This window comes from Atractosteus spatula, chromosome 3, assembly GCF_055471065.1.
Source record: "Atractosteus spatula isolate fAtrSpa1 chromosome 3, fAtrSpa1.hap1, whole genome shotgun sequence".
In the NCBI taxonomy this organism is placed as follows: Eukaryota; Metazoa; Chordata; class Actinopteri; order Semionotiformes; family Lepisosteidae; genus Atractosteus; species Atractosteus spatula.
This window is the reverse complement of record NC_142708.1, coordinates 65,488,737-65,770,226: the sequence shown is the minus strand read 5'-3', so window position 1 is coordinate 65,770,226 and position 281,490 is coordinate 65,488,737. Positions and strand designations below refer to the sequence as shown.

The 281,490-nt window shown below is 41.1% G+C and overlaps 16 protein-coding genes across 16 annotated transcripts; 9 read left to right on the top strand and 7 right to left on the bottom strand.

Annotated features, from left to right (window-relative positions):
* Window positions 1–4,269: 4,269 nt before the first annotated feature.
* On the top strand, window positions 4,270–19,051 carry LOC148838256 (cornifelin homolog A-like). The gene is made up of 4 exons (XM_088911381.1): window positions 4,270–4,395; window positions 13,832–13,954; window positions 16,215–16,369; window positions 17,533–19,051. The coding sequence occupies exons 1-4, from the start codon at window positions 4,389–4,391 to the stop codon at window positions 17,719–17,721; spliced, it is 474 nt and encodes a 157-aa protein (XP_088767507.1). The 5' UTR covers window positions 4,270–4,388; the 3' UTR covers window positions 17,722–19,051.
* Window positions 19,052–25,273: 6,222 nt separating this feature from the next.
* On the top strand, window positions 25,274–48,087 carry LOC148838255 (uncharacterized). The gene is made up of 13 exons (XM_088911165.1): window positions 25,274–25,393; window positions 26,833–26,943; window positions 27,294–27,467; window positions 28,461–28,612; window positions 29,274–29,383; window positions 32,143–32,298; window positions 35,378–35,432; window positions 36,376–36,571; window positions 41,602–41,712; window positions 42,407–42,601; window positions 43,276–43,433; window positions 44,588–44,694; window positions 47,573–48,087. The coding sequence occupies exons 1-13, from the start codon at window positions 25,285–25,287 to the stop codon at window positions 47,730–47,732; spliced, it is 1,794 nt and encodes a 597-aa protein (XP_088767291.1). The 5' UTR covers window positions 25,274–25,284; the 3' UTR covers window positions 47,733–48,087.
* Window positions 48,088–49,124: 1,037 nt separating this feature from the next.
* On the bottom strand, window positions 49,125–62,240 carry LOC148838254 (perforin-1-like). Its single transcript, XM_088909822.1, has 3 exons — window positions 62,196–62,240; window positions 56,776–57,333; window positions 49,125–52,736 (listed from the first exon to the last, which is right to left on the bottom strand). Exons 2-3 carry the CDS (start codon window positions 57,306–57,308, stop codon window positions 51,527–51,529), a joined length of 1,743 nt encoding a protein of 580 aa, XP_088765948.1. The 5' UTR covers window positions 57,309–57,333; window positions 62,196–62,240; the 3' UTR covers window positions 49,125–51,526.
* Window positions 62,241–67,644: 5,404 nt separating this feature from the next.
* LOC148838253 (endonuclease domain-containing 1 protein-like) lies at window positions 67,645–71,066 on the top strand. Its single transcript, XM_088909823.1, has 2 exons — window positions 67,645–68,031; window positions 70,031–71,066. Exons 1-2 carry the CDS (start codon window positions 67,738–67,740, stop codon window positions 70,601–70,603), a joined length of 867 nt encoding a protein of 288 aa, XP_088765949.1. The 5' UTR covers window positions 67,645–67,737; the 3' UTR covers window positions 70,604–71,066.
* Window positions 71,067–74,789: 3,723 nt separating this feature from the next.
* On the top strand, window positions 74,790–77,946 carry LOC148838252 (endonuclease domain-containing 1 protein-like). Its single transcript, XM_088911837.1, has 2 exons — window positions 74,790–75,089; window positions 76,688–77,946. The coding sequence occupies exons 1-2, from the start codon at window positions 74,790–74,792 to the stop codon at window positions 77,261–77,263; spliced, it is 876 nt and encodes a 291-aa protein (XP_088767963.1). The 3' UTR covers window positions 77,264–77,946.
* Window positions 77,947–82,271: 4,325 nt separating this feature from the next.
* Window positions 82,272–84,303, top strand: LOC148838251 (endonuclease domain-containing 1 protein-like). The gene is made up of 2 exons (XM_088911941.1): window positions 82,272–82,565; window positions 83,535–84,303. Exons 1-2 carry the CDS (start codon window positions 82,272–82,274, stop codon window positions 84,105–84,107), a joined length of 867 nt encoding a protein of 288 aa, XP_088768067.1. The 3' UTR covers window positions 84,108–84,303.
* A 6,368-nt stretch (window positions 84,304–90,671) lies between these two features.
* Window positions 90,672–93,136, top strand: LOC148838250 (endonuclease domain-containing 1 protein-like). The gene is made up of 2 exons (XM_088911861.1): window positions 90,672–90,959; window positions 91,946–93,136. Exons 1-2 carry the CDS (start codon window positions 90,672–90,674, stop codon window positions 92,516–92,518), a joined length of 861 nt encoding a protein of 286 aa, XP_088767987.1. The 3' UTR covers window positions 92,519–93,136.
* A 2,602-nt stretch (window positions 93,137–95,738) lies between these two features.
* On the bottom strand, window positions 95,739–105,192 carry slc2a1c (solute carrier family 2 member 1c). The gene is made up of 10 exons (XM_088911911.1): window positions 105,178–105,192; window positions 104,365–104,463; window positions 103,066–103,226; window positions 102,698–102,938; window positions 100,834–100,996; window positions 99,911–100,095; window positions 99,013–99,117; window positions 98,117–98,218; window positions 96,983–97,186; window positions 95,739–95,918 (listed from the first exon to the last, which is right to left on the bottom strand). The coding sequence occupies exons 1-10, from the start codon at window positions 105,190–105,192 to the stop codon at window positions 95,739–95,741; spliced, it is 1,455 nt and encodes a 484-aa protein (XP_088768037.1).
* Window positions 105,193–130,780: 25,588 nt separating this feature from the next.
* LOC148838248 (uncharacterized) lies at window positions 130,781–135,236 on the bottom strand. The gene is made up of 2 exons (XM_088910797.1): window positions 134,132–135,236; window positions 130,781–132,286 (listed from the first exon to the last, which is right to left on the bottom strand). The coding sequence occupies exons 1-2, from the start codon at window positions 134,736–134,738 to the stop codon at window positions 131,553–131,555; spliced, it is 1,341 nt and encodes a 446-aa protein (XP_088766923.1). The 5' UTR covers window positions 134,739–135,236; the 3' UTR covers window positions 130,781–131,552.
* A 12,802-nt stretch (window positions 135,237–148,038) lies between these two features.
* LOC148838247 (lysosome-associated membrane glycoprotein 1-like) lies at window positions 148,039–167,929 on the top strand. Its single transcript, XM_088910589.1, has 6 exons — window positions 148,039–148,630; window positions 157,658–158,247; window positions 160,068–160,187; window positions 161,359–161,431; window positions 163,677–163,844; window positions 165,433–167,929. Exons 1-6 carry the CDS (start codon window positions 148,579–148,581, stop codon window positions 165,570–165,572), a joined length of 1,143 nt encoding a protein of 380 aa, XP_088766715.1. The 5' UTR covers window positions 148,039–148,578; the 3' UTR covers window positions 165,573–167,929.
* Window positions 166,625–185,654, bottom strand: LOC148838246 (secretory phospholipase A2 receptor-like). Its single transcript, XM_088911164.1, has 4 exons — window positions 185,643–185,654; window positions 174,111–174,249; window positions 171,114–171,476; window positions 166,625–170,014 (listed from the first exon to the last, which is right to left on the bottom strand). Exons 1-4 carry the CDS (start codon window positions 185,652–185,654, stop codon window positions 169,656–169,658), a joined length of 873 nt encoding a protein of 290 aa, XP_088767290.1. The 3' UTR covers window positions 166,625–169,655.
* Window positions 185,653–203,903, top strand: LOC148838245 (uncharacterized). Its single transcript, XM_088911163.1, has 13 exons — window positions 185,653–185,679; window positions 186,978–187,056; window positions 187,291–187,437; window positions 188,332–188,478; window positions 190,408–190,554; window positions 193,207–193,350; window positions 194,615–194,761; window positions 195,248–195,394; window positions 197,089–197,235; window positions 197,572–197,718; window positions 198,697–198,843; window positions 199,626–199,772; window positions 203,860–203,903. The coding sequence occupies exons 1-13, from the start codon at window positions 185,653–185,655 to the stop codon at window positions 203,901–203,903; spliced, it is 1,617 nt and encodes a 538-aa protein (XP_088767289.1).
* Window positions 203,904–204,565: 662 nt separating this feature from the next.
* LOC148838242 (uncharacterized) lies at window positions 204,566–265,118 on the top strand. The gene is made up of 15 exons (XM_088911162.1): window positions 204,566–204,737; window positions 205,076–205,222; window positions 250,122–250,268; window positions 250,687–250,833; window positions 251,391–251,537; window positions 252,788–252,934; window positions 253,665–253,811; window positions 256,720–256,866; window positions 257,588–257,737; window positions 259,737–259,886; window positions 261,053–261,175; window positions 262,447–262,593; window positions 263,401–263,492; window positions 264,888–264,984; window positions 265,099–265,118. Exons 1-15 carry the CDS (start codon window positions 204,566–204,568, stop codon window positions 265,116–265,118), a joined length of 1,980 nt encoding a protein of 659 aa, XP_088767288.1.
* Window positions 213,363–248,092, bottom strand: LOC148838243 (uncharacterized). Its single transcript, XM_088910145.1, has 13 exons — window positions 248,041–248,092; window positions 222,899–223,045; window positions 222,183–222,329; window positions 221,705–221,851; window positions 220,492–220,638; window positions 220,040–220,186; window positions 218,759–218,905; window positions 217,996–218,145; window positions 217,146–217,292; window positions 215,929–216,078; window positions 215,122–215,268; window positions 214,607–214,756; window positions 213,363–213,529 (listed from the first exon to the last, which is right to left on the bottom strand). Exons 1-13 carry the CDS (start codon window positions 248,090–248,092, stop codon window positions 213,363–213,365), a joined length of 1,845 nt encoding a protein of 614 aa, XP_088766271.1.
* On the bottom strand, window positions 221,224–236,229 carry LOC148838244 (uncharacterized). Its single transcript, XM_088910147.1, has 12 exons — window positions 236,198–236,229; window positions 235,107–235,151; window positions 232,503–232,649; window positions 230,966–231,115; window positions 228,667–228,813; window positions 226,775–226,921; window positions 225,774–225,917; window positions 223,753–223,899; window positions 222,899–223,045; window positions 222,183–222,329; window positions 221,705–221,851; window positions 221,224–221,273 (listed from the first exon to the last, which is right to left on the bottom strand). Exons 2-12 carry the CDS (start codon window positions 235,132–235,134, stop codon window positions 221,224–221,226), a joined length of 1,401 nt encoding a protein of 466 aa, XP_088766273.1. The 5' UTR covers window positions 235,135–235,151; window positions 236,198–236,229.
* A 7,054-nt stretch (window positions 265,119–272,172) lies between the features above and the next one.
* Window positions 272,173–272,781, bottom strand: LOC148838241 (uncharacterized). The gene has a single exon (XM_088910590.1). The coding sequence runs from the start codon at window positions 272,779–272,781 to the stop codon at window positions 272,173–272,175; it is 609 nt and encodes a 202-aa protein (XP_088766716.1).
* Window positions 272,782–281,490: the final 8,709 nt, after the last annotated feature.

Below are 281,490 nucleotides of genomic sequence, written 5' to 3'. Positions count from 1 at the left end.
GACTCCATGCAGATAGCAGTCCAGGGCGAGCATTGAACCCAGGGCTCCAGCTTTGCAAACAGCAATGCTAACCACTCTGCCAGCCCGTAGTTCATTGTCCTCATTTTTAGAGCTTCCCTCCCCCTCTGCCTTCACATTTGCAGCTGCCATTTCAAACAGTCTTTTGGAATTCTGTTAGCTGACAAACTGAAAGAGGGGAGTTTATCAACCAAAGACAATGAGAAGTGCTGTCTATTGTCGGCATTTCAGAAGGGCTGTTGACAATTGTGGTCAGTTTAATTGAGCTTGAAGTGTTTGTTGCTGTAGCTGTGTTCTGCAGTTGTGATACCCGGTGGCAATTCTTTGGGTATGATTCTTCTCAAGGACCAGGGTTCTATAGGTTTACAGGTACTTTATAATATTGTAAATGGCAGTTATGATTTTTCAATGCAGGTAAAGTGACTCGTAATCCAAATTGTTCAACTGAGTGAAAATGAAAAGTGCCACATCTATTACTGTGCCATATGTAATCGTAGTCCATCGTTATGTCCGAATTATAATTAGGCAGTAGCGATCCCACCTTGTGACTTGATCTTGTCAGATCTGAGTTTCTGAAGTGTTGGGTCTGGTCAGTACTGGGAATGGGAGACCTTAAGAACAGCAGGGGAGGCTAGCCGAGTGGAAAGAGGCTACATGAGTTCATCTAGTGTAAGATTTTCCAGCTCTGTGTCCTGTGACATGAGGTCACTCTCTTAGACACTGGTTCCCTAGAGCCGTGTTGTTAAGGTAACCAGATAAGGGTTCAGACCCATTCTTTTCCTGCTAGGAGCCAGGGAGCATCATGAGAAAGCTGCTGAGGATCGTTTTCTCAAAACGGTATACAAATTAATTTTTCCATCTGGTGCTCCCATTTGAGTGTGCTAGTACAGCAGGCCTTCTTTCTTTGTCTGGGTGGGCTTTTGTCCCGGCAACCTATCACAGCATTTAACTAAGATTGTGCTGCTTTGTCGTATCCATAACCATGTAGGACAAATTTTCTTCACTATTTGTCCCATACTGGGTCAATTCCCATATCGCCTCCATGATCAGATGAAGGTAACTGGTCCGACATTGCGGTTTGAAACCTGAAATCATACAGTCATTTACAAAGAACGTAAGAACAGTTAAAGATAAGAAGAGGTCGTTTGGGGGTCAGTAGTTAATTGATCCCGGGATCTCATCCAGCTATTTCCTGAAAGAAACTATTGTATTGTCTTCAGCAATATGGCTTGACAATCTGTTCTACACTCCTTCCACCCTTTGTGTGAAGAGGTGCTTCTTGTCCACCACCTCCACATAGTTTCCACGTGTGCTCTGAAACTCCGTGCTTCTCTGTTCAATCTGGAGAAATCTACTGTGTTGACTTTGAATGAGGAGCTTCAATACTTGTACAAGGTCCCCTCGTAGTCTTCTCTGTTAAAGACTTAAAAGTTTCAGGTCCCTTCAGTGTGTCAGTGTAGAACATTCCTTTAATTTCCAGAATAGATTTGCTTGTTTTTCTCTGGACAGATTCCAGAACAGCAATATCCTTTCTATAACATGGTTTCAAAAGCTTGACTAATTTATTATTCTGGAATCCATATAAATACAAAAAAAAGTAGAGCAGTGGTCCTAGTATAGATCCCTGTGGTACCCTGCCAATTATATCACCCCAATCAGCTCATTAAACCTTATATTTACTCTTTGCTTTATATTTAATAGCCAATTTTTAGTCCAAATACTTGTTTCCCTGAATTATCAGTTGTGTTTTATCTGGGAAAGTGAAAAACAGAGCAAATGTTCAGTGCCTAAACAAAACAATTACAATAAATTTGTCATAAGCACAGTATCACTTAGCACCAAAAGTAGGCAATCTAGACAAAACAGACATTTTTTGTTTAGTTTCTTGGCAAACAGCTGACGATTAAGTGTTAGTTCATTTTCAAAACCTAGCTGTTTCCCGTTTTTTATCACATACTATAGATACTATGACACCATAAACTCGTGTAACTTGAGATACTGGTTTTTGAACTCGGAGGCAAGAAGTCCTAATAAAGTCAACAGTAGTGTCTTTTCTGGGCTTTGTTTACTGGTTCAACCTTTTTGTGTAGGTATTGTTGCTAGGAGCTGTATACTCTTTCTGAAAAGAATAAAGGGCACTGAAACAGTAACTTTAAACTTGACTCTGCACCTATGTCACGAATGAAACATTCTCAGTCAGAGGCACCTGCTGTTCTTTGATGTGATCTGGGTAACCTGAGAATTTATTTATTTTTTTGCTTTCAACATCTAATGTTCACACACTGTTGGTTTCTTATTTTCTTGAAAAGCATCACGTTGCACTATACTCAGAGGAGTGAACACTGGCTATCATTATAAATATGATGTATGCTGTTAGGTTTTGACTAAAGGCAGGTCTCTATATCTGTAAACATCTACCTATAGTACCTACCTTCCACAGTTAATGATTAACCTTAAGAAATGAGACAACCTAAAGCTAAAGTTTTAAGAGGAGACAGTCTGCTGTTTTTACATTGGAATAATGTGACGTTTCCAGTCCTACTTTTATAAAGTGCAGTAATGACTCAAATGATACGGATTAGACACAAGCAAAGGCAGGACACTAGAGTTATGGGCACACAGAGGGATGAGAGTTGAAGAGCTAGTGTGCAGATTACAGATGTGAAGCAGAAAGTGTTACTTCTTGAGATGAATATATCTACATGATACCATAGGTCTATATCTGTTTTGCTATCTTTATCTTTATCTTTATCCAGTTCAGAGTCACAGGGGAGCCAGAGCCTATCCCGGTAAGCATCGACAGGATACACCCTGGACAGGATGCCAGCCCATCACAGGGCACACACACTCACATGAGGGCCAAATTTCCCGGAAGCCAATTAACCTGCCAGTGTACCTTTGGACTGTGGGAGGAAACCAGAGCACCTTGAGGAACCCCACATAAACACAGGGAGAACGTACTTACTAAGCAATACTAAGCACTGTGACACTGTTCTCTTGATGCAATTAACTCTGGACTAAATCTGCTGTATTAGCAGTAATTTCTGACAGTTCATTACAGATGTTTGCCAAGTGGTTCCAATTAAGTTGTACTTTTAATTTGTATTGAAGTAACTGATTGCTAATTACCCTTGTTAGAGTTCATTCTTGACCTGCATTATCGCAGTGTTACTCTAATAGTAAGTTTATTGGAGTGCTTTTTGCTAGCATGTCTCAAATGTTTTTCTTTGCATGCGGAAGAAAATTGTGTTGGGGAAAAGTTGACATATTACCTTCTTGAACTAACCATTAATTTTGTTCATGGGATTAGTAACTCATGAATGTATTTATGTGGCTTTCAGACAGTGTGATATAAGCAGGAAAAAGGGTTGTTTCTAAAATCAACAAGTGTAAGTAAGTCATTAATACAGACACCTCAGGTTTGAGGTGGGATCTTGTTGACCCTATATATTTTAGCAGAATGAAACAGACCAAGCACGTAAAATCCCTTATTTCTCAATGACAAAATCCATGTTGTATTATAATCTATCCAACCCTAAACTAAGAATGACTCTTTTGATTTTTATTTAGCCCCAGGAACTTTTGTAGTTATTTTTTCACATGTGACAAACAGAGTCTTATTCTGTTAGCAGAACAAGCCAAACACGAAATCGCATAAAGCAATGTCTTGAAACTGGTGCAAGGTGGACATTTCAAACAATGCTGCAGATGTTTGAATTCACTAGAAGTGATCAACAGAGGGGAAAAAATGAATTGATCATTCTGGCGGAACAGAAGTTGGCATAATATATCATACTGTGCACACTCTACTTCCCCAGAATTTCCATTTGTGTTCTTCGGTTCTTTATTTAATGAAAAGCATGACGCACATCATTGTGTTCACTTTATCACAAAATGGCAGTGTCTTGAACACCCACATCAAGTCCTCCTTCCATGTAGCACCTTTTCAAGCATACAGAGGAGTTTCCACTTGCTTATATAAAGTAGATGTTAGTCACAGAGAGCTGCATTGCTCTTATGGGGCTTGGAAAAATCATGACCATTTTCAAAGTATAAGGAGGTCAGGCTAGGCAAGGTTGTCTTGGAAAAAAAAGATGCAGGACTGGAGAAGACTGATGAGAACAGGGGCAGACTGGCGCAGACTTGATTAGAGTAGTGAAGACTGTTGTGACCGGATAGGGAGAGATGGAGGGTGGTGTGGCAAGACCATTATCTGGGAAACTTATGATAAGGTTATTTTTCATAACTTGGTTTTATTTCCAGTTTCGTTTTCTCCTTCACATCAGCTGCATTTTGTGACGTGCTGAGTCTGGAAATTCTGGAGGTTTTTTTTTTGTTTTGTTCAAGGAGGTGGAGGAAAAATAGGAGTCATGGAATGTGAGTAAGGAGTGTGATGGTTAGACAGAGAAGGTTTGGGAATCCTCAACATAATTACGGGAATCACAATTTCTTACTGTGTTGCCCTGGTTATTTGAAATGTATCTTTTCTTAAAAAAATGTTTTATATTTAACAATTCAAAGGTTTTGTGAGATGCAATGGTGTATGGAAAAAATGGATCAGTGTATGTGAAATAATGACTTAACATAATTAAGGGGGTAGTTAGAATAAGGTAGTTATTGGGTGTTTCGGCAATAAGTACACAAGGACTGAGTTTGGGTAGTGCTGTCTACATAATGGTCATAAACATTGTGAGTTTGAACTTCACTGTACAGAGTAGTGGAAACACATTATGCCACGATCTACAGATATTTTAGAGGACTTCAGAAAAAGAGTTCATGCTCATCAGTCTGGAAAGGGTTACAAACGGTTACAAAATGAAACCTTTTGGCAGAACTTGAAGCAAACCGCTCATGCAAGGATTCCTTCAACTGTCACTGACTTGACGTCATTCTGTAAGAAAGAATGGGTCAGAGGCTCAACAGTTACAGGATGCATCTAGTTGAAATCATTGTTCCTCACAGAGGTGTCTTAAGTTACTGAATCTAAGGTTTCATATAATTATTCACAGACAAATATTTATTGCTGGATCATTTTGTTAATCTAAGTTTATCTAAGGTCTCGTGTTATAAGTAGAGTCAATAACCACCTTTTAAGACTTTCATGAATATCTAATGACATTGTACTTCTAAAGCATGTAAAAACACAGACCAAACTAAGGGGTCCACAAACGTTTTCCTCAGCACCGTAGGGTGGCAGAAGTCGGCAAAATTAGAGTTTGACTTCTTTCTGAGCTTTCATTGTCTTCATAAACAGGAGGACGTTTGAAATAGCATTTTTTGCATCTGTGTCCTGAGAGGCCGCAGATAAACAGAGTTGGAGGAGCTATCAATAACTAAACCCTATTTTACCATCTTCTAAATGTATGAATATCTAAACTCATAATGTCAATCAAGTGGGAGAAGTCATGAACGCAGAAGCTCATCCATTCTCAGCAGTGCAGTCCCAGCATGCTCCATGTTACGTAGATTGGGTGAGTTCTGGGTTGTGAGGCTTTGTTTCCTAAGCTTTATTACTGAAGTGCTCTGCTGATTGCATGGAAGTCCAGATGTGTGTTAAGAACACTTTTTGGGACAGCTCCAGAGTCACACAACTAGCAAAGTTTGAGCCCTACAGTCAGCTTGGCTGAACACTGGCAGGGCTGGTGGAACCTGAGTCTTGTTCTTGCATTTAGAGCTCAGATTTTCACATCCCTGATGTCAGATCTACAGTCGGATCCATAATCTGTGCTTCCTTTTCACTGTTATGCAGTTTTCGCAATAACCTTCAGAACCTCTGGAGTTATTGATAGAATTACAGTGGTGTGGTTCATTTCTCACATATGCGGATCGACAATGCAGTAATAATAATGGGAATGATTGTAGGGGACATAGACACAGATGTATTGTAGCATACTATACAGCATCTACAGGTGACCATGGAAACTGGCTGACCTGACAGCCATGAAGTCATTACTATTCAGAGCAGTCAAGTACGCAAGGAGAGGGAGGCACTCTTCAGTAAATATTACCAGAGGGAATTTGGTTTTAGCTTAGTTCCTTTTGTCAGGGAGTCAGATTACCTGCTGTTGCCAAGCATTGTCCTTCCCCTTAACAACTAACGTACACGTCTGCAGCAAAATTCCCTACACAGGGCTCCCCTGCCAGTACACCCTCAGCCACTGCAGGTAAGTACCAGCATGACTCTACTGGCATCTACTTACTAATTTATTGGATTTTTTTGTTTGATTACTCTTCTAGTTGTTTGACATTATTCTCTTTAACTGTGGGAAAATTAAGGTCTGTGCATGTTACGGTATGTATTTTACGTGATAGAAAGTCAACATCAATTATGCGCGGGAGTTCTCGTTGTAGACTGTTGGAGAGCAATCCACGTCCTGTCAGTACTGACAGCGATTTTCATTTTAATGGTGCTGTCACTATTCCAAAACCAACTCTCTTGGCCTGTAGCTCTGATCCCATAGTGCACGTTTGCATCTATCATTCAACAATCAATGATATCATGTTGCTTGCAGTTTTCCAGTTTCTCAACTGCTTGAGCACGTTTCAGTTGCGTGTCACCCTTTGAGCATTTTTATCGGCACTTTTGTACTCCTGACACCAACCATTAAGACTGAGAAATGTAGAGTTAGCCAAAGGAAATTGTGTCTTGTAAATGTTGCTGTAGAGATGCAGTGCAATAGCCAGGTGGACCTTTTCCTTCTAATCTGTTAAAGCATGCAAAGTGTGGTCTCTCTGCTTCAAAAAGCTTTCAATACAAGGCGTATAAGAAAAGCCTTTCAATGTGTATAGTGTGAGGTTAGACCGCAGTTCATGAATTCTTTAATTCCATCCGTGACGTTCCATAGAGTTCTTCTCATCTCAAAGGATTCTGGTTTACCTTGTGGGCACAACACAGGAGACAAAGGTGAGAAGGTAAATGGGAAAAGAATCTGTTTGTCCCAATTCTAAACAGCAAACCGTGTCAGCATGTCTGAACACCTAATTTCTCATCTTTCATAAAGACTTAGTCATTGGAGATATAGAGATCTGTGGATTGAAAAGGTGTTTTGTAATAAGAAATGCCAGGTTACAGTATCTATTAAGGTTATGAACTTATTAAGCATCAGTGCTTTTAATCAAACCTTTGTCTAACAAGTAACAGGATGGATTATCCAAATGTTTTGAATTTTGGAACACACAATGACATTTCAAACTGTGAATGATAACACACTAAAAATGTTTATTGCAATCAATTTTTAACTAAAAAGAAAAGTCATAGACATCGTTGTGGACAACCAGAGAAGTTTGAATCATGTTATACAGACATCATTACTGGTTCATGAACTTCAGCCCACTGGAACCAGGATGTAGCAGATTAGTTTTTCAAGTGGTGTAGAGGTCTGGTGGAGTGGGTCCTTTAACACACCTGTGATTTTGACGTTTGGTTAGGTAGAGCCGTATCCTTCTTACAGCCAATGTTAACTATCCTCTGAGGGATATGTGGAACAAATAATCAGAGCAGAGATCAGACTGCTGAATCTGTTGAATTTAATCCAATCAACCACTGACAGTTCCCAACTTAACGAGTACCAGCATCAAAAAAGAAATCAATTTTAAAACATCCATCCCATCCATTGCTGATGACATCACAAGCATACTTCAGCATACTTAATGTCAGTGAGCATTTTTATAAATGTCTTTGGATCTTTGCATATTTGTTTTTTCTTCAGGGCTGACATAAGAACAGGTTCGATTCATTCCTGAGTTATTTCAGTGTATCTTGCAGGAACATTTGTTTAGTTAAAGAATACAATGGGCTTTCATAAACATTCAGCTTCAGCTATATCCGTGGAAAACAAATTTGGCATAAATAATATTTACATAGGAAAAAGTATACCCATTAGTCTTAATACCTAATAGGTACATTTTTTCCTGTGTAAATATTAAACAAAGTTAACATTTGCTGGGAAAAGCCTCGTGATGCATTCAATTTTGTTTTATATTTGAATTTTAAAGGAGTTTTGTGAACAAATTTGACATAAATCTTACAGACAGCTCACTGACCCTCTGCTGTCACAGTTCTTTAGTTATGACTTGCCTGTACATTCTCTGGGAAGTCTGCTAGCAGAACTAGTATCACAATGTGCTCATCCTTCGCCTACTGTGATGGTGCTGTAACTCTGTAACTCCAGAGGTTACACCCCAGCAGCACTATACAGCGGAGGAGGCACAAGTCCTTTTTACAAACAGTATCAAAATTCAATATTTCAAGTTGTCTTATAATGATCACGCATGTCTTCACATGATCTCCCACGTGTATCTTTTTACATTTCTATTTTCTTTAGTTTTTTATTGCTCATGTAAAGGCATTTTCATCACTGTTGTGTGATCTAGGGTGGCACAGAGATGATTAAACCTTTCCAACGACAAATGTTGAATTCTCTTCTCTCTGGGTGGTTCATTATTGAGCGAGGTGCAGTCTTTTAGAAAACGAGCTACAGTTAGAATTTAGTTTGGAGACTTTCATTTTCATTTCATTAGTAGAACTAATGCAATGGGGGCATATTTTAAGTAAACAAAAAGTTTGCTTCTTTACAAACTACTTTGTGACAGTGCGTGGTTTCATTTCCAATTAATCTGCACCTTGCATACAAACAGAAAAGGAAGGTTTTGTTCCTAAAGGACCAGTTTAGTGTTTTAATGTATCTATCAGCAGTGCTGCAAAGCTCACAGGGGGATACACGCAGTGTCTTGGTGACATGATAATTGCAGTGCTCACCCATGACATTGAGTTCCAAACAATTATCCAGCTCACTGAAGCTGAAAGGAGACAGACGTCTTCTGTCATCCTGGCCTGGTGGCTTGTGAATAGAAGGCAGACACCTGTTCATCGAAATACAGGGTCTGGAGGTTTTGGATGGTCTGTTGAACCAGTGGTGGTACAGTATGAAGCAGAGCATGTGCATAGTGTGCAGTGAGAGCAAGCCTGAACTGGCCCAATGAGACAAATAATGAGTTCAGTCTTGTAACTGAGAAACGTGATGGGATGATGAACACGCGGTACTTTGACCAACAGAGATCAGAGCTGTTGATCTTTTTGTTCTTTGTGCTTGTTTGTGTTCTTGATCATATCCGTGTTCTTGATTGTGTTCTTGTTCTCCTCCTTTTTCTCATATATGCATATTTAAAACAAAAATAGTGTCACGCATTTTAACACACATCTGACGATTTTGGGGGCGTTTCCATGTTCAGATTTTGTCTTCTTTTTTTCTCTCTCTCTGACACATTTCCCTGTGGTGAATGAGGCTGTGCAGGGTGTGTTTGCATGTTTTGTGTATTCAAAACCAGAAAGAAATGGGTTAGTAAGACTCTCTGGCACTCCCAATATGGATAACATTCAAAGGATTTTTATTCTGAGAGTCATTAACACCTTGAAGATTGCTCTTTGTTGAAGCCGCTGTTTTCTGTAGAGCAGTGGTACCACCTCTAAATCACTTTCTCATAGGAACCACAGAACACACACTCACACACACACACATACAGTGGTGTGAAAAAGTGTTTGCCCCCTTCCTGATTTCTTATTTTTTTGCATGTTTGTCACACTGAAATGTTTCAGATCATCAAACAAATTGAAATATTAGACAAAGATAACACAAGTAAACACAAAATGCAGTTTTTAAATGAAGGTTTTTATTATTAAGGGAAAAAAAAATCCAAACCTACATGGCCCTGTGTGAAAAAGTGATTGCCCCCCCTGTTAAAACATAAATCAACTGTGGTTTATCACATCTTTGGAAAAACTGAGTTCAATTTCTCTAGCCTAACCCAGGCCTGATTACTGCCACACCTGTTCTCAATCAAGAAATCACTTAAATAGGACCTGCCTGACAAAGTGAAGTAGACCAAAAGATCCTCAAAAGCTAGACATCATGCTGCGATCCAAAGAAATTCAGGAACAAACGAGAAACAGAGTAATTGAGATTTATCAGTCTGGAAAAGGTTATAAAGCCATTTCTAAAGCTTTGGGACTCCAGCGAACCACAGTGAGAGCCATTATCCACAAATGGCGAAAACATGGAACAGTGGTGAACCTTCCCAGGAGTGGCCGGCCGACCAAAATTACCCCAAGAGCGCAGCGACGACTCATCCAAGATGTCACAAAAAAACCCCACAACAACATCCAAAGAACTGCAGGCTTCACTTGCCTCAGTTAAGGTCAGTGTTCATGACTCCACCATAAGAAAGAGACTGGGCAAAAATGGCCTGCATGGCACAATTCCAAGACAAAAACCACTGCTGAGCAAAAAGAACATAAAGGCTTGTCTCAGTTTCGCCAGAATACATCTTGATGATTCCCAAGACTTTTGGGAAAATACTCTGCGGACTGACGAGACAAAAGTTGAACTTTTTGGAAGGTGTGTGTCCCATTACATCTGGCGTAAAAGTAACACAGCATTTCAGAAAAGGAACATCATACCAACAGTAAAATATGGTGGTGGTAGTGTGATGGTCTGGGGCTGTTTTGCTGCTTCAGGACCTGGAAGACTTGCTGTGGTAAATGGAACCATGAATTCTGCTGTCTACCAAAAAATCCTGAAGGAAAATGTCCGGCCATCTGTTCGTGACCTCAAGATGAAGCGCACTTGGGTTCTGCAGCAGGACAATGATCCAAAACACACCAGCAAGTCCACCTCTGAATGGCTTAAGAAAAACAAAATGAAGACTTTGGAGTGGCCTAATCAAAGTCCTGACCTGAATCCGATTGAGATGTTGTGGCATGACCTTAAAAAAGCGGTTAAGGCTCGAAAACCCTCCAATGTGGCTGAATTACAACAATTCTGCAAAGATGAGTGGGCCAAAATTCCTCCACAGCACTGTAAAAGACTCATTGCCAGTTATCGCAAACGCTTGATTGCAGTTGTTGCCGCTAAGGGTGGCCCAACCAGTTATTAGGTTTAGGGGGCAATCACTTTTTCACACAGGGCCATGTAGGTTTGGATTTTTTTTCCCCTTAATAATAAAAACCTTCATTTAAAAACTGCATTTTGTGTTTACTTGTGTTATCTTTGTCTAATATTTCAATTTGTTTGATGATCTGAAACATTTCAGTGTGACAAACATGCAAAAAAATAAATCAGGAAGGGGGCAAACACTTTTTCACACCACTGTATAATAAAATAGCACTGAGCATTAATTTGGATCGTACCGCCTTGTAGCCGTTTTCTGACGCTTGCTGACATTAGCAGTGCTGTGTCATTTTCAGCAGCAGAGCTAGTGTCGGTGGCCGATGTACTGTATAATCCTCTTCAACAGGTTCTCAACAGGTGTGTGTGATCTAGCGTCAGTACTCTCAGCGTCTCTTCCTTTCAGCCATGAGATAATACTTGATTTTTGCGAGGTAATCGTTTTCGATCAATTGTTCTGTTGGCGAATGTGGCGCTGTTGGAGAAGTCAGGAGTCCGTCTTGGAAGTTAAAAGTTTTTATTTCATGTGCATGGGAACGAAACATACAGAGATGCGCAGTGTATTTTTCTCAAAGTATTTATTTTTCTGTTATCGATCAAACTTCCCTGTGTGTTCCAAAATCACGCACATTCTCCTACCTCCCTATTTGCTTAAAATAACTTATTTTAATACAATTGGTCACTTAGGTTCCTAGCACGCATTCCTATACAATGGTATATACTGTACAGTACATAGTAGCCCTTGTGTCCGCTCAAGTATTACGCGCACGCTGTATCGAAGTACGTAGGCTGCATATTTGACACATAAACTAATTTTATTAAAATAGAAAATATAAAAACCCGTCTCAAGTAAATTATGGATGAAAAATGTACACATTTTGTAATTATTCAATTTTTAATTCCCAATTTTTCAGTGCACACAACAAATTTCCAGGGTCATCTTACGTACGACAGTTTGAGAACCACTGCTGAGTATTCAGTGCCCTTTTAAAAAGAGCTAATGGCTGACTCTGTTCTAGATACTAGAACTCATAAAACGTATTTTTTTAAACAAGCCCCTTCAGAGAGATTGTTTTTCCAAAGTCCCAAACAGAGCTGTGACTGAATTCAGCCAGAGTGTACAGGGCGAATACTCAAAGTTATTAAAAACGTAATGTTAGGACCATGTTGGTTTTAGTTTCTTCAAGATTGAAAAAAGAATTGTAGAGATTTATAGGGAAAGTAGCTTATGTTCATAGAGACTTAAAGATTGATTAGATTGTATAGCTCAATAACAAAAATCAAAGCAATTAAAATAATTCACATAAGGAGCATGTTGGTTTTTGTTTCTTCAAGATAGAAAATTTAAGTAGGACAGATAGTGGCATAGAGGTTAGAATTGTTGCCTTGCAGTGCTGGGGCCCCTGGGTCAGTTCTGATCTGGGGTGTTGTCATTGTTTGTCTGTGTTGGTGTGGGTTGCAATCCTACAAGGCAGACTGGTAGGTTAATTGGCTTCTGGGAAAATTGTCTCTAGTTTGTGTCTGTGTGTGCCCTGCAAGGGGCTAGTATCCTGCCCAAGGCGTACCCTCCATTATGTCCATTGCTTGCTGAGCAGCTCTTGCTCCCCTGCCTCCCTGAATTAGAAGAAGGGATTAGGAAATGGATGGATTTACAGATAATGTGGTTCATATTTATATAGAGGTAAACACTGAATGGATTTCAGTGCTCACTCTGCAGCCTGTGTGGGTCCTAATGCCCCAGTATAATGATGGGGACACTATACTGTAAAAAGGTGCCTTCCTTCAAATGAGACGTAAAACCGAGGTCCTGACTCTCTGTGGTCATTAAAAATCCTAGGGTGTTATCCTGGAGTCCTTGAATTTCCTATTGGCCTTTACCAATCATGGCCCCCTAATAATCCCCATCCATGAACTGGCTTCTTCAGTCTGTTCTGAGGTCGAGGGCATGTCATCCTTCTCCAGTTACCTTGGGTGAGGGCCTGTCTCTGACTGTGTTGTGCTCGGGGCAGGCCCTGGCCTGTCATATAGCCTGGACAAGGGCCAACTGACGTCACACAGAGAAACTGCCTGAAACAGGGCCGGGACCTGACCACACCTCTAGTGGAGTGTGCGATCACCTGCTCTGTTGTGGGCTGTGGATGCTGGATCGGTGATCTAGTGGGAAAGGTACTTTTTTTACATGACTTCCCTCAGCACCCTATAGCCATGACAGGTGGGAGGCCAGCATGGTCTATCTCCTGCGTCCAGTCTAAATGTTCCATTCTGGGCCCTGCGGGTGACGCTATACCATCCATTGGTAACTACACTGCAGAAGCATAATGGCAAAAAAGACCAAAGACCTACACCCTACAAGAAATGTGGCAGAAACCAGAAGCAATGCAGAAAGCAAGACCACCTGCAACAAACTTGGAATAACAGATCTGCATGAACATGAAAGCACAGAGCATCGTTTCTGTTTCATAAATATTACCAAAAAAGTGTTAAATATAGGAACGCACAACTGTTGTGAATCAGATCCCTGTCTGTATGTGAAGTTTTGTTTCTACGTCTGCCAATGCAACACAATAGGGATCTTGTAACGTGGGCACAGCGTTCAGAGTAACTCTGCTAGTGGCACAGAATTCGCCTGGTTAGACTACATTTGCTCAATGATCTGTACTGCAGTCTCAAATCCAATTTGTAAACCCACAACTACTAACACCAGCACCTGAGCTTAACGGGTTATGTCATTTGGTTGGTGGAGGCAGAACTGATCCTCCAGTCTCTGCCTGTTGTGTTATTACGTCACGTGTCTCCATAGTACACCACCCACATACTGTACACACACATGCACCGTGTGTCTCTCCTCAGCTCCTCTCTTCTCCCTGCAGGCGTGGAGATGGCTGTCCAACCGGTAGTGACCATTCAGCCAGGTATGGTGCTGGCCCCTGTGGACATGAAGGTCAACAGCTGGAGCTCAGGGATCTGTGACTGCTGTGAAGACATGGGCATCTGTGAGTATTCAATTTCAATTTATTTCTATATAGCACCTTTCACAACAAGGTTGCCCCAAGGCACTTTGCCCATGTGTGTGTGATCACAAGACAAGACACGTGACTGATGGTTCTCTGTGCACCGGTTTGTTTGTGTATTTGACTGTCTTGAATAAGAACACATTTTTCCCTGAAGGGTCTGACATCAGGGAGGCATGATGGCACAGTGCTGCCTCCCAATGCTGAGTTATTATTATTTATTATTATTTGCTACTCCTTTCTCCACCACAATTTGGACTTAACAGTGCTCCATAATTAGCAGAGCACTCCTCACACTTTCAGAGGAGAGATAAAGACTGCAAGTCTGCCTTCTTAAATGTGCACCTTAGCCATTCAGAGACACCACGTGGGAGGGGAAAACAGCTCACCGGTGTGAACATGGGGACTGTGAGAGGGCAGCAGGTTCTCCACAAGATGCAGATCCTTGTTTGAACCACATTCCCCTGACTGATGTGGGGAATGATCTGCTGCCCTCAGTCACCTAACTGGCTGGTTGGGTGATAATTTAATACCCAGGAAGTAGAGGTTTCTGGGATCGTTCTACAGTATGTACTGTCCAGGAACAGAAAGCAAATGATATGTTCGTTCTGCACCAGAGGGAGAAAAGAATATTCCTACTGACAACCAAGCGACAGGTGGGACTTGGAACTTCCAGAAGAGTAACGGTCTGTGGAAGAGTCTCAGAGTGATGTCATGATAAGCAGCTCAGCCGCCTGGCTAGTGATAGAGGAAGTCAGTAGCTCAAAGAGGAACCCAGGCCTTTGTTTTTGTGTGGTTCAGTTTTCAAGTTTATCTTGTCCTGCGAATAAAAGAGCACTGTTCTCTACTTTTCAGCTGCTTTGTGTGTTCGGTTTACCCTGACCTGCCTATTGCGCTCCTCTTTACCACACCCCTCTCCAGGGTGAGTCACAGGGACCTGAAACAAGTGTTCAGAATCCTCAGAGGCACTGAGGATTTTCAACCCAGTGGACTCTTTTTGGAATAAACAGTGAAACACAAACCAGAGGACACAAGGGAAAAAAAACTACCTGGAAGTGGATTTAAAACTAGGAACAGGAGGCACTTCTTTACACAAAGGGTGATAGGAATGAGGAACAAGCTAACCAGTAATGCTAATAAACTGCCTTCTTTCAAGAACTGGCTAGATGAGATCCTGGGATCAATTAACTCCTAACTAGCAAATGTGCTAGATGGGCCACATGGTCTTTTTATTGTAACTATTCTCATCCACCCATCTATTTGCTAACTGCTTTATCCAGTACAGGCTTGTGGGAGGGTCAGACACACGACACTGGCAGCATTGCTGCCTCACAGTGCTGTGGCCCTGGTTTCAATTCTGGGCGGCTGTCTACGTGGAATTTGTATGTTCTCCCCATCTTTATGTGGGTTTTTCCAGGTGCTCTGGTTTCCTCTCACAGCCCCAAAACATAACCGATTTCAAGGTTGTAGTGACGGGGATTGCTCTCCACTTCCGTACCCCCCCCTGTTGGAGTGCTGTTGCCACTTTGTTAAGGGTTGCTGGGGCTGTGTGCCGCTGGTGATCAGAGGTTGTGTCTATGACATGGTGCAGCACCCTGGGTCTTGTGATCATGATTGGACATAACCTTGTGGGTTAATTGGCTTCTGGGAAAGCTGGCCCTAGGTGTGAGTGTGTCCGTGTCGGTGTGTGCCCTACGAGGAGCTGGTGTCCCATCCAGGGTGTACCCTGGGTTGTGCCTGTTGCTTGCTGGGATAGGCTCTGGCTCTCCCACGACACTGAATTAGATAAAGCAACTGGAAAATGGATGGATGGATTCATCTGCGTGTTGAGGAATGGCAAGAGTGACTGTCAGTCTGTGCATGTCCGGGAAAACATGGATCTGTGTGAGGTGAGGACTTCTCAGATGGGTTTGAGAGATTTCAGCCCTTAAGATTCTGTGTTCTTTAGAACTATGTCCGCTCTATGTGGCTTATAAATGTGTGATTAGGTGTCTTGATCGGAGAGGCTAGCAGCTCAGTCTTGGAAACTGTGACTCTGTCAAGTGTTTGGTTGCCATTAAGCCTGAAAGTGTTTGATCCTGTGTAAAAACAGTCATCTTTTCCTGGGGAGATGGACATCAATCTTTTAAGACTGCCTCAATTGGCTCTTGGTCCTGATTTAATTAGAGTGCAGAATTGTGAATCTGCAATCTCTGTGTGACCTTTCCCTGTCAGTGGCCTGATCTGTGTTTTTTCCTTTAAGGCTGCTGTGCCTTCTGGTGTTTCCCCTGCTTCATGTGCAAGACGGCCAGTGAGTTTGGGGAATGCCTCTGTCTCCCCCTGCTGGATCCCTGTTCTCCAGTCCCTCCCGTCTCCCTGGCTGTGCGCAGTTCCATACGGGAGAGGTACCGGATTAAGGTAGGGATGAGGGGAGCTGGAAGTCACATAGAGGAAACAGCTAAACCCATTGGTTGTATAAGCAGTGTTCCTCATCAATGCAGCCAAGTGTGTGTATGTGAACACACTCTTTCGGGACAAAAACACACTCTTTTCCAGACAATCAGGGTAGCGGGAATGATTTTCGACTGTAGGCTCCTTCATATAGTCGGGTCCCATTACAGGAAGTAGGAATAAGACACAGAGACAGACAGCTTACAACATGTTGAAAGAGAGAGATAGGCAGATCTGAGAAGCAGGACTGACGTTCCCTTTTCCTGTGTAAACTAGGAGTCTTCATGTAGACTAAAATATAAAGAAACAATTAGCAATTCCATACCGAATAGGTGTAAAATGAAAAACTACAGAACTCTGCTAGATAAAACAAGAACAAAGCATCAACAGAGATGACAAAAATGTGTAAGTAGCAGACAACGAACTGTCAATGAAGAGTCTAATGAAACAAAGAATAAAGATGACACAGATGGCAATGGCAGTGTCTTAAAATGACATTAAGCTTTTAATGTGAAAACAATGAGTAAAGAAGTATGATACTTAAAGAGTTTCCTTTTCAGTGGCTGTCTGGATTAGGAAATATGTGCTTGACAAATGTAGAATAAGAAACAAGCAAGATAATTCTGAACTAAAACATACTATAAAAGATTTGGGTCTCCCAGGTAGAATCAGCAAAGACAACCATTCAAATTACTGGCTGAGCCCTGTAGTCCATAGAACACTGGTCCAGATCTGGGCTTAATTGTCACACAGAGATTCACAGAATTAGTTGATCATTTGAGAATGTGTGAATGCGGCTGCAATATTCTCACATACTCACAATAAGTGTCGCTAATGGGACCCTCTCTGTTCGGCTTGGAGCTGGAGAGCTTGCCATGTTTTCAGTGAGAGCTGCATCAGTCCTCCCTCTGATGCCCGAGTGCTCTGTTGGTGCCGCAGGACTCTTTTGAAAAAGGAGTGTGTCGCATGACAAAGGAGCATGCTTTGGAAAACATGTTTGTGTTTGCTTCATTTTTTTTTTGCTGGTGCAAAAGTTATATCAGGGCAACAAACTGAAGAAGTGTTGGTTTTCAGGGGCCAGCAAGCTCAGTCTCCTGCCCCTGGTAACTGTCCCTCTTGGTGTCCTGCAGGGCTCCATCTGCGGAGACTGCTGCATGGTCACCTGCTGTAACGCCTGCGCCTGGTGCCAGATGGCCCGCGAGATGAAACGTCACAAGCAGCCTCTGATCCTCACCGCCCCCACCACGATGCCATCGGTGCAGCCCATGGGAAATTACCCATCTGCCCCACCCAGTGGACTCTATCCCCCCATGCCCTAGTGCACTGCCACTGACCCACTTTGGATAGGATGTCCCATTCTGACACTAGATCAATAGAGGTCAATAGATCTTAATTAGTTTTAAGCTAGAAGCAAATAAAAAAAAATAGGATGTGGAGCAATACTTTTGAATAGCAGAGATTTAGACAGAATAAAGTGTAATTTACCGTGGTTTTTACAGATTTTTATCATTTCGTTAGCTATGGGTACTAATGATTTGAACATTTTGCACTGCTTTTCTACACCACGACCATGAGCAAACCTTGGTTACCACAGGAAATGTTCCTCAGAATGCTGTTTTGCGGTACGCCATGGTATGCCCATGATGCAGTGCAGTGCTAGGTCTCGCTCAGAGTTGGCCTTAACTGAGATATTTATGGTATTGGGCTTTTGAAAAATAAGAACGAATTTTGAAAAGTGGCACTTCTAAAAACTGTGAATGTGATGGCAGCGCCTGGAAATGTTCTTGAATCCCACCCTTCTAAGGAAACGTCACGTTCTGATAAGTATAAAAACATTTAGAATAATGCTAGTATTATTCCATAATAGCTCTATTATAATAATTTAAATTAATGGAATGTATATAAATCTGTCTGGCATGATGACAGAGTGGTTAGTATTGCTGCCTCACAGTGCTAGGGCCCTGGGCTCAATTCCGGACCTGGGATGCTATCTGGGTGCTTTGTGTTTTCCCTGTGTTTGTGTGGGTTTCCTCTGGGAGCTCCAGTTTTCCTTCACAGTCCAGAGACAGACTGGTAGGTTAATTGTCTTCTGGGAAAATCGGCCCTGGTATGAGTGCGTGTCTGTGTGTGTCCTGGTGTCCTGTCCAGAGTGTACCCCGCCTTTCCCACTGGTGCTTGCTGGGATAGGCTCTAGCTCCCCCGCAGTCCTGAACTGGATGAGTTAGCATTATCAGAAAGGTATACCTGGTGAGCATCACAGCAAGCTGGAGCTCATGGCAAAACTGAGTCTATGGACAAAGGGACAATTTAACAGAAGCCTTCAGACATAGCTGCCATGTCTTGGAAATTAAGAGCCCATGCATACTCCCTACAGAACATACCCCAGGCCCAGAATTGAACCCAGGACCCAAGTCCCATGAGGCTGAAAGTAATATATATCAAATTAAATTTTAAGTCATTGTTTAAAATAAAATTGCACATTACAAAATTATATGCTGATTTTTCTTTTAATTGACTAATAAAGATCAACAACAAAGTTATTTTTACAAGCCCTATCATTAACAATATATTTTTGTACAATTGCTAATTTCATTGTATCTGTTTGCATGTTTAAATGAGATTCAGAAATATAATCTATGATATGCTAAATGGTCTCCTCTCATTTGTAACATTCAAAATCCAGAATATCCTATTAGGAAATAGTCCCAAACGTTGTGGTACAGGGTGTGATGTTGTCCAGTAGGTACAAACAAGACGGAGGTTCTTGTCTGGACTACATTTCCCACAATGCTGTGCGGCGGCGGGGAGGGGGGTGAGCAGCTGCCAGTCACCTGATCAATTATCTTGCACAATTGCAAGGTCTATTGGGTCAGTTGCAAAGAACTCTCATATTTAGCACGCAGGTGCGTACTAAATTGTGGACTAGTTAATATTGTACTATCTGGAGATCATCTGCAGCTCTGAGCTCAATTGCGTGCGCATCAAACTGGAGACCAGCTGAACTTGTGTTTAGGACGGTGCTAAGGGCGCAACATTGTCGATGTTCTAATTAGCACGAATTGCAGGCGTGCCTGAATCAGAACATTGCGATTAATCTGATCAGTAAATTAATATATAGGCCATTTTTTAAAAGAAAATTCTGTCTCATGTTAGAATCTAACTGAATGTCCCTGGCAATTTAATGTTACTTTTTAACTTAAGAATGGCATTTAGATTAAAATATAACATAAGGAAACGTAACTACTAATGCGACATACAGGTACAGTATGTTGAGCAATGACTGGCAAAGTCATGTACTGTATATTTCTTACAACAGAGTAGCGTTAATGTAAAATGCTGGTACATGAGAGTGGATTCAATCTGCAAGTAAAAACAAATTATATTTGCAGCTCTAAAAAGCTAAACTTAAGAGACTTCTGTAACAGATTTTTTTTCAGGTCTTCTGACCTTCACAGCCTTTGAAAAATTAAAAACAGCGTTTTGCTAGCTTTCATTTGGACGGTTTACCGATCCATTAAAAGCCAGCGCCGTTACTGTGGGATATTCAGTCCTACACAACCTTATCGACTGGACGAGCCTCCTGTTCCGGGACACTATTCTTAACAACTGTCTCATTCAATTCGTAGCAATTGACAGGTACCAGTGCAGTGCCTTGCACAAATTTTCCAAAGTTGATTACAAATGATACACATCTTTTTCCAATCAGTCATTTTATTGCAAACACACATGCTCAAACAGATTTATTAGAAGTGTCAGCAGATATCTTGAAGAAAATTTTAAAATAACTTAAATATGCTGCTTGCGTCAGTATTTGGACCCCCGTGCAATATGTTTACATGAGTGACGGAAATTGCCGTAACGAGGATATAATTGTCTTACCATTGGCCTCTGCCTGACCCACAGGACATGAACAGTAGAAAAAACTGTGCGTCTGATACAGTGTTAGTGACCGCATGAGAGACAGAACTCTCATCTAGCTTTCGTCGAGAGCATTTGCTGAGGTTAGCGGAAATGTACACCACTTGGTTTCAAAATGCTTTATTTTAAGTACTGCGCGCACAGTGTAAGCACAGGGGAGCGAGAGGCCAGTCAGAAGAAACAGTAAAGGAAGAAGAGCGTTGAGAGACTGGTTTAATAGATTTGCTTTTTTCCTTTTCCCATATAGCGCATTGAGAAGATACTTTTAACGGGTTTTATATAAAATAAAGATGACTTATGAATGAAGAGTATATTCTTCTTCTTCTTCTTTTTCTTCTTCTTCTTATTACAGATTGAGAATCCCTTATCCGAAATTCCTGGGACCGAAAGTGTTGCGGATTTAGCATTTTTTCGGATTTCGGAATATTTTTATATTTGCATCTATAAAATGGGACAGCTTGGGGATGGGACCCAAGTCTAAACACGACATCTATTTACATTTCATAATATAGCTTATACATATACCCTAAATGTAGTTTTATATAAATTTTTAATAATTTTTTAAACATAATACCAACAGAAAGATATTATAGAAGATATCAGTCTCCACCTACGATGTCATGTTTTGATTAAAAGGTTACAGTACACGTACGCCATTTGTATTTTATGTTTTACTATACAGGTATTAAGTTTTATGTAAGGTATAAAAACAAGGCATTGAATATGATTACAGGTAAATAAAATGAAAACTGAAAAAAGTCAGCATTTTATTTTTAAAGTAATGTACAAATAATGACGCTAGTCAAGTTACACTCATACATGGAGGTGAAATTCAGATATTACGTAAAAATAGCGTTTTGTACTTACTGTACAAAAAAACAAAACATAACAAAACATGATGATCACTGCTTACAAACTCTTGCAAAATCGATTACATCACTGTGACCTGGAAAGTTCGGTAAGTTATCAGTATCCACCTACGAAGTCGTGTTTTGATTAAAAGGTTACAGTACATAAAGATTTTTTTGTATAAAACAAAACATGAAATTTGATTACAGGTAAATGTAATGAAAACGGAAAACGTCAGCATTATATTTGTAACGCAACAATTACGCTAGTCATGTTACACTCATACATAGCGTTTTACGTGGAGGTGAAAGCGGCACACAACAGCTCTACGTGGTGGAACCATCCCGCACTTTGTGGAATTTTCCATTAGTGGCGTGTCATGTCAGCATTCAAAAAACTTTCGGATTTTGGAATTTCGGATAAAGGATTTTCTACTTGTATTATAGAAGCATGTGTTGAATTTCTTTAGTATTGTAACGCTTACGGCCGACAGGCACTGTGTAAGAGCCGGCGTACCAGAGCAGGTGATGTCACCGCCCTTCCCTGTGATAGCAGGACTACAGCTACTGGGCTGTAGAGAGATCTCTCTTTAGCTCACGGGGCTAGGTCGCTGCAGAGAGACGCGGAAGTCCCGGGTTCGAGTCCCGGACGGTGTGGGGCCGACCTAATGCGGCAAGGGCGCCCGCCTGAGCCCCCGTTGCGTTACAGTATCCTCTGGAACTCTGGCTCTGGAACATCGCAATTCTCTGTATTTAGTTTGCCGTTATGGCGACATGCAACTTATTCCTTGCATCCTCAGGGGTCTCGTCTTTTTCCAGGAGATGCATCCTCTACCTTGCTGCTTCCTCACGTTTGATTTCTCCTATCTGATGGGAGAGGCGGAAGGGATCTCTTTCAGCCCTGAACGGGAATGAGTTTGTCTTCCCTGTGGATTGATGCAGTGTGCTCCAGAGAGCCAGAGGCTCATGAACAATGGTGTGACTTTTGTAGCCTGTGTCTGTCACCAGCCAAGCGACTAGGTTTGGTAACACTCCCAAAACAGCAGTCTTCAAATGCCAACAAAATTGGATTGATTGCCTTCAAACAGTGATCATCAAAAAAAAACAAACTCACAGGAGCTCCTCTCAGCCCACCGTCCCTTCAAGACACCATCTCCCTACTGAGCTCTCCCAGTGCCTTTTATAACTCCTCCTGCCTCAGGGCCATATTCCTTAAAGGGACTGGCTCATATCTTTTAAAAGAGGCGGACAATTTCTAAACAAAGTAACTTAATACAAATCCAGAATAACTTATAAATGTTAACAAAGCCATGTTAGGGTTTTTATACATTTCAACAAAACAAAAATAATCATACATCAGTTATTTATGGATGGCCTACCAGTAACCTTTCCCTTTAAGATCAGGGACAGGTTACAGTGTTTTAGTACTGCTGCTGTGACCCCGTGGGAAACTACAAACAGAAAGGAGACTGGTGGCCATCTTGCCCGACACAATATCGTACTCCAACGGGGAATACTGCAGTGATTTTGGGGGAAAAAAATGTATCATTCACACTTCATATGTATCACATACAAACTCACACACCTATTGGGAGGGTACAGGAAAGTATTGGAGTATTTAACATTCATTTGGGGAAGAAAATAGACACGGGCACCCTGTCACAGTCTGATTTAGCTACATAAAGTGGGAACAGGGAATTTGGCTGACTGCCCAAGGATGACCACAGTTAAGCCACCTAAACTGTCTGATTTTGTACCATATATGGCAACAAACTATTACTAACCAATCATAAAAACGTGTGTGTTTGAATAGAACTTTTGCTCATCTCCAAAAATAAAAGCCTGTTGCTATCCTTGAGGAAGTGAGTGAGAGCCCAGCTGCTAGCTGTGTCTGTCCTTTCCTTATTGCAGTCAAGAAATCTCCAGCTTGATTTACCAATGTTGTGTGGCTTTGAGAAGGGTCTGATAGGATGTACTCCAAAACAGTTTCCGGAGTCCTTAGCTCAGTCAATGGCTCCTCCAGTGTCCGACGCTCTTTGCAGCTGTTTTTGGACATCCACAGCCAGGCCTCCTTCCTTTGCCAGCTCCAGTTCCGCCTTTTTCCACATCCTGCCATTCCAGCCCTCCCCTCATTTTTGGCCTATGACAGGTGACTATGGAAGTGTCTCAAAGAATGTAAATACAATGGGTAACACCTAACTAGTGTCAACATTTCCACTTCCTAGAGTTTCAAACCAGGGTGTGTTTACTTAGTTGAGCTTGGAGTCACACACATGGATCAAAAAAATCTTCTGGTTTACCTTAGTTCCGTGGTTCTCAAACTGTGGTACGTGTACCACTGCTGGTACACAGAGCACCCCCAGGTGGTACACCAGATGACCCTGGAAACGTGTTGTGTGCACTGAAAAATTGGGGTTCATATTTTCTATTTGAATAAATTTCAGCTTCTGGATGAATTTATTGAAGAGAATGGCATTGACTGGAAAAAATGCGTTTTAGTTTGTACAGACGGTGCTAGAGCGATAACAGGCAGACACAGCGGTGTAGTTGCACGGATCAGAGAGGTTGCTCCAGATATGAAGTGGACGCACTGCAGCATCCACCGCGAGGCCTTGGCGGTCAAGAAAATGCCTGAGGATTTAAAATCTGTTAGACTCTGCTGTCAAAGTTGTGAATTGTATCAAGGCTCAACCAATTAATTCAAATCTGCTTTGCTCGACTAAACAGGCTCACCCCTCACACTGAAATGGTAAGTGCTCCGTGATATTTTTATTATATGTGTATGTGAGTGTGCACGTGCGCGCTCATGTTGGTTGAGAATTTCTGGGGTTCCTATGAGAAGATGACTTGTAGGTGGTACTTGGATGCTTTGGTTTGATTAGGGGTGGTACTTGGTCCAAAAAGTTTGAGAACCACTGCCTAAGTTAATTGAGTTCTGGGTAAATGATTAAGTGTCAAAAGTGTAGGATAAAAGACAGAGATCAGCACAGAACATGAAGAGAGAGGGGAGACAGGAGGACAGAACATAAAATGTGTGCCAGGCGAAAGGTCCTTATCCACATTATCCAAAAAGATCAGTCTGAAGCTAAATATCTGAGCTTTGTTAAGCCTGCTATTCTGTGTTGTTAGGGAACTCTGATTTCCTTAGTGAAGAATCCCTCAGTTAAAAACGTCCTCCTGGTTAGTGGGAGCATTTTTACAATAGGGAGATAGGTTCCCATTTTTGTGACATCTGGGTTTGCACAGGGAGACAGATGAAGATTTAGCTACAGGTTGAATTCTATTTAGTTTAGACTGCAGCTTTACTTTATTCTGGTCTATATAGACATTAAGAGTTGAATACTTGGCAATAGTCCGGGATTTTTCTGTTTGGTTAGGACATTTTGCCTATGGGATTCCTTGTCTATAAACTTGTACGATCTATAGAGAAACTTGTATGCTGTATGTTTGTTGTGTGTAGTGTAGTGGGTTTCATTGTCATTGTTAATAAATATTTGTTTAACCAAGTGTGCCTGAATTATTATTCTTTTCACCAAAACTGTGCCAGAGAACAAATATTGCATGTGCCTCTGCCTCTAATTAAACCAACAGATTGGGTGTATTGGCAAACTTTTTACATGTTGTGTGTTATGATTATTTTACTTATTGATGGACTCACTTGGTCAATTTCCTGATTTTCTCTAGTTTTGTAAAGCCCCATCTAGAACAATACTTTTGTGTGAAAAAAAATGAAAATAAATTCCTTATACAATTTGTGTGATATTGATACTTGTGTTTGTGCATGTCCTTAGATGGTTTACAGCATCCACGTATTGTTAAGCACTTGAATTATTCTATTTTTCAGTCAATCCCATACGGAACCTACTTTTACTGTCTTACCTGAAATTCTCCCAAACTATTCTTTACATTTGCTTCTGTAATATACTGTACCAGTGTTTCTCACATTCACTTGATCCTAAAAAGGATTGTAGCAGCAGATGCTCCTCAATCTGCCAGTAGGCTAATGAACATTCTGGCCCTGCCTCTGTACTTACAATCTACTGTATAAGTGGAAAATATTTCAACACTTCCTCTTTTATACATTTTTTTACCCTGAGCCCACAACTCTTTTTGACAATGGAGATGGACAATATTTACATGAACACAGAAGACTGCACTCAATTCAAGACCCATTATAAAACTTCAAGAGATCCACACCAACCAAACCCTGTACTCCAAAATACAGGTAAGCTGTCAACTAGAACTCCAAAATGACTCAACATACGGTAACATTTTGTATTTGTATTACTGCATACATCTTAGATCATGAAATTCACATTCAATTCAACTGCTGCTCCAGTTAACAGATAACTTGCAAAGATGAATTAATTTATCACAGATTGTTGATTAGTGTTTTAACAGTTTCATCAGGGAGATATACAGTAAGGTGCTGTAGTTTATACATGGCAAACAGTGTTCATTGCTGTCATTTTCAGCATACGGTGGATTGTGAGAGAAGAGCATAAAAACTATTTGATAGTGGAAAGATTTTCTATGTTACTACTATTGGCATGTTCAAATAAAATCATAGGTGTTGATTTTGTGCTCTCCGATGAGCACTCATCATACTCTGTAGGGTGTACTGTATATATATAGAGGGGTAAATGCTTTATATAGGCGCAACATGACATTTGTGTTTGTATAGTTTCTTTTCCATTGTACAGAAATGCAGTTTTGAGAGCAAACTGGATTATTGTGATTCAGAGAAGTGAGTTGTAAAGCAATCAAAGAGAGGTTAATTCCACAAAGAAATTTACTGTAGTTAAAGCAAATAATTCAGGTGGGTAGCTGCGTCAGCATGAGTGGGCTGCAAAGGAACAAGGAAAAGGTTTATTCCTTCTTCAGGATCAACACTGAAACACAGGCTTGATGCAAGTGGAAACTATGCAGAAGCGCATTAAAAATGCATTTATTTTATTTTTAAAGGGTTCTGGGTGTCTGAACAGTAAAACACAAACCGGCTGGAAAAGGCTGGATGAGATCCTGGGATAAATTAACTATCATTACCTTCCTAATGGGTTAAATGGGACAAAGGGCCTCTGCTCATTTAAGTTAAAAAAAGAAAAATCTAAAAGTCAGCAAAAGATGAAAATCATAGTGAACTTCCCTTTTTTGTGTTCTATGGGTGGCCCCCTAACATCATGTGATTAATGTTGCTATTTTCAGGGGAAGTCACTGTTTGCCAAAGGTCACAAAATATCCATCCTTCCATTTCTAACTGCTTTATCCAATTCAGTTCTGTGGGGGAGCTGGAGCCTATCTTGGCAAGCAACTGGTGCAAGGCAGGGTACACCCTGGACAGGACGCCAGTCAATCAGAGGGCAGACTTAATACACACACAGAGAAGAAGAACACACTCACACCAGGGCCACTTTTCACAGAAGCCAATTAATCTACCAGTATGTCTTTGGACTGTGGCAGCAAACAGTGCACCTGGAGGAAGCCCACATGAACATGGAGCGAACACACAAACTCCACGCAGCAGCCCAGGAGTTGACACCAGAGCCCCTGTGCTGCAAGGCAGCAGTGCTAACTACTATACCACCATGTTGCCCTGAAATCAGTTGAGCCCAAAAGGATCATATTGAAATGTTTCCTAACAAACTTTCACCTTGAAACTTCCAGAGGACGTCTCCTCAGCTACCTCCAAAATAAGATGTCATCGGCAGGCTTGTGTGTGCCTCAGTGTTCTCTGCTGCCTCCTGCTGGCTGGATACACAATCTTCAGTGTTTTCTGTGAGTATTGCAGGTGTGCCAGCTAGTCAGGCCAGTACAGCAGTATAAACTGTGAAAATGCTCTGAAGTTTATTTAGGAGGAGATCCTAAATTTTCCTTGGATAGTTTCCTATTGGGTTCCATGTTATGGGAAATGATAAGAAACAGGGAAATCTACCTGTTCATTTTATGCATAGAGCCCTAGAAGTAAAGCAAAAGTTTGTCTGAGAAACATGCACTTGAAAAGCCTGTGCCTGTCTTTTTACATTCAGACTCTCAGCTGCATCATCACTGTTTTGCAGTCAAAGGCAGCTTTCATTCAAAATGGGTGCTTGGATCACTTTCTACAATTCTTTTTTATTTGTTCACAGTTTACCAAATGACCCAGGAAAAAGACACGAGACATGCAGCTATCCTACTGAATCTCTCCTCTGTGGAAACAGATTTTGCTGATCTTAAGGACAACTATACTGTTGTTTTGTCAGCCCTCCTGATGTTACAGAAGAACTACAGTGACCTTCTAAATAAAACTAGTAAAGTGGAAGGTGAGGATTGGGCACTGGTCAGTCTTATTCAGCAGAGTAACACATTCCAGCCAGATCTCGCCAGATATCAGAAGCTAATCCAGACTGGGTCTCGTCAGTACTGGAAAAGGGAGACCTCTAAAATGCGGTTGCTGCTGTAAATGGTGTTGGTGGACCTGTAGGTGGAGCTCTTCCCCACCTAGACTAGAGGTTCTTCCAATTTACTGCTCCAGAATGTTGGTTGGGTACACTGGCTAAACTCACTCTGGGTTTGTACTCTGGCCTCCCTAAATCTCACCCTTAATTCCACTGGTAAAACAATTTCACACCTTTCTTTTCCAATGCTGTGAAGCAGAACTTGTATCTAAACCTGATTTTCCTTAGAGATTAGTTACATTTAGCCAGGGCAATGCAATTCACACCCTTGCTCCTTTTCTTTTCTTGATCCGTTACGACCAAGTTGTCAGGACCTCTGTTTAATCCTGTCCTAAATCCACAAATGCAAATGACAGTGTCTCCTACAGCACAGTGTTCCCTGTCATTGATCTGGCAACTGTGGCCCTTCTGTTAGAAATCAATTTTTCTTTTCATTCAGAGTATTATTTTGCAGACATGTTAGGCCATGTTAGAACCATGTCATGTGTCGTGTCCGGTGGAAACACATTTCAGGTGAAGAGACCTGAAATCTCTTTCCCAATACTTATGCTGTTCATGGTGTCTTGACAAAACAAGAGCTTGATCCAAAGTTGATTAGAGACCAAGAGACCAAGTTGGTTAGAAGCCTCATTCTGCTGCTGTCTGGAAGGACGACCTTTGAGTTATTCCTGGTCTTTCTTCCACCTCTCCTGCTTGAGAACTTGCTAGACCCCAGATGTTGAGCATGGAAGAAGCAGGAATCCATGTCCACAGTAACTAGTCTTTAACCACATGGAGAAGATGGAACTCTGCTGAATTGTTCTGAGGTCAGTTATACTGTAGGTTGGCATTAAGTATCATGATTTTTTTTGCTTTCAGTCCAGGAATGTTCCTGTGGTTTGTTGGGATGGCAGCCCTTCATGTCATCCTGCTATTTCCTCTCCAGTGATAAAATGACTTGGGAGGAGAGCAGTACAAACTGCTCCAGGATGGGAGGTCACCTAGTGATGATCGAGACTCAGACGGAGCAGGTAGGACAGACTGCCGCATGTCAAAGCCCATGTCTGCTTTCTTTCATTTTCATCCTTGAAGCAAGCATCTGTCAGCTGAGCCAATCTGGAGGTACTTAATAATACTTTTAAGTGCTAAAATTCAAACAGGTAAAAAAACAGGGTGCTTTGTTTTCCTTGTTGAAACTTGGTTTCTGAGTCATGTTGGCTTTCTAACACTGACAGACAAAAGTTCTATCCAACTTTACAGAACTCATTTAGTATGATGGATCCAACTGCTGTCATTGATTTAGCTCTTGATATTTTCCTTGTCGCGCTTCAATTCAAATCAATTAAGCTTTTATCATGCTGTGAATGGTTCTGAGAAAAGCTGTGTAGTAGAATACTATTGCTATAAAAAAGGGGGGTGTGCAGTTTACTTTCAGAAGATTATCTACTTCAGATTTATGCTGCTCATGCCCGACAGCTGTGTGCAGATGTGCACTAGAAAATCATTTGAAATACAAGTTTAGATTGTCTCTAGATTGAGTGGCAGAATCGTCACCACTGTCACCAGAATTAAGAGATGACAACTATGTTTAATTTCTAATTTCTTTAAAATTCTAATTGCCTGCTGTCAATTCCCAGTGCATGTGCCATTTGACAGATATACAGTACACGGCATTATATTCTTTGACTTCAGGAGTTTCTAACAAAGTCTTCTGGCAGCAGTTATACTGCGTGGATTGGCCTTAGTGACCTAGCTGTAGAAGGAGACTGGCACTGGATCAATGGGCTGCACCCTACACAAAGGTAAGGACATCCATTTTAAATAGGAATTTCCTGACACAAACAAGGAAAGAGTAATATTTGAAGTAATGCTGAGTATCCCAAAGGAGAAATACATTGTATGCAAATGTTTGGGCAGCCTCTGGGCAAACTTGTACACATTACACTTTCACCGTTTTGTCTTTTTCAATCTGTTAAATTAACCAATAAATAATAATTATGCTTTAAAATGTGTAGAAATCTGTCATGTTTAAGTTTGTACCCCGCAGAAGTTGTTTGAACTTCATTTCACTAAGAGATTTAGTGAAAAATGCAATCTGACCAGGGGTGCCCAGATGTTTGCATACAACTGTACAGTGATACCTCATTGTACAAGCTTAATTTAATCCTTGCTCCTAAAGTGTGAATTACATTCCGATTACTTCCTGTGTTATAATCTCTGATTGCTTCTAGAACTCAAAAATGTTTCCTCAGCCACCCAGACTTGACCTTAATATGGCACAGAACAGTACCGAAGTACGTTAGGCACAATGAGTAATTCTGTGTGGAAAAGATTTTGATGAGAATACTCACGTCGTTGTCCATATATGAATGTGGGAAAGGAGTGATTACTGTCCAGTGTGTTCTGAGTTTTATCCCACAGAAAATCTTGTAAATTATTTCATATACTGTACAAGTTAATGGGCATCACATATTGGATGAGATAATGGATGAGAAACCCAACTGTAATCAAGCACTGGCTTCCATTTAGAAACCTGGGTTTCTTGTTCAGGTTTGTACCTGGAATTTGTTTCAAGGGGAATGCTGATGACTTTTCTCAAGAAGGCTTTTGCAACTCAATTCAGGGTGACAGACCTCACCCTGATTCACAAGGACCATAGTTCAAAGTGCAGGAGGCTTTATTACTAGGTTTTTACAGGTCTTCTAAACAAAAAAATGTGTCAGAGAATCTTGCTCCTCTACTTCAGAAACTCTGTACAATCACCCCTGACTGCTTATTATCTCACTAACCACCCCTGACACCAAGTGGGCAGGCCCCTTTTAACACTTTGACATGACATTTATTTATCTTCATGTTTACATGTGCATTCCAAACCTTAACCAACAATACAGCATCTAATGCACTCCCAGTGATAATTATTTTCAAGAGATAGAGGCCTTTAGCAGCCTCTAGTGTCAGATTCACTATTATTACAGTTCCTCACTACTCCAGCCTGCCACAACATGTGTTTTTAATTGTGTTTTAATTTAAATTTGTTACTAGTTCCTGCCATGGTGACTCTGTAACTCATTAGTCATGCAAGTAAGGCTCTCTGAATCTGAGTTTGGTGATCTGATCTATGGCCTAGTCCAGTATTCAGGATAAAAGACTGACCTAAACAAATTTAGTGACACTACATAAACTTAATTTCATCAGTGCTGAATGATAAATTTAAATTGACATGTTGCCAATGTTAACAGTGTTGGCGCATTGAAGGGGATGCACAGTACTGAAAGACAAAGTCTGTGTCCCCTATTTCAATCTGTTCCTAGCGTACTGTGTGCAGTGAGATCACTTGTGTCCTGGCCTGAAAAGAAGTGATTCCTGCAGATTTAAAATACTGTACAGCAAAGACCATCATCATAGACTGGCAGGAATTACTCTTCATTGATTACTTCCATCTGAACAGCACTGTCAGGGGGAGGTTTTATGCACAAGCAATTAAAGAATATGTGAGGTTTACAGCATGCAGGCATCATTCCCCTTCAGGATAACACTCAACAACACAGTGGAGCCCGATGTCTTTGGGGTGCCTGCCTATGCCTCTTACAGTCTGGACATAGATCTGAGAATCAGATTCTTATAGAGTGAGGCAGGCTTCTGGTGTGGAACATTCAGCAGTCAGGAGGAGCCAAAACATCTCAACGCATTTTACAAAATGCGTCAATGGCCCAAAAAAGTTATGGAAACTGTTTGTAAAGTCAGAGGAATCGCAGTGGAAGTTTTGTTAAACATCTTTCACAATAGAACTGCAGGGGAAATGAAACTGGTTATTCTACAAGGAGAACACACTCCAAGCAGTGACTGAAATTCTTGCCATTTTCATGCTTCAAAGTCATTACTGTGTTGAAATATGGTAATGATAATATACTAGTATGGTATAAAGCCTAAACATGTCCTGGTTTCCAGCCATTCATTTTCTATCTGCTTTATCCAATTGAGGGTCGCAGGGCAGCTGGAGTCTGACTGCAAACACCGGTCACAAGGCAGGATACACTGTGGTTGGGAAGCCAGTCCATCACAGGGCAGCCACACAGACACAAACACACACTCTCATAACAGGGCCAGTTTTCCCAGAAGCCAATTAACCATCCAGCATGTCTATGGACCGTGAAACCAGAAACCAGAGCACCTAGAGGACACCCACACAAACAGGGCAAGAACATACAGGGCAGGTCCAGAACTGAACCACAGCGCTGTGAGGCAGCAATACTAGCTACTGTGTCACCATGCTATCCCTGCAGTGCGGCTAGATTCAGGAACTGCATCAGCGTGCAAATTGTATAATAATAATTAATCACCGTTAAAAATGGCTTCTCAAAGCGCTTCACAGTAAAAATACTACATATGAGGAAGCTGTATCCCTTCTTGATTTCCTTTTTTTGTACGTTCAAATGTTTTCCCTTTCATAAACTCCCCTTTCAATAAGCTTATCAGAAACAGCTGTTATTCTCATCATCAGTCATTGTGCAAAGAGTTTCCCATTTTTCAAGTCAAGTCCTTCTTGCTGTCTCTTTTTCAGATTCTGGTTTTCTCATGAGCCTGATGACTGGAAAGGTGAAGATCGCAAAGGAGAGGACTGTGCTCACCTCAACCCTCCAACTCACCCCCTCAACAACTGGCACGATGCCCCCTGCACCAAGAAATATCACAGAATCTGTGAGAGGAAGAGATGTTAACAAGTTTTTTTTGTTTTTAAGAACAATAAATCTCTAAATACACAATTGGTTTTAAGAGATGTTTAAGGGTGAATAAGGGAACAAAGATGGTGTATGATCTGGTAATTTTGTAATACTACCTGTACATATTTTTTATTTTTGTATAACCCCTTTTAAGACAAATCAATTTTTTTGTGAGATCTGTAATTTTGGAACCACCACTGTGCAGCTAAACTGTCCACAGTAGTTCATTATTAGTGTACTTTTATTAACATGCCACTAATTAAGAAGGTTTTGATTGAATTGAAAACACTCTCTTATAACTATGCTGAAAATGAAGCTTTTCTTTGAAATATAATTTGTTTGCAGTTCAGTGTTTTTTATCCATGCATAGTAAATGGCATTCTGTTCTCATATGTGGTGAACCAGGTCCTGGTGCTCTCCTGTCTGTGCTACTGCAGCCTCTTCCTGGCTGACCTCAGAATTGCCTTGTTACTCTCATGTCACATCATCACACCTGTCCCCCTGCCTGCTTCTTACACCCACACACATCTGTTTCAGAACATTTATTCTCACCTTCACCAGTCTGCCCCAGTCTATACTAACTCCAGTGTCTTCACCACTCTGCCCCAGTCTATACTAACTCCAGTGTCTTCACCACTCTGCCCCAGTCTATACTAACTCCAGTGTCTTCACCACTCTGCCCCAGTCTATAGTAACTCCAGTGTCTTCACCACTCTGCCCCAGTCTATACTAACTCCAGTGTCTTCACCACTCTGCCCCAGTCTATACTAACTCCAGTGTCTTCACCACTCTGCCCCAGTCTATAGTAACTCCAGTGTCTTCACCACTCTGCCTCAGTCTATAGTAACTCCAGTGTCTTCACCACTCTGCCTCAGTCTATAGTAACTCCAGTGTCTTCACCACTCTGCCCCAGTCTATAGTAACTCCAGAGTCTTCACCACTCTGCCTCAGTCTATAGTTTCTTAGCTTACTGCTTCAAAGGTTTCTTAGCTCACTGCTTGATGGAAACTGTTTTTAGTGTTTCCTAGCTGCACGGGTACTGTGATTTTTACCAGTTTCCTCCAGGTACTCTGGTTTTCAGCCACAGTCCAATGACAGACTGGTAGGTTATTTGGCTTCTGAGAAAGCTTGCCCTGGTGTGAGTGTGTGTCTGTGTGTGCCCTGCCATGAACTGGCATTCCATCTGGAGCGTATCCTGCTTTGCACCTGTTGCTTTTTGGGATTGGCTCCCCTGCAATCCTGAATAGGAAGAAGCAGTTAGAAAATGGATGGATGGATAATAGTTACACAGTAGGGTTTGTAAATTTAATATGTATTTTTGTTGCCAAAGCATTTTTATGAGTCTTTCCTGTTCCCACCAGTTCCCAGCAGTAAGAGTTTAAAGATGATTAATACTGATGACTGTCAATGCTCCTCTTTATTTTTCTATTTGTTGGCAATGAGAGTGAGGGATTAAGACAGAGAGATCTGGGTCTGATTTTTTGCGTGCAAAGATGTGCATGCCTGTTTCTGAGAAATACTTGAGGAAATTAGGAGTCTTGGGGATTCTAGGGAAATTCTGTGAGACCTGGGCAAATGGACCTTTTCTAAGACAGAAACTGGAATGAGATCATGTGTTTCTGATTTCTATACTGTAACTCATCTCTCCACTGTTTTAGCTGTGCTGATCTGCAGCGTCCAAGCTGAAATAATAATCAAGTATTTCTTAACTGTTTAATTCAGGCAACAAGCACAAGGCAGGACACACCCTGGCCGAGACACCACTCAATTTCGGGGCACATACAGACACAAATACTAACATTCACCCAGCGCCATTTTTTCCAGAACCCAATTATCCTCCCAGCATGTCTTTGGTCTGTGGGAGGAAACATGAGCACCTGGAGAAAACCCACAAGATCACGGGGAGAACATACAAACTCCACATAAATAGTACCCTAGGCCTGGAATTGAACCCAGGGTGCCAGTGCTGGTTCAATAATAATAATAATAATAATAATAATAATAATAATAATAATAATAATAATAATAATAATAATAATAGAGTATTCTTACTCTTCTTCTTGTTATCACTGAGGACTTCATTACAAAACCACAGCTTCTGCTAAAACAGCAAACATATTGATCGCCATGGAAGCATAAACAGAAAAGAGTCCTTGTGTAATGGGCCATTGGGGAAATAGAAACTTACATGTATCTGGATATTAATACTACCTCTATTTGTGTAAAAAAATACAATCAGGCCCAATGGGATTTAAAGGAGTCAATTATTACTCAAATGAGTTTATTTTTAATAAGGTCTTAAGAAAACTGTGACTGAATTTTGGATGTTATTACATTTCATGACAAGTCTATTTCATTTTATTTAGTAAGTAAAAATGTTGTGCAGATAAAAATAATTCTTGAACAATCCAGCCTGCAGGTTAGACTTTCAGCTTGCTGTAACTACGTTTGATACAGAAAATGTCTCATGATTCATTATATATCAATTTAGCTTTTTTTAGTATTTTAGTTTGATATTTATATGTTTAAAATATCTGATTTTTAAAACCATTCAATCATACTGTCATATTTCATACATCTGTAATGAGTGCAGCTCTGCTCTGCTCTGCTCCTCCTGGGAGTAGGAAGTATGTTTTTAATAAAAAAGGATGAGAAAGAATGACTTAGCAGACAGTGAGTAACACAATCAGGCCAGCCTGGTGGAGGAGAGTACTCATATAGTAAAGTAAGGATGTGATATCCAAAGTGTAGGGGTCTCATTAGCACTATTCTCTCTCCCTTCTGGTATTCATTCATAGTCACGTGTGGGCTCAGAGCACATACAGAGCCACTCTCTGGACAGCAGCAAACTCCACTACATCTGAAGACCAGGTCTTCTCATTTCTACATATTCTAGATCTCAAGAGGGATATCATCACTTCTGCCATTGAGACCTGTTGTACTGTACATTAGTTGGTACAACCCTGCAGTTAGTAGTTCTATCTTCCTAATCAGTAGGGGCTATCTGCGTGGAGTTTGTATGTTCCCTCTGTGTTTGTGTGAGCTTCCTCTGGGTGCTTCGCTTTCCTCTCACAGTCCAGAGACATACAATTCAGTGAAACAGCGGTTGGAAAATATGGGCCTGGTGGAAGTGAGTGCATGTCCGTGTCTGTGTCTCTGTCCCTAAATGGAATGGTGTCCCATCCAGGGTCTATCCTGCTTTGTGCCCGTTTCTTCCTGGGATAGGCTCTGGCTCCCCTGCGAGCCAGAATTGGATAAAGGCATAAGAAAAAGGATGGATTTACCAAAACAATTGTCAGAATCTGAAGAATCAATGAAGGTAATCACAGAATAATTTATTTTGTTTTTTTGTCCGATTTTGTAGATTACATGTTGACTCAAGAAGACCTTCAGTACAATACCTTATTGATTTCAATGGTAGAGGAGCAATAGTATTTAAGCAGACTGCTGTTAAAAATGTTCGAGATGCATTGGAGTTAATCCAAAGGATATACTGTATATATATATACAGTATGTATATATACTGTATACTCAGGCACTGGAATATAATCTGGGCAGCATGACAAAACAAAGCACTGAAACCAACTGCCAGTCGGTTTCAGTTGGTTTCATTTTCTCGAATCTCGGATCTCCTCTGAACTTTCAAAGAGGCCATTGAGATCATAGTCACTGAAATCATGTATATGACTCATTGCACTCAAGGCAGAAACCACTCAACTATCTGTGTGGCTTGTTAACATGCTTTTCTGCACCTAAATTAATTTAGTTTTACCACACAGCATTTGAAAACAAAGGTGACTTTTCCATTTTTCTTTCATAATAATTATCTATTTACTTCTTTCTTTGAATGTGTGCTGTAGGTTGTGTTAATAACAAATATTAATTGCTACTTCAAAGTGTCATGACTGCAAGATTTAAAGCTCTAAAATGTGAAAACTGCAGGGTCCTTAATACTTTTGCATAGAACTGGAAGAACTAGGTTAATGACATTTATTTAATTTTCTTTCTTCTCAGTTTGACATTTATGACTGAAGTTAGGAGCTGCACTGATTTACTCTTACTGTGAATGTTAACCCTGCCCATCTCTTTATTATCTATTTCAACACTTCCTCCTCCGTGCATTTGTGCTTCTGAGCTCCCAACTGAGCAGGACAATGTGCACAGAGATGGCCAACGTGTATATGAATTTTGATGACTCCTCAGTGTTGATGGTGAATTCCTCTAAATTATCAGATCAAGCCCCACAGAAACACACATCTCAGAAACCAGGTAAGCTCTTTTTGGTTTTTTAACATGATTAAAATGTCTTTAAACTTCCTTGTAGTTCATTTCTAATATATTATAACTTTCTTCTATATTTCTCTAGAACCGAAAATGAAAAGGATCAATATTGTTAAATAAGTGTGACCTGTACTATAACAGTGGATTTGAAGGGATGCACGTTGAGTAGCTCTGGACTAATTGGTATGGGGTGTGCTATTCTGTTTCCTAACAGCACAAGACAAAGAACTCGTCAAAGCCTGGGCCTCTGCTTATTGCATTTTTCTATTTATCATAGAGTACCCAGTTAATGTCTTCCAAGAGTCAGTGTCACCAAGATGCTCTCCCAACACAAACATGACTTGAACAAACTGCTTGGTAGTGAATGATCTCAGACTCCACTACATGTTTACAGTTGATTTCATTGCTGCTGTATTCCACTCTATGTTATTCAATGTAGTTCTACATGCTCACTATCCTCCTGTGTCGAGTCAGTACAGTCTATTTTTCTATTTGCAATCACCCAAATCGATAGGAGTTATAATAAAAGTGTGGTAGATTTTAAAAATTATTTTTAATCCAGTTGAATAAATATTAGGGCAGCATGGTGGTGCAGTAGTTAGCATCGATGCCTCACAGCACTGTGGCCCGGGGTTCAATTCTGGGCCTGGGGTGCTGTCTGTGTGGAGTTTGTATCTTCTCTCCATGTGTGTGTGTGTGGTTTTCCAAAGGGGGCAGTCCAAAGACATGGTTTATTGGCCTCTGAGAAAATTAGCCCCGGTGTGGATGTGTGCATGTTTGTATCTCTGCAGTGGACTGGTGTCCTGTCCAGGGTGTATCCCGCCCTGCGCCCATTGCTTGCTGAGATAGGCTCTGTCTCCTCTGTGACCCTGAATTGGAAGAAGTTGTTGAAAGATGGATGGATGAATAAACGTTACAGATCTGGCACACAAACTTATTTTGGGCCTGCATTACCAGGACTATAGTGAGCCATTAATATTTCAGTAAAATTGAGCTAATAAAATATGGAGGCTTGACAATCATGTGGGTTTCCTCCAGGTGCTTCCTACAGCCCTAGGATGGGCTGGTGTCCCATCGAGGGTGTATCCTGTCTTGTGCCCATATGTACCCAGGATAGGCTCCAGCTCCCCTGTGAGCCTGATCTGGAAAAGTTAGAAAATGGATGGACAGCTCTACAAAGCAGCTGCCTCTACTTTAACATGCAGCTGACAGGACCACCACTCAGTTACCACTGAAACTAAACATTTCCTATGAGGCGCAGAACAGAACAAGTTTCAGAGAATTGGCAAAGGACACAGCCATGCTTAAATCAAATCAGGTCGAGTTATAGGAGAGCCACCAATCTTTCCCGCATTCCAGATTACACTGGTTTAAATGCTCCTATCATTTTTTTGTTTTAAAATCTTATTATATTTGCCACCATCAGGTCCAATGACTTGAAGAGAGCTCATAGAATTTATAATGGTCCTGGTACTTGGAAGGACAGAGACTTAATTAGTTCATTAACCCTGTAGTGTGCTCTCTGAAGGCACCAGTTCTGTAGGGTTTGGGCATTTACTGGGACAATTATTAATTGTAGCAGTAAATCACAAAATTGATTCTTTTTGATGGCTTTAGAATCCAACCATGCGATATAACTCAAACAACGCACACACACAGGTACTAATACACGAGGATACATTTATTAATACATAGAATATGCATGTAAACCTAACAGATCTTATCGTGAGGGTTATCAGAATACAAAAGATATATATTCAATCAGTTACGAAGAGTTACATATATCAAGAGGACATATGTTCGGTATATCATTCATTTAGACCATTTTATAAATGAACTTGGTTATAACTTCTACATTAGATACTCAAAACAAGTACCTAACTCTTAGGAATTAAATTGATATCAACTGGTTGGGATAACAATTGAATTCTCGAGCTGTAATGCATTGAAGTTGAATACTCATCCAATCTCTGGGGATTCAGATCTCCTGCGGGCTCTCTGGCTCCGTGCCAGGCTGTGCTGTGCGGCTTGCGACGGTGCGCTGCTGATGCTAACTGACCGGCTAGTTAGTGTTGGCTTTAACTAGCAAAGCTGTGCTCAGGAGAAACGTTACTGTGGGTCCCAGCAAGTCAGGAAGAGGACCGGTTCGTTCCTGATGAAGCGCTAGTTCTGAATAGTGATTCAGCTGTCCACAGTTCCAACCTGTTCACTAGTCTTGCTGCTGATGCTAACCTCAGGTGGATCCTCTGGTTACTCTCTGGCAACCTCCCCTCTAGACTCTTAGAACAAAGCAAAGTTCTGGCACTCGGACACACTGGCCGTTCCGTGGTTGTCTGGGCTGAGTCTCAGGATGGTCAGGAGGCGCGCTGCGAGAATGTCCTGCCCTTGGGAGCCTTCTGCTCCTGGGCTGTCCTGCCCTGGAATTCTCCTTTAGAATTCAATTCGAAAAAGTTCACAGAATTCTCACAGGCCCTCTGTGTTGCCTGTTTTTACCTGGAGGAACTTCAGCTCATTCATTGGCTGAAAGTTCCATGGGCATCAGAGTCCCACGTGAGTTACTCGGCCCTACCAGTCCCTGATTGGTTGATCAAGGTGAGATATGAGTCATTTACTCCTGACACCTAGGAATGCAGTCCAGATGTCCATCTGGCACTCCCTAGACAGATAGGCGCCAATGGATGACCATTGATCATGATAGCCAGGCTTAGCTAAGTGGGAGCTTGTTCCTTATCAAAAGAAAACATCTTAAATCATCCTGCATGAATACTTTCTCTGTGGCTGCACCACAGAGATGGAGGGTGAGATGGGGCCTCCTTTAGGACAGCATACCAACGCTTAATTCTGTCTTATTAACAAGCATTGCCGCTACAACCCCAATTAAGCATTGCCATTTGAAATAGTTTTTGTCATGCATTTTTATTTTATTATTACTTATTGTATTTGTTATTTTAGACATTGGCTGGCATGGTGGCTTGAAGGTAAGCATTGCTGCCTTGTAGCACGCGGGTCCTGGATTCAGTTCCAGACTGGGGTTGCTATCTGTGTGGAGTACGTACTGTACGTGTTCCCTGTGCTACTGGGTTTCAGCCAGGGGCTCTGACTTCCTCCCACAAAGGCATACGGTACTGGTAGGGTAATTGGTACTGGTAAGTAGGGTACTGGTAGTGTGTTTTGGCAGCAGCTTGTTGTCTGACCGGAAGGCGTCACAGGGGGGTGATCAGGTCAGCCCTGTCAATCACTGGAGTACAGCTCCCCTCTGTTTCAGGCATTTTTACAACTTGCTGTCTCAGGAAGGCTGGAAGTATCACTACGAATACCAGTCATCCTGGTTTCTCATTTTTCTTCCTCCTTCCCTCTGGTAAGTGTTATAGGAGCATAAAGGCACAAACTTCCAGATTCAGAGACACAAACTGTCAGATTACTGAACTCTACCCCCACCACTGGCTCATACTGATGTTTTTTTTAAGTTGTATGTTATTTAACTTGTTGTTGCTGCTGCGGATGCTCTATGTTTATGTTTTTGGTGATTCCTTTAATGTCTTTGTATTGCAGCATACATGCAAATAATCATTCCATTGCACTTGTGCAGATGACAATAAACTGAACTGAAATGATTGGCTCCCCTTAAGCCCTGTATTGGATAAAGCAGTTAGAAAATGAATGGATTTTAACCATTTTAACATTTTAAACACTGTCAAATGATAAACCCTGTTCTTATGCCTGAAAATGTATGACACCAAAATGTATTCTTCTTTAACACTGTTACTTTAGTTTCCTTTCTTCACTAAGCTGTGGTTTCATTTCCTCAAATGCCTTGCGGTTATATGAATAGGACTAAATTTATGATGAATTATCAAGAACATATTCACCAAGCCTTGTCTTAACTTCCCCTCTCTGTTTCCCAAATCAGTAGTAAGTGCCAGCATCATTCCTGTTTCAAAATGTGCAGAGCATGCATGATTAGGGTATCTGAGGCATTGGCTATTTCTGTGGGTTATTAATTTTAAAAGGCCTTTAATGACCGTCAGCATGTCAGCCTATACAAGTGCCTTATCCATCCATCATCTAACCACTTTATCCAGCACAGAGCCATGGGGGAGCCAGTGTCTTTCCTATCCAGCAACAGGCACAAGGCTGGGTACACAGTGGACAGGACACCAGACTATCTCGGAGCACACACTCACACCAGGGCCAGTTTTCCCAGATGTCAATTAACCTACCAGTATATCTTCAGACTGTGGGAAGAAACCTGGGCACCCAGAGGAAACCCATACCAAGATGGGAAGAGCATACAATCTCCACACATATAGCACCCCAAGCCCAGAATTGAACCCAGGGCCCAAGCGCTATGAGGCAGAAACGCTACCAGGGCTTATACTTTACATCAAACGAACATTCTTCCTGTCTGTGAGGTATTGCTATTGCACCTTGTATCCTGTTTCTTGTTACTTTCTTGTTACTTCCCAATCCAGGAGAATGAAGGTCAGACAAGTTTTTTACTTTACAGGAAACCTCAAAGGATCCACTTTAATCACTCATATATTCCAGTTTAGGAGATGGGTGTAGCATTTTTTTAATGAAGTCAGACAAAAACACTACTTAAAGGCTCTTTACATGGTGAAGTCTGAAATCGTCCCCCCAAAAAAGCTACATTCATACATTTTTGTGATCAGGTAACCAAAGTGTCTCCAGCTGGCATCCATCGACACTATGAACAGATGATGTTATGATATTCTGACACATCTCTTCAGTTTGAAACCTGCCTCATCTAACCTTCACTTTTCTGGGCTTCTGAAACTTTCTCTCCACGGTCATGAGTTCTAGCACACATGGGTATCGGAGCTCCTACCAATGTGATGAGAAGACACTTGCAATTTCCAGGAGTGCAGGTGTTGTAAAAGAAATGGGTGATTTACAAAGAATTGCCTTCACTTTTTGAAACAACCCACTACGTGAGCACTGGCAGCCATCTGTTGTCCAAAATACTTCAGATCAAAATTTCTCTTTAAAATTTTCAGGGAGTGCTTTTTCTGTGTACCCCAAAACGAGAGTTCCTCAGCAGGCCTGTATGTGCGTGACAGTTCTCTGCTGCCTCCTGCTGATCGGATACATAATCTTTGGCGTTTTCTGTAAGTATAACAGATGTACCAGTTAACCCAGTTCAGTGCATGTTACCTTTGAGCTTCAGCCTTCAACTATGTGTAGGTGACCTTTGACCTTTGAAAATACAGAATTCATTTGTATGCATGGAACTACATTCTTTGAATAAATCACCAATTTAATAAAGAGATTAAAAAGTAATTTGGAATCTGAACCTCTACTTTGTTCTGATGTCTCCTTCTTAAATTAATTTCAAGAGGAAAGAGTCTCTGCAAAGTGTGTGGGAAACAGGAGGATTGATACATTTCTCGATTTTTAATCACCACACAGATGAAAAGGTGATTTAGCAGCACCTATACAGTAGGTCCTTATATGCTCTGTTTTACATTTGCAGTGGTGTAAATCTTTGTGTGCTAGATATATAATTGTGACTGTGCTTCTACTCAAATTGGTGTCTTGGAAAACTAGCATTAGCCTGGTGCAGTGAGGAGGTGTTTGTGAGTCGGAGGGATTTACTCAATAACTGAACTAACTGTGAGCGGGCAGGTGTGGGAACACAGAGAAAGCACAGGGAAAGTGAAGTGTTGCTTATTTAGATTGTTCAGAACTTTCTCTACCCCTGTGATGACAAGGTTTTTACATCATATATTCAAATAGCCCCCTTCACTTCTTGTTCTTATTTCACTGCATTTTGCTTTCCTTGTCTTTTTGTTTCATTCCCAGTTTACCGAATGTCCCGGGAGAAAGACGAGCGATACGCAGCTCTCCAGCAGAATCTCTCCTCTGAAGAACCCGACTTCAGAACCACCTCTAACTTAGAATCGGAGCTAAAGAACAACCTCACAGTGGCTGTGTCAGCCTTCCTGGAACTGAGGAAGCGCCACAATGATCTGGAGGAGAAACTGAGAGATATGGAATGTAAGAATCCCTTGTTCTTTTTAGACAGTGTATTGACTTTTATTAGAAAGTGCGGATTGTGGAGCTGTTGTAGTGAGAAAATTACAGGTGTAGTAACTGGCTTGCTTAAATTGGAGTTTTTAGATTATGTTATCACTGTTTTAAATTAAGACAATTTAATTGCATATAACAGAGCACTTCATCCACATTGGATGTCCCATCATTTGGCATTACTTTTCACTCTGAACATCTGACTTTCTAGACTGATCACACAGGGCTATTCAATTTACTGTAAATTCAATCTTTTAAGGCATTCACAGGACAAGATTGACTATACAGAGCTTTTTTTGTAATAAGGAAGACATAACACAAGAATCTAAGAAAGGTTTCAAAGGATTGTGTAGTTTGTTCCATACTCCCACAACTCTTTGTGTAAAGACACGTCTCCTGTCCTTATTGGAGAATCTAATCTTGCTGCTTCGTGAAGGAAGCCAGGGTGGCGACTTCAACAACATGATTGGGTAGCTTGTTCCACACTCCCACAACTCTTTGTGTAAAGAGCTTTAATAAAGCTATTTCTTGAGAGAAGACAGGGTATCATCTTAAATATCATACCTGGGTAGCTTGTACCAGACTCCCACAATCGTAGTGACAGAGTACTGAGAACCTAACTGTTCTGTTTCATTCCTTTTCAGCCCAGTTATGCCGTTGTTGTCCGAAAGGATGGACATCCTTCATGAATTCCTGCTACTTCTTTTCCACTGCCGAGGATACAATGACCTGGCCAGAAAGCAGGATCAACTGCTCCAGGATGGGAAGCCAGCTAGTGATTATAGAGACTCAGTTACAGCAGGTAGGACAGAGTGTCACACCATCAGCGGCCTTCCTCAGTCTTGCTTCTTTTACTTGCATTGCAGTGTTCCAAAGGGAACAACTGAGCAAAGGGCAAGCAGCTCATCTGCCTTGTATGGTTTCCAGGAGCCAATTGATCAGAGAATCTCATACAGCCTTCTCTTGAAAACCCCAAACAGGCCATCAGCTTCAACCGCTCAGCTGGGCCATTCCAGACTCCCACAATCCTTTGTGTAAAGAAGTGCCTCCTATTTTCAGTTTTAAAAACACACCTTCTTAGTTTCCATTAGTTTCCATCCCCTGGTTCACATTTCACTCTTGACTCTGAAGGTGACTTTGTCTGTGCCCTTGTGCTTTTAGAGTACTTGAGTCAATTACCCTAGAAGTCTTCTGTGCTGAAGACAGACCACATTTTGTCCTTTTAGCCCATCAGTGTGGGCTAAACTGTACATCAGTCACTGTACATCCTCATAAGAGTAGTTGACCCACTGTGGGACTGTTGCTCGTGATGGCCAGTCCACTGAGACTTTCTTGTGCCATGGCTGACCTCAGGCATGTTTTAAGCTCTGAAATATTCTGCTCTGCTCCTGCTGCCATCACTGGGAGAGACATTGCAATCCGATGGGCTACAGGGAAGCTCACACCCACATTTAATGTAAAACTGGAGAAACCGCAGGGAAAACAATGTGTTTTATGTTGATTGCACATAATGGCGATAGGTCTTTTGCACTGTTAAACCAGGCCTGTAGCAAAAGAGTGTGTTAGTATAAGTCAGGAAGATGGGAAATGACAATATAATGGAAATATGGGAATTGTTTTTTTTAATTCAATTTTTATTGGAAATTGAGAATGTATTGTAAATTGTATTTCCTTTTATAAACAAAATTTCCATCAAGAATCATCTCAATCAATATCACACAACATGTTGCCATACTAGGCACCTGATGCTACATTTGTGCAGACACTGTGGCAATGTGTAGTTTAGATGCTAGAGACAGGTGGGCACAACCTTTAATCCTCTCGTAGTGAGGCAGATCTACGCATTTTAACATCTAACACTTCCTAACACTTCCAATGTCTGAACGGTTAGAGTAGAAACATCATCTGTGGTTCCAGTTTTTCAATACATAAATCAAGTGTCCTGTCTGCCTTCAGGAATTTCTGACCAAGCGTTTTGCCAATGGTTATTCCTGGATTGGACTTACTGACCAGACGGTAGAAGGAGACTGGCGCTGGGAGGATGGGTCACCGCTGACACAAAGGTAAAGACGTCTTAGTTTGGTCCGGGAGTTAATGTTGCTTAGAAGTGGTCTGTAGTGTCATCGCTTGCTACTACATATCCCTCCATCCAACTTTTAACTGCTTTATCCCAAACGGGTTTGCGGGGGAGCCAGAGCCTATCCGGCAAGCAATGTGTGCAAAATGGTGTACACCAGTCCATCACAGGGCACACACAGACACAGACACTAACACACTCATTCCTGGGACAATTCTTCCAGAATCCAGTTACAACAACCAGCATGTGTTTGGACTGTGTGAGAAAACTGAAACACATGGGGGAAACCCACACAAACACAGGGAGAACATACAAACTCCACACAGACAGCACCCCGGGTCAGGAATTGAACCCAGGGCCCCAGCACGATGAGTCAGCAATGCTGACCTCTTTGCCACCACGTCACACTGCTACTCTAAGCTATAACTTATACTGTATAATAATTGCTTACACTTATATAGTGCCTTTCTGGACACTCCAGTCAAAGCGCTTTACAGGTAATGGGGACTCCCCTCCACCACCACCAATGTGCAGCCCCACCTGAATGATGCGACGGCAGCCATAGTGCACCAGAACACTCACCACACACCAGCTCTCAGTGGGGAGGAGAGCAGAGTAATGAAGCCAATTCATAGATGGGGATTATTAGGAGGCCATGATTGGTAAAGGCCAGGGGGAATCTTGGCCAGGATGCCAGGGTAACACCTCTACTCTTTTCGAGAAACGCCCTGGGATTTTTAATGACCACAGAGAGTCAGGACCTCGGTTTTACGTCTCATCCGAAGGATGGCGCCTGTTTACTCTAAAGTGTCCCCATCACTATACTGGGGCATTAGGACCCACATAGACCGTAGGGTGAGGAGTACAGTATATTGACATATGTTAGAAATCCAATCACAGGTTCAAAATAACTGTTAGAAATGAGGTATTCTGAGAGTATTCTGAAAAGTTTTATAAAGAGATTTGTGAACCTTTAACGTGTTATACATATTCTAGCTGATCAGACATCACATAAGATAGGTATATACTGTACCTGTTGAAAAATTGCAAGATCACATTGTATACCTTGACCAGTTTCTTCTTCAATCTATGATATTTGACTTTGTAGTTCTTGAAATTGGGAACGATATCCCCTGACAATCTGAAATAAAAACATCCATTTTAATGTGCTACTTACTCATAACGCAGATTTGTCGGAAGAAGATAAATGTAGCCGGTTAATGGGACTTGCGAGGTGCGCGCCGTGATGACGGAAGAAAGATGAAGATGAGTACAAGCGCAGAGCGACCACACATGAACTCACGTGTGAGTCGAACAAGTGGGTCACATTAAGAAACTGCGCGTACAGAGAGAGTGGGAGAGTCTGTGTGATCAGAAGACGAGCACACGTTCCTCCCGTAAATCCATGCAATGCGCAAGCGTACAGCGATCGGCGTATTACAAGCAATTCCGAGTAAAAAGTTTGTTAGGCAGAGGCGAGAAATGGGTGTGAGTAAAGCTCTGAACGCGCTTTTCTCCTGTGAAAGTAGACAGCGCTGCAGCTGTAATTTAATTAATTCACCACATGAAAGAAAGATGTGTGAATCGGAGCGAGAACACACGATTCCTACAGCTGATGGCTGCCTGATTCGATAATCATAGGGTTAAAGAGACGGCAGCGCTGTAAGAGAGGTCGTTCTAACGCCCCCGGCTTAGGCGCTAGACTTTATAGTGGACTGAGACCTTGAGAAGAAAAGTAGTTGTTGTCAGGCCGCTGGTAAGGTAAAGAAGAGGTACTAAGAGTGGGGCTGCCCAAATGGGATCAACTTAAGGTTTAGACTGCTACTTCCAGTCAGGATAAAGTTCTGTCTCCCTGCTCCCTACCTTGGAAGGGGGAAAGAACCAACTGTAATGTTGGCTGGTTATAAAGCCCAGAGGAGGCTGGAAATCTCTAGGCAGACGATGCGAATACTGGCTCGGAGACGAGCAATCACTCCGTCATGATCGAGCCATGTCGTTATAAGAAGAGGGAATTACTTCTTTTCGATTCAGATCACACGGAAAAACTAGTCATTCTTTACACGTGCCTATCCTTATCTAAGATTTACCTAAAATAATCTCAAGTACAGAATATTGTCATCTATTTTCTGAAGTAATATGAACTAACTGAAAACAGTTTGTATTTATTGTATTTTTTTTTCTTTTTACTTTACAATGTGGAATTGACTTCTGCTTCAAAATATACTGTATATTAAATAGAAGTCCTTCATTTCTGGGTGTTGTATCATCACAGTGATCTCTGAATTTTGTGATGTCATTGATATTGTGCATTTCTTTTAGCTTTTTAAATACAGACTTCAATTTATTCCTCCCTTGTATCGCAGAAAGTCCCTTTATATCTTTGATTTCAGATTGTCTTGCTTGTACTCTATGGTACCAAAACCTTGCGTACTGTGCAGTAAATCAAATCTTACATACCCCAGAGGCTGCAGATTCACAGTGATGTGAGTCGATGCAGTTAATGAGGAGGAAGTCGAAAATTGGACAGCGAAAGTCCAAGGAAAACCCCATCACTGCTGACCATCACAAAATAAGTGATGACAAAAAACCAAGCCTGGCTGATTGCTTTCAAGGCTGGGGGTCTTGACCCCTCCGGCTGGGAAACACGGGTTCAGGTCATGGGAAAAATGATCTAATATCCTGCTTCTTGCCCCAGCACATACTTTCTAATCCTGCAATCTGATAAAAATGGCAAAATAGAACAATTTTGATTTTACTGGAATGTTGGCTGCCCTTTGCCCTTAGTTCATAAGGGTTTGGGTTTAACTCTATCCAAGTGTCTGTGATTAAGTGGGGTTGATCTAGGAAAATGTGCTCTTTTTCAGTTTCTGGTTCACTCACGAGCCTGATGACTGGAAAGTTCAAGATCCTAAAGGAGAGGACTGTGCTCACCTCAAACCTCACACTGACCCCCTCAACAACTGGCACGATGCCCCCTGCACCATGAAATATCCCAGAATCTGTGAGAGGAAGCAGCTTCGATGAATGTTTGACACTACAACAGCTGTATAAATATTCTTTGACATAATATCCAGTTACTTTCAGCTGATTCTGTTTTTGAGCAACAGTGGTTATAAGTTGGAACAGAGAGAGAACATCAATGTCTGATTCATTCTGTAGTTTAACAAAACTCCCACATAACTTGAGACTTGCAGCAGTTTGCCTTATTGTTAGAGGTTCTCCTCCTGAATGGTGTTTTCTTTGTTGTTTATACAGTGAAATTAATGTACCCTTTCTTCTGTTCCAGGAATTAAATAAATAAAGATGGGGGTAATTATTGTCTTCATTTGATTCCTTAAAAGTAGCAGTTGGACAGTTAGGGTTAATTCTGTATGCTTTTTTCAATAAAATGTTAGTCCATTTCCCTAGAAAAGTATAACTTTTTAGTTAAACTAGTGCCAAGTTCAGGTATTCTGTTAATAATGTTTTATAACTTGTTTCTTATTTATTACTTTGTTTTTATTAATTTTATATGTCTTATATAATTAGAAGCAATTTGGCTCATTTGAAGGCAGTTGATCCAGACAGATCCTTCAAACTTTCTGATCAAAAGAAGAATCTAACCCAGTGTCACGACTGTCAAAAAGATGCAGAAAACGGAAGGTTTCAGACAGACAAATTATATTTGTATCTGTCCATCCATTTTCTAAATGCTCCGTACAATTCAGGGTTGCTGGGGAGCTGGAGACTATCCTGACAAACAACAGGCACAAGGCAGGGGTACACCCTGGATGGGATGTGGAATGGGATGCCAGTCCAACGCAGGGCAGACACACAGATACGCACTCACACCAGGGCCAGCTTTCCCAGAAGCAGCCAATTCATCTACCAGTATGTCTCTGGACTGTGGCAGGAAACCCATGTGAACACAGGGAGAACACACACAACTTAAAATAGCAAATACCACCACACAAATCTTACCCATGGTCTGGAATTGAACCCAGGGCCCTGGTGCGAACAAGGGTGTGCCACTCTACTTAGCAGATATCTCATCAGGGCCCATTAAGACAGGAAATGCGGTGTGGCTCTCCCCTCCTTGACAACTGGGTGGGCCTGCAATAATAACAGCAGAGCCGGCAGCTGCTTCTCTTAAGAGAATCAGTTACTGTATATGAGATGTTCACTTGGATAGAGCTGAGTGAGGCCCCCCATGTTCATCCCAGAACCTCTCTAAGGCACAACTTTCTTCTCAAAAAGTATTTGGATATTTTATATTTTTATTCAAGTATGCCCATACCCCTCTAGTTTGTCATAGAACACCCTGGCATTGTGGTGACGTGCTGGAACGTCTTCTCTGATTCTTACACAAGATGAATAAACCCACTTCACTTGAGAACATTTGACAATATATTTCTTTGAAAGTGCTCAATTTATTTTTGAATAATGCAGTACACAGAACCAGTCGTTACGAACAGTAGATGCTGTATGCTTTCTTTCATGCAACAGTTATGTTTACATCTTTTTGTCATCAATACAGATTTTAATTGATCTCATTCTTGATGCGTGAGATAAGCTGAAGACCCTGGTCATTAAGCATTAACTGACTAATTCAAGAATTATTTTAAACTCTGATTTTTGCCCAAAACATGGTGACTTTTACTTGTTGCTTTTCTTCATATTAGCTTCTGCATAACTTTTAACTTAAATATCTACAAACTATCAGTAAAAAGTAATATTGCAACATTACACTTCCTAGCAGTCCACGAAGACCTCAGTGACTGATAGTCACCCATCTCATTGATCTGAGTCATCACAGCAAGGTTGAATGTGCTTTTAGATCAGTGACATCCAATCCTGGTCCTGGAGGACTACCGTCTCTGTAGGTTTTGTAGATCTCTTCAAAGCGCTTAAATACTAGGAGAAGGCATTAAAATAGTTCCGGCAAGCCAACAATGAGCTGGTTTAAGCTGTTAAGAGTTAAAATGGGTGAAAACCTGCAGACACTGCTGGAAGTGTAGCACGTCCGATGAGAGAATAAGATGAGAATCCCTAGACTTCCCCGGAGTAAGTCACGTCTCTTGTGATGGGCTGATCAGATGTTTAGAGATAAAGGAAAATGTATTCTGAAACTTTTCTAGAAAGAAAGAGGATTGGGGATAGAGGAACCACATCCTTATTTATGTGGCTGATACTGAATCTGAAGGAACTTTCAATAAATAAACGGAAATGTCAGATACTGTACATCGCCTTGCAAAAGTATTCAGAATCTTAGACAGATTTCACGTTTCGTTGCTTTGAAGTTTGCAGTCATGGCCTTCTGAAGTAGCAAGTGATATTTATACATGCATAACCTACTGCAAACATCCTACGCAAGAACAAACATAATTAAATATTCTTTAAAAAATAGAGATGACATGATTATGTGATTATTCAAACCATTTGTTGTGGCAAACCTAAATAAATTTTGGAGGGCAAAGTCACCTTAATGATCCACCCATTTAATTGACTGGCCTCTGTCTGTGTTGTTAACAAGTGTATTTATTCCAAGATCAAGTGAACCTCTTTCAGTCAAGTATTGAATGTCAAGCCAGGATTCAAACTGCATTCAAAACAACTCAAGAGTTAAAGTTGTACCTAGCTGTAGCTGGCTGTTCCCTTGCTAAACAAGCAGGAAACTGGTAAGGGATGCAACTGTGGGTCCAATGGTGACTTTGAAACACATTTACTGTAAGTGGCACTAAAAACATTTGACAAAAGGTTTTGTTGTCACACATGACAAAAATGGAGCATGAAAAGCATTATATAAGATCACTTTAGGGGCCATATACAATTTCTTGTATTAGGAATTTGTCTATTTGCATACTCCAACTTGCTCTCCACAAGACACACAGACAGGGAGAGAAGTTTGAGGTCAGCCATTTATACAGCACCTCTGGAGCAATTGGGGTTAAGGGTCTTGCTCAGGGACCCAAAGGAGTAGGATTCCTCTGCCAACAACAGGATATGAACCAGCAACCTTCTAGCCACAGGCACAGATCCTTAGCCACAGAGCTACCATTACTTCAAGATGCCCATACTGAATGTGTCACTCCATCACCATCTCTACGATGAAGCATGGTGATCACAGCACTATGATATAATGCTATTTCTCACCAGCAGAGACTGAGAATCCTGACAACACTGGTGGGAACATAGAACACAGCAAATTGCTGTCAAATGTTAATGTAAATCAACTTAAAACCTCAAGTTGGGACAAAAATTAAACTTTCAGCAGGACAATGACCCAAAGCACAGGGCTAATGCTACACTGGAGTGGCTTAAGAATAAAGTGAATGTCCATGAATGGCCTGGTCAAAGTCCAGCCTTGAATCCTACGGAGAATCTGTGGAACGACATGAAAACTGCTCTCTGTAAGCCTTCTCTAAAAGGTCTTGCGGCTGTAATAGCTGCCAAAAGCAATTCCACCAAATATTGAGTTCACGGGTCTGAATATTTATACAATTGATGTTTCATTTGTTTCTGTTATTTACTGTAACTTATATTACCCTTAGAGGTCTTCAGTTTTTTTAAGTTTTTTTAAAAAATATGCATAATTCTGTAATTTCTCAAAATGAGTCATCATAGCAAGGATCTGAATACATTTGCAAGGCGGCGTATTTACGGTGAGGAATTAGTAACCGAGAGAGCAAGACAGGCCCTCTTACTCGTGTGATAATACAGGCAGTGTAGGCCAGGTGTTTGGAGATGCCTGAGAGACAGTGGACTGAATCCTGGGTCCAACACAGCAGTGCGGTCCGGTGTATAACATCTGGGGTCAGTGTGGGAAATCTTGAGTTGCGTCAGGTGTAGCATGATGAGTTTGCTATGGAGCGTCCAGCGCGTAGCTGGTCCAGCAGGCCTTGAGACATGGACACTGCATTCCTGGATGCAAATGTCTTGGCCAGAGTGGGGCTCATGGGAGACGGGATGTATTCTGTGCATGTTGTGCCGCCTAAGCCCGGGGCACACTCAACAGTGTAAGAGAAGTACAGAGTGCCGTGGTTGAGGGTGCACATGTCTGAGCGGGAGCCTTTTTGAAGTTTTATAGAGCACTTCCCGAGAAGATCATTCCACCACTTGTACCACATTTTATCTTCATCCCACACTTCAATGTTTACTGTGGAATCCAGGGTCAGCTTGACAGTCCCAAAATAAAGGCTCTCTTGCCAGACAGGGTTGTTCTGGTCATAAATCACTTTGGTCTGCGGGTTTGTATTCTTATAAGAGAGCTTGACGTAGGCGTCCGTCTGGCTTAAATGATCCCCCCACAGCCCAGTAGCCTTCTCTACTTTAACCGTGAGCTTGGCCAAGCCTCGCTCCATGGGGCAGCACTTGCTGTTGACTTCGCTGTTGGCCTCGCACACACAGTTGCAGGAATCCCTCATGCTGGGCGTGGAGCCCGAGGCGCACTTGCTGGAACAGTTCTTGTACAGGGCTTGCTCCAGGATGTATTCCTCTATGGCTTTCTTCAGGTTTGGCTTTTTTGAGCCTTGTTTCAGGTGGACCAGGTTATGCATGGGTTCCAAGGAGTAGGAGACAATGTCTGGGTTGATCTTCAGGCTCGTCACCCAGTCTTGAAATGCTTTGGGGTCTGAATCTCCAGAAAAGAGGATGTCCACCCCTTCTACCTGCCCGCCTGTTACCTCTGACAGCCTCTCGCTAAACGTGCTGTGGAAGCTCTCTTTAGTTCCTCGTGTCTTCAGGTCATTCTTGCAGTGATGATATTCTGTTTTCACAGAGGCACGTTGTCCGGCGGTAAGCGAGGCTTCCACATCTAGGCAGTCCTTCACCTCAGTTTCGGAAAATCCATCCAAGGCCATCTCGCAGCTTTTAACAGATGTTGTCGTTCTGACTTTCCCTCCCAGCTTCACTCTCCTGATGAAATGGGTGCCGTAGGTGTCAATCAGCTTGCGGTACTGCGCCTTTGTGTTGTGGTTATACACTTTAGGGAGTCGCTTCAGGGAACCGAAAAATTCTTTGGAAAGCTGAGGGTAATCTACCACTCTGTAACTGAAAAGATAAGATAAGAGATAAGACTTTATTAATCCCGAAGGGAAATTGAGGTGTTACAGCAGCCCAGTACAAGAAAAACAGGACAGACATCGAACAAGACAGACATCGAGATAGGCTAAAATTAAAAATAAACCACAACATTAGAGTAATTAAATATGTATATAAAATACAATATAAAATAAATAGAGTTGGCAAAATAGATATGTGCAAAATATGCTAATAGTCACTGCAAAACAATAAAAGATGTGCAAAATGTGCATAGGTATGTACAAATTGAAAATACCACAGTAAAAACAGTATATCAATGCAATGTCCAAAATTACATGAGAGCAACATTCTGTCCATAGATGAGCAGATGAAGGGCTAACAGTCCTAGCCTAGGCCACTGTTATACAGCCTGACAGCCGCTGGGAGGAAGGACCTGCGGAAACGTTCCTTGAACACCGTAGCTGGAGCAGTCTGTTACTGAAAGTGCTCCGCTGTCTAATAACAGTCCCATGTAGTGGATGAGAGGAGTTGTTGATGATGGCTGTGAGCTTGGCTAGCAGTCTCCTCTCCGCCACCACCTTCAAGGGGTCAAGGCTCAGCCCCAACACAGTGCCAACCTTCTTGATGAGTTTATTGAGCCTATTTACATGTCTTGCCATGATGCTGCTGCCCCAGCGCACAACAGCGTAGACGATGGCTGCTGCCACCACTGATTCATAAAATATGTATACACCAAAGGACCCAAGCCTTCTAAGAAAATAGAGTCTGCTCTGATCTTTTAGCCCAACACTTTGCTCCGGATCTACAGCCTCTACTCTGTTGTATTAGTTCTCTGGGGATCTCCAGTCGCTCACCCGAGAACACTGCCAACTTCCGTTACATGAAGAGCTGGCCTCTGGTATAAACGAAAGAGCCCGGCTTGCCCATTGTACAGTACATGCTGGTTCAAAAAGTTGCTCATAAAAAGACCGTCATAAAAAAAAATAACCCAATGAAAGTAAACAGTATTTAAACTAAATACTAGAACCTAATATAATACTATAGTAGAAAACAAAAAGACATAACAATCACAAAATAACCGGAGCTGCTGCAGCAGGCTGCCGCATGCACGGCGCCATCTTGTAAAAGATGAAGCAAGAAAAAAGAAAATGACTTCTTTAATTTCTTACAAAGGCACATCGAACACCCAGCTTATATATTTCTGAATCAAAGTGAAACTTATATTCCTATATTCCATTTCCTATTTTTCCTGCATATTTTGATGTTGCCTACTCTTCTTGTTTCATCTCACAGCAATGTCTCTGAGGCTTCCCTACGCCTCTAATGGTCCCCACACCTACTGTATAATGGTTTGACCTACTGCGAACTCCACTGTGGCCTCTAGAGCAGTGGTTCTCAAAGTTCTCTATGGTCCACGGACCACTTACACCAAGTCAAAGATGCGGTGGACCACCTACTGTATGCCTATGTCCACTTCTTACCCAGTACAAATCATCACCTATTAATGTACTAAAAATAACTAATATAGAAATAAATTTAATGAAAAGTATTAATATTTTTACAGACAAAGCTGCATATTTTGCATATTTTATTATTTAAACAAGTTAATGTGAAGAATGGAGCTGCTTTTGTTGAGCAATCAGAGAAGTGATATCTGGATCCAAGCTGGACAACTTTAGTCTCATGTCTGGCTCCACGTTCAGCTGATATCTCTTCTTTGTTTTCAGTCCAACAAGTGTCTAAAATCCAAGCTCACAATTGTAGGTTGTTGGGAACAGAAATAAATGCTTCAGCGCTATGTCACTAAGTCCAGCATACTTGGATCGTACATGGAGCAGAAAACCGATCATTTGTATCTTAAATGAAAGTAAATTTAAGGTTTTAAACTAACGTTTTACCATATTTAAGACCCAATTGGTTATTTCACAAGGCAAAGCGGGATAAAACATAAGCAAACAGACAACAGTGTATTACAAAGAAAAAAACAAAAAGGGAACCTCGTTAGAGCAGATCAGGACACAACTCCAGGACAGTGAGATACAAATAAAGAAGAGAGAGGCACAAAAGAGCCAGGTGAGAGAAGTTTGGCGAGCTTGTCAGCGCAACAGAAGGAAAAAGCACAGGTTATCTGCATCGATTGTGAAGCACTTTCCAAAAATGACATTCACAAGACTGGGCTACTTTAGTCTTTTTAAAACAAGGAATATGGACATGCTGTTTTAATAAATGTTGATCAAATGAATGTTCGAATACTGTTCGGTGTAATTTCTAAAGGAGCAGGATCGGACCGGCTTCGGGTCAGTACTTGTATCATTTTAAATCAGGTTGGGCGGGTGCGGGTAAAAAAAAAGCCGACCCGTGTATCACTAACCACAGTAGACTGCTGCAGGGCGGCAGGGACATCACCGCCAAACTGACGGTCTCGTTTTCAGTGTGTGACATCGTTTCATTCGTGGTGCAGAAAAGAAAAACACTGAAGCGATAGGCGCTGTTGGGGAGAATGAAGAGGCGAGGTGGTCCGCCATAACTCAAGCTTCATTAAAACACCAAGGCAACAGAAGGGTATAGTCAAGAAGAATGAATGGAAACTTTGCCCTTTCGGCAGACCCTCAGGCCAGCCAAGCCTACCTGGCTGGTGCCGCCCCATTACTGACACACACAGTCCCCTTAACGGCTCGTGAAACCCCGATACCTAGAATCAACACACAAGTCCCTCCTTCTACTTTTTACAGCTTGCAGTTCTTAACAGTGCTGCTATGGGGAGTCCCTTCATAGCGGACGCTACAATATTCTTTCCTCTGACTTAAACAACGTAGACTTCCTTTAAGAAAAATGATTAGTTCAGCCCGTGATACACCTAGCGCACGCTCCTGGACCACCAGTGGTCTGCGGACCACACTTTGAGAACCAGCGCTCTAGAGGGGTGAGCCCAATTGCAAAGACATAGGGGCCTTTATATCACTTTCCTTCCCCTACAGCACAATCCTGCTAAAATAAGTTCCTGTGTCCGGGGCTGTGGGGAGGTGGGGGGTTTGGTACTATTTGAGGGAACCAACTAGTGTTTGAAGTCCCTTTGTTTCTTTGGTGTCCTCAGCCTCTCACAGTGAAATAAAATTAAAACAGTTGGCAAATTTCAAGATCTTTAGCCTGTCAGGTTCATTTAAACCTGAAAATACATCTGATTACTCATCTGGACAGATTCCAGAATGGCAAGATCTGCCTTACAATGTGGTGACCTAAACCATACACTTTAATCTCAACTGAGTCATAAGACACTAGCACACTAATTTTAATTGCTGGGCTATATTTTCTGTGTTTTTATGGGTGTTTTTATGGGAAACCCTCCTTTGAATGTGTAAGTAAGACAACTCATCAGAGCGGTTTTGCACATTGATTTCTTTGCTCATTGTTTCCGTTCGTTTTTTTTATTACATGCTACTGTGAAACACAGACATTGCCTCTGTGTATTAAATACAGTGACTCAACTCGAACCCGAGGCTTCCCTGCTGCACTCATCTACATTAACGGAAATAAACAGGACCAAGCCTTCCTTGTCATGGATTCAGTGTCTGATGACAAGGCACATTTCTGCCATTAGTGATTACCGCTGAAAATCACATGTGCATGGCTAATGATAACAGTCAGGAGCTTACTCTTGTAATTATTCTCTGGAAGGACCATCTCCATTTAACCCATATGTTTTCTAAGCACTTCTTCCAATTCAGGGTTGGGGGGGAGCCAGAGTCTATCCCAGCAGGCAACGGGCACAGGCAGGATATGCCTTGGATGGGACGCCCGTGCATAACCAACACACAGACACAGATACAGACACGCACACCCTCACACCGAGGTCAGTTTACCCAGAAACCAATTAGTCTACCACTACTTTGCACTGTGGGAGGAAACCCACATGAACACAGGGAGAACATGCCAACTCCACACAGGTAGCACCCCAAATATCTTTAGAAGAGCCCATTTCTGAACCTTAAAATTGTATATTAAGATGAAGCGAGAGCTGACCTCGAAAATGACGGACGCTGCTTATTACCTGTAAAATACACACTCCACTTCGTGGGTGAGGAAGGTGTACTTGTCTGATTTGGACTTCTCCATGGTGTACTTTGCAGCTGTGGAGTGGGTGCCACCAATCATGAGCGAACCTCCCGGCTTAGTGCCGAACGAGAGATCCAAATCGGCTTTCCAGTTGTTCTCCACCGCCGAAAGGCTGCTGTTGACGAAGGATTCGCTGGAGTCGTACATCTTGCTGGTCACCTGCATCTTGCAGTGAGGAAGAGTGCGCCAGTCCACCACGGCCAAGGGAAGCTTCTGGGCCTTGTTCTCCAAGTAGGAGTTGGGGCAAAGAGTGCAGGTCTTGTCCTTCTTCCTCCAGCTGTTGACGTTGATGACGTAGGCCCCCTTCCGCTCCATCTTGACGATGTCGAACCCTTCCCCTGCGAAGTTGTACCCGGGCACATAATCAGCTTCTTTGCATTCATTGATGGTGCCAGTGGTGCAGGCTTTAATGACTGTGGGGGAGAGCAGGAGATGTAGAGTCCCGAGGACACAAACAAGCCCCTTCATCTCAGAAGGAAAACCTGGCCTGGAGCTGCAGAAAGAAGATATTGTCTGTAAGTTTCCTCTGCTTGTCACTTCTCAACACCAACCTCCCTTTCAGCGTGATTGGGCTTTTCCAATATTTGATGTGCTGGAAAAGCTGACATCAAGGATTTCAAAACACAAAGACTGGAAAGATGTTTTTAAACAATGCTCTTTCTTTTTAAACAATTATATCACTTAAATTTTTGATAATTGTTAATTATTAGTACAATGTTGCTCCCATTGTGCAGGAGAACATCAATTTAAGTGTTTAATTTTTCTCCATTTCTCTTTCAAAATATTTAGACAATGTGGGCAGGTTAAACTGAATCATGCATGACAATAAGATGGAATTTGTACCAAAACAAATTAAGGACAAGAAAAGATTTTATCATATTGAAGAAAACGGAATCTTAGGAGCTGTTTTTTGCGATCAAACTTCCTATTTTGATTCCCACAGACCTGCAAAAAGGCGGCAGTGGTCAGCACTGTTGTCTCACAGTGCTGGAGCCCCGATTTCAATTCTGGACCTTTCCTCTCACGATAGAAAAAACATAAGTAACTCTGCCTCGTATGATAATTAAAGTACTAATTCATTGGTTTTAAAGTAATATAACTAACATCGATCAACTAAAAGAAACAACAGTAATCACAAACGTATAGAAATCAGTTAAATTAAACAACATGAATCCCTCCTCTGTGGCCAGCAGGTTCCTACACTTTCTCTCTCTGCTTCGTGATCATCACACTCCACTGTGATGAAACGGACAATAAAACTGGCAGTGAGCCTGTAAGCTCCTCTCCAGGCTGTGATTCCCCACACTGCTGACACGGAACCTGGAGCGTCTGTTACCCTGTGAACACAAGACCTCGCTGAGATGCGGAGGCAGGGACTTGGGCAAACGGCAGAGAGAGGCTAATTTACTGGCAAGATTTGTCTCACCATCCTAGTCTATTGCTCCGGTAATTTGAAAGTTTAACAACCTTCAGCTTGGTTTCACCACACTCTGCTATTTTTTCACCCAAAACCAAACCACAAAAAAGCAAATTAGCGAATGTTAAATTTGCAGATGTCGCGAACCTACTGTCTTACATTTGGGTTTTTTTCTCTTTAATTTTTGCTGAAATTTACTGTGACGTATCTGACGTATTTATCGTATTCAGATTGAGCATTCATATTTCCAATAAAATATTACATTTTAATAGCTGTTTTCGCAGCATGAGTCACCACAGGAAGGATCTGAGTCCTTTTGCCACTCTCTGTATGTTTCCATCAGTATAAGAAACCAGCCCCGTTCGTTCTGACCTTTGAAAGATAGATCGCACTCCCCCTGTGATGTTGCTTTCGTTGTTGTGGGCAGAGAGTGAGTGGTAGATGGCTAATGATTTCTTATTAATCTCCTGGTCTGGTGATTTGCCACCTGGTTGTTGAGTTATTACCATAGTAGGACATCTTTCAAACAGGTCTCCACCTATTCAATCCTCCTACTCGAAGAGGGGTTTAGAGTATGTGGTCAGTTCCCTCTCGCCCCTAGCTCTCTTTTTTCTAAGCCTGACTAAAACAGTCTGTACTGAATCTGAATCGAGTTGTCATAAAAATGCCAATGACTATATCTATATATTGTATCTATATATCTCTATATTGTACAGTAGGTATCCTTCTAGCATATAGCATTATTAAACTCCAAGCTTAAGACTATTTACTAGCGTAGCTTTTCAAAAGTTTTAATAAATGGAATGGTGGGTTATATGGATGGTGGGATATTTGCTTGTGCTTGTTTTTTAAATCTCCAAATAGCATGTCAGCAGCCTCAGCAAACGCTTTTTTAAATTACTTCTCGATCCCTGAATGACTTTTTGTGTTGAGCCAGGACGTGGCTCACACGGAACGATGCGATAATTGCCGCTTTCCCTCTTGTATTAGGCCTCGTGAAAACCGACTGCTGCTAGTTCAGATTTTAATTTTTCCACTTTTCGTTTCCGTAACTCACTTTTACCACATCATACGTTTTGTGTGCCGTTTTGAAATGTTCTATATTTCTCTTTTACGCGTAGACGCTAGCATTGCAGATTTGAATGCGAAAGTACAAAAACAAATCATGCTCCTATTCCTTGTGGTAACGTTAAGTTTTCGGTCTCTTTGCTTCATCATTTTCGCTCAAACACTACAACTATCAAACAGGCAATCAAACTGTTGGTGAATTTGTCACGGCCAGTCTGTTTCGCTCCACTATGCACTGTAGCGAATGTGGGGTTCGTGCGGCAATAACCAAGAGAACGTTCTTGGATAGCACATACAACACTCTCTATTTACGGAGCTCCTGTAGCCTTTTTTTTAGTGTCAGCCAGCACTCAGGGAAGAGACTTTCACAACCCATTCGACAAGGGTTAAACACACACAAAAGTAAATAGTCAAATAGCCCATTTACAGTATTTTTTGCCAAACATTCTTGCGATCGATCGACTGGTTGCTCATCCCTGATCTAAATATTTCTTTCAGGTGAGTGTGATTGTGTAAAAACGGAAAAGCTAACACTACTGTAGCTACCCATAATAACCTTAGGAGCTGTTTGGAATTGTTGTACAAGAAGCCTGGGGTTCTGGGATAGTACTTTTAGGGGCTATATTGGTGGAAAGCAATATGAACAGAATCCAATCCAGACACCAAGAGATGATGTAGAAGAAGGAAAATCTGGTGAAATAAGAGAATTTGGGAAGTCAAGTTGAAAGTCATGGAGAGAGGCTCAGTAGAGATGACTGGAGGAACTGAAGAATTTGTCATTTGTCTGAGCAGAGAATCATTGTGTTCTGATTCTAAACTCCCTGAAGTAGCTTATCAGAGATTTCATAAAAGCACTCTTTTAGAGATCCACACTGTCATTAACATTTCAAGGCTAAGATGACTGGACCTGGAATTAGGACATTTTCCTGTGGCTACACTTAAAAACCAATAAAACAATCTGATTACACTGTGTCCACAAAGTCCTAGTATACTGTAGCAACGATTTTCTTGCATGGACTTAGAAATGTGTTTATATATATTTCACCTAAATATCAGCCAGGCAAATGGAGAAATGCTCAATTTAAAAATGGAAGGAAACATGTTGTTCGGAATGCTTTTTATATGTGAAATACTTGATACTGATTTTTTTTATAAAAAAGCTAAAATGAGTGAATTTTTCGTTCACCTTTCCATTTATCAAACATTCGGTTGAATTTGAAAAAAAACATAGCCGATCTTAAAATTGTTTCCCTACCCGGTGTTTCCATATTCTGAATATTTAACACATAACGTTCATATGAGGATTCAGGGGACAGCGTGAATCATCAAAATTATTTTTTTCTTCTAAATGATCCATGTTCACAAACAGTGGTTTTCTGTAACATCTATCAATTTTCTAGTCACTTCTTCCAATCCTGGATTGCTGGGGAGCTAGAGTCTACCCCGGCAAGCGATGGGTACAAGGCAGGATACACCTGGATGGGATGCCAGCCCATCGCAGAGCACACACAGGCACAAACACACCCTCACAGCAGGGCTGATTTGCAGTATCTTTGGACTGCGGGAGGAAACCAGGGCACCTGGAGGAAAAACCACTTGAACACGGGGAGAACATGCAAACTCCACAAAGACAGCACTCCAGGTCTGAAATTGACACCAGAGCCCCAGTGCTACTAAGCAGCAATGCTATGCCGCTATATTTTGTAACAGTATAATTCGAAACCTGCATCAGAGTTGTAAATGTACACAGAGGCTGTGTGAGTAACACTGATATATTCTTAATGTCAACTTTACCTCCAAATACAGACCGGGACCCTGAATGCATATTCTTATTTTTTTAGCTTGAAACTTTTTTACCGTATCTAACGTACATTCTCTTTAAAATGACAGGAGACCAAAAGAAAGTTTGCTTTCAACTCTACATCTACATGGATTATTACTTGTATCAATCAAGATCAGAATTACAAAATAAATTGCCTTTTTAATCTGACAGGTATTCTTACACCGTTCTAGAATTTCCTCAGAGACACATAATAGAAGAATCCCATAAAATGTGACATCATCTAAAAGTAATCTCCATTCCAAAAAAAATCTGAAGAAAAAAAAAGAATATCAGGAAACACATGTTCCTCTTTCTCCATCTCCATCACTATAAGGGCAGATTTATACTTCAGCAGAGGAAGGTATAGGTTTGTACTTAAATAATTTGACTGTTGTTTCACCCTATAAAGATCCTTTACTCTCTGTTTAGTTCTTGTAACCAAATCTCACTTCTCTAAGTTCTATGAGACAGTTTTTCTTTCTTTCTTGCATTTTTTCTGCAGTTTAAGAAAACCAATCACTGCTTACTATTGCATATTTTTCCAATTCAGATACAGCTCATTCTTCGGCTTTCCTTTGACAGCCATATGACCTCTGACACTTGCAGAGTTCTGTTTCGGCACATACATTTTTTGCTGCCCCTGATACTACCTTTACATTCATGGATATGTCATGTCATGTCCAGTATTTCAGAAAAAGAGGATTTTGAGACCAGATGTATACATCACAGAGAGGGGCACCCAACAGAGCTAAACAGTCACTCTCTCTATGAACACCTGCAGGACTCTGTCCACAAAGGTTCTGTGAAAATTGCCTGAAACTCCATGGAAAAGCTGGACAAGAAGACTTGAATCCAGACTCAGAGTAAAGAGATACAAGACGTATTAATTACAGTACATTCCCTGCATGATGATGTCTATTTTGTATTAATAAATGGAATTTGTGTTGATTCTGACCTGGATTGCAATTCTCTGCCTCGCTGAGTACACGTAAGAGGACATTTATACTTAATCGTCATTTTTCCTTCAGAAATCTCTAACTTCTCTTACCTGACTTCTTTCCTTTGAGATGTTCGAGAAACTCTGACGCAGACAGAGAAGTGAGAAGGTCTTCCGTTTGACAAGTACTGACGCCGTTTAAGACATCAGGGTGCCTGCAGTAGCTCAGCATTAGTCACATCTTCCTGTGTGACTGTGGTAAACCTCAACTACATATCATTTGTTTTATGATTTAAAAGTTATGTTTAGGACTTGTTTGTTACTGTGTATTGGGTAATAGAATACCCATAGTTCATGGCATAACCCAACAGTCTGTAGATTCTGTGTCTCTGTGCCCTTTCTAACCCAAGTGCAGACAATTATACTTCTCAGTGGTCCAGCAGTGGGTGTAAAGTCTACCTACACGGGTCAACAAAGGAGAGACACTGAAAATCTCTACCTCTCAGACACAGAATATAAAAGGAAGTAACAAGCAAAGATTTTATAGTTTTCAGCCAGGTGAGTGAGATCCGGGAAGGGACTGCGTTGACGGGGAACAAGATGATTTCTGGACAAGAAAGCGATTGAGCAGGACAGAAAATGAACCCTAAGGAATTCACATGCATGACAAAGAGGAAACCTGTGTCACAGAGCAGCCAGCCAGTGTGCAGAGAACCGAAAGGGAAAATAGATGCAAGAGCTTCTCGTGGCTAACCTGGGAAATGACTCAGCCACGGCCCCTCAGTCGATCTGACATGTTCAGCCATGTACAAAATGAGAAAAGGATACACCTCCATCAGCTCGAGGTTTTCCTTGCGTTGTTTTTCTGCTTTTATCGAATGTCAGACTTGTATTGTGTGAACAAGTAATATTAACCATTTTTCCAAAATGTTTATCCCCATGATCATTATTAACAACTACTCCATTTTACAGGGCGATCCCTCCATCGGTACCCTTTTTTCTGACCGCCCAATCATCTCATACCGCCGACCACCCAATCTACGTAAACTTCTGATTCACAGCTCCCTTGACCGCACTCGGCAATCATCCCCACCAGGCACCTTCCCCTGCAACAGAACTCGCTGCGTCACCTGCAAATACATATCTAACAACAGGCTCATTCAGGACCCCTCAGGTCAATTCCAGATCACTCATCGACATCCTGTACCTCCAGCAACCTCATTTACTGTATCTCCTGCAGAAAATGCCCAGCTATCTATGTTGGGGAAACCAGAAGGAGACTAGGGGACTGCTTCAGAGGACATGTTAGGGCTGTGAAGATTAAAGATTTTTCCAAGCCCACAGTTTCTCATTTCACCTTAGACGGCCGTGATCACACTGATCTCTCTGTCTCTGTTCTCAAAGAAGGGTTTCTCAACTCCCATAGCAGAAAAACAACAGAAACGAAACTCATCCTGAAACTAGGTGCACACCACCCCCCTACTCTCAATGACCGACCTATTTTCGTGTAATCTGTCTATTCTCACGCAGGTTTTGACTTCACACCTTTCTTCACCCTTCTGCACTTCGCATTTCCTGAGTGGCCTCTCTGCCCCTCATGCCTCCTCCCCTCTCCCAGCTTTTGTTCTTCTGTGCTATTTAATCTTTGCTGTCTGCCCTGTCTCTCTCACACCTGAAGAAGTGCGTTTTCTCCCTTCTCTTTTCAGCATGGAATAAACCTATTACTTGTTCCTTTGCAGCTACCCACCTGAAACGTTTTTCCAAAATGCCTTTGTTAATGTTGACAGATTGCTTTCTTCGTTCTGTTTTTTTTTAATTTTCTCCGTCTCCGCTGTTGGCTGCCTTGTGACGAAATCTCTCGTTTCTTTTCTGATAGCATCCTACTGCTTCTTTTGAGAACTTAAATCATTTTGACAGCAGCATTCAAAGCAATAGGCTTTTTTTATTTAAATGTGCAGATATGTCCCTGCACCAAGGAGTCTTTAGTCAGTAAGGAGACATCCAACTTACATGCAGTTACAAATGTGGAGTTTATTTCTAAATTTAATTCCACTTACCCACCCATTTTCTAAGCACTTCTTCAAATTCAGGCTCTCGGGGGAGTTGGGGTATATTTCAACAAGCAACAGGCGCAAGGCAAAGTTGCACCCTGGACAAGAAGTCAGTCCATTGTAGGACACGCACAGACACAAACAGACATTCACACACTTACACCAGGGCCAGTTTTCCTCTGTAGCCACCTCCAAAAGCTGTGCCATTTCATTTTCCAAGTTTTATCTTCTAACACCAGTGGATTACCTAGCAAAAAACACAACAAAATAAACTTTGCACATGGTATTTTATTCAAAACGTATTCAAAAATGCAACACCGCACAAAATGTAATCATATTTAATACTGTAAATGCATTAACATGCAGTCATGTCCACCCCCACATACTGTAGGTAGAAAAAAGGTCCCCACTGCCTATGTAATCCATTGTCATTTCATTCACAGTGTTAAAATTTTGTCTCTTTACTTCTTTTTTTCTCCCATGGGAGCAAGCGATGTAAGTGAAATTATTCGGGAAAGTTTTTCTTGCGTGCGTTTGTTTGTGTGTTTGTGCTGTGCCACAGCCACAAACATGCCATAAAGAGACATGTCTTGAATGTGGTCCCCTGTCAGACAACGACAGCTCTGCCCACTGGCTGAGCTCAGTGCCTGCTGTTTCAGTATCTGGGCTGCACACAAGCTGCAGGTGTGAAACCAAGACAAAGATCACACTTAACAATAACGTCAAAGAGTCTTGTTTGTGCTCCCACCCTTTTTTCCTATCTTGTTATAGGAAGCATGCATTTCTCTGTCATGTTTGTATTCACATTTATATGTTAACACAGGCAACACACACTGTACAGTATTTGATTAAAACACGCTTTCAAGGTGAAATCATCATTTCTGTGACTTTTAAGTTTCTAAAACTAACATGATTTACTGACTGTTCTATTTTATTTTTTCTTAATAAATTTGCAGTTTCACTATTAAGTATGTACTGTAATAGGAGATCAGTGTGATGTTGGTATGTTTCCACGTACTTCCAGTACTGTAATTGATTGGACTCTATTAAGCTTTGAATTACTTCTCTGTGGTCAGGCCTTTGTTTGTTGAAGGTTGCTGTTTTTCACTGAACAAACCACAGTGTCCAGTGTATTTTATCGGAAGAGCAGACAGCGATGTGGCAGCTTTGTAGTTGCTTGACCTCAAATAAAAAACTGCACAGAAGAAACCACTTAAAAAACCTCAGCTTCTGAAGAATTTCTCATGCCTTCTCACACATCGCTTTCTAAATGCAAGAACCCACCACCACGTATGAGATGTGACCTTGGTGTTTTGGGTGGGTTACTCCCCCCGCCCAAAATTGTTTTTTTTTCCATAATTGTTGGAGGGGAGGATTTATAAATAGGGGTGGGTGGAAATTATTTATTGTTTGCTGTTTCTTTATCATTTATCAGTGAAGTCTAGTTAGAAACTCATATGTGGTGGCAGTGGTGAGCTAGCACCCTCTAGTGGTGTCACAATAGATCTTTAAAAAAAGTCATGGATGACCATGACTATCATAGCGCAAGTTCTGATGCTCGGCAGGAGGCTGACAGAATGCAGGCGAACCATGCTAGAGGATGCTTAAATCCAGCAGCTGGTGACAAAAGCCCAGAGCCAATATCTTCAAACACAAACTGAGATGTTGCAGGTCTTTGGTGGAATATTTGAACCAAAGCTGGGCAGTTGAGCACTTTGGGGGGGGTGTCGCTGGTCAGCAGCCTCTACAGTACATGTGCTACAAACAACGGCACTTTGAGACATATGGAGCAGAGAGCAGAGAGTCTATTCTCTGGCACCCCCCAGCTCTGGGTCTCTCTTTTTGATTGGGCAGATCCAAAAAACATGACTTTTTTCACTGTCATTGCGGTTGACTCTAACCATGCAGAATTGCATGGTTCTTTAACATATTCATTTCTTTACCGCTTTGTCCAATTCAGGGTCATGGAGGCGCTAATCCTGGCAAGGAACAAGTGCAAGGCAGGGCACACCCTGGGCGGGATCCCAGGCCATCACAGGGCGCACACTGGCACCGACACACTCGCACCGGGGCAAATTGTCCCAGAAACCAATTAACTTACCAGCATGTCTTTGGACTGTGGGATGAAACACGAGGAGGAAACCCACATGAACACAGGGAGAACGTGCAAACTCTACAGAGACAGCACATTGAAGCCAGGGCCCCAGCGCTGTGAGGCAGCAACGCTCAGCTGTGCACCACTGTGCCGCCTGGTTCATTAACACACTGCTAACTAAATGAGCAGGCTGGGACAAATGATTACAAAATCCTTTTGTTGTGTTATAAATTTATACGAATGTATGTTGATGTGTGATTGACTTCACATGCCTATATTAACTTCTCATGCCTTCTCTAGCATTCAGTGTGTGAAACACATGTGACAGTAGACATCTGTTGGGACAGAACACAAGCTTCTCCAAGGCACTGTGCACAATGTTACTCTGAAGGTGGCAGTAAAGTACTGCAAAACTGACATTTACCTTCCATGGAACAAGTAATAGGTTTATTCCATGCTGAAAAAAAGAAGAAAGAGAACACAACGTTTTGGCCATGGAGCCTTCTTCAGGTGTGAGCTCACACCTGAAGAAGGCTCCACGGGCGAAACGTTGTGTTCTCTTTCTTCTTTTTTTCAGCATGGAATAAACCTATTACTTGTTCCTTTGCAGCCTACGCATGCTGACGCAGCTACCCACCTGCATTATTTACCTTCCATTGTGTGATACTGTGTGAATGTTCTAACATTTTGCCCTGTGGCAGGCTATAGACTTTGGTTTTTAAGAAAGATTATTTTTCAGAAATATTAGAAAATACTTTTTTTTCACAGATAGTTTAATAATGCATTGAGTGCCTGGAAGTGCAATTAAATCCAAGAGTAGGAGAAACATGTTTACACAAAGGGTGCTGGGAGTGTGGAACAAAATATGCAGCTTGTTGAAGCCCTGGCTTCTTTCAAGACATATTGTATCAATTAACTACTGACTGTGAATGGGCTGCTAGATGGGCTGTTTTTTTTGTTATGAGGACATTATTAGGACATGTAGTGGAGACAGGTCAAGTCTAGCCTAGATAGACTGATAGGATTACCCTGTGTATCGTCAAATATCGAGCACTCGTGGGCTAAATGACCCGTTTTTTTTCATCAGTTTTTCCCAAGTTTTTAAAAATGACTAATATACGCTCAACAACTCCAGTGTCCTGGATTAGAGATAAGAAAGTGAAAGACAGATATTCCACAATGTTTATCATCAGATGCTGTTAATAATCAATCTTTCAACCACAGAGATCATATTCCAATGAAATGTGATTTAAAGGTTTGATCACAGGAGCTCCTTTGAAATCGATGAAAGACTATCTCTTTGGTTTCCGCAAATGATATGAATTTAAATCTCTCAGCTATTAACGAAGCCACTATTGCAGGATAGAGGTAGATATCGAGGTAATGCTTCCTTATGTCAGAGAGGCTACTTTGCATACAGAAAATAGCCTGACTACAATGTCTTCTTTATTCTGAATGTTTCTGCAGCGGCGGGCTCTGTTCACAGCGGTGCCGCGTCCGCTTCAACATGAATGTCTTCCCCGCCTCCGTCTTCCTCCTTTTCGCGTTTGACTCGGCCCTGGTGGTCTGGGCCAGCGTGGGGGACAACTTTAAAGACTGTAAGCAGTTTTTGTACATGAAGACGCCGCCGGTGGGAATCGCGGACAGGAACCTGAAGAAGATCTGCCAGAGGTACAACAACAAGCCGCGGTTCGCGACGCTGTACGACGCGGCGAAACGCGTCCCGGTGTACTCTGCCTACACCTTCAAGAAATCCGACGGGCAGAAGCGGGTGGACGTCCCTTGGATGTATGAGCCTCAGGTATTGCCCTGATATATTTCACACTCCGTTTCAGTTCTCCTCGGCTGTCCAGATTGCAAGTCCCTAAAAACCCTTACCAGTTCGCTAAATTAGGACCTCATTTTAAGTCCCGAAAAAGCGCGACGATACGAAATCAATCTTTTAGGGTGTGTATAGTTTACTAAAGATGAAGGGATTACTAAAAGGCACATTAACTGCCGTCTTTATTTTGTTACCGGAAATTGTATTCTCTTCTGCAGTGGTTCTTAAGCCTGTTGTGTGGGGAGGGGCGGGTACAAGACACGACAGATATTTTAGAATACAACTGCAAGTAAACTTTAAAAAAAGTATGCATTTTTTCACGTATTCCTAATATTACTGCGAAATAAAAATACACAAATTATCTCTCTTTGATTATATAGATATGATATATTGATAAGTCTGAGATTTAAAGATCTGACCTACAGTACCTCAAAGATTTTTGATAAGGTGTAGTGAGAACATACTGTACACTATCTTGTTGAATCAAAGGGTTTCAGACTGCAGTAAAGGCTCCTGTTACTTCATATTAAGATACAGAGTATGAGTGTCTTTACATGTCTGATAGACGGTTAATACAGACATTCTAAAATGTTGATAAAGTATTAAGTTAAATTTTAACTATTAAAACATAAAGTTTTTGCGATGGAGCACTGCACTACTAGAAAAAAAACTTAAGTGGCAGTATTAATGAGACACGGACATTTTCGGAATTTTTTTCTTTACACAAATACACTGACAACTAATTGCCACTGCGAAAGTTTGTCTCATGTATTAGTGCTGTTTATATTATTTCTATATTATTATTCATATATTACTGCCGTAATATTCTAGTAGTGTAGTGGTTCATTTTGTGCTTTTAATACTTAACATAGTATTAGAATCCTAGCTTATAATTTACATGGTATTGCCATATATTGTATATTATTCTAGTATTATAGTAGCTTATTTTGTGCTTTTAATGCTGTAGTTGCCACATACTGTAGGCTCAAGGGATCCTCAAACTCTTATTTCAATGCTATTATAACTTCACACTGAAATGAATTATATGCAGGTAAATGAACTTTCTTGCTTTGCATCCAGATCCTCTTGTCTTCATATTTTGCCTGTTCTTTTCTAAAGAGTGAGGAGTACTCTCACTCTGTAAATTTAAATATCAGATCAGAGTTTTTGTTCCCTAACACTTCATATTAAGAAAAGGAGTATGAATGTTTTTACATGTCTGATAGACGGTTAATCCCAAAATTCTAAAATATTAATAAAGTATTCAGTTAGACTATTAAAATATAGAAATTATACTTTGCAAAGACCTCTTACAACAATTAAAAATACCTTCATAGAAAGGTTAAATTCAGTTCAACCCAGCCACATAGCTGAAGCCGATACCCTGGCTTCTTTCAGGAAACAGCTGGATGAGTTCCCTGGACCAACTGCCTTCTAGCTACCAAACAGGCTACCAGATAGGCCTCCTATTCTTAATTGTTATTACAACCCATGCATCTAATCTCATTTACTTTTAACACACTGCTTAATCTTTATCAAGTGAACATGCTCTTTTCTTTGCAACATCTTGGTTACTGTCACTAAACTAAAAGCTGACTCATATCCCCTTAATCATAGTTCTGCTTTGTGAAAAGACAGATTTTTAATCAGAAAGTCTCGTTTTCCCTCATTTGGCTGAATGAGATGCTTTTTATCCTGCCATTTGCTTTTGTTTTTCTCCTTCTGTTTAGCAGAAACTATTTGTCTCTTAATTTACCACCAGCTTGAATCTTTATCAGCTATTGGGCTGGATGATTCAATGATCCGAGATATTTCAGACTCGGCTTAACACCAAGTCAAGCTTTCAGATGTCTATGGACAAGGGTCAGGGGAGTGTTTTCTGTTTGGCCTGCATGTAAAACATGTCAGAACAATCGAGTGGACCATGTAGTCAGAAGAGAAAAGCTGCCTAACCGAATATTTTCGGCTGCCGTTTCAGCTCGGCTCTCCCGACGAAGGCGGGAACATGCAGGCCCTGCCCCAGGGCGAGATCGACCAGCTGATCGAGGACAGCCAGGCCGTCCTGCAGGACTACGCCGACGCCGTCCTCTACGAAAGGGGCCCCCTGAACCCCGATGAGCACCAGGCCGATAACGACGACAAGGCCGCCACTTACACCCTGACCAACATCGTGCCTCAGATCACGACCTTCTTCGAGGAATCCTGGTCCGTCTACCTGGACAGGATCAGGAAAAGGCTCAACAACTTCTGTCGGGGCAAATCGTACATCGTCACGGGAATAACCACTTCCGGCAGCATGATCCGAAGGGATCACGAAGACCGCTTGGCCGTACCCAAATACCTTTGGTCGGCCTACTGTTGCCCCAGGTTCGACAGAAACTCCCCCTATGACGTACGGTACATGTTTCCGACGTACGCCGCTTATGGGCAGAACGATCAAGTGGACAACAGCATCATCGAAGTGCCACTCAAGACTCTCGAAAGCTTCCTAAAGAACGAAACCGATTTTGACCGGGATTTCAACATTTTCTACAAAGACTGCATTTCCTGAAGCGCCGGGGAAACCCTCCTTTCCCACCGCACTGCCTTGTCTTGACCATAAGACTTTACAAACTGGACTGCGAAATAAATCAGATTCCACTCCAGAAAGATTTGGCCATTTTGTCCTGTCGCCCACCTTCACTGCTGTCACTGGATTTTGATTTGGAGAACTTTAACAAATCTCTTATCCAATTATTCTGTAACAGTTTGGTTTTGCTCATAAGAAAGAACACGATATAAAACAGTGTTCTGCTAAACATGGCCCCAAAATTGAGTTCGGGTTGGCAGCTATAGTGATATTTGTCTTTGTTAAGAAGCTGCAGGCTGAGCTTTTGGATTTTCTAGTTACTGAACTACCAAATTAATCAGGTGGGCTCATATACTGAAAGATCTTATTGCTGAAAAAGTAAAAGGGCCTTTATGAGTGATTGTAATCCAGGATACACATTTAAATAAAAGGTAAATGAACTCAACACTGGTCTTGTCCATTTTAAAAAAAACATGTCCCACTGTGCATGCACACAATTTAATTTAAAATGAGAATAAATCCAGCATTTCTAATGTTACAATGTAATGCATATTTTTGAGGCTGTTCAATGTAATATTATGTCAGTTTGATACAGGTAGTGGAAAGAGCACCATGACCCTTAATACATTTGTTATTTTATCAGAACAGATGTCCTGTTAAAAGATGAAGACATACTGCAGCTCAAATTTGAAAAAGAACTCCATAAATTAAAGCAGTGGAAAGAAGTCCATGTCTTCAGACTTCCAAAAACCGTCAAACATTATTTAAATGATAATAAGAACAATAGTTATTATCCATAGGTGTTATTAATTATTTCTTTAATCAATGCAGGCTCACAGGGGATTTAAAGCCTATCCCAACGGCAGCCTGTCACAGGACACACATGGGCACACTCACTCCCACGTCAGGGCCAGTTTCCCCAGCAGCCAAATAACCTACTAGAAGGCCTTTGGACTGTGGCTCCCCAGGAATCGAACCCAGGGCCCCAGCTGTGCGAGTCGCTGCACTGCCATACTGCCTGCTCTGTAAATTGCACACTCAGAATGAAACCTGTGGTGTTAACCATTGTACTGCTGGGGGGAGGTGCGGGTGTTAGTCTCCTGTTGGATGTCGGAAGCTGTGACAATGTGTTAAAAAAAACAGACTCGCATCAGGCAACGGAAAGCAAGAGCTTACAAGTCACTTTTGAAGTGTTTTCCCTACTTGTATTTTTTTGGCACTAAATTAAAACAACTGGAAGGCAAGGTGGCTGGGGCAGCTTGTCTTTCCTGAAGCTGAGAGAAATGGCCATGGTTTCACAGACGGCAGGTCCACCTCTGATTCTCTTCTACGCTCACACAAAAGGGAAAGCGACACGTCGACACGTTTTGAAATGGATACTGCCTTTCATTATTGATTTTGTTTAATGTTTTGTCAACGCAAAAGCCAATAATAAAAAATACGAGTATCACTCATCCCATATAAATGCTTGGGCACCTCTCACTAAGTGGTGAATAATTTCAGAATTCACTCACATGTATTTTTAATTCCCTTTGATAACCTAGGGTGTGAAATATTCTTATCTTGCTGAGCTCCCTGACCTTCTGGCCACAGGACAAGAAGACTAAGACCCCCATGCGAAGTGTGAAAGGCAGATTGAACTTGGTGCTGTCATTCTTCCTAAACTTTTAATATAAACATCATTAAGCACACCCATTTGCCCAAACTGATCTCATCCCATATAAGAAAGCAGTACCAGTTAAAACCCAATTTATTCTCAGTACTGATCAATTTAATTTAGTTAATTTGTTCCCTGGTCACTGAAAGTTACCGAATAAGACTTTTCTGCTTTGAAGTGTACTTTTTTGTTTAATATCTTTTCTAGGTTTCTAGCTTGTGTTACTTATTCAAATACAGATTTAAGATTGTCATGGGAGTCAGGAGAACTTTTGTTCTTGTATTGAACAGTATGAAAACCTAATTTGATTGTGGTTAGTTTTGCCTAGGTGCTCACAGTGTGGACACATCCTCGAAATTCTAGGTTGGAGATCATGTGTGATCCTCCAATATTGTCTAAATTAATTTTTATTACTTTGTTTAACCATGGGTGGCATGGTGGATAGAACAGCATCGGGGTCCTGGGTTCAGTTCTGGACCTGAGGTGCTGTCTGTGTAGAGTTTGTATGTTCTCACCATGTTCATATACATTTCCTGTGTGTCCTCCTGTTTCCTCCCACAGTTCCAAAGACATACTGGTAGGTCAATTGGAATCTAATGAAAACTGACCCTAGTGTGAATGTGTGCGTGTTTATGTCTGAGTCAATGTGTGCCCTGCGATGGACTGGCATCCCACCCAGGGTGTACCCTGCCTTGTGCCTGTTGATTGCAGTGACAGCCTCTGTCTCCCCTGTAACCCTGAATTGGAAGAAGTGGTTAGAAAATGGATGGATGGATTTATTAATTATACCAGAGACATCTCAAGCAAAAGCAGCAGAAAATGTTTATAGTGAGATATTAATTGCACTAAATAATTTTTGGTGGTCGGCAGAAACTTTTTTTTTCACAGCTAAACCTGTTATAACAGTCATTCATTTCTAGCAGTTCTCACATTTTTTTTTTGCTTTTCCAACACACTTGAACTCAAGAGATATGTTCGTACTGCACAGTGTTATTTAACAGATGTTCATCAGGAGGTCGAATCTTGCACTTCCGCTACATATAAATACTCCCTGGCTGCCCACAGCTCTGCAGGCATCTTTATTAACACCCCTTCCTCCAGCCCAGCTTACTGTTGCAGCTGCCTCCTTAGTTCATTCCTCTGATCTTCAGCTAGCACTGTTTGTTCCTCAACTTGTCAAGAGAACATCAAAGTATTAAGTATGCCAGCCCTTTGTATTCATCATCTCAATTCATTGTTGTTAGAACAACTGAATGATTTACTCGAATAAATTAGGTGAAGTATCTAGCTCGAGGGGACACCAGTAGTGTCTCATTGGAGATTTGGACCCACAATCTCCAAGTTATGAGTCCAGAAGCCTGACCACTGCTCCTTGTTAGTATGACTTATAAAGGAGCCAGGTGTAATGAAAGAGATTAAAAAGAGCCTTTGTGACATCTGCTGAGTTATTTGCATACATGAAAACCACATGAATGAAGCTGTTATCCCTCGGTTTGGCTTTCTAGGAGCGCAGGCTTTGTCTTACTTTGTAGAAGAAATCAGTCTGCAAGGAAAAAGAAAAAGAAAAATATCCCACAAGACAAGGACGCAATTAGAATTCCAAAAGACACACAAAGGGATTCTGTAAGTCAATTGGAAGGCTGTTCCTCAATTAGAATGTGCAGCCCTTAATAAAATGCTTTATTTCAATACACAAATTACAATGAAAGATTTGTAATATAGAGATATAGTGAGAAGTATAGAAAAAAAGGACTCAATTCTTATGAACAAGCGATGCGGTGAACAAAAGGAAAATAAATAAAGGTTGATTGGAAATGTTGGAATCCCAGGCCAGCTGTGGCAATATTGTTTAGAAAATCAGCAGGAGTAGTCTTTGCAGCTTTGCAGCTTTGCAGTTTGCGTGGGGAGCTGTGTCAAGTGTGTGTTCTCTGCAAGGGAAGAAGAAAAGGCGAATTCCTCACTGAAAAGGACAAAGGAAGAAACAAAATTATGGCTGCTGAGCCTTGAAGTGTTCACACTGCAGTAGAGGCTCAACAGCTTCTTCTTTCTCCTTTTCAGAGTGGAATCAACTTTTACTTGTTCCTTTAAAGATAAGACGTACCCTACTTCAGGCATGAAGACAAAAAAATTAATATTCCACTGAAGAGAAATCAGACTCACATGTTAGGTTTGGGCACAAATAAGTGGGGGTTAAGTCAGAAGACTGTGTCTCTCATAACAATTCAGTTCAATGCTGGGACCCAGCACACTTTCTGCTTTCTTCCAGAGGTTGATATCGGCTGTGGTATAGGCCTACCAACATTGCCGATTTTCCAGATCAGTAATTCATCATAATGAAATAATAAAACACTGCTTGGTTAAGTCATGGGTCTGTTATATCAGAAGTTACAGCCAATGGCTCACAGGGCTAGTTTGCATACACCACAGTAATCATGGGTACTGCTGGTGTGCTTCTGCCCTTTAAGTAGGCTGGCCTCTTCTTTCTCTATCCATAACGGCGCGGCTCTCAGCATGGATCTCTCCCACTCTGGCATCTCCCTGCTGCTCGTGTTCATCGCCGCCTCCGTGTCCGTGGTGCGGGCGAGCGTAGGGGAGACGTTTAGGGAATGCAAGCAGTTTATGTACAAGGGAACGCCCCCTGCTGGCCTGACCGATGAATCCCTCCTGAAAATATGCCAGCACTACAACAACCGTCCCCGCTTCGCGACTCTGTATGATGCCAAAAAACGCATTCCTGTCTACTCTGCCTACACCTTTAAAAAGTCTGACGGCGAGAAGCGGGTGAATTTTCCATGGATGTACGAACCCCAGGTACATTTTTTCATTCTTTATAAAAGCCTGAAATTGGTACAACTTTTATTAAAGTCGCTTTCCCTTCTCTTGGTGGAAAGATCAATATGTATCATCATGATGAACTATAGCTAGTAAACCATTTACAGGAATATCACACCGGTTTTTAGTGTATTTTATAAAAATTTATAATTATAATTAAAATGTATGTAAATTATAATTATTATTTACAATGGTTAACATGTATAATCAATAATGCCGTGGAATGAGACTCAGTATGGTATTTTAAAAATAAAACGGGCAAGTATTCCTTTTTGACTACCTCGTAGAGTTTCGTCCACAATTATTTCTTCATACCACATGAAGACTTAAAACAGTTGATAAAATTGCCCTTAAATGTAGCATGAATCATTATTAATTACAATGGGTAATTATTCTTTTTGCTCTCCTCGGTACTTGTTGTACTTGCCTGTAACACACACGTCACAATGAAATTCACTAATCTAAAAGGTAGTTTTTTTAAAAGGTACAATTTAATTATTTCCACTTCAATAGCTAATTAGTTAATAGTACTAGGAAGAGGAGAGAAAATAATTGTTTAAATTGAATGCATTTAGGTTTCAGCACTGAATTGAAAACACTGAACTTCAAAGCCACTGATCTGAACATTATGAATTTGCAATGTATGAGCTCCTTTTACATACTGTAGCTCCTACAGTATCTTATGTTTTCATATTTTCTTTTCCATTTTTAATAACTGTTAATAACACATAAAGAAATATATAGAATATAATTCCTCAAGGACCGTGTAATGGTTAACATTGCAACCTTGCAGCTCTAGGGCCCTGGGTTCAATTCTGGACCAGGGGTGCTATCTGTGTGGAGTTTGTATGTTATCCCCTAGTTTGCGTGGGTTTCCTCTAGGTCCTCTAGGTGACCTCCTGCTTCCTCCCACAGTCCAAAGATATCCCGGTAGGTTAACTGGCTTCTGGGAAAAATGACCCCGGTGTGAGTGACTGTGTTTTTGTTCATGTCTGTTCTGCTTTGTGATAGACTGGAGCCCTGCCCAGGATGTACCCTGCTTTGCTCCTGTTGTCTGCCAGGATAGACTCCGGCTCCCTTGCAACCATGTATTGGATAAAGCAGTTAGAAAATGAATGGATGGCCAATTTCTCAGAGCAGCACACCCTCAAGTGTGTAAATACCCTGTACTTTCTCTCACAGGCTGTGTTGGTTTGGCACCATCTAGTAAAAAAGTGAAAAATCTCATCCTTTTAACAGCACTTCCGAAACTACGCATCAAACGTTCACCACAGTAGGCTGTACTGAAATCTATCTGTCCAATTCCTAATCTCATTATCCAATACCAGGTTGCAGAGGAGCCTGAGCCCCTCCTGGAAAAGCAACGGGCGCAAGGTGTGGTACACCCTGGACAGGATGCTATTCAATCACAGGGCACACACAGACACAGACACACACTCATATAGGGCCAACTTCTGCACAGGCCTATTAATTTACTTTAGACAGTGGGAGAAAACCAGAAAACCCATACGAACACAGGGAGAACACACAGACAACACCCAGATAGAACATCCACTAACAAATATTTGTGGTTTCAGCTTTCAAGTATGACCGGAACCAACAACATGCAGCCTTTTCCACGAGGAGGCAGCGAGGTCCGCATTGAAGAGAGCCAAGCCATTCTGCAAGATTACTCTGATGCCATACTGTACGAACGAGGTCCCCTGAACCCTGATCAGCATCAGGCTTCTCCCAGTGATAAAGCCGCCACGTACACCCTCACTAACATCGTACCTCAGGTTAAGGAGTTCTATAATCGCCACTGGTCCGCTTACATAGACAGCGTGAGGAAAAGATTTAACAACTACTGTAACGGTAAAGCCTACGTCGTGACAGGCGTGACCACGTCTGGAAACATGATTCGCAGAGAGAACACGGACAGGGTGGGTATTCCGAAGTACATCTGGTCCGCTTACTGCTGCCCAAACTACGACCTCAACGCCCCGTATGATGTCAGATACAAGTTTCCCACTTTCGCCGCATACGGGCTGAACGAAATGGTCAACAACTTTGTCACCGAAGTCTCGCCCAGAAAACTCGAAACCCTGCTGAAAAGAGAAATGAACGTCGACCAAGATTTCCAGCTGTTCTACAGGGACTGTGTCGCTGACTGAACGCCGGATCACAGCGGGTTTTCCGGCTCTGGAATGTCATTTTAGATTTTCGCAATTCAAACCCCCGAAAGTTTAATTGGTACAATAATGAAAAAGAAGGGAGGAAAAATCCATAGGTCCAGTATTTCTGTTTAGTCTTAAACTCATTTTAGAACATGTAGAGAACTGTGGAGTCTTTCACATTAATGTAAACTTCATCATTGGTACTTTACTTGTCTACCACCTTACTTCTGCTGCCCTGATACTAAATCTATTGGCCATCTACTGTGATATTCGAAGATGTGATCTTTTGCCCACAGAGAGGGCCAAAAGACTGTCTCTACTTTTGCGTGTACTGTAGTAAGGCAAATTTAACATTTTAATTTTGGAAAGTATTTTTTAATCAAATAGTAGGTAGAAAGAGAATCAAACGCGAGCTATGCACATGGGTGGCTGTTTGGGAAACAATCCTGAAGTTAAATTGCACAGTTGAGATTAAGGCTGACTGCTTCCTTTCAGAACTGTCCCCATATCTAATAAATCCAGACTAGGACACTCCTGAAGAAGCTGATTTAAGAAATCTGCTTATGCACAACATGAGTTTTTTTTTTCTTTCAAGTATTCATATGTAATACTTGCAGTTTGTAACTACGCGGAATGTAAACGTCTTCATCTTAATCTTGCATCTGTGAATTAAAAGGCAATCTGATGGAAGCAAGGGAATATTTGCTTTAAGAAATAAAAACTCTTGAATGAAAGAAGACAAAGCCTGTTTCTTTGCATGGATTTAGATTCAAAAGATTTCTTTATTAGAATATGGCAGCAAAGTGTACTTTTCAGTATTTCTGATCCTAATTAAGAGCCGACAGGCAGAAACTTTCACACACGTCTGGAACGTTGAATTTTTACAGTATGGATGGGCAGTCGTGGTTAAAGGTGTCAACCAGGTTTCATAGGTAATAAATTTGTTCCTAAATTAATGAGAATGTTGAATGTTTAAGAAAGTTAAAGTCTAAAGTGCTATGTACTCACTGGCCAAACTATTAGGAAGTACAGTACCATATTACTGTGGTTCTGTGAAAAAGCAGTTCAATTGCCTCGCATTCTCCTTCTCTGCCAGTTGTGAAGAGCTCTGATTTTATAGGCGTCATAACCTGGGATCCCTACAGTGCTGAGAAAAGGTTTGTGAACCCCCTAGTTTGGTCCACATTCCCTTTTATCCATCCATCCATTTTCTAACTGTGGGGAGCCAGAGCCTATCCCACCAAGCAATGGGCGTGAGGCAGGATAGACCCTGGACAGGAGAGCACTCCATCACAGGGCACACACAGACACAGACATGTGCTCACTCACACCCAGGCTAGTTTCTTCCAGAAGCCAGTTTACCTACCAGTAGGTCTTTCGACTGTGGGAGGACAACACAGTGCCAGGAGGAAACCCACACAGATAAACTCCACACAGACAGAACCCCACATCTGCAATTGAACCCAAGGCCCCAGCGCTGCAAGGCGGCGATGTTTACCACTGTTCCACTCTGCTACCCTGTTCCTTTTTATGTTAGGCCTAAAACATTATTAGTTCTTCATGGAAATAAGATTAATACCAGATGAAGATTACCGACAGTAATTAATAGTGGAACACAAAGATATAACATACATTTGCATTATATGAACAAACTGATCCTCGTGTGAATAAGCACAGTACGTGAAACTTAACATTCAGTAGCTGGTGGCACCTCTTGGAGCAGAATTGACTTTGGGTACCTGGAGACTCGACAGCTGAAACCTTGTTCTTCCTATGTCTTCCTACGCGCAGAATAAATCTTTACTTATTCCTGCTAATTTGTTTATAGCTTCCTGGTTCACCTCTGTTCATCTTTTCATATATTGATGTTAATATTTTTGCCATGTTTGTCTGCCTGAAGAGAGGAAGGTACAGTATTAAGATAAGAAACTCCGCCTGTTGGGTCTTCTCACAGAGACTGAGAGGCTGTCCGCAGGAGTCATCACTACGTCTTACTGTACAATGTTGAGCCATGGAGGACCTCATTCAGACCCGCTCTGTGACCCCCAACAGCAATTAGCTGTTCTACTGTAATCTAATACTAATACCAATCCAATACTTTAATAGCAACTCTAATCTGTGGGTCCTTCTTTTGTTCTCAGACTTGAAATTTCAGCTCAGCTGAAATATGAAATCAGCTAGGGGGCTATCACTAACATCACTCATCTTTTCATGTGTAAGTAGGAAATTCCCTTCAGTACCTTACAGTCTATTAAGTTTTCAGTTGTGCTATATCCTTTACCTCAATGTAGGCTGTGCTAAAGTTACCCAGTACAGCTAGGGTCATGACTGCAATATGAGTTATCATGATATATCGGTGAGTCCCTCTCCCCAGGCTGCATATTAGTAATGATTTTACCAATAAGGTTTTCATTTTGTGAAATTAAGCCACAGAAATTCAGTTGAGTTCCTGCCATAGAGTCCCATGAAAGAGATAGTTAAAAAAGGTTAACCACATGCAAATTTCCCTTGCTACTTATGACTACACTATTTTCCGCACTTTGCTATGGTTTCTCATACCTGCTACTTGGAATGAGACCATGAAACGGGCCTTGATCAGGCCGAGGTGGATTAATTGGAATGATGCAGATGATAACTGCTGCACCTCCCAGGTGATTGAAAGACTCAGTTGGTACCATGCAGCAGGTACTGTACATCCGGCCCATTTGTTGTCATTCTATGTGGAGTAGGCACCACCCTCCCCCACTCCATGGGCTGATCACACACAGATCTGGTAACCATTTCATCCACTGCTTAACCATGATCTCATTGTGCTTTGCTGCATTGTGCTTTGAACTGAATAAGAACTCAAGACCTTTCTGAAGTTTAACTTTATGCAATGCCTTGTCACATATTTCTCACTTTGACTATTGCTTTCGAAATAGAATAACACCTGAAGAACACATTACTTTTAATAAGCTTTAAAAAGTTCAGTCCCAGGTTGCATGGTGCTATCTGTGTGGAGTTTGTATGCTCACCCATTGATCACGTGGGTGTTCCTCTGGGTGCTCTGGTTTCCTCCCACAGTCCAAAGATATACTGGCAGGTTTTAAATGGGGTCTGTAAACTAGATCTGGAGTGAGTGTGTGTACCTAAATCTGCCCTGTGATGGATTGGCATCCCACCCAAGGTGCATGCTGCCTTGCGCTCGTTGCTTGATGGGATAGACTGCAGCTCTCCTTCAACCCTGTATTGGATATAACTGTTAGGAAATGGATGGACTGATGGAAGTCCAGTCCCAAAACCTCACATCTTTGCAGTAACCAAAAATGTTGCTGTGTTGCTTCACATATGCCAGACATTGCGTTACTCCTCTCATTTCTATTTGAACTTTAGACGGCAGGTTTAGTTCCAAAAATGTGCGCCCATCAGATCACTCTGTGGTCTTCTGCCATCTGAAACCTTTAACAGTTCCTTGCTTAGATTCAGCTTTTTTCCCTGCTATTATAATGGATGAATACCAAAAGTTACCGCTCTTCCTCACCGTGGATACTAGGCAATGAGTAATGTAGGGTCTGCATTTACAGGGGGGTATACAGTATGGCAGGACTCCTTCTGTCCTGAACAGAACAGGACAGAGAGTATAACAATCTGGGAACAGGAACATTAGAACCCATCAGACGATCACTGTCCAGAACTCTGAACTGCATTCATGGACCGAGAACTATGTCATGAATGTCACTGCTATGAGAGAAACACAATAAACAAGAGATGGACGACTCAAGGAACAGGAAGGTCACTGCACTTTCATCTGGAAGGGAAGACCAGGGGAGGAACACCAGATTCATGGAATTCTGTTTGCTATCAAGAATTAAATCATCAACCAAGTTCAGGAGGGTTCTGTTGGAATCAGCGTCAAAACCAGGGGAGATTTCAATACCAAGTTTGACTAGACTCTTAATATAATCCCAAAGGATGACAGATTTAATCTTCTTGGAGACCTCAATGCCTGAGGTGAAAGAAATGGCAATCTCCGCTATGGAAGTCTAGGCAAGTCCAAATTCAAGGAGAAGCATTCCTGTCTTTACCAAATATGCAGACCATGGACTGTCAGACACATTGCTTCACCCAGAGCTGACAAAAGCCCTGGTCCAAGCAATGACACCTGACTGAGTTTGTCATTAATGGTCTCAGATTCACAAAGATGTCCCCATTATCAGTGACAGGAGATCAAGACTACTGCACTTATCAATTAAATTCAAAATCCAATAATTATATGATATATATTTATCTCCCAAAATTTGCCAGCATCCATTGTCTATTTCATGATGACACTCATGCAGTAACCCTCACTCATCAATCATTTTCAGAGCCCAGAGGTGAACTGGAGCAAAATGGCTGATATAACTCAGTGAAGTAGGCACCACTACAGACAGCACAATAATGTATGGATAAAAAAAGACAATATATTTCACAAAAATAGCGTTGCCTATACTTAACAATGGCTACACGCTAAGTTACAGAAAAGCTGTTAAATGGTACACCTGCCATTGTAGGACATCACACATAGCAAAATAATATTTTTAACTGAATATTCTTTACATTCCATTATTGCTTCATAAATGAGAAATCTACAGTATATAGTGACATATAGTAACTTATGTTAACAGTTCAATGTGTTGTGTTCAGTGATATTAATGTGATAATAACAATTTGTAGGTTTATTGAGAACTAGTAACAAAAAATGTCCCGATAGCATTATTAATAAACGTTAGTAGACATTTTTAATAGAGACTTAAACTCATGTAAAACCGACCTGGCATTTTATCGTGTGTATTAACCTGTATTTCAATGCAGAATGAAAGACAACCCATTCAGTCAATACTTTCGGCCGCTGGGAGCTACTTTGCATATAGAAGAATGATTAGGGCAAGCAAACAGTACCCACAATGCCGCTTAAAAGTTTAAGTAGTTCTGTATCTGCCCCAGGCGCTCAAGTGAGAGGTGACCTGCCCTGTTTCTCGACATGAAGCTCCCTGGCACCGTCGTCTGCCTGCTTGTGCTTCTCCGTTCTCCTTCAGCGGTCAGGGCCAGCGTGGGAGAAACGTTTGGGGAGTGCAAGGTGTTCCTGTACAAGGGGACCCCGCCGATCGGACTCGAGGACCACTCGCTAAAAAAGATCTGCCAGCGTTACGCCAGCAAACCTCGCTACGCCACCCTATACGACACGGTGGATCACATCCCCGTGTACTCCGCGTACACCTTCAAAAGATCGGACGGGGAGAAGAGAGTCGACGTGCCCTGGATGTACGAGCCCCAGGTACAGCGTTTTTATCCTCAAATCTTCCTTTGCATCCAAAACTAAGCATAAAACAACTTGCACTGTATATACCTTTTATATAAATTCTAAAAGGCATTAAAACATCACAACTGAAAAAACACCAATAAATGTTTAACTGTTTTCAGTTTTAGTGCTTCTTTCAGATTTATGGTGCTTTTAAAATTGCTTTTCTCCAAATAAATGCATGTTCAAATATTTTTTGTAAGCATTTAAAGGTGAAAAAAGAAATAAGTATATATATATATCCAATATATTTTGGATTTAAGACAATTTAGACTTTTAGCCTTAATTTCAGCTGAGGAAAGAAAAATTGTGCCACCACCAAAATCTTGGATTACTTGAACACACAGTCAGAGCTTATTTATTATTTATATTTAAAAAAATATTTAAAAATGACTAATTTCTACAAAAACAGATTATTTTCTTTTTTAATCCAAGAAATGTTTTTTTTTACTCAAATAAAAAAGGTACATGTCTGCCTCCTATGATGGACAGTGTCCTGTCTAGGGTGTATCCTGCCCTGTGCCCATAGCTTTCAGGAATCCCCCATGACCCTGAATTAGAAGAAACGGCTAGAAAATGGATGGAAAGGGTTTAATGATTGATTTCTGTTTAACTCTCCATCCTATTATGTTTAGACTTGACCATGTGCCCTTTCACTTACTGTAGAAAGCCACACATTTCCTATTTCAGTAGTGTGGTTAGGTGCAGAAGAGAACAGCAGCCTTGTGAGGATGAGTCTGACTGACCCTCCCCTCCCTTCCGTGAGGAATGAGCCAGGGAGCTGCTTCAAGGAGGAAGATGGGATGGTGGAAGGGGTGTGAGAGAAATGAGTGGGAGTAAGTCTCAGGTGTGAGATACATACATATGTTCGTGGGAGAGTGGAATCAGGTGAGATGAGGATTGAACCTTCCTCCCGAACTCCAGACCTGTAACTTCTCATTTCAGCTGGCCTCCTCCGCGGGGAAAGATGAAATGCAGCCCTTCCCCCGTGGAAATGTGCACCAGAACTTCGAAGACACCCAGGCGGTCCTGGAGGACTATGGCTACGCGGTCTCCTATGAAAGAGGTCACCTGAACCCGGACCAACATCAGGCTGAACCTGCTGACAAGGCTGCCACCTACTCCCTCACTAACGTTGTACCACAATTCAGAGAGTTCAATATTGGGCATTGGGCTCAGCATGAGGACACCATCAGAAAGAGGCTCAATAACTACTGCAGAGGCACGGCCTACGTTATAACGGGTGTGACCACATCAGGAAACATGATACGTAGGAATAATGTCGATAGGGTTGCCATTCCAACCTATATGTGGTCTGCCTACTGTTGCATTATGTATGACAGAAATGCCCCCTACAGTGAGAGATATAAGTTCCCTGCTTTTGCAGCGTATGGCCTAAATGACAAGGAGAATAATAACGTAGTTGAGCTGTCGGTCAAAAAACTAGAGAATTTCCTGAAAAGCATAACCTTTGTTGACAAAAACTTCCAGATTTTCTATCGAGATTGCATCCCTTAAAGACTTTGGCGATGCGCTTGAGTTTCTCAGTCCTTTTTGTCTTGACCATGGCAGATGACACAAGCTGCTTTTACTGGTATTATCTGGGCACCCTCTGCCTCCTAAATTCCTCAACGCCCATTCAAAACGAAAGAGAAATATTTAGTTGGGATATAGAAAATGTATTATCCTAACAGTAGAAATATTCAGATTTATCTCACTTTTGATCATTATCTTAAGTTACTATAAATCACTGTTGATTAATACTGAGCTACATTAAAGGATAATACTTTTGTTTGTGTCTGTTTTTGAAGTGCCCAGAGAGATTTGAGAATGAATTTGAAATATTTATAGAAATATTGAAAAGTCACAAAACAGTGTAAAACATCTAAAACTTTAAAAATTCAAACGTTTTTATTTCATGGGGATACACGAGTATGTATTTTGAGTGTTGAGAGTACAGTAATATCTTCCATAATATATTTCTACACTGTTTTGATGTCTCTGGTTTCTACTCAGTAATACACTTGTTTCAAATCCATTTTTCCACGAAATGTAACCCGAGAAGATCCTTGATTGCATTTGTCAAAATACGTTTATTTTTAACAATTTTTGTTGTGTAATCTAAGACTTTAATAAAAGTGCTGTTTACAACCACAGTTATGGTTCACTCTTTTGTGCAAGTTCCTCTTTATGTAAAAGTTTGTAAGCGCCAACAAAAGATTAATATGCTAAAAGACCCCTACTATTGCTGTTCCAAATTCAATAGGATTTCTTTCAGCAAGCCACTAGTGCAGTAGATAATGTCAGGGAATGTGATATGATATATGTGCACTTCCAGAAAGCTTTTGATGAAGCACATATGAAAGACTAATCCTCAGGCATAAAGCTGCAGCAATCCAAGGCAGTGTGCAACATTATAAAGATTTACACACAAATATAGGAAATAAAGGGTACCAGAGAATAAGCTAAATGGAGTTGGCTTAGGTGGGATCCACAAGGACCTGAAGACACAGATTGGAAATGATTGAAAACAGGAGACATTTTTTTTACAAGAGTTAAGCCATTCTAATGCAATCTCATCCATCCCACTCTTAAGCCTAGAAATTCCTAGTGCATTAACCTTCTGAACTAATACGTAAAGGATACAAAGGGCATATTTGAAATAGATATATTCACGACATTGAGATGGAACTGGCTAAACCACATCTATACTAGGGGTGTTTACAGGAAAGAAGTGTTAATAGTAAATGATACCTCACATCTACTAAACTCACAATTTGAAAACTTCCTATTTGAATGACATTTCAGAGTACCAGAGGTTACAAAGAACATTTTTAAGAAGTCATTTATCTCGAGTGCCATTTCTTCTTTTAAACTCTGATGTATTTGTTCTGTATTGTGTTATTCATATTAGATTGATTGCATACATCTGTGAAATCCACTGGATGCTTTGTGGAATTTGTGTATACAGTATATACAGTGGTGTGAAAAAGTGTTTGCCCCCTTCCTCATTTCTTATTTCTTTGCATGTTTGTCACACTGAAATGTTTCAGATCATCAAACAAATTGAAATATTAGACAAAGATAACACAAGTAAACACAAAATGCAGTTTTTAAATGAAGGTTTTTATTATTAAGGGAAAAAAAATCCAAACCTACATGGCCCTGTGTGAAAAAGTGATTCCCCCCCTGTTAAAACATAAATCAACTGTGGTTTAACACATCTTTGGAAAGCTGAGTTCAATTTCTCTAGCCACACCCAGGCCTGATTACTGCCACACTTGTTCTCAATCAAGAAATCACTTAAATAGGACCTGCCTGACAAAGTGAAGTAGACAAAAAGATCCTCAAAAGCTAGACATCATGCTGCGATCCAAAGAAATTCAGGAACACATGAGAAACAGAGTAATTGAGATTTATCAGTCTGGAAAAGGTTATAAAGCCATTTCTAAAGCTTTGGTACTCCAGCGAACCACAGTGAGAGCCATTATCCACAAATGGCGAAAACATGGAACAGTGGTGAACCTTCCCAGGAGTGGCTGGCTGACCAAAATTACCCCAAGAGTGCAGCGACGACTCATCCAAGAGGTCAGAAAAAGCCCCACAACAACATCCAAAGAACTGCAGGCTTCACTTGCCTCAGTTAAGGTCAGTGTTCATGACTCCACCATAAGAAAGAGACTGGGCAAAAATGGCCTGCATGGCAGAGTTCCAAGACGAAAACCACTGCTGAGCAAAAAGAACATAAAGGCTCGTCTCAGTTTTGCCAGAAAACATCTTCATGATCCCCAAGACTTTTGGGAAAATACTCTGTGGACTGACGAGACAAAAGTTGAACTTTTTGGGAGGTGTGTGTCCCATTACATCTGGCGTAAAAGTAACACAGCATTTCAGAAAAGGAACATCATACCAACAGTAAAATATGGTGGTGGTAGTGTGATGGTCTGGGGCTGTTTTGCGGCTTCAAGACCTGGAAGACTTGCTGTGGTAAATGGAACCATGAATTCTGCTGTCTACCCAAAAATCCTGAAGGAAAATGTCCGGCCATCTGTTCGTGACCTCAAGCTGAAGCGCACTTGGGTTCTGCAGCAGGACAATGATCCAAAACACACCAGCAAGTCCACCTCTGAATGGCTTAAGAAAAACAAAATGAAGACTTTGGAGTGGCCTAGTCAAAGTCCTGACCTGAATCCGATTGAGATGTTGTGGCATGACCTTAAAAAAGCCTTTAAGGCTCGAAAACCCTCCAATGTGGCTGAATTACAACAATTCTGCAAAGATGAGTGGGCCAAAATTCCTCCACAGCGCTGTAAAAGACTCATTGCCAGTTATCGCAAACGCTTGATTGCAGTTGTTGCTGCTAAGGGTGGCCCAACCAGTTATTAGGTTTAGGGGGCAATCACTTTTTCACACAGGGCCATGTAGGTTTGGATTTTTTTTTCCCTTAATAATAAAAACCTTCATTTAAAAACTGCATTTTATTTTACTTGTGTTATCTTTGTCTAATATTTCAATTTGTTTGATGATCTGAAACATTTCAGTGTGACAAACATGCAAAAAAATAAGAAATGAGGAAGGGGGCAAACACTTTTTCACACCACTGTATATAAATTTTATTATTGTTTCAGTGAGGTCAAAGGAAAATTTCCACCATATGTCAACAAAAAGGGAGATTCTGATTCTGAAATAAAAGCTACCAAAATCTCCCAATCTGCTCAAACTGTTAGACATTGCTCAGGAACTTTGATCAGCTAAATAAAGATCCCAAAGCAAGAGTTTTACTTTTTAAATGTGTAAATACAAATTAATTCTCGTTAAACCCTACTGATCCTCAGCCCAGTTATACAGTAGGTTGTGTGAGGCTAGCCTGTGTCCTGAGCACCTGAGGCCTGTGTCCTGAACACCTGAGGCCTGTGTCCCAAGCATATTGGATTTAGAGAGTTGTTTTATTAAAGTAAGAGGAGCCACTGCAAATGACAAAGATGCAAAGTTTAACAGGATTAATTCATACACACACACACAGATAATAACAGCTAATAATTTTTCTTTTTTGCAATGCTGTCATACAGTAAGTGCAAACCACAGTTTCTGCATACTGTCTATCATAAGATAAAGCTAATAACTCCTGACTGTCAGTTGTCAAAGGATCCCATAAAAACGTACTCAATGAACAACCTGAGAGCACATATCATTCCACACAGTCCCGACCTTCGTTCTGAGAATGGTTTATCAGGGGATTTAATATTTCCTTAGCTGGCCTTGATAAAAAAATGACAGTGGCTTCAGAACTATCTTCATAACTCGCCTACATAGATAAATCTTGCACCCAGGTCTATGCTTCATGCATCTCTGTCGCACCCTTCCTCCTCCCCATCTATACCCTTGTAGCAGCTCATATTACAGATTACATACAGATTTCATTCCTCTATCCCATTCGTTAGAATCTAATGAACTTACTTAATTATTTAACATCATATATTATTTTAATATTCTTCCATCTGTCCATGTTCACACCTGTTAATCACAGTTCAGACTCAAACATAATACTTCATAATTAAGGTAATTATGAAGACTGTGTGATCAACGAAGCTGAGGGCTTAAAGTTGTAGCCAAGCCAAATGGTCTCTTGTGGAAAACTGGCATCGAATTGCTGTGAAATCCAGAGACCCCAGTTTCTAATCCAGAAAGAAATTACATGATGTTACATCAGACATGAGTGTAAATTCCACTAGGGCCAATAAAAAATCAGATGTGAAGACAAAAGCTGTGCTTTCTTTTTTATGCAAAATGACTTTCATGAAATTAATGACAAATAGGTACGAGGTTTCCTCCATGTGCTCCAGTTTTCTCCCATTGTCCAGAGACAAACTGGTAGGTGAATTGGCTTCTGGGAAAATTGGCCCTACTGTGAGCATGAGTGCGTATGTGTCTGTGTGTGTCTTGTGATGGACTGGTGTCCCATCCAGGGAGTACCCTGCCTTGCACCCATTGCTTGCTGGAATAGGCTGCAGCTACCCCTGTGACCCAGTGTTGGATAAAGACGTTAGAAAATAGGAGGAAGGACAGTTCATTCAGTCAAATTCAGTCAAGGCCACTCTACCTATTACCTCAGTAGAGCACATGGTATTACATCTTTGACTTACTTATACTGTATGTAGAGTAAAAAGTTATTAAAGCTCATCTACTTGAGGTCTGCTGAAAAAAACGTCTGTTACTTTTTTACTTATGGACACAATATGGCCCTTCATGTAACTACATTGGGCAGTGGTAGAGTGCAACAAGCGACCAGCCAAGTTGTTGAAAATGATAAACTGGCTCCTTTCAAAAAACAGCTAGATGAGATCCTCTAATCAGGACAGAAGACACGTCTTTACACAAAGGTTTTGGGATTACATTAACACTGCACTGAGAGAGGGTTTCATACAGACACACTGGACACTCCAGTATATTAACATTGCACTGAGAGAGAGGGGTTAATACAGACACACTGGACACTCCAGTACATTAACACTGCACTGAGAGAGAGGGGTTAGTACAGACACACTGGACGCTACAGTCCATTAACACTGCACTGAGAGAGAGGGGTTAATACAGACACACTGGACACTACAGTCCATTAACACTGCACTGAGAGAGAGGTTAATACACACTCTGGACAGTACAGTACAAACCTAGAAAGTCACATTTTCTATGATAGCATGCAAAATCCTAGATACCAAGATAAAGAGGTCAGGTCACATTTTCATTCAATACAAAAGCCTTTTTTACTGTGGTACTCAAATTCCACCCACATTTTCATAGATATCATATAAGGTGCAGTTTCTGCAATTGTACTGAAGGGTAATTAAAGGCCAATGTAAAACAGTAAGATTTTCCTACAGAAAAAAGGGTCAATTGAGTTACTGGAAAATACAATTGATTTTTGTATGACTACAATTCACCTGATGCAATATGATTTTTAGACCGAACATCAAAAATGGTTGTTAATTAAAAACAAGTAAGCTTCTTTTCTTAAACTTCACCTCTTCCTTGTTGGTACAAGTACTGTATAGTTCTGCTAGACAGTAGCAGCTTTGCGATTTAAAAAAAAAAGCAAAAACAATGCATTTGTTTCCACAGGTATAACAAATGGAACTCATTCATTTTTTTAGTAATAGTAAATGTCATACATGAGAATTCAGGAAAGGTTAGAAGTGAGTACTTTAACTTGCAATGCAATGGTGCAGAATATATTATCAGTACAGTATACTTCATGCAATTACATTATTTTTATTTCTTTTAAACTCCTGTCTACTGTCTGCAGAGCATTAAAACATTAATTTCATTTGGGCTAGCTGTTTGTCTTTTTCTTAAACATGGGTTTTGGCAGATTACAAAGAAAGTCCATGTGTTTTATTTGACATTTTGCTATCTTTTCATCAGTAAATCACTTTGCCTTTCCTTCCATGCAATTATTGTAAAAAGATGTCATTGATATTAGGTGGAATTAACAGATTCCACTGCTATGGGCAAAGGAGGTGGGGGGAGTAAATTCTTGTAACCTTAAAGGGAGCACAGTGGTGTCCCTTCACAGCTCCAAGGCTCTGAGCTTGAATCTTGCTTTGCCTGTGTGGACTTTGCACATTGTTCTCACATTTGAGTGTGTGTTTTTTTGTGGTGTTCAGGTTCCTCCCAAAGTCCAAAGACATCCTGTCCAGGTTAACTGGCTTTTCTGTGTAGTCAAAATTTTCTTTGAGTGAATGTGGGGGTGTATATGCCCTGCGATGGACTGCTGTCCTATCTTTGGAGTTTGAAAAGTGTTCTGTTTGCCTGCTATGTCACAACCCTCTAAAGACAAAGCACTACCTGCAAGAAAGGAGAGATGGGTTCATCCCATGGAAACATTTGAGAAACTGGCCTCTGCATGCAGAATATGATTGGTACAGTGGACAGCCAATCAGGAAGAAAGGTGGGCCAGTTACTTTACATAGCAGGAAGCAAATATTTAATATCAGCTCCTGGAACACTGACTCACACTTTAATTAGCTTCATTCTCTTGGTTGCCCTGTCCATAAGAAGAGAGACGCCTGGAGTTCGCTCACCATGAAAATCACGGGCGCGTTCCTGCTGCTGGTGTTGTACAGTGCACTAGTAGCACGAGCTAGTGTGGTCGAGAACTTCAGGGAATGCAAGCACTTCTTATACAAGGGCACACCACCTTTGGGTATTCTGGGAGACCAACTGAAGAAGATATGCCAGCGATACGCCAGCGAGCCCCGCTACGTGACCCTGTACGATCCTGCTAAGCACATCCCTGTGTACTCCGCCTACACCTTCAAGAAATCGGATGGGGAGAAGCGCGTGGATTACCCCTGGATGTATGAGCCTCAGGTACGACTATTTATCCATTTCTCTCTTATGTTTTCCAGCAGCTGCCTATAGTAGACCAGTCTTAGAAGGCTGTTAGAAGCCCCAATATAATCTTATCCACTCATTGCTGAAAAATAATACAACATGATAATAGTTGAGTTGTTTAAATAACAAGCTATGACAGTGTCTGTTTGTTTTACTTGTAATATCACTACATGTGCTGGAGTGAAGCAGAGGTCTGAGTTCATTAGGCGAACCCAATAGCAGGTGAGGGAAACACAGGCAAACACTGCAGAGTCAGGGTTCAGTTCCAGTCCAGATCAACACTGTAGCAAAGCACAGGGAGAATCCTAAGACAAGGTTGAAACAAACATGCAAAATTCATTAGCATTAAACGGTGAAGCAAGCACAGGGAAAATCTAAAGGCAAGGCTGAGACAAAGCTAGGACAGGAATCCAAAGAGTAAAGCAAAGCCTTGGGACTCAGCTGACACTCAGGGCAAAACTCTATAGCAGAGTCCCAAATAAAGCGCAGGCTGATCTTAAATAGCCTGCTCCACCTGAGACAGGTATGGTCATAATTAGGGCACAGGTGGAACAGGCTTCCTGTCTGATCTGTCTGATCGCATAACCATGGACTCCACCAACTGCCGTGTTCATGCTAGCTTATTCTGAGGCGCTCCAGCAGGGGCGAACATCACAAACTGCTTTTGATTAACCAATCTTCTTATGCATTTATAATTAAAAATGATATATTATATATATTATTATATATTATAAAATTATACTATGTTACCCTTTTACCAATTAACCCATGTGGAAATGAATATTATTTTCTGATAGGGTTTTACAAAATTAGTTTTTAGACATACTGAATGTGGAAACCCTAACAGTCCCTCAATTGTCTTCACACCCCATTAGAGAGGAAACTTTCTCCCTTGTTCCATCTTCCAAAACAAGCCCCTCCCCCACAAGAAGTGTCACCGAACTGCTTTTATTCTCTTTCAGTTGGCAACATCAAAGGGGAGTGGGAACATGGAGCCTTTCCCGCGCAGCAACATGCACCAAAATTTCGAGGACACGCAGGCCGTGCTGCAAGACTATGCTGACGTGGTGCTGTACGAGAGAGGCCACCTCAACCCCGACCAGCACCAGTCAGAGCCCAATGACAAAGCCGCCACCTACACCCTCACGAACGTCGTGCCACAGGTGAGAGAGTTCAACATCGGGCCGTGGTTCCAGCACGAGGACAGAATCCGTCGGCGCCTCAACAACTACTGCAGGGGCCAAGCGTACGTCATCACCGGGGTAACCACCTCGGGGAACATGATTCGGCGAGATAACATCGACAGAGTAGCCATCCCAGAGTACATGTGGACAGCCTACTGCTGTACCGAATACGACAGAAACGCCCCCTTCTACGTGAGGTATAAATTCCCCTCCTTTGCCGCCTATGGCCTCAACGACAGGGTGAATAATCATGTGGTAGAACTGCCCATAAAAAGGCTAGAAACCTTCCTGAAAAACAAGATGGATGTTGATAAAGATTTCCAGCTGTTTTACAGAGATTGCGTTCCATAAATTTGCAAGAGGTCACACTGCTGTATTTGATAAAGAGTTCTTTCAATATCTGTTACAGAATTTAACTCCTGAACCACTTTTTAACAGTACAAGAAAGAAATCATTGGCTGTCTTGATTAAACCTGAATCTCATTCAAAGATTTATGAAATATTAACCCATATCAATTTTCTCTTGACATACACTCATGTACTTGGCACATTATTAAAGCTGTGGTATACAACAAGAGTGTGGTAGCAAAATAACTAAAAAACTGTTCCAGAAGGAAAAAAAGTACAGTAGGAGAAATCCCAAAGTATTAATTAATTCTTCTAAGCATGCTACACCACAGATACAGATTTAAAACTTAAATATAATAAGTATATATAGCATATAATAACCTTTATATATTCTTCCCATCGAATAAAGAGGCCTTTTATTCATCTTGAACTTTGTCAAGAACCAACAGAAACAGAAAACGTTTCCTGTTACTTGTGGGTGTAATCTTTTATATATTATATTCATCAAGTTTTAAAAGATCAGGATAACAATTTTCTTGTGCAATTTTCTTCTGTCATGTTTCTCATATTCATCATGTAACTCATTTGGTTTCGGTAGTGAATGACAAAGTGTAACTCTCCTTTAATAAAAATCACATCCAACAAACTAAATGTACTGTTTTATTACCATACCTTTTACTGAAGCAATGCTGCTGTTGTGTGAATCTTTATCTTGCGTCTATGCTTAGTATTCCCTGGAGAACTACACTTAAAGACTCATCCAACACTGTAAATAATACAGGTATGAAAATCTTGAATCAAACTGAAATCTTCTTGCTCCCCATTACTATAGAAGAAGTCCAACAGAATTGCACAAATACACGCAACTTCTTTTAACGAATGACCAATGTACGGTTTGAAGTGTCCTAGTGAAAATATGCAGACATTGCAGCTGCAATAATCTACGCACAGCTGGGAGGTTGAAAACCACTTCACTGATGCGTGATCTTGTGCAAAGAGTGAGATATGCAAATGGTTTCTTAATAACTATCTCTGATGTTCCATTGTGTTTTCTAACCTTTGCTTTAAAACCTGAGTGGAATGATAAAGACCCAGATCTTACTATAGAGTTTCACAGGGAAGTGATTAACTGAAGTTCCGGGAAGAATAACAACTGCAAGTCAACAATTTTTGTGCCAAGCCATAATCAACACAGAAATTAATTTTATATTGAGCACAAACACCTGCCTTAGCATTTTGTCTCAGGCATCCTTCCTCCACCCAGTCCGCCCACATCCTCAATCCTCCCAGTACTTTCTCATTTTTCTTAAAAGTGTCTGATCCTCTGTAATAAAGCTGAACCCCTGTTGAAGCTTCTGTCTCGTCATCATGACTTTCACCGGTTCTCTGGGCCTGGGGATTCTGCAGTAGCGGGTCCAAAGGGCTTCTCATCTTCTCCAGGGGCTTCAAGACAGTAGTGCCACATGCACAGGGATGTGGGGGAAGGGGGTAGTTAAATGACTGACTAAAACTGTGATCTTACTGGGCAAGGGTCCCCAAAAACACAACGCCTGCTCACTCCCCCCTTCCCCCAGATCTCTAAGCATCTAGTAATACAGACTGGCAGCAAATCTTCCCCAACAAGATCACATAACTTTAGGAAGTGAACTGCTGTGTTCATTCTAGGGGTAAGACAGCCCCCAAAAGTGCTCTTTGCCTCTACTCCCCTCCAAATAATGTGTTGTGACAATGGCAATCCCACAATGCCACAAAATCTTGTCTGGCACCCTCACATTATATAAAAGTCGAGCAACTGGCTTAGAAAAAAGGTAAAGCCTAGCCTGACCTCATCATTTTTGAGTCTGTGTCACTGTGCTCCCTGCTCAGTGTCAGTGATTGAGTGTGCAAGAAGCACCCGTATGGGCACAGCGGGGAGCAGGAAATTCTTGTTCCCCTGCAGCGTGATGGTCTGCTTGAGAACACACAGCAGAGATGCGCCTTACAGCTGCGCCCACTGCATCAAGAGCTCCAGCCACCTGGCAACGTCAAGGAGCCCCAGGAGATGCATGGTGGGAAGACACCCTTTCGTCGCCCTGAATGCGGGTGCCATTTCAGCCAGCTGGACAGCCTCAGCCACCACACCAAGGCCCATGTAAGAGTGGCACCTATGCGCTGCCAGGACTCTGCAGGCACATCAACAGGTACACAAGGCTTGTTTGGGCTTCATAATCTTCTCTATGTGTGCATATAGTTAAAAATAAGCCTTGTGGCTCAGATAGAAACATCATGGTGTGGGTGGATATCACGTCTACATTGATGGATTTTATACACCTCTTTCCTGAAGAAATGAAAATAAAGAAGGAAGTAAGGACCAGATCCAAGATTTACTATCACTCACTGAAATATACTGTTCTTGCCAAACAATTAAAAAACTAAACAAAATGGAATTGTTACTTATTACCAACAAATCATACATTAGCAGAGTATTTTGCCCTTGTTCCCTTAGGAAAAGGTAACATAATTTTCTATAAAAGGTTTCTTGTTCCCAGATCTGTTTTGATGAATTTTCTTCACATCATGTCTGAAGCTTTCCCAGCCTTCAAAGTCCACAGTAAAAACTTTTAAGCTGTACAACAAATAGCAACATCCATCCATTTTCTAACTGTTTCACCCAATTTCCCAGCAAGCAATGGGCACAAGGAAGGGTACACCCCGGACGGGACGTCAGTCCATCACATGGCAGACACAGACCGGTATGTCTTTGGACTGTGGGGGGGGAACCCTCATGAACATTGGAAGAAACATACAAACTCCATGCAGATAGCACCTTGCGTATGAAATTGAACCCAAAGCCCCAGTGCTGTGAGTCAGCAATGCTAATCGCTGTGCCTCCTGTGTAATAATATATCATTCTATAATATATAAACTCCACACAGATAACACCCCAGGTCCAGAATTGAACCCAGTGCACTAGCACTGCAAGGCACCCATGCTAACCACTGTACCACCAGACCACACAGAGTAGGCTTATACTAATACTCATTTCATAATACCCCTAGATGGTGATTAGCAGCATTTTTAGTTTAACAATATTCGGGATTCCAGCTCATGTACTGCGTTCTGAAATCAAATAATCTCTTTTCAAGGACGCAAAACGAAAGCACCATGGTTATCCAACTGCACTGTGGGTAATCTGAGCAAAGACAACGTCAGCATCTGTTTTTCTGTCTTTCCTGCTAGCCCCTCAGTGGTGGCTGCTCTTCAGCATCTTGGGTGTCAGCTGAAGGCTGTCCGTCTGTTGGAATTCAGCCGTGATGTCGTTGAAGACTCTTCCTCTAGTCTCTGGGACCCAAGCAAGTGTGAAGAAGAAGGCGATGAGAGCAAAGACCATGAAGACCAAGTAGGTGTAAGGCCCAGCTGCACCCTGAAGAGACCAGAGCACAGAATCACCTCCTGAAATCCACTGGAACAGCCGGTTGAGCTCCTATCATCTCATTGCAGATGTCTAGGCCAGTGAGAGCTTGGTTCTGGAACTCACTCCTCCCATATGCTGACTCTTTCAAGTGCTTTGCCATGTCAACATTTTGGGCTTGCAGAAACATGCTATAGACACCTCAGAATGTGTAAAGGCAGTGTCAGCAATAATCAGTTTAGCCAGTGTCCTGTTTCTGAGAAATCCTAATTTAGAGTTAGTAATGAAATTTACAGTACATTCCGAGAACTGATATGTCAGCGGTCTTTGTCTTTCAGCTTTGTACATAGGAAGCCAAAATTACTTTTCCTTTTCGTCTAAGTCTACTACTTTTTGATTCTCTGGATGTCTGCTCACATTTTCGTACATATCATGCAATTTCAAAAGGTTTAGTCAAATTCTAATAACTACAAAATGCGCTGACAGATACAAAGAGGTTGCATGGTTAATACTTTGATGCCAGCTTTGTTTAATAAATACTAGTAAGAAATAAAAAGGTTTACTCTCTTTTGTAAACTATCCTGTTGCTCTTCATTTTCCACAATGTAATTTAGTGCTGGCTAAAGATCAACTTTGTCACAGCCCCCCTCACTTAAGAGGAATAAACTAGGGAGGCAGCTTCAAGGGTGAAGTTGGAATGGAAGGACTAAACTAAGCACTATGATTAAATTATTACACTGTGGAAATAAAAAGCAACAAGATGGGCCAAATAGCTTCCTCTCATTTCTAACCTTTCTGGTAGCATGAGTGGACTGCACAAAGGACTGAGCTACACAAGAAAAACTGATCCTGCAGGATCTTCCCATTTACAAAAGAACTTAGTTTAAAGTATCTCTAAGGTGCTTTCAACCAGAGCTGACCAGGGGGTCTTCTTTTGTCTCTGACTTTTCTGGGGTTATATTCTTATACCTTTACATTTAGGATCAGTAACTCAGACAGAGCCATCCCATTATCATTTAAAAAGCAAATAAATGGCCCAGGTAAAGGCAGCAGAGGATAAATTAAAAGGTGTTTACCATTAGGTGTGGAAATATGAAAGCCAAAAGACACTTGGAGCCCCAGTTAAGAATGCTGCTGAAAGACATGGCCACAGGCCGTGCTGACTGGTTGAACAATTCGGCGCCAATGAACCAACTGATTGGACCGGGTCCAGATTCATATGCTGCGATTAGACCAAACACCAGGAGAGCATGCAGGTGGGCCATCTGAGGAAAAATGTTCTAAGAGAAGCAGGGACAGCTGTTAATTGTCAGTCCCATTTTCTTGTGTGAATTTCATGCATCTCTGCTGCTGGGATTTATGTTTTACATAATTCATCCATCCAGTCATCCATTCATTCTCAATTCAGGGTGGGGGGAGCTGGAGCCTATCCCAAAAAGCAACAGGGACAAGGCCAGATACATCCTGCACAGGACGCCAGTCCATCACAGGACACACACAGACACAGACATGCACACACTCACACCAGGGTTAATCTTCCCAGAAGCTCATTAACCTACCAGTATGCTTTTGGACTGTGGGACAAAACTGGAGCACCTGGAGGAACCCACACAAAACACAGAGAACATACAAACTCCACACAGGTAGTACCCCAGGAAATGAATCCAGAGCCCCAGTGCTGTAAGGCAGCAATACTTTACTAATCACTGCACCACTGTGCCGCTTATGTTATACAGGAATGAAACCATATTAAATCATGAATGATGGACTGATTGCAGGACAAGTCTACTGGTGGACTAAAGCCTTCAGGATCACCCCTGGAGTGTCATTGATCCCCTTCCCTGATGCATGTAAGAACCCTTCAAAATTCAAGAGACGCCGCTCAGTGTTGATTCATGAAAATGGGAAAATATCTTCCCATGAGGTCAGTGCTCCTTTCAGAAGGTTGGAAACCCCTCCCATCGTAAAATATTTTGGGGGTTTCCCCCTTCCACCCCAGGAACAAAGACTGGAAAACAGGCTTGGCTCATCCACGTGAGCCACATCCTCATCTCTTCTAATAGAAAACAACCTCAGCACGTCAGCTAGACACATTGAAGACAAAGAGCACAGACCCCTGCAGGACCTAAGGTCTGGAGTCCTCATGTCAATTCGGGAGTGGGGTATATTAAAATTCTCCATGATTTAACTGAAGAACATGCAAGACTCACCAGAAGAGCACTTGAGATGCTCATCAGGAGGTTACACACTCCTAAAGCCAGGAACCCCACAAGTAAGAGCTTTCTGCGCCCCGCTGTCTCCACCAAGAAAAACTAGGAAATACAAACACAGGAGGGGGTCAATGGATCTCATGGCACAGACAAGAGGGAGCTCACTTCATCCACAACATGGTGCAGCCCCACTTGGGTAGCACGGGCTGCCATTCTGTGCTGTGTGAGCGAAGGGGGAACTCTAGGAGGACAGGTTGTCAGGGCCCAGGGAGGAATTCAGCTGGGACACCTGGGTTAACACCCATGAATGCTCTTTGTTCATCTGATGTGTTGAAAAAACAATAACTGAACAAAAACATTGTTCAGCTGTTTGACGCCGTCTTGGCAAATATGATTTTGTATCGTTGTATGATATCAAGCTGTGTGAGTCATTGTTCCCAAAGAGTAAGGCATATACTATAAATAGTATAGTAACATCCATCCATCTTCTAACTCAGGGTCACAGGTGCAAGGTAGGATACACCCTGGACAGTACACCAGTCCATTGCAGGGCTCATAATGACACAAAAACATGCATAGTCACTTGATTTGCCCATACCAATTAACCTACCTGTATACCTTTGGGAAGAACTGACAAACTCCATGCAGACAGCACCCCAGGTCTAGAATTGAACCCAGGACCCCAGCACTGCAAAGCAGCAATGCCAACCACTGTGCGACCCCTATGAGTAAATTCTCTATAAAAATAATAGTATCTGAAATAATATATAGGCCATACAATGTAAATATAAATACAAATGTAAATATATGTACTATCCTGTACTGTATTATTATTATTATTATTATATTATTATTATTATATAACACTATGCTAAAGCACAGTGTCTTGAACTCACCGAAACAACAGAGAAAAGCACATTGACAGATCCAACCCCGAGAGTCAGATACTCAGCCTCTTCAAACCCCACCCTAAAAAATACATCCGTCGAGTAATTGATCATCTGAAAAAAACACATATGTGATAGTTAAGGAATAAAATGTAAATCTGTTTCAGTGGCAGAATTCAATTTTGGTAGCATGTTGCCTGCTGGTTTAAAACACTATCTAGCCCCAACCTCCAGCTCTGATATGAATTAAGTTAGAAAATAGCTGGACTCGAACAATGCAGCCTCCGACTACCCCAATTAAAAAAGGAAAAGGTAGGGGGCAGAGAAGAGAGAGGAGGCAGGGGGATTATTATATGTGTTAACAGATAGAAAATACTGTGTGCTAATCCAGACAATTTATCCTAAAGTATTAGAATGAGTGATAAAAGTGATTTTGCATGACTTTCTGAGTGACTGCTCCACTGTGTTGTACATGAAATCAATTGAAAATTGTTTGCTATGTTTAAGGATCATAGGAGTCTTTTCTACTTTTGGTAACTGGGTTTACTCAGTTGATTGACCAAGAAGACCAGGGTATTATTAGGTAATGAGAAGTAACGATAACTTTTTACCGTCTCAAAAAATACAAAAGAAACATTGATCGGTACATGTAAATAAAGAGGTATTTTTATCCTTTATACAGTACCACTTTAGAATTTTTCCTCTGGCACACCTGATATGTTTTGTTTAGAATCACGCCTATTTCTTGCATAAAGAAGTCAGTGTTAGCCAGGGTTTTGTAATACACTTCAGAACAGAAAAGGGTGGGAATTTTTTTAAGCAGGTGAGACCAGAGCCAGAACAAAAAGAGAAGGATTGAATGAAGCCCTTTGGGGAATATGTCTTGGCGCGGGCAGAGAAGACTCACCGCGTTGAAGCCAGAGAAGTTCGCTCCGAGGCAGATGACAGTCAGGATCATGATGGGTTCCCGGTAGCTCTGCCTCTGAACAAACTCTCTGACCGTGATGCACTTTGGGCTGAAGGAGGACTCCTGCTTCATCTCCATCATCTCAGCGAGGATGTCACCTGAGTTCCCTCGTAACCTGCGCAGAGCTAAAAGCAAACCCATCGCACATATCATATCAGAACAGATCATATCATATAGGGCAGCACAGTGGTTAGCATTCCCGCTACACCCTGAGTTCAGTTCCTGGGGTGCTGTCTGCATGGAGTTTGGATGTTCTCCCTGTGTTTGCTTGGGTTTCCTCCAGGTGCTCTGGTTTCCTCTCACAATCCAAAGACATACATGTAGGTTATTTGGCTTTTGGTAAAAATTGGCTCTTGTTGAGTGTGTGTATGTTTTTGTATGCCTTGCAATGGATTAGCATCCCATCCAGGGTGTACGCTGCCTTGTGCCCATTCCTTTCCAGGATAGGCTCCAGCCCCCTGCAATTGGATAAAGCTGATAGAAAACGGCTGTGCAATAATGGGAAAAAGCCAAACCAGTGTGTATGTGTGCTATCCCAGTGCAGCTGTGAGCATTGGGCAGAGAGGAGCGAGTGGTACTTTTGAGTGGATAGGCTAATGAGGTAGGGTACCTCTCTCCCTTCCTCTAGGGGACCAGGGATTCAACCCTTTGAGTCTAGTTTAAAGCAACCAATCAAATCTGTTATTCTGTAAGGGGATAAGCAAACAGGTTGTCTGGAGGAAATCCACTTGGACACAAGAAGAACATGCACCCTCCAACCAGATGGGTTCCCAAAAGCAGAATCGAACCCAGGATCTGGGTTCCAGGAGGCACCATCACACTAAAGGCACCTGTGCTCCCTCTGTACATTGACATAGCCCTACCTGTCTCTGCCTCCACCTCCTCTCCCAGGTTGATGAGGAGGTACCGTGGGCTTTCCGGACAGAAGGCCAGGGTGAAGTACTGCATGGTGGCAGGGACCAGGGAGAGCTGCAGCATCAGCCCCCACAAGCTCTCCGATCCCATCACTACATTCAGGCTCATCACCTGCAGCCCAAGCACAGAGACCCCGCTGCAAACCAGTCCCGTCCAAGTGCTGTTTGTGTGTGCAACTGGAACCCATTACCAAATAACAGCAAGTGTGACTCAATCCAAACTAATAGTCATTAGTGCCTGTGATCCTTTTTATAATCTGCCACTCCTCAAAGGGGCCCATGTACTGGAACCTGGCCAATTTGCATTATTACAAATAACAAGGACAATCCACACAACATGCAAAAATGAGCTTCACCTGTATACACTAAGTAAAAGGTGTCATTTAGAGAGTAAAGGCATCATTAACATGTTGTCACTATGTGGGAACAGCATGGAAATTGCTGACAGCTCATGACCACAACAGCATTAGCACAGAGAAGGCAGAAGAGCTACACATCTCTGCTCTGTCTCATTCTTATCCATTGCACTTGAAGAAACAAGAACTATTTTCCATAGGCCATAGCAAAACTCTCCCAACAGTTTCTCAAGGTGAGACAAGATGGGTAATACTCATTGGCTTGAAAATCACTTATGCAGCTCCCCTCTATAAAAAGAGCAACAAGACCAAACCATGTATTTGGAGGGTAGAGAAGTAACTGGGGTGTATCACTAGATGGCGCTGTGTGTTAACGATGGTAAAATGCAAGATTACCACCTCTGTCTCTCATCAAAACATAATAAATGTCACAAGCACAATGGTCCCATCTTTTTTTGTTTTCCACCTGCTTTCATGAATGGCCACGACACATAGTAAATAGTATATTCGGCACCTATAACACTATTTGTGTGGGGAGGATATTTGGTGAGGACATTTGCTTAAATTCACGTGTTATTTATAAATGCATCATTCAAACATGAGGGAAACCTTGTGATGTAGTGGTTAACATTGCCTCACACCACTGGGCCCTGGGTTCTTCCCTGTGTTTGTATGGATTTCCTCCAGATGTCCCTGTTTCCTTCGAATGTCCAAAGACATGCTGGGAGATTAATTGTCAGCAGGTTAATGGTATGCTTCAGAGAAAATGTATCCCTGGTATAAGTGTGACTGTATCTGCCCTGTAATGGTGTCCTATCCAGGGTGTACCCTGCCTTACACCCATTGCTTGCTGGGATGGACTTTGGTTCCCTTGCAACACTGAATTGGATGAAGAAGTTAGAAAATGGATGGATGAAATAGTAGAATAAGACAAGATGGCAGCCCTTATCTGGACTACATTTCCCAGAAAGCTGTGGGGGGTGGGGGGAGTGGGGGTGGTAAGCTGCTTAGTCACCTGACAAATTGCTAAAAGGTGACAGTTTAAAAAACAGACATCAGAGACTACCCTGGTTGGTCTGATCTGACAAGAACTCTGTGTGCACCTTCACCAGAGGGAGAAGGAATAACCAATTGGTGGAACTGTAAGCGTCGTGAAGAATCTCAGAGAGAGAGGCTGAGTTAACTTTGTGAAGAGCATCAGAGAGAGACACTAGGCCAGTAGGCAGCTTAGCAGCCTAGTATGTTAATTAAGTTCTTGAGGAAGGAGCTAGGTTTTTGTTTAGCTTGTTTTAGCTTGAAACAAGCAAGTTACTAGCACAGTATCTTGAAAGAGAAACAAACAAGAAAAACAAAGACGATCTCATTGACTTTCACCGGCAGCCCTGATGACCTTCAACAGAGAAAGTAAAACATCTAAGCTGAGGAAGCAAAGATTCCCCTGTGCCCTCTGCACTCACCATTCCCAGGAGAATTCCTGTCGTGAAGGAGATTTGGTTGAGGGTGGAGAATGCGCCGCGGAGAGCTGTAGGTGAGATTTCTTGGATGTAGAGTGGGTTCAGACTCATGGCCAGGCCACAAAACATCCCAAAAATCAACCGGCCCAAGATGAGCGCTTCAAACCACAAGCAGAACTGGGCAATGCTCATCAGCAGGGAGGCCGCTATGGACAAGGCGTTGGCGATCAGAATGGAGTTCCTCCTGCACACAGAGTGTGAACTGATGAGCTAGAATAGTGCGCAGTACTTCAGCAGCTTGTGAACTACACAGTGATACCTCAGGAAACAAACAAATGTCCCCCGTTTTACCATTTCGATGGGTTCCTCACCGGCCAAAGGAGTCGGCCAGCCACTTGACCCCGGCTGCCCCCAGAACAGCCCCAAAATCCTTTCCGCTGACCGAGAGGGACCAGAGAAACGCAAGTCTCTTCTCTGAGATTGACGTGTTGTAATGAGACTGCCAGGAGGAGTTAAAGACCTTTATAATGACCTGATAGGGAAAAAACAGACAGTAAGGGGCAGATTATTAGTTTTACACTTAATAAAAAGGAAGGCATACAGTTTCAAGAAACCATCTGTGAATACCCCTATGTCGAGCCATGTTTTTGTATATTTTGTACCCAAAACTTAAAATGTGTAACACTAAGACAAGTCTTTGTCAATCAGCAGACTAGATCAAATGAAGCAGGATACCTGCTACATGAGGGACAGATCATATCCTGAAAGTAATGTAGAGAGTCGCTACATCAGCCCAGGACTCTCACTTCTGTCATACCAATTTGCATGATACTTTCAGACTGTAATGACTACATGAAGAGAAGGTGCAGGAAAAAATAATATTGTGTGCATCTGCAGGTAAAAACTGTAGTGAGTGGTAATTTGCCAGGCTCATGAGTTCATATCCATCCATCCAATTTATAACCTGCTTATCCAGTAAGGCTGTGGGGGAGCAATATACACCCTGTCTGATACACACAAGCACCAGGGATAAGTTTTTTCCAGGATTAACCTACTCGTGTATCTTTCAACTGTGGGAAGAAACCTGAGCACCTGGAGGAAATCCATATAAACTCAGGAGAACATACAATCTCCACACAGATAGCACCCCAGGTCCAGAATTGAACCCAGGCCCCCAGTGCTACAAAGCAGCAATGCTGACCACTGCACCATCATCCTTCAAATCCATAATGTGAAATTACTGTTCTATCCTTTTAGAAGGTGTTCTCCTCAGAGTATTCCAATAAATGTTAAGTGGTATAAAAAACATCATTGGAAATGTTCTCACTTGATTTATTTGGCTCATATAAAGGTTTCTATGATCTGTATATTTGTAGGCCAGTCTGTGGTAAGAAGACCACAGCAATGAGGTGGAATTGCTGTCTTCTGTCAGCCTTGAGAAGTGACAGTGTTGTAGTGTTATTCACACTGATGCTATTTTTCCATTGACTGACCTGAAGGAAGACCTTGTATTGGGAGGAAATGTGGTTTCTGCTATTTGTTGCAGTGCTCAAGCCTGTCAGTAGGGTGGTGGGAGTGTGTCCTTTAACACAAGAGTAGCTTTGGTGTAGATTGAGCTGGTGTACTGTAGATCACCTTACTGATCCAGGTGAAGGAGTTCTCTCGCTTACCCTTTCAGGCGCATTGATGTTTCCTGTATGATATCCTATCTGCAGGGAGCCCAGCACAGCGGAAAATATGGAGGTCAGGAGGAGGCCAGTTAGTGGGCTCTAGAAGTAAACAAAAACTTCAGATTTTCATTTCAGAATTCATCCCACTGAGCTGAAGGACAAGGTTGACCACTGCCATACTGGACCCAAGGACCACCCTGGTTTTTCTTTCGGAAATATGGAAAAATTTAAATTTTGATCACACTGCTACGGCTGGATTCCATTCTTGTTGGTTCCTTAAATTTGAAAACTTTGCCAAAGCTCACATTGGGCACCTTCAAAACTGAAAAGATCTGAGACAAACAGGGCTTCTATTCCCACCAAATTCTGCGTAGGCCACTGAGATTACTTTTTATTTCTTCTTTTGGTCTAAAGGTTTTTAGTTTAGCTGCTCAATGTGGTAAATAGGCACTGAATAGGTTAGTTAACAGCTAGCTTAAAGAAGAGCTAGGCTCTAATTTGGTGTTTTTGGTTGTGGAATTTTCTTTTTCTGTCACTATAAATGAAGAGCACTGTTTTTTTTAAACTAACAGTTGTTTGCTGGTATATGTTGTCCTGGTAGATTTCATAAAGACACACTCCCAGAGGGGCATCACACTAAGTATTTGAACGATAACTTTTATTTGAATATTAGAATACTTAATTCAGATTCACCCTAGTAAAAATGTATAAAGAAAGTCATAAGTAAACAACGGATAAAGAAGCATTTAACAGAAGGAAGAAATCACTTTATAATGCCTTCATGTATAAAAGTTGAACAATGGCAATGCTTACACTTTCTGACTCCATTTTAGCCAACTTCTAATTCTCTGCCCTGTAGAAAACAAAAGAGAAATTAATAAGTTATTACTAATATATTTACCATGTTCCGTGTGGTTTTACTTATACTAAAGAAAAAAAAACATATACTGTACATATGTACAAACAAAATGTAAGAACGTTCTCTTGAGTGTATCACACCTACCTCACACCACATTACTATATCATTTTTTCACCACTTCATCCAGTTCCGGTTCATGTGGGAACTAGAGCCTATTGCAACAAGCAACGGGTGTAAGGCAGGATAGACCCTGGACAAAATGCCAGTCCATTGTAGAGCAGGCACACAGGCACAAACACACACTCACACAAGGGCCAACTTTCCCAGGAGCCAATTAACCTGCCAGCATGTCTTTGGACTGTGGCAGGAATCTGGAGCACCTGGAGAAAACCAGACTAACACGTGGGGAACATACAAACTCCTCACAGATAGCACCCCAAGAATGGTAATGGCTGTGCCACCGTGACATTCTAGTATTATACTGTACATGATACTTTCTAAATAATATACAACTAAATTTAAGTAGAAAAAACTTAATTTCTTAATTACTTAATTTTTTAGTAAGAAAAGTAGCGATTGTCTTAATGTCATTATTCTTACCCCCTATCTGCAGAATATAACCAGTGCCAAAGGAGAATCCTACCTTAATTCCTGACTGATGCAGGATGGAAAACAGGATTACAGAAATGAAATGGAATTTAGCTTTGAATTGACAGACATTAGCTGGCATGATACAGGTATGAAAAACTACAGTATATTTGCATTTTGGACGAGGGGTGGCTTTTCCAAGGGCTGATTTAGAATTATTCAGAAACTAATAAAAGTGGAATCCCCATGTTGTACATATGAAATATTTTCTCAGGAGATCTGATGTTTATCCCAGACTTTGCCCCCAAATCTTTAATGCTAAATGTAGATGTTTCTGATTTTATTTTTAGGTCACTCAACGGACTTTTTGTCACTTCTTCCAATACTGCTATTCAAAATCACTTTATTTTCCAACAGAATTCTACATGATGTTCATTTTACCACCTTGTTAGGTTCATCTGTTTTCTTCCACTTCCATACCGTATAGGAAAGAAGGTGACTGAAACGGTTTGAGAGTCCTCTATTGTGGATTGTGCCAGCTGTTTAATAAGTATTAACCTGTGGATGTAGCTCCACACCTGCTCAGTAGGAGGCACTGTTCTGCAATGAGAGGATCCAGTATTCACTCAGGATCTTGTAACCTACAACAGGCAACCAGCAATGAGGAGTAATAGGTGTAAGACCAACACTAGCTGAATAATTGGGTCATGTTGTGCTCCTTGTGTGTCTCACAAAATTATGACACAAAAAATGTATCACTTCTTGACTTTGGGAGTTAGACACTTTTAAAGGTAGACACACAATGAAAAGAATTACTGTGTCACGAGAAGCTGAAAAAATCTGATATTGCAGTCTTTGTCATCTTGCATGGCAATTTCTTCAAATTTAAAGGCAATTTAAAATTCCTTTTCTGTCTAAATGTTTCTGGATATTATTATTATGAGAAAAGAGAATTAATAGCCCTTAAAACAAAACAGATTAAGTATGAAAACATAATGACTTAGGTCATCATTATCTGAAAATGAAATGGTTTGTTGACATGAAATTGGTGACTCATGTCTTGGCAAGCTACCAGATGATATCATTGCAAAGTGACTTCACCTGGTGTGATTCCACATACTACAGTATGTTGTAATTATAATGAAGATGTGTGTGCAAGAATCCATGTCTTGTAGCAAATGTACTGAATCTAAAATTGTCCCAATTTGCTTTAGACTCAAGAGCATGTACCCCAGAATTTCATAAAAGGAATATTCCAGTTTCCCTAATGATTGCTAAGACATGCTGTGTTTTTATTTTCAGCCCTTTAACATTATCAGTTAAGAATATTAATGCAATGTAATGAATGCAAAAAATGTGCAATGTGATTAATACATAAGAGGTTCTAATGCATTCAGATCTAAAATTAAAATAGCATTTATCAGCACTTGTCTTTACAAACTTCCCTTTAAATACTAAGCTGCAATACAAATAATAACACTTCATATACTGTATAGGAAAATAAAAATGTATCCAAATACTTACACAAGGATGCCCTTGTCTGGAATCTTAACGAAGGTTTCAGAGAGAAATCAGTGGCCAGAGAGCACTGTCTGTGTTCGGAGATAAGATCCACTGTTTGTCTTTCAACAGTGTTTGATAGTGTCTGTTTGAGCGTTTATGGCTTTTATATGGGCTGACAGATGTGTGCTAGACTCTGGTTGTTTTTTCATGTTACGCAGAATCAAGAAAAGAACAGAAAACGGGTTTACTTCATGTATTTGCATGCTGTGTTCACAGCATTCAAATGTTTTCACACAAGACTCATCTGAGTCACCTCACACATTCTGATGATCTGACATCACCTTGCTGAAGGAACTGGGGGAACTGGGGTTCATGAAAACAGCAATCCAGGAAGAGCTGTTATCCAGTCCCGCCTGGTTTAGAGAGACCCTTCCCTTATTTTTTTTGTCTTAAAGGGCAAGGATTGTCATTTTTTATGTTGATTTTTATTACTTGTAGATATATACATACAGTATATAGAAAGTGGAAAATTTAAATGATGATTATGAAATCTGAAAGAAATGATAAAGATGATGATAAGTGACTGTTTTGTCACGTCATCACATTTCAAAACAGCACTTTTTCCAGATGAGGATCCCTGGAAGCATCAGACACAAGCCAGGATCCCCCCTGGCTGGAATGCCAGTCCATACAGTAGCAGGACACAATTGCAAATGAAAATTGAGAGTGCAACTGGATACAAACCCTAAATGAACATCGGATGCGTTTTCATTTTGTCCCTTATTGATGCTGCTTTGCCTACTTCCTATGAAAAATCAAGGAATTAATTTGGACACTATAGGTGATAACAATAATGAACAAATAAGAATGGAATTTTATTTAAGAGAGCTTGTCGAGAACCTCAAAGCATTGCGATACCCGCAAAACTTGTCTTTCCTTGGAAAGGCAGGCTTTCACACATCAGGACAGTTTTCCTTAGGGAAAAATACTGGTGAGCTTTCCAAATAAATTGAAATCTGCTCAGAAAATCTCTGAACTGGAAAAAAGGGTAAGAACTAGAATTAACCAGAATATTGCTAGTCTGTTTGTCAAAAAGGTAGCCAAATTTCAAATAATAACAGAACAACCTGTTGTTTTGCTCACAGGGTCAAACATTGTTTGTCTCTTCCAAAAGAATTTCTATTTTTGACAAGTTTATGTGCAATTTACAGTATGGTCATGAATAGTAAAATATGCCTTTGTACAACTGCTGGTCTCGTGACAAGTTGGAGAAAATAAGGTAACTGTGCCGAGAGGTAAATTAAAACAGTTGAAAAGAAATGAAGTCTATTTGATGCTTTGTGGCGTGACAGGGCTTTGATATTCAAAGGCGTGTGAAGTTGTTGGATCCGATTCAACTACAAAGTTAAACTTTGTGTATTCTTCAAGCAGAATGTCTGCTCCCATTTTTCATTCTTTTCTGTTTTAACTATCAGATTTTTACCTCCTTTTACCTTTCACATCCCAAACACTAATAACTTGGTGGTTTTCTGAGCTACAAATAAGAATAAAAATAAGGTGCTCTTATGAAATCACATGACTTGAGCACAGTATTTTGTCTCCGGAAATAAAGCTTGTCAATCAGCATACAGTACATCACACATCTCATCACTTTCAATAACCTCTTTCCCAATTCATGATTGCAGGGAGCCAGAGACTATCCTGAAAAGCGCTGGACACCTGTCCAGCACAGTGACAAACAGACACACACACACATATCACTCTGCAACCCACAGCTGGCAGCCCACTGAAGCTCAGCACGTGTGAGCCTGGTCAGTACCTGGATGGGAGACCTCCTGGGAAAAACTAAGGTTGCTGCTGGAAGAGGTGTTAGTGAGGCCAGCAGGGGGTGCTAACCCTGTGGTACATGTGGGTCCTAATGCCCCAGTATAGTGACCGGGACACTAGACTGTAAACAGGCGCCATCCTTCGGATGAGATGTAAAACTGAGGTCCTGACTCTCTGTGGTCATTAAAAATCCCAGGGCGTTTCTCGAAAAGAGTAGGGGTGTAACCCCGGAGTCCTGGCCAAAATTCCCCCTGGCCTTTACCAATCATGGCCTACTAATAATCCCCATCTATGAATTGGCTTCATTCTCTGTTTGCCTCCCCACTGATAGCTGATGTGGGGTGAGCGTTCTGCCGCACTATGGTCCCCGTTACCTATAAAGCGCTTTGAGCGGAATGTCCAGAAAAGCGCTATATAAGTGTAAGAGATTATTAATTATTATTATTTCCCAGAAGTGGTAATTAACCAGCAAGTTTTTGGACTGTGGGAGGAAACCAGAGCACCCAGAGGAAACCCACGCTAACATGGGGAGAACATACAAACTCCAAGCAGATGGCCCTGGTTATCTGGTTTAACCACTGTTACTGTGGTTTTGTATCTAATCTAAAAAAAAATACAAAGCAAGTTAATTTCTACATTAACACTTGCAATTTTTAGAAGCAAATAGTCCTGTGAACATTAAAGGACACTCAATAAAGTTCTGTGATATGCTGTGAACATATTAAACATCCTGGAAGATTACTTTCACTAATCCTAAAAACAAAAAGACAATTTAACTTTCAAAAGGACCAAGTGCAATAATGACATTATTCCTCTGAAAACAGAGAATGCTTCTAATGTGAATAAATTTTTTTCTTTTAAAACTATTAACATCTCGACATACTGTATCAAAAACTAGTACAGATGTGATAAAGATCAAGGAATATGTAACGCCCTAATATCACTTAAGTTATTTCCTGAACTGAGTGCTTTAACCACAGAGCTGTAGCTTTTGTAAATAAGGCACTATATTTTACCTGAGCTATAAATACGGAAGAGGGATCTGCTACGCCTATACCAAAATATAAAGCTTCTGCCTTTTAATGGTACTTCATCTGAATTGTTACTGGTAGTATGCTTTCACACCAGCTCTCTCTTAAATTCTCTATTATGTCCTTCACAAATTGGTACCTTCATTTGTTACTACTAATACAGTGAGAACTTTGGAAAATCTTTTAGAGCTTGTCAGGGCTGACACATAAGAGGAGAACAGGATACAGCTATCAGACAGTGTACATTTCCTAACACCGAAAATATACTCTTTTTTTATATGAGGACATCCCATAATGACATTGATCATCCTTTCATTTAAAGACAAAGTGACATCTTTCAGGATGCTAAAGAAGGAGTTACTTAAAGACTTCAAAATGTTCTTAACTTCTATTTTGTAATATTAGGAATCTGCATTTCCTACAACAAAAACGATGGGGTAACATTAATGCAACAAATCTTTGTGACTTGTCACAAGTCTCCTTCACAAAGCCGTGGTAAAGTAATTAAAGAATCCAATTAAGATTTTTAACCATTTTTGCCACTTATGAGATAGTCATCAAAGACTAATGTAAAAATAGCTTCAGATCTTAAGCAATCCAAGTTAAAGAGTGACTTGATTTGGAAACATTCACCACAACAAATTCAAGGAATAATGTGATTTAAATGTCACATGTTTTCTTGAATTTCAATTTATTTATGACCAATACAACTTTGCTCTGTGCAAATAACAGTATAACATTTCTAGACTTTTTTAAATGAGGCTCATTATCCAATCCGTAACTCATTCTGCTATGTATTTTATTATTTAGGAGGCTAATTGTACTTCTTTCTTTAGAGGAAATAATAAATCTTAGGACACTTTATCTGTCAGAAAAAAGGCTTATAACAAAAATGATTTCCTGTTCCAGGGAAATGAAGAAACTTACAGATCATATAATATTTTTTCATGGATTTTGGTTTATTCAGGCAAACATCAAAACTCAGATAAGTAATTTGCTCAAAGCTGGCATTTCTGAGAGACTATTCCTTTAAGAGGAAGAAGGGGATGTGAGATACAATGAACTGCTTGGTACTCCAGTCCCTGGATTATATATATATCAGAAACTTCCTGTGCCCAAGTGTCTCTGCTGCATCAGCTCATTAAAGTGCACTTTAATTTAATCTAGACCTTTCTTTCCACCCCAATGGCTTTCTTCTGGATTATTGTGGCATTCCACATTTGTGAGTACAACATTTTGTTTTAACAAACTGCTTTTTCAGTTTGTTAAAGGTGTCTTTTTACTTCAGATTTTGGAATTGGAAATAAGAAATGAGGATGTTCTGCCATAGTAAAAGCAACTCTGAGGTATTTGCTGTTTTCAGGTTAAAACCCAGGAAGACTTTACTCCAGAGTACTGCTCTCCATTTCAAATTTCAGCATTCTTCTTCCCATTATAGTTTAATAACAATGGTTTCAATAAATCCTACAAGATACTAGACTGTTATTATTAAATTTTTAATTGAAGAATTTCGAACTAATTTCTCAAAGGTTTAGTATTAAGTTACTGTATTTAAAAATTCTTAAGAGCCCATTTTTTTTACATTTTAAAGGTTGTTCTCTCTTTCTGTCTGACAGGTATCAGTGAAACGGGCTCACAGTTCGTAGTTCCCGGTGAGTAAATACATTGTGATGTACTGGCATGCCATCCAGGGTGTACCTTGCCTTGCACCTGTTGCTTGCTGGAAACTGGAAAAGGTTCCCACTCCCTTGAAATCCTGAATTGGGTGAAGCGGTTAGAAGGTGGATTGATGTTAGGAATTAAGTGTGGCTTGGTTATTAATGAAGTGTGCTCATCACATCTCCAGCCTGGCGTCCCATCCAGGGTGTACCTTGCCTTGCACCTGTGGCTTGCTGGGATAGGCTCTGACTCCCCCTTGGAAGAAGCAGTTAGAAAATGGATGGATGTGCTTCACCTTGGCTCGCTCAGGAATACTGCGGTTACATTCTCAGATTTTGGATCTGCTCACCAAGTGCAATAGTTGTGGGTCCAAATCCTAAGAACACTGTCTTGAGATTTGGGCTACATCATTCCACCTTCACCATCTTTAGCTTTAGTTGGTGACCTCTCACCCTACCAATTAAAAAACAGAAATCGTTTCTATTACCCCTTATCATAGCAAAGAAAGTAACAGTCAAAGAATTGGAAGATCAGACAAACAGCATGACGTGATGAAGGGTCCAGTTAATTGACACAGTGTGGTCACCTTGAAAGGCTTACCCATTCTAACAAACAGAACTAATGAATTTCAGAGTGATCGGAAACAATTTTTTACTGTGTCGAGGGTGTTTATCCTCTACTACCTACATTATGGATGTCACAGGAAGTGGTTTATGATTTACACTTAGTAATCCACTCATTCTTTATAAATACATATTTTCTACTCTATGAAATCCTACGTGTACGCCGTTTTTCAGTGTGACACAGCGGTGCAGTGGTTAACACTGCTGCCTCAAAACTCTGGGAACTGGTTTCCTTTCCTGGGGTTATATCTGTGTGGAGTTTGTATGTTCCTCTTGAGTTCAGGTAGGTTTCCTCACACAGCGCAAAGACATACTGGCAAAATTGTTGTCTTCTGTGAAAATTTGCCCTGGTGTGAGTGTGCGTGAGTGTTTGTGTCTTATTTCCTAAACTATCACTAACTCACAAAGAAGTGCAGTATCACGCAAAGGAACAAATTGCAAAAACCAGATGTCAAGAAATATTTGTAAAGGAAAGATACTCTTATTTTCTCCTCGTGCATTTTTATGAAACTGGGTCTCTCAATAGTACATTTTAGATTCTGCAGGTAGAGAGGTTGCTGGTGTTGCTTCTGTGCTTGAAAATAAGCTTGTCTTTCAATTCAGGTTATCAACCCACACTGATGGTGACGCCAAGAGTTGTGAGCTTGTGGGAAGAAGTCCAGATGAGCTGTGGAACTTGGACTCCTTTCATAATGGAGTGCTATTTTTTAGTAGATGGTGTCCTACCATTTGGACAGTTCCCACATTGTAGAGTTTCTGTGACAGGGGAACAGCTTCTTGGAGGACGAGAATCTCTGGCTGTAAACACGGTTCTTCTCACATGTTATTACTATTGGATTGGGGTCCTCCCAGCATATAGTAACAGTGTGACCGTGCTAGTAAAAGGTAGGACCTTAAGAAGGCTATGTTGCCAAAGAACATTGTTAAATACTCTATTGTGACATGCCAGACAGAACACAAGCAACACTCCTCTGTCTGTCTGCCCCATGATGGACTGGTGTCTTGTCTAGGGCGTACTCTGCCTTCCACCTGTTGCATGCTAGGAAAGGCTCTGTATCCTCCGCTACCCTGAATTGGAAAGCGGTTAGATAGTAGATGGATGTTACAAGAGTTCAGATTGTAATGAGCCGTGATGTGCAACTAATTTTTATCAATCAGGTTTTATTGCATTCTTTGATTTCATGTTGATCAGATTATATTTGAACATCTTCCTTTCATTATTAACTCCACAAAGAATGAACAAAACAGTTCAGGATCACACTGCGGGCCAGTACAAACTCTGATACCAAGAAAATGATCAGCTGTGGCTCTTCAAAGCTCTTCTACAAAGGCTCACAGTGGAAAAATCAACATAAAGGTTTCCTTACACATTACTATGGCCAAAGGTCCCCATGGCAGTGCATTAATTAATACGTTTTGTAGTAGAACACTAGGCCTAAGATGTCTTTTCACCAGAAAATATACTGAATATTTGTTCTGTTTCTGCGACTTTTTATTGTATTCTGAAACAAAAGTTCTTCTGGTGGTCGTGATTTAGAAACATGAAGTAATAAGAACTCGTCTTATAATTTAGCTGAGTTAATGAGTTTTAATATGGTTGTTATTCTGTTTTGGTCCAGGAGACGTGCCTAAGCCTAGTGTGACTGTGAAACCTGCAGTGGTCACTCTTCAGGACCTGCTGACCCTGACCTGTAACCTGCCTCTGCATTATTCTGATGTTAAGTGCACATTTTATGAACAAAGCAGATCGACACCAGTCGCTACCAAGCGTCCATCTGTAGGAAAGCGATTCTGTGAAGTCCAGCTCCTGGGGCAGCAGATAACTGGAGACAGATTCTCGTCCCTCTTCAAGGAGACTGTGGTCAGCTGTGCTTATAATGTGCAGGACAGCAGATTGACCCTCCCGAGTCCTCGCAGTGACAGCAAGAAAGTACGCGTGTGGGGTGAGCACTGCTACCCGGGTTGGGTGACTTATGACACTGGTATTCCTCTTCTAAACCACAGCATCAATGTGACAGGGTGCCAGCTATCATCTACCTGAGAGACTCACAGCTGCTGCTAGTTAATGTCTTCACAGGCAACAGCTGTAATTCTCCCTATATAAAGTATGCACAGGTTCTCTGCAGGAGGGTGTGGAAGCTAAGCTGGACTAAATGAAACCAACAGAGTTTTGTAGGGCAGCCAGGGACACCAACAAAAAACCCATCAAAACTGCTTGTGTAGCTGCTAGTAGCTTATTTTTCCAGGGATCTCATGAGCCTGAGAACAGGCTTCAACATCACGGCCGAGGTCATCTTGTCTAGTCTTCCAGCACTCTTTCTATAAAAGGTGTGCCCCTTGTTCTCAATTTTAAATGAGCTTAACCCACTTTATTTTCCACGCATGTCCTTGATTTATTAATGACTATAAAGTAATCCATATTAACCTGTGGTAGCATCAAGTCATTTTGTTCCCTCTAAACTCATCATCTTGCATTTTGAATACCTATATCACGTCTTCTTTTTATTTCCCGAATCCAGGACTATAGACCTACAGTTTCTTCAATCTCTTGGTATCAGGCTTCCCTATTAGACTCCAAATTGTTCTGGATTTTCTTATTTAAAATGCAGATAAAAAACACTTTTTTTATTTCCAGACAGAGAATGAATTTATCCTCTTTATCATATTGAATTTTGTGACATAAACAGCAGGTCAGTGTTAACTGTACACTGACACTGTTTTCACGTATTACAAGCTAATTGTACAATCGTGTCATCCAGAAATGACAAACAATATCAACAGTGTACATAACCTGCACCCTGGGTTCACATCAGAGCATCAAAAACAGCTCAGAGAAAGAAAATGAATGTCTCTGTATCTCATATTCCTAAAAAATAATAATGAGTCAAGACGTTGAACAAAGACTAATGAACAAAACTCATTGGTGTGAAAATGAAGCAATGTTTTATGGACTACATTGGTCATACTTGGTTAAAATGGGTTAAAAATATAATTTATACTTTAATGTTGAATATTATAAGAATCCTAAACCTTTTCCCTCTCCAAACAAAGTCAACCAAAAAAGTCCAAAAGAGTTTTACAACATGAACTTACATTTCTTCAAGATGTCCCTACTTTAGTTGTTCTTTTCAAAATTTCAAAATAACTTCCAACAAATTAGGAATAAATTCCACAAGAAAAACATTACAAAATATTATTGAGAGTTACCAGGAGGGTGGTTAATAAATGTAAAGTATTACTATTTCTTACAATTTCCTGGTGCAGTTTGAAGATCACTATGACTCTTCTGTTTATCTCCAGGAGATGTACCTCAGCCTACAGTGACCGTGAGACCTGCAGTGGTCACTCGTCAGGACCTGGTCACCCTGACATGTAACCTGCCTCAGCCTTATTCTGATGTTGAGTGCACATTTAATGAAAAAAGCAGATCGACACCAGTCACTACCAAGCGTCCATCTGTAGGGGAGCAATTCTGTGAAGTCCAGCTCCTGGGGCAGCAGATAACTGGAGACAGATTCTCGTCCCTCTTCAAGGAGACTGTGGTCAGCTGTGCTTATAATGTGCAGGACAGCAGATTGACCCTCCCGAGTCCTCGCAGTGACAGCAAGAAAGTACGCGTGTGGGGTGAGCACTGCTACCCGGGTTGGGTGACTTATGACACTGGTATTCCTCTTCTAAACCACAGCATCAATGTGACAGGGTGCCAGCTATCATCTACCTGAGAGACTCACAGCTGCTGCTAGTTAATGTCTTCACAGGCAACAGCTGTGGTTCTCCCTATAAATGCACAGGTTCTCTGCAGGAGGGTGTGGAAGCTAAGCTGGACTAAATGAAACCAACAGAGTTTTGTAGGACAGCCAGGGACACCAACAAAAAACCCATCAAAACTGCTTGTGTAGCTGCTAGTAGCTTATTTTTCCAGGGATCTCATGAGCCTGAGAACTAGCTTCAACATCACGGCCGAGGTAATCTTGTCTAGTCTTCCAGCACTCTTTCTATAAAAGGTGTGCCCCTTGTTCTCAATTTTAAATGAGCTTAACCCACTTTATTTTCCACGCATGTCCTTGATTTATTAATGACTATAAAGTAATCCATATTAACCTGTGGTAGCATCAAGTCATTTTGTTCCCTCTAAACTCATCATCTTGCATTTTGAATACCTATATCACGTCTTCTTTTTATTTCCCGAATCCAGGACTATAGACCTACAGTTTCTTCAATCTCTTGGTATCAGGCTTCCCTATTAGACTCCAAATTGTTCTGGATTTTCTTATTTAAAATGCAGATAAAAAACACTTTTTTTATTTCCAGACAGAGAATGAATTTATCCTCTTTATCATATTGAATTTTGTGACATAAACAGCAGGTCAGTGTTAACTGTACACTGACACTGTTTTCACGTATTACAAGCTAATTGTACAATCGTGTCATCCAGAAATGACAAAAAATATCAACAGTGTACATAACCTGCACCCTGGGTTCACATCAGAGCATCAAAAACAGCTCAGAGAAAGAAAATGAATGTCTCTGTATCTCATATTCCTACAAAATAATAATGAGTCAAGACGTTGAACAAAGACCAATGAACAAAACTCATTGGTGTGAAAATGAAGCAATGTTTAATGGACCAATTGGTCACACTTGGTTAAAATAGGTTAAAAATACAATTTATACTTTAATGTTGAATATTATAAGAATCCTAAACCTTTTCCCTCTCCAAACAAAGTCAACCAAAAAAGTCCAAAAGAGTTTTACAACATGAACTTACATTTCCTCAAGATGTCCCTACTTTAAATGTTCTTTTCAAAATTTAACAATAACTTCCAACAAATTAGGAATAAATTCCACAAGAAAAACATTACAAAATATTATTGAGAGTTACCAGGAGGGTGGTTAATAAATGTAAAGTATTACTATTTCTTACAATTTCCTGGTGCAGTTTGAAGATCACTATGACTCTTCTGTTTATCTCCAGGAGATGTACCTCAGCCTACAGTGACCGTGAGACCTGCAGTGGTCACTCGTCAGGACCTGGTCACCCTGACATGTAACCTGCCTCAGCCTTATTCTGATGTTGAGTGCACATTTAATGAAAAAAGCAGATCGACACCAGTCACTACCAAGCGTCCATCTGTAGGGGAGCAATTCTGTGAAGTCCAGCTCCTGGGGCAGCAGATAACTGGAGACAGATTCTCGTCCCTCTTCAAGGAGACTGTGGTCAGCTGTGCTTATAATGTGCAGGACAGCAGATTGACCCTCCCGAGTCCTCGCAGTGACAGCAAGAAAGTACGCGTGTGGGGTGAGCACTGCTACCCGGGTTGGGTGACTTATGACACTGGTATTCCTCTTCTAAACCACAGCATCAATGTGACAGGGTGCCAGCTATCATCTACCTGAGAGACTCACAGCTGCTGCTAGTTAATGTCTTCACAGGCAACAGCTGTGGTTCTCCCTATAAATGCACAGGTTCTCTGCAGGAGGGTGTGGAAGCTAAGCTGGACTAAATGAAACCAACAGAGTTTTGTAGGACAGCCAGGGACACCAACAAAAAACCCATCAAAACTGCTTGTGTAGCTGCTAGTAGCTTATTTTTCCAGGGATCTCATGAGCCTGAGAACTAGCTTCAACATCACGGCCGAGGTCATCTTGTCTAGTCTTCCAGCACTCTTTCTATAAAAGGTGTGCCCCTTGTTCTCAATTTTAAATGAGCTTAACCCACTTTATTTTCCACGCATGTCCTTGATTTATTAATGACTATAAAGTAATCCATATTAACCTGTGGTAGCATCAAGTCATTTTGTTCCCTCTAAACTCATCATCTTGCATTTTGAATACCTATATCACGTCTTCTTTTTATTTCCCGAATCCAGGACTATAGACCTACAGTTTCTTCAATCTCTTGGTATCAGGCTTCCCTATTAGACTCCAAATTGTTCTGGATTTTCTTATTTAAAATGCAGATAAAAAACACTTTTTTTATTTCCAGACAGAGAATGAATTTATCCTCTTTATCATATTGAATTTTGTGACATAAACAGCAGGTCAGTGTTAACTGTACACTGACACTGTTTTCACGTATTACAAGCTAATTGTACAATCGTGTCATCCAGAAATGACAAACAATATCAACAGTGTACATAACCTGCACCCTGGGTTCACATCAGAGCATCAAAAACAGCTCAGAGAAAGAAAATGAATGTCTCTGTATCTCATATTCCTAAAAAATAATAATGAGTCAAGACGTTGAACAAAGACTAATGAACAAAACTCATTGGTGTGAAAATGAAGCAATGTTTTATGGACTACATTGGTCATACTTGGTTAAAATGGGTTAAAAATATAATTTATACTTTAATGTTGAATATTATAAGAATCCTAAACCTTTTCCCTCTCCAAACAAAGTCAACCAAAAAAGTCCAAAAGAGTTTTACAACATGAACTTACATTTCTTCAAGATGTCCCTACTTTAGTTGTTCTTTTCAAAATTTCAAAATAACTTCCAACAAATTAGGAATAAATTCCAAGAGAAAAGCTTTACAAAATATTATTGAGAGTTGCCAGGAAGGTGGTTTATAAATGTAAAGTATTACTATTTCTTACAATTTCCTGGTCCAGTTTGAAGATCACTATGACTCTTCTGTTTATCTCCAGGAGATGTACCTCAGCCTACAGTGACCGTGAGACCTGCAGTGGTCACTCTTCAGGACCTGCTGACCCTGACATGTAACCTGCCTCAGCCTTATTCTGATGTTGAGTGCACATTTAATGAACAAAGCAGATCGACACCAGTCGCTACCAAGCGTCCATCTGTAGGGGAGCAATTCTGTGAAGTCCAGCTCCTGGGGCAGCAGATAACTGGAGACAGATTCTCGTCCCTCTTCAAGGAGACTGTGGTCAGCTGTGCTTATAATGTGCAGGACAGCAGATTGACCCTCCCGAGTCCTCGCAGTGACAGCAAGAAAGTACACGTGTGGGGTGAGCACTGCTACCCGGGTTGGGTGACTTATGACACTGGTATTCCTCTTCTAAACCACAGCATCAATGTGACAGGGTGCCAGCTATCATCTACCTGAGAGACTCACAGCTGCTGCTAGTTAATGTCTTCACAGGCAACAGCTGTGGTTCTCCCTATAAATGCACAGGTTCTCTGCAGGAGGGTGTGGAAGCTAAGCTGGACTAAATGAAACCAACAGAGTTTTGTAGGGCAGCCAGGGACACCAACAAAAAACCCATCAAAACTGCTCGTGTAGCTGCTAGTAGCTTATTTTTCCAGGGATCTCATGAGCCTGAGAACTAGCTTCAACATCACGGCCGAGGTCATCTTCTCTAGTCTTCCAGCACTCTTTCTATAAAAGGTGTGCCCCTTGTTCTCAATTTAAATGAGCTTAACCCACTTTATTTTCCACGCATGTCCTTGATTTATTAATGACTATAAAGTAATCCATATTAACCTGTGGTAGCATCAAGTCATTTTGTTCCCTCTAAACTCATCATCTTGCATTTTGAATACCTATATCACGTCTTCTTTTTATTTCCCGAATCCAGGACTATAGACCTACAGTTTCTTCAATCTCTTGGTATCAGGCTTCCCTATTAGACTCCAAATTGTTCTGGATTTTCTTATTTAAAATGCAGATAAAAAACACTTTTTTTATTTCCAGACAGAGAATGAATTTATCCTCTTTATCATATTGAATTTTGTGACATAAACAGCAGGTCAGTGTTAACTGTACACTGACACTGTTTTCACGTATTACAAGCTAATTGTACAATCGTGTCATCCAGAAATGACAAACAATATCAACAGTGTACATAACCTGCACCCTGGGTTCACATCAGAGCATCAAAAACAGCTCAGAGAAAGAAAATGAATGTCTCTGTATCTCATATTCCTACAAAATAATAATGAGTCAAGACGTTGAACAAAGACCAATGAACAAAACTCATTGGTGTGAAAATGAAGCAATGTTTTATGGACTACATTGGTCATACTTGGTTAAAATGGGTTAAAAATATAATTTATACTTTAATGTTGAATATTATAAGAATCCTCCACCTTTTCCCTCTCCAAATAAAGTCAACCAAAAAGTCCAAAACAGTTTTACAACATGAACTTACATTTCTTCAAGATGTCCCTACTTTAAATGTTCTTTTCAAAATTTAAAAATAACTTCCAACAAATTAGGAATAAATTCCAAGAGAAAAACATTACAAAATATTATTGAGAGTTACCAGGAGGGTGGTTTATAAATGTAAAGTATTACTATTTCTTACAATTTCCTGGTGCAGTTTGAAGATCACTACGACTCTTCTGTTTATCTCCAGGAGATGTACCTCAGCCTACAGTGACCGTGAGACCTGCAGTGGTCACTCGTCAGGACCTGGTCACCCTGACATGTAACCTGCCTCAGCCTTATTCTGATGTTGAGTGCACATTTAATGAACAAAGCAGATCGACACCAGTCGCTACCAAGCGTCCATCTGTAGGGGAGCAATTCTGTGAAGTCCAGCTCCTGGGGCAGCAGATAACTGGAGACAGATTCTCGTCCCTCTTCAAGGAGACTGTGGTCAGCTGTGCTTATAATGTGCAGGACAGCAGATTGACCCTCCCGAGTCTGCGCAGTGACAGCAAGAAAGTACACGTGTGGGGTGAGCACTGCTACCCGGGTTGGGTGACTTATGACACTGGTATTCCTCTTCTAAACCACAGCATCAATGTGACAGGGTGCCAGCTATCATCTACCTGAGAGACTCACAGCTGCTGCTAGTTAATGTCTTCACAGGCAACAGCTGTGGTTCTCCCTATAAATGCACAGGTTCTCTGCAGGAGGGTGTGGAAGCTAAGCTGGACTAAATGAAACCAACAGAGTTTTGTAGGGCAGCCAGGGACACCAACAAAAAACCCATCAAAACTGCTCGTGTAGCTGCTAGTAGCTTATTTTTCCAGGGATCTCATGAGCCTGAGAACTAGCTTCAACATCACGGCCGAGGTCATCTTGTCTAGTCTTCCAGCACTCTTTCTATAAAAGGTGTGCCCCTTGTTCTCAATTTAAATGAGCTTAACCCACTTTATTTTCCACGCATGTCCTTGATTTATTAATGACTATAAAGTAATCCATATTAACCTGTGGTAGCATCAAGTCATTTTGTTCCCTCTAAACTCATCATCTTGCATTTTGAATACCTATATCACGTCTTCTTTTTATTTCCCGAATCCAGGACTATAGACCTACAGTTTCTTCAATCTCTTGGTATCAGGCTTCCCTATTAGACTCCAAATTGTTCTGGATTTTCTTATTTAAAATGCAGATAAAAAACACTTTTTTTATTTCCAGCCAGAGAATGAATTTATCCTCTTTATCATATTGAATTTTGTGACATAAACAGCAGGTCAGTGTTAACTGTACACTGACACTGTTTTCACGTATTACAAGCTAATTGTACAATCGTGTCATCCAGAAATGACAAACAATATCAACAGTGTACATAACCTGAACCCTGGGTTCACATCAGAGCATCAAAAACAGCTCAGAGAAAGAAAATGAATGTCTCTGTATCTCATATTCCTACAAAATAATAATGAGTCAAGACGTTGAACAAAGACTAATGAACAAAACTCATTGGTGTGAAAATGAAGCAATGTTTTATGGACTACATTGGTCATACTTGGTTAAAATGGGTTAAAAATATAATTTATACTTTAATGTTGAACATTATAAGAATCCTAAACCTTTTCCCTCTCCAAACAAAGTCAACCAAAAAAGTCCAAAAGAGTTTTACAACATGAACTTACATTTCTTCAAGATGTCCCTACTTTAGTTGTTCTTTTCAAAATTTCAAAATAACTTCCAACAAATTAGGAATAAATTCCAAGAGAAAAGCTTTACAAAATATTATTGAGAGTTACCAGGAGGGTGGTTTATAAATGTCAAGTATTACTATTTCTTACAATTTCCTGGTGCAGTTTGAAGATCACTATGACTCTTCTGTTTATCTCCAGGAGATGTACCTCAGCCTACAGTGACCGTGAGACCTGCAGTGGTCACTCTTCAGGACCTGCTGACCCTGACATGTAACCTGCCTCAGCCTTATTCTGATGTTGAGTGCACATTTAATGAACAAAGCAGATCGACACCAGTCGCTACCAAGCGTCCATCTGTAGGGGAGCAATTCTGTGAAGTCCAGCTCCTGGGGCAGCAGATAACTGGAGACAGATTCTCGTCCCTCTTCAAGGAGACTGTGGTCAGCTGTGCTTATAATGTGCAGGACAGCAGATTGACCCTCCCGAGTCCTCGCAGTGACAGCAAGAAAGTACACGTGTGGGGTGAGCACTGCTACCCGGGTTGGGTGACTTATGACACTGGTATTCCTCTTCTAAACCACAGCATCAATGTGACAGGGTGCCAGCTATCATCTACCTGAGAGACTCACAGCTGCTGCTAGTTAATGTCTTCACAGGCAACAGCTGTGGTTCTCCCTATAAATGCACAGGTTCTCTGCAGGAGGGTGTGGAAGCTAAGCTGGACTAAATGAAACCAACAGAGTTTTGTAGGGCAGCCAGGGACACCAACAAAAAACCCATCAAAACTGCTCGTGTAGCTGCTAGTAGCTTATTTTTCCAGGGATCTCATGAGCCTGAGAACTAGCTTCAACATCACGGCCGAGGTCATCTTGTCTAGTCTTCCAGCACTCTTTCTATAAAAGGTGTGCCCCTTGTTCTCAATTTAAATGAGCTTAACCCACTTTATTTTCCACGCATGTCCTTGATTTATTAATGACTATAAAGTAATCCATATTAACCTGTGGTAGCATCAAGTCATTTTGTTCCCTCTAAACTCATCATCTTGCATTTTGAATACCTATATCACGTCTTTTTTTATTTCCCAAATCTAAGAATATAGACCTACAGTTTCTTAAATGTCTTGGCATCAGGCATCCCTTTTAGACTCCTAATTGTTCTGGATTTAATTATTTGAAATGCAGATAAAATAAGTTTTTTATTTCCAGCCAGAAGCTGAAGTTATCCTCTTTATGACATTGAATTTTGTGACATAAACAGCAGGTCAGTGTTAACTGTACATTGACACTGTTTTCACATATTACAAGCTAATTGAACAATCCTGTCATCCAGAAGTGACAAACAATATCAACAGTGTATGTAACCTGCACCCTGTGTTCACATCAGAGGGTCACATACAGCTCAGGGAAAAAAAATGTATGTCTCTGTATCTCATATTCATACAAAATAATAATGAGTCAAGACGTTGGGAGTCTGTCTGCGACTCCTAACTTATTGGTGTGAAAATGAAGCAATGTTTTATGGACTACATTGATCACACTTGGTTAAAATAGGTTAAAAATACAATTTATACTTTGATGTTGAATATTATAAGAATCCTCCACTTTTTCCCTCTCCAAATAAAGTCAACCAAGAAGACCAAAAGAGTTTTACAACATGAATTTACATTTCTTCAAGATGTCCCTACTTTAATTGTTATTTTCATAATTTAAAAATAACTTCCAACAAATTAGGAATACATTTTAAGAGAAAAGCTTTACAAAATATTATTGAGAGTTACCAGGAGGGTGGTTTATAAATGTCAAGTATTACCATTTCTTACAATTTCCTGGTGCAGTTTGAAGATCACTATGACTCTTCTGTTTATCTCCAGGAGATGTACCTCAGCCTACAGTGACCGTGAGACCTGCAGTGGTCACTCGACAGGACCTGCTGACCCTGACATGTAACCTGCCTCAATTTTAAATGAGCTTAACCCACTTCATTTTCCACTCTTGTCCTTGATTTATTACTGAGTATAAAGTAATCCACATTAATCCGTGGTAGCATAAAGTCATTTTGTGCCCTCTAAATGCATCATTTTGGATTATGCTCTTTATTTTCTTAAGAAAAACTGTGCTTTTTTAATTTAAAATTTAATTTGATTAATTTCCCCAGCTTCAAACAGTCAATGTTTGTGATTTTAAATAAGCCTCATTAGAACATAACATTCAACACATGACTTTGTTTTCCATTGTTTTGATATCTCAATAGGGGATCTGTAATTTTTTCAAGTAATGCACCTTTGATGATGAGTTGATAGAGAAAAATTAATCTAAATAAATTATAATACAATGAAAATACTAAGTTAAATGACTTTAACTATTTCTAATATTTCTAATATCTATTTTTCATATTTCTAAAATTTCTACTTGCTTTCACAGCAGATAATGTGCCAAAACCTACAGTTAAAGTGACTCCTACAGCGATCAATCCAATAACTCTCAGTGCCAGTACAGAGGTACAGCCCAGAAGTGAGTATGGATGTTATTGCCCCACATTTCTCTCTGGAAAGCCTAGATCTGTCATTTCTTTATTTCTGTCACACACGGCTAATTAGCAGTAACCATGGCCCTTAACCAGCTCCTCCTATGACCACATCCTGTATTCAAAGCTAACCAGACGTTTACACTTGACTCAGCTTCATATGAAGCTAATTTTTAATTTTTCAGTACTGGGACTACAAATATATTCTCTGTATACAGTAAATTTACTCCATTTAACCACTTCCTTCCAAACTGGACACCAAAGAACTAAAATCAGCAATGAAACAGTCTCTAGTATGCACATCATATGCATGAAACATTAATTATAAAAATTACTGGGACAAAATACAAACGTATGTGAGAGAAATCCGAAGAGCAGGGTGGTCCTGCTTTGAAAACATGTAACTTTAAGAATTTAACACATAGCAGAATGTGATCCTTTGGCTTTTGGTGTTAGAAAGAATTAAATGGAAGAAATAATGCAAATATAAAATCTTTCACATACAGTAGCTCTTTCACATATTGCAATTTGATGTTGCCCAGTGATAATTAGACAACAGTGTTTATGTAAGAGAGAGATAAAGCTCATCTTAAATGCTAATAATTCAATTCAGAAATACAATGAAGATCCAATTCTGTCAGGTTAATGCAGAATCTTATGAAAGATCCGGCCAGATATCTCCAAGAAAAACTCTTGATAAATCTTTGGTTATAAAACTACCCATAAGTCAAACATACAGAAGCTAGAGACTTTGACTAAATTATTTGCTTGAAAAGGTCGTGTTTTATCCATTTTTTAATTCTGAAAGCAATTTGGCATCAACTTTGTACCAAATTCTGGGTTTCTAAACAAGCCTTGCTCGTGCAGCTTGCTGTAAGGACCACAAAATCCAAAATGTTAACATTATAATCCATGGAGAATTAAGGCATCTTAAGGAAGTGCTTGCCCCAATATCATTTCCAGTGGGCCTGCACATCACCGACAGGGAACTTGCAAAGACTTGTTTAGTCTTCACAGATTGCCAAGCTAATGTCAAGAAAATGCTGAGGAGGGAAGAGAATGTTAAAAAAAGAGGAAGATACACATAAACCTCAGGGATTTAAGGCTCTGCTGGAACAAAAATCAGAAGACAAAAGGGATTTGTGAACATGGAGACAGCCATTTTGAAGAGGTGGAAGTAGAGAGCACTAAAGTAGATGTGTTTCTTTCAGGGCCTCTGCCCCAGAGCTTTCTGTGGCGATACATCGTCAGTGGTCTGCTCTGCCTTGCCATTGTGGGATTGCTCCTGCAACGCTTGAAACGGCAGAGGAGGACATTTTGGTGAGTTCTAAGCCTATTCAGCTCTATTTAATGCTATTTCACATTTTGATAAACTATCACAGGAGGAAATCCTTCCACTCATCAGTGTGCGGTTTGAGTATTCAGGTTTTGATTACATCACTTGTAATTTGACAAAATAGAGTCTCGGTGGAAGGAGGTGAATACTTCTGCATTCTGCAAGTCAGAGAGCAGGACTCAATGTCTGACGAGTTTGACAAGACTGTGCTAATTTATGTGGCATTTTGAAAATAAGTATTTCAGTTGTGTCCCATAATCTTTTATAAGGAGCCAATTCATTCAAGGATATCTATCAGATTTTTGTTATGGGTATGTCACTATGTATATCGGCTGTTATGGATATGTGGATTAATCAAGAAGCAAGATTTGTCGATAAGGATTTGTTCTATTGATTCAACATGGAAACTGTGGTTGCTGTCTTTTTAAAAGTACACTTCTTGTAAAACTACACTTCTTTTAAAAGTACACTCTGCATTTGTGGCTATTCATGTTTATTTCTTCCTTTCCTGTACCAGGTGTGAAGAGGATGTGTACAGGGCTCAGCGCACCATGCGAGTTATAGAAGTGATGTCACCCTCTGCTGAAATCTCTACAGTGTAAGACAGGCACGGCAGAAGACCCAGTCTTTCGACATGGCACATATGTCCACTGTGTAGGGAGTGGCACTGCTTGTATTATATATTTATCGAATATAAAAATGTATACTATTATATTCAATGTAACTGAATGCAATTGATCCAAAACTTCATGCTCACTGTTGGGATGCTTCTGCAACCGAGCTATTATTGATGCTGATGCTAAATTCCTTTCTGTTCCTTAAGACTTTGACATCTAGTGGTGTATAACTGAAGCATAGTTTGTCTTGGACCAAAATGTGTAACTTTTCAAAACACAACTTATCTCTTCCCAGCTGCTATATGAAGACAAAAAGCCTCATCTCTTTCTTTATGTAAATCCATCCATCCATCTTCTAACTGCTTCATCCAATTCAGGGTCATGGAGGAGCTGGAGTCTATCCCAGCAAGCAACAGGCGCAAGACAGGGTACATCCTGGACAGGATGCCAGTCCATCACAGGGCGCACACAGACACATGCCCACTCACAACAGGGCCAATTCACTAAAAAGCCAATTAACTTTCCAGTTTATCTTTGGGCTGTGGGAGGAAACCTACAAGAACACAAGGAAAACTACAATGGGAAAACACAATCTCGCAGGGCTCCTGATGTGTGAGGCAGTAGTGTTAACCACTGTGCCACTGTACAGCCCTGTTTTAGTGAATATTGCAGGGTTAATTGAGTTGAATTCTTCAATGCCTACTACTACTAAAGAAAAGGTCAAACTGAAGAGTTCAAACAAATATAAAAGTACTGGTGTTAGTAGAACTGAACAAAAACTGAGGAAGAAGATGGACTGTGCGCTACTTCCCGAGTGGGTATGGAAGAGGGCAGGCCTCTTGAAACACAAAAAAGAAAGGGATTCGCTGGCAAAGTTGGATTTTAGTGCTGTGTGTGCCAGCGTCATCACATACCACTGGCACTGTGCTTGCGCTTCCAGGGACAAAGATAGAGTAAAAATGTTTCTGAAATGTGTTCTGAAAACCCCAAACATGGTGCAAGTTCGAAAAATGGCTTTTTATATGAAGCAAGTACAAGTATATTAGAAAGCAAAGACCGCATTGAATAGTGTGAGTCCATGTCACAATATGATGTGTATATGATAAAATAAAGAGTAAGTAATTGTGGGCCAGGTGTGCAGTGAGGTTTCACCCTCTGCAATCTAGTCAATTCAATACTGTCTTTATAGGTCGTGTGACCCCTGCTGTGTCCAGTACTACTGTCAGGGGTGGCATGAACTAGGTTTCCCAGTAGAAAAAAGTCACAGGCCGTTTCAATGAAAACCTGCATCCAGAATCTGTCAGGGTCTTTTTGTTTTGCGTGTGCAGAAGCTGAAGGTTGGGTTGCGCTATTCTCGTAGAAGATTACTTTTGATGAGAAACTGCAAAACTAGAAAGAAACTTGATCCATTTGCTTTCCTCTACTAACACTGAGTGTACCAAAGGAGGAGGAAGGATCCATTTTGAGATCTTATTGTGCTCTTAGAATATGCTCCTTCACTCTTGTAAATAAACACTCCCCATGCATGTCAGAGTAAGAAAACCAGGGATTTTTCACATTTTAATATTTATTAATATAATATTTATCACAACTTTCACATTGTTAACTGCCAATGTACTGGTGATGTAATAATTTCTTCACGTATCATCATAAAGCTGTTTACAACTGAGAAGGGTCACAGGAACTCAGAATCCATCCCAGAAGCAGAGGATGCAAAGCTGGACTACATTCTGGATGGGGGTGTCCATTCATAGTATGACACACACCCTCACAACCCCCAGAGGAACAAGTTAGAAATACTGATTGATGTAAACCATGTGTCTTTAGAAAGTGGGAGTAAAGCAGGGCAGCTGGAGAGAAAAAAAACTTGTACAGAGGAAGAACATGCAAACTGCACACAGGTGCTACCCCAGTCCAAAATCAAACCCAGGACCTCAAGAACTATGGTACTGTGTAAAGCCACCATGCCCCAGCCCTAGTCAACTGAAAATGAACGAGGGACTAAACTTTCATGCAAATAACACAGCAACACCTGCGCTGACAGTTTTTTCCATGACTAAGAAATACTTCTCCTTTCTAGTCATTGAATCATTCAACTGTGTTAATCTATATGTTGCTCCTAAAAAGGCTAGATGTGCTTTTAATCATGGTAAACTACGTATGTTTTTCAGATTGTGAAGGGAGTAAAAATAAGAGAAAGTGTATCAAGATCAGCAAATAGGGAAACAGAAACATGATTTGTGGAACCCGGGTGGCGATAGCTTTAATGGAACCATGACCTTTACACTTTTAATTTTTTGGTAGTCTCTGCTTCTTTTGCCCCATACGAGTTACCTTCATCAGTGAATTGCTGCGCAGAACCTAACAGCATGTTGTTAGACTGTGGGAGGAAACTGAAGCATCCAGTGGCACAGAGGTTAGCTTTGCTGCCTTACAGCACTGGGGCCCTCGGTTCAATTCCTGGGGTGCCATGTGTGCAAAGCTTGTACATTCTCCCTGTGTTTGTGTGGGTTTCCACCCACAGTACAAAGACTGACTGGTGTGATAACTAGCTTCTGGGAAAATTGGTCCTGGTGTGTGTGTGTGTATCCTGGTCGGGTTTCCCATCCAGGGTGTATCCCGCCTTGAGTCCATTGCTTGCTGGGATAGGCTCCAGCTCCCCGTGACCCTGAATCGGACGAAGTACTTAGAAAATAGATGGAAAAGCTAATCAGAATCAAGAGTCGTCCCAAGTTACTTAAAGGTGAACTGCAGTCCCAGTTTCTCAGTCCGGTTATTAAATTTCGGTCACAAAATAAATTCACTGACTGTATAGAAAAAGATCACAAATTTCAAATCAAGCACAGTATCGTGACCTTTCCAAAAGCACCGTTAAGTCGCCATGTTGTGGAAAAACCCCTGGACTCTCCAAAGGTGAGAGTAGGAATTCCTATGAATTGTGACATGATGTGGCCCTTCCTGCTCACTAGTCACTGTAATGACTAATGTAATGAGATGTACGAGCAAATAAGTACAGATTGCACAGCAGATATTTCACTGCAGAAATGTTCCCATGTGATCTGCATGCAGAGTTTGCAAGTAAGCAGTGTTTGTCACCAAAACCATCTCAATATCGAGAGCAATATTTCTATTGGATTACAAAAGATGCATTCACGTCACATGCTTCTTTAAAATGCAATACGGCCACTTCACGTCACCAGATGTTTTGTTGCCTTGTTCTGAATTGCAGAATATAGCACTGTGCCTACATGGGAAAACCATCTATTTTGTGATGTAAACTGGAAATTTCACAAGTTACTGTGCACATTTTACTTTTATTATGGTTTGAAATGCACTAATACATGATGATTCTTTCTAACCTCAGAATATAAATATTGTGTTGCAGTTCCCCTTCATGCATCTCTGTGATTAATGGAAAGCCTGTGCTCAGGGTAAATAAGGGTGTTACAGACTGGAGTGACCTCTGATGTGAGACCAAGTATTTGTGCTGAAAACTTAAAAGAGATCAGCTAACAAGCAGTTTTTTTGGTTTTGGATGAAAATATTACTTTGGAGAACCAAAACGTAATGGTGTTTTTTTTCCCTTTTTGTGAAAGTTCATGAAAAAGTAAAAATGAAGTTTCCAAATCAAGAAGTAGTTTGTTTTTGGTTTCAAGGAGGAGTGAGGACCTCCATTCTGTATCAAAACAAGCCAGGAAAACTCAAGGTGTTGACAGGATACATGAGAGACCTGCAATCTAAATTCATTCTACCAGATTCAAGTTTTAATGGGGAGCCAACAGCAATATCAGTGTCCACCGAGAAAGAAATTGCATGGTCTGCTCATTCTTCTTACCTACAATTGTGCTTCCATTTCGCCTCTTCTGTAATTCCTGCATGTTTTGTACTTCTGATCTAGGCTGTGAGGCATTCTCTCTGCTGTTTCTCCTCTCGGGCCTGTTCTGAGCACAACAAACCCCAGGCAAAAGATCCTCGTTCAGCCCTCTTCACTGTAGAAAACAAACTCTAAATAACAGGGACAGGAACAAAGAGGAAGGACAAACCAGTAGCTTTCTGCATTTATTTCACCATTCTACAAAAGCAGAAATGAGCACAATTCAATCTGCGATTAATCAGTTCAAAAGGTCCAAGCATCTGGAGGGCAAATAAAGACTTTTAAGGCTACTGAAGCACTGTCCGGTTTTTCTTCTGTGCACTTACATACCTTACATAGAAGATTTGCTTAAATTTGCCAAGGCCCTGAGACAGGGAGCTTGTGAGGATCTTGTACCTACCTCAAGCCATGAATTCCCTGTATCCTCAAACAAGTCCACTGCATACAGGATTTCATATTACATCAATGAAAATGACACGCCATCTACTTTGAAACTCGTTTTACATCTAGGCAGTTTAAGACCATTAGTGCAATAAATAATTCAAGATCCACGTGCCAATGCTTACTTACAACTCTCACATATATCCTGCTGGGATGCAGTCCTTAAGAAACAGAAACACCCCCTGTCCATCTTCACCCCCATCATGGCCTATAGATACAGGGCCATTCCATTTAATTCCCCACACAACATTGATTCACTTAACAACCCTGTTTTATGGTCCCCATTGAGGTCGTTAAATCTGGACACCCTGTACTCCTCTAGGTGCAGCTGCTGGTGGGACCTGGGAAACAGACACACCCTCATCTCCTACCCCTGGTGCAGCTGCTGGTGAGTGAGAAACAGACACACCCTCATCTCCCCACTCCAGGTCTACAGATACTCCCCCAGGTGCAGCTGCTGGTGGGCCCTGGGAAACAGACACACCTTCATCTCCCCCCTCATGGTCTATAGATACTCCTCCAGGTGTAACTGCTGGTGGGCCTTGAGACTATTGGAGTAGCGGAAGCGCTTGCCGCACACAGAGCAGCCGTAGGGCCGCTCGCCAGTGTGGATGCGCAGGTGAGTCCTCAGCGCCCCGGCCTCCTTGAAGCTCTTCCCGCACTGCGGGCAGTGGTAGGGCTTCTCCCCAGTGTGGATGAGCTGGTGCTTCTTGAGGTGGCCCAGCTCGCGGAAGCAGTTCCCGCACTGCGGGCAGCGGTAGGGCCGCTCCCCCGTGTGGATGCGCTGGTGCTTCTTCAGGCTGTCGAAGTGGCGGAAGGTCTTGCCGCAGTCGCCGCAGGGGTACGGCTTCTCGCCCGTGTGGATCCGCGTGTGCGTCTTCAGGCTGTAGATGCGCCGGAAGCCCCGCCCGCACACGGCGCAGCAGTGCACTTTGCCCGCGTCCTCGGGGTCCCCCTGCACGCTGGTGAAGCCCGTGTCCTCGGTGTAGGGAAAAGACCCGGAAGAGGCCGTTTCCCCAGGGTTGAGGGCAGCGTGCGGGACTGGCGTGGGCTCCAGCTCCGAGTCCTCGTTCTTCACCCGGATTGTATCCAGCTGGTTGTCTTCGATGACCTGGATGTGGCCCAGCTCACTGACGTTGCCGGCAGGCAGAGTGAATTCCACCTCATCCCTGCAGGGCTCCGCCTCCCAGCCGAGTTTCGGCCTTCCTGAATAATCCGATTTCTCCAAGGGGTCGGTCTCTTAAGGGGAAAGAGACAGGAGACAATCTGGCTAAGTTTCATTCCCGATTGGCACCGAAAGGCCTGTGACATCTGCAAGCCGGATCTAAAATATAGCATGTTTTTCCACAAAATAACAGTGTAACATGCAGACATTTTCATTCCAAGATGTGCAGATATTTAAGAATTAGATGTATTAATATTGAGCGGGACAGTGGTTAGCATTGCTGTCTCACAGTGCTGAGGTCCTGGGTCCAGTTCCTTTGGTGCTATCTGCATGGAGTTTGTATGTTCTGCATACGTTTGTGTGGCTTCCTCCTACAGCCTACTCTCCTGCCTCACAGCAAACCGCTTTTTATATACAGTTTATGATTATAGTTTTCCAGATGCATTCATACCTGTTTGTGCTTCTTATTGAGTCGAACATACAAATTCTAACAGACCCAAAACAACAAACACAGTTTATACATTTATACATTTTAGTAAACTGAAGATCTCACGTGATCAACTATTTCTCCAAAGGTCCTTCCTTAAAAACTCTCATCTCTAAAGAAACCCTTAGTCTCTTGAGATGTTGCCCACGAGTGGCTTCAGCTTTTCAAAGCTGAGTTCATTTTTGTTACTTTAAACCTGAAGCCTTTACGTGAGGCCTCTAAACCAGACAGTAAAGTGGAATGTACAGAGCTGTGCACCGAGAGGGAGTTACATTGTGAGCAGGCCTCAGAATTTAATTACAGTTTGCATTTGAATCTCATTTTTCATCTCGGTGTGCTTTGCATACACGGTTTTACATATTACATTCATTCCCCACTGGTAAGTCAGCAGCCATCCTGCCCTGTGCAGCTGCACAGAGAGTGACAAGGTGTCGCTCAAATTGAATTAAGTAGGAACTTTAAGGAGGCCAATTGTTCAAGTGGGCAACATAGTGCCGCAGTGGGTGGCATTGCTGTGCTGGGGCCCTGGGTTCAATTCTGGGCCTGGGGTATCTCTGTGGAGTTTGTATGTTCTCCCCATGCTTATGTACCTCTGGGTGCTCTGATTTCCTTCAACATTGCAAATATGGGCGCGCGAGGTCTGAGGGGTCCGGGGTAGATTAATTGATTTCTGGGAAAACCGACTCTGCTGTGAGTGTCTGTGTGTGCCCTGTGATAGACTGGTGTCCTGTCCGGGGTGTATCCTGCCTTGTGCCTGTTGCACGCTGGGATAAACCCTGGCTCCCCAGCGACCCTGAATAGAATATAGCAATTGGAAAATGGAGGGATTAAGCTCTTGCCAAAGGATGTGCACCCATTAACACTGAAATAGATGGGCAAAGCTGGGCTCCCCACCTCACAGCCTTCGCTCTTCTAATTCTGGTCTCCTAACTGTCCCCCAAGCCTGTCTACAGTGTATGGGTGACAGGGCCTTCTCCTGTGATGCCCCCAAGCTCTGGAACTCTCTCCCCAAGGATATCAGAGAGTCACCTTCTCTAAACTCCTCCAAGTCCAGACTCAAAACCTTCTTCTTTAGAAGAGCCTTTACTTGACTGGTTCCATTCTTTACCCCTCTGCTCCTACTATACTTAGTACCACCATCCACGGTCTCCTCTGTGTATTGTAATTGTGTTTTATCTTGTGTACTGGTTTTATATATTGTTGGCATTCTGTAAAGCACTTTGAGAAGCCACCTTTAAAAGGCGCTATATCAAATAAAGTTTATTATTATTACCCTTGTCCCGGTTGAAGTTGCCGAAAGTAAAAAAGAAATGAACAAGTAAAGATTTATTCCATGCTGAAAAGAAACTCAAAAGTTTGGGCTGTGGAGTCTTCTTTGGGGGTGTACATAAGAAAGAAATGACGTGACCACGCCAACACCAAGTGGACTTACCGGCTTCTTTCGCGTCACCCTCCGCCGTGCTTAATGGAGGAGTCCCGGATTTTTCAGGAACTCGGAACACAACTTGGTCGTCTTCGAAACCCTGCTCCGCCGCCCCGTCTTCGTGTGCGCTAGCTGCCGTGGGGTTTAGGTCGTGAGCCCAGTCCCTGTGCACGGCGGGAAGACAGAGAGCCACGCAGGGGCTGGACGTCTGCGTGGGGTGGGCGCGCGAGGCCTGAGGGGTCCGGGGCTTGAAGAGCAGGAGCTGGCCGTGCTCGAGCTCGGGGTCGCCCTCGCTCTCCGGCGGCTCGGAGGAGGACAGCCTCTGCAGGCGCTTCTCGTTGGAGCTGGCGTTCAGGAGACACTGCTTGATGTTCATCTCCGCCGCGTTCATGTAGTAGCGAACCGCCTTCAGCTCGTTCTCGGAGATCTCCAGCCTCAGCTTCAGGTTCTCGTTCTCTTTCTCCTTTTCCGCGGCGGCGGCTTGCACGTCCGTGAACTTGCTACCGATGACCCTGGCCGTCTCCTGCAGCACCGTCTCCACCGCACCCTTCACCACCTGCTCTATGGTGGAGGCGAGCTCGTATTTTAGGAACGAAACGGAGATGCTGACGTCCATGATCTCTTGGTTTTTTAGGGATCTGGTGTTAATATCGGATTCAGATCTCTGCGAGACGCCTGCCGAATTGGACTGATATAGCGTCGCCCGATCTCCGTACCATGAACTAAGCTGAATATCTTATAGAAACAGACTTTTTTTTTACCGAAGAGACGTTTAAAAACAGCTTTAAAATGAATGTTTGAATAATCACTGTAACTCACCGTTGTGGGAATATATGTATTTGACAAAGCAGTGTAAACTTACGCCCAAATTCTCCGTCGATATAATTTCTGCTGGCGGTATTCCTGGCATTTGGTCTAGAATTAATGATTCCGTTTCAGTAAACCCGTTGCGTTCTAAAATGTTTATTTCATGTCCTTGACAATTCCTTGTTTCCTTGAAAAAAAATCTGTACCTTCGTAAAGGCTTTAACATCACATTTAACCCCGTCTTCAGGACATAAACACTCGAAACCAAATTCTTCCTTCTCCACGAGCAGCTTCCTACGTCGCATGTTGTGACGTAACCGGCTGCTTTTGCTCCGGGGGATTGTAGTTTACACCGATTCGAGGGCTCGACCGTGTGAAGTTTAAAACGCATTGTTATTCCTAAAGACGACCACTTTTTTCCGATGTTTTTATTTCCTTAAATTCACAAACAAATATAAAATAATTGTCCTACCGTGTAACAAAATAGGCTACATTAGCAATGGGAGATCGCTGTCGTACAAAAATGGCCTTTTCTCTTGGATAAAGCTTTAATATTAATACACAAGGGAATCTCATGAAGCACTTCTCGCTCTTTATCAAGTACTAGTGACAAATCCCTGCGGTCAAAATGAAGCTATTGTGCTTAGCCTAGTCCTTAGCGTACTCTGAATTGGAAGTACAGTATGTGTATTTGCGGTGGAAAGTAGGGAGTCTGCCAAGGCCAACAAGAGTAGGAATTGATCCTCTACATCAAGAGTGGAATCAGAAATAGTTATATGCTTGATATTTTCCCGGGATAGGCTGCCTGAATCATATAATTCATTAAATGTAATGTAATTAACTGAGACATGAAAGACATCAACACCATAATTGTCTAACCGCTTTATCATGAGGGTCATTTTCCTTTCCCCCCAGCAACAGTCTTAAACCGCTCCTGGGGGATTTCCGGGCCAGCCGAGAGATATAATCCCTCCTGATATAATCAGGGCACCATCACCCACAGATAACAACAGAGTCGCAACTCCAAACTGGATCCACTCCAAACCTCGGCGGCGCGTTGATCTTTATTATCCTGTCCACGAAGATCACGAACAGGAGAGGAGACAAGACGCAACCTTGGTAGAGCCCGACGCCCATCTTGAACAGGCTCGTTTTAACGCCGGGAATACGGACACAACCACAGCTCCTCGCTTCGGAAATACAGAGAATACAGCCCCATACCCCCCGCAGCACCTCTCACAAAATACCGCAGGCTACACGGTCCAAGCCTTCTCCAAGCACACAAAGGTAGCAAACTCCCATGCCCCCTCAAATATCTGTACGAGGACAAAGAGTTGGTCTACTGCTCCACGCCCAGGACGGCATTCGAGACCCGGCTGTCGAGGAACAGGAGCCTGGTATAGGCTGAGGAGTGTATTCCCTCTGGAGTTAGGACCCACCCTGTGATCCCCCGTTTTAAAGAGTGGAACGCCATACAAGACATGTCGTTCCTAAAATCTGACCCCGCTCCTCCCCCCGGGTGAAAGAAGTTTTACGCTGTAACAGTGTATCTGGACATAAACAGCAGGCGGGTTTGGCGATGGCAACACTAGGTGTCACCGTTGTGTTTGCAAGGTTTTGGCGATTCAATTGGTAACTCTGCAGCAACCCTGTTTCGTTTTAAAAGATATACTGTATTTGGGCTTAAATTAATCAATACAGGACGACATATTGTATTTGCGTTCTTAAAAACGTATTTTTTTGTTGGGGAAGATCTATGTACTCAAGACTACGTTAATTTGATCTATTTGAACCAAAACAGGACAAAACTTTCTTCCCAGAGTATTTTTGCAGGACCTACTTAAAATGTGTTTTTTTTTTCCTGTTGAAATTTGTATTCGAGTGATTTGAACATTTTCTCCTTCCTATCGTTAATGTTTTTATGACGGTTTCTAGTGCACTTTGGATGGGTGTATGCCCGTTCCAGGTGATGGTATTTGATTTGCTTAATGGAGTCATCAAGGACTCTAAAGGGTGTTCCGTGGGCTCACAGATAAAAGATTTTTGTTATGTTGGGTTCTCTGGTTTAATCACTGCCTCTAAATCAGGGTTTGGCCATCCTGGTCCTGGAGGGAATCTGTCTACAGGTTGTTATTCTAACTCACCTCTGAACAGCCTAACTAAACTCTTTACTGGTTTAATAGGACCAATTGAGCACGTATGGGCGGGATTCTGACTTAGAGGCGTTCAGTCATAATCCCACAGATGGTAGCTTCGCACCATTGGCTCCTCAGCCAAGCACTTAGAAAAAGGAGCAAGATAATTTCTCTTTATGTGATTTTCAAAATAAAAATATCTTACTCTATCCATTTTCCACCGCAGGCCACACTTCGACACAAGCACACACCAGAGTTAATTTTCACACAAACCAATTAACCTACACGTATGTCTTTGGATTGTTAGGGTGTGCCAGAGCACCCAGAAGAAACCCACACAACCTCCACACAGATAGCACCCCGCGTCTGAAATTGAACCCAGGGTTCCAGCCCCTGCAAGGCAACGATGTTAACCATTGCACTGCTGTGGCACCCGAGATACATTCTTTTTTCTTACATATACCACACCCTACTCTATAACGGTGGTCTCAATTTTTAGATCTATTTATGAGCCGCTAGCGAACGCTTAGTAAGCAAACCACAGAAGCTGTTGAAGGAGCACTCTGATATCAAAGGTGTTGCGTCCTCTGTCCTCTTGCACATATGTGTTTGTTCTGTCATCGTGTTCAGGGTTTGAAGAGTTAATCTGAAAGTTCTTGTCATTTTTTTAATCCCTTCTTCTGGAGATCACAGTTTATTGCCATTCTGTTGTGTTTAGGTCTGCACAGAAAACAATTCTCTTTCGGGCGCCAGCACTTCCTCATTCTTTATTTTCAGCCGTGCGAGAGGAAAGCACAGAGGGAAGCAGATCTCAGAAAATATAGGTGCTAGGGTCCTGCCATGTGAAAAGCAAATGTTATTAATATTTCATCCCCTCGGCGAATTTTAGGAGTCAAATTGGGCGAGCGCAGGGATTCTCGCTTCGGAACAGCGACAGGGGATGTTTACCGACTAAATAGTCAGAACCTCGGTTAAATGTCTCATCCAAAGTTAACATACGGGGAGCGGAGGTTAGGAAAATCCAGTCCGGGGAAGGAGCGCCACCAGCTGGCTGCTGAAACACCACTAGAAACAGCAACCTTGTTTTCTTTCGATTTGTTTCTGCTCCTGTACTGACCAGGCCCAACCCTGCTTACTTTCTGAGATCTGATGCGATCGCGTTGCAAGGTGGTAATACTGCCACTTGTGTCTCCTCTGAGCAAAGGAGCATTCAAATGCAGGACTCCAGAAACATAAAGCTGGGAAACCTGTTGAATTTGTTCTGTAGTTCAGTAGTTTCGCTTATTTATTTATTAAATGCAGTTATTTCTTATATCCTGAGCCAATCAGTGTGTAGTCCCCCACTGAGCCTGTGCATTGGGCAGTCCTCTAGAATGTGATGCATAGTTTGTTCTATCCCACAGGAACACACAGGGGCTGCGAAGACATGGACCATGGACCATGAGCAGTCCTAAAGTGCTTCAGACTGCTCTTTTCTCAGAAGGTGAAAGCTGGGAGGTAGCTGGTGGGACATGTGCTTGTGTGCTTGTTAGTTAAGTCCAGTGATTCCCATTCTTGAGTCCAGGTGGAGTCTGCGATGACGTCTTGCTGGAGAGGGTTTCTTCACTTTGGCTTTCTTAAAGACAGATGTGCCTTTGGGTGATTAAATATGTCTTTGTGTAGTGGCAGGTGAGCATTGTGGACCTTTTTGAGCATTTTGTGGGAGACGATGAGTCATCAGATGTGTGGAGGAGTGATGTATTATAGGACAGGGAGCCAGGAGAGTGGAGTGTAGGGTCCCAGTGCTGACCTGCGTGGTTACATTCAGCTGGGTGTCTACACAGTGAGCACAGCACGTGATCATGACCAGACAGGGGCACAGTAACCTGTTGCTGAGAAGGACAGTGAGGTGGCAGAAATCCAGAGGGTGGTAGTGGCAGTGCCCCATGCTGTACCAGCAAGATAGGAGATCAGATTGTTAGTTCAGTGGGTTAATTATAATGTACATACAGCACAGCTCTGGGTCTACACAGCTAGGCAAAGCACAGCAGGTAGGGCCGTCACATGCTCCCAGATACAACGTTTGGGCAATGAGCCCCAGAAAATTGAGCAACTCTGCTCTACTTCCTCATTAGTTCTGGGAAGAGGATTTTGTGCCAATAGTAGATGTAGCAAGTGCTTTGCTGAATAAATCAGAGCAAATGACAAGATATTAGCACAAGGAGCACCAGCAAAGCGTTTATATAGCCCAACTGATGTGAGAGTGACAACAGATCTATGCAAGCTCTAAAACAGTCCGATATATTTTCACTGTGCGCCAAGCAAGGCCTGCATTGAAGTAAAGGAACAAGTAAAGGTTTATTTCATGCTGAAAAGAGAAGAAAAGAAACACAATGTTTTGGCTGTGGAGCCTTCTTCGGGTGAATTGAAGTAACCTGGATAAGTAGTCACATGAAAGACTTACTGTAGGTTGCCTGGTTAATTCAAATGTACAGAACTGATTTTTTGTTTTCGCTTTCAACAAAAAAGAAAAACAACAGTATTTAGGAGAAACGTGGCTAGCAACCCATCCTTGAAAAACCGGCTTTCAAATGACATTGTTTTTTAAACCCCGTGGACGTTTCTGGATGGGAGCTGCCCTGTTGAACCACCTGACTCTTTGTGTCTGTATGTGGGGTGGGAAGGGTGATTTCCTGTTTCCAGTCACGTGGGTACCACAGATGTCCACATTCTCTCGCTGCTTCTCCTTTGCAGGGAGATATTTTCTTATCCAAGAGTGAGTTTTTGGTAAGGGAATAAGAAAAATAAAAACTCAGATATGAATTGTCCTCAAGCATGACAAATATTCCTTTTGTCTCATCTGTAGAAATGGATGCGCTCAGAGTGTTCTGCAGGTTAATGTGCTGTTAAGAGAAAGCTAACAATTCTATTTCCAACACAGCTTTGGCTCAGCACAAGTAAAATCAACACAACAGACTAAGTCTTTTTAGGCTGATTCCTGCTTGTAGTCTACAACAGTGCTTTTTAAATCATGCTGGCTCTAAAACAATAAAGCACTGTGAATAAAAGTGGGATTTTGCGATAGAAACATGCATGAAGCACTTCATAAACAGTTTTCAAAATATTTGTTTGACCTGTTCTTGTCAGTTCCTAAAATATCTGCAAATTCCATAAATGCTTTTGTTACATTCTGCGCATGGTACATCTCACAAGAATTTGCTTTGTGTAAAAAAAAATGTTTGCAAAAGTTCATGCTTTCGACTGTGACCATACTTCCTGTTCAGCAAAATGGATTCAGATGAACTGACAAGAAAATCCACTTGCTGAGCAGAAGTGGATGGTGATTTCTCAGCTATGATAAAAGAGCAGTACTTTATTTTAACAAGTGTCAGTGGCTAACAACTCCAGCCGTCAACCAGGAATACACTGTTAATCAGTGTCGTCCTGAAAAGACATTTACTTTCAAAATCGTCTTGTGTATCTCTGGTCACAGCGTGGCTCTGAAAGTCTACGCCAAGCAGATTATTCAGGGCACACTGTATATGCACACTTGAACTCTTCATCCATGGCTCCCTGCAAATTGTACGAGGGGAAATGCGACCCTGTTCCGTTTCTCCACAATGAAGGGCAGCTTTGATTCAAACTGTTAGGAATATGGGTGGCACGCTGGTGCGGTGGTTAGCATTTATGCCTCACAGTGCTGGGATCCTGGGTTCAGTTCTGAACCTGGGGTGATGTCTGGGTGGAGTTTGTATGTTCTCTACGTGTTTGTTTGGGTTTCCACCAGGGGCTCTGGGTTTCCTCCCACAGTCCAACGACAAGCTGGTAGGTTAATTGGTTCCTGGGAAAACTGACCCTGGTGTGAGTGTGCCTGTGTCTGTGTGTGCCCTGAGACAAACTGGTGTCCTGTCTAAGATAAATCCTGCCTTGCGCCTGTTGCAGGCTGGGATAGGCTCCGGCTCACCAGAGACTCTGACTCGGTGTGGCTTGGTTATTAATGAACTCTGCTCATCCCATCTCCAGTCCTGTCCTGCTTATCTTCTCCTCATCCTGCTGTTTGAGCTTCTTCTTCTCTTCTTTTGCATCAAAGAACAAGGAAGCCCAGAAGCAACAGGAGCACACTGTCTCTACACACAATGTCTCTTCCTGGCCCACACCTCTTCCTGGCCAGCTCTGCTAATTCTACAGCTTCGAGCTCATCCCAGTATTACAATGTCTGCACTTTGTGTTGTGTCATAGTCATGACCATCCTGTACATTTCTTTAAGAAACTGATGTGCCATTAGAGTTCATCCCCACCGACTCTGCTTGTTCCAGTCGAGAAGACTTCTGAAACCTCTGTTGGACCCAGTGTGATGTACAGTAGCTGCCATAACATTTCTTTTCTGATCTGCACAGACGTGCACTTCTGCTAAGACATTCTGATTTTAATTTCCTTTTGATTGAAGTCTTGGGTAATATGAATCTTTTCTGAGTATTGAAAATTTTGAACTTCTTTGACGCTCACCCATACAGTTCCCAACCTCATACGCAGCACAGGGTCATGGGGGAGCTTGAATCTACCCAGGCAAGCAACAGCCACAGGGCACGATACTCCGTCGCAGCACACTCACGCCAGGGCCAGTTTCCCCTGAAGCCAATTACCCATCGTTTGGAAGTGTCTCCAATTCTTTACACAATCCACGCAGAAACTCTTAAAAAAATAGACAAAGCTAAACTACACTCACAGCAGAATATGGTGTAAACTCAAGAGCAGCTTTAAAAATATTTGAATTCTTAAGTAAACAGGAAGCACAAGCCACATGCTAATACAGATAAAGTGCTTAGACATTGCACACAAATGCCTATTACTGTGCTCACCAGAGATTCTTAACTCTGTAAAATTTTCATCAGTGGAAGCTCAGTAATACCACATATAAAGCGTTTTAAGTCTCATGCTTGGAGGGTGACAGGTGGCATAGATTTGAGCTGTTGACAGTTGTCTCAGAAAGTGCTCTCCTGATTCTCTGGCATATTTCTCCAGCCGAAAGGATATCGTCTTCACTGACTATTGCTTTGTGGATTTCCTGTCTTTCATGAGTTGAGTGGCTGAGTGATGTTGAGATGAGCCCTGAAATAGCCTCATCCAACCACTTCCTGCAACTGAACCGGATCTGTGATTTCATGTGATTTCAGTCTACGTGGGTATTCGGACATTGCCGACTCATCCTAGGCTTGCAGTTGATTCTCTTCAAGAAAAGGTCGGATGAGGATCTGGGGAAAAAAAATTCTAGTAACTGCCTATTGGGTTCAATGGGCCAAACGATCTCTTCTGATATGTAATCATTCTTAATGTTACTTATAGTTCAAAAAGTAATGCTTGTATCTTACACATACATGTCTGGTGCAGGGAGAACACACGGTACCAACTCTGTACAAATAGAAGCTCAGGTCCAGAACAGAACCCAGGGACCCAGCGCAGGAGCTAACTCCTGTGCAGCCATGCTGCCCTTGCATGAATACACATAAGTGCACCAGGATGACCGTTACTGTGCTGCATCTGCAGAAAATCCTTCATGACCTCTTCCATCATTTCACTTCTCTCTGCCTGGGGTTCTGCTCTTAGCTTCTGGTTGGAACTGTCTTTCTACCAGCCATTATGAATAACCACACATCTGTAATCTCATTTGCACAAACATCTGAAAAGGACTGTGTGTCATATTGTGACATGCAGTGTTTAAGGAGTTATGACAGTAATTTTTAATCTTATTTAATTAAATTTGTATCCCTATAAGAGTGTTTACCTTGGTAAATTTCCCTTAGAGTTCTTTTTTAGAATATAGATTATTTAGATTATAGTTTTGGCATAGATTACTATTGTTTTTTAATGTGTTCAGTGTGTTTTGCCACACTGAATTATAGAAATGTTTTGATATGACGTGATTAAAATTTCTGAGGAATATTCACTGTTCACTGTGTTAGGTATAAAGCCCATCTCTGCATTTGCTCATTATCCTTGGATCTTATGAGTCATTTCCCCCTGACTCTCAGTTGGGTATAGTCCCCATACTCATGACTATATCACAGAGCTGCTGTCTCAAACAGTATTTTTGCCTAGTCAGCTAATAATGTTGAAATACTTGCTGATTTGATTGCGGGATTCAGATCTCTATACATTATTTTTTTATTTCAAATGTATTGCATGTTGTACGCTACCATACTGCATGCACAAAAATAAATGTGTGCTAGGAAAAGATTTCCATTCTGCTGCCTTCACTGTCAAAGACCTTTGTTGCTCATTTGAAAAGTGATGGGGTTTTTGACGGTTGATGAGAGATGTGAGTGTATTAAATGAGCAGGCGTTTCCATCGCTCTCCACTGCAAACAACAAAGGTTCACAGGCGTTCGTCAAGCTCTAGCACTGACTGGCTGGGGAATGAGGCTCCAATCCCTCTGAAGTCAGTCAGATGCATCGGTCCCCAGAAAGACCACAAACAGAGAGGAGTCTGTCTTGCTCAGTGGAAAATGATAGCAAATGATAAGTCATTCAACAAGAGGTGTTATCTTCACCAGAGTAGTATAGCGACGAGGGTCTCTTTCGGCAATGTGTGTTGTGTGTCTGTGTACATGTGTGTTGTTTGTGTTTGGCTGTGTGTGGGCAGAGGTGTCATAATAATCATTCAAAGGAGACTTCTTCGGGCTAAGAAGTATAGCTTTATTGCTCTTTAATGTTACAGAGTGCTAATCACTGGGGAAGCACTAGGGCAAGGGTGGGACACAGGTAGAGAGACAGAGATTTACTCTTTGAGAAGGACACAGCTCCCACACAGTCCTCCCTGTTTTTATAGGGGGAGAGGCCAGAAGGGGTCAGCCTAAGGGACAAGGGGAAGGGTCACTGGCACAGTCTATCACCAGGGGGGAGCAGAACGCTACCGCAGTTAGGACAGATGGTATGTTCCAAACTCCTCTCACTACAAAATCCTCCTTTAAAAACAGAATATGATTATTGTTATTACTGGTAGAAGTACATGTAGTGTTAGGTGTAGCACTGGAAGTAATAGCAGCAATTCTAATAGTTGCTGCATTAGTGATAGCTATAGTAGTGATAGTAGAGATAACTGTAGTCGCAGTCATAGTACTGAAAGCTGTAATAGTAGGAGTCGGGATAGCTGTAGTGATAATAGTGACAACTGTAGTAGTTTACTGCACAGCATACTGTAGGTTCAGCAGTAATAATATGGGTTGAAACTGTGCAGTGTAGACAGAAGAATACCTAATTATAATTATGAAAATGAGTGCAATAATCCAAGCATGGATCTTCACCACAGCGATTAAACATAGCTACTCAAGGAAAAACATGATCATCTCTGCAATGTGGCAACAACAGAGTGTGAATTTTATCAGGTTTTGAGTCAAAACCACTGAGAGCAAAATGCTAGCTTGTGTCAGGAAATGTAACATGAGCCCTTCACCTCTTAGACCACACTGATGTGAGTAACAACCATTCTACAACAGAAATGAAAAAGCATTGATCAAATTACAGAATGCAGAAACTTCTTGGGATATGTTACAGCTGTCATCTTCTACTTTTACAAGACCCAGATCTGTTCAGAGGCTTCCAGACACTGAAAATGGGAACGAGGTAAAAATGATTCTCAGTCTATGAAAAGAACAATTTGAGCCCCACAGAGATGACAGCACCACACCCTCCACAGCTATTGCAGTCACAGGCTGGACAGCATGTCTGGTATAACAGTGAGCTGAGTTCCATCATATTTCAACAACACCAGGGCATTTTGTAAAATGTCCATTCACAAACCTAGCCGATGGTTTGCTGCTGAAAGTTTCAAATGCACTTTGTTTAACCTTTACACTCACTAGGAGAACAACTGCAAAAGAAGTCTAATATCTCGCCATGTCTTTCTTCTGTTACCTACAGCCAATTTTTAATGAACATCTTTGACATACTTTCTTCCTGATTAACCTGTTCTACTTCCTTTTAATAAACCTGCTCCTCACATATGCTCTTCTCAAGCAATTTCAGATGTCACATGCTGCAACGAGTCACAGGGAATTTCCTCAAAGAGAGACAACTATGAAGCACACGTCTAATTTTGCATGAGGTCCCTGCTGATTAATGATTGACGAAAACCCCTCTCTGTGACCACAAAGAGTTGAGACAGTCCTTTAGTATGAGATTGTGATGGCTCAGCACAGCATTCTGCAAATATTATCATTGGCTTTTTCAAACTGTAATAGTTTTGGATCCAAACCAAACAAAATCATGCAAGAGATTGCGCTTGTGATACGGTGTGCAGAGTTACTGGACAGTCCCATGATTTGGTGAGGCAACAAATCCCACTTTTGCATTTTAAATAATATGACATCTGTGATTTGTTGTACAAAGCATACAGAAGAATATATAAGACTTCTGAATGTAAAAAAGATTAACCACACAGCAGCAAGTGTGGAGAACACTCTGACCTGTTCATTTAACCCATAATTCCACTACATAGAGTACAAATTATGGGTAACTCAAATAAATTTGATTTCTTTAGTTTTTAGCTAGGCTTTTGACCCTTGGATTTACTCTGCTGTTTTATGTTGGCAGGCACAGTATGTTGTTGATCACAGTATTACTTACTGTGTCTGCAGACCCAAGGTGATAAATTATAACACCTGCCCTTGTCTTTATGACAGGTAACCTTGTGACAGATCACACCTTGCCAATATAGACACATGTCTGGAACTCCTCCTTAGGAGCTGGGCTCTCATAGCCTGACCAACCAAAATCTGGGAACCTTTCTTACGACCCACAACATCTTTGTGCAGCACTGTGGGTAGACGTTTGAGATCAGAATGGGACTGGTCAGTATTGGGCAAGGAATCTCCCTCTGTACAGACGGTACACGCACCATGTGACAGTGGGAGCATTCATGACCAAAGGGTGTGTTTGTGTCTTTGCTGGGTGTCTCAGCTGATTACTCACATTGTGTGGTTGTGACTGCTCTTTGCTCGTACCCTGTCCTGTGATCATAACACACTACAGCTCTAAATCTCTTGGGTAACACCTATTAACTTTTGTAACAGACTGAGTCCCATTTTTTTCTATTTTCTTCTGGTTTAATTTCCTCTTTTAAATCAATGTGCCCTTCCTCATCCTCCTCTATTTTCTAACTGCTACTTCCAATCCAGGGTCAAGGGGGAGCTGGAATACATCCCAGCAAGCAATGGGTGCAAGGCGGGGTACACCCTGGATGGGACGCCAGTCCATCACAGGGAAGACACTCAGACACAGACACACACATTCACACCAGGGCCAATTTTCCCAGAAGTCAATTAACCTGCCAGTATGTCTGTGGGAGGAAACCCATGCAAACAGGGTTAGAACATAGACACTCCACACAGATAATTCCCCAGCTTTGGAATTGAACCCAGGACCCCAGAACCGAGAGGAAGCACGGCTAAACCCTGCGCCACCATGCTCCACATCTCTCGTACACTTATGTCAAAAAGTTTTCACCCCCTTTCAGATTTTCTGAATTTTTGCATATTTTCTCCACTGAATGTGATCTGAGCTTCATGTGTGTCCAGGTGATACAAAAAGGGAGTCTAGGTGAACAAATAACACAAAGGTTTGGTGCTTCTTTCATTTATTTCACAAAGTCAAACAAAATCCAGTGTCCCTGTGCGCATGTCCAATTCATGACACTCAGTGGCGAACATATGCACAAAGTCAGAATATCTGAAAGTGAGAGAATACTTTTTCACCAAACTGTATGTTTATTGTGCTGCCCTTGTGGTTTATCTGCTTTTCAAAAACAGTGGACATAAGGAGTGAAAGTTATGTCAGAGCTGGTTTGAATCGTCTAATTGTGCAATCAATGTACTGTATCTTCCAGCCTCGACAGGTCTGCCCCCTGAAATAAACAAGCCTCTAACTGCGTAGGCTGTACAGGCCTTTAATTATACCTCGGTGATTGGTTTAAAACAGCGCTTGATATGGGTGACGTGTGCTCTGCTTTTAGGTTGATCTTTTCTCTACTTGCCGTACTTGTGACGTTTATAATACCTGTGTGCTAATACTGTAAATGATAGGTGTGGAACATCACGGTATTATCAGTAAAATCCAAGTCAGGCCTTTGCATAAACATTGTGAAAGAATGTCATTCTTAGGCCAGTGGTACCACAGTGAAGTGTCCCAACACATTGGCCCTATACTGACAATGATACATTTATCCCGGATTTTGTAAGGCAGGCTAGGCGGAATGAGACACACACTAGGCAGGAAGCAGGTACACAGCTTCACAAGACAGCGGGTTTATTGCTCTTTAGATTACAGGAGGGTGCTGTTCAACTGGGAGAGATAAGGAGAGAGAAAGAGACTAAATATTTTACGATATGTCTTTGTTGTAAATGTCTGTAGATTTTATAGTTATTTTTTGTTTTGTTTCATGTCAATTTTATTCTTTTTATTTGCTTTGGCCACACTGATTGTACCGCTCGGTCATGCTAATGAAGCACCTTAAATTGAATTGAAATTGACTGCATTTAGAGAGAGAGGGAGCGCTGCCTCCTGCTTATATAGGGTGCAGTGGGGGAGCGGCACAGTGCAGGGTCCGAGAGGTCAGCACAATGCTGCAATAATATTAATATATTATTATAACTTTCTTTGTCTTTACTGGACTCCTTGACTCTTTTTAACAGATCAGATCACTTTATTGGTCATATACAAATTCTTGCATTAGGAATTTGTCTTTTCACATACCCCAGCTTGCTCTCCATGAGACACTCAGGCAGGGAGAAAGAAGCTTGGGGTTAGAGCGCAGGGTCAGCCATTTGTACAGCACCCCTGGAGCAGATGGGGTTAAAGGACTTACACAGGGGCCCAACGGAGTAAGATTCCTCTGCCGGCCTCGGGATTTGAACCGGCAACCTTCCAGACCCAGAGCCATTGCTCTGCCCCTGGACTGATTACACATAGCAAACAGTTCGCTGTCTTCGTTAATCATAATCATACATATTCAAGAATCGGAAACAACTTAAGAAGGCGTACTGCAGAGCTGCTACAGTAGTTGTTAAAAGCTAGTTGAGTAATGATATTATTATTACCCCCCCAATACGAGATCTTGGTAAAACAGTTTTTGCGGGCTCTGCGGGTGATAGTAAACTTTTGCCTGTGACGATTCTTACTTTCGGCCAGAAAATATCCATGTTCCCTGTTGTTCAGTTGGAATTCAGTGTCATTTTTGTTGGTGAAAGTAGTGTCAGCGAACGTGTTAAAACGTCGCTTTATAAAAAAAGGCAATAATAATAATAGTCACAGAGTGAGTTAAGCACCTTTCTTTTGTTTTTTTGGCTGCTGTGTTGTTCAGCTTCCTAGAAGAGAGAGAGTGTGTGTGTGGGCTGGAAGTTAACTTTCCAAACGTTTTTGGTTTCGTTTCTTGTCTGCGCTCTTTGCTGTACATAACAAGGCGAGCTGCGGCTCAGAGCCACTTTCTGCGAGACTCGGACCTTGTCAACAGCTACTGCGACTTCCAAAATCCTGCTTCTCAAAATGAACCCCACACGGACTCTACTGCTCTCCGTCATCTGCGCTCTCATTTTGGGTATGTTTCAAAAACTTTAATGGTATTATTTTTCCCAGGTGCTGCGAATGCATTTTTTTTAGTTACGGTGAAACATATACTGTTAAGACGGATAATTCTGAAGAACAGATTTTTAGTGACAACGCAGTTTAATAAAGTTGACTTCGTGTAGCTGTTTACTTGGGTGTATAGTATAAACTAAGCGACGTAAAAGAAAGCAGAAATCTCCGGCAAGTGACGGTTTCTAAATGCACAGGTGCTTTGTCGTTTTCTGAAAGTTAGTGTTGGCCGTTTCCTGGTTCGTAACTCGTGATTTCTTTACCTCCCTTTTCTTTCCGTTTGTTTTTTCGTCTTTTAAAACTCATTTTAAAGAATAACAGCACAGCGCGTTAGCTGTTAGACGCAAGTCTACATGTAAATCAGGATTGAAATTCGACAGGAGTCCGCATTAACTCGCATCATACTTGCCGAACTACTTGTATATATTGCTTCTACGTCGATCATAAATCTACTGCCACAGTACCGTGCGTGACCTGTTTTTATTGTTTTGCATATGCATAACTATACAGTTCTAAAATTATACAGAACAGTGTTACCAGATTTATTTAAAGTAGCACCTACGCGCAAGTTGTAAATATTCTTATTTTTCATTGCCAGTTCGAGTGTCGAGTTACTTGTACCATAAATACTGAGCTTCCAGACTGTTCTACAATCTATACAGCTTGCAAAGGTTGCTGAAATAATAAAAGTTGATTAGTTCAGAAACTTTGACTTACTTTTACAACATGAAGTTGGTCGTCAGACGTTTACTGTCTAGTTAATACTAAATTTCTTATTGAAATTGAAAATGTAACCATGAGGTTATGTCACTCTTTAAGCACAACCAAGAGGTTTATAGAGTACATGTTGGACTGTCCATATTATACATCATTATCGGCCACTGTGACTTAATAAGTGGTTCATTAATTATTAACAATTATATTGTGTTTTGTGATTGTCATAAATATATTCGTTTATCACTGACAGATTTACTGCTGAAACTGAGCACTCAGTTATTCCTAAAACAAAGGCTGAACATTGCCCTTTTGTGGGTGACTGGGAGACAGCAGCACATGCACCACATCTTATACTTCCTGTGGAGTTTTCTCTTTAAGCAGTTCTCTGTTGGCATGCTTCTGCTTTTTTCTAAGTGGTTCTAGGTCATTTCTTCTGCAGACATACATGAAATCAGAGAATTAAAAAACCTTTGTTACAAGGATGTGATCGTGTAAAACAGCATTTCAGAAAGACCAAAACCGGCTGAGCCACTGCCAGCTCATGTCAGTGGCTTGAGAAATATTTTTAGACTAACTGTATGCTTCTGTTAACCCTCAATAACCAGTAACCATGGTTAGCAGTGTCATGGTACCTTATATCTCTAACACACCCCAGTCCTGGGGTCCAGTTAAGCCAGTAGTGGACTTAGTTATAGTTCATTAAGTACTGAGTTGAACTGAGAACTTGCAGACACACTGGGTCTTCAGGATCGGGATTGGGCGCTCCTGGTTTAAATACTTTACCCTGTCCTGGTTGATTGGTTGACGAGTCCATTTTGAAAGTGACCGCAGCAAATGGGGGCTCCCACAGACACCACTAGTTAATGTGGGCGGACTGATGTTTTGCTGTGCTGCTTGGCTCATGCTTTATTCTCACCGGAGGGGCATCCAGGGAGATACAGTCCTGGAGCTCCAGAGTCCAGCTGGTTTTCCAGGTCTCTTGAAAATCATCAACGGCTGATGACCATTGAAAATGGTCGAACTGGTCCAATTTAGCTGATAATCTGATCAATGAGGTCATTAAGCGTAGGCCCAGACTGACTACTCTTGGTTTAAGAGTATTCTTGCTTTATCTTGAGACTGGTTCATTCTGAAAGTGCCTGTAGTAAACTGCCGCTGTCACGATTAATTTGGCTGGAGTGATACTTCACTGTGCTGCTTGGCGTGTGCTTTCTTCTCACTGCCCAGCCAACCAGCCCGATTATCTCCAACGTGCTCCACTGCAGCCCTCAAGGGCCAGAGTCCAATAGGTTTCCCGAGCCTCTCGAAACCATCATCAGCCGAAAACGTTTGAAAAGTGTTCAGTGATGCTAATCTTAATGGCCCAAATGGGTCATCAAGCGCTGGGGTGGCATGAAAACCTCCAGCGATTCCTGACCTTATGAAGAAAATCCTTTCTCCCTTGCAGCATTCAAATACAAACTTTCTCTTTCCAAACCTTTCACGTCTCTTTGTTTTGCCTCCTCTTGGGCAAATCGGGCATTGCTGTTTCTCGTTTTGCCCCGGCTCGGTAACAGGGCTGGTGACGGGCCCTCTCACGGGTTGGAGAAAAGGCACGTGACGCATGCACCCACCCCCACCCACCCGCCTACCACAGTCTGCACTGTCATCATCCGCCACTTGCCTTACTTCTGCAAGAGTGGCTGAGGTAAGCATCTGTTAGAGTTGACGCAGCGCTCACTGAGAACAGCGGATGCAAGGTCACAATTATCCAGAGCCACAGGATCTTCCCTGTAATGCAAGAAGCTGCAGAATCTCTGGGTGACCCCTAACCTACCCAACCCTGCAAGGCTCAAATGCCCTGCAACCCTGCAGTGCACTAAAGGCATAGCGGAGATTGGTGTGAAGGGAGGCCTACCGCTGAAGGCGCTCAGAAACCCAGAAATCCATCTCTTCCCGTTTTCCAATGAAGACCATTCCTGGATTAGAATGCGAACCGAGGCTTTTATGGACACTTCCTGAAAGAATGAAGAAATTCAAATGGCCAAGGGCCGGACACAGAGCAAGTAGAATAAATTGATGATTGAATGGGGCCATTGTGAATTTGCAGAGACGACTGCAGGAAGGGCTTTTGGAAGATGAGAAGATAAAATTGGGATGTTTAGGAGGGACATGGTTGCAGAAATCTGAATTCCTGGAGGGGCTTCATCCAGCTTTATACTGAACATGATGCCACTTTCCTTAAACTCGATATTATACAAGGTCTAAATATAATAGCCCAGGTACAGTAAGACCAGTTTGAACCTCAGGAACATTATGGCACTTTTACAGCATCATATCAAGAGAAATGACTTGTACTTTTATACAAAATCTAAATAGTTTCTACTTCATTTATTTTAAAACTTATTGTTCTCATTATTCTCTTTTGGCAGGAGATATGGATCGCAGATAACATCTTTAGTAATGTAGTGAGAGAGAATACTTTGTGCAGGAATACTGGTGTCACAGGTTGAACAAGTCCTTTTTAAGTTTATGAACTGTATATGCTGTATATATAAATAATTTATAAATAGTGCCACCAAAATGTGGTTAAAAAAGCCGCTGGCACAGGGCGATGGAAATAACAAGGAAGTAAATGTTTGTTTCATTTTGCATTTTTAAAGTTTTGCATTGAAAGGGCTAAGAGGAGAAAAGAGGAGGGGAAAGAGGAGAGACTTTTGAGGAGAAACTTGTCACAGGAAAAGAAAAGAATAAGGAGAAGCCAAATGAAGTGAGGTTGAATGCAATTCTGTCATAGACGGGTGGACAAATAGCCAGAAATGAGCAAAGGGAAATCAACAGGGATCTGAAAGAAGAGACCTCCAGAGGAAAATCCAAAATCAAAGGGCCAAGTGATGAAGTGTCTTACCTAAAGGCCGGGAAGATTCTGAACTGAATACAAGAAATACAAGCTACTGCACTGGCAGGTGACTGCAGTTTACTGTACCTACTGTACCATCGCTTAAACATGATGGAGACTGAACACAAGTTAATGGATGCGCAGCATTCCACAGTGACAGGAATGGGGGAGAAAGAGGGGGTGTGGTCCTGTACTTCACAAACAGCTTTCAGTCACAGGAACGCAGCCTCAAGGAATCACAGGTCTCAGAATCAATATGGGTCAGACATTGGGGAAAAAATACAGCGATGGGCGTTTGCTGCCACAGGCAAACCGCATTCAACCCAAGAGAACGCATACCCAGAGTTAGAAAGTGCAGGCTCCATGGATTCATTCTTCCTTTAAGAAATCCGTGACAAGAAAGAAAACTGTTTTAAAAGACAATAAGACCCAGTTAAAGAGAAGTAGTTTAATGACTGTCAGCGCCGGTTTTAAAAAGTATATAAAAAACTCTTAAGTCTTGATTTCCCAGCAAAATGTAAGCTAGAGGACATAGCAGAAACAGAGAGACTGTGCTTTTCGAACTGAGAACGGGAGGCATTGCTTTACACAAAGGGTTGGTGGAATGTGGAACAAGAGATGCACCCATGTTGTCAAGTGCTGTACGAACAGGACATGGTGCAGTTAATATAATGCCTGAAAGAGACTGGCACAGGAAATACAGTAAAGCACTTGGACCATCAAAGGAAGTGCAAATAGCATTTATTCATCATAAATATGGTGAATGAACTATTCAGGGGATTCTTACACTAATGTTTAGAGAGTCGTGAATCAATAAACCTGCTAAAAACCCATCAATCAATATTAAACAAATACCCACCTCTTCTATGCAAACTTTATGTTCCTTCCATCCAGTTTTTAACAGCTTGTTCCAATTCAGGGTCACAGGGGAGCTACACTGGAGTCAGTGGGCACAAAGGGGGTACTGGACGTCCTGGACACCAGCCAATGGCAGGGCACACACAGATACAGATACTGTATGTAAACACTTACACCAGGGCCAATTTTTCCAGAATCTATTTAACTTACCAATATTTGAGCTATGGGAGGAAACATGGGCACCCAGAGGAAACCCACACAAACATGCAAGCTCCAGTGCCAGTAGCACTCAAGGTCCAGAATTGAACCCAGGAAGCCAGCACTATGAGACAGCAATGCTAACCACAACGCCACTGTTCTTCCCCTTTCTCCTATTGAAATATTCTAATATAAAACTGATTTATAAGCGTTGGTGTCACCTGATCTTGCTTTCAGAAAGGCAGAGGTCTCTGCATTGACCAACTGCAGCCCTAATAAGGACACATTGTCTTTCACCATCAAAAGTTATCATTGTTATCATCAGCAAGTCATAAACATCTCAATGGGAAATGAAACTTGTATATAAGACTGAAACATCTGTCCAAAACGTCTTGATGAGGACACAATACAGAATTTTATACGTAAACATCGAGATGTCTATCATGCGGTTCAGACTCACCATGTGATATTAGGGAGGTCACCCATTTGACCAATGTGCAATGCAAGTTTATACTTCCTGCATGGATAACTTTGCACTTAAATAGTGTTAAATTGCAATTGCCATGTGTCTCCCTGCTCCAAGACTTCATCAAAGTCTTTGCAACCGCTTTGCCACTATCTTTTGCTTCCTCTTCCCCCTGCGTATTCTTTGTACCATCTAAAAATCTCAACTGTTGGCTAGATGTATCAGTTTCTGAATTGTTCATGTTGATCAGGAAGAGCAACAGGCCTCAGATGGATCCCTACAGCACACAGCTGCTTAGATTGGCCCGAATAGAAGCTGTACTCCTTGTGATAACAAGCTGTTTCGTGTTATCCAGTTTTCAGTCCATGAAGACATTGCACCAGTGCATCAATGCATCAGTCCATTGTGCAGTGGTTGAAATTTTGAATGTGATCTTTCCAAACATTCTTTTTCATGCATTTGGATCAACACACACCACGCAACACCACACCCTTGTGTACCCCAGGGTTAGTCATAGAACTGCCCCAGCTGAGCAAGTCCCTGGCCTCTTCAGTAGAGATGCTTCTTGTTTTGGGTACCATTATGTGTTTCTTGGCTCAGATCTCTCATTAAAGGTGTGAATCAGAACCTTAACTGGATCTGTTACTTCCAGAGAAAAGGAAGTGTGTGCAGAATGGGCTTCTGGTGTTTTCTGTACTCTTGCCAGAGTGGAATTGTTAGAATGCTTTGTGGATTTGGGCCTTGATTGTGAAATTGAAACTGAAATGAAACTGATGTACCATGATTTAAATTGATTTGGATACATGGACACCAGGAGTTACAGTTGAGGTCAGTAAACAATGAATACAGCCTGGATTGATGATGAGCCTCTCAGTTCATTAGTGAGGTTGTATGTTTTGTTATAATGTAAAATAATCCAACATTTACCTTTAAATATTCTTCATTCCAATTCTAGATAATTGTCGCCACTTGTACAAGTACATATTATGGGATATTTTAAGAATAATTAACCATACTTCATTACATAACCATTAAGATTATTTTGCTGCTGTTTTTTTTTGTGGATGACACCAGATTATCTCCAGATTGTTTTGTTCAAACGGAAAAGTCATTTTGAATGGTTTCAAAAGACGATTTCAGTTTCAGCAATGTAGCTTAATGGAAGACCAGTGTCAGTAAGCAGTTGTTTTTCTACAAGATCAGTGACCCTGAACTGCAATTGTAGATTAAAGTGAAACTCGAACTCTGGCTGGTAAAAACAGTGAAAGGCCATGCTATCCTGTAGTTGTATTTATTGTAGATGCAATTGTAACAGTGTCATTTTCTAGGTATAATACCCCCCCAAAAAAAACAGATGCAAAATTTAAAATTATTTAATCCAAGACGAATTTCCAATTCTGTTTTCCACAAACAATCGAGAAACTGAAAGAAAAATTTGATCCTTAATCCTGAAACATATACATGTACTGTATTATAAATAATTATAGAGATACAGGGAAGGTGTGAGTATAATACACATTATGACAGTTTTTTGTTGAAAATGAAGAGTTAGCTAATATAATACCATACTGAAATGCTACAATGTCATTGGTTCTTAGGCAAGCAATCAGAAAATGACATGCCTTCTCAAGGCCTGTATAAGTAAGAGCAAATGATACTACTGTAGAGTATCAAGTGACAGATGTCTGCACTCGTCACTATTGGTTCTTGTTGCTTATCCTTCTGGTGGGGCTGGATCAGAACCTCATCTGAATCTTTAGTTATGATGCCATACAAGTTGGCTAGACTATTGCTCCTACCCACTTACTGTACCTTGATCAGTTTTTTTTGTGGACCAGTGGATTCATTTTCTAAACTTTCCAAAAGCAGAACAAGACCACGTATATGGATGATTGTGGAAAGAGCTGGATGGTTAGGGATAAAGCAGCTCAGCACAGATAAGAGCTTAAAGGTGTTGACATCTTCCAGCCTTGGAAAGAACGAAAAAATACACAGCACAAAGCAGGCGTTGTTACAGGAGCAGGACAGTCCAAAAATGCCTTTAAGTAATTCCTTGGTAAAGTTTTGAAAAATCTTGAAATCTTGAAACTGGTGTCTCAGTAAACTGTGCTTCCTCTTTTTGGTACAGAGGTATTGTAGCACAAAGAAAAGAGGAACTCCAGTCATTTTTCAGAATGAGGCCTTTTCTTCACTCGACTACAAGAAGGAATTGCTGATTCCACTTTTCTTTTAAGCTCTTTACGTGTGTTCTGTCCAGTTTGCCACGGGTTTTTTACAGTATGTGTGATAGACCGGCTTCCCATCCAGGGAAGCTCTGTGCTTAGTTCATGTAAGACCACAGAAACCTGCATGAGTTCTGGCCTGACGGGCCACTGTGGCTTTGGTATAAGATAAGATCACTTTATTAGCCCTGTACAATTTCTTGCATTAGGAATTTGTCTTTTCACATACCCCAGCTTGCTCTCCATGAGACACACAGCACATAGACAGGGAGAGATACTTCACCAATGGGTTTCAGAGCTCTGTGTGCTGTTGTTTAGTTTTCCTCCAATATACTGTACCACTCAGTCAGTTTTCACAAGTCATTTTAGATGCCTTGTTACTTGTCAGGAAAGATCAGAATCTAACAAAGGGGAAACAACATAGTGGAGAAGATCCTTCTCGGAGCCTACAGTAGGAATATGGGAATTCCCGACTTTCATTGCTGCAGCTGTTAAGCTTTAGTGTCTATCACCTTCACTTACAGACTCTTATTACCTAGCAAACTACCCCCTAACTTGAAAGCTTTACAGTAACTACAAAACGTTTTCTAACATTTATACTCACTACTTAATTGACCTTATTTTCCTGCTAAAGCTAAATTGTGCAATGTAACTGAGGACATAATGACATATACTGCATGTTAAGTGTAATAATGCTTTATGAGGTGGAACAAGCAGCATACAGAGAATGTAGCAGGCTGCTTGCCGACTAGCGAGCCGAGGAGCCATGCACGCAGACAGACGTTCTGCTGTAGCTAGCTAGGGAACCAAATCGTGGTCCAGGGTTGTGATCCGACGCAAGCGAGGACCGTATCCAAGGAGGTACAGTGGCAAAGCACAAGGGAGTGTCAAGGAGATGCGCCAGTGTCAAACCAGGTGGACAGTGAACAAAGTCAAGGGTCGCTAGCGAGCAGGTGACCAGATTACCACCAAAGCGAAACGTGTGAAACGATGCAAAGAAGCTTGAGTTGCTGAAAGTTTAAACTTGATTACAGAGCCATGTGCCCTCTCAGGTCTGACTGTTTATGCTGAGGAATGGGAACAGCTGTAAACTGATTCCAGGTCCTCAGAGTCTCCAGGTGATAATATCACCTGCTGCCGCAACACAGCTAGCTCTCCCAGCAGAACAGCAGTCAATGCCAACATGACAGGAATCTTCCTGATTCTTTGACCCCTCCTTTGACCTTCTCTGACTAATGATTGGCCACCAGGACTGCTTGTTTCTGCTGTCTGTCAGGGTCTCACAGCCCTCCTTCATTCTTTCTCTAGTAACTCATGGGTTTGTAGCTTAATGCTCAGTTTATCTCCATCCAACTGAGTGACAAGCTGAAATGCAGCAGTGTGTCTTGATCCATTCGTCCAAGTGGGAGACAAGTCTCAATGAGGAATGAGAACGCAAATCAGATGGATGAAACCAGGATCGTGGATTGGGATGATGTGACATGGAATGCCATTATGACAGTGTCAGAATTTCTTTCATTCTTTTCTTCTTGGCTTTTTGATTTCCGGTACCAGCAGGGAGACACTTGAAAAGCAGGTTGGATCACCTGTCCAGCAGGGCTTAGCCAGAATTAATTAGGCACCTGAACAATGTTTTTTTGTCTTTTTCAGCTTCTTCGCTGGCACATGATCAACAAAAGAAAAAGAAGCCGGCTTCCACCATGGGTCCTGCCCAGGCATTCATCTCCGGGGCTACTACCCCTAAGCCCAATACCACAACTACCCACCAGCCCAATACCACAACAACCCACCAGCCCAATACCACAACAACCCATCAACCCAACACCACAACTACCCACCAGCCCAATACCACAACTACCCACCAGCCCAATACCACAACAACCCATCAACCCAACACCACAACTACCCACCAGCCCAATACCACAACAACCCACCAGCCCAATACCACAACAACCCATCAACCCAACACCACAACTACCCACCAGCCCAATACCACAACTACCCACCAGCCCAATACCACAACAACCCACCAGCCCAATACCACAACACCCCACCCCAATACCACAACAACCCATCAACCCAACACCACAACCCCAACAACAGCCCCTCCTACGCCCACGCAACCTGCTAATCTCACACAGGGTACTTACAACGTGACTGGAACAGATGGCAATGTTTGTATCTTGGCTCAGATGACTCTTCGGCTCATGGTGCAATACAAGAATACGACAAACAGCATGGTACTAAACCATCGACACCTATGGATTCACTTGCCTTACAGAAGCAGCTGAACAGCCCCAGGCAGCAGTCTCTATGTTAGGCTCTTGAGAACATGCAGGTTCCTGGACATTTTGCCCACAAAGATCCAGTTTGTTAACACAGTGCTAAAGATACCTTGAAAAGCTGAGTGTTTAAGACATCAGGTATTTGGATGGGCTGCATTTGTATATGACTGAGAATACACAGAGTTTAGTTAAAGCTATTTTTACTCCACAAAGAGATATTTTGCCATTTTTCTTTATTTGCTACCTGTGTCCTTTTAAAACAACTGTCACGAGGACTAGATAGTGTTTTCTTTTGATATAGCCAGCAGCTAATTTATATTGCCATGCAACTCGCATTGCAACCCACTGAAGATCAGCAGGTGTGAGCCTGGTCAGTACCTGGATGGGAGGCTCCTGGGAAAGCTAAGGTTGCTGCTGGAAGCGGTGTTAGTTGGAACTGTAGAGGAAACTCATGCTGCTGTCGGTGTGGGTCCTAATGCCCCAGTGTAGTGATGGGGACACTATACTGTAAAAAAGGCACCGTCTTTCAGATGAGATATAAAACTGAGCACTTTACTCTCTGTGGTCATTTAAAATCCCAGGGTGTTTCTCAAAAAGAGTAGGGTTGTTACCCTGTCATCCTGGCCAAATTTCCCCCCTGGCCTTTACTAGTTATGTTCTCCCAATAATCCCCATTTCTGAACTGGCTTCACCTCTGTTCTCCTCCCCACTGAGAGCTGGTGTGTGTTGAGCATACTGGCACATTATGGCTGCTGTTGCAGCATCGTGATGGGGGCTGCACACTGGTGGTGGTGGAGGGGAGTCCCCATTACCTGTGAAGTGCTTTGAGTGGAGTGTCCAGAAAAGTGCTATAAGAGTGTAAGGAATTGCTCTTATTATTTTACTAATCCAAATTGGGCAAAGGCAAGAATCTGTTTTCTTTGAAGTGTTTAGTTCCTTTTGATAGAAGAAATAACAGTAAAGAAAGAATAAGAGAGGCTCAGTAATGCAATAAATAGCAGAGGGGGATTCAGAAAAGGGAGAAATGGTGCTTCCCCATTAAAATAACCCCCAATTCAGGAGAACATAGGAGCCCAACCTCTTGAGTTCCTATCCAATGATCAGCGCAATGCGACATTCGGGGAAGAGAGCATTCACCGTCGGCACCTCTCTGCCAGTGGACACCCGCCCCAGAAGTCAGGAGAGTAATAAGGCAGCTTTTTCCAGACATAGCGATATGAAAGTGAAACAAGTCACTGAGGGAGAGGCCTGGGTTTAATTCAGCGCTCACCAGCTCTTTTCTTGTTGTGTGAGGTCAGTTTCTCTTGACAAGATGTCTGACCTGAAGACCAGATCTGAGCGGTTTTAATTGCTTAGTAGGTGAATTTTAAAGAGTATGTTGTTCTTACTGTTCTGCAGTAAGTCATTGTTTAAAAAAATAAGGGTACAAAGCCAGGCCTGCAAAAGATACATGAAAAATTAATGCTGGCAAAAGACACAAATTCCTGCTTGGTATGGAGAAGCTCCTCATTCATTAAATCATTGATGCATTGTTTGCTGAGTGTGGGGTGTTACTAAATATATCAGTCACAGTCCCATTCACCAAGCTTAATTCATTTGTAATTAACTCAAGCTAGAGACTTAATTGACAGATGACAAGATATTTAATAGAAACCAATACATTTGAATAAAATGGGTAATAATGCAAGCCTTTGCTCCGGTTAATAGTATAAAAAGTGCTGAGGAACTGATAAAAGAAATATCCTGAATTAACTGCTGATTTTCTCCTTTTTCAGGTGCAGGGCGTGTTCATCGTGCAGCCTCAACAAACCACAGCCTCAGGGAACTGCAGTCACACCAAATCCAGCCTCATGCTCAGCTTCCATCAGGGACACATCACCTTCCTGTTCACGAAGGTACGACTAGGGCAGCAGCACAGCGCAGGTTCCACCAGGCCTCTGTGTGCAGGCAGGTTCCACCAGGGATGTGGTTAACATCACTGCCTGGCTTCCCTTAATTCTGTATTGGATAAAGCAGTAAGAAAATGAATGTATGGATGGATTGTGAAGAATATAGCAGCATAAATTAAAATGTTGACAACATTAACAGCTTTAATATTTATAAATATATATATATATTTAAATTATATTCCCCACATAGTGATCATGGCTTCTGGAATAAAACAGGCTTCTTGATATCAACAGCAGAAGGGCTTTTTAACCTTGTTTGGATCAGCTTCAGGCTTCCCTCAGGTGAAAAGCTTTAGGAGACAGAAAAAAAACTGCTGGATTCTGGGCCTGAAGGACCAGGTTTAAGAACTAAAAAGTATATAGCTTTGTTTTATACTAGTCCATTTTGTATTCCTTAGGTAATTGACTCAAGGGTCTAATCCAGCCATTTCTTGATAGAAGCCAGAGTATGATCTTTGACTACATTGTTGGATAGCTTGTTCTAGACTCCCACAACTATCTGTGTAATGAACTGTCTCCTGTTCCCAATTTTAAAAGCACTTTTATGTAGCTTGGAAAGAGATCTTAGAAGGCCCCAGGCCTTTTCATTTACAGTATACAGTACTTTAGTCTTTTTTGGAAAGCAGATCATAAAAAGAACTGCAATCATTTGCTCTCAGTCTGTATACTTTGCCGAAACAGTACGGGATCAGTCTGGCTACAGTCACTGCCACTGCAAAGCTTACTTGCAAGACGGTTTCTAAATTAAAATGAAATTAAAGCATAAAGCAACACAACCCTGCAAAGATATTTAAATTTAGAAATGAAAAGAACTGCAAGCCAACAGACAGGTGTCTGAGACTGCTGGAGTTGTATTCAAGTTCTGGAACCAAAGATGAGTCTGCTGGCTTACTGTTAGCACACATGGGCAGGCAGAAAAGGAGGCCGTGGGGCTTTGGTCCAAAGAGCTGAGGGAGTTTTAGAGAGGCCGTATGGGCTAGTGATTAGAAGAAGTGAGGGGTTGAGAGAGGGAGGATAGGCTCAAAATCAAAAACAAACTGCTGGACTGTGACAGAGGCAGGGAACAAGAGTGACTTTGATTTCTCATTGTTGGCTTCCCTCTCTCTCCTTTCTCCAGGACAACAAGAAGAATTCTGTCTTTGTCAATTCTGTTGACGTCAGCCTGAACTACATGTTCCCAAATGCCAAAGGTAGGTCTTCCTCCCGGCTTTGAAGGCGATTTTCCCTACAATACCTCTGTTTGTACCTGGGTGTCCAGGCAAGCAGTGAAACAGTGAGGAAGTGCCCAAGTGAAAGTGATGATAACAGGCAAGCAGCAGGGAGACAGACAGGCTGTCATGTGACCAGGTGGAAGCGAGGGAGTCAATATTCAGTCTAAAGGAAGTTCTAGAAACAAAATCCAAGCGCAAGAAAAGTTTAAACCAGGTAAACACGGGAACAGAGCACCAGGGGAATCCACAAGCAAGGTTGAAGAGTGCAAAGCCAGGTTTGTAGAAAGGAAAACACAGGCACAAATCACGAGGAGAATTCACGAGTGAAGTTGAAGAGAAGGAATAATCAAAATACAAGAGGTCAAACAGGAGCAAGGAATGTCAAGTGAAATCAAACTCTTAAGACTGATTGCAAGGCTCTAAGCTTGAGTGATCTTAAATAGCTGCAATTTGTATTGCAGCCCAATTAGGCTGCCGTGGTAATTAACTACACACAGGTTGTTCAGATCACCTGCCAGACCATGAAGTCACAGCAACCGGCTGATTGACAGGTCTAGTTGAGACTCTGCTAGTTGCTGTGGACATCCCAACGTGTTCTCCTGCATTCCGACAAGGGCGATTATGACACTTCTGCCCTTAGGTCTTTCATGTGTAAGGAAGTGTAACTGTATTAAATCACCCATTTTCCCCCGAATGTTCCATCTGCTAACGGTTTGTTGCCTGACAGGGAGTCTCAATTCTCTGGCAGAGAATAAACCTCTACTCCAGCCAAACGCAAGTAAGCTTGTTGCAAGTAACCTGTTTTATCCACATGAAAAATATAGTAACGATTCACTTTCTATAGCGACGTCTGTCCAGTTCCATCTTTCACTGGCAACCATATACTGTACACTTGACTGTGGCCTGTAGTGCTTACAGTACAGTTGCCGTTCAGTAAACTTAATACAGTTAATCTGCACTGTATTTTAACAGTGCCATGTGTATACTGTACATTGGGCTTGCTTTGCCATGGTTTATTAGGTTTGTGTTGTTATCCCCTGCATAAAGATTTTCACTCAAATAATGCTTTGATTATAGGAAAGGACACATTATGTCACCCCCTGGGTAACCAGTTATTTTGTGCCAGCAGAGCATTATACACCAGCCCAGATCGAGTAACAGGAACCTTATATGTCTGTTTCACTTCACTTTAGGGGGAGTTAGGCTTAGGGCTAGAAAGCCTGAAGTTCAATTGATCTGGGACACTGAGATGAGCTCTTGTGCTCAACAAAAATATTCTAAAGGATCTTTAATGGCCACAAGTAATCGAGACTTCAGTTTAATGCCACAGCACAGGGTCTGATGACACCATACAGGGGCACAGGTAAAATATATTTTCCAGAGGGAAGAGTGCCACCTACTGGTCCACAAACACCATGACTAAAAGCAGTCTGACTTTCCTTAAAAGTAGTCCATCCAAATACTGCCCTGCTTAGCTTCTGATTCTTATAAGATCATATTTCAATTTGAAATGGCTGTTTTACTGCATCTTTTAATTTTTTTTCTGTGCTTTTAGCATGATTTTCCCAGTGCTGCATGTATTACTCCTTACTTTGTTTTTACCATGGCTCAGTACATCCAACCATTTTCCAACTGCTTTATCAAGTACAGGGGCGTGGGAGAGCCGCAGCCTATCACAGCAAGAAATTGGATGCCAGTCCATTGCAGGACACACATAGACACAGACACACACTCACCCCAGGGTCGGTTTTGCCAGAAACTAATTAACCTACCAGCATCTCTTTGGACTATGGGAAGGAACCAGAGCACCTGGGGCACAAAGACAGGGGGAACGCTCATACTCCCCAAGTCAGGAATTGAACCCAGGTCCTGTGGTAGATCCACACTTCTAAGGTTCTGAGATTCATTTTCATTCTCAGAAGAGGCCATCTTGTTATTTCCCATCCTCCTGGGCTACCCGCAGTGACTCCTTGTGGTGATCTAGGAGAACTGCACCTTGTCTTACCACCTTCTATCCTTATCAAAATTCTCTCTCGGGCATTGTTCTCTACAGTAATTTTTTTATATTTGTCAACTTTTATCTAATATATAAAACAACTGACACAAGCTGACCCTTCCAACGCTGTATTTTTGGTGATATTTTTCCTTCATCAATGGAAATTATTTAGTGACTTGCCATGCTTGATATTCAATGCAAAACAAATATATATATTTTTTTTTACAGAAACCAACTTTGAAGCTACAAACAGCTCTGTTGAGCTGTTTGAGACTAGGATTGGCCACTCTTACTCCTGCAAGAACGAAACAGTGATTATGAGGCCATACCTTTACCTGGAACTGAGTGAGCAGAAGATCCAAGCTTTTAACATCACCAAAAACACTTTTGGGCCAGGTACTATACGTTTCTCATAATGGTTAACCATACCATGGAAACTGCTTTAGAGCCCTCTAAGAAAAAATGAAAGCCAACAAGAAACACAATGAACATATCTGTGATCTGGCCACCCTCCTGCCATTACTATTGTGTAGCTTTACGCAGCACAACGTAGGAGCCAGGCTTCGGAACAGGGAGTTGTTTGTGCTGTCCAATTTTTATCTGACCGTACGTCTGCTTAACTAGATGACCTTTTCAAATTGTGTCCAATCCGCAGGTTTTCTCTTGCACTGTGAGAAACTTACAGTATAATTCTAAAGCTTGCTTGGAGTGAGGCTATCACTAAATTACAATCTAGAAGCCATTCGGCTGTAACTTCACTAATGCAACCGAAACGCAATAAACATTTTTCAGAAATGATTAATTCCAGTGGCCAAACGTTAGCCAATTTGTTACTATGTAGAAGTATATAGTACTTCTGGACTAGACAAATTGTGCACACTAGTTCTTCCCAGTGAACCAAGAGCTATCTGCAACTGCCAGGGCATCATGTGTGTTATAAAATGTCCCAGCTGCAACAGACTCTTGACCAGCGGCCCCATAGATATTCCTGATATCATGGAACTAAATTAAACCATCAGATGTTTTGGGCCTGGTGGAGAATTAAATTCCTGACCCAATTTGAAATAAGTAAAAGCCACCTTTTTAATAAAATCAATATTAAAACCAAGAAGCTCAGCTCTTCTGGGTTGGTCAGATCTGCCCCCTGGAGACGGAACAGTAAAAAAGGAAGCAGATTTCTGAGAGAAAAATTGTAAGTTTAGAGAAGTGAGACTAAGCAAGTTAACTGCCTTGTTGCAGTTAGTGAAGGACATTGGAAGAAGTCGAGTTGGAAGCTGAAAGGGGAGCTTAGGACAATATTTAGGAAACCCACAAACAATACACATATAGTGTACATGCACAAAAGAAACATTTGCTCAGCAATGTAATAGCCACAGGTATAAATGAGAACTGAAACCTATTTGTTTTTTAGATTTGGGAAGCCTTTATCTATGTTATGAGGGAAATAAATGGAATTAATTAAACAAAGGGTGTGAATAGGCATGGGACAGGGCTGAAAGATCAGCACTAAGGACTTTCAGATATAGTCTGACAATACTCCTACTCCACGGTTTCAGCAGTACCCAGCAAAGGTTAAAGCAAATTTAATAAGACTGATAAAGCATGATCAGCAATGAATGATCAACCTTAAAATATTTAAGCTTCTTATTTAAACAATAGACGCTGTTGCCCCATTTTGAAAATAGAATCAAGCTCAGTTTTGCCTCAATGTTTAACTTGCAGTTACTGTAGGATTTTGTTTGTGTTTTGACATTTCCCTTTCACACTTTTCCATAAATACCACTGGCGTGTCTTTTCTGTGCTTCAGTGATTCACTGATCAAGTCTTTTCATGTGTAATGGCCATAAATTATTGTTGATCTGGTTTTATTTCCTTGGGAACTGCTTGGGACAGTACAAATTGCGATAGAAGCGTTCTCAAGCATGGTGAGGAACGACAAATGTCATACACACTGTCCTCACCTGGTCACCTTGTGTCACTGCAGCTGACGCCTGTCCCGCCGACAAGCCCGACTACAGAGTGGCCATCGCGGTGGGCGTGGTCCTCGCCCTCCTGATCATCATCGTCATCATTGTGTACTTGATTGGCCGGAAGAAGAGGACGAGCGGGTACCAGGCCCTGTGAGATCTGCAGCCACAAAGGGGAAACCCGCCCCCTGCCCAGAGCCACACCCAGGAAGGCAGGGATCAAGATCTCTTTCTTGGCAGGGCTGATGTGTAAAAATGGAGATTGTGTCCAATCTTCAGCTTCCATCATTCTGTGCAAGTTTCCTTTTTATGGCAGGGCTTTACCTGGACAGTTGACTTTATCAAAGACTCACCCACAATTCTAGGGCTAAGGGCTACTGCACACTGAACAGTATCGCATGCAGATGAACATCCTTCCTTGAAAGGTGATGGTTTGGTTTTGTCCTCCATGTCTCTGATGCAATAGCACCCCCCAATCAACTGCAGTAGACAGGCAAGCCGTCTTCGTTGTGAGGACCCCAGACATGGACTCCCAGTGGATGGTTGTGGTCTTATCAGGTGTGGGATACATACGGAGAGACCAGAAGTCTAAAGGGGGTTAATGAAAGGGCTTTCACCTCTTTTCCTTGGAAGGGCTTTCAGTTAATATTCATTCTTAATAGCGATCCTTGTGACCTGCTTGAAGAACCTTTTTTTCCCTGTGTTATGATACAGTACATGCCATGACTGTCTAAGTAATATCACATATACTGTACTTGCTACATTTGCTCCAACAATATATACATAATGTTTCTAGGAGTTCCCACACATTAGGGTTCTTGAATTTTTTTTTAGCTTTTCCCCAGCTCTGCCACTCACAATTGTACATATAAAATAAATTTTCCAAAGCACGGGTATGATCCAGACTTGTACATTTAAGAAAATAAAGTTGCTGTTGCTGCAGTTACATTTAGAAAGCACCTAGGAAGAGAAAGAGAACTTGTACATAATGATGGAAAACGGTTCCCCTGATTTTTTTTCTAAATGATGGTGGTACCATCTGAATAAAGTCCACTGTATCTGTGCTTTTTAGAATGTGATTAAGCTCCAGGTGAAGGTTCAAGGTAAAGAGGCAGTGCACCAGCTTCTTTTTAGGCACAAAGGGTTAATTACAGATCTGGAGACCTGGGATCAGATTAGGTCTTCAGTAAATTTGCCATCGTGGGATAGCTGTGCACACAAAGAGGGTTTTTGGACAAAAAGAGTGTTGATATTTGAATTGAGCCAGCACTTTATCACACTTTAAAACAAGGCATTTTTCTGGTCTTGCCCAGCCCATTCATATTCTCCTATGGCTGGGGAAAGAAGAAATATGTGAAAAAGAAACAGAAATGTCCTTGAATTGTAAATCAGTGTCGTATCCCATGAGCACAAGCCAGGCTTAAGTCTTCTACTGTGCATCTTTAAGATACTGTACTTGGCTTGTGAGCTGGAGATACTACACTTACATCAGAGCTGGATAGCGCCCTCATGAGCCATATAAGACACACAGAGAGGTAAGAGGGGGTATAGCACTTGAAGAAAATAGAAATTAGGTTAAATCTATTGAAAATTGAGATATTCTTATTACCAAAGTGTTCAGAAGACCTGTAAATCAAAACTGAACCTTTTCTCGTCTGGTATTGTAGTTCATCTCTTGTAATGCTATAGAATACTTTTGTCAATTTTCCTAGAATATTTTGTAAAGTGATAGAAGAGGCATTGCACACCCTGAGATTTCTGATTCGTTGTCTGTCGGGTATACTGGGGGAATCTATCTTGCTGTGCTGTGTTTCTGATTTGAGATGCAGAAGAAATTATTCCTAAGTTGGTGAAGTGAAACACTGGTGAAGACTCGCTGGAGGAGGGAGCAGGTTGATGTATTATACATTTTGGAAGGGGCTGCAAATATGGATACTTGTTAGTTTAGGTGACGTCTAAAACCAGTTATAATGACGGACTTCTGAAAGGGTGTCTGTCAAACATAGAGCTCAAAGCAAAGGGTTTGAATAAACCTAAACTGCAGGAGAGGACTTTGGCACAAGTCTCTGAGTTCCTTCTTCATCGTAGTGTCTGGTATCTCTGGTGACAAGCCGTCCAGAGTAGCCTGTCCTGTTGGACTCTGATCACTCAGACCTGTTTGCAACATCTTCACAGATACACATGCGCTGAAGTGAGAAAATACTAAAATTATGGTTTGAGAAGAAGTGTTCTTTACTTTGAACTCAGGGCAGATATCTTCAGTACAATACCAAAGACAATCAAATCCATTTTTTTTACATTTAAAGGTTGAAAAACCATTTCTGTTTTACAGTTCTGATAGATCCTCTCAGTTGATTTGAAACCAATAATTTTGAATGCTGATATAACCGGTTCTTCCAAAAACAATGCAAATTCTTATTCCTAATTAGGAACAGTTTTGGTGGAGGGCACTATTTTTGTAACGCTGTTTGCAATTATGCCGATAAATACATTTAAATAAATATTTAAACTCCAGGCCATGTGTTTCATTGTGAGTTCCTTAAGAGAGATGTGTGATGTTGCTCTACAGAACAGATGGCTGTGATTTGCACTCTCCTCACTTGGAACGCTCAAACTCACCTTGCTGCTCCGCTCATTAATGGGTTATTGATGGTACGAGGGAGGATCCAAATTCAGTTGAATGAACCTGATCAGGGGCATTACGGTGGCCCAGTGGTTAGCATTGCTGCTTCCCAGTGCTCGGGCCCTGGGGGGTTTTCTGCATGGAGTTTGCATGTTCTCCCTGGGTTTGTGTGGGTTTCCCCTCGCAGTCCAAACACATACTGGTAGGTTGATTGGTTTCTCAGAAAACTGGCCCTACCTTGCGCCCATTGCTAGTCAGCACAGGCCTCCAGCTCCCCCACAACACCGACATGGATAAATCTTTCGGAAAATGGATGGATTAAATCTGATCAGTGCTGCTTCCTCGGTTCCTAAATCCCGGAGGGTCTGCATCACCTGGTTCTGTGTTCTGCAAAAGCCTCGTTGGGCAATATGAGCTGTATCTGGTAGGTCCATGTAGTGTTTGTGTCCTTCTGTATACTGTTTGTTGCTTCTGCACTGTTTATATCTCTTTTGTTCTTTTGCATCATGCACAGCTAGCAACATTCCTGTGTCAGAGACAAGACTGTGGATATAAACTCAATATGTAGTAAGGAACTGTGACCCTCTTCAGGAAAAGTGGAGTGAAAGTGGATGGATGTAGTAAGGATGGTAATTTCTGCTGATCTTCCACTAGAGGGCATTAGGTTCACATGCCATGCATTAATGAGTTAATCAGTGAAGGGCTTAAAATCACATTCTCATGGGGACTTAATTTAGCAGGGTCAGCCATTTATACAGCATCCCTGGAGCAGCTAGGGTTAACAGCCTTGCTCAGGGGCCCAACAGAGCAGGATTCCTCTGCCAGCTACAGGATTTGAACTGGTACCCTTCCAGCCACAGGCACAGATCCTTAGCCACAGTGCCACCACTCTGCTCCTAATGGGGATGGGTTGGTTATTGTTACATCAGTTTAGAGTAGGTCTTTCTTTGGCGCACAGAATTTTGTTAAATTAAAGTCTCTTTGTACAGCGTTGGACTGACCGTTGTGATTTTTCTATGTGCTCAGGCCCCCCGAGCCACCTGGGTAGAGGTACTGGTCACAGGTACTGGTACTAAGAGGGCATACGGAAGGGACACACACACATGCCTGAAAAAGAAGTGTCAAAAAGAAACCATGTGATGCCTCGTATTGATTTGCTTGCATTTTATTCGGCAAAGTGCTTAAATCATCCTCCAGCACACTCAAACTGGGTTACATGGTGCATTTGAATTTGTCTCTCCTTGCTGAAAATGTAGCTGTGAAGTATAAGTCTTTGAGATCTGTGAGCGAAAGAGAAGTGATGTTCTAAGCTTGCTGCACAAAACTATTGAAGTCTTCGTGCTTAAATGTTGAGCATTAATAAGTGATACATTTGAACATTAACTGAATAAATAATCATCAGTATCTTCATTACACATTTCTTTATAGAAAAATAGCTTTGAATTGATAGACTAACAGATCGCTAATTAAGATGTGTTTTTGCAGCTTAATTTCCTGGCTGGTATTGGCAGAAACTTGGGATTCTGCTCCTCATGCTTCAGGAATGAAGGAAACAGATGGAAAAAGACTCCCTGTATGGAGGTGTGGTAGAGGGGCAGAACTGTGGCCCAGCCCAGGTTAGTAGCAGACAAAGGGCAGTTGCTCATAACAGCAGGAGTCATACCAGTAGAAATTGCCCCTGCTGTCTTTCTGTGCGGCCCCACACAGCTCGTCCAAGGGGTGGCTGGGTTGGCCCTCTGCCCAGAGCTGGTACTCCAGTACCTGCTCATTGGTCCAGTACCACTGCTGCCAGGCCATGTGTTTCTTCAGACCCAGCCACACCTTGTCTAGGGAGTGTTTCTGGAGCGTTTCCTCCAGCTGTTTTTGGTCCTTGACGTCTGCGATGCTCAGGAGGTCGGTGTAGTTCGTGCGGCAGTAGCTCAGAGCATCCTTCCATTCTCTCTTCTGCGAGATGACATACAGCGTCCTCTGGACATCTGGGGGCACCCAGAATGAATAGAAAATGAGAGTTATTTTCTTTCAAAGAAACTCCGTCTGTAGACAGAAACCTTAGTATTGTATTAACCCCAAAGGGATCTAGATTCTAGTGAGAAATCTTTCTAATTACCGTATACTGTAACTCAGAGACTAATGAGAGTAATGAGAAGGTCCCTGCACACCTGTATGAGTCTGTCTGTATTTATTTTTCATGAATCTTCATGATTTGATTTAAGGTCTGACATGAGCCCTAGCTTTTCAGCTGTGGACGTTCTCAATGGTGTGACACTGTCCAATATATTATCTTGCACATCATGGAAAAAAGGTGGAATTCAAATTAAAATTTGGTTTCCCATTACATTGTCTTCAGTTTTTCTTCAAACCTATTTCAACTGAGTTATCAAGAATGTTTTTTAATGATAATGGCTTTGAAAGAGTTTATGAATGGCTTGTTAACCCCTACAGTTTGGGGGTTCCTTCCTTCTGATAAGAGCATCTGATACAGTTTAATACTTAAATATGTTAAGATAGTGTGGTAGGAGGTGTTAGAAATGTTTTAGGAGAGCAACAGTATGCTAGGTGACAGGATAGGGAGAGACGGAACAGATTCTTTGCAACCAAACACTTGAAGAAAGGGGACCATCAAGGACAGAGGCTGCGAACAGTTTTTAAAAATGTCATTAATAAAGTCATTTACAGTAATCCAATCAGTCAATCATGCAATCAGTGAATAAATCAAACAATTGATCCAATGTTTGGTCTATTGATGGATGCATGGACACTGAGTGGAGAAGAGCCAGAGGATGAAGGGGTTTCTGGGTGGTGTGAATGTACAGTATGTGATACCCTTGCATGACAAATTACATGCTATTGTTGACACATGGCTTGAAGAGGAGACAGAAAAAAAGCTTTTGGATTCTTCATATTCAACATGGAAATCCACGTGTCCCTTCATTTTTCCCATTTGTCTGTGTCCTGACCCCGAAGAAGAAGGACATGAATAAGCCCGTGAACAGGGAACAGCAAACGAATGTCAAAAGGCAGCAGGAGGGAAGACTTAAAATGAAAGTTATGAGTTATGGAGTGCTCATTACTGACCCAAGCAGACGGACAAGTGTGCGTTTCCACAGTCTTCCAGTTTCCACATTTCTGTGACAGGGTCTATGGTTCCGCAGAGCACTGTCTTATTGTTGCTGGCATGCTGAGGCGAACAGGGAAAATTCATCCTCTCCTTGTTGACCCAACCCCACTCACTGTGATTGTAAACCCCCCCGATCCACACCCGCCTCTGCTGGGAGACGTTGGCCAGCTGCAGGACGTCCCGCGCCTCGGAGGCAGTCCGGAAGATGCCCAGGTCTTTGTACCTTGCCTGGCAGTTTTGGCGGGCCGCGGTGAAGCTCTGGTTCTCCTTCAGGAGGTGGAAGGTTCGGACTTCGCTGGCCAGCACGAGTGCGCTCTGAGCTGCACAGAGAAAGAGGGTGAAGGGGTGAGATCCAGCAGCTGCCACAATGCTAGCGACAAATAAGCACTTTGATCTTTGTGAATTTTTGACAGCTGACCAGCCACTAGAGGTCACTAATGTCCACCATCATTTGTAAATAGACACACCAGGTGATGATTAATTAGAGAATTGCTGAAGGATTTAGAGGTCTTGTAATGATTAAGGACATACAGTAAAGGGCATCCATGGTGTTTTGGTGCTTGTAGAGCTTGTAGGGGTGGGTGTTTGATAAGAGCCTTGCGAGGCAGCTTTGGAGTCAGGACTTGCATAACCTCTGAAATATAGCCTCCTCCACTGAACAGAATTGCCATTGTTGGTTTTTTTGGTTACTGACACTGTCAGTGTCCTGAAGTGACTTATATGGCTAAATAAATTCCATCTACTATAAATGCTTAAGGCTTCAATACAGTAATATTTAGATTTGGATATATGTTTAGTTAGCATGCACATGTTAGTGGCATGGTGGCACAATGATTAGCATTGCTGCCTCACATCGCTGGGGTCTTGGGGTCAATCCTTTATTGCCGTCTGCATAGAGTTTGTACGTTCTCCCTGTGTTTGGGTGGGTTTCCTTCAAGTGCTCAGGTTTCCTCCCACAGTCCAAAGACATTCCGGTAGGTCACTGTGTGCGTTTGTGATGGACTAGACTTGTGTCCATGATGTACCCTGCCTTGCCCCTGTTGCTTGCTGTGATGGACTCCTGTTACCCTGCAACCCACATTTGGATTAAGCAGCTAGAAAATGAATGAATGATTACCTAATGTGTTTTAAGAGAACTGACTAAATGGGCACAGCAGTCAGTGACAAAGCAGCACATTGTTCTAGTCGGTATATAATGGAATATAAGAATTTGATTCTATCAAGACAGAGTGTACAACCACATCTCTTTCGCTACAAATCCCATTAAACACATACAATTATTATACAGAACTATTTATGTAGGAAAGGGACAGGTTGTGGTAGAGTTAACAACAAACTAATTAGGGATCCTGACTTGAAATTAGAAAGGTTTGCAGGTTGGATTCTAACTTTTGTATCCTTAAGCAAAACACTGCACCCAAATTATTCCAGTAAAATGTACAGCAGTAGAAATGGGCACAAACATAAGTTGCTTTGGATAAAACATTAGCCAAATAAGATAGAAAGTGCAGAAGTTGCTATATTTTGTTTATATTACACGTAGGGGATGTAAATAAGAAATAAGTAAAAAAAAAGTGAAGTACTGTATGTTCAAGGCATTGCACTGGAAAAATAAAAACCCAGCACAGAGAAACTCATAAAGGGCTTTTGTCCAATTAGACCTGCATCAGTCAGGCGACTTCAGAATTCTGAGCTATGTCCCCATTTTGTTTCTCACTGCTGTAACCCAGAAAAAGCAACTGTACAGTTGTTGCTGTTGCTATTCATGATTGCAGGCCTGAAAAGGGATGCGACACTAGTGAATAAACTACTGAATTCACACCGACTGGGGACACAGAGATCAAGCTAACGGCCCAGCAGGATTATCAATGCAAATCTGAAGTATAATAATTAAACTCAATGCCATGAGCTGGGTGCACAATCTGTCTCTGATGCAGTGCTAAATGCTTGTTTGGATCTCCTCGCAGAGCTAAGTTTCAGAAAAAGCTCACCCAGTCGTGGAGTAGGTGGGTCCTGAAGTAGGAAAACACTTATATATATTATTATATTATATATATTATTGATGGAAAATATATATATAATTTATCTGTATTTAACACTACAGCGTTGGTTCAGGCGCATTGTGTAATATGTCGGCTGTTTTAACATATCTTAAGCAGCTCCAACAATTACAGCTACACATCAAAGGACAGGACTTGAGACAGGACCAACTGGTCATCTCATGCTACATATCAAAGGACAGCTATACATCAAAGGACAGGACTTGAGAAAGGACCAACCGGTCAATTCATGCTACATATCAAAGGGCAAGACGAATACACATGAAGCAGTGAAACAAAACATCTTCCTGAGATCATACTGTATATAAGAGCTGGGAAACCCTTGGAGTTGGTCTGTCCTGCGGGGCAGACCCAACGCGCGTTGATGTCATTATTGAGCTCAATAAAACAACTGAATCCACAAAGGCTGTGTCCTGCTCCTTGGATGAAGGATTTCCCACAACAGTCCCAACTCTCACAGACACTTACAGTATGAGGGGATCATGGCTATTTACCTTCACCAGGAATTCCTAACCCAGGTGGGAAGCAGGTGGGAGTTGTGGAGACTGATCCCAGGCTCTGAAAGCTAAAGACAGCTGATACACAAACTCCCAAGTGCTCGCACACCGTCTGGAAAAAAACAGTATATAAGCAGGCAAAGACTCAATCTCCTGGCCCATCTCCACAATCCTCCACTTCTTACAGAACCTGCTTGATTAAATAACAGCACCTGGAGTGCTTTCTGTTGGCAGTACAGTGCCAGCTTGTCCCAACAGGATCAGCAGCCACAGCCACTGTGCCTCTATCACCTCCAGACATCTGCTTTCCCCGAGTGAGCTATGTACAGTAACCCAATTTCAATCCAGTCAGAACTCCACATTTTAACGCAGATCCAAATCTAGGACACTCACTCACCCAGCAACAGGAAGAGGACCCTGTCGTTCTTCATTGCCTGCACGCTGTCTCCCCGGCGCTCTTTTGGGGAAACAAAATGGAAATGAATGGTTCCTTCACATCTTTGTCGAGCACCACGTTCGCAGTCTTGTGTTGTCACCTGTTTTGTGTTGTCACCTCTAGACTGTCAAAACTTCTTTTTAGTCACTTTTCAGTAGCTTTCGAATCTCTCTGACGATCTGTCTGTTCCCTAACCCCTTCACACTGTAATGCCCCAGTGCCCACACAGCAGGCCCTCCCCACCTACCTCTTAGTATCCGAGCCACAAGCACGAACAAGCTTTTATTTCTTCAGTTTAGTGTTTAACTTGACAGGGTCTCTCTCTTCAGCTCTTTGATCTGTACTGCACATTGTGGTTTGTTATATTTTACACAGAAGTGTTTGTCTGTAGGCTACGTAGGCACCATTCAAATCATGTCAAGGGCCTGTCCTATTCAAAGCACCTGGACGCACTGGTCATGCTGAATTCAAATCATTCTGACTTGGTTATTCCCAGATTCATTCAAATGATCTGAGTTCTGTAGCTTAGCGCTCTGAGACCATTCTTTAAAGAAGTCTTTTCTGATTTATCTTGATCAAAAAGGATTTGAGCTGTCCAGGAGGCCTGTAAGGAGTTCCCACAGCCATTCTGGAACAGCCTCTCCAATAGTTCAGCAGCACAGGACATAATGTAGCAGTTTAGAGAGGCAAGAAATGTTCCACTCCTTCAGGTTTTAAAGCAGGGGTCTGAATCTGTACTGCAGCCTGCAGGGACCCCTTTGGTTCTCAAAATCTGTTCTCGCATACTGTATCTGATCAAAAATATTTGAAATAGGTCAGTTTTATAACCCAAAGATATATCACTATAGAATGAAAGAGAAATACCTGTATTTATTTTAATTTCACAGTAAAATTAAGAATACAGGGAAAATACACACTGTTTTGTAAAGGAATGAGTAAATTCCATGCTGAAAAGAGAACAAAAGAAACACGACGTTTCGGCTGTAGAGCCTTCAGGTGTGACTTCTCTTTTCAGCATGGAATAAACCTTTACTCCTTCCTTTGCGGCCTACGCATGCTGACGCAGCCACCTACTTGAACCACTTTTTTTGTAAGTTTACTTTAAAACACCAAGGTTTGTCCTTGTATGGGAGAAAGAAAGTATTTGTACTCACCTTCTAGAAAAAAAAATCTTGCAACCCCAGAAAAGAACAACTGCTTTAAAGCAATCAGATGTTTTGCCATATTCATACATCTGTTGTCAGAACCGATAGGTTGTCTTCCCCTGTTTCCACAGCCAAAGTTTCTTCTGCCCCAACTCCCCTAATTACAAATTTCCTAAATGCGTCTTCTTAATGGGTGATGCTGTTTCTTGTGAAATAACGTTTATTATTTATCCCTTATGTAGGAGGGAGTAAACACTTTTGTCTCTGGTCCTGTGTGCACGGAATTAATTAAAACAAGCCTACAAACTGGTGTTTGATCTCCTTTTAACACATAACTGCCTTATAAAATGAAATCCCTTAATTAAGTGCTTTAAGCCGACTGTGACTACAGGACTGCACCCTGGACTGAGTGCTGCTTCATCACTGGGTTATTCCTGAAAACCCCCAGCTTATTCCCATGGCTAATACTAACTTGCTTAAATTAGGGAAAACTGATTGTATGATTTGCTTATTTATTTTTAATCATGCATATGTCTTATGTAAAATATCTCTCTCACACACTGGTAACACAAATTCTTACTTTTTATCTAAATTGTGAAGATTACATACAGTATGTTGCTAACTTTCTCCACTTGTGCATGCATGTCTCTTATTTACAAATGGGTTCATGTTATGTTAAATGCATTGTGTACTGTACTGTGTTATGTCTTGTACCTGCCTGCAAAGCAAAATTATGCTAAAATTATGCAAAATTAAGAAATAATGGCCCAACTAGGGTGATGGGAGAAATCAGGATAAAAAACTCAGGAAATGAATAGTGGAGCCTAGTTAACTCTCCATACCCCTAGAGAGCCCTTGTCTCAGCAAAGTCCATTAGCACAAATTACAGTTGCTTTTTTTCTCCCACATTGATTGGTATCGTTCATTCATTTTAACAATTCATTACAGCTGACCTGCTCTAGATCAAATTCTCCCTTGTGATTGAAGCTCTTCAGCTTTCTGTAACAGGTAACACATGACCTGCAGTTCCTCTCTCAAGCATTTAGACATTATTCAAATCTTGAGTGAGACCTGGTCTATTCAAATCATCTTGACTGTACTGCAAATAGCCCATCCAAATTGCTATTCCATTGTTTTACCTGATCACTGAAAGCCATTGCCAGTCTTTTGTTTTCTAGCTATACATCTGTGCATTTATGTTTTTTTTACATCCATTCATTTTCTAATCGTTTCTTCCAATTCAGGGTTGTGGGGGAGTTGGAGCCTATCCTGGCAAGCAATGGGCACAAGGCAGGGTACACTCTGGATGGGACGCCAGGCCATCAAAGTGTAGACAGACATAAAGACACACACTCACACCAGGGCCAGTTTTTCCAGAAACCAAATAACCTTGCTGTATGTCTTTGGTCTGTGGGAGGAAACCAGAGCACTCAAAGGAATCCAACACGAACACAGTGAGAACATGCAAACTCCATGCAGATAGAACCCCAGGTCCAGAAATTAGCCCAGGGCTTGAGTGCTGCAAAGCAGCAATGCTAACCATTGTGCCACAGTAACGCCCAGTTCTGGTGTTTATTTTACAGCAAAATCCTCCAGTTAAGATGTAACTAACAGTGAACATGTCTTTATTATCCTCCAGGTGTAAAACGCTCTTTTATCATTGTTAGCTACAGTTTGTCTTCTTTACTACTTTACTCCACACACCTCCCCATTTCATTTTGTTGGAAAGAATATTGTCAGGATGTCGGGCTCAACAACGGGTGAAAATAAATAAGTGCCAGCAACACACACTTGTAGCAGGTCGCAAATTGCAAGTTACAAGAGATATGTGATTAGAGTCAACCGTAAACTTTACTTGAGGGATTTGTGAGACCAGACACTCAGTGGTGACCATGTTCAGTGAAGAGCTGCTTTGGCCTTATTTCAGAATTAACAGAAGTTGTATGTTTTTAACCGGGATATGCTACTAGCACAGCACAGTGGTTAGCACTGCTTCCTCACAGTGCTAGAGCCCTGGAGTACTATCTAAGGGGAGTTCTTCCTTTGGGTTTCCTCTGGGTGCTCCGATTTCCTCCCACAGCCCAAAGACATGCTGGTAGATTAACTGGCTTCTGAGGAACTTGGCCCTGGCGGGTGTGCATGTGTGACTGTGTTTGGGTTTGTCCATCTTGCCTTGCTTGCTGGGACAGGCTCCAGCTCCACAGTGACTCTAAATTGGATGGAAAATAGGTGGATAATATGATAGTACAAAATCTGTTATGTTTTGTTACAATCTGTTACATAAAAATGTTATGTTCTAAAATGTTGTTGAGATCAGACCAAACTAAAATGTATTATGCTTTTGATTTAGTTGTGTCCCAGACTGTTAAAATGTACAGTAGGTACATTTTTCGTGTGGCGCTCATTTATCGTGTGGAATTCCAGTTATTTAAATGCAGTTACGGCTGCTCTGGCGTTTGTCTCACTCTAGTGGCTACTTTACGACTCGCACTCTTTTTGTCAGGACATGGTAATGTAAAACGGCTTCGCCATTCAATAACTCTTAATCTGTAATCCACTCTAAGCCTCCAAGGAGTTCGGAGCTCAGTTCCTGTTCTTTAAAGGTCAGCCTAGTTCAACTAGTGGAGAGATGCAGAAATATGGAGCAGCAAGTAACATCCAGTTGTGCTGTTCCTTGTTCCACTTGAAAAAAATCACCATTCATCCAGCAATTTTCTAACATCTTCATACAATTCAGGGTCACTGGGGAGCCAAAGTCTAACCTAGCAAGCAATGGGGACAAGAGCACATACAGAGCACAGTCTCTGGACTGTGGAAGGAAACCAAGCACCTGCAGGAAATCCACATGGTTGCAGTGAGAACTTACAAGCTCCACACAGATAGACCCCCAGGTTCAGAATTGAATCTGGGGCCCCAGTGCTGCAAAGCAGCAATGCTAACCTCTGCACCACCATGTCACCCCCATCTTCTACAATTACACTAAATTGTTTTTATATCACTGATTTATATTTTCAAAATGTGAATATGTTTGTTTTTCTGCTCTGGTATGAACATACAGCACTTTATGAGTACATTTAATCTTAATCAAGAACCATTAAATCTGAAAATCTGAATCAACATAATTAAATATTGACTGTAATTGAAGGACCTGACTGCAATCTCCTTTAAAAAGTCAATTCAATAATGAATCCGGTTAACAGGAAGCCCAACATAGTACAGCTGTTTCCTTATGAAGTGTGATAGCAATTAACCTGAGTGCATGAGCTGACTGGACACAGGAGATGAGCTGAATTATCTGTCAAAACTGTGAAATTGTGGTGCAGAAGGAGCTGGGCGCCACCTTCTGATCCACCAGTGGTAAAGCCCCAGATTGTCTTCAGAAGCTTTAACTGAACAGGTGAAGTTTTTGGGTGAATATTAGATGCTTCTGAATTTTCAAGCAGAACAGATCCAGTACGCTACATGCAAGGAGACACTTGTAGGAAATATGAACTGAATGTGTCACCACAAACCACACAAACACAGCCAACACAGTCTAAACAAAACATGATCTGACCACACTGCCACTGCACAGACCCAGTCCTGAATCACACAGGCACGTGGCCTGTCCAACTGGAGGAAAATGACAAATGAAGTGGTGAACCAAACCATACACCACACGTGGCAGGTACCACATAGGAATTCTCCTTATGTAATTCCGAATATTTCAATAAAGTGGCTAGTTTGTAGTGTAGTGTTCTGCCCTGGTGATGGGCTGCCAGGAGTAATACCTTAATCTTTCCCTCCTGCCTGTTCGCCTCTCAACCCTGCACCTATATGAGGTCACCTTACTCTCTCACACTCCCAGTAGAAGAAGGCTCTACAGGCAACTCATTGTTTCTTCTTTCTGCTCTCTGGCGTGGAGAGAAATTTACCTTGACGTGTGTTTGTCTTGTCGAGTTTAAGCCTGATTTATTGCTCCTTCCACTGAGCTGTGCAGGAGAAAGTTTGCTCAGAGCTCAGGTTGTTTCTATTTCCTGATCTGTTATTGCAACAACAAGGAGCTCTTGATTTCCAGACAGAGCTAGAACATAGACATGAGGAAAAGCTGAGTACAGCATGAGATCAGAAAGGAAAATCTTCTGTATATAGGGGTTCCCAATCCTGGTGTAGGGGACCCCCAAATTTGTGGGCTTTCCTTGTAGATGGGCTCTTTACTTCAACGAATCCATAATAGACACAACAAGGTGATTGATTTGAACATTTTCTTTCCTACGCAAGAAGCACAAAAGTTAAAAGGCAACTCCTACATGTTAAGGAACTGAACACAGTTAGGGGTTGGATTATGTAAGTGGGTGCTCAGGCAGGAAAGGAAACAGCAGGAGTGAGAGCAGGAGTCAAGGATGATAAGGATGAGGGAGAAGAGAAGAGGGGAAAAATTATCGAGAGGTTGGAGAAGAGAAATGACAGGAATCAGCATGTGGATGAACAGGAAACTGGTCTTTTTGCAGTGGTAATTTGAGGTGATGGAGTAGGAAAAGAAACGGCTTTGAACTTGATGCACAAACAGACAGTGATGAAAAACAAGCATTTCCTCCCACGCATCCATCCGCATTCTAACTGCTTTATCAAATTCAGGGTCACGAAGGAGCAGTCAACGGGTGCAGGGCAGGATACTCCCCGGACAGGACGCCAGTCCATCTCAGGGCACACACACTCACACCAGGGCCTGTTTTACCAGATGCCAATTAACCTACTGTACCAACATGTCTTTGGACTGTAGGAGGAAATCAGAGCACCTGGAAGAAACCCAAGTAAACATGGAGAGAACATACAAACTCCACACAGATAGAGACCCAGGAACTGAACCCAGGGTCCTTGCGCTGCAAGTCAGTTAATTCAAAATATATTTTACACTTAGAAACAGAATTTAACAGACGTTTGGGAACGTCTGTTCTATATAAATACTGCCTGGCTACCCACAACTCTGCAGATATCTTTATTAACACCCCTTCCTCAAATCCATATTCACTGTTTCAGCTGCCTCCCTGGTTCGGGGACGGGGATTAAGACAGAGCTGATTTTGAACCAGCGCTGTCATTTCCTCAGCCTTGGGCGTTCATGCCAAGGTATTAAGTACACTGTCTTGTAGAAGCTGACCTGCTCTTGGTTCATTCCTGACCTGGCCTGAGTGCCCTTTAAATAAGACACCTGTTGTATGTGACATTTTGGAAATAACTGAAAGGCAGGGATAATATTATCAAAAATATTGTCATTGTGCTGTGTTTGGAAGCATTCTGAATAGTTCTAGTACAAATGCAGTGGTTACTTCTAAACCCTCATTCATTGTAGTAACGAAGAGTGACCAGAGCTGAACTCAGACTAAAAAACTTACTGCAAAACTACTTGGATTCAGAGCACCATGATGGATACACCTTGTGTGTGTCTTCTGTGTTCAAAAATTCAATATTTTAAAATGTGTTTTTGCAGTAGTTGAAACCTAAGCGACATGTTTACCAGCTGCCTTTACTGTTGACACCAGAATGATAGAAATCTGTCCTAAGGAATTTGAATTGAGCCAGGCAAAGCTAATCACTATGAATTTGAATAGGAAATCCATACGGTGAAGAGAAGGATATTTGCCTAGGCATATCTTGCACATTATTTGAATGGTCTCTGCGTGGACTGTAAAATTTGAAAAGAGTTTTTTGCAAACCTGCAGTGCTTTGATCGCAGCCTAAAATTAACAATTAAGCCTAATTGTTAATGGTACAGGCACAAACTTTCAGTTCAGAGGACATCTACATGGAGAGGTGCTGTCTGTGTAGCCTTTATTTTTGTTTAAATGTATTTGAATCGCTGTCTTTCAACTTACTCCATATAGTCTTACCTATTTTGTAAGTTACTCTGGATGGGGGTGCCTGCAAAGCAAATAAGGAAGAAAATAAATGGAAGAAATTAATACTGAATACTGCCATTGGATATTTTCAAATAATCTACTGGTAGAGAAAGTCAACATCCTGAGTACCTCTTTGTCAAAAACATAACTTTCACAGTTATCTTCCTCTTAAGTAGTGATAATATCAATAGTAATATTAGTAGTAGAAATCTTCATTAGTAATATTAGCAGTAGTAACTCCAGCTGTAGTAATCCTCTTCAGTAGTAATCTACTACTAAAGCATTTCATGTACTGTATGTGGATCATCTTGCATATAGTAATTAATCAGTGCTTGTAAAGGCTAAAATTCTTTATTGCCTAATGCATTAAAGTACGGATCTAAAGACCATTAGGGCTATAAATAAATAATGTAAATATACAAATATAATATAAATAATGTGGAAAGTGACTGAAAAGGTATTTATGTACTAACACAACCCACTGAAAGCCCCACCTCACATATTTACAACCATGATGTGGAAGACAGCAGTGGAAACTTGAGGGATGGGCATTTGAAAGAATTTTTTTCCCATAACCCAGAACACCAAGGAAAAGGCAAGGATTGGACTTGAAGCCCTCAGTCATAGGCAATGCTATTCTCTCTGCTCTGAGAACAGCCGTTTACCGAACAGTTGCTTAATCATTTGGCAGTGCAACATTATATATGAATTGGTACTAGACGTAATTTGAATGGCATCCACATAACCTGCAGAACATTACTGTATATTCTTCTCTTTAAATAAGTGGGTGAGTCCGACTGTTGCCATAGAGAAGTGGGCTGGGTGCAGAGGTCCTGTCACCGAGCAGTTCCAGGTGCAGAGCTGGAGTGAGCACCTCTGACCACTGAAACTCCCGCAGGAAGGACACAGGCTGATTCTGAGACAGGTACCGCATACGAGGAGAGAGAACCAGACAGAAAAAGCGCGACAATTCAAATGTTGAAGGAACAATTAAAAGAAGTAAATACATTTAAAAAGATGCCAAATGGTGATTTAGACATTAAAGGACCGATCTTTAATATATGGTTTTGTGCAGGTATATACAGTAGATGTTGATAGGTAGAAAAGATACTTCGCTGGTTTTATATCTAGGACAAAACAGGAAAGGAAAATGGAAAGGAAATATAGCCTACTGCATATGCAGGAAGCTGATAAAATGATTTTTTGTTTCTGCATGTGTACAGAGAAGTGAAAAGAGAGCATGACGAAAAGGAGAAGCGATCGAACTCTTCTTGTCATCCTAGGTAAGTATACAAATGTACTGAGCCATAAGAAATTAAACTATGCTGCTAACTTTATACTAATTCTGTTAACTGGGCTTTAGATCAGTAACTCAGACGGAGACAGTTAAAATCCAAAATGGGTCAACTGAATGAGGCTAAAGAGCTGGCCCAATGTAAAAATCGAACTCCACATACAGTATGTTTAGCAGCTGAGACAAAGGAAATTCATGTCATCTTCAGCAGTAAAAAGGTCGTGCGTGGGATGGGATGAGGGGTTCTCTGATGTTGTCTGTGGGTTTATTCCATGTGCTGGTAGCCCTGCTCCAGCCAGAGATGTGAAGGTTGATGGGCAGGTGTGCGCAACACGAATGAACAGTTTAGCAGGTTGAAAGGGGTAGGATATCAACTCGAGACTGTCAAATGGGTTTGCATTGAATTCATCCAGAAGATAAGATGAGATCACTTAATTGGCCATATACAATTTCTTGTATTAGGAATTTGTCTTTTTTGCATACCCCAAATTGCTCTCCATGAGACACACAGGCAGGGAGAGAAGCTTGGGGTCAGAGCACAGGGTCAGCCATTTATATGGTGACCCTAGAGCAGTTAGAGTTAAGGGCCTTGCTCAGGGGCCCAACAGAGTAGGATTCCTCTGCCACCCATGGGATATGAACCAGCAACCTTCCAGCCACGGTCACAGATCCTTAGCCACAGAGCCACCGCACCGCCCCATTCAGAGTGAAAATATTTTCCTTCTGGGCAGTAAGGTTCGCAGTTGTTAGCATTGTTGTCTCACAGTTCTGGAACCCTGGGTTCAATTTCTGGGGTGCTATCTGCATGAAGTTTGTATGTTCTTCCCTTGTTCGTGTGGGTTTCCGACCACAGTCAAAAGACATACTGGTAGGCTAATTGGATGTCTTCAATTAACCTACCACTATGCCTAACTTACCAGTATGATCTCAGCAAGAAACAGTCATAAAGCAGGGTACATCATGGACAGGCCACCAATCCATCGCAGTGCAGACAGACACAACTACAGACGCATTTGTCAGAGCCCAATCAACCTACCAGCATGTTTTTGGCCTGCGGGTAGAAACTGGAAACTCATACAAACACACAAACTCCATGCAGATACTGTTGCTGAATTGTCACTGGTCAAATTACCAAGGCTAAATTGTCATGTGCCTAATTGTCATGCCAGACCATTTCCAGATTAAAAAAAAAAGTTTGTTTCTTTCACTGCAGGTTGGCTACAAATTTTCTGCTCAGCTGATGATGGTTCAGGTGGGTAGCTGCGTCAGCATGCGTAGGCTGCAAAGGAACAAGTAATAGGTTTATTCACCTGAAGAAGGCTCCACGGCTGAAACGTTGTGTTTTCTTTTCAGCATGGAATAAACCTATTACTTGTTCCCGATGCTTTTTTTAGTAAATAAAGGAGTCAATTTGTACCCAAGTGATCATTTCACAGTTGTTATAATTGTAGAACATTACAATGTACAGTATATGACATTGGGTATAGTGTCATCGACTTTGAGGTTGTTTAAGATTTAAGATCATTTAGTATGGAAAACTATAAATGCCTGGAATTATTAATAATATCCAAATGGAGACTCAGTAGTAATAGATACCAGACTCCTGGGAAAAAGTAGGTATGATAAAACATATAGTGTGCCTGTGTGCCCTTTAGAGAATAATACCGGATGGTAAAGAATATGTCTTGCAAAATAACAAAAATTCCAAGACAATTGGTTAACAAAATCTTTCTATTGACCACGGTGGAACAAACTGGTGAATATACTTGACCTTGTATGGAAAGGGCACAAGCTTTGTTTTCCATCCAAATTGCAAATTCAAAGTGTTTCAGCTTTGGGATTGAAATACACTCCTTTGGCAAAGGTTCCTCTTTTAGTTTCCTCGATTATTTAATATAGAAACTCCCAATACTCACTAGAATAGCACATACTGTATCATCAGCATCCTTTAATGATTCACACTACACATTCTGAATTAATAAACTGATTTAAATGCAGTGATAGTTCCAATTAAATCACCTGCTCCATTAAACTGAGTTCAAATGCTGATTCAATCACGTTTATCGAATGCAATAACTATGAATGACATGCCCTTGGCCGTGACCTCTTCAAATAAACGTTTTTATTGCTTGTAGCTTTTTGATTACTGGGTTTACAATAAGAACTAATTATGATATCTATCCATCCATTTTCTATCCCCCTTAGCCAAAGAGAGTCATGGAGGAGCCAGAGCCTATTCTAGCAAGCAATAGGCACAAGGCAGGATATACTTTGGACAGAACGACAGCCCATCACAGGGCAGACACACAGACACAGATGCACACAAACAAACACAAGGGCCAATTTTTTCAGATGCCAATTAACCCCATGTGAACACGGGGAGAACATGCAAACTGATAGCACTCAGGGATGGAACAGGGCCCCGTACTGAGAGGCAGTAAGGTAAACCTCTCGTGCTGCACTCATATTATAATATATAACATTTATTTGAAAGTGCTTAGAATGCTGCCTCACTGTACTGGTGACCTGGTTGTACCCTGTATTGTGTCTGTTGCTTGCCAGGAAAGGCTCCAGCTCCCCCGCAACCCTATATTGGATATAAAGCGGGCAAAGAAAATAATGATACTGTAATAATGATGATATTATAATATGAAATTCAGTACCATGTGAGCTTTAAGTCTAAAAACGTGGTGCCAAAATGAGTTTCATTCTTTACAGGTCTTGCGTGTAGTAACAACTGTGGTCCCAATGCGCAATGCACTGCAAACGTCTGCTCCTGCCTGCCAGGATTTGTTCAGCAATTTACTCAATTTCCTCCAGGTTTATCCAACCCATGTTCAGGTAAGAATTTTCCAAGCACAGACTGAATTGATACATCTACAGATGCTCCTAGACACATCATCAGTGATGCTCCTGGGTTCATCGGGTGTTTAGGGTCTTTCAGCATCATACACACTCCCCCAGGTGACCTAGCTGAGGCGGATCAGACCTCAGCTTGTGTCTAGGTGGCTCTAAACTAATCCCCATGGATCTCCACTCTTGGTCTGGAGCCATCCTGAGGCTCTTTCTGCTGCTTTCTTTGTTTTGCGGATAGCTTGTCTCCTCCTCTCCCCCACAATGCCCAGTACACTGAGAGTCCTAGACAGTGAATGAGCTGGAAATTATCTGCATCCTACCTTGACCAGCATGCACCGGGAATTTCAGAGGTATCAGGTAGAGAGATCGTATTTAGGCCACAACAGATCATTAGTCCAGATCTTCTCCTGGTTTCCAAGGTGTATAACTCTTCCTTTCCCAGAAGGGATGAGCCATCACAGAGTCTACCCCCAGCAAATACTGGTCCCCATCCATACTGGAGCAACCTGGATCAAGTATGCAAGGACAATGTCTGCAGCATGGGTTCAAACCCATGACCAACCAATCATGAGTCCAGAGATTTACCCATTACAGTGCTCTGTCCCCCAAGAGGCAAATCTGTTCTCCTATTCTTTTTTTCTGATTTCTGAAAAAGAAATCCATCCATTGGATTTTCATTTGTTTTCAAAGAAGAATTATTTTTACAATAGCATTTTTTTTGCCTGCTCTCCCCTCAATGACATGCACATTTTCTTTATTACCATCATTTTCACAGGCCAGAGCTGGATGAAGGTCTTCAGGTTTTTCTGTCTTTGCTCATCTAGCTGATGTGCCTTCACTGTACTGTCTTAGAGGAGGTCTTTATGGCTGCTGCGGTCTCTTTGGATCTGCGATTTTTATTATGTCCTGCAGTCATGATAGTCTTTACAACGATGTCACATATTTCTGCTTGTGCTCCTACACATTTCTTTTATCTGTCTTTTCTTGTCATGCCATGTGTCTTTGGGATATGCTATTTTGTTTCAGGGTCATGTTTTATGTTTGACAACACGAATTCAGGTAACAAATATTGGTCAAAAACTTGCCTGTTAAGGCACAATGGTATGCAAATGCTCCCTTCTTCCCGTGAAACCACATTTAAACTGCCCAACGTAGTTTCACTCTTCCTTCTCTTCCAGGAAGCTGGTTATCAGGTGGTGATATCCATTTTCTAGGAGGTTCTCCTTATGCAGTGGTACAGTTCTGGAGGAGAAGTGCACATTAACACCCTCTGCTATTTACTCTCTTTGTACTATAAGCAAGCTTTTCCCCTTCTGACCTGGCCTCAGGTTGGGCCAGTGAACTGAACTTTTCCCCTCCTGACAGGACATCAGTATGGGTCGAGGAACTGAGCTTTTCCCTTCCAGACCGATCTCAGTATGGGCCAGGGAACTGAGCTTCTCCTCTTTTGACTTAACCCAACAATGATATGGGCCAGAGAACCAAGCTTTTTCTCTCGTGACTGGATCTCTATATGGGCCAGCGAACCGAGCTTGTCCTCTCCTGATCCAACCTTAGTACGGGCCAGAGAACTAAGCTTCTCCCCTCCTGACAGGACATCAGTAAGGACAGAGAACCATATTCTCCCTTCTTGACCTGACCTCGTTATGGGCCAGGAAACCAAGTCTCTCTTCTCCAGACCTGACCTTGGTATGTGCCAGCAAACTGAGCTTCTCCCCTCCAGACTGGACCTTGGTATGGGCCAGAGAACTGTGCTTCTCCCCTCCTGATCCAACCTCAGTATGGACCAGTGAACTGAGCTTCTACCCTCCTGACCCAACTTGACCTCGGTGTAGGCCAGTGAATGTTAAAAAATATAAAAAAACATTCCTTCTTCATAGGTGTTTGAGAACCCTTATTAATCAGTTTATTATAACACTTATTTCATTGCAAAAGCATGAATATAATAATCCCTTTCCTTCTTTGCAGACATCAATGAGTGTAAAGTCAAACCCATAATCTGTGGTCCAAACGCACAATGTACCAACAGTGTTGGAAGTTACACCTGCTCCTGTAACACTGGATACACGCCCCCTGCTGGAGTCACTCTGACAAACAGCACCAACCCCTGTCAAGGCAAGAACGTTCTTTAAAATGTTCTATAAAATGTTCACTTTATGAGACCTGTGAGCCAAACTCAATCATACACCTGTAGAGGGTACTGTAGATCAGTTGCTTAAGATGGGTGTTGTTTGTGTTTTGTATGTTTTATCAAATTTAATTCATTATATTTATGACATATGAAACAAAGAGCTTGTATTTTTATGATTACAAGTGCACAGGAACATTTTTCAATTAATATGTTGAATGTAATTGTTAAATAAATAAGTCAAAAGATCCAGAAATCATATATATGTACTTTATAAAGTATATCTTTTAAAAATAATAGTGGGTTTTTTTTGGGGGGGAGGAGTCTGATTTAACAGATTTTCAGTAAAAATGGATACTCCTTCCCCCATATTAATCTGTTAAACTGATGGTTTACTGTACTTTAATTTTATATTGCCTGTGTTTTCATGGGGACATCCTTCCTTCATGTCACCAGTGTTAACTGGGAAGCTTGAAAGCAGTTCATCTACAGTTTGATGAACGGTATGGTGGCGCAGTGGTTAGCATTGCTGCCTCACAGATTTAGAGACCTGGGTCTTGGTGTGAGTGTGTGATCTCATAGCTGGGAAGTTGTGGGCCCAGACTTTGGGTGGAACGTTGTTGTTGTTGTCGTACCCTAGAACAAGGTTCTTCACCAGTCTGTACAAGATTATGCCTCTTTGAATAAAAATGTCCTCATTATAAATGAATATTATAAAGTGATATATTACAAGGGTGACAGCTCTCAATTTTATTGTGTTTCTCCAGACAAAAGCATTTTGTTTGGGCACCTTTGCAGTCAGGGTAAACAATGCTAAAGTTCACTTGTGATTTTGCGCTTGTAAAGACAGCTGCACTAAAAGTAAACTTGCTTCTTCACAGATATCAACGAGTGTACAAACACCCCGTCACTCTGTGGTCCAAGCGCACAATGTTTCAACATTCCTGGGAGCTTCAGCTGTTCCTGCGACTCTGGATTCATTCCTCCTTCTGGAGTCAAATGGACAAGTGTCTCTTCTCCATGTATAGGTTACAGTTACTCTTGTATAAACACTTTATATCATTTTCCAGTGACATGATAATGGTGGTGAAAATGAAAATGATTATATCTTATAATTTTCACATGTACAGTATTTAGAGCCATTCCAGGCAAGTACAGTCCAAAACATTCTGTAGGATCTGTAGAAATGCTTTATTTTGCTCAGTCAAATGAGGTCTACAACAGATGGGGTCTACAGCCTGAGGTCTACAATGTATCGTACATCTATACAACTCATTATACAGTACATCTATAAGACTGAGAATACGCCTCCTATTGCAAACTGAAAGTCAGTAGTCAGGATAGGAAAGCACATGTATCAGTCTGTACTTTCTTGCTTGTCTGCCAGGGATCAGTTGAAGTTGGCTCATTAGCAATCTCAAAACACAGGCAGCCGTGCCAAGATCTTCTGAACTTTATCTGTGCACAGCCAGGGAATAATGACAAGCAATGGGGTTGTCTTGATGACAGTCTGCACTGCATTCATTTCAGTAACATTTCCTGATGATTTCCACAATTACCTAGATGTCATGCAAAGCCTTTTTTGGGTCCTCAAGTGACTTGGGTATTACACCTATGTTCTACTATGGTAGAACATAGTAGATGTATAGTTTATTGCTATTAATTCAGTAGATCCCACAAAGACATTTATAATTCTGCAGTATGCCCTACTGTTAAAAAAGATACAGATCAATAATATTTGGCCTTTGTCTTGACTTCTTACAGAAAAGAGAAGGTGTGTGAACAATGATTCAGCACTCTGTGGCCTAAACGCATTCTGTACCAGCCCAGATGACCATTACTTATGCTCATGTCAAGAAGGGTACACTCCCCCTAGTGGTGTCAAACAGCCTAATGCTTCATATCAATGTAAAGGTAAGAAGTGTTGTCTTATACATAAAGTGATTTGTTGGCACAGAATAGACAAGTTCAGAATTTGCAGAAGTTCCAACAGTGATGGTGACTGATTTATTATTAGATAAAAGAGGTCGTATTTGCTTTTAAACATGCCAATGATTTGATCTGCACATGCCTTGGACTTACAAATCAAATCAAATCAAAGTTTATTTCTCAAATGCACAACAATACAGCGTGCAGCAGTAGTTGCTGGCAATGAAATGTCTTTTTCTGCGAGCTCACAAAAATCACAAGAATCACAAGAATCACAAAAATCACAAAATTCACAAAAACACAAAAATCACAAAATTGGGTAAATGTATTCCATGCCCATTAATAAATTCTACAGATGTAGACTTATTTGGTCCTGATCATAAATCTTTCGGCGCAGAGGTAAATATTTCCTCAGATAAAAATGCACACGTCTCATATCTGCCAAATAATGCAATTGAAATATATTTATATTCCAGATACTGCTCTTTCCTAGTTCTACATACAGTAACAAAGGCATAATTACCATAGTCCCCTACTTCCTTTCCTGTTGTCTGTCCAGACAGCACCTTCACAGCTAGAAGCTGAAGTATATAACTGAAGATTATGTACATGTTTGTGTTGTTGTATTTGGCTTACACGTGTAGCATATGTGATAGTTGATTCGCCATCTCTCAGACACCCCTCCTTGCAGTGCCAAGAACTTTCTCAATACGGGAGGCTGGAACAATCTTTGGAGTCTTGGGGACAGACATTACTTTTACAGAGTTGTCTGACAATTGGATGCCTGTTACATTGCCCCAGTGCTATCTGCAGTTGTTGAGGGTGCACCCCATTTTAAGATCAGAAACTACTCAGAGCTGTAGCCTATAAAAGAACAAGTAACAGTGGCCCTGATCCCAAAGCATGTAATCTCTGCAAAAAGGATAGTAGATTTGTAGATTTTGATTGCTGACCTTGCCATTTCTATGAAGCAAAACTGAATTTAGAACAGATAAATTGGTGGTTACAATGAACTTCTTTCTTTACAGACATCGATGAGTGTGCAAGTAACTCCTCAGTCTGTGGTCCACAATCACAATGTACCAACACTCTTGGGAGTTACAAGTGCTCCTGTGCTACTGGGTACTTCCCTCCTTATGGAATCTTCCTGACAAATGATTTAGAGCCATGTAGAAGTAAGTTGCAATGCAATTGAGATTAAAATGGGCTATGACCTCTTTAATAGCTATAGTTAAAATCAAATAGAAGGAATATGCTATTATTAAAAATACTGCAGACCGAGATTTTATAATGTCTTGATTCCAAGCAAATTGTCATCCAGTCATTAGCAATGTTTTCCTGACATGGAGACTTAACTGCTCACTGACTGTGTCTCCCCCAGTTTAGATTGCTGATTCTGCCATTAGGGAAGGCTGAAGGTGTATAGTAAAGGCACCTACCCTGCCCAAAACACAATATTGCTATTTATTAAATGAGAGTCTTAATGTCATGTCACTGTACAAGCTGTATGCTTACTCCAGGGTAGGAAATACAGAGCCACAAGACAGAGCTTAGGACAAAGTCTCTTGTCTCTTTGGATATCTGTTTCCTGCCTGTGATGTCCGGTCATAGTTAAGAATGCAGTACTTTTAGAAAGGGGGCATTGGCAGTGTATTTTACAGGACTTTAGCCCATTCTCTGCATCTCTGGATGAAAGATGTTATATTTTGCATATCTTAGAGTAATAACTCAGTAGTGATAACAATGAAGCCTTCATCAAAGGCCTGCAGTTCCAGCTAATTTGAACTGTGGTGATGTTTTTTTTAAAGGCACGGCAGACTGTGAAAACAACTTTGTGGCCTGCGGGCCTGATGCAGTGTGCTATCTCAATCCAGACAATTACAGCTGCTCCTGCAACACTGGATACATCCCTCCATATAGAGTCAACTTGACAAGTGTAAACAACCCGTGTCTTGGTAAGAACTTTTATAAATATCTGTTCACTTCATATTCAGAGACAAGCAATAAAACAGCTTTGAAAATGTAAACTGTATGTAGCTGCTTTGCTTTAGATGGGTAATAAGTGGCAGCATTAATGAACTGCTAATTTACACCATTATCTAATATCAAGAATTCAGTAATACCCTTACTATATAAATGGTCGTGCCTATGTGTCTCAGGTGTCTGAGGCAGGTAATTTGCTTGATTAGAACAATTCAGTTTATTTCAAACGTATTTCAGGCCAACAGATGAGTTGAAGTGGAAAGCATAGTGACACTTTGCAGTGCTGGGGCCCTGGGTTCAGTTCCTGGGGAGCTATCTGCACGCTGTCAGTATGTTCTCCTCGTGTTGGTGTGGCTGTCCTCCAGATTCTCTGGTTTCCTCCCATGGTCCAAAGGCATGAGTGGTCAATTGGCTTCTGGGAAAAATGTACATGTATTTGTGACTGTGTGTCTCTAGTGATGGACTGGCATCCCATCCAGGATATACTCTGCCTTGTGCCAGTTGCTTGCCAGGACAGGCTCTGATTCTTCTAGGACCCTGTATTGGATATAGTAGTAAGAAAATGAATGGATGGAAGTACAGTTCAGACATTACATGTGATGCAGACTGTGCAGATGGTGACATACTGTTAATCCTCTGGGATTAATCCTAGTACACCTGGGAAGTTGTACTAATCCACGTGACTTTATATTAATGCCTGTGTACAAACCTCAGAGCTGATTCTTTTTCGGCTCCCCACTCAGGACCCTAGCTCTCTGGGTTGTTCCTCTTCCAGAGAAGACTGAAAAGACTCCTTCCACCCTGAGGTTTTCCCTGTCCTCTTCTCTCTTACAGTACTTTTCCACTAACTCCTCACCCTTTAACAAGCAGTCGAGTACTTATAGTGCCCATGCAAGATGAGATTAAATCTCCCCTAATTTAATTATCAATTAGTGCCTACAATTTGCTGCTCTTTAGACAATGTTTAAAACTAAAATTGGTGAAATATTGGATTTCTGCAGAACTTAATGTATGTGAAATTGTCCACACAATCTGTGGTCCAAAAGCGCAATGTGATGACACTGATGTGAATTATAAGTGTACCTGCGATGGTGGATATGAACGTCTTGATGCATACTTTGTGGCCAGTGCATCAAATCCCTGTACAGGTGAGTCACTGAGTTTAACCCTCCCATACATATACAGTACACACAATTTCTCTTTTCAGAAGGGAATGAATCATTTAGATACTTAAACTTTACTTAATTGTACATCTAATTGAATGTCAAGAAAAGCAATAGAGGCACATCATAACAGGAACAAGGAAGAGTTAATTTTTTTAAAGCCAATGATAATCTGAAGCATGAATCACACATGTCTAATAATTGCTGTTGTACATTGAGTTTCCCAAGCAAGCCAGACTCTGAGCTAGGTTTCCCAAGCAGAAAACAAATGTTACAAATGTGCAAATATGAATAATATCAAAGCCACTGAATGCTCTAGATGATTATAGTTATAGCATCTCAAAGCAGGCTCTCAAAGTTGATATGATGCAGATTGTCTAACAGCCTGAAATCCATTGTCTAAGACTTAGTGTTTTTGCTTAATTAGGAAATATCATCAGTGCCACTCACAGTACTCCTGAGTTTCTGTATTATAATAATACTCTCTCACCTAACGAGTATGACCATGATACTGAGATTTATTAACAGCATTGGACGAATCCAGAATGTATCAGAAGTAAAGAGCAGGACATGCCTGCCGTTTTCAACTACAAGAAGTGATCACTGTTTGACCATTTGTACAGTTAAAGTTCATGAGAGGAGCCAAGTTTTAATTACAATAATGCCTTTGATTGTCTTCAGACATTGATGAGTGTAAAAAGTTCTTAATCTGTGGTCCGCATGCACAATGTACCAACACAGTTGGGAGCTACAACTGCTCCTGTAACACTGGATACACACAGCCTGCTGAAGTCACCCTGACAAACATCACAAATCCATGTCAAGGTAAGAACTGTGCTCTTCTATAAGTCTTATTGTCCTTAATCTCATGAAGGAAAGAGTGAGTATATGTTTTAGACAGATCTCCCTATTTTGCATTATTCTTGATCACAACTATTAAAAATATCTAAAAACTATGTTTGTAAGCACATTCGTTAAATAAAGTGTAATTTGAAATTAAGCAAATATGAAAATTACTAAGTAACTTAAAAATGTTAAATGATTTTTCTGCAATGGGCTGTATTGTTATAGTCCAACCTGTGTCTTAAATGGCTTGTGTTTCAATGTCATAATGAGGGCCTAGGCTCAATACATTGGTATCACAGTAGGACAAAGCAGAGTCTGAACAGACCCGGACACTAGATGGGAACGTCTGCATGTTTAATTACTTCTTTCTAATGGTTAACTTTCATAAAAGACAGTGTAAAAAACTAATATACAAGTAGTTTAGGTGGGTAGCTGCCTCAGCATGCATAGGCTGCAAAGGAAGAAATAATAGGTTTATTCCATGCTGAAAAGAGAAGAAAGAAAACACAACGTTTCGGCAGGTGGGAGCTCACACCTGAAGAAGGCTCCACGGCCGAAACGTTGTGTTTTCTTCCTTCTCTTTTCAGCGTGGAAAAAACCTATTACTTGTTCCATTAATATAGGAGTTCTGGCTGCCTTATACCGTATACTGTATATAGTATATACACTTCTCATATTTACAGTTTCAGGACATTTTATTCTGTGCTTTTAGATTTCTTGCATCTTGCATCTTGTATCTAGTCTGATTGTGCTTCACCTTATAACCTATTATCCTAGGTGAAAATCTGTAATAATGTGAAAATTGAAAACAAATATTCTTTACATCAAAACTATTTCTCAGCAACCATTTTGGTTCAAAGCAGCCTCCTTATTTGGAGAGTATGAATTTCTCGTGAGAAGCCTTACAAACAAAGCCTGTTGTATGAAATACAGTAAAATCTAAATTGGGATTCTGGATTCAGACATGGTTCATTGTAGACGAGTTGTCACCACCTCATGGAAGAAGGTTCACATCTATAAAGCTGCAATTATAAAATATCCCACCACACAATGTGTGGGATGAGGTCTGTATCTGACTATGATGTGCTATTACGCGTGGCTTGGGATTAAAAGTGATCAGGACAAATGTTAGGGTTTTCATGAAAAAAAGAAACTACCAATCCATTACCCCACAGCTGAGTATAACAGAAATGTTTAAATGGACAAAGATTTAAATTGAATACTTGGATTATTGGATTCACAGACATTGATGAGTGTGCAGATAATTCCTCAGTCTGTGGCCCAAATGCACAATGTACCAACACTGACGGTAGTTACAGCTGCTCCTGTGATACTGGATACACGCCCCCTGCTGGATACACGCTGACAAACAGCACCAACCCTTGTCAAGGTAAAATGACAATTCTTTTTGTTCTCAATATCAGACAAGTGTAAACAAATGCCTGACAGCTCTTGATAAAGAGTAACATCAAAAATTGCAACTGTTATGATGCGCTGGAAGTAATATTTCTTCCTTCCATATCTATGATATGGAAGCCTGTCTAATGTGACAGAGAACAGCTGAACGGATTCAATTTAACCTGTGGTCTTCTTCAGTGAGTTTTGGATCTGCGCGTCAGTGTACTGAGTCGAAAAGTGTTAAGGATTAATTTCTTAAGAATGTTTATAGATTCATCTTTAATACTACTGTATATGTCAACTGTTAAGAATCTTCCCTTTTTCTTCCTTTAAGTCTGAGTTTTTATTTTATTTTAAGCCATTTTTTTCCTTGAGTAACAATACATCCTGGGATTTTCATGTCATCAGATATTCTAGGAAATCTTTACTCCACAGCTAAGTTAAGCACAAAATTTATGTTGATTATGATTCGTCACAGACATTGATGAGTGTCAACTGTTTCCAACAATCTGTGGTCCAAACGCACAATGTGCCAACACTGCTGGGAGCTACAGCTGCTCCTGTGACACTGGATACACGCCACCTGCTGGAGTCACTCTGACCAACAGCACCAACCCCTGTCAAGGTAAGAATTGTTTTCATAGAATATATGTCATTGTGTTGGCTGGTTATCAGTAACTAATGAAACAGATCGAAGATGTCAAGCCCTGTAGAAATCAATGCATTGTTGCTTTAAAAGAAAGCAAGACCTTTTTTATTGTTTTACCTTTGCATGTTTAATAATTTCTTTATAATGGTTGACATAAATAACTGTAAAAACAACTAGGAGCATAGGATGGGCTGCAAAATGTCTGGAAATTTAGATGGATACTTTGAATACTAGAGAAGGTAAGCAGCCGTTGTTTTAATGTAAATTACACTTCAGATGTAACAAACATAAATCTTAGCACAAGACTTTCATGCAAAACAAAAAAGTATTGAATTCATTTGCTTAACTGGAGAGAGGAGTTGGGCAACAAAGAAAGTCTCCAGGCTGTAGTTGTTGTTATCTTTGTTGTAGGTTATTGTAACCTAAAGGTCAAAGGTTGTTTGACTTTGGAACTGAATCTGCCGGTTGTCCACCTTTTTTCCTAGTAAAGTGAGTGTAAGCAAGTCGACTGCACTGCTGGCTGAGAACGTATTGCTAACTGTTTGCAGAAAAGAGTGTTAAGGTTTATTTACCTGTGCTTATTGAAAATGACCAAAGCGGTATATAGGTTCATATGAGGTGCACTGTTTAGTTAGTTAATTGGAGGAGAGTTAAGAGCCATATTTTCAGATAAGGCTAATTTACAGTAGATTGTGTATAATCTTGGAATGGTTTAGAGCAAGTCCTTGTTTGTGTACAGATGATTTGGTGGATAAAGACTCTTTTGCACTAGGTCTTTCGAGCCTCTTGTTTAGAAGAAAGCCTGGCGTGGTACTGCAATGTTCTCTGAGGACAAAGAGGGCCCAGCTCATCCAGAGCTCTGCACGCAACGACACCAGAGACACTTCTTCAGCCAATACAGGCTGAGATTTGCTTTCTTCCAAAACACAGTTGGACTTCCATCCACCCACTCATCCATTTTCTAACCACTATGTGCAATACAGGGTCACAGAGCTGGAGCCTATCCCAGCAAACAACAGGCACAAGGCAATATACACCATGGATAGGACACTAGTCTATCATAGAGCACACACAGACACAAATACACACGCGCACACCAAAGTCAATTTTCCCAGAAGGGAATTAACCTATCAGTACATGAAAGGAAACCAGACACAAACACAGGGAGAATATACAAACTCCACACAAATACTATTGAACCCAGAACTGATACTATTGAAGTCCAGAATTGAACCCAGGGCCCCAGTGCAGCACGGCAGCAAAGTTAATGACTGTGCCATCATGCCACCCAAAGCTGCATAATATTGTTCAAACTCTCCCTTCAAAATATTCCATTTGTACTGACAGATACAACGCATGATAAATTAGCCCCATTCAGGGGCCCAGCCTGGCACTGGGCCTGCACTGTGTGTGGAGTGACAACAGAATGTCTTGGCATAATAATGAGTCATTCCATGAGAGGAGTGTCAGTAGAAATGGGCTGTTACTTGTAACCATATACCAATTTTGTAATTAAATCATAATGAAGTATAAAAGGCTGTTCTTTGGGGTTCACAAGAAACATGAGGATTTGTGCTATGGTCATCTCCCAAAATCTATACTAACAAAGGCAGTTAAGCTGCATAAAGAAGTAGAAGTTTGATTACAACTATAATTTTGATTTTACACAGATATTGATGAGTGCGCAGTCAACCCCTCAATCTGTGGTTCAAACGTACAATGTACCAACACTGTTGGGAGCTACAGCTGCTCCTGTGACACTGGATACAAGCTCCCTGCTGGAGTCACTCTGACCAGCAGCTCAAACCCCTGTCAAGGTAAATAAAATGGGTAGTAGTCAGTAGAACAAAACATTTTCTTTTATTCAGAGACACTGAAAAGAGACTGATGTGTGGAGGGAGTAAAACTTATTTCAAAGATGGATGGATTTAAAAGTAAGTCAAGTGAATATCAACTTCTCTTGTTTTCATTTAATTTCACCAGAATTGCCGTCAGGAAAATTTGTAATCATTTTTTCATTGAGCACATTAAGCACATAATAAAATGCAAAATAAATCATTTGTTTTTTCTTAAAAACTTCCTGAAATTTCAGTTGACTGTGTGCAAGGAGAAAGCAATGAATTTATACAGTAGATGCGTTTTGCTCCTTGCAGACACTGATGAGTGTGCAGCCAATCCCTCAATCTGTGGTCCCAACGCACAATGTACCAACACTGCTGGGAGCTACACGTGCTCCTGTAACACTGGATACACACCCCCTGCTGGAGTCAGTCTGACCAGCAGCTCAAAACCTTGTCAAGGTAAGAGTTGTTATGTGATCACAATGCAGAAGCCAGTGACAGAATTAATTGTGAAGGTGTCAGGATGAATATAATTGTGTGACAATGGAGTCATGGAGGCTACAGCTGCTCCTGTAACACTGGATACACGCCCCCTGCTGGAGTCACATTGACAAACAAAACAAACCCCTGCCAAGGTACGAACTGTTTTAATGCAAATGCAGTGCCGTGGCCAGTGACAGAAGTAATTGTGAAGGTGAAAGGATGAATATACAGTAAGTGTGACAATAGAGTCACAGAGACTGCTCAAATAAATTCACACTCACCTGATAGCTAAGTCTTCCACTGTCGTCACATAACCTATTACTGGCAGCTGATGTATATAGATAAATCAAGTGGGTACATAATCAAAAACCCATACCTCCTTATACAGACACAGCTCTATCAAATATGTTGACTGCCTAAAAGTGTGAGCTTCTTGTGTTGTCAGTGTTACAGACCTGGGACTGGGTGGGGCAAGCACATCTGCGACTGGGTGGACCTGGTGTTCAAATGTTTGTCTATGTCCCATGTCCCTCTCTGTTAGTAGTAGGAGTTATTAGGAGAAAGGAGTTTGCAGACTTATTGGCAGCAGAGTAGGAGTGTGTGAGCTAAGGGTTAGAGAGGGTGGAGAGCAGAGCAAGCTGGAGAGGGAAAGCTATAGTGTGGTATTGACACACTACTGTATCTTAAACCTACATATACAGTAGTTTTTGTATCACCTTGTTTATTCAAAACGTCTGACCTCTAATGACCTCCAGCATCACAAAGCTTCTTTAGTGTGTTTTCCCATGATTGATATCTGACCCAATTTCAAACAAAAATCCAAACATGAAATTGAGAAATACTAAAATGTAAAGAAACCTAAGTGCATGAGAATATGGGTTTTCCTACAATTATGATAAAGGCACAATACAGACAGAAAAAAAGGTTTGGCCCTGATTGTCTCGCTTTCCACAGAAACTGATGAGTGTGCAGTCAATCCCTCAGTCTGTGGTCCAAAAGCACAATGTACCAACACTGCTGGGAGCTACAGGTGCTCCTGTGACACTGGATACAAGCTCCCTTTTGGAGTCACTCTGACCAGCAGCTCGAACCCCTGTCAAGGTAAATAAAATGGGTTTGACATCAACATTTGTCGCACAGACTTTACAAGTCCTTGGTTGTCAGATGCCTTTAAATTGAAATCGAGTCATACCAGTAAAACTGTAGAAATGTTACTCAAAACCACAACACAATGGTGATAATACAAAATGTAACCCTTATCAGTGTGCCAGTGCTAGCAAAAATAACAAAAGTATTAGTGGTACATTCTTTATTTGTTAATATGATATACATTTTTACAGAAAGAAGGAAACCTGTCATTGTCCTTTTACATTTTTTCTGTAGTACAATATTTTAAGGGGTACAAATCAGGCTTCAGAAATGAATACCAAGCACATTCTTTAACACTGGAGCTATGATTAACACATTTATTAATTACAAATAATTTACTCCAATTAAGAACCATGTATTACATTCAAGTGACTGTCACTTAGTAATAAGTTGCTGATGTTGTATAAAGTTTTTCCTTCATCTAATACACATACCAAGTTCTATATATATATATGTGACTTGCTACCCTCCTATACTGAAGTGTTACAATACTGGCCTGACACTAAAAAAATGTGTTTGTGTCTAAGGCAGCACAATGCTAAGTGCAGTCTCAGACAGACCTTAAAAAACAAAGTTTGTGGTTTATAATACAAAGCCCACTTTTTGTATCAAACATTTGTTTACATAACAGAATGCAAAATAATTTGTTTGTGACTTAAAAACCTCTTGCAATTTCCACTGACCTTGTGAAAGGAGAAAGCAATGAATATATAGATGCCTTTCCCTCCTTGCAGACACTGATGAGTGTGCAGCCAATCCCTCAATCTGTGGTCCCAACGCACGATGTACCAACACTGCTGGGAGCTACAGCTGCTCCTGTGACACTGGATACACACCCCCTGCTGGAGTCACTCTGACCAGCAGCTCAAAACCTTGTCAAGGTAAGAGCTGTTATGTGATCACAATGCAGAGGCCAGTGACAGAATTAATTGTGAAGGTGTCAGGATGAATATAATTGTGCGACAATAGAGTCATGGAGACTACATAAATAAATACTCACCTGATAGCAGATTCCCCTGCTGTCACATGATCTGTTAAGGGCAGATGACACATATGGATAAATTAGGAGGGCACATAATCAATATCATTAAAGATAACCCATACTGTACATACTTCTTTACACAAACACATCTCCATTGTGACAAGCCATTTGGTATGACACAAAGCAATCTTTAAAACAGGCAGGCCAAGCTAAAAGACACATCAAACACAGCTGTTAGGTTTAAAAAAAAAATCTTTCTCAGAGTATGGGGAAAAATTAAGAACATCACCGTCTTTCAGGCTTCTACCTGAACTGAAGTACCTCACTATTACAGTCAAGGAGCTAAACTGCTTATTTGCCTCAAAACAAACCAACCACAAAAAGACAAAACATCTCACAGACTGTTTACAAAATCTCTAATTCACAAAATGTTCACAATTCCTTCAGTCTTCAGTCTTCAGTCTTCAGTCTTCAGTCTTCAGTCTTCAGTCTTCAGTCTTCAGTCATTCCTTCCCCTCTGTACACAGGGTTCTGCCCACTGCCCCTCAGATATTCACTTCCACAGATTGGCTTACACAGGAAGACTCTGCTTCCTGCTTTTTATACAGTCACCTGACCAATTGCCTTCCTGCGACTGGTCAGGTGACCCAGTGCAACAGCTTATTCCCCCAGGGGAATCATTGTGGAGACCTCCATTGGTTTCAGGTTTGGGTAATGGCAAGCCGTCTGGGGTTTGGCTGGACCCAAACAACTTCAAATACATTCATCTTTGCTAGTTGTAGGAGTTATTTGGTGAAAGTGTTTGCAGACGTATTGTCAAGAGAGTAGGAGTGTGTGGGATATTGGTTAGAGAGGTGGAGAGCAGAGCAAGGTGGAAAGGAATAGTGATAGTGTGGTTTTGACACACTACTGTATCTTAACTTCTTGTATCATCTCGTTTACTCAAAATGTCTGCTGTCTAATGACCCCTGACATCACAAACCTGTTTTAATGTGTTTCCCATGGATTGACATCTAACCCAATTACAAACAGAAGTCCAAAAATGAACTACTTGAGAAATACTAAAGTGTGAAGAAACCTGTTCGCACGCGTAATGACACTGCTCGTACCTGAGTAAAGATCATGAAGAGAATTGAAAAGCAGGCAAGGAAAGCAGGCTGGAAAACAATCCAAAGTCAAAAACACAAGCAAAGCACAAGAGTAATCTTGACAAAATGAAACAAGTTCAAAATCTGGAAATAAACAAAGCAACACTAGAGACTGAAACTCTGAGGTTCAGAACAAACTCTTAAGCCGAGCACAGAGTAATCCAAAGGCAAATCTTAAATAGCCTGTTCCTTGCGAGACTGGTGTGGAGGTTCATTGCGTACTTGTTAAACAGATCTACTGCCTGAATGTGTAGTCATGGCAACTGGCAGACTGGCAAATCTTGTTGATGCTCTACCAGTTGCTGTGGTAATTCTACCACGTCCTCTAGCCCTTCATTGGGAATGGGTATGACAGTGTAAGAATATATGTTTTCCAAAAACCATGATAAAGGCACAACACAAGGATTAAAAATGGTTTGGCCATGAGTATCTTTTTTTTTTCACAGACATTAATGAGTGTCAAGTCTCTTCCTCAATATGTGGTCCAAAAGCAAATTGCATCAATAACATTGGAAGCTACACCTGCTCCTGTAAAACTGGATACAAGCTCCCTGCTGGAGTCACAGTTACAAACAGCTCCAACCCTTGTCAAGGTAAGAACTCTTATCCCAGAAATAAAATGTATCCCATTGACTTTACAGGCCCTTTGTTTTCAAACAGCATGACATACTAATCAGGTCATTCCAATAAAAATGTATAAATCTGCATTCAAATCCACTTTTTTTCTTAAACCACAATGAGTAACATTGACAGTAATATTATTTAATCTCAAAATAAACTCTATAATCACTAATCTTTAATGGGGTCTTCAGCTTGTAATGAATGAATTTTAAAAATATTAAAATAGGAAAAATAAATTGAATTCTTTGCAATGGTTAGCTCCAGAAATATTTTAAAGACTGAATGAAATTAAACTAATTCAAAAAGAGATTAGCCACACACTGATCCTAAAAATGACTAGATTTCAAGAAGCTGTAAGCTCTCTGTGATGTATCAGGGCTATGATGCTGTAACACGGATGTTTCATTGGTGAGTCTCAGGAAAACAGACAAACACACCCTCTTCTCCCCCTAGTGGAGCTCATATCAGAGTCTGTTCTCTCTCTCCAGAGAACTGAGGTTGAAAGGCACAGGATGCCTCTGCTAACTGGTTTTCAACTGTCAGCCAACCAATTGTCTTCCTTCAATTGGTCAGGTGACTGAGGATAGCAGGTTATTCCACAATGCCTTCTGGGAAATGTGGTTCTTCTATGACACCCCCCCATCCCCCATCTAATCTCCACCCACTTGTCTTCTTACAAAGTGTGAAAATGCAACATTTGAGATAGAAAAAAACAAATTGATTTTCCAAAGATGGTGAACACATACTTCAGTATACAGCTGAGACAATTAAATTCTGGGAAGTGACAAAGCTTAATCACGATAATGACTGATTCTCCTCAGACTTTGATGAGTGTGGAGACAACCACTTAACCTGTGGCATAAATGCACAATTTGCCAACATTTTGGGGAGTTTCTTCTGCTCTAGCCTTGCAATCAGTGGTAGTGGCCTATATTTTCTGCCAAAAGTCTGCATTTGTTAGAAGACCTCGTAGAAGTACTAAGGCTGTGAAAGACCAAGACCACAGCTATCATTAAACAGGAGCACCTGTTGTGAGCTAGACATGTTTTTATCCAGATCAGTGGAAGAAGGCACTCCCAAAACTGTAGACAATTGAGCTTGAGCCTATGATATGTTTACAAGAGACTGGGGACACATTTCAAATTATAGCTTTTACAAGGATTAAACCAAAGAGTGACTGCAAAATAAAGATGAAGAAATACAATAGCTATATCCCTGCAGATATTCCATGCTGTATAATGGTATCTAAATACAGAGACACAGCCCTTTTCATATTGCTAACTTCTAGTGAGCAATTTGTCCCAGAATTCAAGCAATGAAGCAAGTTGGGAATTGATATGGAGATGTAAGCCTGAAGTTAATATTATTTCAAGAGGAATACCTACATCCAGGAATTAAATATATTATTTAGTGTTTGGTCATAGTAGGAACTGACTTATCCTGGCTTAACCTTGTCTAAGGGCCAACCTCCTCACCATTGGAAGAGGAGGTTCAGACCTCTCTGCACAGTGAGGAGCGACCATGGGGGAGTTGCACAGGTGGAAAGTGGGTGGAGACAAAAGTCGAATGTGAAGGACAAAAGGCTCACATATGGATTTTTATCCAGAAATATTTGCAGGTTAGGGAAGCTGAAGTGAGAGTAAAATTGGCTGCTGTCCTCTATCCTGAAAGTATTATAAACTCTGTCTAATTAAATAAATGCATAGTGGATAGAAGGATTGGATACAAAAAATAATTAGCTATATATATTCGTATGAGCTTAACATGCAGAAGTTACATAGTTATATTGTCACAGTCAGGTGCCTCAGCCAGTCGCGGCTGGCATCATCCAAATCGATAAAGTTGCCAGGGCATCTGAAGCGAGGGCAGGAGTATAGGATGTGGTCGGCTGTCTGCTCCTTGCCATCGCTGCATTCGCAAGTTGGGTCATCAGTGAGACCCCTCTTGTGTAGGGTGGCCCGGAAACGGCCATGTCCGGTTCTTAGTCGGTTCAGCTTGGCCCAGGCTTGTCTGGGTATGTCATTTCCAGTGGGTTTGTTGGATACTTTGTCAATAAATTGTTTCAGTCTGTGGTTGTTATTATTCCACGCGTCTTGCCACTTTTTGTTAGCCCAATTAGTCCCATTGTCATTGTTTGCTTCTTTCATAAGGCGCTTCATTGTGTTAGAAGGTGAGTGCCGGTTTTCTAATCGGAGGATTGTGGTGTTCCGGTTGCAGATGGCATCGTGCAGCAGGTGGTTGGAGTCATCCGAGGCTTTTAGTGCAAGGTTGATGCTTCTCTGCGAAGGTTAGGTGGAGAGATGCCGCTGAGAATCGGTAGCAATTCAGTGGGCGTAGATCTAATGCACCCGGTTATAATGCGCATGCTGTTGTTCAGGGCTGTGTCTACCTTCTTCGTGTGGCTGCTGTTGTGCCAGGCAGGAGAGCAGTACTCAGCTACCGAGAAGGCCAGAGAAAGCACAGAGGTGCGTAAGACGGTGAAATTTGCACCCCAGCTAGTGCTAGCTAGTCTTCGCAGGAGGTTGTTTCTTGCTTGGATTTTTGCTGCTGTTTGTTCGAGATGTTGTTTGAAGGTCAGTGAGCGGTCAAGAAGAGCTACTTCCTCGTAGTGACCTCCGGGCAACGTCTCTGACGGCAAAAAGCTCTTCAAATCGAACTTACTATGCAATAATTAGCTAAGGAGCCTAAACAAATAACACAAAACACGGGCATGAACAAGAGATCTCATGCTGGCAGCATTCCCAGTATGAAGAACACTCCCAGCAGGTTCCACCTTCAGCTCTGTGGGCTCTCTAGATGTACAGTATATTAAAGCTCTGCCAGATGTAAGGAGAACATTAAAAGCTCATCACAATATTAAATGCATTAAAATAACTTAGAGTGTTAGAGAACTATATAAAAATTCTATTTCCACAAAGTGATCATGAGCAAAACCTCAATTTCCACAGACATCAATGAGTGTTCAGTCAATCCCTCAATCTGTGGTCCAAACGCACGATGTACCAACACTGCTGGGAGCTACAGCTGCTCCTGTAACACTGGATACATGCCCCCTGCTGGAGTCACTCTGACCAGCAGCTCAAAACCTTGTCAAGGTAAGAACTGCTCATTTTTAAACAAACTCATTGCTGCTATTTAGTGACGATTGTCATTTTAATTAGGTAGGATACTAATCTTCTGTATTTAAAAAAAATAATGATGAAGATGATAGGATTAATGTTAGCAGCTAATTCTGCAACCTCGCTGTTAAGTCGGAATTTTGCAACTCAACAAATCAAATTGTAGTTGCAAAAGATTTTAAAGTAACATTTATGTTTAAATGGGCAATATCTGACAGGACAAAACCAGGACTCATCTGGGCCTAGAGGTGCAAAAATTGAAAACATTTCAATGTTCCTTTTAGTGATTGTAGGAACTGCTTTGTTTTCCACAGATATTGATGAGTGTGCAGGCAAAACCTCAATCTGTGGTCCGAATGCACAATGTAACAACACTGTTGGGAGCTACATCTGCTCCTGTAACACTGGATATGTACCCCCAGATGGAGTCACACTGACAAGCAGCTCAAACCCGTGTCAATGTAGGTAAATCTTTCGCTTTGCGTTAGACTGTTCAGTGATGCTCAGTGAGTGGTGAGATGGTCTGGGTTTTATATCTAAATATAGAGACACAGCCCTTTTCATATTGCTAACTTCTAGTGAGCAATTTGTCCCATAATTCAAGCAATTCATTGGAAGGAATAAAAGCAGTAAAGGTGTTTACTTGGAGCAAAGGGGTGCAGTTGTTGTTAGCATGGACCGAGGTTCAAAACAAAGCAGAGCCTATCCCAGAAGAACAGGGCTCAGGGCATGACCACACCATGGATAAGATGCCAGCCCATCCTGCACACATTCTGAAAATATAAAAAGGCCAATCAATCAGGGCATCTGGAAAAAACCCAGCTGGACCTGGGGGAAACGTGTAACACTGTGAGCATTGGTTTTCAGACCATGGCCAGCTACGTTTCTTCTGTAGTCCAGTTTCTCTTCTGTATCATTAACTATTCTCAGGGCAAAATAATTTAAAAAATTTGGTGCTAAGTGATGTTGCAAACCACTCCCTGACATCTCTAAGCTTTTCAAAATCATAGAATAAGAATCAGAATCCCCTTTATTCTCCAAGTACATTTCAGGCTTACTCTGGTGTACTTGGTGATACAAAAGCATTCTCCATACACAAACAAGCATTCTACTACATACAGGCATCATTAAGACAGTGCATACACAACGAGGAATTCAGGCAAAAAGACAGCCCTAGGAAAGAAGCTGTTCAAATACCGAATGTTTCTGGGTTTAATAGACAACAAGTGTCTTTCTGAGGGGAGTTTCTGAAACAGGTGATAGCCTGGGTGGAAGAGGTCCTCAACAATCATTCCTACTCCCTTCTTTGCTCTGAAATTGTACAAATCAGCAAGGGAGGACAGAATGATAGCCAATGATCTTCTCTGTATCTTCATACTGCAGCTTTCCTTTGGAGTGGGCAGACTCCAAAGAAAACTGCACAGTTGAAGAGGCAGTCAGAATCCACTCACTTATGGCTCTGTAAAGCTGATTTTTTTTTAGTTAGCACAAAAAGTGCATTTTCTGTCGTGCTTTCTTTGTGATACTGGTGATATTCCTGTCCTATGTAAGGGTATTAGAAATCATAATTCCCAAAAACTTAAAGGACCCCATCATACTCAAAACCACATCAGTGATTACCAGGGAGAGCCATGAGAGTATTCTCCATTGCCCATAGCTTCAGCTGAAGAAGTCATCAATGCTCTATTATATTCTTGCATTTTCAGATAGTAAGAGGAAACTGAGATTTGTGAAGGAGAGAAGAAACTGGATGGAAGCCCTGCGATACTGCCTCCTTAATTCTTCTAACCTGGTGAGCGTCACGGACCAGCTTGAACACCAGCAGCTTCTCAAGACTTTAAGGAACGAAACCTCTTTTCCAGAGTGGGTGTGGCTGGGCCTGAAGAAGCACTCTATCTGGCAGCAGTGGTACTGGAGTGATGATCGCCCAGCAAAGTTCTACCACTGGGCAGTAGGGCAGCCCAACAACTCCATCGATGAGATGTGTGGGGTGGCGAGGCGGGGCTCAAATGGTGACTACCTCTGGTATAATATCTGCTGCTATCAGCAACATCCCTTTGTCTGCTACTAGCTGGAACTGGGTCCCACTGAGTAGTACATACCTGTATAAAGATTATTTCTGACGTTGGTGAGCTTCAAGAAAGCTTTCTACTGTCACTCAAATTAGAATAACACTGTTGATGTGGATGAAAAAATAAGAACCATTTCAAAAGTAAATGTCGAAGTCTAGACTGTGCTTCAAATACAGTACATACTGTATGAGGTCGGTCCCAGCTGTTCTTGTTTTTTAGAGAGACCCAGTGCACTACGTCACGTGAGTTCCCAATATTTTGGCCACTGGGGACATTTGTACTCTTTAAGATCATAGAAACATAGGAACACTTGATGAATGGGTCTTACCATCCTTCTTTGGTCTTGCTTTAAGGATTCCATATACAGTATCCTTATTACAGTGTGGAGATTATAACTGTATGCTGAATTCTATTGTATTCTATGTCTTGTTTAGCTAGTGTATTGTGCAGTTTCATCATAATCTGTTTCCTCTCGTGTCCTGTATATTATTGTCACGATTATAGTCCCCCCTCCTTAAGGGTGCTCCAGCCCTTTCACGTGAGACTTTATTCTGTGCACCTGTTTCCTATTCCCAGCCCACTTTAAAAGCCAGGTGCTGACGCTCATCCGGGCTCTGCATCTGATTTCCGTATCATGCGAGTCCGGGACCTGGAAGCGCCTGGTCCCGTTAAGGTTTTAACCTCGGTTCCCGTTCCTGTTCCCTGTCCGCCGGTTCCGGCCCGGCCTTCGTGTTTTAATTCCGCGTTTTGATGGATCTCCTGGTTTTGGACTTACCTTTCTGTTTTGGATACTTTCTAAGGACTACTCTTTTGGATTGTTCGCCACTAGCGCACCTTGGACACGCCCCCCTGTCTTCAGCCCCGTATTCCTGCATGACGTTTCCCCAGTGTTTCCCCACTTCGTCGGATTGTGTCGTCCGCATAGGGTCCGGAAAGAACTGTTCGTTACAATTATGTTATGTATCCAAGCATCCTATTTGTATGTTCTTATTCCTTCAGTACCTTGCAAAGATTTTGTTAATGATGATTGAACTAAAGTATCAAAATCACCTTTAAACATTTATATCATATAGAATAAATATTTTCAAATATCTAGATATTTCAAAGAAATCTTCCAATTTTAAAATTGACAAGATGTTAATTTACGTTTCTCTTATTGCAGAAGGCCAGTATAATTATTGACATGACCATCCCTTGCACAGAGAATTTGAACTCTTTCCATCAGGTCTCTGATTTAGGCTACCTACCCAGATTCAAATGCAATGTAACTTTTTATTCTTTTTCCCAAGGCAATTGACCTGCTTTTATATTTTATTTATTTTTTCACCACGCATGTAATCTTATGTACAGTATACGTGTCTTGCACTAATGACCCAACGTCTTTATTTGTCTTTCTAAATTGTGAGACTTGATGATTTCAATTTATGCATGTATTTTTCTTATGTGTTAACGACTTCATGTTGTTTTCAATGCATTATACATTGTTATGTCTTTCCCATCTGGAACAGTAAAGGAGGTATGTTGCACTCTTTTTTGTTCATAATCTGCCCATTTCTGAAAGCCATCTTAGAATTGTCCAGAATTATGTTTGGATGTTGACTTTCAGTGTTAATCATGAGCCAATTTTCTGATGGTACTGTGATCGATATAATTAATGCAAATGATGAAGAGTAATGGTTGCTACACTGAACCATGACACAATCAAAATCGCCCATTAACAAAGGTAGGCACTGCTTCCCTTACTGTTCCAGAATAACAGCACCTTTCCATTCCATAACAGTGAAGCACTTTAATACAACCATCACCCCAGTTCTTAAGATGATCCTGCTGGATTACTTACAGTTCTATGAGTACATTGTACATTAACTGCATATGACTGCACTCAGTGTGGAGAAGAGTGCTAATGGAAATTAAATGTTTGCTTAGAGACTTAGAGATGCAAGAATGTTTGTTATAAAGGTCAATTTTTGGGAGAAAACATTATATCTTCCGCCATATTTTTATGTAAAGAAGAAAGATGTTTTATACTTATATTAACATGTATATAATAAGAATTAGCAGTTAAAATGATAATACAAGCACAAACTCAGAACACAACTAAGAAGAGACAAAATGTAATGTGGGAAATCAATATAGAACAGAAATTCTGTTGTTCCCTAATAAAAAACTGAGTTTTCTGTCATGGTTGGCACTGTTTCATCTGATACTATAATATACAAAATTGCATATGCATTGATTTGGGTACTTTGAGTCTTTGGGTCTAAACTCTAAGCTAATTTGAAGGGAAGAATTTGATTATTTATTTGCTTAATACAAGCCCTTATCTTAAACAATTTGCCCAATATATATACTGTATGAAGATTGCAGACTGTTGAATCTCAATAATCACAGCTGCTCTTAATGAGTAATTAACTCTCAGAGACAATTCACATGAGGTGCAAGTGTGATAGACTCTGTTTTTTATTCATATTTTGTAAAAATATTAATTTCCACTTCAAAGTATCAGAACGAGCAGATTTAATGAGGTATAAAAAATGTGCAAAAGTCCGGATGTTTTGGAAGGCACTTAATAAAGTAAATCACCAACTTGCATAGCAAGCCAATATGGGCTCCTCTGGGCTGTTTTGCAAGGCGTATTAAGAACAGCTTGGAGACCAAAGTAACAATCTGTGGCATAATAGGACAGGGTATCTGAGACCTGTACTGTGTGGTGGTAGAGTTCCTATAGTTTTGGATTATTTTGGTTTATAGGCTAGAGAGTGTAAGTTACTTACAAAAAACACTTTGGGTCTGCAAAACACTGAGGTGCTTTGCAGGTGCTGGACAGGTGGACATTGGGTAATTTGTTTGCCAGGCTCAAAGAGGATGAAGTGTGTAGCAGAGGCTCAGGATTGTTCAGCTGAATCAGGGTTGACAGGAGGGAGAGTTACTGTATGCATTGTTAGCCAGTGTAGCTGCGTGCTTTTTAACTTATAAATGAAAGAGAGAAAGAGGGGTCTAGAGAACACTTTCATATTAATAGACAGACATGTGATTGTAGATGGTAGTTAGCAAAAAACAAACAAACAAACACGCAGCTTCTGTTGTGTCATGCACATGGTTTTCTTTTTTTAATTAACACTGAACCTGGTCAAACAGGATCAGCCAGTCGAGAAAGTCATGGGAGAACTTAATAGTTGCTATTCATGATGGAGTCCTTGCTTCTGAGTGGGAAAGAGTCATTATAGGACTTAATTATGTGAAGACTGAAACTACAGTAGGTGTTAAAGGTTAAGCTGAGTTCAACACACCAGTGTAACAGTGACAACTTAGTCAATGATTCAAATGGGACACATGAAGAAACTTAGTGTCATTTTTTTTGTGCCTGTCATCTTAAGTGACAGATTGCTGAAGAGCAATTATAATGACTCTTCTGAACAGAACCAAGTGCAGTACAAATAGGCAGAAGATGACTGTGTTGTCTTCCATGAGAAAACCACTGTTAGGTCTAGGATCTTGGAGTGGGTGTGAAAGATGGGAGAGACTACCCAAAAATAAGTGACATGCCTGCAATGATGGTCTTTTGATATCTAGTGTACTGGCATCATCACAAAGTAAACAAGATAGAAAAAAAAGTGAGAAACTGAGTGTAAGGTCAGTATAAGATGGATGTTTAATGCAAGTGTGGCAGTAAGTAAGAAGATGTACAATAAAAAACAATGTAGAGACAATGTAGATACAGGGCAAAGCAGTAATGAACAAAGGCTGATGATATTGTATGCCTTCCATGTTTGAATAATTCTAATAAGCAAATTGCATTGCTTGTTTGAGAATTAAGAACATTAATGCAGTATGGTTAAATTGGGTGAAATATAAAGCAACCTATTTATTAGTATGCACACGCTGATATAGTATGTTCCTCATGTCAGCATGGTAATCTGAAGCAATTTCATCCAACAGAAGATGAAAATTCCCCAGGTAGTTTTATGACCATATGGAATGATGGGAAAATTCCACACGTGAATGTAGGGAGGAAAAAGTAATAAAAAATACCTTCTTGACCATGGACCTTTGTTGATTGCCTTTAATTCTCTATCTCTATAAATCATCTCTATAAAGTTAAAATGAGATAGCCTTAATATTTATGACAAAACACATTCGACATTTGCACACAGTATGTGATTTAATGAGTGAAAAGGTGTTAAATACACTGGCAAAAACATCTCCCAGAATCCTAGAGCAATCTTAGACAGCAAGGTGGCAGTTATTGCTTGGTGATGCAACTGCTTTCAGACTTGTCGAGTTTCACTGGGTCACACACTGACCTGTCAAGTAAACAATTCAACAGAGCTAAGAAATAAGCCATTTCATAGGTAGAAGACGAACAGGCTTCTCAGTGATTCACAAACCAAACCGGTCCAGCTCTCTCACCTTCTTCCTTTTCCTTATGGAAAATCTGACCTTCCCGATTCCTCCAGTACACCATCATACCTTTCATAGGAAGACGCTTGGACAGTTCCACTAGAGCCTAAAAAAAACAATACAGGTTATTTGCTGGACATACTTGTTGGTTTGTAAGGTCCATGGTCTTCATGGTTGAATCTGTGCTTGAAATTCTGAATGAGGGAACTTACAGAGGTAGTTACTCACATGACTTCAGAACAAACATACTTTATATTGTACATGGACAGAGATCAAAGCAATTGTCAGCACCTAGATGAATTAAGTTTACTACCCTTAACCACAGCCAAGGGTCTGATTACTTAACCAATCTTGAGTTTTTTATTTTCTTTCATATTAATTGTCTGCTCCTTCCTTTTTTGCTTTGAATTTGTGGAGATGATTGTTTATATACTGTAAAAATATGAATTTCTACTTAAAAGTGTCAGAACTGGCAGATTTAATGAGGTATAAAAAATGTGCAAAAGTCGGGCTGACTGCAGACAGGTGAAAAACATGTTCCTTTAATAAAAGATCTGGTTCGTTGGTATTCCTACCTGTTTTTGAATGGCACTCCTCATTACAGGGTCATTCGGATCCACCCCTGCTTGAATTTGAATGTTGAATCTCAGTACAGCCCTGTTCCTAGCTGTGACATAACAAAGAATCACTGACCCATAGTGAGAGAGAAAACTTAAGTCAGAAGAGCTTAGTCTACTTCTCCAAGCCTCACTGCCTGCCTGCTGATTAGCACATTGTTCATTTTCAGGATAAAGAAAATTCTAAACATTGTCCCTTGTTCTGTGAACTGTGTATTCTTCATGCATCTGGGGTACAGTTAAATCTTTTTTGCTTCCTTTTGTGTACTTGCTCAGCATCTGGGGTATGGTAGTTATTGTTTGAGTAGTTTGTTAATGGATGTCACCCACAATTAACTTCTGTGTCAGAACAGAATAACCATGTCCCTCATTAAAATCCTCTTTGACAATAAACACAGCTGTAAATGGATGAGAAAAAAACTCATCTTAAAATTAGGCTTGGCTTTTTTTTAGGTATATTCTGTAGAAGCATAGAAGTGGTTATATCAAATCGCTCTTTACAGTTATTTGACTAAGGTTCACTCTGACTCACAAACTGCATTATGGTGTGGTTCAGCCTGGAGAGCTGTGTAAGGCTACTGTATGTAAGGCAATAAAATGTTTTGCCCCCATATTAAAACATTTGCAGAGACAAAGCACATGTAGATCAATCTTCCTTAGCTTTAGATTCTTTTAGCAACTTGATTTTCCGATCCATGCAAATTCTAGTTTCGAAACCACAGAAAATCGACCTTATGTCCTTGTAAAAAACAAACGTATGTCTCTTTCAAAATGCTGAAATCCAGTCTTGTGATTGTGGGCACATTATCTCCTAGTGGACACCGGCAGGTTTGAAAGAAAACTCCCACAGTTCCACATGAGATTCACATTAGAACCTGAGAGTCTCTTTCCTGACGAAATCCTTATTAGACATATTTTAGGTTTCATTTATACTCAATTAGGGAAAATGTTATAAATGCTGTTATTTTTCTAATCCACAAGAACACAAAACACAGTTGTGAAAGATTTAGAACCACTAAAATGAATGCTGCATGCGGATAGCACTTCAAATTGTTCTTAGTAGGAAAAGAACAATATGAGGTTGGCATCTGAGTGGTCACATCAGTAGGTGGAATGTATCCAATACTGAAATTGTAATTTATTGGGTGGCCCTTGGGTTACTCATGTAGTTTTTCACTGCCTCATTTAATTTATTAAACTTGCTTAATTTCACTTTATTGAACCTACAGACCTGTTCCTTGTATTTCTACATAATATACATTTTCTACAATATATGGCAAGCCACACTGCAAAATACTATCTGCATGCAAATAAACCTGCTAATAATAACACTTCATGAAAATGCTACAAATAATTATATTTTATTCTTCCAACTATTCTAATGAATAATTATTATAATGATTATGTGTTTAAAGCTAATCAATGCATTAAAGAGTTGCATCATGTTAATCCTTGGAATATTATTAACCCATGGAATATTTATTTCTTGGATTACTGAATGCTAGCAGTCTCTAAGAACATTTCTTACCTAGACACGGGTTCAAATTGCTGGTCACAGTGACTCCTATTGGTGGAATGTATCCAGCTTCACAGGAGCAGCGGTACTGCTGGTCAGTAGTGGTGCACTTTGCATTTGGACCACAGACTGAGGAGCTGCTGTACACACACTCATTTCTGTCTATTATATAAAAATGACAAGTTAACCGGCTGCCCAGGTCTGATTGAACTACGCACTGAAGGTGTTTCACACATTTAAACAGCCACAAGTAAACAGAAATAAAACTGTTTTAAATGAATATATACAGATTTTTTAATGGAAAATAGTGCTTCTTGGGCCACTCTTATTTATGCAGGAAAACGATTTTGCCTTACAGTTACTTATAATACAACCTGTGAAATGTGATTGTCAGACTCACTCTTGATGGAATACTGCAGAATAAGATAGTGCTGCCATGACAGTCGGCCATGCCTCCTTTCACCTGTCAGTCAGTGCCACTCGTCACGGATATGCAATCAGACAGGAGATCTGTACCAACTTGGGCAATTTATGACCATGCCTGCCTCAGGTGGTTCAGATTACTTAAGGTCTACTCGAACTATGCTCTGCACTCTGAGCAGAATAAAATAACCATGTTCCTCATTAAAATCCTCTTTGAGAATGAACACGGCTTTTAATGGATGAGAAAAAAACTCATCTCAAAATTAGGCTTTGCTTTTTTTTCTGCTCTATGAGTTCTTGGAGCCTCCCTGCATTCCTAGTTCTCAAATTCCCTGCCTTGTGCTATGTCTTCACCTCTTGCTTTGCTCTGAACATGTCTCTGGCATTTGCCCCTTTGTGCCTCAGAACTGTATTTCTCGTCCTATGAACCTTGTTGTCTGCTTGTGTTGATTACAATAGGGGAATTCCCTTTTGTGCCTTCACAGTGTCTGGCTTTGAGCCACAGTTGCTTCTGAACACAGATCTGGACTGTGTTTGCCTGCACCACACTCTGCCTGTGTCCCTGGCCTAACATGCACACCATGCTACTTGCAGCTTCTCTGTTTTGTCTCTCTCTTGACTCACAGGTGGGTTCTCCGTAATATTAATAGCCGCTGTGAAGCTCCACCTTATGTGGACATGACAGTGATCCAGCAGTCATGGCAGAACATTTAGTGATTTGTGTCTTCTAATCATCAGCTTTGTACAGTCCCACTGGCACTTAAAACCACTTTCTCTGATCGCTGAAAGTTAGCAAACCTGTCGAGAAGTTCTTACTTATACATGGATTGATGTAGCTGGTCAGAGTGACTCCGATTGGTGGGATGTATCCAGTGTTGCAAGAGCAGCTGTAGCTCTGGTTACTGATGACACACTGTGCATTTGGACCACACACCAAGGGGCTGTTGTTGGTGCACACACTCATGTCTGCAAAAGACCATGTTCAACATCACCAGAGTGCTCTCAATTGAAATAGCATTGAATTGCTGTTGAATTTAAAGGTGGTCTTATAGCTTACACAAGAAACTCATTGGGAACATAAAACATGTTATTTATATTTTGAGTAGAGAGCAAGAAGATGTGCTAATTATTTGAGTAGTAATGCTCCTTTGGATAACAAAAAGCTCTCTATGACCAGACTGCACATTTCATGACCTGATATCATGACCATCACTTGCCATTCATTCAATCAATTACTAAATCCTAATTATATAGATTTCATGAGTCTTGTCTCCGGATCTGCAAAGAAGAGAGCAAACTAAAGACAGCAGCTACATGAAAACAGATCTCACCTTGACATGGATTAAACTTGCTTGTCAATGTGACTCCAGCAGGACGGGTGTATCCAGTATCACAGGTGCAGCTGTAACTTCCTGGAGTGTTGATACATTGTGCGTTTGGACCACATAATAAGGATGTACTTGCACACTCATCGATGTCTATGAAGAATCGAATGCATTATCATAATCATTTTTCCCTTAATGCTCTTTCAGCATTCCTCATCACAGAAATATTGGCCTTTTTGAACTCTCTCTCATACACAAATACTCAGAAATATATTGAAAAACACTGAGAAGCATGCATCTTCTGTATAAATACTAAATTCTGAAAACAAAAAGTGAAGGTTGGATAAAAAATGTGGGAAATTCTATAAAAACATGATTAATGTACTGTAAAAATTAAACCTAAAAATACTGTACAGTGAAACTGTAGCTATATAGTATATAACCTACCCCTGCCCTTCTGGTTGAAGATAGCTATTAAGTATTTATCAATCAAAGAAAAGGGATTACATTTAAGAATGTTGCATATTGTCATATTATGCAGCAAGAGTGAAGTTGAGGTGGAGAGAGGGGTTTGAGAATGAAGCAGGTGAGATACAGTATTTATGTTTAAGAGAATGGATGTAGGTAAGTTAAGGAAGTTAGCCTCTTCCCAAACTTTTATAAAATTGTATAAATTTCATACTACATATAATCCTGTGAATATGTTATAAAACCTATTTGTTTCTTCTAAATAATATGAGACACCATTTGGAAAACCATTTATGTACTATATATGATCACTGAATTCTGACAATCTCTAAAAATAATCATTACCTTGACAGGGGTTTGAATAGCTTGTCACAACGACTCCAGACGGTGGCATGAATCCTTTTTTGCAGGAGCACCTGTAACTCTGGCTGGTGATGATACACTGCGCGTTTGGCCCACAGACTGAGGTACCATTGTTAACACACTCATTTCTGCCTGTAAGACATTATGTCTACATCACTCTTTAGGCATCACCACCAAAGTTTAAAAAGCATTAATCTGCATTTGAAGAGGTGGCATTGTTTTTCATTGCAGTGACTTTATTACTAACAACTCCTTCACTTAATGTGGGTGCCAGAGTTTAGCCACATCCTAATACAAAAGGAAAAGTAGTCATTTTAAAGTTTACATTGTCATGTTTGATCCCTCTGGAGCACTGCACAGTGAGTTAGTGTTGGCATGGCAGCCGGCCATGCCTCCACTCTCCTGTCAGTCACTGCCTGTTGCTGTGGATACATGATCAGGCAGGAAACCTCCATCACCTGTGGGCAATATACTACCACTCCCACTTCAGGTGGTTCAGGATATTTAGATCTGCTCTGACAATGCTCTGTGCTCTGGTAAAGGCTTTGCTCTTTATCGTCTTGCCCTGAACCACTACTAAGTTCTAAAGCTTCGTTCCTTGTCTGTGTTTCCCTGCTACAGATACAGACTTGAACTCTCTGATGTTAACTATGCAGCAACTAATGGCAAAGTGTGGACTTTTGTTGGCCCTATGTGTGTGTATTTGTCTGTGTGTCCTGCGATGGACTGCTCTCATGACTACAGTATATCCTGCCTTGTGCCCATTGCTTGCAGGGATAGGTTCCAGCTCCCACGTGATCCCAAATTGGAAGAAGTGTTTAGAAAATGGATGGATGGACATATATGTTTTGGCAATCAATTCTGGAGTGTTGATCTGAGTGTAGTATTTTTCCTGACTGTGGAAAGAGAGATAGAGTATTAAAGAGCATTGAAGAGGGATCACCATGACCAGACCACACAGAGGAGGGATTGATATCTACTGAGACACACTCGTTAATCTCCCAGAGAGCGTGTGGTTACTGTGCTGGTCTTACCAGTCACCTTCAGGTTTCTAGAAAACATAACCCTTAAAACCATGAAGGAAAACCCATTAAAGAATGATCATTTTAACAAGACTTGCTAACTTTATAAATCAAAGAATAGGATCTAGAAAGAAGGGAGAAAATTCAACAGAACAACTATGTGAAACAAGACCTCACTTTGACATGGATATAAACTGCTTGTCATTGTGACTCCAACAGGAAGGATGTACCCAGTGTCACAGGTGCAGCTGTAACTTCCTGGAGTGTTGATACATTGTGCGTCTGGACCACAGAACAAGGGTGTACTTGTACACTCGTCAATGTCTGCAAAGAATCCAAGTCATTGTTATACTCCTTTGTCCCTTGTTGCAGTTGTAGCATATATACTTGCATTGTGGTTTTGAATTTTAGACATCAATATACATTACAGACATTTTTTAACTTGTCTCCCATGTAAACAATTCTAAGAATCTATTGAAAAAACATTGAAATATACTCTGTATCTTACATTAGAAATCAAAGCTCTGACTGAATGAAGTTTGGATATATACAGAAACACTTTACTTCACGGGAAAAGTGAGAAATTACTTTATGCACTTTTAGTAAATCAAAAACAAAGACAAATGTAGGATTTTACAAAATCTGCAAATTCTTTAAACACATGCTGAGTTTTAAAGTAAAAGCATAAAACCGGCTGCCAGAAACCAGAAGCTCTAATTTGAATAACCATTTCTCATCTAAAAGAAGGTAGCTCCAATGCCTTGTTATTGTTTTTGCATTATTAAATTACAGATAATGAATACACATTTTTTAAAAGTGATCATTCTGTCACAATAAAGAATCCCAGGTGTACAACAATAATAAGACTATAATACATTTAGTTCAGGGAAAATATCATAGAATCTTTAAAATCTTTGATTCCTTTCTACCAATCATCAATATCAAAGAGTCAGCTTAAAAACTGGAACACTTAAAAGCATTTGTTTCTCTGATTTGAATACAAGCAATGCTTAAAGTCAGATCCTACCTTGACACGGGTTCGAATAGCTTGGCGCAGTGACCCCTGCTGGTGGAATGAATCCTGAATCGCAGGAGCAGTGGTAGGTCTGGTCATTGAGGACACATTGAGCTTCTGGACCACAGACTGAAAGACTGTTGTACACGCACTCATAGCTGTCTGTAGACAATCAAATTCAGCATCACTCTGGCCATTACCACCAAAATCAGAATAGTATTGACTCACATTTGAAATTAAAAGCAAGGGTTATATTTTGGTTTTAATTGGAATGACTTTCTAATGAGCAATTCCCCCATTTGTAATGTGCATCTTCTTATCCATAGTCACTAGTCATAGTCACGTACCTTCTTGTAAGGTAGTTTTAATGGAGTTTTTAATGAAAGTTCGGGAGGAATGAAGGCAGCCGCGCTCATTCGACACAGCTGCCGCAATTCTCACTAATCCTGACGTAAGCAACCGGTCTCCATAAATATCAAATGTCACTCTCTCCTCTTCCTCGTTCGTTTTCTGCATCCCTCCTCCACCCCCTCTCCACCTTTGCAGCTACCCCATTGGTCGCATGGGGGTCCTATCCTCCCCGTCCGACGGCCGGGAGGTTGGCCCTCAGCCAAGCGGGTTACGCCAAATCTCCACATCACAATAAACGATTCTAATTTCTCCCAAGCTTTCGGCTGCTGTCATTCCTCGTGAATTTATGTTACAAGTCTTGTAGCAGAAACTACAAAGAATGAAGCAAGCTGAACATGAGCAGCTAGATGAAAACAGAACTCACCTTGACATGGGTTTAAACTGCTTGTCAGTGTGATTCCAACAGGACGGACGTATCCTCTGTAACAGGCGCAGCTGTAGCTCCCCACAGTGTTGATACAGTATGCATGTGGACCACACAATAAAGTTGTACTTGCACACTCATCAGTGTCTGTGAAAAATCCATTGTTATAATTCACCCATTATCTAACACAGGGGTAGGGGGGAGCTGGAGCCTATTACAGCAAGCAAAGGGCACAAGGCAAGGTACACCCTGAATGGGATGCCAGGTATTGAACACTAGGCTCCAGCGCTGCAAGACCGCAATGCTAGCCACTGCACCAATGTGTCATCCCTGTTATAACCCGCAGTATTGTCCCTTAATGCACTTTCAACACAATGCACTTTGCAAACGAAACCACCTCCTTCCACTGACTTCCCATTTTGTTTTCCAAAATGGTTTACCTGTATTTTCAAAAATGAATATTTCTAATCCAAGCCTAAATGCTCCAGTTGCGTACCTTTAAGGGGGATACTATAGGTTAACATGTCAGCTGGAGTTGCAAAGAGCAATGTCAAAAAAGAGTCTATCCAAAAAGACTCACAGGTGTATTTTCTGCCAGATGTGTTCCCACTAAGTACTGACGCAGGGGGGGGGTGAATACTTATGCCAAGGCTGCACAACTCCAGTCTTGGAAGCTTTTCTTTCCACCTATGCTCTTAATCACTTAATTGAACTCATTTGTTGTGCATTAATTAGACAAGAGGTAGCTTTTCTTTGTTCTTAAGAAGCTGGGGACCTGTAAAATCGTCTAGATAGCTTTTGGTTTCTCCTTGCATTTTTCTCTGATATTTAATGCCCTTCCCCCATGAAAATACTCAGTTTTCATTAAAAATATTCACTTCAACAAAATGGTAAATATGTCTACAGGGCACTGTACTGTATCTGCTAATATTACAGTTATGTATTATTACAGTATATGTAGTTAGTCATCAGAGCAATATTCAGCAATTCTAAATACCTCCCATGCAAAAAAGGTAAGATATTGAAATGATGCATCTTGAAACACTAAACAAAAATACTAAATGGTTGGCAATGTGCATAATATAATTAGCAACTCTATTTGGATCAGGTGCTATAAAACAAATACAGTTTTAACATGACTTACAGTACTTTTGTATCCATCAGTCCATCTTTGAAACAAAATAAAGTTGTTTTTTTTTCTCTCTTAGTGTCCATGTCAGTTTTCCTCATTGGACATTGAATAACAGAAAACAGTTTGCTCTACTGAAGAACAGTTCTTACCTTGACACGGGTTCAAGCTGCTGGTCAGAGTGATTCCAGCAGGGGGCGTGTATCCAACATTACAGGAGCAGCTGTAGCTCCCAGCAGTGTTGATACATTGTGCATGTGGGCCACAGACTGATAGGTTGATTACACACTCATCAATATCTGTTGGAGAATCACAATTTGCATTTAAATCGCATTTTCATCTCTTTGTGCATTTTAATTGCCCTTGAGTGTGGTCATTAGCAGTTAAATACTCATGTCTTGTGCCTTCAAAGGATGCCATTTTTAAACTTTGTTGGGCATATAATGATTATAAGAAAATTATAAGTAACACTCGTTTAACACTTTGGAAACCTTCACCAACATTACACCATATTGCTAAACTCAAAGATTTATATCTGCCACCAAAATGTTTTGCCATTGTTCCATGTGACATTGTCGCAGCAGCTACTGGGGAAACTTCTTACCTTGACAAGGGTTGGAGCTGCTTGTCAATGTGACTCCAGCAGGGGCCGTGTATCCAATGTCACATAAGCAGAAGTAGCTGCCAACAGTGTTGAAACACTGTGCTTTTGGACCACAGATCAGTGGAGACTGGATGCATTCATCAAGATCTGCAGAGAATCAATATAATCCTAAGGATTGGTTGTGCTGTATGAAGCTTTATAATGCCACATGAAAAGCCAAGGATTTTCTTTTCTTAAGGAAAAGTAAGTCCTAATTATCTTTCAAGTAATTGTAATTTAAAATTGAAAGAAAACATTGGGAAGATTACTTTGTACGGTAATAAAATTCCTGGAGTATGTTAAGGGGTTAAGTAGTTCAGGTGGGCAGTTGCGTTAGTATGCGTAGGCTGCAAAGGAACAAGGAATACGTTTATTACATGCTGAAAAGAGAAAAAAGAAAACACAATGTTTTGGTTGTGGAGCCTTCTTTGGGTGTTCACAGCCAAAACATTGTGTTTTCTTTCTTATGGAATAAACTTATTACATATTCCATTTAAGGGGTTATTTTCTCGATGCTCTCTCTTTAACCCAACAGACATTGAAACAACTCAAAAACCAATTAAGAGGACCACAGTCAACATTGAATCTTGGATTCCTTTCAGTTGTTCTCAAAATAGGCTGTATATGCGGGAGGTAGGGACATCCCTTGCTATAAATATTCAGTCATAATGTCTGAAAGAAACTCAGGTGGTGTCAGTGCGAAAAGGGGTAGCTGCGCCCCTGCTGGTGTTTGACCACGGTCACTTGTGGGTTCAAAGCAACACAGAGCTTCTCCCTGGACAGCTTGGCAACCTGCAGTAGCAGAAGACTGGGTCTCCTGCTGTGAGAGAGCTCATGAACCCCACTGCTGGAACATGTTTAGTTCCACTGAGCTCTGTTACATCAGCTACATGTTGACATGTCTGATGGTCAAAACAAAAGCGCCATCTTGATCTTACTGAAACATGAGCAAATTAATAAGACAGAAAACACCCTCATCTCAGAGCCTCGTTATAGCCTTTCTTCATTTGTATTTGCCAGTTTAGGCTTCTGAAGCTCTTTTTATTCATTGTCATCTGTGAAATCAAGAAGTACAGATTACCAGTGAGTATTCTTTTACATTTCTTACAGTAGTGAAACCACTGTGCAATTTGCTAAGAATTACAGTACAGTATATCACATCACAACATGTTACCTTGACAGGGGTTGGTGCTGTTTGTCAGAGTGACTCCAGCAGGGGGTGTGTATCCAGTGTTACAGGAGCAGCTGTAGCTCCCAGCAGTGTTGGCACATTGTGCGTTTGGACCACAGATTGAGGGATTGGCTGCACACTCATCGATATCTGTGGAGAATCACAATTGGAATTTAAATTGCACTTCTCATCTTTGTGCACTTTAAATTGCCTTTTAGCGTGGCCACTAGAAGCTACATCCTCCTGTTTTCCATGGACCTCAAAGGAGGGTTATCATTCATTCTTCTTATAATGAAAAATTGAAAAATTATGGTTAGAATGAGTTTAAGGTCATACTACAGGGAACACTCACTTGACACTTTGTAAAACTTTGCTAACTTTATGGAATATCACTAAACTCAAAGATTTATATCTGCGACCAAAATGCTTTGCCATTGTTCCATGTGACATTGTCGCAGCAGCTACTGGGGAAACTTCTTACCTTGACAAGGGTTGGAGCTATTTGTCAGAGTGACTCCAGCAGGGGCCGTGTATCCAATGTCACATAAGCAGAAGTAGCTGCCAACAGTGTTGAAACACTGTGCTTTTGGACCACAGATCAGTGGAGACTGGATGCATTCATCAAAATCTGCAGAGAATCAATATAATCCTAAGGATTGGTTGTGCTGTATGTAGCTTTATAATGCCACATGAAAAGCCAAGGATTTTCTTTTCTTAAGGAAAAGTAAGTCCTAATTATCTTTCAAGTAATTGTAATTTAAAATTGAAAGAAAACATTGGGAAGATTTTTTTGTGCGGTAATAAAATTCCTGGAATATGTTAAGGGGTTAAGTAGTTCAGGTGGGCAGCTGCGTCAGCATGCGCAGGCTGCAAAGGAACAAGTAAAGGTTTATTCGATGCTGAAAAGAGAAGAAAGAAAACACAATGTTTCGGCTATGGAGCCTTCTTAGGGTGTCCACAGCCGAAACATTGTGTTTTCTTTCTTGTCTTTTCAGCATGGAACAAACCTATTACTTGTTCCATTTAAGGAGCTATTTTCTAAATGCTCTCTCTTTAACTCAACAGATATTGTACAGATTACCAGTGTCAAGAAGTACAGATTACCAGTGAGTATTCTTTTACATTACTTACTGTAGTGAAACCATTGTGCAATTTGCTCAGAATTACAGTACAGTATATCACATCACAACATGTTACCTTGACAGGGGTTGGTGCTGTTTGTCAGAGTGACTCCAGCAGGGGGCGTGTATCCAGTGTCACAGGAGCAGGTGTAACTCCCAGCAGTGTTGGTACATTGTGCGTTTGGGCCACAGATTGATGGATTGGCTTCACACTCATCGATATCTGTGGAGAATCACAACTGGAATTTAGACTGTTTTTTTGGACCACAGATCAGTGGAGACTGGATGCATTTATCAAGATCTGCGGAGAATCAATATAATCCTAAGGATTTGTTGTACAAAGCTTTGCAGTAAGGGATTTTTACAATGCCTGATCACCAAAAAGGTGCTGTTTTGGAAAAATAACACAAAGAACTCTCGAGGCACCATATCTTCAAATTAAGGGAAGAATTCTTGCTTGCTACTAAAATCCTTGGCATATGTTAAATGTTTTTATGATCTTATATTTTAATCTGCTCTCTTTAGCTAAAGACGGAATCACAGACTCAAAATAAATTTTAGAGGACTGCAGTCAGCACTGAATCTTGAGTTCAGTTGTTCTCAAAACAGCTGTGAGAGAGGTCTACACTGTTTAGGTTTCCTGTTACGTCAGCTACATGTTGACATGTCAAATGGTCAAAACCAAAATGAACCATCTTGATCTTACTGAAAGATTAACAAATTAGAAAAACAGAAAACACCCTCATTTCAGAGTCAGCCTCGTTATAGCTTTCCTTCTTTTGTACTTGCCAGTTTAGGCATAGGAAACTCTTTTTTTCATGGTCTTCTAGTGAATCAGGAAGTACAGATTACCATTGGTGGACTTTTCATTTATTGTTGTGAAACCATTGCGTAATTATTTTTTTCATGTAATTTGCAGCAACATGTTACCTTGACAGGGGTTTGAGCTGCTGGTCAGAATGACTCCAGCAGGGGGTGTGTATCCAGTGTCACAGGTGCAGCTGTAATTCCCAATAGCATTGGTACACTGTGCTTTTGGACCACAGATTGAGGGATTAACTTCACACTCATCGACATCTTTTAAAAATCAAAGTTATCAAAATATTAGTGTCCCGGTCTGTTTGTACAGTTCCATTATACTCAGCTGTGTGTTAATGGATTTATAGAGGATCTTTTACCATGAAAACATACGTATTTGTGTTGATCTTGAGCCATGCATATTGGCACTTCAAAATCAAATACAGACCCCTTCCCATACCTTGTGTGGTTGAATATTTTATCATTCCAGATTTGTTGGTGTGAACCTCCTACTCTGAGGAGGTGAAAACTTTGCTACAATGAATCAGTTGTGAACCTTAAATTCCTAAGGCAGACAAATTTAGATTTGACTTAAGTTCAGATAAAAAGCTTGGATTATAAGGCTTCTCATGCGCAGTTCAGTCTGGCCAACTAAGGATTTAAGGATAAGATTTGAACCAAGGATCCTGAAGAGTAGTTTTATCTATGTAAAGAGAATTTGTCTTCATATCTCACATTGATATAGATTTGATACAGATTCTGACTAAGGACAGTAAGCAATAAGGTAAAGCACAATCAGACAGATCATTGATGAAAAGATACAAGACATCTTCAAGCACAAAATAAAAAGACATGAAAGTGTAAATATGAGGGGTGTATTTATATATAAAGCAGTCATAGCTCCTATACTAATGTGTTATTCATTCACAGCTACAGACAGAAGTAAATATTATGGCACAGGACACTTTACTTTGCCATCTAGTGTCCAGATCTGTTCCAGCTCTGCTGTGTCCTATATGGAGTGGTGGCACTGTGGCTAAGGATCTGTGCCTGTGGCTGAAAGGTTGCTGGCTCGTATCCTGCAGAGGAATCCTATTCTGTTGGGCCCCTGAGCGAGGCCCTTAACCCCAACTGCTCCAGGGGTGCTGTATAAATGGCTGACCCTGCGCTCTGACCCCAAGCTTCTCTCTCCCTGCCTGTGTGTCTCATGGAGAACAAGCCGGGGTACATGAAAAGACACATTCCTCATGCAAGAAATTGTATATGGCCAATAAAGTGATCTTATTGTATCTTATGATGCCAATGTATTGAACATAGGCTCTGTTGGAATTACGCTGGGGCTTTTTTAAGTGTGAAGGCGGAGCCCTGGATTAAGGGCAATGTGTTGCCTTAGCAACCACAGCTGCCCTAGCTGATTAAGAATGAGCCTCAGCTATGGGGGATCTTTAAAAAGCACACTGAACAGGGCCCCGGAGGGACGAGCAGACTTGCAGTCCGCCCTTCCAGCAATAGTCCTGGAGTGGATTGTGATGTAAGCGGAATGCCCTTATTATTAATTATTAATTAATTAATTACAGGTTTGGCTCTCTTTTCTTCCAGGCTGGACCCCATTAGATAGTGGTGTCCAGGATGGACTTACCCCGTACCAAGCGATTCTTTTTCTCAGCCTGGTCCCCTCTGTCAAAGAGGCGTATTTGTCTTTTTCCTTTTTGTTTTTTTTTTCCGGCTTTCGCTAACCTCACACCAGTGCCTCCGCCCCCTCAGACAGGGCGTATCAATTTAGCGGTGTTCGTCACGGCTCCTCCCACTCCCGCCTTGCTACAGCTCGCCCAATGTCATAGAAACCCAAGTCATTTACAGAAAGACACGGATTGGACTGTTACCAGACAGCCTGTTGCAGATGTATCATTCAATATTTTTATGTTATTTAGCAGTTTTCACACTTGTCGACAGAACACATAGTAATTTAAAAACATGCGTAAATATGGTTCATGAGATAATTTGCATTTTTGCCATCAAGAATAATTTTTAAAATGTGGAAACGTTAAATTATTTATACTCCCTCATTGCTTCATGAGAATCTATCCCTCTTGGCTCCTTTCTCCCTGTTTATTATAGTGGATATGGAATACGGTATTTATAGAAGAGCTCACCTTGACAGGGGCTGGTGCTGTTTGTCAGAGTGACTCCAGCAGGGGGTGTGTATCCAGTGTTACAGGAGCAGGTGTAACTCCCAGCAGTGTTGATACATTCTGCATTTGGGCCACAGATTGAGGGGCTTGTACACTCATCAATGTCTGAAGACAATCCAAGACATTTGGTAAGTATATGAAACTTTATAATTGCAACATCTATCGTACACTCCAAAGGTAGAGTCCTCAGGAATTTGTTGTTAAATGTCTCAAGATATTTATGCTTCTATAGGAGCCCTATAGGAAGCACAGGCCATCTTTCTAAACATCAGTTGTCAGTTTTTGGGTGTTTTTCAACAGACTGAAAGAAGCTCAACGACATTACTGACTCCATAGAGAATTTCAGAATGTAATAGTTCCCTTTCGGGAAATCTGTTTAGGATATAACATTGCTGTAGCAATGGAGGCAAGGGAGGAAAAGCCCACTGATTTTTTTTCATTTTGTTTCAAGAACTGGCAAATCATAGTACTGTGTTAAATCAGTACTTTCCACAATATGAGAATGTCTCAGATGTAGAATCAAAAGAGACTTGTTTAGAAAGTGTATTATCTTCCAGTAGCTCGTTCTATCTGCGAACCAAATATTAATCACTTCTGTCCATTGAAACCAGCTCATATTTCACACTGCAATTGTAGTCAAAAAGTCCATTACCTCTCAGAGAAATACTAGTCTGATTCATTTTGAAAATAAGTATAATTAACATATTTTTTTGTGCTGGTTATTTTAAAATTGTTGGGTTAGATGTGGAAAGCCACAAACTGGAATCTTTGTGAAATCATTTGTGCATTTATTAATTGATAGATCAGAAAAGTTTAAAGAGGCCAGATTCCAGTTGTTCTTGTGTATGACCTTTTCATTCAGTAAAGTCTGAGCATCTAAATGTAAATGAGCACCTTAATTTCCAGGTAGTTTCAATGAGAAATCATGTGTACAAAAGCATTAAACCCATCTGTTGACTCACCTAGACAGGGATTTGTCACACTGGCCACATAGTGTTGTTCAGCACATCTGTATCCAGGAACGCAGGTACACTTGTAACTCGTACCCATGTCCACACATTGTGCTTTTGGACCACAGATTGTGGGGTTGTTTGCACACACATAACGTTCTGCAGAAATCCAATACATGCTTCAAATCTTCAACATTGTCTAAAGAGCAGTACATTGTCTCTTTCAAATCATAAAATTGTCAGTTTAACTAAAGGTTCAGATTGCAAATTGTAATGTTAGCAAAGGTACAACAACTAAAATCCTTCATCTCTCTCGAAGGTAAGAAAGTAGGCCAGTCCAAAGTGTTACTGGTGCACTCCAACTCTGTGCAGCCAACTTTTCTACTTTTTTCTGAAGAAGGAATGGACACACTGCATTTATGACCTGTGACTGTACTTTCAGAACTTAAAAAGAGTTGACAAATGAACTTGTGCTGGAACAGAGAAAATAAAAGATGGAGCACCAGTTTCTTTTAAAAACAGTGTATGATATAGTGAGAAGTGGCTCTGTGAAGGACCCACCATCTTGGCTCAACCGAAGTTAATTCTTGAGCCAAGAGGGCTGCCTGAGTAATTGAGAGCTGCAGCAGAATTAGGCACAATTGGACTGATTGAGTTCTTGGCAATGGAGTGAATGGAATTTCCTGTGAGAGCATGCATTGTTAGGATGGACTAAGCCGTTTCTATGCCTAGTGTACTGCATAGCAAGTAAAGTTAGTGAACAGTCTGAGAGATAACTGGGCACTATGAGTACTCATTTGCCTGGTAGAGAGTGGGGGTAAGTTAGTGCAAGGAGTACTGTAGGAACCCCTCAGGAAAATCTCAGTGTGGAAGGAGTCCATACAGTCTTCTCTGGAAGAGGAAAAACCCAGAGAGATAGGGTCCTGGAGCGTGTTAAAAGGTATAAGTGATAACTTAACCATTTGAATAATTTCAAGAGTTAGAACTCTCTTTATAATACCCACAGAATGATCAGTTACGTATTCAAAACATTGTAACATGTGCCTATAGAAATCGTTTAATTTGACTGGTTTATTTGATAGGATTGCATCTCAGCAACACACGCTTTCCAGAATCACAGGTTTCTCACCACCATCCAGTTCAGTAGTTTTGTCAAATTTTCAGAATGACAAGTCAGCAAATAAGAGCAAATAGCAACTTTTTAAATTTGGCGTTAACTCGCTTGGCAGAGGAAATGAAGATCAGCACTGTCACAGCACTTTTTACTTCCAAGGAATGAACCAGGGAGGCAGCTGCATGGGTGAAGATGGGGTTGATGGAGGGGAACTAGAAAAGATGTTCAGAGTTGTGGGTAACGAGAGATTATTTATTTATACACAGGAACGTGAAATTATAATGTTATCTCATCTCAAGCTATCGGGGGGTCCTACCACATTCCAGGTATAGCATAGAAGAGACTGATCTGAATGCTGTGATCTCCTATTCAGTCAAGAAAAACATTCTCTCCAGATTGTTTTAGCTTTATACAAAAGATTAAGGATAATTTTGAAAATGTTCCTGTTACTGATATAGGCATTCATTCAAATTCACATGGATTTGTGCACCAATTACCATGATGAGCTAGATTTAATATAGGAATGTAAACAGAATGACAGCAGGATTATATCTGCAACACATGCCAATGTCTTAACTGTACAGATGGATTGAAATTAAATTGTTCCAATCAAGTCAATCAACTGCCTATGACACCTGAGATACTACTAAGATAAGAGCCTAAATTAATAATGTTGGTCCTCTGTTATCTTCACTCACCTCACACAAGCAGTCTGAATCACAAGTTTTATAATTGTTTATTTGGATCGTCCCAAATATAAAGTCCGCAGTTTTATTAAAAGAGATCTTACCTTGACATGGGTTATTGTTGCTTGTAAGAGTGACTTCAGATGGAGGGATGTATCCAGTGTTACAGGAGCAGCTGTAACTTGTTGAACTGGCAGAACAGGCTGCATGTGGACCGCAGATAGTGGAGTTGTTTACACACTCATCCGCTCCTTTGAAAAAATCCAGTATTGTCAACCCTGGGTTTCGTTGGCACAGATAAAATAATATGGAACTACATGACACTGGAGAGCACTCAATCAAAATAAAAATTAAGCTACTTTTCCCAGATCTGAAAAAAAATCTAAAATCCTTTATCCAGAGAGGCAGAGAGTGGGCTAAAGCAATGTGAAACATCGCCTTCCTTCAAAAGTGCTGCATTCTTATCTCTGAGCAAGGCTTCAGTTCTGTCATGCAGTTTCACATGCTGGTACATTAATGGCTTCTTTCAGTAAACTGTGGGGATGTGTTTCAGGCATGGTTGGTGCCCTTACCGTATGATCAGTTTCCCTAAAGACAGAAGTGGCAGTGTAACGTGGCAAAGACAGTCATGGAGCAGTCAAGACATTGCATCCTGTTGATTTACTAATAATGATTGTTGTGTTGAAAATGGCTCTCTGCACTATTACTGTTGTTCAGTCTTTCCCCAATTAGGGCAGAGAAGAGGTGCAATTGGGATAGCAAGCTTTGTTGGGGTAACTCACCCAGCTGCGGACAATGACAACCCATCTCTAGGGATGAGGCTGTCGGAACAACCCTTCCATAATAAAGAATGAACCAGAGAATTGCTGCAAAGGTGAAGATGATTTGGAGGGAGGAATGAGAAAACAAAATGCATGTTTGTAAGCAAGAAGTATGCTATTTCTACACAGCCAGAAAGAAGCAGGAACGAACATATTTTGACCTTTTGTTTAAAACTCTATTTCAGTATTTCAGTCAATCCCCGGTTAAGAAGAGGTGTGATTCAGATTGTGAGCTTTGCTGGGGTAACTCACCTGGCTGAGGCAAACAACCACCCATTCTTACATATGGGACAGAACCCCCAGGAGAAACAAGAGAGACCCCATAATGCAGATGCAGAATTCTTAAGTTATGAAAAATGAAGATCAAATGTGAATGAGGGCAGAATGGAGGCATAAGAAGGAAAGTCAAGGCTAAAGGAAGCTTTAGAAGCATGTCCTGTAGCCAGGAAAATAGGAGCATCGGGACACAAAGTTTGTGTGTTTCATGGAAGGTAAAGAAGGGGAACAAATGACAGCCCTGTAACACTGAGGCAGAATTCTTCTGAAAGACAGGCCTCCTTAAAGCTTTAAAACTCAGCAACTTCAGAGGTGCAGCTCTCCAGTTTTGAAACATGATGCCTGGGGATTCCTCAAGAAACCACAAAGAACATCTGACCAATTTCCAGAACTGTTGGAAAGAGTTGGGATGCTGAGGCCTGCTTAGTGAGAGCCTCGAGGAAGTGGTGCAGGAACCAGGGGCCGGTCGCTCGCTGTCCATTGCTTGTGAACGGTCAAGGGTCAGAAGGGCTGGCTGTGGATGTGGTGTGACATTTAAAAAATGGGAGACATTTGGTTTGGACCATCTTGTGAATGTTGTTTAAAACTCCATTATTGCAGTTGCTGTCACGGCAGCTTAACCGGCTGTCACCTTCAAGCTTCACCCGGAGATAACCTACCCAGCCAACTGCATCCACACGTTTTACGATGAATTAGAGATGCTCATCTTAATATCTACAACCGAAGACGGGGAGAACAAAGAAAAACTCCAGACAGGCAGCACCCCAGGGTGAAATGGAATCCACGCCCTCAGTACTGCAAGGCTAACCACTGTGCAATCAACGTTCACAGCAGGATGCTAACCTCACACTACATTTCTTTGTAGGGGAGAATTAAGGTGAACAGAAACCAGTCAGCTCTCAAATATACAACCTTTTTGTCACAGATTTAGGAGGGTAGAAAAAGAGGACCAAAAAAGTCTTACTCTGTGGTTTTTTGTTTATCTCTTTGTGCATGTTTTATTTTATATTGCTAGATGAGAATAATATTACATTATTATATTGTTGTATTTCGATCATTGTACCTGCAGCATTGTTCCTTTTATTTACACGTAATGTCAAAGTTCTACAGCATACTGTACATTGTAAGTCACCCTGGATAAGGGCATCTGCAAGTGAAACAAATATAATAAAATGTGATGCTGGAAAAATGCTATAATAATTTTTTTTTCTAATAATCAGCAATAAAATGTCACCTCAATTCATTCTATTTTACAGTTTTCTTTTTGGATCACTTAAAAGCCAACAAACAGGAGGGCGGTTCTTACTTATACATGGGTTGAAGTTGCTGATCAGAGGGACTCCAGTCGGAGGGATGTATCCAGTGTTGCAGGAACAGCTGTAGCTCTGGTCAGTGATGACACACTGTGCGTTTGGACCACAGACCGAGGAGCTGTTGTTGCTGCAAGCACTCATGTCTGCAGAAAATCAAATTCAGCATCAAGAGGGTTAAAAAAAACTGCACTGAAATGCCTCATTTTTAATGTGTGGGGAGTTATACATAATATATTTTGGTGACTTTCTCTAAACATACAAATATGGGTAAATATTTAATATCAAGAAGTGTACTCCTCCACTTAATGTGATTGCTTTAGTTTAACATACTGCATACTGATACACAAAGGAAATACCATAGTCTGTTTTATATTGGTAGCTCACTGGGCATGTACACCATTTCATTTCAGATTAATTTAGTATTGGATAGCCCATATGTATGGCTTCTCTGTATCATAACAGAGAACCAACACTTGGAACTGCTCTGTGGCAGTAATCAATCTTCTCTTTAATCCAGAATTGTAACAAACCCATAACTGCAACTTTTTGCTGTCATTCTTAGGAGAAGAAAATTTGGAGATGACAGGATCAAGTCTGATTAAGTATTTTATTCACTGATGAATTCTGTTTTGACCAGGAGAGCGTGCCTGCACAGCAGAAAGTGTGATTGTTTGGGGAGGTATCTCCTCTAACCCAAGACTGGGTTACTGGGATATTAGTCCTTTGAAGGTTAAAAAACACATATAAGCACACGGTCAATTTAGGGATGTAAATTAATCAATGTGATCCCATGAGAACAGCAGAACATTTAAATTCCACACAGAAAGCACTCCAGTTCATAATCAAGCCCAGGACCGAAAAGCTGTGAGGCAGCAGTACGAACTCTCATTCTAATATAACCATAATCAAAAACTGTTAACGCTATTATTACTACTGTATTGGCAATGTGCAGTCAATACGGTACATCAATCACTCTCGAGTTAATATGAAGAAACCAAACACGACAGTATTGCCAGACTCCAGACCTGCAACTCTTTCCAGACATGCCAGACACTTGACACACAAGGAAAGGATGGACAGGGGCAAACCTTCAGGATAGACAGAATCAGCTACAAAGCAGTTTCATTATTTTTCAGTCCTTTAGAGCCTCCATACAGAGTAATTCAGCACCCTCAACTTGCAGTTTCTTAGCAACCACAGTCAGTTCCCATGAACACCACAATCACGTTTTTCAGACCGCATTTCAGTGTCTCAATCTTACTTGCCTCCCAGCCACCTGCTCTATATACTGCATAACTTTGGACTGCTTGTTGGTCAGCTGTCCATCTTAATGGTCCTGTGTGTGGGAAGGATGTCTTATTTAATTTAACGATAAAGTCATTGATTGTTTAGTTATTTTCTTTGCTGTACATGTTACTGTAATTGCACCAGATATTTATATTCACTTTTAGAGACATAAATACTTTAAAAGACTCTACACAGAAGAGAGTGAAGTGAAAAGTGTTGCATTTCAGTGAAAACGGGTCTCACCTTGACACGGCTGGAAAATGTTTGTCAGAGTGACTCCAACAGGGCCGATGTATCCAGTATCACAGGTGCAGCTATAGCTCCCATCAGTATTGGTACATTGTGCATTTGGACCACAGATGGGGAAAATAAATGCACACTCATCACTGTCTGTGAAGATTCAAAGTCATCATAATTCTTTGTCCCTTAGTCAACTTTCATTCTACTTATATCGTTCCTTTTGTTTTCAGAAGTTTGTCATTACAACAATATTCAGCACAATAAATTCCAGGATTTTATTCAGATCTCCTGATGTTTCTTGTTTTGAGTAACATCTCCTTGAAACTACGAACTACTGTATACAGTATATTTGGGTTTGTCATATATACACTATACATCCATCCATTTTGAATCCAATTCAGGGTCACGTGGGAGCCGGAGCCTTTCCCAGCAAATAATGGGCATAAGGCAGGGTATGCCCTGGACAAGACGCCAGTTTTTCGAAGGGCACACACAGACACACATACCCACACCAGCTCCAATTTACCCAGAAGCCAATTAACCTACTGTGCCAATTTGGTATGTTTGTGGACTGTGGGAGGAAACCAGAGCAGCTGGAGGAAACACATACTGTACAAAAATGGGGAAAACATACAAACTCTATGTGGTAAATATACTGCAGATACGTCAAAAATATTTGTTTCAAACTTATGCTTATGGTTTTAGATTTACAGATTTACACCCAAATAAGCGTAAGACATTAATGCAGTTGGGTACATTTAAACAATGCTGTTACCATTTATTTACTTGTTAAAGTAGATTCAGAAAACTAAATTCATCCACCTAGCTACTGTAAAATTCAGGAAACATACTGTAACATTGTGTTTGTAATTTACACAAGCTGTACAATAATTTGACTACATTGAAGTTTTTCAGTAATTTAAAGCAATATAGCAATAGCAGGGCAGACTAGAAAGGTAACAGGTTGAGTCTAGTTTAATTACTCATGCACAGCATCTCAAATATAAACCATGTGTGGTGTGTTGAAATTTCATTTTAACATTTATTTTTTCTTTTGTGACCCATGGAGAAACTGTCAGTAATACAGAAATAAAATGTAACTATTTGTGAGCACAGGCTTCAGTCCCATATTTGCAATACATACTATATAGGCAACTAACTCTGGACTAGAAATTTTCATTTTGTGACTTATATCATTTAAGACAGAATATGTGCCGTGATGAAACCCTGACCAGGATTCCCCCCAAGCTATCAATGGAATTTACAGTCTCTGATGACATTATGTTGGGAATAGTTGGAGAGAGTTCTCTTGGTCTGTGAGAAAAGTAAGTCTTGTGACTTACTGAGCACCTGCACGTTTTCAGTGATGTCATAGGGAGATGCACTGTTTGTCCAATCAGCACTAACTCTCCTGTCAAGCACTATGAAGACTTAAAACATTTGACAATTCTAGATTAGGCTGATCTGTAATACTAAAAGAAATCTAACTTTGTGAACATTAAGTATTCGACAGCCAACCACAGACTTCACTGCTTCATATCAGTGAACTATATAGTATATATCATTTATTTATGTTAGAGGAATTCTTTACCTAGACATGGGTTCATAACACTTGGCATCAGTGGGAAAAAAAGTTGAATAAATCCAGTATTACAGGAGCAGCCAACACTCAGCAGTCCATTTGTACATTGAGCATTTGGACCACAAGGATCTAGCGCACATGCATCAAAGCCTGTTAACAATCAAAATCAATATGATCAAACCCTTGTCCTTTAATGTAGGTCAGTGCAGTATGGTCAGGAGTAAGGCTGCCTCTTTTCAGACTGTGTATTTAACCCGTATTTCAGTCTGCCAGCCTGAAGATGGCACTATTATGTACTCATGCAAAAGCGAGGTAAGGAGGACTGATTATTGAAACCATTTCTGTGCTGTAGAGATTTCAAAATTTGTTTTTGTGGGTGTAAATAATGAATTAAAATTTGATGTTTAAATTAATCGCTACTGAGGAGATTGGAGAAAAAAACACAATTCCTTCATAGCTGAAAATGGCACAGTAATAAAAGCAGTCTGTCGAAAGAAGAACTTTTGTTCTCTATTTTTAGATGTGTTAGGCATTATATGGGATTCAAGTACTTGGTAGCAGTCTGGGGTTTTTCTGGATGGTCAGGATGTGCACCTTCTACATAATGTAAATTATATGTTGTATGTATGTGTTGTTTAGTGTGTGTTGGCATTATTAATACATCTTCTTAACCCAGTGTGCATGATCTTTTACCGTTTTCATCAAAGCTGTGCCAGAGCACAAAGACCTCAGGTGCCTCTAATTATATCAGCTGCTCGAGTATATTCTTAGCAAAATCTCTTCAATTTGGGGATTATGATTATTTATTTGAATTATTGATTAATCCCACTTTATCTGTTTCTGGTATTCTCCGTTTTCATATCACCCAATTTGTAACAGTACTGTATCTAGTCCAATTAAAAACAGACATAAAAAATAAATGTCTGCTTTAAATCCTGGAGCTAAGTTTAAATATAAAATATACAGTAGTTGTTTTGCAACTGGTGACTCAATTAGCAAGATTTTAAATGAACTCATTTACTTACCTAACAGGCCATCACATAAGGAGAACATATGTAGCCAAATTGCAGCTGAAGAAATAAAATAGTTATAGGATATTACATTAGTTATTAAACAGGAATAATCAGCATGCTTTAAGAAAAGGCAGAACTTTGAACAAGAAATAAAAGTCATAGATACTCATACAGAATATGATATGATATAATATGATAATATGAGTAGAGTAGAGGAGTGTATTGCCATACAGTATGTACAGTATAAAGTATATGTACCAGAGCCAGAGTGCAGGGGGGAGAACAGTTTGTGGCCAGGATGACTGATGAATGATCACTGAATGATAAACTGGGTTTTATTGTAAAAGTGGAAGATGTGTCAATCTCACCGATTGATGGTAAATTGCATCCTGTAATCCTCTGTGCCGTTGCCACAGCCCTTTGTAGTGCATCTCTATCATGCATGGTATTGTAGTATGGCTGTTCCACATAGTGATACCACTACTGAGGACATAGTGTCTATGCTGCTGGGGGAAAAGTTAATGAAGAGCTGCTTCCCCATATCGCATTTCTTCAAGCACCGCAGAATGTGCAGCCACTGTCGTGCCTTTTTCAGCCTGGCTATGGTGTTGTGAGATATATTATTTATATTTATATAGATATATTATTTAATATAAAATATATTTATACAGGTATTTGTATATTTGTGACAAGATTTCAGATTTAAAAAAAAATACATGGAATAAGCATTCAATGCCATGCAAATGCTAGAACTGTATGTGTGTTCATGGTCAGAAAACAAAGCACTGATAAGGGGTGAATATTCCAGCTGTAATTATGTAATTAATGGAGTATCACAGTGATCTCTGTTAGGATCATCGCTCTTCCAAATGTATGTGAATGATCTAGATTCTGGTGTAGCTGATAATATTAAATGTGGGTTAGCAGAGGATGGCTAAAAATGCACTTGTTTTTATTGTGAAATGAAACTAACAGAAGCAAATACAAGCGCATACTGTATAGGAGTCCCCAAAGACCAAGACAGGGAAACACTGCCTTTAAGTCCTAGAAAAACGACTGTGTTATGTGAAGTATCAGCGAATGGTAAGACACTCTCAACTCACCAAAAAGGGAGAAGAAACAGCCGATAAACCCCTTGTTCGCCATTCTCCTTGCACTTTCCCCCAGAAAAAGAAGAACAAAAATATAATTATTGAACTACAGCAACTTCAATGAACAAAAGATTTTTCCACAGTATCTTTGTAGTCTCCCTGCCATATCCAAAGAGGAGTATCTTTCGGGTACATGGTGTTTTGAGAGAATGCAATCACTCTAAAGTATGAATCAATATGAACTAACTCTTCCCGTTTCAGCACCTAAGGGGGTTAAACAAACTTCTAATTATACTTTGCAAAAGTAGAAGTTCAAATCTATAGCAGATAAAACTGAGCCAGTAAGTCTCAACTGGGTGGAGTAAAATGTCTCCTCACACTCAAAGAGTTTCTAGTACTCAGTCCCTTATTCTCAGCCTTTAATACTCAGACCTGTTTGCAACAATGATCAAGGTTTCTTTGACAGCCTAGTTTTTACAGCAATAAGAGGCAGACAAGAGGACTCCTCTAGGGTCCAGTTACTACCTCGCTAACAGGAAAATATAGAAAACGGTGTAGAAGAACTTAAATAGTCTACAGAAAGACCATGCATCACCTATTTTTAGGCTAAATGTGTATAAAAGAGAGCAAAAAATAAAAAGAATGCTTGGTCCTCTGTGAGATTTGTCCTTCTGTGAAGCTTTTAAAAGGCATTATTCCTTGTTTCAGACCTCCTGCAAATATTGTGATCCCTGCGCAGAGATCAGGGACTTTAAATCATTACTCACCATCTACTAACTATTAACTAGCACTCCTTAATGTGTCCTTTACTTCATCACCTGCAAAAAAAACTACCACGTGTGAACTGGAGGAAATAAAAGACAATTATCTGCCCAGACTGTGGATATTTACAGTATGAAGCATTTCAGCAGGAACATTCTTACTGCTAAAGACAGTGTCATTGGTGGAATAAGTAAAAAGAATTTGAACAGAGGAAACAAACAACTCATTTTTCTATCTAGGGATTCGGAAATCTCTGAATGGGCACTTGATTCCAACAACACCACACATGGTATGTTTTGAACAAGTTCACTTATGTTTCCTTCTGCGCAGAAGAAGAACATCTGCTGAAAACATCCCAAAAAAAATGTGTAACCATTGAATCTGCATGCATCATTTCTAGTCTTATTGACACTACAGCCTGCTCTAAAACCTTTCAAAGTCTGACAAACGAAACAAACTGTTTTTCGCGTTGCAAACAACGGTTAAATTATTAAGCTTTAAAACACCTTAGACAAGCTATCTGCCTTTGGCTAAGTATAAAGTCTAAAATCTAGGTCTAGATTTTGCATTGCAGTTCATATTTAACTTTTTCCTTACCAGAACCTCAAATGTCCAGATTTTCACAGTATCTATTAGCTGTCTGTCTCGCTCCCTCTATATACAGTACCTCTGTGAGCATGGTCTGAGTCCTGTCTGCAGATCTGTCCGTCCTTGTCTCTGATCCCTTCTGTCCTTTTCTGCACTGTGCTGGTAATGGAAGTACTTTAAAGGGTAATTACTTTCAGTTTGTATAGCCACGCTTCATTTGCTGCATAGCAACTGGTTTATGTAAATGATTTGAACACAACTATATCCAGATATTTAAATGATCCCTCTATCACGTTTAACTGATATTTCAGTTGGGCTGAGTCTGTGCTTTAAGTTTTTTCTGCCTACAGATTTTACTATATTGTCAAAATGAAAGAAAAATCATGATTGAAAACCACTATTCTTATTGATCCTGGCACTGAAAACAGCTTTTCGTTGCTTTTACATAACGTCAGACAAAATCTAGAGGACACCTTAATAATTAAAGTTGAATTGTCCCAACCAGAATTGTAAGGGAAGATATGTACATTGGGTTTTTGATACTGCCCAGGTCCATATCTATCCATTTTCTAACTATTTTATGCAAATACTGGGTCACAGAGGATCTACAGCCTAAGCTGTCAAGTATTGGGCATTAGGTGGGATATATACTGCACGGGACACCAGTCCATCACAGGGCACACGCTGACACACGTGTTCGCACCAGGGGCCAATTTTCCCAGAAGCCAATTATCCTACAAGTATGTCTTTGGACTGTGTGAGGAAATCCACACAAACGCAGGGAGAACATACAGACTCCCCACAGACAGCACCCCAGATCTGGACCTAAAGCCCAGTGCCTCAGTGCTGCAAGCCATGCTAACTGCTGTGCCCTTGTGCTACCCAGCCACAAGGGTACCTTTCTTTATTTTTTCTAATGCTGGTATCATTATAGTTTTCAGTCCTTTTTGTTTTATATAATCCAACTTTTAATCTAGAGTGTGTACCAGAAAGGTGGCCACTGTGGTGACCACAAGCATAGCAGATTGTGTTGTGTTTCCATTTCTGAAACTGATACTGCCAATTGGAACCTGCCTGTGGTACAGTACCTAAGTTGGTGCTGGGTGTAGGGGTTGCATAATTTGAACTATAGCAGTTAAGTACAGTACAACTAGACAAGGAGTTCTAAGTATCCATATCCAAAAATCCATATCCAAATGGGTCTGTAAAGCCCGATAGGTGACCAAGACATCATTCAAATAACAAAATGCACCTGGATGTTCGAATAAACAAGACTTCGCTGAACTTGATCTATTCAAATTATTTCCATTCAGTCGTTTGCCTAGCGTTTTAAAATGCCCTAAAGTATAAGACCTCTGATTTTCTCAATGGTAATGTATAGGGTTGGATTTTACCATCCAATCCTTTTCATGTTTTATAATCCAATCCAGTCATTTTACAATCCTAATCATGGTGATCATCATTATGTTTCAGAAGCAAAGGGCAGTGCCAATGTGCATCTGCAAAGGAAAAAAAAGGAGGAGAAAATAGAATAATGTAAGATTGGTCACACAGAAGACAATGTCATATGGCCCATCTATCCTATTTGGTAAGTAGAAGCCGTTTGATCCCAGGACTTCAACCAACAGCAGCTTTACACAGACAACACAGCCACAGTGTAACGAATTAGAGTTACTCACAGTCCGGACACACAAAGAACAAACTAGAACAGAACAGTACGCAGAAAAATCGTATCACACAAATGAATATGAATATAGATGTAAATATAGATATAGATATAAATGTATTGCACGGGTCCCTGGCATATATTGCACAAAAAATGGTTGTAAATGGGAAAAGAAAAGAAAGAGAACAGATGTAGCAGTAGATGTGTAGATGCGTTCAGTCCAGGAACAGGTCACTGTCAATGTTGCCTCTGCCCAGACGCAAGGTGGATGCGTTGTACAGTCTTATGGCAGAAGGCAAGAATGACCTCCTTTAGCGCTCCCTGTCGCACCGTGGATGAATCAGTCTATTGCTGAACGTGCTCTTCATTTCTACAAGCCTGTCATAGAGGGGATGGGAGATGTTGTCCATGATGGCCTCTAGTTTGGACACCATTCTCCTCTCAGCCACTACCTCCAAGGGGTCCAGGTCAGACCCAATGACAGAGCTTGCTCTCCTGATGAGCTTGTTCAGCCTTTTAGAATCCACTGCTCTAATCCCAGGGCCCCAGCATACCACTGCATAGAAAATGGCGCTCGCTACCACCGACTGATAGAACATATGTAGCATCTTACTACATACATTGAAGGACCTGAGCCTCCTCAAGAAGTTAAGTCGGCTCTGACCCTTCTTGTAGATGGCCTCGATGTTCTTAGACCATTCCAGTCTATCGTCGATGTGCACTCCCAGGTACTTGTACGAGTCCACCATCTCCACGCCACTCCCATGGATGTAGACAGGAGTAGGTTTGACCTTTTTCCTCCTGAAATCTACCACCAGTTCCTTTGTCTTTGTTACATTCAGTTCCAAGTGGTTCACCCCACACCACTCCACAAAGCTGCTGACCAGTCCTCTGTACTCCTCCTCCTGCTATACTCTGGCAGCTTGTTACACACTCCTACCACCCTTTGTGTAAAGCAGTGCCTCTGGGTTTTAAAAGCAGATCAAGAGGCAGGGAGAAGAGTGGTGGGGAAGGAGTGGGTGTTTTTAAATGAGGCAGGAGTGAGAAGGGACAGATGAGATGAAAGATTCTACCCTCCAATGTGGTACAGAAAATCAAAGTAACAGCAGTTTCTGAGGAATCTTTCTGCAGGATGAATATTTGAAATATATAACCTAGAAAATCAAAGGTCACAGAGCAGAAATATAAGAGAATGGATGAGATGACAACTCACAATACCAGACTGCTGTCACGATCGTAAACCCCTCCTCTTAAGGTCGCTCCAGCCGTTCCTTCTTTATTCTCTATCTCCTGCACCTGCCTCCGGTTCCAGCCCCCCGTCCTATAAAAGCCAGACGTTCCTGCCAATCTGAGCTCAGCTTTGGAAGATGGACAGCCGGAAGCCCGCCTACCCGCGAGTCCAGGAGGGGCTCAACGGCATAGGCTTCACAACGGCGTCCTGACCGTCTGGGTCCGGGACTGGGAGTGCCTGGCCCTGTTACCCCCCTTTTATTCCCCCGACCCTTCACCGGATCCCGCTCCGGCTTTTAACTTCGTTTGTCTGTGCCAGGATGGATCACCTGGCTTTGGACATTGGCTTTCCTAGGATATTCTAACGGACTCCCTTGGACTTGTTTGCCCTGAGCAAACCCCCCAGAGCACCAGCGCACCTTGGACACGCCCCCTGTTATTCTTCCAGCCCCTATCCTAGGGGCTTTTTCCCCCGTGTTTTCTCACAGCACCCAGTGTTGTGCTGTCTGCGTAGGGTCCTGAAAGACGCTTCGTGACAACTGCTGCACCAAAGCCATTCTTCTTTCTTTTGGTGGTAGTGGAGAAGAATAATTTGCCTTCTTTCCCACCCTGCTATGAAACCGAGCTCTCAAAACATGTGGGGCCTCCTGTGTGGGGCCCTCAAGGGAGCCTCAAAACCTCAAACACAGGCACTCTGCCAGATCTCTGGGTGACCCAGCATCTCACTGGGAAAACAACGGGCAAAGTCTGAAAGACAACTGATCTGCCCGCTACAATATTTCTTGTTTAACTATTCAATCACTATTATCATTACTCTTCTTAGCTGGTCATGACCCACTATTGTGTATTTTAGAGTATGTCTCTCATGACAATGGAGCAAGTGTGTTTAAGTGAAAACACTTCTGTGAATCTATAAGGCACAAGCTGCATGATTATTCCAGAACTAGAAGTATTAAAATAATACAGAATATAATCTTTCAGTTTTCAGTTTGTACCAGCAAAGCAAAGAGTAAAGAGATAACGGACCAGTCTGAGCCAGTAGAGGCTTAAATTAAACTTTTTTGGACTGGTTTAGGCTGGAAATCGTGTAAGAAAAGAGTTACTGCTCATCTATTCATCCATCTGTCAGAAGAGAGGCACCTGCTCTCTCTAAGAATGAGTGAATGAAAGACCATCACTGCTGATTTTCTAGAAAGTTGCCAAGTTTAGGTGTGTGAATGAAAGCATCATTTGTAACCGCAAAGAACAATTCAGAACCAGTACGCACTTTCAGGCCAGCAGTGTCAAAACAGGACTGCAAGCCTTCTGTTATTGAGTAATCCTATTAAGATGTGTTGTAAATTCACAGGTATTTCAGAATGCTATGGCTGTGTGTGCCAAAAACGTTGAATACCAGAGGTCAAAAGAACAATTTGTGCTGATGTACAATGTCCAGAATTTTCCAATGATTGGATAAGTCCAGGGGCAGCATGGTGGTGCAGTGGTCAGCATTGCTGCTTCGTAGTGCAGGGTCCCTGGGTTCAGTTCTGGACTGGGGTGCAATCTGTGTTGAAGATGCTTGTTCCCCCTGTGTGTGTGGGTTTCCTCCCACAGTCCAAAGACAGGTTGGTAGGTCAATTGGCTTCTAGGAAAATTGGCCTTGGTGTGAGTGAGTTAGTGTGTGCCCTGTGATGGACTGGTGTCCTGTCCAGAGTCCATCCTGCCTTGCACCTGCTGCTTGCTGTGATCAGCTCCAGCTCCACCAAGACCCTGAGGTGGATGAAGTTATTAAATGGAAGGATGGTTTAGTCCAGGGCAGGAGCTGGATCAATCGTGCAGCATTGAAAAGTGATTAATTTGAGGGAGCATCCTGCAGTATAATACATGCAATGCTTTTGCAAAAGGTCTAAGTGAAAGATATAGCAATAGCAGCACTTTAAAAACAGATATGACTGAATATTTAAAGCACTCAGGCACTTAAATCCTCATTGCTTCCTTTAGGGATTTAAGTACCCAAGTGTTTTGAATATATGGCCCATACTGTCTCTAATCAGTTTTACATGTGCTTGATCTCTGTTGTTTTATCTCGTCTAACAAATCTGCACCTGAGATCTTTCAGCCACGGTCTGTCACATGCTATTGTCAGCACAGGAGAGCACTGCTCTGCATCTTCCTTCCAACAAAATTCCTTACAGGTTTATCAATTGAAATAGATTGTAGATGATTTAAAGCTGAATCAGCTCAGTGATCAAGACAAGTTTTTAAAACTTTGTAGCACACTGTGACATCACTGGGGAAGTAGCATGCCTCTTTAAAATTTCTAATTATAATCAGAACACAACATATATTGTGTAACGAGACATTTCAGGAAAAGCATTTCAAAAGCACGTTGCACATGTGCAAACTTACATCTTCACTCCTATATATAGTTTAAAAACCAGAAGGTGGAAGAGAGAAAGGTGAATATTGTACTATACTTTACTGCTCTTATACATTATTTTAGTGTCATATAGTGCATTCCGAGAACAGACGTGGGACAGGCAGGAATAGTTAGGACCTGACACTTGTCACTGGAAGGTTGTGGGTTCAAATCCTGTGTGAGGTGGTGCTGTTATACTCCCTGAGCCAGATACTCCACTGTTACCTGATTAAGTAATGGTTATGCTAAGACACTCTAAATTCTTGGAAGATCTAAGCAGAAATAAAGGATTTTTTCGTGTTGTGGGTTTCCTTTAAATGTTTTGCTTGATTTATCCAAGAATCCTTTTTTTCCACTTAAATAATGCTTTCAAAATAAAGTGTAATCAGTAATGCCACAGTATTCCCATATACTACACAGAGAGAGACTAAAATAATAGACTGAGATTGCCTAGTGGGTCTGACTCTGGGATACAGTATGTCATTAGCCAATTCAGATTAGTTAGTGAGGGCTTCTTCACCTCTCAATGCCAAAGTACATCCTGTGGCCTCCTAGGCACATACAGACATATGGATGATCCTCCAGTACAGTCCTTTTCTGACTTTCTATTTTTTCTTGAAGGTAGGTGGAGCTGTCTGTGAGAGCAGCTCCTCTCCCCCAATCAGCACTGATCTTCCAGTACGGGGCTGTTCTGTCTGTGATGTTTTCTCAAATGTGGGTGGAGCAGTCACTGAGAAATGCTCCTCTCCTTCAATCAGTACTGTCCTTGCAGTTGGGCAGGGCGGAGAAGTCCGCCCACAAGTCTTCATTCTTCCCTGTGTGCAGTCACTGGGTTCATTGCTGATGTGAAACTTGTACCTTAGACACTTCCATATCAAGAGGATATAGCAGATATAATTGTCAATCTTAAATTTATTTTAAAAAATAAATGAGAAACGAGAGATTCTCTGAACAAGACTCCTTGACCAGCGTTTAATATGATTCAATCACCATGTTCAATCCAAGTAACCCCTGAAATAAGCCACATAAGGTTTGTAATAATACATATATTTTAATGATAAAAGCAGACAAAAATGGAAGTGGTAGACTTATACAGGTAAATTACAGTCAACTGGTAACTGAAACTTAAGCAGTTTAAACAGATGGAAATTAGTTTTTTGGCCAAGTCTGGCGAGCTTAAGAACTGTGTGCTGTACCCACTCCAAAAACTAAATTAAACTAATGAAGTCAACCCAAAGGACTGTACGTCAGGCTAAAACCATGAAACTTGCACCCAATGACACAAATGGAAATTACAAGGCATTGAATTTAGGTCTCAAATTAGGAGGATGGCCAAACAAATTTCAGTCAGGTCAGTCCCATGGATTTCTGTAAGGTCACATGAAGACAGAACCATTTGAGCCATATTATGCAAAACCCAGAGTATTTGAATAGGCAAGACAGGTCATTTGAGTGCTGTCTGATATTTTCCACCAAGGAAGAGTACTGTCAGAGCCAAATATCTCGACCACTGCCTCTTCTTCTAGTGTCATCTTAATGTTTTGGCAGTGTCTGAAACAAGGTGCATACAGTTATATTTATTACTTACCCAGCATGTCATTTAATCTCGAGATTGACAAATTGAGCGGAACCAGAGTAACTACAAAACAACAACAGAGGAGGAAAAACAAGGTATTCAGGATAACTGTTATTTCACATAACACTATTTTAGTGATATAGCTAGGCACCAAAGTTTATTTAGTAAATAATGAATGCCTTGCTTCCACCTTCCTTTGTTTAAATTAATAGGCAAAGTGAAAAGTATTCTAATCTGCTTGCATGTTCTGGGTGATTTCATCAGAAACAGGCTCGAATGAATCGTTAACAGCCAGTTCAGAGATTTTACAGTATTGTCATTATCCCACTAATCTGTATCTATATAAATATAAAAAATCACGGTGTCTTCTACTTTGGAAACATCTCGTGCCTTCCTACTGCATATCTTTCAGAATGTCTGCCCCGTGTCATCCAGGTGGGGGCAGCAGTTCAGTGTGGGTGACTGGGTTCCCTCCAATAGAATATTAGTATTATACTCCCATACTGAGCACCGACACCGGAGGTTTACAGCAGATGTGTCAAAATAAGCAGCATTTACACTTACTACAGAGCTTCTGAAAAATGCCCAACAATAGCAAAACTGAGTAAGAATAAAACTGTGTTTTATAAACCATGTTGTGACTTGTAGGTGTCATCAACCTACAATAAGTGCCTTTTATTTTGGATATTCTTTTCACATTTACTGTACATCATTAAATAATTAAATGCTCTTAATTGTTCTTCATGCAGTACTATATTTGATCATTTCTTCAATTATTAAAACACATTATATTACAAGTCTAAAAAAGTCTACTTCTGTATTAAAATAGTTTCACACCATGCAATTGCTTTAATGTATTTCTAAACTGTTGCTTTTTATATATTGTGTTTAAATTGCAGCTAGATATATCTGACAGTTATAATTAATATATAATTACTGTATATGAAGTATGTTTCAGAGTTTTCAAATAGTATTGGCTCTGATAAATATTTCCTGTGCCTGGAAATTACATGTCACAAGTTTTAATGCTCAGACAGTAGCAGGTGAGATACTACCTACAGTATGTCCTTATTTGAGAACACTGGGAGAGAAGCAAATATTCCCATCTCCTCATCTACCCCTACCCTGCTAATGTCTGAAGGACCCATTTAGAAGAGAAGAAGCAGTTATCTGCCAGCACAGTGTCTCCAATGCCCTAAGAGACATTTCTATTAAATTCAGTTTAAGCTTTCCCATCCTGTGGGGGAAATTTGTTTTATGGCACAGTCCAACACAAGGAAAACAAACATTACCAACAGAGAAGACGGTACAATAGTGTTAAAGGAGATACGCTCATTTTTAATAAACTAGTAGATCTAATTTAATATTTGATGCATACAAGATTATCATAGGAACCTTTTTTACAGTATTTGTGGAAAAAAAATGAGGTAGAGGTTCAAACTGCAATTTAATAACTGTCCATGAGGAGTTCATTTTCTTATTAGTGTTGTTGACAGATTTCACGAGCCAGGTTGGGAATAAACTCATAATACTATGGATGTAGTGCGTATATACTGTATACTCTGGGCCTGTGATTGGTCTCTGTGTGAGGAGCGTACATATTGTTGTACGATAGCATACAACATTTTTGGTGATTGTTTCTATTGATGTTTTTGCACCACAACACCAGATCAAATTCCTTGTACATGTAACTTATCACGTAATAACCAAGCTGTACTTGGCAAATAAAGTTATCACAAACACCAACAGAGCATGATACTAATGTAGCTGCACATAGACCGATACTCATAAGGAACAGAAGAGAGGCAACACCTTGATCCAGTTCAGTAAAGCACAGTGAAGGCCAAGCCATAACACAACATAGCAAACCTAAAAAATGTGAAAAATTGTATTTGCATTTTTAGCATAGCTATTTAAAACCAGGCACAGGACTGTTGCCATGAACGCAGTAAGGATCTTCAGGCTTTAGTTAGAATATCAAGATTTCTGTCCAAACAATTAGATACAAACAAAATGATCATCTAAATGTCATTTTAATAATTGTTGCAGCCCGAAGCAAATTAAAACACGTATCTTTACCACAGCTGGCAAAAAAGAGGAAAAAGAAGAACAACAAGCTAGTGTAATTTGAATAATTTGTGTCCTACATATAATTTGAATGGTGTCTGCACAGGCTACAGAACATTTCAAGGTCATGTGCAAACATTTTCAAACTATAATCGCAGGATTTCATGTGACCAGACATTTTTGAAGAGAGCAGAGGGTTACACAGTGAGGTCCTGTGGCAGTGAAGGACCATTTCAGCCACTCAGGTCGGGGGCTGAGATAAAGGGAGCCGTGTACACACAGCAAAAATGTCAATATTCATGTTCGCTAACGAGATGAAATAGACAAAAAACAGTACAGCAGGAGAGACAGATCCGACAGGCAGAGTGTAAAATTCATCTTTTGCTGAATTCAACAGTGTGGACAAAATATGAAGAAAAAGTGGATTCTGTTCATTGTCCTGGGTGAGTGTCCTTTCACTTTAACTTTGAATTAAATTGCAGAGGGATACTAGATACTACAGTAGATCTTTTGAGATGTGTGCGCAAGCTGAATGGCATGTATGTTTAACTGTTATTAGTGTAATCAGAATGTAATGAATGCTAATGAAGGAGAAAAGGCCATTGGGCCAAGATATGAAGTGTGATTAAAAATTGTATTGCCATGATTAGTGGATTGCAAGGATCTTTCTATTAGAATTCCAAGGATTTGCAAACAGTCCTAAGCATTTCCATAATTGCTCTGTCTAATCACTGAGGGAGGGGGGCGTGTTGTGGGGATGAGAGGTCTCTACAGAATGAAAGTGTCAGTACTCGTCAGTACTGACTTGTTGAGTCAGTCTCATGCTACTGTTAGTGTGTAAGGAAATTCGACTGTATAGAAGACACCGTGAATGCAAGCACACATACTTCATTGGTTACGCGGCAATAGTAATTATAGCAAACTGCAATTAATTCATTGTTTATGTAACTGTGTAGATTACTGGGGAGATACATCTAAAGCAATTTTCAAAAAAGTAACACCCTTCAATAATTCTCATATACCTTTCTGACAGAGGACTTTCTGTCAAAAAGACAGAGGAAAGATTGATTTGCAGACCCCCAGGATAAGTGAATCTCCTGTACCTTGTGCCAGATACGCAACATTGTTGACATTGCAGGTGTATAGTACCTCAACTTTTACAGTCCTACTCTGTCCTTTATTCTTCTTGAGGGCCAAGATGAAGCACAGCTCTTTCACAGTTGTTTCATTACAAATACTGTACCCTGCTGAGTCTTGAGGGTTCACTCAGCAGAAAGGGGAAGATACAGATCAAATAAGTTGATCTAAGCTCTTTCATCATGAAAGTCCCCCATAACTGTATTTTTGTCTTTTCATTTTACATTTACATTTTAGAATTGACTCTCAAGCTATCTGGTCATAACATGTGGTCACTTCTGGGACTCCAACCTAAAAGTTCATGGCTCAGCTAATTGTGTGTAGCAATTTTAGAGTGGGTTAGGGTGTGCCATTCTACCAGACGCTGTATTGTCCAGTTTGTTCTCAGATCTTCTGATAGGTGATGGCTTTGAAGTGTTGTTGGTACTGACTCGTCTTCAGGATGTTTAGCTCCAGGATCTTGACCAGGCTGTGCACTGACATTGGTTTAGTGACTGTGAGACTTTCGCCTGAAGCATTCAAGTTGTAAAACTTCTTTTCTAAATTCATTTTACTTTTTTTCCAGCTTGGCACCAAACCTTTTGCTTAACAGTTGCCAATTTTACAACCACGTCTGTCTCAACTGCAGGTAAGCGATGGTGTTACCTGAAACACCATTCCATTGAAACATTGTTGTAATTGTCTAGACATTGTGTTTTCTGTAATATTGCTGGATTTACTGGTAAGGTACAATGGTGAGGCGCTGAAGGCAGGGTTCAAGCACAGGTGAGTAGCAGAACTGCAGCAATGAAGCAGGCTGGCAGAAACACAATCCAATGTTGAAAGCCAGTGCAGGCAGAGGTCAAAACCAAGTAGACCCAGGAATATTGGACCAAAGGCAAATCCAAAAACAAAGATGTAGAAGACAGCCAAGTTCAAACCAGGGAAACACAGAAACAAAGCACAGAAAAACCCAAAAACATAGTCAAACAAGCAGCCATTGCACAGAAGGTAAGTACATAATGAATGAACACCATTTCATGAAATCCTTGAAATCCTTGAAAATGATTTAATGATTTTCTGGGTCCTTTAATAGTCTGACCAAAGCTGTGTCATCAGCAAATGTATTGGAATGCCTGTGTGTTTGCTCTTACAGTCATTAATGTACAACATGTACAATAGTGACGGACAAGACACTGCACTATGGTAATCCAGTGGAAGTGTAGCAAATGTCAAATAACCACTGACACATTTCCCCAATGTGACCTGTTGATACCTGTTTGTGAAGAAATGTAGGACCACCTTCTTTGAGAGTTTCTGTGCGAACAAAGGTGGTTTTATTATATTAAAAGCAGAGGACTATCATGAAATAAGATCCTAACAAATGTCTTTGCTTGTTTAAGATGCTGATAGATCAAATATAACAGTATGAGTATTGCGTCATCTACTCCACAGTTTTCTCTGTGTGCAAACTGCATGGGTTCTGTGTGTCATCTGTAATGTGTTGCTTAACTATTCTCTCCTGAATTTCCATTGGAAGTTTTTACAATGGGAATAGTAGTAGATTTCTTTCTAAATGGGGACGATTTATAAATTTAAGGACTTCTGAAAATGTGAAAATGTCACATAATTGATGTGCAAAGATCTTGATTTCTCTTTTCCTCTCCAGCGGTGCCAGCTGTGATGCTGATGATAGCTTCCTCCTGTCAATGATGCAGGACTGTGGCATTATAGGCAGTTTTGCTTTGTTTTGTCATTGGAGGTCTTGCAACACTTTCATGATTTTGTCATGAGCTTTTCATGATTTATCATGATCCTCTTGGTCAAACCAGCAACACTGACCTCCTGCAGTACAGAGAATCACATGATCTGTCTTGGTAGAGGCATTTCTAGAGAGCAATCCTTCAAGCTGAGTTCTCTCTGCTCTGTAGGCAAACAAATTGTTGTGTGTCTCTACACTCTGCTACCTTTTCCCATTCAGTTTGTTCTTTTTAATCTTCACACTCTTCAGTGTTCTCCAGAATCACCTCTGAGGGCTACAAGTAATTTGATGCTTATGGTCAGCCTCATGATAATATTACAAGCTCACAAGCAGTGTGTTCAGTCATTTGAATGGCTGTTAGCTGATACAGAGCACGGTAAAAAATAATTACCTGCCTGCAAGGTCATTTGAATTCTGTGGTTGTGTGTTTTTGCATTGAAACTAGTCCTATCATCACCCTCTTAATGTGAAGACATCCCCATAATGATTTCAGAAATAACACATCACACCCTCTTCAAAACAAGACCGCTATAACGCTACATGAGCTAAATTCTCATAGAAAACAAGGAACATTGTAAAGGCATCATCAATGTGGAATTTTAATGAGCAAAAACCTCAGCATACAGGATTTTAGTTTTATTACATTGGATGGAGGGGACATTGCTTTAAGAACTGTTAAACCCAAATTAAAATGTGCAATTGATTTTATTAGCTTTTATTTTAGAATCGGCAGTTGCATCCATAACAATTCCAAACCTAATGCTCTTACAGATGTTGATGAGTGTGCAGTCAATCCCTCAATCTGTGGTCCAAATGCACAATGTGCCAACACTGCTGGGAGCTACAGCTGCTCCTGTGACACTGGATACACGCCCCCTGCTGGAGTCACTCTGACAAACAGCACCAACCCCTGTCAAGGTAAGAGTTGCTCCTCAGTAGTGCAAACTGTTTGCTGTTATTCAGTAACCTGGAAAAGAGCCTGATATATGAATGCCAAGAGAGAGTGAAACCGTCTGCATCTCTCCAATCCATCTCCAATCTCCAATCCACCTCTTATTTCAAAGATGGATGGATCTTTAGTAAGTCGGTGTTAAATATTGTATTCTCTCGTTTTCATTGCACCTGATCCAATCAGCACCAACCCTTGCCAAAGTAAATATTGTCGCTCCATGAACAAAGAGTGCTGTTAACAGATATGTAGTGACCAGATTATAATATGGGATCGGGATGAATATTTTACTGAGGGATCTTTCTCCCATATTGACAAAGGGTGAGAAATTAACATTCCTCATCCTGTGTCCATCAGGCACAACAGTCATTTTTAATGCTCTTGCAGATATTGATGAGTGTGTAGTCAATCCCTCAATCTGTGGCCCAAACGCACAATGTGCCAACACTGCTGGGAGCTACAGCTGCTCCTGTGACACTGGATACACGCCCCCTGCTGGAGTCACTCTGACCAGCAGCTCAAACCCGTGTCAAGGTAAGATACTGTAAAGGCTCCAAGAAGGTGAGTGACTGTACTGTGAGCAAATATTTGCCTGCTTATTAAATAATTATTTTCTCAAGTTCTCAGCCAATCTATGGTCAGATCAGTTAAATTCTGCACTAAACATTAAATCTGCATGTACAGTTTTTGAATTGGCAGATATTCGTCATTGGAAACATCCTAGCCAGAACAACCACAAGAATCAAAATATTTTTACTCTTGATATAGATAGATACTTTATTGATCCCGTGAAGGAAATTGCAGTGCAACAGCAGCTTAACACAGACAACACGTCATGTTGTCGTAACACAGACAACACGTCATGATATGTTAAAACAGATTAATTATCACATGAAATCAAATAAATGTCAATGTCACGGAGTTACTAATACAATCTAGAATTTCATTCTATGGAGTATTCTCTCAGTAAAGGCTATTATCTTGCATCTAGTGTTTTTGAGAAAGGCAGTACCTGAAACTAGCTAAACCAATGCACACTAATGCTGCTTAGGAATTTAGTTTAGGACAATAAGAGACTTGACTCTCTGCAGACACTGATGAGTGTGCAGCCAATCCCTCAATCTGTGGTCCAAATGCACAATGTACCAACACTCCTGGGAGCTACAGCTGCTCCTGTAACACTGGATACACACCCCCTGCTGGAGTCACTCTGACCAACAGCACAAACCCCTGCCAAGGTAAGACTTGTTCCATCCTAAAAGAACTGTGTTTCTCACAGATATTTAGTTGCCAGTAAGCTAAAGTTTTAGCTACAAGGTTTAGAGGGATGGTGACTATTTAAGTACAGTATTACCAAAAATAAAATCTTTAGTAGTTTTAAAGAATTTTAAATAATATGCCCTCCAATTTACCCATGATAAAATATGAACAAAAAATGCCCTATAATAGAAGAATTAATAGATTGGACAATCTTTCTTGCTTAAAAAAATCTGATACCGTAATACAGTAATCTTAACAGACGTGCGCAGCGAAAAGTCATATTTGTCAACACACATTTTTCACACACTGTAGATCGCATTTTTTAAATGCTTCTCTGGTAGGGATCATAGTGATTAGACACCTCCAGCTGTGGGCTGTGAGATACTGACATTTCAGAGAGGAAATATAGGAGCCATGAAGAGTTGCTCTAAGTATTTCAATCCATTTCTTTCCATTAGTGAAACAGATATCTTGATTTAAAACCACAAACGTTCAATTGGATTAAGGTCTGGAGATTTTGACGGCCAGAGAAGAACATTTATTTTGTCTGCAGTGCTTGTGGGCTGTCAGCACACACAGGGACACTTCCTCTGCCTCATCAAAAGACCGGGTCCTGTGTCACCACAGTCTTGCACTGTCTACATTCTGGGGGGAAGGATGACATCACTTCTATAACTCGCTCAGTAGACTGAGCCCTGTTACCTACAGTCTGCTCTGTAAAATACTATCATGATTACAGTATAACATTATTAGATTTTGAGAGACATTATCCAATCCCCAGCTCTTTCAGTTATATTATGCTTTTTCTTTGTATTTCATCAAATGAATGAATAAATCTGGAGAGCAATATAATTACAGATTCTAGCAGTGAAATGAATCTTTTCCAACATTTAACAAAGTGTCAAAATGAACAGTATTGCTTGTTCAATTAATCTACTCATGTCAATCTGTTAGTTCTATAATGAAAGGAGAACTGACCTTAATTGATGTATCCATTCATTCATTCATTTCAGAAAATTACTTATTACAGAAAACTAATGACAGAAAACAGAACAAGCGCCATAATATTGACTCAGGATGAATGCAGTATTTATTCTGTGGATCTATATGGAGAAGAACAGTACCACATTTTGAAAGCATGTTCATCACCAGCATAGACTGGTGAAAGAGACTATTTGCATTTGAGCTCTGATAGTAACCTCTAAAGTCATTCTTAATGTTCTTGCAGATATTGATGAGTGTACAGCCAATCCCTCAATCTGTGGCCCAAATGCAACATGTGCCAACACTGCTGGGAGCTACAGCTGCTCCTGTGACACTGGATACACGCCCCCTGCTGGAGTCACTCTGACAAGCAGCTCAAAACCTTGTGGAGGTAAATATTAGATGAGATCACTTTATTGGCCATATACAATTTCTTGTATTAGGAATTTGTCTTGTCTTTGCATACCCCAACTTGTTCTCCATGAGACACACAGACAGGGAGAGAAGCGTGGGGTCAGAGTGCAGGGTCAGCCATTTATACAGCGCCCCTGGAGCAGTTGGGGTAAAGGGCCTTGTTCAGGGGCCAAACAGAATAGGATTCCACTGTGGCAGATCCTTAGCTACAGAGCCACTGCACCTCAGACAAGGTTTAAAGGTGTAAAGGCTCCGAGAAGAAAGAGACTGTGTGTAATGTGGGCATACAGTATTCATCTACGTATTAAATCATTATTTTCCCAATTTCTCAGATAATCTGAGGTCAAATTACCTGTATTTTGCACTTCAGCTGTTATTTTAATTTATACAGTAAATCTGCAGATTAATAAAGCTCCGTGAAGTTGGCCCCCATACAGACATCACAAACAATGAAACCCACCTCATTCGTTAGTGCTACATTTGTGCCGGTTTGTGCCGTTGAAAGTAACTTCCCAGTTTCTTTCTTTCCCGAAATAAAGCGCCTTGTTTTTACGGGGTCGTGACATCACTCAGCCCCCGCTACAACGTCGTAGGGGAACCGGACTGGTCTCATTCGTTAGTGCTACGTTTGTGCCGGTTTGTGCCGTTGAGAGTAGCGTTTATGCTGCTTTTGTTTCCACACTAATGGAAAAACAATCTCTCTGCAGATTGTGACGAGTGTACAGCTGATCCCTCAATCTGTGGTCCAAATGCAACATGTACCAACACTGTTGGGAGCTACAGCTGCACCTGTGACACCGGATACATGACCCCTGCTGGAGTCACTCTGACAAATAGCTCAAACCCCTGTGAAGGTAAGAATTGCTTCTTCATAAGTTAACTGTGCTTCTCCCATATATTTGGAGGCCAGTAAAAATTGATGGTTCTACAGATTCTTGGAGAGATCCTGACTATTTAGTATTATGAAAAATGAAATCACTAATAATTTTATAGTTTTTTTATACAGAGTTAGAAGCTGTAGCAGTAAAAGGGAATTTGACAAAGGGTAAGACATGAACTGAACTGGTCAGTTAGTCTACTAATGAAATTGAACAGACCTGATATCTTAACATTGAAAGGAGGGCTGACCTTCATTGTTCCTGCATTTACTGTAAAGGGATGCTTGGCCAAGATGTCTTATTCCTTCTTAATTATAGAAAAATAGTACAAGCAACATACTGTACCATTGATTCACAATTTCATTGTTATGCTTTCTTTGGATGTAGGAAAGGTGGAAACATACAAACTCAAATATTTGGTACAAGATTGTATTTTATGTGTCAGGATATTTGTCATCACCAGAAGAAAGTTAAAAGAATATGTCAATAAAGCACACTAGGTCACCGAAGAAGCTGCATCAGACTAATTTAATTACCATAAGAAGAGTTACAAATCAGTAGAGGACATTCAGCCCAACTTTTTTTCTGAACTTTTCCAATCATTTCTTCATAGAGGACAGTGTATCAGATTCAACAACTTGGCAGGGTGGCCTGTTCCATACTCCCACAGTCCTTTGTGTAAAGAAGTTCGTACTGTTTTCACTTTTAAATGAACATCAAAGTAGTTTGCACTTGTGTCCTCCAGTTTGTGTTTCAATGCTCATTCTTGAGAAGGCCAGTGGGTTGACTTTGCTGGTGTCTTTGCAGATTTGCAATACTTCCGTCGAGTCTCCTTGTAATCTTCTCTGTTCAAGACCAGGGTTCCTGCAACCTGTGCAGGACATTCCACTGAACACAGAACTGTCTATTTGCTCTGCACTGATTCCAAAGCAGAAATACAGATTTTTGTAACCTAGTGATCAAACTTTTGCACTATATTCAAAATTATGTCTTATTAGTGGATAATATAATTTCCCCATAACATTCCTTGATATACAGTCTATTATTTAAATATACATCCTAACACTGTTTGACTTGCTTTTTTGTTTCCCCATCATACTAAAAATAGAATATGAGTTAACTTTAACACCTAAGCCTTGTTCATAAGTGGCTTCTTAAAGCTCAGCATTTGTAATCTCATTTTGTGATATAGTAGAGAGACTGTCCACAGAATTTGACACTATGGTAATCTGGTTAATTTTGCAAGATTATAAGACTGTCCGAAAGAAGAAAGACTTCAGTCTGTAACTAGATACCAGTTGGGAAGGAGAGAGTTACAGTGAAAACCTCAAAGTTAAGGTGGCTAACAGGCCTGAGGAACTCAGTGGAAGACTTTATTAAGATATTATTGATAGTACTAAGGTTTGTCCCAGATCCTGGACAGACAGAATGTGTAAGCAGTGTTAATTTCGGTTTTGATTAAGTTATAGTCTTACCTTGACTACAATGTCTAGTTTTAGTCACATTTTAGTCATGCAGTTTAGTAATATTTAGTAATATAAACTGTATTTAGTAATTTAGTAAGGTTTTAGTTTAATTAATTTTATCTTTGGAATATTAAGGAAATTAAGTATAATGTGTTTTTAATTTACAATTCAGATTGTTCTAGTTGGGTAGCCCGTATACTTATGTGGCAAATTTTACTTTCCATGTTAAGCAAGGAAGTGCTTAAAACAGATTAGGAACTTAACTGTTACTCTAAGAAGACATAAGAATCATGAACTGCTTTACTTTCTGATACTGTAGTGGCATACGGTACTTTCTCACCTCAGAGAGTGAAGTACAGGTCTAGACAGCACAGTGAGCGAGTCTTAAAGACCAGCCTGTGATCTCACCGCAGCTGAGGAATGGGTGACCTACAGTGTGAAAGAGGAAAAGGACAGCAAACCATCCCATTCTGGATGCCTCGATTTGGCGGTGGTGGTGGAGGGGGAGTTTGCTGAACGTGATCAACCAGGAGAGAGGAGTGCTGTTAATCCACAATCAAAAAAGAACAAAAAGCATGGTGTAGTCGGAAGGGTGTCTTGAGATGAAGGAGAGATTGAGCAAGTATTATGGTGTGTTGTATGATGTATCTGGCATTATAATATCTATCCTGCCCCCAACGCATGTCAGCAATGGGAAGGTGAGCTAGAAAGAAGTCTGCTCAGCCCTACCCGGAAGGGGACTAATGTCAAAGAAGGAAGACCCCGGAAGGGCTTCACACTGAATGGTGCAACAAAGGCACCCCACTTAAAACTGATACTGCTCACAGATGTGAGTGGCAGAGGTACTGGCAAGAGGCACTAGGCTTCACTCAGAACCTACAGTTCAATGTAATATTCCACACTTTTCTATAATAAGCATCATCTGCTAGTCTTGAATTCTATTTTTTTTCCATTTTCCTTTGTAGCTACTGAAATACTTGCTAAGCGTGCTATTTTTCCTATTTTTTCTTTATTTTCTTTTCACATCACTAGTTACTACCCATACCAGAATCTAGACCATTGATTTCAATACAAAAAATACATACATACTAATACTCAACTACTGCATTGTATGAGCCCAATCAGAGCATGCATCCTCTTATCTGTAGGAGGGCTTCAAACTCTAGTGCAATTATTATCCACCCTGTGATCACACTAATCTTTGCAAACGTTAAGCAATTAGCATGGGAAATGTGATTAATTATAAGATTAAAATGTAATCATGGTGAATTATTATTGAGTGTTGGAATCAACAGCATTTGTTGCACTTTAATGCTTCTCAGTATATTTAAGTGCTGGTTCAAACTTAGCAACAATACATAAATAAAACAAAATTTTATATATGAAAAAAATAATAATTCTGTGCTTTGTGTCTATAGACATTGATGAGTGTGTGTTCACATCCTCCATCTGTGGTCCAAATGCACTGTGTACCAACACTATAGGGAGTTTTACTTGCTCCTGTGATACTGGATACATCCCCCCTACTGGAGCCAAACTGATGAGCATTATTAATCCATGTCAAGGTAAGAACTGTTTTTCCTATAACTAAGCTCCTATCATTATAGCACCACTACATGACTGAATCCACAATCTGCAAGATTTGCAAAGTCAAAACAATTGTAATAATGCAAGTAGAAAGGACAGTGGAACAGACATTAATCAATTAACAGTCCTACCAACTGAAAACTCCTTTCCCCAAAAAGGTGGAAAGGCAATCCTAAGACCATAAGAAGAGTTACAAATGAGAGGAAGCCGTTTCCCATCTAGCTAAATTGGTCTGTGCTCTGTGGTACAACATTCCACCTGATTGGACATGTCAACGTCATGCAGACCAGCTGACAAGACTGCGAAGGAACTCCATGATTCTCAAACACAACCACTTTCCTGCAGTGTCCAGGGAGTCTGATCTTAACACTTTGTTAACCTTTTAAACTAAGTGATTTTCAAGTTTGAAAATAATCCTGCTCTAAATGTTTTGATGCTGGAGCTAACTCTCTGGCAACATATAGAAAAACTTTAACATGAGGGCTAAGTAGTATCTTTCTAATTGCTGTGTTGTGTTTTTAATTCTCGATGAACAACTACCCAGTCATTTTTACTCTACTTTTTATAACTAGTCAACGGAATTATTGTGGTTAGGAGGACTGGACATTTTTGTAGCAAAATACAGTCTCTTTTTACCGTTAATCCAAGTAAAATGTTGTAGATGAAATCTAGGGTGATGACAAACTTAATTTCATACAGATATCAATCAGTGTGTAACAAACAACCAATCAACCTGTGGTCCAAACGCACAATGTATCTTCAATGACCAGAGCTACAACTGTTCCTGCGATACTGGATATATCCCCCCTACTGGAGCATTAGTGACAACCGATTTATTCCCATGTCAAGGTAAGAACTGCTTAAGGTTTTCATGACCTTCAGTCATTAGTGAAATAGAGTGGCTGTAAAATGTCTGTGAAGGAGGGAGAAAAATTATATTGTTGATCATCTGAAAAAAATAAATGACTTGGTTCATCTCATGTCCACAAAATGCAGCAGAAAGATTCCATATATGACACAACACTTTTCAGGAAAGTGAAGCATGCATTTTGATAGAGAAGTTTGTGTCAGAGGCATTTAAATCTGGAAGAAATTCAGCTGCCAATTAAATATCTAGGAACCAGAAATGCTTTTTTTAAATGAACATGAAAACTTAAGAGTTTAGGTAACAAATGCACAACCCGGACAATGAATTTCATATTTGGAATAGCTGCAGTTATCTTTTTTTATCTACCAGTGATTATTAGGAGCTAATTCTTCACACAAACATTAGATGATCAGAAATCATAAGTATAGAATTATTAGGAAAGAAGCAACCCACCTGGAAAGGCCCAGTCCAACAGGTTTTCTAAGTGATATTTAAATCATCAATTCTCTAAAAACCTGGAAGAATTTAACTATGATCTGTTAAATAGATGACGTCTTCAATTAAGAAATTTAGAGATTGTGTGGGACAAACATTTGAAATATACCTCACCCCTCCATGTCCAGTGTTCCCTTCATTGAAACATTCTTTCTTAATTGATCAATGTTTAATCTTTAAGTAAGATAATTAAGGTTGAGCTACTGTATATGAGTAACTGGATTGGAGCTCTCCAGGACAAGGGCTGGAGACCCTTGCTTTAAAGGATTATTCTACACTACAGATTGTGCTCTATAGAGATGTTGCTCAAGGCTCATGTTAATAATGGAGTATCATCTCCCACAGAGTCCCTGTGTGGATACAGGATTTTTTCTTCTGAATAAATATGACCCTAATTGCAAAGTCCTAGATATCTTTGTCCATTTTACTTAATTATTTGGATCTGTTTATTTTTCCTTAAAAAATGTCAATACGGAATCCATGGACCTGGATAGTGAATAAGGATTCCTGTATTTCCTTTCTGAAGGTTTATCACCATGAGCTATGCATGGCATCTGGGGGCAGCAGCCTTAGCTGCACTCTTTTTTAGGCAGGATCTTGGTAAACACACACAACCACAGCTATAAGACAAATAAATTGCGCTTTTCAGAACAAAAGCCTAGCTCTGGCTCAGCTCTAACTGTGATTCTTACTCTTACCCTCTCTACAGGAAGCCAGGTAGCTAAGATGCCTACTGGCATAAAAACACAGAAAATATAAACACTTCCAGAAAAACGCTGTGTTGGACCCATGGGTTGTTCTCAAGAACATCTTGTGTCTGATTTTGTTCTTTTCTCTCTCTCTTCTCCCTCTGCTGCAGCACATGAGAGAGGCTGTGTTAACATCCAATATAGCAGAGGTCAACAACTACTGCTCTCAATGTCCTCCAACCAATTGTTTTCCTCTAATTAGTCATGTGACTAAAAAAAAAAAGACAGTCAGGTGGTTCACCGTTGCCTTCTGGGGAATGTGACTCAAACAAGAACCTCTATCTGGTCAGCAACCACTCCCATTTAACAAAAAAACAAAACGTCTTTGAGATAGAAATTTAAAATTTGAGGTTACTGCATAAGGAATTCATAGATGTATAAAAAGTAAACTACAGACTGCATGCATATTCATCCATAAATATTCAGGCATCCTGTGAACATTACCGCATCAATATATAACTGCAAAGGATGTGCCTCTAAACCTTTAAATACAATTAAGTGGTGCAGTCCGAAAGGCTGGTTTCATTCACGACCTGGGAGTCTAGACAAGAATCAGAATGAGCCACATGTTTTGAGTGAAAGTAATTTTGATTGCGTTTTGAAAGAATAACAATTTCAAAGCATTGCCCTCATCGAATCTTAAAATCCAATCTCCAATGCTTTGAAATCACAAAGATGAGGTTCTATGAATCCCCCATTTACAATGATTTCAAGATGTGAAACTTTATTTCCACAGATGTGAATGACTGCATTAACAACAACATCTCAGTGTGCGGTAAACACGCAAAGTGCTCATTCACCGGTCAAAGTTACACCTGTTCCTGCATTGCTGGGTTCACCCCCCCAACTGAAGTCCCCCAGGCCAGCTACTCCTACCCATGTACAGGTGAGGACTGTTTGCTTCCAAATGAAGCCTGCTGTGTCCAGATTGGAGGTGGTCAGTAAAACTTAAATTTGGTCATCCTGATCTTGTTAGATCTCTAAAGTTTTGATTGTGTCCCAAATTATGATTTCTCAGCTGTACAGGTTAGATCTCAAAAGCTAAGCCAGTCTGGAATGGATAGGCAGTGAAATAAGAGACCTCAAAGAAAAACCAGGCTGCTGCTGTAAGGAGTGTTGATGGAACAGTAGGTGGCGCACCTTCCCTCTGTATACAGAGGGAAGTATAGTGACCAGAGAAACTGTGATACAGAACCTACTGTCCTTCAAATGATATGGTAACCCGAGTTTCTCACTATTTGGTCACTGAAGATTCCAGGGCACTGTTCAAAGGAGGAGGATTCTGCAGTGTACAGACTAAATCCCACTCTGGGCTGTACAATCTGTCCTCACTAAAGCTCCCAATGAATTTGCCTGGTGAAACAGTTTCTCCCTCCTCCCCCGATCTGCTGTGTTGGAGCAGAACGGCTGCTGTGCACCACCTAGGAGAGGCAGCACTTCAGTGTTGGAGGAGGTGGGTCCCCTCCTATATACAGGATAATGCTCTTTGGGATAGCAAGCAGTCTATAAATACAGGTGAAGATCACCCAGGTAGTGGTGGCTCATGAAGGTAATTAAAAGGGTTTTCCAGTCATTTGTCCTTTTACACACCTCTAAAACATGGCAGGTAACACTTAGAACAACACAATAACTGTAAGGCCACAGACTCAGATCTCGAGTGGGAAACCGTTATTGTTCACTTGAGCAAGGTACTTCATGGAGAATGCTTGAGGAAAGTGCCCTCCTATATACCTGGGTACACTCTTGCACTTTAAATAACAAAGTCACTGTCTTAATTGATCTGCATGGTTAATGAATTAAAGGCTTATTATTACTGTTTTGCTCTGATAAAATGGTGGAAGTTGGGAGAGTTGCACAGCATGTGGCTGACATCCTTGTTGCTTCTTGTGGGTGTTTGGAAACACCCAAGGAAGTCGTTGCGCTAATAGACAACAAAGCAGTTGGTGATTTCCATCTGCTCCAGTACCCCAAATTTAAGGAAATTGTGTATTTAATTGCTCTTTCAGTCTTGGCAACAGAATACACAGTCATTCTGAACTTGATTCTCTACAGACTTCAATGAGTGTAAACACTATCCTGACATCTGTCCAGGGAGCACCTGTGTCAACACCATCGGGTCTTATAAGTGTGTAATTATTTACTATGGATTTGGAGGAGGAGGTCATCCACGTCCAGGTAAGTCTCTTGTATGGAATTCGTCTCTCCATAAGGAGGTTGAACTGTATTGCCCAAAAAGTAAATGAGGTCTGAGAACTCCAAAAATCCATTCATTTGCTGATCACTTATTCTAATTCAGAGAAGCTGGAATCTATACCAGCAGATAACAGCACAAGGCAGGATTCATCTTAGACAGGACACCAGTCCATTGCAGGACACACACAGACAAAAACACGCACGCACTCACATCAGGGCCGATTTTCCAAGAAGCCAATTCACCTTCCAGTTTGTCTTTGGACTCTGAGAAGAAACTGAAGCACCTGGAGGAAACCCATGTGAGCACAGGGAGACTCAGTAAATGACTTCTGTCAAAAATCTGGCCACTGTTAACCACCACCGTTAACATGATTGTGTATGCCCTTTTTGATAACATGATCGAAATCGACATGTGTAGCCATGTTCTTTACAGCTTCAGCAAGGATCCCAAGAGGCAGAGCATGAACACTGCTACACAAGATTTTACCCTTTCACTAGAGAGACTTTTCTGAGTGCCAGTTACAGTACAACACTGGGGCAAAAACCTCTGAGGTTTAATAGTAAACAATCCTAATAATCATCACTGGATCATTATTTATTATAATTATACCTGACATCTGATGAAGGAGCCTACTTTTTAATTCCGACAGCTTTTCACATAACGCTATTTTCTTCCTCTAGAGCAACATGGATTTTTAAACTCAAACTTAACTTATGTTCTACAAAAACAAACAGTTGCAAGATGTTTCCTCAATTGCTGGTGAACAACACAGCATCTATCTTTTACACCAGAGATGCAAAATGTGTTCTTTACCTTGGTCTCCTAAAACTGCTCAATTGAAGGAACTTGACCCAGGAAAAGAAGTAACGAAAGCTTGCTCTTGGGTCCGCATTAGCTGTGCAAAGAAATCTCTTCCAGTCCCTTATCTTGTGCCTTCATCTCTCTCATTTTAGGGTCCTCTTTCCATCCTAATGTAACTGGTACAGAAGGCAAAACTCTTTGCAAATGGAATCACAAACTGTTTGCCTAGACGTCCATTGTCCATTAATTACCACATAGTCAGGGGTGGCGATGTGTAGCGCTGCATGCAGGGTTCTTGGAACAGAGAGACAGGAAGAAAACAAAAGAGAAAGAAAAGAAGGATCACACACTCCATTTGGCAATTCAATTAGTTAGTTTCATGGACCACTGGGTAAATGAAACTGTGATTTCAATACAGTCAGAACGCTGTAACAACTTCAATCTTCTGCAGACACTGACGAGTGTGCAGTCAATCCCTCAATCTGTGGTCCCAACGCAAAATGTGCCAACACTGCTGGGAGCTACAAATGCTCCTGTGAAGCTGGATACGCTGCCCCTCCAGGAGTCACGCTGACCAGCAGCTCGAACCCATGTCAAGGTACAAACTGCTCAAGCAGAAATTACGTGATTGCAGACATTCGGGGGCAAGGCAAAACATCTTCTAAAAAGCTAGTGAGGCATGCTGAATCATGTAGCCTTGTGGAAAATAAATTAATTAATGAAATTAGTCAACATGGATTTAGATTTTGTCAGCAAGAAAGAAAACAGCTCTGTTTCTTCTTTATACAGGGGTGTCTGGAACCACTTCCTAGTTATGTAGTTGAAGTCGACACTGTGGGACTCTTTTAAGAAAGGAAGAGATGGAGTGCTTTGTGCTCTATAAGTTACTCAAAAATACTTGTAGACCACATGGTGCCCCCTTGTTTGGGACATCCTTACAAAAGAACCTCCTTGTTTGGGTCTCCTTGCATAAAGGAACTCAAAGATCCAGAAGATCCTAAAATTTAATTGTACTCTATAAAGGTGCTAGGTAGAAAGATGAAATAGATGAATTCTCTCCTGTAGGTGAAAGTTTATATTTTACCATATATTTCACTGAGTTGGAATAGTCTATAATCTTCATGGAATGGAGAACTATTTAGGGCAGCAGAGGTAGCAGTAAAAGGAGTTACTATGCTTATCTTCATTAAGAATGTATTCTGTTTTATCAGTTTATGATAACAACCTTTAAAATAAAGCCTTTAGGACCTTTAAACACCCATGTGAAGTGGGGATCTGTCAGAGTGAATAAAGAAAGAGAAGAAGTGACTTTTCAGTGTATATTGGAGTCATCTTAATACAGTATACAGTATGTTCTAATGTCTCCAAGACATTTATTTTTTATAAACTCTCTTTTTGTTCACAGTGAAAAGCCGAGTCAAGATAAGGGTGAAATTCACTCTGGACCAGGATTTGAATCCTAATGATCCAGAAATTCAGAGGTACATTTTAATGAAGGTAGGAGACCCTTTCTTGGAGAACGGCGTGCCTAAATCCTTATTTGCCATTTATGTGCAGCTGTACAACAACTCATTGTTTCATTCATGAGCGCTTCATGCACTTAGGAGACAAACTTGAACCCCCACAGCAATGCTGATCCCACCTGGGTGACGCATAATAGCCCCGGCACACAGACAATCGGGGGGAGCAGAGAGATACTGCTTCACTAGTGGGGCTAAAGAAGAAAATAAGGGGGGCCAGAGTGAAATTTTGGCCCCCCAACTGTGTTTAACACACTGCTGTTATAAAACCTTTAGACTTTAATGTCTCCTGTGAAGGGTTAGTTTCTCTTACAGCACAGTTACTGCAGTCATGGGATTGGAAATTCTGGGAAGAGTTCCAACTATCAGTCTACCAACAACACTTACAGCATCAACCTGTTTTTCAAAGTATCAACCTGATATCAAAGTTCTAAAGTGTATCTGAAAACAAATTAATAGAGCAAGCGGTCAAGTGCAAAGCCAGAGAGAACACAAGAAAACAATCCAGAGAGAACTCCACAAAACAAAGTCGAACAAAGCACTGTCAAAGCAAAGGACTGTCAGAAACAAAATCAGCTCACGGAAAATGCCAAGACCAGGGTAACACGCTAAGCCCAAGTAATAATAATATAATAATAATTGCTTACACTTACAGTATATAGCGCTTTTCTGGACACTCCACTCAAAGCGCTTTACAGGTAATGGGGACTCCCCTCCACCACCACCACCAATGTGCAGCATCCATCCAGAAAGTGCCAGAGTATCACAGGGGCAGGTCCTATATAGCCAGGTGATTAAGTGTGCACAGGTAGAAATGATCTTCTACCTCATCTGATTGCCACAGCAATGGGCTGATTGTAACTGTGGGAGGTTGCTGTGGTGATTCTAGTGGGATTTTCAATGCTTTGGAGAGAGCAGGCATAATAGTGTCATTACAGAAAAAGGGCTTACCGTATATGGAATGCACTGCCCCTATATTTCCATGGGAGATGGGTGGATTAGTTAGCATATCATGATCCTGTCAGGTCTATCAGCTGCAACTAGGTAAATGTTCAATCTTCTGCCCCTAGACTGGCAATACCTTACTCCATGAAATGAACTTTAATGCATCCTCTGTGATGTGTCCTTACACTCCATTCAGCAGAGCATTTTTTAAGTAATTGGAGGAGATTTTTTAAAAAAACTTACAAACATTTGCCATTTGACTTACAAAGAATGTCCCAACCTGCTCTTGAGAGCTCCCGTCTCCTACCAAACATCACAAAGAGCTTCCCCTACCTGCCTAGAGAGCAACATATCCTGTTATATAGCTCTGCGTGAAGTTCAATACAATACAGTGCAGCAGGAACTGAGGTCTATGTATATGTTTCAGTTCAATGAGGAAATGTCCAAGAGAGTTTCAATGGACGCCACAACACTGAGCTGGAGTGTGAAGGATGGGCAGATCTTGTACAAGGAGAAGGAAGAAGGTGAGATGGGAGTTCCTGTTGGATGTCAAAATCTGAAGAATTTCTGCTAGGGTTCTTAACAGGAAAATAAACTGTGGGATGACTTCATTTCTGAACTCTGCTTCTCACCTACAGATCAATGTGGGGCTCAATGACATCCTGCCAGTCAAACAGTGGCCACAGAACCACTATCCTTATATAAAGGACATGGAAGACAGCAAGACAATGGTGAGAAAAAAGAGATGATCACCATAAAAGACTGCATTAATTGGTTTGAACTGATCATTTTTAATTCCAAGAATTTCAATAATGTTTAGCAATAACATTTAGAACCTTACCCTTTTTTTCAGTTTCTCAATTCTGTTTTGAGAATTAAAATATTGGATGTTTGACAAAACATCCCACAGTGTCTTTTTGCGTTGTCCTAAAGAAAAAAGGATTTTATACAGAAAAGCAAGCGAATTGATCCAATGATCTCATTCAGTCCTTTCTTAAAAGAAGCTGGGTAGCCTGTTCTGCACTCCCACCACCAATGTGTACAGACAAACCTCCTGTTCTCAGTTTTAAATGCATTTCCACATAGTTTCCCCTTTTGACCACTGACAGATATTAAACTGTTTATTCTGAAAAAATATTTACTAGTTTGTGCCTTCAAGGATTTTGAATCAAGCCATGATTTTCTCTGTTAAAGACTTGAGCCTGACAGCGTAGGACATTCCTCTACACCTTTGTGTAACGAACAGTTCTATCCGGACCCTATGCGGACGACACAATCCAGAATAGTGAGGAAGGAATACACTAGGGAAAAGTCATGCAGGAACAGGGATGAACAGGGGGGCGTGTCCATACAGTGCTGGTGATCCGGGGAGGTGTGGCCGAGGCGAACAGTCCAGAATAAATCCAAAAGGGGGAATCCAAAAACAAAAGCAAAAGGTCCAAGGCTGGGAAATCCGTCCAAACGGGAGATTAAAAACAGGTGCCGGGTTGGGACCGGCGGGGGGGAACAAGGACAGGAGCAGGAAGTTAAAAACATGACGGAGCCAGGCGCAACCAGGTCCCGGGCTCGCACGATGCGGGGATCAAATGCAGAGCCCCGGGTAAAGTGAGCGCCTGGCTTTTAAAGGCAAACAGAAACAAGGAACAGATGGCAGGAATGATACAAACGAGGAAGGGCTGGAGCACCCTTAAGAGGAGGGGTTGCGATCGTGACACTTTGAATGCATCTGGTTGCTCATTATTTAATTTAACAATTAATGTTGAATAGCAGTCAGTTGTTGTGCACATTAGTTTCACATACCTCTTGGACAAGGTCTTGTGACTCTTCTTCCTTCCAGTGTTACCTTATCTGGGCCGATGTTTAGGAGGAATTCCTCAGAGACATTCAGTCTTAATGCCACAGACAGCTGCTCTGAGCATTGGCTCCTCAGTGAAGCACAAACATCAAATGTCTTTTCATTTCTATTCACACCAAAGTTCACCCCTGCATTCTTGGGGATCCACAAGCATTGGTTCATTCCATGCATACAATTGTTAAGCGTAGGATTGCACCAATGTGATCCCATTCAGATACCTGAGGATAATATGGGTTCAACCTGTATAACAAGCTTGATCCAGGGGTTATTGAGACACTGGCCAGACTGCCACACTCATGGGCAGGATGTCTGTATTATTGATGACTTCAGGCACATGTGAGAATGCAAAGTGGTTAAAGAAGACATTCACAGGAGACTCAAGATGACTGCCAAGTTTGGAATTGTCAGCATGAAAATTTTGTCAACAGAAATAGTTTGAGATTTGAGAGGAAGAGTACAATGCGTAAGGCAACTAATTGGCTTAATTCAGGAGCCTTGTATAAAAAATCAAGGATGATATCTGCCAAGTTTGCAATTGAGTTCTTAAACAGTTTTTGGTGGAAATAGTTGATGTGTGATATAACACTATTAACAGGTAAACACCTAAAGCCAAAAAATAACATATCTTTGATGTATGAATGATTATTGACCATCCATAACACATAACATCATATGTTTAAATCCAGAACTGTAATCTGGATTCCAGTGTATAATAAAATGAAGACCTAATCACCTTGTTTTGCTCTTGTGTGTCTGTGCTGACAATGGATATTATTGGCTTAATGACCTTGTTTTTGTGTGTATGTGATAACACTGCATGAAGTGTATGACTTCATGGAGTTTACAAGGAAGCCTGGGGAGAGATAACAGCGGTCTTCGCTGTCCTCAATGGTAATCATTCCTGACATAATTGCCTCGGTTTAAAAGAACTATAAATGCTACACATAAAACATTTTGGGCTTTTTGCATGTCTTTTGAATCCCTCCTCCACCCCTTCTGCTCCTTTGTAGCTTTCCATGTTGGTTCACTCCTCACACTGCAGGGGGTTTCCAGTGTCCTACAGGCGGAGTGTGGGCCCTCAGCCAACAGGGTTAAGTTTACTAGGATTAAAACCTCAATAAACATTTTTTATTGCACTTTATCCTGGGTTGCTGTTATTCCTCAGGAAAGGATTTTGTTTCTATGTCTTCATAGCTCTGTGGCTCTTAATCGTGTTGCTGTTCATGTCTGGTAATGTGATAAATGAATGGCTTGGTTTCTATGTTTGATACATATGTGGTGAGCATGTTGCAGGGACCTCATTGATGCCTTGAAGTTCTTTAATAAAAGTGAAATATTTTTGTTTTTTTTCTAAACAGGTGTTTTATTACTTCTTCCCTTAAAATATTCCTGTCTTGTACCTAAACCCACTTTCCCAATGATAGAAAGTCATTGTATTTGGTAAAGTCCCTGAAATAGTTTGTCAGTACCTAACCTTAACAGTAGGTGAGCCAGAAGACATGCATTTAGTATTGAGTTTAAAGTCTATTAGTTAAGTCTAAAACAAATAATAATATGTTATCCTTTTAATTTATTTTTTACAACCACTGTAAAGTAGCTAGAGATGCTACTTTTATAGGTGCTACTGCATATAATTATTATATGACCATTGAAACACGGCAACATAGAACTGTCCTGTAGGTGTGTCTAATGGAATAATTTCATTTAACACATTGTTCTAATGCATTAGAATTATCGTGACATTCTGACATTACTCTGACATTTATTTTTCAATCCTCTTCCTCCCACTTGGGCTTATTTTCCACGCACTACGAAAGCTATTTAAGCCAATACTTAACTGCAGCAAAAAAAGAGAATTGTGCCGGAGGGCGTTATTAAATTCCACAGTATAGTACAGTATATGCCCTCCCCGCCTCTTTCCATCTTTAAGTTTCAGGTTGTTGTGCAACACCAGCTTCATCCTCAGTTCCCTTTCCCAACAGCAGAAGCTTGAAAAGGAAACCCCCTACCCTTATCTGCCTGCCAAAACACAAACATGCCCTCCCATAACCTGACAAACCGAAACAAGGCTCCTCTTCAGGGGGGTGGCTGGAGTCTGCTCTTTCCTGAGAGGATGACCTTCAGAAACGACAACTGTCTCACTGACGCTCTTCATCCAAAAATCTGGATGGCTTTCTGGAAACAGAGAGTGAAGGCCATTCTCTGACAGCAGGGCGCAGAGAAAAGGAAAGTGAAAGGTAAAGATGACCTCAAAATTGGCTTCTTTGCCAAGTCAAACACCTGCGGCAGTGCAGAAGGGCAGAGAGCAGAGGGGTGAGAGTTCACACAAGTTTTCCAAAAACCGAAACTTTCCATCTGAGGGTTACCAAATGCTTCGCTAAGAAAAAAAATCCCTGAATGCTGAATTATAACCCCTGATACTGTCACCATTTCTCCTAAGAACCTGAAGGCCACATAGCTGCCCACTGGGGGAGCACATAATAAAGGTTATGGAGAGATGCAATACGTCACTATGCTGTTTAGTGAAATTTTGAATTAAGTTCATCTGGTCTCAGAAAACAGAATAAATTCATTGCAGAGACCTGGCCAACCTCTAGTGTTTACAGTAATGTCAGGACAAGGACAGACAAGGACACTGCATACGCATTCTGTTTTGGCATTTAAAATATTCCTGTACCACTCCATGATATAGTTTTCTGATGTCCAGCTGTCTGAGAATATCACGCACTCTAAAATCAGCCCAGTGAGCTCTGCTGCTCATCCTTACAGGGGTGGGCTGAGCCCGATCACCCATCCATCCAGTTCAGGGTCACAGGGGACCAAGAGCCTATCCCAGCAATAACAGGTGTAAGGAGGGGTACACCCTGACTGGGACCATAGTGCACACACAGATACAAAAACACACTACCATTGGGGATACTTTTCCCTGAAGCCAATTAACCCACCAGTATGTCTTTGGATACATAGGAAACCAGAGCACACAGAAGAAACCCACATGAACATGGAGAGAACATACAAACTCCACACAGATAGCAGCCCAAGAACTGAACCCAGGGCCATAGTGCTGCAAGGTAACAACACTAACCACTGCGCCACCATGCTGCTCAACAGCTTAGCCACAGTATTCTATATTGTTCTGTCTTCTGCAGGGAAGTGGGTGCTGAAAAATCAAGAAGTCACACACTGCCCCTCTAAGAGATCAGTTAAGTTTGTCCATGATTTTCCTTTTGGTTCAAAATTCTTCAGCATGAGCAAAATGATAATAGATCTTAATAATACAGCTGTTGATTTAAAGGGCTTTTAAACCTAAAGGATTTTAAAGAGGTCTGCAAAATGCACAAGCAGGTTAAGTTCACGTATTTACATGTGGGAGCAGTACAGTATACTGTCTCATTAGCATACTCATTATTAGCATTCACACCTGAAGAAGGCTCCACGGCCGAAACATTGTGTTCTCTTTCTTCTTTTTTTTCAGTATGGAATAAACTCATTATTAGCATACTCATTAGCTGTGTTGTTTAATAGATCAAGAGTGAAAGAGACACTCTAAGACACTCTTGGAAGACTCTTCAGGCAGAGAGCCTGATGTTACAGGAATAGTCCTCAGACAGAGGATGATCTGTAAGATAATGCAGTAATGCCGAAGCAGAAATTGAACACAAGGGATGTGAGACCTGTAAAGTTTTCAAACCAACAGGAGTTTATGTGTAAAGAAAAGGCAACAGCAATTTAAATATAGGGCTACATATACCCACTTAGTATCATAGATTAAACCTTTGGAAAGTCTCACACACTGGAACTGCGCTGTATTTCTCTCCTTGATCTGACCGTCCTTGTACTTCTTCTTCGATTTGCCGGGGTACCCCATGATTTCTGCAGTTCTCCAAACTTCTGTTCCAGTTTCAGAGCAGGATGTCACTGGGCCTGTGTCTCTGTTATGAAGGTATACCAGGATGTGCCAATCCATTTGAAGTGTCAGGTCTTCACCCTTCTCAGGGAGTTTTCAAATGTCCCCATTCGAATCTTGTGCATCTCTGGGTTGTTTTTAGGATGCATCCTTGATGGACAAAATGAAACTACAAGACAGAATCACAGCAGACATACACGGATATTTTCCAACACTGCACCACAGGAAAATAGAGAAGACATATTCACAAATTGTGTTAAAACTAAAGTTTCTACTAAAGTGCATTTATACTGTATACTGTATGTAACCCTTTCAAACCTAATAGCCATCTTTGTTCTGATAAAATAATCATTATGTAGGAAGCATTGTTATAATTATATTATTATTCCCATTTCATCTTTCCCAAAACCATTCTTTTTGTGACTGAAAAAGGGTTACAGGGCAAAGAAGACATAGATCTCTATTATTAATGTTGATTATTTGACACTGTGATCTAAGATGTCTAACATTCATAACCAACCATAGAACTGTAACATATTAAAAGCAATGAATAGAACAATTACAAGCAAATACATTAACACAATAATATCACCTAACAAAGTAGTCAAAACAAGATAGAGGAATTATCAAAATATTATTCTCTGAAGCCACAGTCCACAGTAAATGTTCCCTAATTTGGTCCTGGAGAGTCCCAGTCCAGTAGTTTTTACAAATAATGAATAAAATTATCAATTATTAAAATAGATCAATTTCTGAAGATCAATTCAGGTGTGATCAATGACAAAGGCAATTTCTTAAGTTAAAAGTGTTAGAAATTGTTTGCAGAAAGATCTGATTCCTCCTCTTCTCTCCGGGATCTAGCTTCCTTTCATCGAACAGATTACTTTCTTTGCTGATAGATGATGTACGTTTTCCAAATTACTATAAGGAGAGGGGAGATATGAACTTATCGGACTGGGACTTTCCAAGAATGGGATTGGAGAATCTCAGGCTAGCATATCTGGAATATCTGAAACAAAAGCAACTCAGAACAAGACAGGACGTTCCAATGGCGAACCATGCAATCCAGCAACGGTTGCTTGAGAAGGCAATGGAAGGCGCCACATGGGGGCGCCAGAGAGGACAGAGAGGAAAGTAACATGAGAGGCCTGAGAATGAAGAGCAACATCAACCAGCAAGTCTGCAAGGATTCGAGATGTCATCCACAGTTTCAATCCTATCCCACATTTGTTCATTTTAAAATAGGGTTGTCCAAAGTCTCGGCTAGGAGAACAGACAATTGTGTCTATTTAATCTAGGTTGTGCTATAGACTTGGGAAAGATCAGTGCATGAACCAGTTTGAGTAAATCGCTGAGCACTTATGAATCCGGGGTTGGAGCAGAAAATAGAAATAATATGATCAAAACCTTTAATTGAAATCATTCTGTTACCTTTTGAATTCAAGGTTAAAATTACACATTGGCTGCAAATGTAGGCCTCTGCATATCAGTCCCTGCAAGCATTCAAAAGGGAACAGCACTGGAGCAGCACTGCTCCAGCCCAGTCTTTGCTGTTGTATCCAGATTACCCCAATCAACCCAGTTTACGTTTCACACATGGAACGTACGACCTGTGTCGGGCTACCATCTCATTTATGAGGGTTTCTCACCTTGACTTAAACCATAGAAATTGGGAATAGCTCTGATTTCAAGAAACCGTAGCTGTTTGTTCTAAAAATCGATTACAAATTGTTCACTCTTGTTTAAACTCTGCTAACTCTGGGTATCACCAACCCCGGTTTGCTTTCAGACTTCCGATGTCCAAATGCAGAAGTCAAAGTTAAAACCTCGTCACCCTTATTTCCCACTTGATTGATTCTCTAGATTATGAAACAGCAAAGAAAACGTTGTACCAGACAGTGACCACATGTTCGTTACAACGGACACCAGGATGAAGGAAATCAGGTTTGGCTAATTGTGGAAGAAGTTGGGCCCGAACACCACTCCTATGACACAGGTCATGATGAACATGACCCAAAAGGCCACGGAGATCAGCTGCACGCAAATCAAAGCTTGGCGCCTCTGGCGTAGCTCCCCGGCGTCGCTGGACAAGAGCGAGCGGGTGTTGGCGTCACTCTCGGTGCCCATCTGCTCCACCCGCAGGCTGACGGTGGGCAGGATGATGAAACGAGCTTCCCGGGACTCCAGGGAGAGGACGACCCGCTGCGTGACGGTGGCCAGCCGAGCCGCCAGGGGCATGCGGAAGGTCATGTGTGGCAGCTGTGCCATGATGCGGTGCTGGCAGGGCAGGGACAGGGGCCCCCCCGTCTCCAGAGGGGTGGGGTGGCGGCAGAGGGGACAGGAGATGGCCGGGGTGGCGGTGGGGTCAGGCGGGTTGGGGGAAGACAGCTGGATTTTCTGCAGGCACTCCGTGCAGAAGACATGCAAGCACTCCAGCATGCGAGGACACTTGGGTCCCTGGTTGTATTCCTGGTAGCAGACCGGGCACTCCAGCTCTGCTGTCTCCCCAGTGCCTGTAGTGCCCTCTGATGGTGGTATGGTTCCAGGGAGGTCTGCCATTCCTGATGTGGTTTTTGGGAGCACTTGCTGGCCTTATTGTAAGAGCACTGTGGTTAGAGGTGCTGTTTGAAAGTATTATTTTTGGTTTCCAAATTACAGCTGGAAGAGAAATGATTGATTTTATGGTTAGAAACATTTGACCTGAAGACCATTAACCTTCATCCTTGGATTGTGGATGTGTAGCTGAGCTACAACCTTAGAAAGCTCACTGAAATAACCTGGCAGAGTTCAGGCTGCTAGATTTTGGGTTCTTAATGGAGTTTCTAACAGATGTTTGGGAGGAAGGATATATCCTAATCTCACCTGCTTCTACTTTCCTATATAAATATAAAAGCTTCTGGATTTTCCTTGCACATCTCTCTCAGACTCCTCTTGCCTCCCCATCTACACCCTTGCAGCGGCTCCCTAGCTCATTCTCACAAATGGAGATGGGGATTCACTTACTGCTATTCTCTCAGCTATGTCAAATAACCTCTAATACATTGGTAACTCTTTCACATTCATTAAGATGTAAATGAACTACTGAAATTAGAAACTTCCATCATGGAAACTGAATAAGATGCCACACAGGTTCAAGACTCCCCAGTTCTAGAACCAACAACTGTTAATTATCTTGTCTTTATTGCTATGACCCTCACATAAGCTCTGGAGTAATGAGATCTGTGTACTGTTTTGAGCTCTACAGCATTTATGCTCTTTGGAGGACTGGTACAGCTCTTGCTAGCTACAGTAGATTTCTAGGAAGTCAATGGGGTCAGAGGAACCTTCTTGCTTTGTTCAAACATGGTTTATACAAATGCCAAGACTAGGTAAAGTACTGTAATTAAAATATTATTATTTAGTATTGAGATATGTATACTGTGTATATAAATCAGCCAAAGGAAAAACAGAAGATGAGATCATTGGAGTGCCTATATAATAGATACTTTCCTGCAATAGGATGATCTGGAGGTATTATACTGCATTATGAAGGATTACTTGTTGAGTGGAGTGGAAATCTGTAACAATATTCAGTTGAATAATCATGTGAGACTTCTTAAAAAGCTAACAAAGAGGGTAAAGTAACTAGAATCATCTGTGGAGATTTGGTAGCAAAAGATGAGCAAGAAAATTGATGTATTTCTGCTAAATTCTTACCACATTTTTCAAAATGCATCTCCAGTGCAAATTCTTCAACTACCAAATTCTTCAACTCTTCTCAAGTGTAAATTTAAAACTCACCTTCTTACTAGGGCCTATGTCTGATTGCCTTTCAGTTTGTTCTTGTTTCATTTTATTTACTTTTTATTGTATTTTAAATTTATTTTCTTCTTTAGCAATATGTACAGCATCTTTGTGTTTGGATGTTATCACAACAACAAGGCTCTGGTAACAGTATACAGCACACTGCAGGCAGTGTTGTGCAAAACTGCTTCTAAAATACAATCTGTTACAGTCATGGCTCACTTGGCTAAGGGATAACATTTTAAAAATTGAGAAAAAGATATATATAGATTTATTATAGTTAAATAAAAATAGTTTCGCACGCTATTCATTTCAATGATGTATGCAGTGTCTGTATATAAATGTACCTCTTAAAACCAGTTTCCCCAATCATTTAATTAATCTAAAAAGTAATCTCTTACACAAGTAACTATAGTGGATTATAATTATACTTTGAAAAGTTTTTTTTTAACAACACCTATACCATGATGTACTGTACTGTAAAATACTGAAGCTATTGCCTATATCACTATATCATACGGTACAGCTCAACCACAGGAAGCACAGGTGAAGCACCAGGTACAGTATATCAGAGGGTACACTTAGCTGGACTGCGGCAACAGCATACACAAGAGACCACGTCAGAGCCATTATTACAGCTCCTGAACCAAGCTGCTTGTTAAAAACCTGCTCGGGCACCTCTCAGACTGGCATTGGATTGAAGCAGCTGCTCAAGGACACTGCACAGCTGAACAACAGGGAACTAAAAAGCCCGAAGCAGAATTGTTTTAGGGAGCATGAGTTAAACCATTACAAGATCAGTGGTTCCTATCCACTAATCATAACTGGTCCCACAGGGAGCTGTATGAGCCATTCGCTTTGCTGTGTGGGCTGGGCAGATGCAGCTCCCTGCTCACCACAAACACACACAGGGCAGTAACTGACATTCAGCCTATTACCACCGTTGCTAAGCAACCCAATCCCTCTGGTCTCAGGCCTGCTTGAAATTAACACAAACACAGGCCCATAAATGGATGTTTGCTGTCCCTGTGCTGCTACAAGAAAAAGTCACAAAGTTCCTTACTAAAGCTCTAAAGGAAGGATGGGATTAGTATCCATATTAATGCCTTAATCAATGTAATTCCTATTATTGCATTTGCTCAGCAGTATTTAAACATCTAATTCTAGGTTACTCATAAACGGTGAGACTCATACCTGTATTTAATTTTGCGGTTTTACAGTAAGTGTTACTATATCATGTAATTCAAGAACAGTGATAACAACACACGTTACACATTTTAAGGCCACCCCATTTTGCACAGCTTCTCTGGTTAAGAAAGCATTCTTAACATAACTGCTTGCTAAAAAGATTTTCTCCAGCCCTTAGTAAAACTGATACAAACAGTTTTAGTTTTTAATGACTGTCACATTCTTGAAACAATCTATATTATCTTGTTTATCACTGGATCTGTAGTTATAAAAATCAAATTTGTAGCAAAGTGTGCAAACTGTGTCTGATAAATATGGTCATTGTAGATAATAATACAAATGTATGCTTTGGAGGATTTAAAGACCCCTACAAATATAAACGCACAATTCAAGTTGGGACCATCATTTCTTTCTGATATTTTTGCAGGGTTTCGAAACGCATCCTCATAAAAAAATCATTTCCAGGCAATCAAAGGCTTTTTGAACCCAGCCGTGAATTTGATTTTTAAAGGGAGCGAGCTGTTGCCAACATGGAAAAAAAGGTTTGCACTCAGCCGAGGGAAGTTTGCAAACTCTTATCAGCAAAGGCCAATGAGGATCTTCCTCTTGCCCAACATCATCTGTCAGTTTTTGCTGTTACTTTTAAACTACATCAACATTACTACTGTCACTTGCAAGCACCTATATACACATTTATACAGTACCTAGGTTGATCAGCTACTTTGTTTCTTCAGTCTTAAAGTAGGTTAAACTTTGGATGGATTCAGCAACTTTTTAAGTAGATCTTGTAGATTTAGCACCATTTTGCAAAGTGGCTTCCCCAACACTGTGTAAAAGACATATTTGCTGCCCTGCTGTGCTACTTCAGACCTACAGAACCTTTAGCTGGCAGGATGCAGGGGTTGTAGCAGGGAAAGAATTTGAAACAATATCTTACCCCATCAACACTCCGCAAGCCCTGGGTTTGTCTCTTTGCCCTTTGTGAAGCAAGGTGTCCCATCTCTGGTTACCATCGTTAGTTGTTGATGCTAGCCTCACCAGGAGAGATCGTATAATGGCTCTTTAGATAGGTGAAGCAGCCTGATCTCTCTGGCACCCCTTGCTTGCCTGAGTGAAACATTGTAACCCTGGTAAAGGTGCAGTGGGACCGTGGTTTCCAGGGAGGGGAATATGTCAGCCCCTATGTGATGCAAACTGGGGACTACAGAGACTCGGGAACAGGGAGAGGGGGGTGGAGGCTCAGATTATTGGTGTTTCATCTCACTAGTGCTTCCCTCTCACCTGTTGCATTTCATGGGTTTGAATGAGCTTGAATGAAGCCAGAAGGACTACCTTTGTATGTCAGTTTCACAATTTCATAGTACAGACTCTTGTACGGGTGGCAAACTCTGCTGACATTTCAAATTTGATAGGTTATATCACATAAAATTACACAGAACTATGAAATGATGAACTGAGAGTATATTATTAAGGTCTTTCTACTTTTATGAAAGGTGCTGAGGGTTAGAAAACGTGAAATGGAACCTACTGGTGCTAAACAGATCTCTTTTTCTCTGAGCTGAGGGAATCCCGCTGTGCAGGTTACTGTGCAGGACAGTGATGAGGTAGTTAGTGCTGTTTCCTCACTGTTCATTGATCTGGGGTTTGACTCTGGCTTTGGTCACCTGCCTATGTGGATTCTGCTTGTTCTCCACATGTCCTCAGGATGATCTCCAGCTAATCTGGTTTCCACCCATCTCCCAAACCCAAACTGATCAGCTGTTGATCAGCTACTGTAAATGCATTCATTCCATGAGGAAGAGGGCTGTGAACCCTGCTTCACTGCTGTCATGAATGGCCCTTTCTGGCCCTGGATTGGGTTTCTACAATACAGTACTACTTAGACACTGAGAATGCTATACTGCACTTTATAATTAATCTTGGTCTGAACAGGCTGTCAGACTAGCAAAACAGCTGTTGAAGGCATCTGAATTTGTTAGTCCTGTTGCTATTATTGTCAAGTGCAGCGAAAACAAGTCAAAGAAAACAGTTGTACAGTAAAAAACATAACTAGATCAATTAATTGAATATACAGAAGCCAGCTAGAATAATAAAAATGGCAATTGACCACATTAATTGGCAGGGCAATGTTCATAAGAAAGCTTATGAACACAATTTGAGAGACGAAGCACCAGAACTCAAGGCTGATGATTAGAAATGGGCAGTAAACAGTAGCCAGGTAGCCAGGTAGCCAGATCTGAATCCCAACTACAGAAAAAGTTAGAACAGAATTCAAGAATGAAGTCCCTTAGCATAAAACAGAAAACATACAACTGTCCAGCAGCCAAGCTGGTCTGTAACACCAGTCTCTCTCACTCCTCCGAGTCCCAGCAGAGGCTGAGAAGGGATTTTATTGCAACCTGTTGGAGGATTCTCAGCGTCTGCTATGGCTGGATGACTGAATGATTGTCTGTTTGCCAATAAGAAAGGGCATCATCTCTGCTTTCCCATGCTGGCCAGTCAGTCAGCTCAACCATCCAACCGTTTTCTAACCTCTTCTTCCAATTCAGGGTCACAGGGGAGCCAGAGCCTGTCCCGGAAAGAAACAGGCTCAACGCAGGGCACACCTGGTGAGAATGCATTTTATCACAATGGGGTTGTGACTTAAGTTCCTCAGGCTTTATTCTTCAGCAGCATTACCACTGAAGGAGCACTGTGTGGCCATTTTAGCTCTCTCCCCTGCTTTAGCTCAGATAATTGTTTGCATTACTTTACATGCAATAGACGTCAGACGTACTGGTCTATGATTGCTCCCATCAGTTTTGTCACCCTTGTGGATGGGTGCTACATTAGCAATTCTCCAGTCCCTGAGTCAATCAATCAATGGCTTCTGAAGAGCATCTCTCGTTTCCTTGAGTACAGCTGGGAAGATGCCATCTAGCCCTCTGGATCTACTCATCTCGAGTGTTTCTGTTAACCGAAACATTTCTCCCTCTTCTATGCCGATATTGTCCAGTGGAATTCTTTCCTTGCAGTGCTCGAGGCCTGTTGTTGACCTCTTCCTCAATGAACTGAATGTACTGAGTTTAGTACATCAGCTGTTTCCCTTTCCTTGCCTAGACATTTACCATGGTTTTCCCAGCTACATTTTATTTTACCCATAATGGTTCATTTACTGTTGTAGTGCTGACAGGACTTTTAATTCCTCATTTAAATTCCACTGCATGATTGCTCTGCATCTGTCTCTTGGCCTTTTAATACCCTTTTAACGTGCTTATTTAAGAGAATAAATTTACAATATATTCTCTTTACCGTACATTCTCCTTCTTTTATTATTGGGTTTTCATTTTTTTACTACTCCGAAGTGATGTTGTGTTTTAATCCTTTTTACGAAGGACTTGCTTTTCTCTTCTATTTGCAGGTGAAAAATAAGCAATAATCACAACAGGTACAAAATCTACAGTTGTTACTAACATTATTGGTAGTATTGGACATACGGTACCAGGGGAGAAGGTTGCAGCTTTCTTAGACGGTACATAAATTAAGAGTGAAAATGGCTAAAATTCCATGTGCATTGTCCTGAGGAGCAGTAATCGTAATAAAAATCAGCTCCCGGATATGATGAACAAAAGAAACATCCCACTATGATAACCCTGAGAAGGAAATGAAATTGTTAGTGTTAGTGGTGGGATATTAAATATTTAGGTATTAAGAGGTCACCTAACAGGTGACGGTTAATGTGAGTGATGAATACAGGCAACTTGTGTGTTTTGAAGACTGAACAACACAAGTACAATCTGAGCTTCTGAAATGGAAACAGAAGTGAACAAAACACTGGTAAAATGTCACCACACTTCCGCAAAAGAGAAATGAGAAAACAGGTCAGCTTCTCCAAAAACTAGTTGAATCCTGTCAGGGCTTATCGCTGCCGGTGCTGTTATTTCACAGTGGTGAGCTGACGTGCCTCTCAGGAGCGAGTATCCTGCCAGCTGACTGACAGCGGTCAACTCGCTGGACCTCAGTCCGATGACATCACAGAGTTTCCCCTGAGTCAGCCAGCGTCAGCACTTCCTGACAACTTCTCACAGGGGCAGGGAGACACACAGCCCCAGAACAAACTGGGAGCCGTGCCAGCTCCCTCTCAGGAGTGGGCGGCTGATCCAGGGCCTGTTGTTTCAGACTCCACAGCCTAGCAGATTGACATCCCTGCCCAGGAAGCAGAGGGGAGCACAGACTGAAAAGACCCACATGGGTTAATAAACAGTCGCCTTGTTCATGTCTCACAGTGGGTCCACTCTCCTGTCAGGCAGGCCTGGAACATCAAAGATTAATAATAACATTCCCTACACTTATATAACACTTTTCTGGACACTCCACTCAAAGCGCTTCACAGGTAATTCGGACTCCCCTCCACCACCACTATGTAGTCCCCGACTGAATGATGTGACAGCAGCCATAGTGCGCCAGTACTCTCACCACACACCAGCTCTCAGTGGGGAGGAGAACAGAGTGATACATGGGGATTATTAGAAAACCATGATTGGTAAACAGGATAACACGCCTACATTTTTCAAGAAACATCCTGGAATTTTTATTGAACACAGACATTCACAGCCCCAGTTTTAAATCTCATCCCAAGGACAGTGTCTTTTTACAGTATAGTGTCCCCATCACTATACTGGGACAATTGAACCCACATAGAACACAGGGTGAGCTCCCCCTACCGGTCCCACTCACACCTCTTCCAGCAACAACCCAGGAGGTCTCTCATCCAGGACTGACCAGGCTCACACCTGCGGAGCTTCAGTGGGCTGCCAGTTGTGAGCTGCAGGGTGATAGAGCTGTTGACTGCCAAAAGGTAGGAAGGTGAACTTCATGGACTTTCAGTGGATTTAAGAAATCTGCTTTGTTTTCCCTCCATTCCATCATAAGACTTGCCAGTTTTATTTCCATTAATCAATCAATCCATCCATCCATTCATCCATCAACCAATCCATTTATCAATTGACCAATCTATCAGCCAATCAACCAACCAATTAATTAATTAAGCAAGAAATCAATATCTTGTTGGTATAGCACCCTTAACAACAAGCTGACACAGAACACTTTACAAGTGGTAGTATTCACTGTATACTGGGGCCAATTACAAACAAAAACCTCTACTACTAATAACTACTTTCCATACAGAGATAAACGCACCTCCTGACCACAAGAGGGCGCTGTGGAAGCTGTTTTCTGGGCTTCACTTTGGGCCTGACCACAGGTGAGTTTAAGATAGCCACAGGTTCAACATACCAAACAAAGCAAGTCCATTTTATTTTCCACTGAAATGAACAAACATGAATGTTCTATGACAGGTGAGAGCACAGGTTTGTATTTTATTCTTAAAGGCCATTAATCTGGAGAATCTCCCTGGAAGATCCTAGCTCTGAGACATCAGATTAAAAGTAATCAGAGGTCAATACAGTAGTCCATTGTTTTAACTGATGAAACAACTGATTCAGTACAATAACTAGGCTACCAAGGAGGGAAGATCATAGACTTTGTTTTTTCTTTCTTTAATACATGTGTTACCACTATCCAGCTCTTCCAGACATTCAGCCACCAGCTGGAGAATGGAGATGAATTAGTCCAAGAGCAGAATCAAAGCCAAATATTTACTGCTACATGTAGACAAGAAGCGAGAATTGGCATTCAGTTCCACACCAGTAATTTTAAGAAGTTTAATTTGCCTCTCAGTACTAGGGCCCTGGGTTCAATTCCTGGGGTGCTTTTTGTGTGGTTTTCCTATGTTCACGTCAGTTTCCTCTCAGAGTCCAAAGACAAGCTAGTAGGTTAGTTGGAATCTGGGGATATTGGCCTTGGTCTGGCGCGAGTGTGTGTGTTTTGTGTCTGTGTTTCTGCCCTGTGATGGACTGCTGTCCTGCGTGTGGTGTGGCCTTGAGCCCGTTACCTGCTGGGACAGGCTCCACCTCCCCCACAACCCTGAATTAGATGGAGTGTTAATAAAATAGATGGATTGCATTGAGGATTTGGGGGGATTTCTGGCCTTGAGGGGAAAGATTATTTCCTTGTATTGCATTATGAATGTGGAGGTGTCTGTTGATCTCATCCCAGGATGCTATAGTAAAATTTGGGGAAGCATTCCATAGCTCCAGGGATTGAAATTTGTCGATACACGAGTCTCTTTTTACCAGAATATTAGCTGTGGGCTGACAGCAAGTGGAAACAGGAATCTCCTCAAACAAGAGCTATCCTGCAGACCTGATGATACGGCACACTGCATCTTGCTGATCTGCCAGACAGAGGACTGACTTC

What these genes read in the sequence shown, in the direction of transcription:
- LOC148838244 (XM_088910147.1), bottom strand. Translation starts at nt 235,134, where the DNA reads ATGTTCTCCTTATGTGATGGCCTGTTAG. An exon ending in CAGCACCAGCCCCTGTCAAG is followed by an intron (nt 223,900 to 225,773) that starts GTGAGCTCTTCT and finishes GATTTTTAAAAG; the next exon opens with ATGTCGATGAGTGTGAAGTT. An exon ending in CAGCACCAACCCCTGTCAAG is followed by an intron (nt 221,274 to 221,704) that starts GTAACATGTTGT and finishes TGAACCCACAAG; the next exon opens with TGACCGTGGTCAAACACCAG.
- LOC148838252 (XM_088911837.1), top strand. Translation starts at nt 74,790, where the DNA reads ATGGATCTCTCCCACTCTGGCATCTCCCTGCTGCTCGTGTTCATCGCC. An exon ending in CATGGATGTACGAACCCCAG is followed by an intron (nt 75,090 to 76,687) that starts GTACATTTTTTC and finishes TTGTGGTTTCAG; the next exon opens with CTTTCAAGTATGACCGGAAC.
- LOC148838253 (XM_088909823.1), top strand. Translation starts at nt 67,738, where the DNA reads ATGAATGTCTTCCCCGCCTCCGTCTTCCTCCTTTTCGCGTTTGACTCG. An exon ending in CTTGGATGTATGAGCCTCAG is followed by an intron (nt 68,032 to 70,030) that starts GTATTGCCCTGA and finishes CTGCCGTTTCAG; the next exon opens with CTCGGCTCTCCCGACGAAGG.
- LOC148838248 (XM_088910797.1), bottom strand. Translation starts at nt 134,738, where the DNA reads ATGGACGTCAGCATCTCCGTTTCGTTCCTAAAATACGAGCTCGCCTCC. An exon ending in GGGTGACGCGAAAGAAGCCG is followed by an intron (nt 132,287 to 134,131) that starts GTAAGTCCACTT and finishes TTTCCCCTTAAG; the next exon opens with AGACCGACCCCTTGGAGAAA.
- LOC148838243 (XM_088910145.1), bottom strand. Translation starts at nt 248,092, where the DNA reads ATGTCAGTGCACAGCCTGGTCAAGATCCTGGAGCTAAACATCCTGAAG. An exon ending in CAGCTTGAACCCGTGTCAAG is followed by an intron (nt 218,906 to 220,039) that starts GTAAGAACTGTT and finishes GATTTTTCACAG; the next exon opens with ACACTGATGAGTGTGCAAGT. An exon ending in CTATTCAAACCCCTGTCAAG is followed by an intron (nt 215,269 to 215,928) that starts GTAATGATTATT and finishes GATTCTTCATAG; the next exon opens with ACATCGATGAGTGTGCAAGT.
- LOC148838242 (XM_088911162.1), top strand. Translation starts at nt 204,566, where the DNA reads ATGAGCAAAACCTCAATTTCCACAGACATCAATGAGTGTTCAGTCAAT. An exon ending in CAGCACCAACCCCTGTCAAG is followed by an intron (nt 250,269 to 250,686) that starts GTAAGAGTTGCT and finishes ATGCTCTTGCAG; the next exon opens with ATATTGATGAGTGTGTAGTC. An exon ending in GTACAAGGAGAAGGAAGAAG is followed by an intron (nt 264,985 to 265,098) that starts GTGAGATGGGAG and finishes TCTCACCTACAG; the next exon opens with ATCAATGTGGGGCTCAATGA.
- LOC148838250 (XM_088911861.1), top strand. Translation starts at nt 90,672, where the DNA reads ATGAAAATCACGGGCGCGTTCCTGCTGCTGGTGTTGTACAGTGCACTA. An exon ending in CCTGGATGTATGAGCCTCAG is followed by an intron (nt 90,960 to 91,945) that starts GTACGACTATTT and finishes ATTCTCTTTCAG; the next exon opens with TTGGCAACATCAAAGGGGAG.
- slc2a1c (XM_088911911.1), bottom strand. An exon ending in CAGGAATTCTCCTGGGAATG is followed by an intron (nt 100,997 to 102,697) that starts GTGAGTGCAGAG and finishes CTTGGGCTGCAG; the next exon opens with GTGATGAGCCTGAATGTAGT. An exon ending in TGCTTTTCTCTGTTGTTTCG is followed by an intron (nt 98,219 to 99,012) that starts GTGAGTTCAAGA and finishes TGTATTTCCTAG; the next exon opens with TTTTTCTTGGTGGAGACAGC.
- LOC148838247 (XM_088910589.1), top strand. Translation starts at nt 148,579, where the DNA reads ATGAACCCCACACGGACTCTACTGCTCTCCGTCATCTGCGCTCTCATT. An exon ending in AGAATACGACAAACAGCATG is followed by an intron (nt 158,248 to 160,067) that starts GTACTAAACCAT and finishes CTCCTTTTTCAG; the next exon opens with GTGCAGGGCGTGTTCATCGT. An exon ending in TCACCTTCCTGTTCACGAAG is followed by an intron (nt 160,188 to 161,358) that starts GTACGACTAGGG and finishes TCCTTTCTCCAG; the next exon opens with GACAACAAGAAGAATTCTGT.
- LOC148838256 (XM_088911381.1), top strand. An exon ending in CTGTGAAGACATGGGCATCT is followed by an intron (nt 13,955 to 16,214) that starts GTGAGTATTCAA and finishes TTTTCCTTTAAG; the next exon opens with GCTGCTGTGCCTTCTGGTGT. An exon ending in GGGAGAGGTACCGGATTAAG is followed by an intron (nt 16,370 to 17,532) that starts GTAGGGATGAGG and finishes GGTGTCCTGCAG; the next exon opens with GGCTCCATCTGCGGAGACTG.
- LOC148838246 (XM_088911164.1), bottom strand. An exon ending in GGTCCTCTTCCTGTTGCTGG is followed by an intron (nt 171,477 to 174,110) that starts GTGAGTGAGTGT and finishes TTCTCTGTGCAG; the next exon opens with CTCAGAGCGCACTCGTGCTG. An exon ending in ACACTTGTCCGTCTGCTTGG is followed by an intron (nt 170,015 to 171,113) that starts GTCAGTAATGAG and finishes GGGTGCCCCCAG; the next exon opens with ATGTCCAGAGGACGCTGTAT.
- LOC148838245 (XM_088911163.1), top strand. Translation starts at nt 185,653, where the DNA reads ATGCACCGGGAATTTCAGAGGTATCAG. An exon ending in GGGAATTTCAGAGGTATCAG is followed by an intron (nt 185,680 to 186,977) that starts GTAGAGAGATCG and finishes GTTATGGGCCAG; the next exon opens with GAAACCAAGTCTCTCTTCTC. An exon ending in CAGCACCAACCCTTGTCAAG is followed by an intron (nt 194,762 to 195,247) that starts GTAAAATGACAA and finishes GATTCGTCACAG; the next exon opens with ACATTGATGAGTGTCAACTG.
- LOC148838254 (XM_088909822.1), bottom strand. Translation starts at nt 57,308, where the DNA reads ATGAAGGGGCTTGTTTGTGTCCTCGGGACTCTACATCTCCTGCTCTCC. An exon ending in GTGGAGTGTGTATTTTACAG is followed by an intron (nt 52,737 to 56,775) that starts GTAATAAGCAGC and finishes TTATCTTTTCAG; the next exon opens with TTACAGAGTGGTAGATTACC.
- LOC148838255 (XM_088911165.1), top strand. Translation starts at nt 25,285, where the DNA reads ATGGAGATGGACAATATTTACATGAACACAGAAGACTGCACTCAATTC. An exon ending in TCGAGACTCAGACGGAGCAG is followed by an intron (nt 28,613 to 29,273) that starts GTAGGACAGACT and finishes CTTTGACTTCAG; the next exon opens with GAGTTTCTAACAAAGTCTTC. An exon ending in TGTGAGAGGAAGAGATGTTA is followed by an intron (nt 32,299 to 35,377) that starts ACAAGTTTTTTT and finishes TTCCTCTCACAG; the next exon opens with TCCAGAGACATACAATTCAG.
- LOC148838241 (XM_088910590.1), bottom strand. Translation starts at nt 272,781, where the DNA reads ATGGCAGACCTCCCTGGAACCATACCACCATCAGAGGGCACTACAGGC.
- LOC148838251 (XM_088911941.1), top strand. Translation starts at nt 82,272, where the DNA reads ATGAAGCTCCCTGGCACCGTCGTCTGCCTGCTTGTGCTTCTCCGTTCT. An exon ending in CCTGGATGTACGAGCCCCAG is followed by an intron (nt 82,566 to 83,534) that starts GTACAGCGTTTT and finishes TTCTCATTTCAG; the next exon opens with CTGGCCTCCTCCGCGGGGAA.